The sequence below is a fragment of the Malus domestica genome, chromosome 03 (assembly GCF_042453785.1).
Source record: "Malus domestica chromosome 03, GDT2T_hap1".
NCBI classification, from domain to species: domain Eukaryota; kingdom Viridiplantae; phylum Streptophyta; class Magnoliopsida; order Rosales; family Rosaceae; genus Malus; species Malus domestica.
The window spans coordinates 3,855,852-4,126,987 of record NC_091663.1 but is presented as its reverse complement, the minus strand read 5'-3'; the positions used below and the strand labels follow the sequence as shown (position 1 = coordinate 4,126,987).

The 271,136-nt window shown below is 37.6% G+C and overlaps 25 protein-coding genes, 6 long non-coding RNA genes, 3 other non-coding genes and 3 pseudogenes across 91 annotated transcripts; 12 read left to right on the top strand and 25 right to left on the bottom strand.

The window, feature by feature from the left end:
- Window positions 1-9,554: 9,554 nt before the first annotated feature.
- On the top strand, window positions 9,555-9,917 carry LOC139194352 (non-specific lipid-transfer protein 1-like). Its single transcript, XM_070818662.1, has one exon. The coding sequence runs from the start codon at window positions 9,555-9,557 to the stop codon at window positions 9,915-9,917; it is 363 nt and encodes a 120-aa protein (XP_070674763.1).
- A 7,597-nt stretch (window positions 9,918-17,514) lies between these two features.
- LOC139194162 (uncharacterized) lies at window positions 17,515-18,364 on the top strand. Its single transcript, XR_011578936.1, has 2 exons — window positions 17,515-17,692; window positions 17,941-18,364. It is a non-coding gene; the product is annotated as an uncharacterized lncRNA (long non-coding RNA).
- Window positions 18,365-20,133: 1,769 nt separating this feature from the next.
- Window positions 20,134-20,995, top strand: LOC139194351 (non-specific lipid-transfer protein 1-like). The gene is made up of 2 exons (XM_070818661.1): window positions 20,134-20,418; window positions 20,900-20,995. Exons 1-2 carry the CDS (start codon window positions 20,134-20,136, stop codon window positions 20,993-20,995), a joined length of 381 nt encoding a protein of 126 aa, XP_070674762.1.
- A 287-nt stretch (window positions 20,996-21,282) lies between these two features.
- Window positions 21,283-24,318, bottom strand: LOC103407642 (transcription factor RF2b-like). Its single transcript, XM_070818811.1, has 4 exons — window positions 23,383-24,318; window positions 22,709-22,841; window positions 22,237-22,321; window positions 21,283-22,111 (listed from the first exon to the last, which is right to left on the bottom strand). The coding sequence occupies exons 1-4, from the start codon at window positions 24,093-24,095 to the stop codon at window positions 21,738-21,740; spliced, it is 1,305 nt and encodes a 434-aa protein (XP_070674912.1). The 5' UTR covers window positions 24,096-24,318; the 3' UTR covers window positions 21,283-21,737.
- A 7,998-nt stretch (window positions 24,319-32,316) lies between these two features.
- Window positions 32,317-34,914, top strand: LOC114824108 (taxadiene 5-alpha hydroxylase-like). Its single transcript, XM_029100509.2, has 4 exons — window positions 32,317-32,718; window positions 33,204-33,772; window positions 33,883-34,076; window positions 34,467-34,914. Exons 1-4 carry the CDS (start codon window positions 32,351-32,353, stop codon window positions 34,770-34,772), a joined length of 1,437 nt encoding a protein of 478 aa, XP_028956342.2. The 5' UTR covers window positions 32,317-32,350; the 3' UTR covers window positions 34,773-34,914.
- Window positions 34,915-35,556: 642 nt separating this feature from the next.
- LOC114824107 (uncharacterized) lies at window positions 35,557-38,283 on the bottom strand. Its single transcript, XM_029100508.2, has 3 exons — window positions 37,514-38,283; window positions 37,290-37,393; window positions 35,557-35,934 (listed from the first exon to the last, which is right to left on the bottom strand). Exons 1-3 carry the CDS (start codon window positions 38,210-38,212, stop codon window positions 35,673-35,675), a joined length of 1,065 nt encoding a protein of 354 aa, XP_028956341.1. The 5' UTR covers window positions 38,213-38,283; the 3' UTR covers window positions 35,557-35,672.
- A 2,766-nt stretch (window positions 38,284-41,049) lies between these two features.
- Window positions 41,050-46,948, bottom strand: LOC103427141 (B3 domain-containing transcription repressor VAL2-like). Of its 2 annotated transcripts, none has more exons than XM_029099566.2 (13): window positions 46,542-46,948; window positions 46,227-46,365; window positions 45,479-45,560; window positions 45,271-45,366; window positions 44,190-44,830; window positions 44,010-44,106; window positions 43,646-43,820; window positions 43,416-43,492; window positions 42,876-43,298; window positions 42,700-42,746; window positions 42,354-42,467; window positions 42,206-42,273; window positions 41,050-42,060 (listed from the first exon to the last, which is right to left on the bottom strand). In XM_029099566.2, the coding sequence occupies exons 2-13, from the start codon at window positions 46,337-46,339 to the stop codon at window positions 41,336-41,338; spliced, it is 2,658 nt and encodes an 885-aa protein (XP_028955399.2). In that variant the 5' UTR covers window positions 46,340-46,365; window positions 46,542-46,948; the 3' UTR covers window positions 41,050-41,335. The 2 variants fall into 2 exon arrangements, with proteins under 2 accessions (XP_028955399.2, XP_070674911.1); XM_070818810.1 differs by having other exon boundaries at window positions 45,479-45,659; window positions 46,542-46,937.
- Window positions 46,949-57,569: 10,621 nt separating this feature from the next.
- LOC114824284 (small nucleolar RNA snoR100) lies at window positions 57,570-57,676 on the top strand. The gene has a single exon (XR_003772426.1). It is a non-coding gene; the product is annotated as a small nucleolar RNA snoR100 (small nucleolar RNA).
- A 3,846-nt stretch (window positions 57,677-61,522) lies between these two features.
- Window positions 61,523-63,150, bottom strand: LOC103419638 (uncharacterized). The gene is made up of 3 exons (XR_011578726.1): window positions 62,075-63,150; window positions 61,799-61,932; window positions 61,523-61,676 (listed from the first exon to the last, which is right to left on the bottom strand). It is a non-coding gene; the product is annotated as an uncharacterized lncRNA (long non-coding RNA).
- Window positions 63,151-64,108: 958 nt separating this feature from the next.
- Window positions 64,109-66,832, bottom strand: LOC139194384 (uncharacterized). Of its 3 annotated transcripts, none has more exons than XM_070818809.1 (5): window positions 66,624-66,829; window positions 66,331-66,495; window positions 66,166-66,228; window positions 64,478-64,576; window positions 64,109-64,373 (listed from the first exon to the last, which is right to left on the bottom strand). In XM_070818809.1, exons 2-5 carry the CDS (start codon window positions 66,415-66,417, stop codon window positions 64,353-64,355), a joined length of 270 nt encoding a protein of 89 aa, XP_070674910.1. In that variant the 5' UTR covers window positions 66,418-66,495; window positions 66,624-66,829; the 3' UTR covers window positions 64,109-64,352. The 3 variants fall into 3 exon arrangements, 2 of the variants coding, with proteins under 2 accessions (XP_070674910.1, XP_070674909.1); XM_070818808.1 differs by having other exon boundaries at window positions 66,331-66,539; window positions 66,624-66,780; XR_011579113.1 differs by lacking the exon at window positions 64,478-64,576 and having other exon boundaries at window positions 66,624-66,832.
- A 3,362-nt stretch (window positions 66,833-70,194) lies between these two features.
- Window positions 70,195-72,282, bottom strand: LOC139187664 (trans-cinnamate 4-monooxygenase-like; annotated as a pseudogene).
- A 5,754-nt stretch (window positions 72,283-78,036) lies between these two features.
- On the bottom strand, window positions 78,037-80,663 carry LOC139194350 (trans-cinnamate 4-monooxygenase-like; annotated as a pseudogene).
- Window positions 80,664-80,970: 307 nt separating this feature from the next.
- LOC139194161 (uncharacterized) lies at window positions 80,971-81,711 on the bottom strand. Its single transcript, XR_011578935.1, has 2 exons — window positions 81,452-81,711; window positions 80,971-81,371 (listed from the first exon to the last, which is right to left on the bottom strand). It is a non-coding gene; the product is annotated as an uncharacterized lncRNA (long non-coding RNA).
- An 8,449-nt stretch (window positions 81,712-90,160) lies between these two features.
- LOC103418775 (trans-cinnamate 4-monooxygenase-like) lies at window positions 90,161-94,222 on the bottom strand. The gene is made up of 3 exons (XM_029099565.2): window positions 93,305-94,222; window positions 92,355-92,488; window positions 90,161-90,995 (listed from the first exon to the last, which is right to left on the bottom strand). Exons 1-3 carry the CDS (start codon window positions 94,087-94,089, stop codon window positions 90,400-90,402), a joined length of 1,515 nt encoding a protein of 504 aa, XP_028955398.2. The 5' UTR covers window positions 94,090-94,222; the 3' UTR covers window positions 90,161-90,399.
- A 4,979-nt stretch (window positions 94,223-99,201) lies between these two features.
- Window positions 99,202-102,092, top strand: LOC139194031 (uncharacterized). Its single transcript, XR_011578724.1, has 3 exons — window positions 99,202-99,253; window positions 101,452-101,774; window positions 101,872-102,092. It is a non-coding gene; the product is annotated as an uncharacterized lncRNA (long non-coding RNA).
- LOC139194032 (uncharacterized) lies at window positions 100,455-101,371 on the top strand. The gene is made up of 2 exons (XR_011578725.1): window positions 100,455-100,664; window positions 100,760-101,371. It is a non-coding gene; the product is annotated as an uncharacterized lncRNA (long non-coding RNA).
- Window positions 102,093-104,212: 2,120 nt separating the features above from the next.
- On the bottom strand, window positions 104,213-105,796 carry LOC114826720 (uncharacterized). Its single transcript, XM_070818559.1, has 2 exons — window positions 105,586-105,796; window positions 104,213-104,916 (listed from the first exon to the last, which is right to left on the bottom strand). The coding sequence occupies exons 1-2, from the start codon at window positions 105,628-105,630 to the stop codon at window positions 104,344-104,346; spliced, it is 618 nt and encodes a 205-aa protein (XP_070674660.1). The 5' UTR covers window positions 105,631-105,796; the 3' UTR covers window positions 104,213-104,343.
- A 2,159-nt stretch (window positions 105,797-107,955) lies between these two features.
- LOC103427139 (trans-cinnamate 4-monooxygenase-like) lies at window positions 107,956-111,952 on the bottom strand. The gene is made up of 3 exons (XM_029099564.2): window positions 111,060-111,952; window positions 110,112-110,245; window positions 107,956-108,803 (listed from the first exon to the last, which is right to left on the bottom strand). The coding sequence occupies exons 1-3, from the start codon at window positions 111,842-111,844 to the stop codon at window positions 108,208-108,210; spliced, it is 1,515 nt and encodes a 504-aa protein (XP_028955397.2). The 5' UTR covers window positions 111,845-111,952; the 3' UTR covers window positions 107,956-108,207.
- Window positions 111,953-115,313: 3,361 nt separating this feature from the next.
- Window positions 115,314-120,479, bottom strand: LOC103418731 (trans-cinnamate 4-monooxygenase). Its single transcript, XM_029099060.2, has 3 exons — window positions 119,222-120,479; window positions 117,812-117,945; window positions 115,314-116,068 (listed from the first exon to the last, which is right to left on the bottom strand). The coding sequence occupies exons 1-3, from the start codon at window positions 120,004-120,006 to the stop codon at window positions 115,473-115,475; spliced, it is 1,515 nt and encodes a 504-aa protein (XP_028954893.2). The 5' UTR covers window positions 120,007-120,479; the 3' UTR covers window positions 115,314-115,472.
- Window positions 120,480-128,964: 8,485 nt separating this feature from the next.
- On the top strand, window positions 128,965-134,773 carry LOC103418729 (DEAD-box ATP-dependent RNA helicase 20-like). 2 transcript variants are annotated; one of them, XR_003771940.2, is made up of 14 exons: window positions 128,965-129,368; window positions 129,552-129,644; window positions 129,753-129,917; window positions 130,024-130,119; window positions 130,225-130,299; window positions 130,616-130,777; window positions 131,413-131,493; window positions 132,080-132,178; window positions 132,510-132,605; window positions 133,093-133,224; window positions 133,358-133,432; window positions 133,650-133,776; window positions 133,876-133,950; window positions 134,107-134,773. XR_003771940.2 is itself a non-coding variant. In XM_029099563.2 (14 exons), the coding sequence occupies exons 1-14, from the start codon at window positions 129,060-129,062 to the stop codon at window positions 134,278-134,280; spliced, it is 1,722 nt and encodes a 573-aa protein (XP_028955396.2). In that variant the 5' UTR covers window positions 128,965-129,059; the 3' UTR covers window positions 134,281-134,773. The 2 variants fall into 2 exon arrangements, 1 of the variants encoding a protein (XP_028955396.2); XM_029099563.2 differs by having other exon boundaries at window positions 133,687-133,776.
- A 685-nt stretch (window positions 134,774-135,458) lies between these two features.
- LOC103418730 (uncharacterized) lies at window positions 135,459-136,330 on the top strand. Its single transcript, XR_526810.4, has 2 exons — window positions 135,459-135,840; window positions 136,037-136,330. It is a non-coding gene; the product is annotated as an uncharacterized lncRNA (long non-coding RNA).
- Window positions 136,331-138,388: 2,058 nt separating this feature from the next.
- On the top strand, window positions 138,389-138,461 carry TRNAR-CCU (transfer RNA arginine (anticodon CCU)). The gene has a single exon. It is a non-coding gene; the product is annotated as a tRNA-Arg (tRNA).
- Window positions 138,462-138,956: 495 nt separating this feature from the next.
- On the bottom strand, window positions 138,957-143,653 carry LOC103427090 (protein NETWORKED 4A-like). 6 transcript variants are annotated; one of them, XM_070818174.1, is made up of 5 exons: window positions 143,334-143,478; window positions 142,379-142,445; window positions 141,920-142,031; window positions 140,434-141,174; window positions 138,957-140,388 (listed from the first exon to the last, which is right to left on the bottom strand). In XM_070818174.1, the coding sequence occupies exons 2-5, from the start codon at window positions 142,391-142,393 to the stop codon at window positions 139,271-139,273; spliced, it is 1,986 nt and encodes a 661-aa protein (XP_070674275.1). In that variant the 5' UTR covers window positions 142,394-142,445; window positions 143,334-143,478; the 3' UTR covers window positions 138,957-139,270. The 6 variants fall into 6 exon arrangements, with proteins under 6 accessions (XP_070674275.1, XP_008363379.3, XP_070674276.1 ...); XM_008365157.4 differs by having other exon boundaries at window positions 138,957-141,174; window positions 143,334-143,512; XM_070818175.1 differs by having other exon boundaries at window positions 138,957-141,174; window positions 141,880-142,031; window positions 143,334-143,461.
- A 757-nt stretch (window positions 143,654-144,410) lies between these two features.
- Window positions 144,411-150,966, top strand: LOC114823875 (methylesterase 17-like). 3 transcript variants are annotated; one of them, XM_070818172.1, is made up of 6 exons: window positions 144,411-144,807; window positions 144,895-145,161; window positions 148,070-148,350; window positions 148,610-148,750; window positions 149,780-149,914; window positions 150,599-150,966. In XM_070818172.1, exons 3-6 carry the CDS (start codon window positions 148,081-148,083, stop codon window positions 150,878-150,880), a joined length of 828 nt encoding a protein of 275 aa, XP_070674273.1. In that variant the 5' UTR covers window positions 144,411-144,807; window positions 144,895-145,161; window positions 148,070-148,080; the 3' UTR covers window positions 150,881-150,966. The 3 variants fall into 3 exon arrangements, with proteins under 3 accessions (XP_070674273.1, XP_070674274.1, XP_070674272.1); XM_070818173.1 differs by having other exon boundaries at window positions 144,446-144,807; window positions 148,058-148,350; XM_070818171.1 differs by having other exon boundaries at window positions 144,446-144,807; window positions 148,054-148,350.
- Window positions 150,967-157,933: 6,967 nt separating this feature from the next.
- LOC103427089 (eukaryotic translation initiation factor 2 subunit beta-like) lies at window positions 157,934-161,580 on the bottom strand. 2 transcript variants are annotated; one of them, NM_001404977.1, is given in 10 exon segments: window positions 157,934-158,201; window positions 158,720-158,805; window positions 159,002-159,144; window positions 159,676-159,821; window positions 159,929-160,023; window positions 160,133-160,187; window positions 160,269-160,324; window positions 160,411-160,519; window positions 161,201-161,256; window positions 161,470-161,580. In NM_001404977.1, coding segments are annotated over 9 exon segments (816 nt in total). In that variant the 5' UTR covers window positions 161,249-161,256; window positions 161,470-161,580; the 3' UTR covers window positions 157,934-158,123.
- LOC114824276 (small nucleolar RNA SNORD34) lies at window positions 158,453-158,535 on the bottom strand. Its single transcript, XR_003772416.2, has one exon. It is a non-coding gene; the product is annotated as a small nucleolar RNA SNORD34 (small nucleolar RNA).
- A 15,406-nt stretch (window positions 161,581-176,986) lies between the features above and the next one.
- Window positions 176,987-178,524, bottom strand: LOC103447258 (pathogenesis-related genes transcriptional activator PTI6-like). The gene has a single exon (XM_008386434.4). The coding sequence runs from the start codon at window positions 178,172-178,174 to the stop codon at window positions 177,350-177,352; it is 825 nt and encodes a 274-aa protein (XP_008384656.3). The 5' UTR covers window positions 178,175-178,524; the 3' UTR covers window positions 176,987-177,349.
- Window positions 178,525-183,037: 4,513 nt separating this feature from the next.
- On the bottom strand, window positions 183,038-186,838 carry LOC103447257 (ubiquitin-conjugating enzyme E2-17 kDa-like). Its single transcript, XM_029099555.2, has 5 exons — window positions 186,627-186,838; window positions 186,322-186,410; window positions 185,196-185,323; window positions 183,996-184,100; window positions 183,038-183,500 (listed from the first exon to the last, which is right to left on the bottom strand). The coding sequence occupies exons 2-5, from the start codon at window positions 186,389-186,391 to the stop codon at window positions 183,357-183,359; spliced, it is 447 nt and encodes a 148-aa protein (XP_028955388.1). The 5' UTR covers window positions 186,392-186,410; window positions 186,627-186,838; the 3' UTR covers window positions 183,038-183,356.
- A 1,173-nt stretch (window positions 186,839-188,011) lies between these two features.
- On the bottom strand, window positions 188,012-188,746 carry LOC114824092 (uncharacterized). Its single transcript, XM_029100492.2, has one exon. The coding sequence runs from the start codon at window positions 188,744-188,746 to the stop codon at window positions 188,012-188,014; it is 735 nt and encodes a 244-aa protein (XP_028956325.1).
- A 531-nt stretch (window positions 188,747-189,277) lies between these two features.
- Window positions 189,278-193,459, bottom strand: LOC114823874 (probable inactive receptor kinase At5g58300; annotated as a pseudogene).
- A 10,003-nt stretch (window positions 193,460-203,462) lies between these two features.
- On the bottom strand, window positions 203,463-212,041 carry LOC103407692 (putative disease resistance protein RGA3). 45 transcript variants are annotated; one of them, XM_070818147.1, is made up of 14 exons: window positions 211,630-212,041; window positions 210,567-211,531; window positions 206,839-209,716; window positions 206,506-206,691; window positions 206,321-206,390; window positions 205,605-205,688; window positions 205,290-205,401; window positions 205,106-205,189; window positions 204,857-204,978; window positions 204,619-204,778; window positions 204,351-204,462; window positions 204,193-204,241; window positions 204,038-204,113; window positions 203,463-203,842 (listed from the first exon to the last, which is right to left on the bottom strand). In XM_070818147.1, exons 1-4 carry the CDS (start codon window positions 211,802-211,804, stop codon window positions 206,654-206,656), a joined length of 4,056 nt encoding a protein of 1,351 aa, XP_070674248.1. In that variant the 5' UTR covers window positions 211,805-212,041; the 3' UTR covers window positions 203,463-203,842; window positions 204,038-204,113; window positions 204,193-204,241; window positions 204,351-204,462; window positions 204,619-204,778; window positions 204,857-204,978; window positions 205,106-205,189; window positions 205,290-205,401; window positions 205,605-205,688; window positions 206,321-206,390; window positions 206,506-206,653. The 45 variants fall into 45 exon arrangements, with proteins under 45 accessions (XP_070674248.1, XP_070674243.1, XP_070674257.1 ...); XM_070818142.1 differs by having other exon boundaries at window positions 204,619-204,675; window positions 204,843-204,978; window positions 205,290-205,382; XM_070818156.1 differs by having other exon boundaries at window positions 205,106-205,185; window positions 205,290-205,382.
- Window positions 212,042-215,356: 3,315 nt separating this feature from the next.
- LOC103417959 (26S proteasome regulatory subunit 6B homolog) lies at window positions 215,357-219,565 on the bottom strand. Its single transcript, XM_008356119.4, has 6 exons — window positions 218,891-219,565; window positions 217,795-218,025; window positions 217,431-217,589; window positions 217,078-217,230; window positions 216,588-216,671; window positions 215,357-215,783 (listed from the first exon to the last, which is right to left on the bottom strand). Exons 1-6 carry the CDS (start codon window positions 219,389-219,391, stop codon window positions 215,649-215,651), a joined length of 1,263 nt encoding a protein of 420 aa, XP_008354341.3. The 5' UTR covers window positions 219,392-219,565; the 3' UTR covers window positions 215,357-215,648.
- A 1,313-nt stretch (window positions 219,566-220,878) lies between these two features.
- Window positions 220,879-224,235, bottom strand: BZIP12 (root phototropism protein 2-like). The gene is given in 5 exon segments (NM_001293916.1): window positions 220,879-221,590; window positions 222,486-223,211; window positions 223,313-223,690; window positions 223,859-223,928; window positions 224,111-224,235. Coding segments are annotated over 5 exon segments (1,734 nt in total). The 5' UTR covers window positions 224,173-224,235; the 3' UTR covers window positions 220,879-221,092.
- A 6,553-nt stretch (window positions 224,236-230,788) lies between these two features.
- On the top strand, window positions 230,789-237,560 carry LOC103417950 (probable LRR receptor-like serine/threonine-protein kinase At1g06840). 2 transcript variants are annotated; one of them, XM_070818125.1, is made up of 21 exons: window positions 230,789-230,929; window positions 231,179-231,371; window positions 231,779-231,929; window positions 232,329-232,400; window positions 232,550-232,621; window positions 232,692-232,835; window positions 232,942-233,013; window positions 233,136-233,207; window positions 233,374-233,448; window positions 233,782-233,850; window positions 233,990-234,058; window positions 234,235-234,306; window positions 234,476-234,562; window positions 234,692-234,760; window positions 234,834-235,333; window positions 235,423-235,581; window positions 235,768-236,051; window positions 236,181-236,232; window positions 236,397-236,647; window positions 236,730-236,864; window positions 237,053-237,560. In XM_070818125.1, the coding sequence occupies exons 2-21, from the start codon at window positions 231,263-231,265 to the stop codon at window positions 237,398-237,400; spliced, it is 2,862 nt and encodes a 953-aa protein (XP_070674226.1). In that variant the 5' UTR covers window positions 230,789-230,929; window positions 231,179-231,262; the 3' UTR covers window positions 237,401-237,560. The 2 variants fall into 2 exon arrangements, with proteins under 2 accessions (XP_070674226.1, XP_070674225.1); XM_070818124.1 differs by having other exon boundaries at window positions 236,394-236,647.
- A 9,220-nt stretch (window positions 237,561-246,780) lies between these two features.
- On the bottom strand, window positions 246,781-247,188 carry LOC139194349 (uncharacterized). Its single transcript, XM_070818660.1, has one exon. The coding sequence runs from the start codon at window positions 247,186-247,188 to the stop codon at window positions 246,781-246,783; it is 408 nt and encodes a 135-aa protein (XP_070674761.1).
- Window positions 247,189-253,922: 6,734 nt separating this feature from the next.
- LOC139194383 (uncharacterized) lies at window positions 253,923-266,142 on the bottom strand. The gene has a single exon (XM_070818807.1). The coding sequence runs from the start codon at window positions 264,184-264,186 to the stop codon at window positions 258,796-258,798; it is 5,391 nt and encodes a 1,796-aa protein (XP_070674908.1). The 5' UTR covers window positions 264,187-266,142; the 3' UTR covers window positions 253,923-258,795.
- Window positions 266,143-266,350: 208 nt separating this feature from the next.
- On the bottom strand, window positions 266,351-268,719 carry LOC139194348 (uncharacterized). Its single transcript, XM_070818659.1, has 4 exons — window positions 268,494-268,719; window positions 267,535-268,382; window positions 266,677-266,727; window positions 266,351-266,362 (listed from the first exon to the last, which is right to left on the bottom strand). The coding sequence occupies exons 1-4, from the start codon at window positions 268,717-268,719 to the stop codon at window positions 266,351-266,353; spliced, it is 1,137 nt and encodes a 378-aa protein (XP_070674760.1).
- Between the last annotated feature and the right edge of the window lie 2,417 nt (window positions 268,720-271,136).

Genomic DNA, 271,136 nt, shown 5'->3' with positions numbered 1-271,136 from the left:
CTTTGTCCGGTGACGTAAAGGAAAGTCGGTAGCGCACTCTGATTTAGTTTTCGACTTGGTCTAGTGATATTTATTTAGGTTCATCTCCTAGGAATAACGAGTTTGATATAATATAGAGTTTGACATATTATGTGTGTTTATACCATATTTAGGGCCTCGTATATTTGGGCCTTGGGCCTTGTATTTGGGCCTCACACTAAAGCCCATACTTTGTAAAAGAGGAGGAGCCCCTTATTCTATAAAAGGGGACTCCTCCCCTCATTCGAAGGGAGGGAAAGAGCCAGCTTAAGAAGGCTAAGAGAAGCTCTCATTACATTCAGGAGAGACCTCACACCACCGAGGCTCTCCTCTCCCTTCTCTTCTCTCTCTGGGGGACTTCCCCTCAAACTCTTGTATCCATACAATTACAGAGAAACAGAATCAACTACAGTGTGGACGTAGCCCAAACATTGGGGTGAACCACGATAAAATCCTTGTGTTCTTTGTGTTCTTCGTGTTCTTGAGCGTTTGTGCAGATTCACAGTCGGATTTACGTTGTTCCAAGACCGCCCCGGTTTTGTGCATCAACATTTGGCGCCGTCTGTGGGAAACGACACAAAAAACTATGTCGGTTCTCTTTCATTTTTTCATCAAATCTCACCACTGTGAATCTGCAAAATCTACAAAATCAATACTGCAAAATCTGCAGAAACCCAGAACCTCCTTGGGCTTTTCCAAAAAACCCCCATCCCAAAAGCCAAAAGCAAAAGCACACCAAAAAAGAAAAGGCAACAGCATCAAAACCCAAATCATCTTCGAGAAGCTCGGGATCCCGACCTCGCTCCCTCCAGAAATCCCAGTCAGACGGAATCCGCTCATTCGTCTTGAAAATCAACCGGTCCGACAAGCGCCGTGTGTTCCGCCAGTACTTCCAGCACATCCTCACCATCGCCGACGAAATCGAGCAGCGGAACAGAGAGATCAAGCTCTACATAAACCTCTCCAGCGAAAATGAAAGGTGGCGATTGGTTCCGTTCACGCACCCCGCCACCTTCGACACCGTGGTGATGAACGCTGAGCTGAAGAATAAAATTCGGTCCGATCTCGAAAATTTCCGCGTATGGAAGTGGAGCTTTTTGCTCTACGACCCCTCTGGCACCGGAAAAACCAGCTTCGTCACCGCCATGGCGAGGTTCCTGAGCTACGACGGGTACGACGTCAACATGTCCAAAGTCGCCGACGACTCCGATCTGAAAATGCTTCTCCTCCAAACGACGCCGAAGTCGCTGATCGTGATGGAGGATCTGGACCGTTTCTGGACGGAGAAATTCACGGCTCGCAGTATGCTTCTTGAAATTGGAAAAAATGAGGAGAGAAACTCACCATCTGGAATTAAGTTTGCAACGCTACACGAGCGAGGATCTAAGTTGCATTTGATTTGAAGATCTGGTGGAGCTTGAACACCAACTGGAGGCGTCTGTTAACAAGGTTCGAACTAGGAAGAAGGTTTCTGAGTTCGTCGTTAATGGCGAAAGTGGGGAGGGACTGCAGGATTTGTCACCTGAGCTTGGATGCAACGAATCATGAATCTGGGATTCCTATTGAGCTGGAGTGTTCTTGTAAGGCTGATTTGGCTGCTGCCCACAAGCAGTGTGCTGAGGCTTGGTTCAAGATCAAAGGTAACAATGCGTCTGCTTTCTAATTCACGACTTTGGTCAACACTCTCGGCAGAGACACTTGCCGGTCCAAGCTCTGGTCAACACTCCAGTCTTTGAGCATAGCAGTCATGGTGGCAGACGGCTCCTGATCACCGACAGACCAACGTGGCAAAGTCCTTATTCCGTCTAATTTCAGAAACAATCTTCCTGCAATACGCAGTGGAGGTACCAAGAAAAGAAGGTGGGTGGGGTCGAAGAGGTTGTCCAAATAGCTGTGCCCTTAATCATGTCGTCAAGCGACATATCAAAAGCAGAAAAGAAGAAGGCAAAGAGAAAAGCAATGGGGTCAATAAACAAAAACAAAGTAGTGGCCACGACTTGGTGGACTTTTCTGGTGGCATAAACCCACACTGTTGTCGGCCACAGAAGAAAAGAGAAGAAAAAGAAAAGAAAGAAAAGAAAAAGAAAAGAAAGAAAAGAAAAAGAAAGAAAAAGAAAGAAAAAGATCATGTTGTTGGGAGAATATTTCGGAAAGCAGAAAAGAGGAAAGTAAAGGGGATGCACATGGAGACACTGCAAAAAACAAGGAATAAATACCCCATCAGAATGATGTAATTTATTTTCCTTTTATTTTGAAAACATTTGTATAAACCCCATCAGAGGGTAATATGTATAAACCCCATCAGAGGGTAAAAAATAAAAAAATAAAAAAAAAAAAAAAAAAAAAAAACGGCAAAGCCCAAAGTAAATGGGCTGGAATGTTGTGTAGAGGGCGAAAACCCATAAGCCCAAAATAGCTCCAACCAGACGATCAAAAGTACGCCCAGTACTTCAAATCATACATGAACATTACTCATGTCAATCATACATAAACATTCATGAGCATCCCTCATATCAATCATACATAAACATTCATGAGCATCACTCATGTTAACATTCATGAGCATCACTCATGTTAACATCCATGAGCATCACTCATGTCAATCAACATAAACATTCATGAGCATCACTCATGTCAATCAGCTTCAAAAGCTTCATTTACAGAGCTCTAGCTTCAAAGCTTCACTTGCAAAGCTTCACCTACAAAGCTTCAGTGCAGGGTATACAAATACCGCCTCCGAACAACCGCCACTTCGGCCCATACATGGATTCAATTTGAAGTCTCCATCCAACAGACTCTATTGACCGAAGACTTGGGGGACTACATTATGTACCATATATTGGGCCTCAACTGGGCCTCATGAAAAATACTTGGGGGACTTAGCCCATCACTTATGTATTGAGGAGCGAGCCCTTATTTTATAAAAGGGACTCCCTCACCTTCAAACGCCACAAGCCAAGCCAACCAAGGCAACATAAGCTACAAGCAAAGCGGCCTCACAACATGTGCTACTTCTAGTTGAGCATCATTTCAGATTGGGCACCGCCTCATATCTAGCATCAATTCTAGACGACATTTAGTTACTTCGGCCCACACATGGACTGAATTTCAAGTCTCCAGCCAAAAGACTCTCTTGACTGAAGACTTGGGGGACTACTGTTTATACCATATTTAGGGCCTCGTATATTTGGGCCTTGGGCCTTGTATTTGGGCCTCACACTAAAGCCCATACTTTGTAAAAGAGGAGGAGCCCCTTATTCTATAAAAGGGGACTCCTCCCCTCATTCGAAGGGAGGGAAAGAGCCAGCTTAAGAAGGCTAAGAGAAGCTCTCATTACATTCAGGAGAGACCTCACACCACCGAGGCTCTCCTCTCCCTTCTCTTCTCTCTCTGGGGGACTTCCCCTCAAACTCTTGTATCCATACAATTACAGAGAAACAGAATCAACTACAGTGTGGACGTAGCCCAAACATTGGGGTGAACCACGATAAAATCCTTGTGTTCTTTGTGTTCTTCGTGTTCTTGAGCGTTTGTGCAGATTCACAGTCGGATTTACGTTGTTCCAAGACCGCCCCGGTTTTGTGCATCAACAATGTGCTTGACCTAAATTTTTCATTTCTTAGTGTAAATATATCGTTTTATAAAAAAAATGGGATAGACAACTTTGGGAAGTAAAGTATTTAGGGAAGATTTAGTATTGCCAGGTCACCAACCCAAGAAGAGATGTCACATGGAACTCGATTACAAAACCACTTTTGCTTGGAACTCAAATTTTGCCACTACGTATGATTTGTGTCAAAGAGTTGTTAGATAAGAAGGGTGGTGCTTAAATAGAAACAATCTTTGAAGTACTCTTTGAAGTAATTAAACAATTGCCGAAGGAATAAAAATGCCTCTGATGAGTTAGAACTCGATGAAATCGAAATCAGGCTAGGCTAACATAGTTGGGTTTTTCTTGCCAGAAAATACCAGTCTTCTTCTTCCATCAGAAAAGTCAGAAGGAAAGAACAAGGAAACAAGTAAATTCAGATATAACAAAACAGTCGAGGAAGTTCCGAACGCTGACAATACCATGCTGTAATTCGAACCTTGCATTCGTGACGGCGGGATATTTCGAGGTAGAGGAAGGGATATGGAAGCTTCATTTTTGTAGAAAGTGTCCCATCTCTCTTGTGGCATGCATTTGACTCGGCCTTCCTACTCAAATCCCTCCCGGAACCCTTTTGTCTGCATGATGGCTCACTCGATCGGAACCCTTTGTATTCTTCTGCACTCATTTTTCCGGCCTGCAGCCCCTATGACCAATGCTAACAGATCAGATACTGTGTTGTCATACACTTGATGGTTAACTTGCACATAGTGAAGACCAAGACTCTGTTAGACCAAGACCGAGCCTCCTATCCAAGCAGAGCTAGATTTTGAATATGGGAACCAAGAAGTATGGACTGCAAGTTTTATATCAGTTTTCTATCTCCACATCATGTGTGGCCTTCGACAAGAAAGGCACGGGCAGCATGGAGATGGTCATGGAACTGTTAGTTTTATATAAGCCCTCAGCATGTGCAACATGCACTGTAAATAGGGATGGACTTATTAGTTTTTGTATTTCCTCAAGCACATGCAGCACGTGCTGCATGAATTGTAAATAGGGTTTTCATTTTCTGATGTAAGTTGAATATGAATATAAATACATGCAGCCTCTCTTGGCAGATGTATGAAACTTGAAGTAAAACCTTGAGAGTTCTTAAGTTTTACATGGTATACAAGCCCTAGCAGTCTAACGACTTAGATCCTCAATTTTTTTTTCCATGGCTGACGCTACCAACGGCGCTGCAACCTCTCCCAACTCTTTTTCACACTCTGCCATGAATTCCTACTCATCCATGACAACGGTTGTTAATATCAAACTGGATAGAACCAACTATCCTCTGTGGTTGGCTCAGATCCTTCCCATACTCAAGAGTCGTAACCTGATGGGATATGTTGATGGGTCCATCGTATGTCCACCCAAACATCTTCCTGATGCTGCAGCTGTCAACCCAACCTACACAACATGGGTGCAGCATGATCAAATGATCCTGAGCTGGATCAATGGCTCTCTTACGCCATCTGTGTTGTCCGTCGTCGCCAGCAAGAGGTCCTCTCATGACACCTGGGAGGCTCTGGAACAACGGTATGCTTCTACGTCCCAAAATCGTATTTTGTTTCTTCGCAATGAACTGATGCAAACTAAGAAAGGTGACATGTCTATTGCTGATTATCTTGATCGCATGAACTCGATCACTGATAACCTTGCCCTAGCTGGCAACCCCGTGAATGATGATGAACTCGTCCAAATTATCTTGAACAATTTGGGCCCTGCATATGAAATGACAGTGAGTGCTGCTCAAGCACGCGATACTCCAATCGCGTACCCTACCCTTGAGGCCCTCCTACTGACCACCGAGAGACGCATGGCTACACAGAATGCTCAGCCTATGGAGGCTGCTCCGGTGAATGCCTTTGTCACTGCCAGAGGTCGTGGTGGACGACTTCGTGGAAATGGACGTGGTGCGTTTCAGTACGCACGTGGTGGTGGTGTCAACCCGCGGGGGTTCTTTCCTCGCAACAATAATCAACGGCCCAACTCGACCTACAATGGTGAGAAACCCACTCTCACAGGAGACCGTATCACATGCCAGATTTGTGGAAAACAAGGTCATCCTGCCCTTGATTGTTATCAACGAATGAATGCAGCCTATGAAGGGAGGATTCCAACAAAACAGCTCACTGCCATGGTAACAGCTCCGGTTCCGTTTAATCATCAGAACAATGGACAGTGGCTTTTGGACACTGGTGCTAACGCTCATGTGACTCCTGACATCCAGAATTTGGTAAACCCAAAAGAATACAATGGTAATCAGAATGTGGGTGGTGTAGGTAATGATACTGGCCTCTCTATTTCTCATATAGGTTCAAATCATCTACAAACACAATCTTGCTCATTTAAACTGCCAAATATTCTAAGATGCCCCACTGCCTCAACCAACATTATTTCTGCACACAGATTTACATTAGACAACAAGTGCTATTTACTCATCTTTCCTCATTTTTTTCTTGTTAAGGACCTCAAGACCCGGAAGACGCTTTTCCGCGGGAGATGTGAGAATGGCTTATACCCATTTGTTGGTGGCGGTGGACAGTTCATAAACCCTATTTCAGTATGTCTAGGCATTCGAGTCTCGACTCCGAAATGGCATTCACGTCTTGGTCATCCTGCATTCTCTATTATCAAGTTTTTAATCTCAAACAAATAAGTACCAATTCATGGTACTGTTGATGTCACGTTTTGTCCGTCGTGTCCTTTAGGAAAAAGTACTAAGTTACCATTTAGTACTTCAGAGTCTGTTTCTCAATTTCCCTTACAACTTTTACATTCCGATGTTTGGTGTTCTCCTGTTATTTCAATTGAAGGTTTTCGATATTATGTTTTGTTTGTGGATGATTATTCTCGGTACTCTTGGATTTTTCCCATGAAAAATAAATCTGAAGTGTTTGAAATATTTGTTCAATTTAAAGCTAAGGTTGAAAATATGTTTAATACTTCCATTAAAACCCTTCAATGTGATGAAGGAGGTGAGTACAAGAGTCACTGTTTTCAACGATTTCTTGCAACAAATGGAATTTCTCAAAGGTTTTCGTGTCCAAAACACCCCGAGCAAAATGGCCTAGCAGAAAGAAAACATCGCCATATTGTTGAAACAAGTATTGTCCTACTTACTCACTCTCACATTCCAAATAAATATTGGTTTGATGCATGTTCAACGGCAACCTATTTAATTAATAGACTGCCAACTCGTGTTTTGTCTCATAAAACGCCTTATGAGACCTTGTTTCAAAAACCTCCACACTATGAGATGTTAAAAGTGTTTGGTTGTAAGTGCTTTCCTTGGCTTGTTCCTTATGCACAAAATAAACTTCAACCCAAGTCCAAACCATGTGTATTTTTAGGATACTCACTGAATCATCAAGGGTATAAATGTTTGGACCTGTCCACGAGACGAATTTATTTGTCTCGCCATGTCCTATTCGATGAGGACTCATTTCCATTTAAGGAACTCACATCCTTGCGGGAAAACGTTGATCACACAGGTAGTTTTACATCCCCTGATCTTCTGTTCACATTTCCTATACTCTTGTCATCCTTACCTTTGCCAAACCATAACCAATGTTTAGTGATCCCATCACAGCCAACCTCAACCACGCCCAATCCGCAAAGTCCTGATCCCATTAATTTTTCCCAAAATCCCGTGTTATCTTGTCCTTCCAACCCTAGTTCCCCAAACCACATTTTAAATGAGCAAGTCACAAGTGTTGAGTCACCTACGTCTCAGTCTCACCCACCATCAGACCATGACACTGCTTCACTTCATCAAGCCTCAGTACAAAGGTCGCATATGACGACTCGATCACAGTCTGGCATCCACAAACCTAATCCTAAATATGCCTTGCATGTCTCTACTGATCAACCTTTAGTTGAACCCACATGTTTCAGTCAGGCAGTCAAGCACCACAAATGGAGGGACGCCATGGTTCAAGAATTTAATGCACTACAACGATGTGGCACGTGGGAGCTTGTTCCTTATCATTCACAACTGAATGTGCTGCCAAATAAATGGGTTTTTAAGATCAAAAGACGAGCGGATGGTTTTGTGGAGAGGCACAAGGCGAGGTTAGTCGCAAATGGATTTCATCAACAGCATGGACTTGATTACACCGAGACCTTTAGCCCTGTGGTCAAGCACAGCACTATACGCCTTGTTCTTAGTTTGGCAGTTTCAAATAAATGGCACATCCGGCAATTGGATGTACAAAATGCTTTCATGCATGGCTTTCTGAAGGAGGAAGTATATATGCGACAACTTGCAGGTTTCATTGATGAGCAGCATCCCAACCATGTTTGTAAATTGCAACGCAGTATATACGGCTTGAAACAAGCTCCACGAGCGTGGTTTCAACGTTTTTCAGAGTTTTTGCTTCAATTAGGGTTTCAAGCATCTACGTGTGATTACAGTTTATTTGTTTTCAATCACTCTGGTGTCTACTTGATTTTATTGATCTATGTAGATGATATATTGTTGACAGGGAATAGCACTCCCCACATGTCCCGTTTAAGTCATCAACTGGGAACTTTGTTTTCAATGAAGGACTTGGGGTCTCTTCATTACTTTCTGGGTGTTGAAGTAACTTATCATGGTGATCAAATGCACTTGAATCAGGCCAAGTATGCTGTGGACTTGCTGAAGCGTACAAAATTTTTGGATGCTAAACCTATTTCCACTCCAGTCTCTTGCGGACAGAAACTTAGTGCTTACAATGGTGAGCCACACGACGATGTTGAGACGTATCGAAGTGTTGTCGGCGCACTTCAGTATCTAACTATCACGAGACCAGACCTCTCTTATGCAGTAAACCAGGTATGTCAGTTCATGCAATCTCCAAAGAATACTTACTGGATGGCAGTAAAACGGATCCTTCGCTATGTGAAATCCACATACAACCATGGTCTTGTGTATACACCTGGTACTACACATCTTACAGCGTATTCTGACGCTGATTACGCTGGGAATCCTGATACACGGCATTCCACAGGTGGTTTCTGCATTTACTTAGGATCCAATCTCGTGTCTTGGAGTTCTAAAAAGCAGAAAACTGTCAGTCGGTCAAGTTCAGAAGCTGAATACAGGCAGCTTGCCTATACTGCTGCAGAATTATCATGGTTCCGGTCTTTATTTCGTGACCTACATCTACTTCTTGATCGACCAACCATCTAGTGTGACAATGTTTCCTCCATTGCCCTCGCGTCTAATCCCGTGTTTCACTCCCGTACAAAGCACTTGGAGGTAGACTATCATTATGTTCGTGAGAAAGTGGTTCGTCAAGAGTTACTTGTGAATTTCATATGTTCTCAAAACCAGATTGCTGATCTCTTCACCAAAGGTTTGTCCTCCTCACAGTTCAAGCATCTTGTTTCCAAGCTTCCAGTTGTTTCTCCTCCTGTCAGCTTGCGGGGGGCTGTTAGACCAAGTCCGAGCCTCCTATCCAAGCAGAGCTAGATTTTGAATATGGGAACCAAGAAGTATGGACTGCAAGTTTTATATCAGTTTTCTATCTCCACATCATGTGTGGCCTTCGACAAGAAAGGCACGGGCAGCATGGAGATGGTCATGGAACTGTTAGTTTTATATAAGCCCTCAGCATGTGCAACATGCACTGTAAATAGGGATGGACTTATTAGTTTTTATATTTCCTCAAGCACATGCAGCACGTGCTGCATGAATTGTAAATAGGGTTTTCATTTTCTGATGTAAGTTGAATATGAATATAAATACATGCAGCCTCTCTTGGCAGATGTATGAAACTTGAAGTAAAACCTTGAGAGTTCTTAAGTTTTACAGACTCTCTATATAAGGGCAATTAACATGCGTGTTTTCTGCCCAAGCAACCTAAAACCAAAAGGTTTTTTTTTTTTTTTACTCACTGCAAATCTAGCAACTATGGCAGGGCCTTCGGTGTCTGGGGCGGCATTCACGGTGATGTTGCTATGCATGCTGGTGACTGCTCGTTACGCAGTTAATGCAACTGTAACTTGCGGGCAAGTTGTCCAGTTACTCACTCCATGCATCCCCTTTGGAGTGTTTGGAGGGGACGTGCCACTGGATTGTTGTGCCGGCATAAAAGGGATGCATGATATACAAAAAACCGAGGAGGATCGAAGAACTGCGTGCAGTTGCATTCAACAAGGCGCTGCAATGATTCCGGGGCTAGATTATGACCGAGTTAACACGCTTGGCGATCGATGTAGTTCTCCTTGCCCGGTTTACCCCTCTACTAACTGCTCTGAGAAAGCCTCGTGTTGATTTATACATATATAAATGCCTTCATCTTTTTGCGTTTCTGGTCGATACTGAGTTTTACGTAGAAATTAGCATGCTAATTAACAATATTTATGGATGTAATTTATTTGCAGGGTAAACTGAGATGCTAAATGCCATTGAACTCAAGCTTCCCGAAAGATTGTTCCTAAAAATCCAGCTACAAGATGTGTCACTTACTCAAGGCACAAAGCTTTATTTTGTGGCATTCAATAATCATATTATATATGGGTAATGGATTGGATGTAATCCAAAATAATAGAATAATGAAGACTTTGATGCACCCCTTTTGAATTTGTATTTGTATTGGGTGATCATTTTTTACCTTTCACGCACCTGACTCAATTTTCGGTTGTTAAATCGAATGAATTCAAGATGATAGATAGACAAAAATTAAATTAATAAGAAATATGGAAAGTAAAAAAGAGATGTGTCTAGATAGCACCACCCTTTATGTTCTTCTCATGGATAGTGGATCTGTGAATCATGAATCTAATTGGATTTTCATTAAAAAAAATTAGAAAAAAACAAACAAACAAACACCTCGTAGTTCAGTTATTTTTTATTTTATTTTTTTTATTTTTTATTTTTTATAATATTGATAAGGAAATAAATCCAATAGCCATTGACTTTTCAGATATACACCACTTTTCAATCTTCATATAAAGGAAATCAAATTAAGAGGGTCTCGAACTGCATGACTATACATCATATGGCTGTTGGAATGAAATAGTCCAAAGAAAATTGCTAAAGTTTTAAAGATGGGCATATCACGAGAGTTGTTGCTTTTCTTTATCGTAACCTATGCTTTATGCACAGGTCTGTTTAATGCATACATTTTCCCCATTTTTTTAACCCTTTCCATCTTTCTTTTTTCTCCCTTGGTAAATTCATAGCTAAAATAACAAATATTTCTTTAATTTCACAGAACAAAACTTATTTAGTCAATGACATTAAATGATAGCTGATATTGATATTTCAAAATAATCATTCTACACTCATTTTAAGTCTATTTTCTTTCTTAGATTTATACGTGTTTTGAGTACATGACGACTATTCTAAAGTGCCAATAACCAGTGTCGTTGTTCCATTACTATTATATATTTTTGAATTGTGATTTGTGAGAATCACATTCACGTTTCATTACATTTTGGGAGATGTAATTTTACTCAAACTGAGGGTATGTAAATTTAGATTCATATGATATAGCTCTCTTGGTCCACATGATATATAGCTTTCTTCTCTCGTTATTTTCAACTCACGGCTTCCATCTCCTTTCAGATGTAAATGAAATATAAATAACTTAAATATTTATATCTTCAACATAAGTAATTTACATACCCTTAAAACTGCAAATTGGAAAGGTATCCCATTACGAGTCCCGATTATATATGATCTTGTACACATTTTCAATTGCACATGTACTAATCCGACATTTATACGTAAAACTAACCCTATATCAATAAAGCCAACCATATATGTTAGCTAACAAAGCCCAATTGAGGTTTTTCAGCTTTCAAAAATGTAGCTGCTCAATGTTGCCGTGATTACGACAGGAACAATTTTGCGATTATTCTTGCTTAAGGAAATGCGGGCAACATGGTTCTTGCATATACAAGAAAGTCCGTGGACTCTACTTTCCCTTCTGTCGTTGTTGCACTGCTAAACCTCCGACCGGAGAAATTGAAGTCCCCATTTATTCACCGCGAGAGGCTATATAGGATTTCAATGCAGATACTTAGAGCTGGTTTGGTATTGTTGTGCTTTGAAAAAAAACTGCTGTGAGAATAAGCGGCTGTGCTGTGAGAATAAGCGGCTGTGAAATAAAGCCAGTAGAGTGTTTGGTAAACTTTTTGTGAAAGTGCTTTTGGAAAAAAAAAAGCAGGATGATAGTGTGTCTTTTCATTAAAGGAGCATTGTAGTTCTGTGTGCTTTGAAAAAACTGGCTTTTTTTCAAAGCAGCAAATAGCAGCTTCAGCTTTTCCTTTGATTTTCAGCTTATTCTCACTGCAGCTTCCAAAATAAGCCTTTTTTTTTCAGTTTACCAAACACAAAAATGACCCTCAGCTTTTTTTCACAGTGGTTTTTTTTAAAATCACCTCAATTCCAAACGGGGGCTTAGTGCAGGATGACATGGTTGAAGTGCTAGTAATATAACAGCTTTCATAAATAATACTAGTAAACAGCCATTTGGTCATCATTTTAATTTTGATGTACTACAGACTCATGCCATTATCAATAATATAGAGGTATTAAAGACTTATAATTCAATAATCGTCAAGAAGATGTTGGAATTTAAAGTCTCGAATCGGTTGTGTCAATATGGGATTTGGATTCTTTAAGTTTTCATTCTAAAAAAGTTGTCATTCTTCTTCTTCAACGAGAAAATAGTAAAAAATAACTTACTTTAATCAGGTAGTGTACTAAGTTTTATATATATATATATATATATATATATATATATATATATATATTCACACATATACAATGTACTCCACTGTAGTTGGAACTCTACCTTGCATTAATTGATGATGCCAGAAATCTTGGAGTTTATTTGGCAAGGAAGTAGACAGGCACATCTGGTTAACAAATGCCAACAAAACTAAGTTTGACGAGTGTAATTAACGGTGGACAAGCATACAATCGGCGTTATACTCATATACCTAATGTGAGGGATAGAGATAAAGATATATCTTCGAAGACAGTCCAGAATGACATTATTATTGAGCCCTTTTCCACAAAAGGGCACATAAGCCTTGGAATTTTCCTGCCCAGATTATCCTTGAGCCATGACCAACTGTAACAAAAATAAAAATAAAAAACCCTGTTTGTTCGATGGCCACCCTAGTCAACATATGCTTGATAGTTGATGTGCTAAATTTCCTCATAGGGGATGATTAGGGCCAAGACCCTTCAGTGTCATAAGCGATATTTTATACTAATTTACACTAACATGAGAGGAAGAATTTGAACTCATGACGCATTGAGTTGAAGAAAAAGACCCTACCCATCATGACAATCCACCGCTTAAGCAAAGTGAAAGTTTTGGACACAACACAAGAAGACGTCTAACACGTTTGGATTAGGCTGATTAGCCATTGCTTGACGTGCACCAACACGAATTTGATCCGGCTGAGTCATTCGGCACAACTACTAATTAAATGAGTCCGGTTGAGACTATCTACTAAACTTGAGTCAGTATGCACCAGTCTTCATAGAAAAGAATCTAATTAAGAGGGTCTCTACATGACTACATATATGTGATATCGATGCTATATATGCCATGGCTGGTGTAAAACAATAATCCAAAGAGATTTGCTACTGTTTAAAAGATGGCCACACCCACGGCACGAGGGTTGTTGCTTTTCATTTTTGTCACCTGCGCTTTATGCACAGGTTCTATTTATTTCAATTGCTTTCAAATATGTTTTTCATTCACACATGTAAGAATCTGGCATGAAAGTAATTTACGCACACCCTTTTTTATTTGTAACATTTTATAGCTTGAATTAATAAAAAAAGAATGGATGGACAAAAATATATAAGAGTATGTAAAAGGAGAAATAAGTTGTGCGAAAACCATTATTCGTATGAGATAAGTGAAACTAACAGTGTTAAATAGATGTTTTCAGCTTTCCAAGATGCAGCTGCTGAACAAGAAATTTGTTGCGGTGATCTTTATGGTTTTAGAAGATGCGATCCGGGCACAAAATCGGAAAAAGACTGCAATTAGCAGTGCATAATTGATTGTGGAAACGTAGGCAGATGCATCGTGAAGAAAGGCCGTGGACTGTAATTGCCGTTCTGCCATTGTTGCCTTGATATACCTCCCTCTCCCAAACATTGAAGTCCCCATTTCTTCAGATTTATATAACATGGATGAGTGCATGAGTTAATTCCATAAATAATTCTAAACAACCATTTGGTTGCCCTTTTGACTTCGATGTAACAGTCATGCCATTATCAAATATTAATAAAGGTATTTAAGACTTGTAAGAAACCTGGAGAAAATGTTTGTGACTCAAAGCATCGAATTCGTTGTGTCAATATATGGTCCCTCTTTTCATTTTGACGTGTTTTTGCCTATGGCATGCTAATAACAATTTTTGATATTAAAAGTTGACACTTCAAATGTACATAATTTTGAATCTTGAAGCATGTATGAGTGTCCAAACATTTTGAAATGTTTCTGCTTGTGAAATGCTAATAATAATTTTCGATGTTTAAGTTGACACTTCAAATGTACATGTTTTGAATCTTGAAGCATGTATTTATGCTCAAACATTGTAATGTGTTTCTGCCTGTGAAATTGTGATAACAATTCCGATATTAAAAATTGACACTTCAAATATACATATATATTTTCAATCTTGGAGCATGCATGCATGTCCAAATCTAACACTAGAGAATTTCAACAAGAAATGATTAAGAACTCAATTCAATCAAACAAGTCAAAAGGAAAGAACAGAACAGTTAACTCAAGTACAGTGCAGACGTTGGAACTTTGCATTCCGCAATTAAAAACCATGAATGATTACTCGATCATAGTTTAATAGTTTTTGTGAGAAATAAAATTGTTATTCTTTTTTTGTCAAGTGAGAAATGCAATTGTTAAGTTTAAGGAATATCTTTTAGTTGCGCAATAAGATAAATGTTTTTAAGAATTTGAAAGCAATCTTACCATTTATTAGATCCAAAAAGTATTTTTTTTGTTGAGTGTTTTTGTACAAAACCGGAATTGAATGCTTAGAACATAGTTCCGTTAGCCATAACATGTCCAGAACGTTGTGAATGAATATCGAGAATCTTATGTGTTAGAGTATATAACAGAATCCCTTAGATTGTGACATATGTCAATATTAGAGTGGTTAGATTACAAGAGTTTCTTAGTCCTAACTGTAAAGATTAGGATACAGTTGAGCTTGTGGTAAGAAGATAAGACTATATAAGTCTGATATGAGTGTGTAATTCTTAGTTAAGAAAATATATGATAAAAGTGATTTCTTCCTCTCTAAGTATAACCTTCTTCTTTCTTCTTCTCAGGTCTTAATATTTCTGCTCTATGGTTAGCATTATGGTGCATGGAAAATATTATGAAAATAAGTTTTATGATGATTTTTGTATTACCAAAATGATTAAAGAGCCTCCAACAAATTCATTGTTGAGTGTTGACCACGCCATAACTGAAAAGAAAATATAATCCTTGTAGCATATCCTAACTATTAAAAAATGCTTATTAACCTTCAACAAATTCACCTCTAAATCAAATAGGAATTGACTTCCGAGATATACGTACACCATTCTTCATAAATGGAAATTTAATTAAAGTTGCATCCAACTACATCACCATATATATGCTATTAAGCCATGGCTGGTTATATGAAATATAGCACGAGAGTTGTTGCTTTTCTTTATCATTTCATATGCTTTATGCACAGGTTTGTTTACTTCATATTTATCATTATACATACAAAGAAAATATACTAAGATATATATTCTGAATTTGTATAATTTTGAGCTCAGATTAATTGGAATATCGAACGTGAATCTTGGATATAGATTTTCTTTTCTTATTTTCTATCATTCTTTTATTTATTTATTTATTTTTGTCAATTGTCAGCTGAGATCCTAAGGGAAAAAGGAGGTGGAGAGTCTCGAAGAACTCGAGTGAGGAGGGTCACAAAAGTGTTTGATTTCTAGTATTCTTTCAACAATGATTAAGTGAGGTTAAGTGATTAGACATGTGTCAAAAAGTTAGATCGATCGTCGAAAAACCACATACAAAATAAATACAAAAGATTTGAAGACAGTTGAAGCACTATACATGGACTTACCTTTGAATCAAACGGTCGTTGACTTTCTAGATATGCACCATCATTCTTCATTGCATTTGGCCTATCCTAATTTCAAAAGTGTTTGATAACGTTTAACTAATTTACCTCGAAATCAAGTGTAAAAAAATTTCCCTCTAAATAAATTGTATCAAAATTAAACTCTAAATTAAATGGCCTTTGAATTTACATGCACAATTCTTTATAGAAAGGAATCCAATTAAAAGTTCTCTAACTACATGACTGTCACTATATATGTTATGCCAAATCCAAATAAATTTGCTAAAGTTTAAAAGATAGCCATAGCAAGAGAGTTGTTGCTTTTCTTTATTGTCATCTGCTTTTTATGCACAGGTCTGTTTAATTATTTGATCATCCTATAAATATTTAGTCAAATATGTTATATAAGCTTCTTTTTTAGTAGAGGCGATAGTCTATATTAAATTAATTTAAGAGGGATTCGGACATTATCTATTTTTCAAAGGCATAAGTGAATCCGTTACGACATCAATCATTTGTATCAAACTGTTTTTCATTTTACAGAACAATGCTTAGCGAATAAATAATCTTCAATTGGTTTCATATACGTTTTTTTTTTCTAAGACAAGCGTGCTATATTTTTCATTTTCATGCATGTATTTATTGATTGAGGAAGTGATTTTTGCATAATTCTCTTTATGCATGCTCTTTTTATTTGTGGATTTGACTTGAATTAATCGAAGAAGAATTAATGGAGGGGAAAAAGAACCGCCGCATGCAAAAGGAGAGCTAAGGGTTGTGTGAAAAACCATTTTTTCTATGAGATTGGTAAAAACTAATATTGTTATATTGACGTTTTTTTCAGCTTTCCAATATGTAGCTGCTGAACAAAAATTTTGTTGCGGTGATCTCTACGTGGGAAAAGGATGCGATCCGGGCACAAAATTCGAAAATGATTGCAATGTTCAGTGCATAATTAATTGTGGAAATGCAGGGAGATGCATCGGAAAAAAGGTCCGTGGACTCTACTTGCCGTTCTTCCATTGTTGCTGCCGGGATGTACCTTCGCCGGTGGAGGCCCCATTTCTTGGCATTTAAATATACATGGACGAGTACGAAAAATGGTTTCTATAAATAATTCTAGTAAATTAACAACCATTTGGTCGTCCTTAGTTTTGATGTACACAGTGGTACCGTTGTCGATAATAAAGGTATTTAATTAAGACTTATAATTCAATAAACTCCAAGCCAATGTTTGAAATTCAAAATGTTAATTCGTTGACTATTTAACATTATGATTTAGTGGTTACAAGACAACAGTTCATCTACCACGAGAATTCTAACACGGGCTTTATCAGCTCGTTGTAAAAAGTATAAATTTACCACAGGCATAGTAAGTGCGTGATGAATAATAATTTTTTACCACGGGTAAATCTTAACCCGTTATAAAATAGTAGTTAATAATCACGCGCAAAGTTGCACGTTATAAATATTCTAAGTAACTACGGACAATGCTCGTGGTCAATATTGTAAGTATCCACAATGTCTTTTTATTATCTACCACAAGCATAATGTGTGATAGAATCATAAATTCACATATTTGGAGGAGGCGGGACACCAAAATTTTGCAAAATTTTAGACATCTTTTGTTGAAATTTCAAATTTTTTTGACAAATCCACTTTTTGCTCCATCTCCTTTCCACGTCCATCTCTTCCACTTTATCTTCCTTTCCCTTTTCCAAAAACAAAAACGAATTCTACCCCCTTTCAACTACACTCCCACGTTTTTCCAAAGCTCAACCGCTTCGGTTTCTTAAAACAAACAAAAAACATCATAATTTGTCTCTCCCCGGTTTCCCATAATTTAATTTGCATCTGCTACAATGGTGTGTGGTATGTTAATCCTATCAATGTTCTATCTAGTCTCTTCGGAATATTTCTCTGCCCCTGGTAAGTTTCTTCACTAAATCTTCAAGGACCTGTTTGAACTTTAAACTCTCTGTGTTATTTAAATTCAGTTTTTCTTTTCTACTTTTTTTTCTCAATATCTTTTTGTCAGTTGCTACAATGATTGTTAAATTATGAAGCAGGGGAATCTTAGGTGATGGAAATATCAACAAATTTTACACCGGTGATTTCATATAATTTTTTTTTCCGCAACTAATTTAATTTTTCCTTTGTGAATGTTGGTATTGTAGGTAACAATCACAAGAAGCTTACAGAAATGAAGCAGCAAATTGTCTAGACCAATTTGTGCTTGACAATGGCATTTTTTTCTTAAACCCATAAGTTTAGATTTACTTGAGTTTATTTGTTTGCGTAATCTATTTTACATGGTTTGAATGCAACAATCAGTTTGTTCCTTTCTTTTTACTTTTGTTTCTTTCCATTTGGTTTCTTTGCAAGTGTCTTTGCAGTGAAGTCTGCAGACCTGAAAGAAATTTGTGCATAGCGAGGTAACAGTTGTAGAGGAGTGTAGAGAGGAGAGGTTAGTGGCTATCTTAAGAGGACGGGTCACGTACTATCCTACATATCTAACTTCTCTTTGTAATACGTAGCATGATCATTTTTATCTTCAAGTATATCTATATCAGATGGAATCAGATGGAAGTGTATTTTTAATTTCTTTCATACCTTGATATGAAAATGATTATTTTTGTTGATTTGGTGGTTATGTTCAGTAACATATGAAGAACTACCAAATTCGACACTACGTACCATGCGTTCGAATGTTTTAGTTATGCACAAAATAATAAAAAAGACCTTATTTTTCTTTCTTGATAAAAAGTGTTGGTGTTTTGCAAGCACTTGCAAACTTAAAGTGTGATTGGCTTGCTGGAGATGTGTGTCTTCTGGAAGAAACGATTGAAGAGAAGAAGATCATCATTGGAGGACGAAGGTTGGAAATAGGACTTGAGTTTTATTTTAGTGTGAAATAAAGCCTCTATATGTTTTGGTGATTTTGGTATTTCTTAATATATATATATATATATATATATATATACTACTCATTTTGTTGTTACTTTTGGTGTAATATTTGAATATGTGAATTTTTATAGAGTAAATTTGCAATTTTGTATATAAATATCTTTATATATATATATATATATATATTACTTGTTTATTTATTAAATAATTTTTTTTTTAATTTTTGGAAATCTTTTTATAACGGGCATTAGCCGTGGTCAATTTGTAATCCACAATAGCCATAGCACGTGGTGTTAGATCCCAATCTACCATGGGCACAATCCGTGGTTACATTGCATTTGACAACGTGCATAGTCCGTGGTAAAAGCAAAGACTTTTTATCACATCCAGAATACTAACGGGCACGATGTCCGTGGTAGATTGCAATTTACCACAAGCATCCACCGTGGTAGATGAGCTTTTTTCTTCTAGTGAATTACTCTTTATTTGTAAGTGATATTTTTCTTACAAGGTGCAACTCGAGTACAAAATCAGAAGAACATTGCAGTTTTCAGTGCATCGGAAAGAAAGTCTCTCAAATCTATGTACGTAGGTCCCAATCCAACATTAAGAATTTCAGTACGAAATGCTTTGGAAGTTAGAACACAGTTTAATCAAACAAGTAAAAAAGAAACTACAAACGGTCAATCAGTTGTACAGTGCAGAAAGTGGAACCTTGCATTGGTGGCGCCATGAATCTAGGATAAAATTTGGCATGGAAAATTCAAAACCTAGTTGAAACATGCACAATTGACGGGGGATTCAAGAATCTTCTGTCATTGGCTTTGTTGAGCTTATCCAAGTAATATGATTGACTGGCTCACATATGCTGACCATAAGTCTGATCTTCCACTGTTCTGACATTTCTACAACAAATATTGTGTCTCTCACGGATCCCCTTCCACAAGAAGGCTCAAGACGCTTTGAATTTTCATTCCTATATTTTCCTTGAGCCATTGGTACAAGGAAATTTGAAATTTTCTAGCAGCAGCCCCATGACCTTCATAAGTAACAGACAAACAAACCCTATTTGTTTTGTAGCCCACCTTGTCAACATATAGTTTAATATGCTTAATTTCCACGTGACAATTTTTGGGACGACGTGGGTAACTCCTACTTAAACCAAACACGGAGTTATCAAGGTTTGAATGGCCATTAATTGCTTGACACCAACATGAAGATGATACAACACAAGTATTATAAACAAGTTGAGTTAAGTGTTGAGTCATTCAACACGTGATGAGATTTTGAACTATAAGTTAGTGTTGAGTCATTTGACTCATGATGAGATTTTGATTAACTATTTTCTATTAAGAACACGAAATAACATGACACAAACGCACAAGCTGTTCACAACATCACATTCTATATATAGCCCCATATACATGTGTAGTACCGCCCAGACCCAAACGTAGCAGCTAACAATGCCCAGGTTTTCAGTCATCGTGGCAATAGTATTCTTATTGGTGACAGCTCCTTCTGTCACTAATGCCACCATAACTTGTGGTGAAGTGGTAGTTTTGCTCACTCCATGCATACCCTTTGGAGTGTTTGGAGGCACAGTGCCTCCAGATTGCTGCAAAGGCATAAAAGGGCTGAATGCTGCAAAAAAGACGACGATGGACCGGAGAATTGCTTGCAGTTGCATTCAGGAAGGAGCTGCAAGAATCCCCGGGATTAATTATGACCGGATTAACACTCTTTGTGATGTTTGTGACTCTCCTTGTCCCTACAAAGTTTACCCCTCCACTAATTGCTCTGCGTAAGCCTCAGTCTCCTCTATAATTCTAACTTTCTGTGAACATATCACCAAAGTATGACGTTATTATCAAAATACCGTTTGGACCATTGCCAGATTTTATCCTGTACTTTTGTAACTACACCACTCTGATCTCGTGAACTTCATTATGCATCTCACATTCATTGTTGGAATCGTTTACTTTTTTTTTACATGGTGCCTACATGGATTAATCTCGAAGGTCATATTTTGCCGAAGCCCATGTAAAAAGAAAGTTAATTATTCACTTGTTGGAACTGATGAAATGAGGCAATGTGAGACGCAAAATGAAAGTTCAGGGGACAAAAACGGGGAATAAAGTGATATTTTCGTGATAGTTTAGGAGGCATTTGATAATTAATAAACAAAAGCAATAGCATACTAATTGTAAATATGGGTGCAATTCTTTTCAGGGTAAGCTGAATCCATGGGAAGATTGGAAGATAAAGAATAAAGCTTCCGGGAAGACCATTCTTCAAAGCACAATGCTTTTGTGGAACTTAATTTGAAAGGGTTGGATCATATTGTATATGGATTGCATGTAATCCAAATTATAATCTACTAATAATAAAAATAAAAAAATATCCTCTTTTATAAGAGCTCTAAATTGTTCGTACATACAACGCGTAGTATGTACAAACAATTTCTCTATGATGTTAGTTAAATTCTTGTATCGTATTCTTATAATTTATCCAGAATACCCAACATGGTGTATCAAACTCTAATAAGTAAAAACAAAGGAAACATTAGATAAGTAAATCAGTCAATCTTGCGTATGTGAAAATTACTAGTGAGGTGAGAAGAAGAGTAAATCTTATATTCCATTCCTTCTAATCTTAGGATTTTGGGAAAAGTATGAATACAGAAGAAAGATAAAGAAACATGTTGCAGTAGTACACAAAGTTGCAAGGTATTACATAAAAACATGATACAAAGGAAGAGAATGCTTTCATGAATTGGTAGCATCTCCATGCCCATGGCAATGACCTTCCATTCCCAGAATTTACAGCACTCCCCATACACAAAATTTCCGCGTCGAGCAGATTGATGAAAAGGGTGCTTCCCCGTTTTAGGGAACAGCCCTAAAAATAAACAATGAAGAATGAATTTTAGACACAGATTTAATAAATAATGAAATAAATATGGAGTGGCCTCTCTAAATGATCGGATATCAATCTATGAACAAATCTACCGGACAGCATGTGCAATGGACAAGTTAGCAGGTGAGCAGCTCGGCAGCTAGTTTGTGTGTCAAAAGGGGGAACCTTTTTCACTAGCAGAAAGCGAGGGGCCTTCAGACTTCCCGATTGGTGCTCCTTTACTACCAATGTCGAGTCCCTGTAACTGACCGACAGGGCCGTTCTGCAACATATCTGAAAGATGGGTGTGAGAATTTGACTGATGCAGATGTTGGGTTGGCATACTAGACTGGGAATGATTGAATTGTCGCAACTGCATGGTCTGGTGACTAGCCGGTCCTGGTTGTTGTTGAAGCGGAAAATAAGCTGATGGATGGTTGTATGGCATCTGGTGCATCCCCAAGTTGAATGAATCAGAAGGGCTCATCCTCTCCCCTGTGGCAATCTTGAGCCTCTCAACCTCCTTCTTCAGAGCTTCGTTTAATGCTGCACAGAATATTTGAAACAAAATAAGTACTATTTGGATTAAATGGACAATTCTCTTCTGATATAATTAAGAAATAAGAAATATTTTAAGTATCAAATATGATAAAAGTTGGCATGTTGCTCACCGTCGCGCGACTGAGCTTGTTGCTCCATAGATTGTAACCGAAGCTTAAGTTCTGTGTTTTCAGTACTCAGACCTGTGGTGTCCCTCTGTGCGTAACAAGAAACAAAAAGAGGTCATAATCTTTAACCAATTAACAAACATTTGTGTGTATACGTATGAAGTGTGCAGAAGACAACATAGTTCAGAACCAGATGAAGGCTAAATAATAACTGAACATTGCAGCAGAGGATGAATTAACGAAGTTATGTTAAAGCACTTGCTCCAAGTATCCATTGTTTTGATTGATGAATGCCTTTTTTCATACTACACATCATTGATCAATTTAGAAACACATAAGATAAGAGTGATTAGCAACGTTGGATCACAAAAAATGTCCAAACAACGATTTCACGTTTGATATTAGGGCAGTGTTGTCAAAAAAGTTGTCCACGTACAGTACAACGAGAAAACTGCTAAAATACACCAACACAAACCTGGAATAATGTAAGTTGAGCAGAAAGAGTGGTGGCTTCTGTTTGAAGGGTCTGAACTTTGCGCTCAAGTTCTTGTATATAGCGGGACTTCCTTTCTTTTGAGCGAGCAGCAGACTGCCGATTTGCCAGTATCCTATATATGACAACCAAAATGTGAGGATCCCAAAACCCCCAAACTGGAAACAAATAGAGTTCAAGAAGTTCGTAGGCACACAAGTCTTGTATGCCACCACGAATCTTCAGTTCAACAGATTCATACTTTTCGAAATTTTATTCACTTATTATTCTCCAAATACAACCTTCATGCAGTTTAATATTAATTAACACTCGATCTCAATCGAAAGGGAATGTCTTGAAAACCAAGAAACAACCTACCTCTAGTGGTGAATTCTAGCAAAGGCAGAGCCCTTGATCAGGAAAATAGCTGGTTTGTGGCAACATCAGTTACTACTATGTTTTTATGCTAATGGTAATTAATAACAGCATAAACAGTTTCTAATTTGCAGTTTCTTTAATTCAATTTCATTTCCAAATTCAGCATTTATAAGTTCGTGATTTCCATATGCCAAAAAACCCAATTAGAATTCCTTCTCACATTCCACATTTTCTCAGCAACCAAACAGAATGCAGGAAAATAAAGTAACCCCGAAAGAAAAAAAGAACAAAACACAGACCTTTTGGCACGCTTGGGATCAAGGGTCCAGAGCTCTGCGAGCTTATCAGGAGGCATAGCTTTCTTGGCCTCCATGACCTCCCCGAACAAGCCGGTCGACGTCGACGACCCATCTACCGAGCTGCTATACCGGTGCCTGGACGGCCTCTTCTCTCCTCCTCCTCCTCCCTCACCGCCACCGGCATTGCCATTGGGCCCACCATCAGGCCCATCATTGCCGCCACTATTCTGATCCGAGGAATTATTGGACCCACCGAGCTTGTCGAGGTCAATGTACGTGGAGAACAGGTCCTCCTCCGATCCCATCTCCTCTAGACTCGGCGTCGACGATCCTCCGTTGAACGGATCCCCCGCCGCGGCGGGCAGATCCATCATGTCCTTCGGCAGCCGAAAGCTCACCTCGGAGTTGGCCCTCCTGTGGCTCACGTCGTGATTGTGGTCGTGGTGGGACCCGTCCGCGTCTTCCCGGATGAAAGGGGAGGCGGAATTGCCCAGCATTGTGGCCAAGCTCAGCGATGTGGACGTGGTGAACGAGGTTGAAGACGATGACGTGGCGGCGGCTGCTAATCCCGAAGCATTGGCATTGCCGTCAATGCCAACGCTTCTGGGAAGCGGCGGGATTGGATTGGATTTGGGATTGGGATTGGGATTGGAATTGAAGGTGAAGAAATCAGGATTAGGGTTGGATTGTTGGAGGTGGGGATCTTGCTTCATTGTCCGGGTGGTTTTTGTGGACGTTGTGGGTTTGTTTGTCCCTCCCTCCCGCGTGTTTCGCTCCACTTTGTGTCACCAGGAATTACTCACTCTATTTTCTGTTGGGTTTTTGTTTTTGTTTTGGTTTTGGTTTTTTTGAGTTCTTTTGTTTTGTGTTCTTTCTTCCTTCGTTCGCAAGAAACACAATGTAAAAGGCAAAAAAATGTAATGTCAAATCTTTCGTAGAGATATACGGAAAAAAATAATGTTAAGAAGATCAACGTCTTTCGTCAAGTCACCGCTTACGTACTAATGCGCCTTATAATCATTTTTCCTAAGAAAAATATAAATAAAGTTGATTGGTAAATTCCGGGTTAGTTTAATGCCATGTAACTAGGAGTTTCGATTCAGAAAACCCAAGAATGTTAGGAGTGCAAACTTAGATTGAACATATTTTAAAACATGACTAGCACTTTAAAAAGAGGTCAATTCAACTATGGAGGATGAGAATTAACATGGGAATTGGGTTTTGCAGGTGTTTTGGGTGGCACATGGAACTCATATGAACAAAGAGATATTTGACAGGCCTACAGAGTTTGATCTATCAAGGTTTGAGAACCCATCCAAACCAACCCTCCCCATGCATATATTCCATTTGGAGGAGGCATCGACAATTGCATAGGGAATGAGTTTGCAAGAGTGTAAGTGCTTACTATCATCCACAACTTGGTGACAATGTTTGTGTGGTCACAAGTGTATCCTGATGAACCAATAACTAGGCAACTGATGCCATGTCCATCCATTGGTCTCCCAATCAAGATCACACCAAGAAAGCCTTAATTACTGTTTACAAGGCTTTGTTTATGCCTTATGCAAAGAATTTGTCATTTCTATGTGTATCTCATGTACTTCTGTTGACCCTAAAATCTACCAAGCCTACGTGGCGCGCAGGCCGAGTATATTCTAAGCTAACTACGTCCTTCGGTGATTGCGGGGCGTGCCAACTCGTCGGCCGAGGCTCGGCCGAGGAGTGAATTTGATGATGTTGCGTTGGGTCGCGCTACTGACTTCTGCGTCTTGCGATTGCGGCCGAGAAAGGAACACGTCTCGGCCTCTTGGGTTCTCGAGCCTGAAGACAAGGCTGCTATTTCTTACAAAGTTCACGAACCGAATTCGGCTTTCAATGTGCCGAATGTAATAACTGTGACACCTCACCTCGCCGAGAAGGCTAATGAGATGACCTCGACCAACAAGGATTCGAAAACCCTTCTCGACCGAGACTTGGATAGGTAATCGACCGTTCTCGCCGCAGTGCTGTTGATGCCAACGGAAGATACTGCGAGACCGACCAACTCTACGGTGACAGAGCTATCTATGCCGACTTAAGATATCACCGGTTGCTTCCACAGTGCTGTTGATGCCAACGGAAGATGTGTCAGCGAAAAAGGAAAAGAAAAAGATCTCAAGTTGTGAGAGTTTGCGCAGGGCAATTTTGTGTTGATTTTGTCGGGGCTTTCGATTGTTACATGGTGCCCTGTATTTATAGGGACGAGCGCGCATTGGTTGATAAGCTCTAAGGCTGATCGAAGTTCCACCATCCTATTAAAACTCTTCCACCGTTCAAGCTTTGGTCGAATCCTACAATACCACTATTCTGAACTTAGTCAAAAATGCAACCAGGTTCAATCCACGTGCAGCCCCGTGCTTAAAGCAAGATAAGCACTCATTTTATATTGATCAAAACGTAGACATTTAACCAAATGTCCTTCATCCATATCATTTCACTTCCAACCAAATGCAAACCATGCATTATCAGAAAGTCAAACTGATCACATCTCCTATGCATGTTGCCTTATCCTTAGATTTTGATAAGTAGAATTTTCCGTGTTGATCAGGAACGCAAGCCAACCAAGCTGCACAATGCGTAACCACACAGTCCTTGTATAATGCAACTTCTCTTATTTATTTGACTCTCAAGCTGCAACTATAAGATAATTACCATTTTAATAAATTCCTAACCAAATGGTAATATCAAATAGGGCTTCTTTCATTGAATGACTCAAAGTATACGGGCTGAGTTCGTGCAAAATCACGGCCTCTTAATATTCAGAATCATCTGTCGATCTCGAATTCTGCACATTCAACGGCCTCGATTACTCGGGCCGATGACATAAAATCGGGTACAAACATTGCCCCCCAGTTTCTTTAAGCTTCGGCTCGTAAGCTGAATGGTTAAGGAAATTGATTATTTGGAACCAGCATCATTCCGCCGTATTGCTGAAAAAGAAACTTTGTTCCATGACAATAATATCTCTATCCTGCCAATGCTGTGGTCTTCCTCGACTCGACCGTCCGTCTCATTCGGTCGAAACTTAAAAGCAAATGAGGCCGAGAAATAGGGTCGAGAAAAAGCTTATTTCTGATAGCTCGGCCTGCCATTTGAATGTTGCAACCACCTTTCCTTTGCGCCAATATTTATTTGATTCTTAAACTTGTATCTTTGTAGCACATGTTGACAATGAAAAGACTAAGCCATCCTCGGCGACTTCATCACCAAGGAGTCATTTGGCGACTCCACACCGAGGAGTCATTCGGCGACAACTGCTGGAGGTCTCTCACCCATCACTTCTCATGATGTTAAGAGGATACAGTGGGAACACCACTATCCATGACGAACGTTAAGATCGGCACCGACACTACCGAATGGGTTGATACCGCCGAACTCGGCTCATAGCCCAACCAAACACAGAAAAGAACTGATGTCACCGAGCTCAAGTTGTAAACCGATGTGTGCTGCCATTAAGGACATTTGACATCTTCTCCAAATCATCGTCAAGAGTCGTCGTCGAGCTCGACAGTATCATTCATAATCCAATCACTTGCTAATTCATTCCTATAAATTGTGAGTTGTTACCCTCACTTGCTGAATATCGACTTTCTCGGCTTCATTAATCCAAGACCGAGAGCTTCTCCGTGAAATCACAATCTTAGACTCCTCATCATATCCCCAATACCGATTATGTAATACATAGAGAAACATATGGGATGCATGGTCAGCTTCCTTTGTACCTTCGATTGCCACCAACTGCTCGACAACAAAAATGATGAGCCGTGTATATATATTATATACACTTGAACTACCAAGGAAGGATGATGCATGCATGCGCCAAATGGCCACCAAAAAATGGCCCAATTTTTCTAACTTCCACCGAATGCCATTCACCCCATATTAAAGCCACTCTGCTTTGTTTGGTCATCTAAAAAAAACCTTTGGATACTACCGAACCCAACGTACAATGTGGCCAAGCTCAACAACATATACTAGGTAGCTCGGCCTGTGCATCGGTAATATGAAACCAACTCTACCACTGAAGAACATCATCGAACTGCAAAACCTTTTCAATACACGACTCGGCAGAGATTTGACGAGCTTGCCGAGCTCGGTGAGAAAAATACCATAAATACCTCGACAATTAGAAACCTTTTAGACCACTCCACTTCATTTGGTGAAACTTGACCGCCGAGCTTGGTGGGCATCCTCAATAGTATCATAGCAAGCACACCCACGCCATGAATAGAACGCCACCTCCACACAACTTATAGCTGCGAGAAGACTTTCTCGCCTGAGGAGATTTCTTCGATGGTGTTGACAAAGACGAAGAAGATCGCAGAGGTGTAGAGGACCTTCTCGGCGAGGGCTAGTCCTGCCTATATATATATATATGAAATTGAAATTGTTCCTGAAGCTCGGCCTGCCACCAATATCGAGAAAAATTGAAATTGGGCCGAGGTCGACGATCTGGCCGAGATTCCAATTCGCAATTATGCCGAGATTCCAATGTGATTGCATAAGGCTGCCATGCACATCCGTTTCCATTCCTTCGGCAAAAGTTTTTTTTTTTTTTTTTTTTTTTTTTTTTTTTTTTTTTTTTTTTTTTTTTTCGGCCAAAAGCTTTCCTTGGCCAAAATTGTCTGCCGAACTACCATCTGTTGCCCCCCTTATTTTCTCAAGTATCGGCCCATAAAGCCGAATGGTCTAGAAAATAATTTATTTCTTTTTTAACAAAAGAAAAACGAAAGTGGCCAAACTAATAAAGAGGAGGAGGCCAACGATGCTTTATTCCAATCCGAGATCTTAGGCCGAATAAAAAAATTTCTCTAAATATTTTTAACTTGACGAAATATTTTTCATTTTCGGCCGCCAAATGTGTGGAACAATTATTTTGCCCCCCGGGCATAATTTTTTCACCAATTTCGGCTTTTAACTCGAACAACTTAGCCGAACGAGATTTATCTATCTCGGCTTTATCACCAATAATCATATCGATTGGCGTGGTTTTGGCGTCTAAAACCATATCAATTGATGTGGTTTTATGGTCCGAAGCCGTGTATCGGTCTTGTTCGTCATTGGAACACTCCTCTGACAAATCATTTTCCAAGTTGATTTGTGACTCAGAAATTTGAACTTTTTCTTCTAGGCCTACCACACTTTCAGTCTCGACCGAGACAACAGGTGGCCTAGGCGTTTCTTCGGCCGTATTGGCAATTTCCTGAGGCCGAATTTTGATTGTGGCTGGAACGAAAAATTGCCCCCCAGCCTTTGGACTTAACCATTTTTCAAATGGAATTGATCTGTAGTCGGAAACGTAAGGAAAACGTTCTTCATCTAGCCAGGCATTAAATCGAGCCCTGTCTTCATTTACCCATTGCCCTTGCAGGGTAACAGGAGCTTTTATTTTCAACATGCAAGCGAATGACTTTTGCATCTCTCTATGGCCACGAAGAACTTTTTCCACTTCCCAGGATCTTTTGCATTCCTCATTGTGTTTTTTCAATTCCTCTAGGAGCTCGTACAATCGGCTACATGGAGCCGGATTGACATCTTGATATATCATATGAACTTCGTAGTTTTAGCACTGGGTCCCACTGGGCGTGCCAAAATGTTGACCCTAAAATCTACCAAGCCTACGTGGCGCGCAGGCCGAGTATATTCTAAGCTAACTACGTCCTTCGGTGATTGCGGGGCGTGCCAACTCGTCGGCCGAGGCTCGGCCGAGGAGTGAATTTGATGATGTTGCGTTGGGTCGCGCTACTGACTTCTGCGTCTTGCGATTGCGGCCGAGAAAGGAACACGTCTCGGCCTCTTGGGTTCTCGAGCCTGAAGACAAGGCTGCTATTTCTTACAAAGTTCACGAACCGAATTCGGCTTTCAATGTGCCGAATGTAATAACTGTGACACCTCACCTCGCCGAGAAGGCTAATGAGATGACCTCGACCAACAAGGATTCGAAAACCCTTCTCGACCGAGACTTGGATAGGTAATCGACCGTTCTCGCCGCAGTGCTGTTGATGCCAACGGAAGATACTGCGAGACCGACCAACTCTACGGTGACAGAGCTATCTATGCCGACTTAAGATATCACCGGTTGCTTCCACAGTGCTGTTGATGCCAACGGAAGATGTGTCAGCGAAAAAGGAAAAGAAAAAGATCTCAAGTTGTGAGAGTTTGCGCAGGGCAATTTTGTGTTGATTTTGTCGGGGCTTTCGATTGTTACATGGTGCCCTGTATTTATAGGGACGAGCGCGCATTGGTTGATAAGCTCTAAGGCTGATCGAAGTTCCACCATCCTATTAAAACTCTTCCACCGTTCAAGCTTTGGTCGAATCCTACAATACCACTATTCTGAACTTAGTCAAAAATGCAACCAGGTTCAATCCACGTGCAGCCCCGTGCTTAAAGCAAGATAAGCACTCATTTTATATTGATCAAAACGTAGACATTTAACCAAATGTCCTTCATCCATATCATTTCACTTCCAACCAAATGCAAACCATGCATTATCAGAAAGTCAAACTGATCACATCTCCTATGCATGTTGCCTTATCCTTAGATTTTGATAAGTAGAATTTTCCGTGTTGATCAGGAACGCAAGCCAACCAAGCTGCACAATGCGTAACCACACAGTCCTTGTATAATGCAACTTCTCTTATTTATTTGACTCTCAAGCTGCAACTATAAGATAATTACCATTTTAATAAATTCCTAACCAAATGGTAATATCAAATAGGGCTTCTTTCATTGAATGACTCAAAGTATACGGGCTGAGTTCGTGCAAAATCACGGCCTCTTAATATTCAGAATCATCTGTCGATCTCGAATTCTGCACATTCAACGGCCTCGATTACTCGGGCCGATGACATAAAATCGGGTACAAACAACTTCATATTAAGCTTTTTATTTCATGGTCCGTGAAATTGGTATAACTCTTTATGTTGATTTTTGAGATATAAAATCGATAGAAATGGTCCTTGAGATTGTCCACCGTCAATCATTTTGATCATTTTGTGACAAATCTCAGTTAAATTGAGGGTATTTTTTCCAAATCAACTCATCATATTAGACCGGTGCATCTTCAATTTAAAGGATATTTCACAAAAGAACCAAAATAATTGATAGTGGATAATCTCAATTGTCACTTCTATCGATTTTTAATCTCAACAAAGTAAAAAATTGAAAATTTCAATAACCATTTTGACTAAAAAAACCAAAATTTTATAAAGCAATGGAAAAATGGTTAGGATATAGATTGGACGCATGATAAAATGAATTTAGGCTTCGCTGGACGACATCATGGTACTGCAAAAGTAAACATGGTACCAATCAAATGGGATTTTTTATGGGCCCACTTTGAGCTTTGCTTACTTTTACGGTTTTTTTATGGGTTTTTTTTATGATTCTTCAATTCTAAAGTATCTTGTGTAGCATTTAAACTTTCGTAATACATTGCCCACATTGCTGAGCAAATTAGTATAACGAAAGGATATTTATTAATCAATAAAATAAAAGAATTATTGTACGAACTACTAAGACGTCTGGTAATTGACAATTGTGGAGGTTCTTATTGTTTTTTCCCATTATCTTTGTGTTAATTGTGACATCACCAAGGACCACAAACCAAATTGCATTTCTTAATTTATGTCACTGTTAGTCCCCGACTATACTAAATTGCATGTACTACACCTAATGTTGTCCTTTAATATTATAAAAGTAATCATAATTGTTGTCCTTCAATTATTTTTAATCTTATTTGGTTACCTTTTCATGGCTGAGTATGTAGCATGTAAGTAATATTTTCATAGACTTGGATTGTCTGCCATTCTTATCTCATATCATTTCTATTCTCTTCTATTTTCTGTGATCACGGTTAAGCCACGTCAACATTTTATATTGATTTTTTATAGAAATAAGACAAAAAGTAATGGGAATATAAAATGTTGACGTGGCTTAACCATGACCACATAAATAGGAGGGGATGAGAAGGGCATGGGATGGGGAGGGCAGACAATCCAAGTTCTATTTTCACCACTACTCACATGTCACAACTAGTAATCCTACAACCACATGATGTAACAATTAACGTGATAAAAAAATATATGCTAAGAACACTCTTTTAAAAGTTGAGTTTTCTATGAATTTTTTGTCACCTCACAGTTTAATAACTTTCGTGTCAACATTATAAAATATTGTGCTAAAAACAAAAAAATTGTAATGAATCCATAGAGAGTCTCCTTATTAGCATTTCTTAGTAAGAATAATTGACATAATAAGTACGCACAAACCATGACATTATGTAATCAACTAATTACATCATTTGATACTATATTTTGCTTAGAAAGAATCCATGATTATGGATGCTGAAATATTAAAGTGAAGTCATTAGGCATTTTCTTTTTGGCAAGAATATAGATAACTTAATTAACTAACCCACTTAAGAGCTCTTCATATTTCTACAACAACAAAAATCAAGTCTTATCCCACTAAATGAGGTTGGCTGTATGAATCTTAGAACGTCAGTGCGCTCAGTTTTTCGTCAAGTCTTCCGTTAACTCCAAATACTTCATATCTTTTCTTATAGTCTCTTCCAAAATTTTCCTAGATCTTCCTCTACCCTTTTGCACTGAGTCTCCATCTCATAGTCGTATTTTCTAATTAGAGCATTTGAAGGTCTTCGGTTCACGTATTCAAAGCATATTAACCGATTTTCTATCATTTTATCTTCAATTACGGCTACTCCTTCTATACCTCAGATATCCTCTTCTTAATCCTATCATTTCATCCTTCTAATTAATATTTTCTACTCCTTTCAATCCGTCATCCTCATATACTTTTAATGTCTTACAATTTTAAATTAAATGTCTTCCATTTTAATTTGAGCATAAATATCTTATTACTTTTCGTCAGTCTGCATAACATCGTACAAAGTTACTACAAACATATGGCTTTCATTTTAGTAATTGCGATCACTTTGATAATAGCTTTCTTCGTTTCAAAATTACTTCTGTTTAAAGGTCAGACCAAAAATCTCCCAGGAGGGTCTCTAGGGTACCCTTTGCTAGGAGAGTCCCTGAGCTTCCGCCGAGCACAGAAGCAAAACCGAGGCCCTCAGTGGTTCGAAGAAAGAGTTTCAAAACATGGCCCAGTTTTCAAAACCTCCTTGATGGGTTCACCAACTGTCGTTGTTACTGGTCAAGCAGGTAACAAGTTTGTTCTTGGTGGTAGAGATGATGCTCTTGCCACCAAGCAACCGCTCGCCCTTGCAAGCATTGCTGGCAAGGAAAATATATTTGAACTTACAGGATCAAGGTAATAAATAAGTCCCCTCCAACTTGTACTGAAATGATTTCTTGTGACACGTTATGTTATTCAATTGTCAATCTAGATCGTAAGTTACGTAAGTTTTTGTTATAACGCATGATCGAAATTCACGGTTTAATAACATAACAAAGGTCTTGCATTAGAACGTCATTTTGTCATATAGCCGGATTTTACAGTCTAATAATCAGAAGTGAACGAGGTTTCACAATCTAATAACATAACATGCCAGATAGTAATGGAGCATCACCTTTAATTTGTTTATATTCAATGACCGAAATTAATAGTCTAATAACATGGCATGTTAGATGCCTAGTGTTGGAACATATCCCTAAATTTGTATGTTATGATCTATGACCAAGATTGACAGTCTAATAATAATGTCCGACAAGGGAACACAACCCTTAATTTGTATATGATCCTTATTACATTTTTGGTTCAATACGAAGAGGTAATTTATGTTTGTTGTAGTGTAGGTACAAAATGGTAAAGGGAGCAATGATGAGCATCTTAAAGCCTGAAATTCTTCAGAAAAATATCAAACCTATGGATGAATTAATCAAGAACATATTACTAAGAGAAACAAAGAACAAAGACACCATAAAAGGAGTGGCCACCATGAAGAAGCTCGCATTTGAATTAGCATCCAACATCCTTACCGGCATCAAGGATGAGCACACGACTGAGGCTTTGTCTGATGATTTATCCATAGCCTTCAAAGCAATTGCGACGATTCCCTTCAATTTTCCAGGCACAGTTTTCTGGAAAGGTCTAAGAGCCAGATCAAGGATTGTAAGTCGTATTTTGCCAATACTTGAGCAAAAAAGGGAGGAGCTTTCAAAGGGGAAGTTGAGCCCTACAAGCGATCTGTTCACTTGCTTACTAACCCTAAGAGATGAAAATCAAAAACCACTTTCTGATGATATGATTATAGATAATTATGTCACCTTAATCATAGCTAGTCATGACACTTCAGCCATCCTTCTGAGCCTAATGATATGGAAGCTGTCCAGAGACTCTGAAATCTATAACAAAGTTTTAGAGGGTACTAAACATAATAGCTATTTCATTTTTTTTTTTGCTTAGCAGCTTAATTAATTATGGCCAATTTCTCACACTGCTTATATACTTGTATTAACTTTCATTGCTTTGTAGAACAAATGGACATTTTAAGGAAGAGGGATGAAGAAGCAGAAGATGGACTAACATGGTCTGAGATACACAATATGAAATACACATGGAGAGTTGCACAAGAGTTGATGAGGATGGTACCTCCTGTGTTTGGTAGCTTTAGGACAACAGTTAAAGACACTCAATATGGTGGCTACGACATTCCCAAAGGATGGCTGGTAAATTTTTCTTTAATCATTAACTTCAAACTATTCCCTCATCGCACAAGTAATTCTTCGTTGTGACAATATTACACCGTCACTTGATACAATAGCCCACCTATGTTATAACACGTGTCTCGTTTGTTACTCTCTAATATATAAATTCTCTATCCACCAATGTTATAACAGGTTGAATATGTTAACCCAAATATTTTCCCTTTGCCATGCACTCCGGACGTGCCAATTGTCTTTCACATGTAGTGGTCTCCTTTGTGGAGCATGATTGGTTTTTTGTTGATACTTAGTGAAAAAAATCTCCAAACTCTCATTCTCGAACTCTAATTAGCATCTAAGTAACATTTAAATAATTAGGGTTTATTGCTTAATTATATCATATGGCAACTGCAGGTGCTTTGGGTGGCACATGGAACTCACATGAACAAAGATGTATTTGATAATCCCACAGAGTTTGATCCATCACGGTTTGAGAACCCATCGAAACCAATCCCTCCATTTACTTATCTTCCATTTGGTGGAGGTCTCCACACTTGCATAGGGAATGAGTTTGTCAAAATAGAATTACTCATTGTCATCCACAACTTGGTGACAAAGTTTGAGTGGTCACAGCTGCACCCTGAGGAAGCAATAACTCGTAACCCTGTGCCATATCCATCCATGGGTCTCCCAATCAAGATCAAACCAAGAAAGCTTTAGTTAGTACAAAGGCCTGTTTATGCCTCATGCTTTGGTTGTTGATGATTTTGGTTTTGCACTTGAATTGCTTGTTCTTCAGATGAAAATCATGGAACTATTAATGCATTATAAATAAAAATTTGGCATGGATTAATTAACCTAATTATTTTCCTTAGCTATATATATATATATATATATATATATATATATATATATGTATATATATCTTATTTTCGCTTGTTCTTGACCAAAATACTGTAGGTTCATTTGCTCTATCTTTTTTTATCCGTTTGTTAGGGTTTTGTAAACTCCGCCTATGTCTTACATGGCCGGTCCCAAGCCCGGATAAAGGAGGAGGGGGAGGGCGTCAGGTAGTCGACAGCCGGCACTCCATAATCACGTCGAATCCTTATGTTAGGGTTTTGTAACTTGCGCATCTAATCAATGATGCTTATGTATAAATGTAGAGATCTAGTGTTACATGCAAAGGATTTGCAGCTCAAGTAGTTAAGAGCGTTTACCGTTACATTTAAAATCTTATTTTTGAAATCCCCCTCCCCTAATTCTTCTATTGTTTGGCCAAAAAAAGAGATTTGATTACAAGTTGGAGGGAATTGAACTGTAAACACGTCTTAATCCGAACATATTACCCCACCCTTCCTCACCCTTTGTGCTTAGCCAAGGGACTTAATTTTATCCTTTTGATTGCTTATCTCGTGGCATATCTCATGGCCGGTGGGTCTAGGCTATGGAATATATGATTTCTATAAATGTTAATACAAAAGGAAGATACATATATAATGAATTAATTAAGCAAAATCCATATTAATAAACCATTGGAAGAATAATGTTTGGGAAATCACTCAGCGACCAAAAGAAAACTGAGAATGTTGGATAAATTGTGGTCTCCATCCAAACTCCCTAGAAAGGAAGGTGGTGGCGATGACTTGGTGAATAATTCACGACAAAAGAATTTGGGCCACTAGCATGGCCTCTGTTTGGGGTCCTCGGAGTCATCGGCGTCATCGGGCTTTTTGATCTCGGCAACGTCATCGAGCTCCGGCCGTAGCCCCCATTGCCGGCGCTTCTTCTCGGCCCTTTCTCAGCCCACTTGAGCTCTGCTTGCTTCACACTGGAAGGGTACCTTGAGCAACACCCAACCTTCCCTGCTCTTTGTATGTACCTATAAGCCAATTTTACTTGTGTCATAAAATAAACAATCAGACAAAAACATTATTGTGTCCAAACATCTTGTAGTGGAGTTTCTTTCTCCTTGTATTAGGCCGCTGTCAGTTTGTGAAGTGCCAAGTATGAAGAACCAAGGACGGCAATGCTAATACATTTTTTATCTTATATGTTACTATTGGTCCCGTCGTGTAGAACCACCTCATTCCCGGCCTTTGTTTAGTTTTCAGTTTCCTTGTTTGTTTTTCAAGATGTGTAGCTTGTTTTGTAATTTTTCATTACATGATATGACAGTTGATGTGTTCAGTATTCAACACTATAATGGTTTTCAGCATTTTTATTGAGTATATAATAGTCTATTTATCTTTTTTTTCTAGTGTTTTGACACGAACTCGTCCGATCTATGGTTTTGGGAGTGGAAAACAATCCATGAAAATGGGTATATTCTTTGAATTATTTTTTTTATTAATGGGCGTCGAATTGGGTGTTTTTTTTTTAGTGACCAAATCTTCGATCTGAAGAGAGTATTAAAGCACATTAAACAAACATAGTAAATCCCCCACAAGCATCGCAAAACAAACACAATACACAAGAATAAGCGGTGCAAATCTGCCACAATAGGTCAGTGTGACAGATCCGAGACTGAGGAACACACAAAGCCACTATGAAAGTGAGGCCATAAAACCGCTAGGCGGCACAAACACAAACTACAACTAAGCCGCAAAGGAAACCGCAGACGGCTCATCTGCACAACGAAAACAGGACAACCTTTTCCGACCATCAACACTGTCACCATACCTCGAACAATTCACAGCACCACCACCAAAGCAAGAAAACCTGTTGCAAATCCCGCCATGAAAGGATTCTTGACCACAGAGCAAGCCTTGATTCTCCCATGGGGCTCTATTAAATTATGGAGAGTTGATTCAAAACAGTGGGTGAAGAGATGGAGAAGGGGGAGGCAAGAGGTAAGGCTGGAGGAGAAAAATACGTAGGGAAGAGGGTTGCCGCCGACCAGAAGCCATGGCAAGGGGCGGTGGCTGGAGGACAAGAGTTTTAAGGTTTTCCTTTGGGTTACAGAGGAAGGAAAGATGTTATTGACACTTTACAAATGTCATCAAACATTAATTAAAGTGCAGTTTTGCTATATTATTTCTTTACCGATCTAAACAAATGATTATTTTCTTAGAATATCAATAACATTCAAAATAAGAAAATTTAATCATTTTAAAGTTACCCCATATGGGTAATTATCGTGTTGAGCTAATGGTTTGAATCTAAATATCTAGTAATTGTATGATAGCACTTCAAATAAGTGGAAAGAAACTTGATCATAGTTTGACTTGGCCATACCTTTGACTGAATCTCCTCCCTAAACACTCAACGCATTTTCTACCTTCTGTCATTTCTGCCATCCCTACCATCACACATCGCCTACAATACACTCTTCCACATACCTGCATACAAAATTAATTACTACCATATGATCCATCATCATTTCCATACATGTGTTCAATATTTTCTCAAATATATCGGCAATGCATTAGATATTGCAAATTTGTACAAATAACACGTACCAGGCAACGGTGGCGGAAAATATAGATGTAGGTACTGCAAATGGTGCAGATATTAGAGTGGGGAATCCCAGGCCTTCGTATTCCTCCTCTCTCTTTCTGGTACATGGAAGCCATGCTTACACCGCTCACACCGCTCACGTCATGATCAAATGCCCCCAAGCTAGTCTCCAATCCGTGCTTCATACCGGAATTACAAGTGGGACCAGGACTTCTCATATTCATATGATGATCATTATTAGCTGCATGGCCATCATGACCATGATGCATCTGATGGCTATGATGGTCACCACCGCCCATATATCGACCGTGACCTCCACGTGCTGCATGCCCATGCTGATGATAATTATGATCATTGTTATCACCTATGCCATATGGACCGACGGGGACATTGTTTTCGTTGATGTGGTGGCGGTTGTGGTGGTGGCGGTGGTTGTCTCTGGATGCTTGCAAGGCACGGTTGAAGTCAAGGCTGGGGAGTTTGGTGAAAGGAGAGGGAGATGATGCTTGTGGGGTAGATTTGAGTTCAGAGATTGGATCCAGTATTAATGGAGTAGGTTTTTTCTTCTTTTCTGATGTAACTTGGTGTATTTTGAGCTCTGCAAAGTCCTGGAAAGTTAGGTTAACTGACTCATCTGGGATGCCTTGGTACATGTCTTCAAGCTCCATTATTGCCTTGCTCAATGTTGCCTTGTCCCCCATCTCTACAATTTTAGAGAGAGAGAGAGAGAGAGAGAGAGAGAGAGAGAGAGAGAGAGAGAGAGAGAGAGAGAGAGAGAGAGAGAGAGAGAATGTTAAAAGAGTGAATTAGTGGTTGGGATTAAGAAGGGTGATTAAGTTGGTTTAATAGGTTCCAATGAGAACAACGACGGTAATAAAAGGACAAGTTGAAGGGCCGGTCGTGGACATCGAGCATCAATTTTTCCTCCCATATTGAAACATGGCAGGGATTAAGGATTGTGATGTATTACAACCCCAAAAAAAAAAGGTTTTGAATTGGCCCTCAACTCTGACATATATTAATTACTAATTATTTGAATGTTAAGCAAACATGAATTTGGTTAGTTGGCAAGAAAATTGTGCTCATTTAATTGCATTGCACATTAGTTAAAATCATTCTATAATTAAAAATACCTTCAGTCAGTGGCGGAGCCAGGATTTAGGTGAGGAGGGGCCTCACATAAATGTGAAAAAAATTAAATAATGCATGCTTGGAGTTGTGAGCTAATTATTTTTTAGGCTCTAAATGTTTTTTCTATGTCGAAGTTAACCTTCCATTCTCAAGTCAATGAAAAATGCTAGGGATACTATGTTTTTAGACCATATTTTAGAAACCACATAATGTGACCCCGTTGATGATTGGATTCCTTCTTTGGTGATTTAAAGAAGTAGTCCAACCATTAAGTACTATACAATCATGTGGTCACAAAATATGGCTCAAGTAGAAGCTATCTATAGCATCACTCCAAGTCAATATAGAATAGATTGGGAATTTCCGAACAAAAAATGAGAATTATGGATTGGGAATTTGGTGAACAAAATATATGAAATTTTAAAAATTTAGTAAAAAGTTAAAGAGAGCAAAGATAAAATATATAAAATTTCAAGAAGCGGAGAAGGAGAAACTCAAAGTTTATTATTCTTCAGTTGGCAATGTAAAAGAATATTTTTTTTGATAAAACTAAACTAGACTTTAGATTTTAATTTTAAGAGCTATTGATTTGTTTATAAAATAAGATTGTAAATTTATTTTTAGGACGAGTGTTGTTGGGATTGAAAAGAAAAAGAGACTTCTTATTTTAACTATTAGTGAATAGCAATTAAGAGTTTTGTGTAAACTAAAAGAAGTATAATATTAAGTTTATCCAAATATAATACATAATTATTTAGAAAGGTTAGTTGGGGGATCCTTAATGAGGGTAGGCCTTGGCCTATGGTGGCCTTAGAGTGCCACCGCCCCAGCCTTCAGTCATCTTAAAATCACTTTCAAACGAGCTCTTATTTTATATACGATTGGAATTAAAAACAAAGCAAATTAGTAGACAAAGTTATGATCGTTTCACGATTTGGCTAATAAATATTTGTAGTGCCGTGGTAGATTCCTCAATTCTAAATAAAGAGTTCTTTAAAGTTTGATTTTATTATTTCACTTTATATATAATCATAAGAATATTTATTCAAAGAAAATTAGATACGTCTTTGATAAAAATAAAAAATAAAAAATTAGATACGTCGTGAATAAATAAAGTGCATCCCATGTTTGGCAACGATGATTAGTTGAGTTGGTAATGATTATTCTTTTTTCTAAATCAATGTTTAGGTTTGAGTTCAACTGCTGGCAATCCCTTTTGGTGAGCGATCTGTAAAAACAAAAAAAGGCTAAGGCCCCTTCTGTAAATCCTCAAAGAGGCTTGTATTATGCCGTACTTAGATGTGATAGCCTCCCATCCTCATAAACTTTCCTTGACCAAAAAAAAAAAAAAAAAGGAAAACTAATGAAAAGGTCAAAAAAAAAAACTTTAGTTTTAATGAAAAATGACAAATAAAGGTGTAGTGAATAGTACCAAGAAAATGTAAAAATGTGATTTTTCATTAAAAGTGAACAGTAGCATGAATGTTTCGTTAAAACTCCCTAAAAAAAATGCCGCCCATGTTTCTATTATTTGGTGAGAAACTAAACAAATAAGCAATAAAAATGCATATAAATCAACGTCCCGGCCAAGAACAAAATAATTAATCTTGAGGCCGGCGAATTTTTTTTTTTTTTTTTCAAGTAATGTAGGCAGTAATAAACTTGTCTGCTGCTATCGAAACATTGGTCTTCACTCTTTGCTTTGGTGAATTTTAGGTAAAACCCCCTGTCATTTTAACTCCTAGTGATGAAACAACAAAGGCCGATTTTGTTTTGGATTCAAAGATCTGGGGCACATTTTTTCACCTTCTGCACGCTATTTTTAATTCTGATTCTTGATTTATTTATTTTTTTAATTCAATGGTTAGAAAAAGAGAGATGAGAGTGCAAAATGTGAAGAGTAATACGTCTTATCACGAGACATAGGACACACTTCTTCATGACCACCTAAATCGGATTTTCTTGTTTGCTTCATTCGTCTCTTTTGCAAGCAAGTTCCCATCAAACCGGGATTATCATATATGACAACCGACCGATGTTGCTGTTAACAATTAAAATCCTTGGCCTTGTTTTTCCAACCTCGCTCTCATCTAAATTGAATTCAATTCACCCGACCGATAGTACCCATTTTGGAAATGTCCAATGCCAAAATCACTGAATGGGTAACGTCGGGTCTCCAAAACCCAATGTCATAGGTTCAAATCCTACAGAGCGTGATTCCGTTCTTGCTAGGTCTAATTACAACGAAATAACTTCACTAACTTGAACAGCAAGCTGAATTTTCCCTTCTATAGAATTGGTTTGAGATTCTTCAGTGAGCTCTATAAAATATACCCATGACATACACCGTTCAACACAAAAACACTTGAAACCCCGAAGAACAAAAGAAAACCCTTAGCACTCAACATTAACAGTTAACAAGTGATGGATTTTTTTTCCATAAGATTGATTTTTTAAGTAATCTCGTCCAAATCCGATTGCCGCAAAAGGGAAGTGTTCATGCACTCCGCATATGGTAATTTTCAACCGGCATCAATTCGTCTGTTTCGACAAAAAAAGAACAGATTACATTCACTGGCTGTGAAGAACTGGGAGAGATGTATAGCACTGGCCTCTATAAATAAAGCAAAATAAAGATATACTTCCGACAAAAAAGAAGGGCGACGGTCCGATTGTTTCAGTCCTCACCACCTCTACCCTCCAAAGTCCAACGCTGCTACGGACGAAAGGCTGCCTTCATTACACATGAGTCTGTCAGTCTCCGCAGTCTCTTGTGCAAGTAAAGAGGAACCAAGACCAGCCTGTGGCTCACACGTTTTGTTTGTGAGGAAACTTTCCCTTGTGCCGTTGTTTACTGGTTGGCGAGCAACAGCGTCAGCAAGCCTCAACAAGTTCAACCCAGAAACCTGCACATAATTGTGTTTGGGCTCACAATTCAGATCAATTTGTCCAGCGCATGAACTTTCAGCCACGTCAGCTTCAATTCTCTTCTCGCTGCTGCCTCCATTCTCCGATGAGTGATTCCTATGCAACTCGATCTCTGTTGATGTGCCATTCATTTCTGATTCGTCCTTGTGGTCATTATTATCCCTCTGGGCATTCTCCGCTTCACGTTCTGATTTGCGTTTCCTCTTGTTCATCATGAGGGTTTTGAAGCGCCGTTTTACTGTCATGCACACATTGCATGTGCATGTTGGCTTGTGCTTGCCCTTCCCGCTCGGGGGTTGAATACATACTATGCAAGTGCAGCCTGGGCGATGACGCGGATGTCTGGTTGTGGCTCCAAGTGATTGCTCACCAGAGTAATCCACACTATCTCCCAGAATGGCAGCACTAGCACTCGCCAGGGCATCCAAGCCAGAAGGTTCACGTTCTTGGGCTTCATTATGGTTTACTACGATTCTTCGCTTCTTTAAATCTGGGTGAAATTAAAGATGGCCTTAACAGAAAAATATAAGTTTACCAATGCCTACGTTGACGGGTGTGGTTGGAAACAATACGTGCATGTGTGTTTGAAAACTGTATTATATAAAAGAGAAAGGACACAAAGGTTCAAGTTCTACCTATGCTTGGTCTTAGAAGATTATCTAATTCCTTTTGGCTCACCTCCTCTGGTGCAGAACATGAGCACCTGCGATGATATAAAACAAACACAATCAGTCTTGCATCTCAGTGATCTCACAGCACAAGACTAATGATTTAAGTAGCAACCTGTTCATATCCCAAGAATTTTCAGAGCATGTCCACTTTGGAGGAAGAAAAACGTCGACAGGCAACCTCCGCCACTTAAAGCAATCATCACACTGAGCCCATTGTTCTTGTCTCCTGGAATATAAGTTCCAGGTTTCACAATGCACGCACAAAGTTAGTCCACAATTTACAGCAGACAGCCTACCATATCAGGCACATGCTCATGTGCCAACAAGGTCGTTGGCTAAATTTCAATAGTGGATTCAAGAGACTTGAGGATGCTCTTTGTGGCCGGGTATAAATTAAATACATCCTCTTTCTCAATATGATAAAGTAACATAGCATAGTATATCTCACAAATACTTACTCAGATTCGGCAATGAATAGAGATCTCTTCCCAAAAACAGGAGGCTCCTGGAAAAATTGAACAACATTGATCAGTCGACTCATTGGACTTTGTAACCTTCAACGGATTGAATATGACAGAGAATCATAGCACACGTCTTCATATAACAATAGGGGCACTGACTATGACATACTTACATCATACTCTTCGAATTCATGATCTTCTATAGTTACAATGCTTGGTTTGACACTCGGGGGTGGACGAAGCAAGTCCTGTGCTTCTTCCCATGTCAGTCTCAGCTCTAGAACATCTTCTCTATGCAAGAGCAACCTCTTACTTTTAGGCCCAATATTTCGGGCCCTCTTCTTGTCAGAATTTGACACTGGCCGCTGCAGCAAATCCTCACTTGTTAAGTGACTATGGTTCTCACAATTATGCAAACTCGTATCCCCATCAGCCAAATGCAAATGTCCCGATAAAGCATTTAGGTAAGGGTCTTTGCTTCCTGTATTCGTTTGATAAATACTAGACTGACCACTTCCTGTTACTAGATTCTCAACGACACTAGGACAGGAAGTTTCCCCAGGAGTTCCATTGGGAAGGAAAGATGTTTGGGGGTCCTAATTGTTTAACATTTGTGTAGAAATGTCAGATTCCATCAGAACAAAGGAACAAAAACACAGTATGGACGTAAGAGGGTGAAGAATTTAAAGAAATATGAAATTATGATACTTGACCTGCATATCTAAACTTCTTGATGCCTTTCGGAACCCAATTACAAGTCTGCCTCCAGGATCTATCCGACTGAATGTCACTGCAACAAAAGAACCAGATCCAAATCTAGACTTCAGCTAGGAGTTCTTTTTCTATGGCGAAGTGAATGAGAAGCTAATGAAATAACTGGAAAAATGCAAAATATGTGGACTTTTTATCTAAGCCCTCTAAGCCAGAATATAGTTAAGCATACCGGTATCACCAGCTTGAAGTTGCATAGACTGTATGCAAGGCGTTACTCCTTCTAAAACATACATCCTGCTATTATTATTTGGCCAAAATCTGAACTGAAACGTCCATTCATTACCCTTGACATCTTGAATCCTTATAGGAAGGCCTTCTGATTGAGAAATAGGAGGAAAGTATGCCTGCATTCACTTCCAGTTCATACAAGTGTGGCAAAGGGAAAAGAACACATACACAAACAAGGGGAAAATGGAAGGATAAAGAAACAAAAATAAAATAAATTATCCCCACCTATCCTTCCCAAAACTAATAAATAACATAATCCCGAATTCATAAAAAGCCTTTTAAGAAGTTCACTTTTTAATTTTTACCTCAGCACATGCTTTTGGGAGAACCAGACGACCAATTCGACCTGCATCACTGGCACTTAGCACCTTCTCGAACAGTGGCACAATAGTAGAATTCAAACTTAAAAACATTTAAGGAAAATACTACATTCAAATAGACAGACAGTGGCACAATAGTATTAATATAAAACCAACTAAGGATACTCTCCAGCTAATTTCTGTAGCTCTTGGTCAGTAATCCTTGGCCAATATCGGGGAAGTAACTGACTCTTCCCTCGCCCTTCAGAAGGTGGCCTTGCAACACGCACATGGTGAACAGGAGAGGGAGGTCTCAAGGGTCTGGGCAAAATAGGCCGAATTTTTTGCCCCTGCTGGAAGGAGGAAGGCATCTTGCTCTTATCTCTTCCCTCCAAAATTCCCCCAGTAAAGGGTTGAGCAAAATTTGGAGTTGCAGATGGGCCTCCCAAAGTCATACTCAAAGACGGCTCAGAAGATGGATTATTCATATCTTTGACCTCTATCATTATTCTACCATTGTCTGGTTTGGCAAATGTTAATGATCCAATAGATGGTCTAGTGATACTTGAAAATCCTGGGCCCACTTCCCCCTTAGGATAAGTAACTTCTTCTTGTTTGCTTTGCACAGGAGATACATTTATATCACCCCTCTGAGATTGAGACGAAAGGTTGGATTCATTGGCCTCCATGACTTGGCACAATTGCAAAAGTTTTCCCTCGTTGGCAGTATCACTTAATGCTCCATTCTGAGGAACTGTAGATTGCTGATCACCGGAATTACTTATTTTCAATCCACCAAATCCATTTAACACATCATCATTCTGGATCTGCACATAAGAAAATAAGAATCCCTGAAAATCCTATAAGTTGCGTGTATGTGAGCAAGAGCGAGAGATACAGACAGATATATTCTGACAGATAAAGACCAATTGCTTACGTATACATTGATTACCAATAGAGTATATCTAAAATTACTAGTGGGAGCCTGTGAGCATTTCACAGTATGTCAACCATGATATGTCTCCATTTATTTGCACAGGTGTTCCATTGAGCAAGTGAAAACAGAATAATCAATATTATGAATTGACGTCAAGTACAACATAAGATACATATATGTACATGTATAATTTCTGTCCTGAAGACTGAAGTTAACTATCAACCATGGACTCAAATGGGAGAGTTTAATGCAAACACATGATTCAGTGGAGATCAGGATAGTGACTTTAAAATGGGTATACAATAACCAAAAACCCGAATTTGTTCATACCACACGAGGTTGGGAAGCACAGCCAATACACCCTATACCCCCAAAATCCAGGCACTCATACAATGTCTCTGAGACTATGCATCCACAGTGGAGAGGCTGCACAAAATTGAATAAATTTTGAAAGTAGAGTCAGAGAGAGTAACAGAGGAGAGGGTGTGAAAGAGAGCTTCAATACTATTTTTTTTACATGACCAAACTGCAAGCTAACCTTGTGGCACAAATTGCAGTCCCTCCAACCAGTTTCCCCAGAATGGAACGTATTGCAGTAAACTGAATTCTCATACTCAACTCTGGAGTACACACAATAACATGACCAGCAACGGAAGATATATTGTAAACCAACAGGGGAAATAGGTAAGTATAATACAAAATGCAAGGTACTTCAACAGCTGAAACAACACCAACCGATAAGAAAGATAAGCACTTCTGCCAACTACATTAAGATGAATATGGCTACAGTTAGGTTCTCCAAAGGTTAGTTGATATAATTTGGGCCCCAATCACAGGGAAAAAAATTTCATTGTTATTCAACAACTTGGGTTACAATTTTCTTATTCATACTTAAATTAGCCGGACCACAAGGATAGCAAAAGTTCAGCACACTTGAACATAGGAAATAAAAAGTTAACAATTTTCTTATTCTTGCAATTTCTCCTTAGTATTTCTACCAAGGATTATAATTGTAACCCGATTATATGTTGATTATCGACAATGCCTCTAATTCCTTCATGTCCAACGATAAAAATAGAAGCAGCTCATGAACAATGCAACTAGTCCAAACCCACAAAACACACATAAAAATCACGACACAAAATAATCGTCAATACACATAAAACCCCACGTCAAGAACCACAACCCATATCCCATAATGCCCTCCCAACTCCGTATCTACCACTGAACAACTGAAAGATTAAAACTTTGACAAGCAAAAATTAAAAAGAGGGAAAAAAAATTACCCGCACTTGTAGCAGAGATGGGCAAATCCACCAGTTCGCAAAGGCCAACCTTTCTTCCATTCGTGCGTATTGGCCGTCCTACACGAAGGATTCATGCAAATCTTGGAGTCCATCGCCCCAAATTCAAACTCTCCAAACCCTTAAATCAAACAAAACAGAGCAATCAAACCCAAATTCCTAAACACCTTTCGATCAAAACCCAGAGATTTAAACAGAAACCCCAGCAATAAACACAATCATACACAACATTTGAGATTTGGGCAATTATTAAGCAAATAAATAATTCAAAATTAAATTAAATAGCAAAGATCAAACCTTGTTTTATCCAAATCGAACCCCAAATCGAAACCCAAATCTCGAAAACGACTAGTCATTCAAGAACAGAGCAGAAACCCACTCTGGAAACCGCCCAGAAGCGGCAGAGGGTGCGGCGGCGAGCTCGATAGAGTGAGCTGATGAAGAAGAAGAAACGAGTCAAAACGCAGTCAGCTGGGTTTTACCGTTCACGAACGTAATTAGTCGTAACGGCGAGTGGGGTTTTTGGGGGTCTGTCTGGGTAAGACCAGGAGAGAAAGCGTGTATTTAGAGAGAGAGAGAGAGAGAGAGAGAGAGAGAGGAGGGGGGAGGAGAGAGGGGGAGGAGAGAGAGTGCATGCAAAGCAGCAGATGCATAAAATGCATGCACGACACTTGAAGACACACCGCTTAACAAGTCGTCTCCTTTTTTTTAGTCGATGTGTATACACTGTACTGAAATTGTATTTTAGAGAGAGAAAGTGAGGAGAGAGAAAGGGAGGGTGAGAATTCCTATTAGGACAGTGGTCTGATCTGATGACCCGACGGTTTCGCTATGGGCTTTTTTCGTTTGGATCAGCTCTGACCTGTCAATTGTATTTCTTGGTTTGCCTGACCAAGAAAATGGAAAGACCATTATGACCTTATCTGCCTATATTTAATATTTAATAGGGTTTTTGAAAGAAAAAAAATTTGTGTGCGTGTTTTATTTTGCTTTTCAATTCTAGTCCTCGACTACGTAAGTGTATGTAATTTTAACTGTTTTGATTTAGTCATATTTTTTTTATTTAGACGTGAGATCTTAAATTTGACTATCATAGATGATAAGTTTGAAATCAATTTATTATAATCGACAATTGTGTAATTATATATATTATTATTTTATTAAAAAAGAGGACGAGCTTTGACGCAATGGAAATGTTGTTCCTTTGTGATCGAAAGGTCAAGGATTTGAGTCGTGTGAACAGTATATTAGCAAAATAAAGATAAAACTGTGTACGGTAAACATTCTTCCCTCCCCTCAATGATCGCAAAACAAAAACCCTTGTTAGCTTGCAGGCCTATTGTTTTAATTAGAAACAAATCGCAGTTTGCCCTTAAAAGAGGGGCCAAAAGCTTAATTACCCCTTCAAATTTAACACCCAATTGCCTTAAAAACTACAATTTTTTGGCCAAATTGAAGACAAATAAAATAAATCTTTTCTTTTTTATTTTGCCTTGTAAAATAAATAACTCCAATTAGCCCAAAAGAGAAAAGAAAAGAAGAGGAAATACTCCAAAAATGTAATGTAATGTAAATAAGTGTCACTTTGAACTTGTAATTAATGCCCTGTGACGATGTTAAGGTTGTGTTGAAAAGTTTTTCTATGTCCTCTATAAACTTATCCTCTTAGCATGACAACTAATGCATGACTTTTTATGAATCGTGAGCCACTTTATTACATTTTTAGGCCTAAATTGGGATACAATAATGTATGATTCATGTATATGGTGCAAAAATTTCCACCCTCTTTTAGTATGAATTGCATCATCCATTAAGAAAAAAAAACATGAGATGACTACTTAGAAGATACGATGAGTTTTGATGAAGCTTTGCAAAGACGACGATGCTAGAGATGTGAGGAATGCCAAAGATGGGCTGATACAACGACCTCTTGGTGTGCCATTGAATCCATTAATCAAACATTGGCCTTGTATAGGTTGGGCGATGAATTTCATTGGGACGGCCATCGGATGTTGATGATATTACATTTAATCTAGTGATCATTGTACCTACATTATCGTGATTATATATTACTTTACCAAATGGGTAGAAACATCCCATGTCAATGATACTACGATCAAGGAAGTTGTCTGACGCATAAAGATAAAAGAGTCGCATCATACGTAGTTGGAGTGCCTGACGCTACCTTGTTGGAGTGTCTGACGCATAAAGATAAAGACCGAGGGACTGCGCATCCACAGTGGAGAGGCTGCACAAATTTAAGTAAATTACAAAACTAGAGTCACGGAGAGAAAGAGAGCTAGAGAGAGAGAGAGGGATCGAATTTTTTTAATTTATAAATGACCAAGTGCCTTTGCTCATGAGCGGTAGGTCTCGGGTTCGAGACTTGGGAGTAGCCTCTCCATAAATGGGGGTAAGGCTAGCCGACATTCACCTCTCGCAGACCTTGCGTAAAGCGGAAGCCTTGTGCACTGGGTACAACCTTTATAATGACCAAACTGCAAGCTTACCTTGCGGCACAAACTGCCGTCCCTCCAACCAGTTTCCCCCGAATGGAATGTGTATATTGTATTGCAGCAAACTAAATTTTCATATGCAGTTCTAGCACAAACCCGTCCCTCCAACCAGTTTCCCCTGAAGGGGTCGGTTTGGGATCTGGGTTATCATTTTCGGAGCAGGATCCCGATCCTAACTACCGTACATATAAACATCCAATATCAAGTAACTTCTGAAAGGTTAAATATTCAGTTCAAATAGATTGCAGTCATCTGTTACCATTTTTTAACCATGCGAAAGAAAAAAGATGAAGGCCAATTGTGAATCATATAAATGCATAATGTTGTAACATATGAAACAACATCGGTAGGAAATATAAGCAAAACGGCTGAAAAAAAAGAACTTGGTAAGCAAGACTCTAAGGCCTCGTTTGGCAGCTCGGACTGCACTGACTATTTCTGTCGAATAGGATAAATAGTCATCGGATAGTACTGACTAAATTAATCGGGCGTTTGGTGCAGTATCGGATTAATGACCGTATTATTTATACTGTGTTTGGTATTATACCGGATAAGAGAAATCAAACTTAAAATAAAATTAAAAAAAAATTGAAATCATCTTTTTTTTTCGCAAATCTCTCTGCACCCCCCAAACTCCCTCCCTCTCTCTCTCAGTCGCAGATCTCTCTGCACCCCCCCCCCCCAAAACCCAGTTTGATGATTACTGGAAAAGAAAAAGAATAGAAAAAAACAAAGTTGTCAAATGCAGGAAGAACCCAGCAGCCACAAAGTTGTCCCAAATCTCTCCGTCCCACCCCCAAATCGCCCAAATCCATCAACAAAATCAGGGAACAATTAAGCTAAAAACTCATAAAACATCTCCAGTCCTATAATTCTCTACAATTCCTAGAGAAACCCAATTCGAAAAGTTAGCGTTTTGCAGCTCGAGTTCTGAGAATTCTGCAGAAAGAAAGAGTTGGGTTGCTGGGAGCGGCGGAGGAGATGTGGAGGTTCGGGGGTCGGTGTTATTGGGGAAGGAAGGAGCGGCGGAGCAATGGGGGGACGAAGTGAGCCAGGAGAGTGCTGCGAGAGAGAGGGGGACAAAGTGAGCGAGAGAGATGACCCGACTAAATTATACCGAGGTTTTGGTTGGGATAAATAAGCGGGTGGGAGGAGTATAAAATGAGTGGGCCCGGATTAAATAATCCGGTGCTTATTTAATACAAAGTTCACCAAACATCTGTTTCGTACTATTAATACTATCCGGTGGTCTTTTACGGTTCACCAAAGCATGTTTGGTATCCTATCCAAAAACTTTGATTGTTCCTAAAAATAATTTTCATATAACATCACTTAAAAACAGTTTTCTTTTAAGCTTCAAAATTTCAAAAATCTATTTGGTTGAATTTTTTAAAATAATTTTTTTAGTTTGAATTCAAACCTCCTTGAACAAAAAATTGAGGAGAGAGAATTGGGAAGGAGAAAAGAGAGAGGAAATAGTTGGCGAGGAGAGAGAAAGATAGGGAGATGATGAGGAGGATAGGGAGAGAGCAAAAAATTACGGTGAGAAGGTGAGGAGTGAAAGAAAGAGAGAGACAAAGGTTGAAGAGAGAGAAGACAAGGTGTGACATGGGGAGAGGAGAAAAGGAGGTTTGGGAGAGAAAAAGAGAGGGTTAGGAAGGAGCAAAATATGTTGAGGAGAGAGCATGAAAACTCTAAAAACTCATTTTTAGTGTTTTTAATAAATAGTCTGTGTTTTTAAGTTAGTTTTGAATCCAATTTTTAAAAAGAGTCCTACCAAACAAGAATTCAAAGCCTAAAACTCAAAATGTGTTTTTGAGTTTAAAAAGTTGAACTCAAGTAGGATACCAAACAAGCTCTAAATTACCCGCAATTGAAAACTTTTAGGGTTAATTGCATTTTACACCATAAGTTTCAAGGGTCATTTGCAAAATGAGCCATGAGGTTTCAATTTTACATTTTACACCACACGGTTTCTCAAGTAAAAACTTTTATTTGGTAATTTTGATTTTTAACAGAGATGCCATTAGCACTTCAAAAATTCTTGACCTCAATAGGTGCCTTGAGGAAGGAGCCAAAGAGTTCTTGCTGAAGCCTTTCCGGCAATCCGAAGTCACACAATTGCAATGCCATTTGAAGGAATTCGGAAACCCTAGCAATGAAGGGATAGCTTTGCATGGGAAGATGACCTCTATACTTAAGAACAAGAAATTATACAGAATGGAATCCTAAAGGCCTAACATTTATACCCATCGATACTTTAAACATGTCTGATGCATAAGATTAGGTACAATGTAACCGTTGTTAATTTCTCCATTGCTCGGACCTAAAACAGATTTAAATTTAAGCATATTTTTTGCCTCCTCCTCCGTTTTGGTACTGCATGTACAACGTAAATTCTAGACCGGTATGATCTGCATTACACAACTGAAAATGATATTAACGAAGAAAAAACGTACCGTGTGGTTTGATGCAACAGAATCCTCAGGTCTATTAGAATGTGGCAACCATGTCGAAAACGTGTTATATCTTCTTTATCCCGTTGTGGGCAGCTGCCTCCTTCAATACCTCTGCACACAGAACCTGAACGAAGGTCTGAAGCATCATCACTCGACAAGACGAGTCAACAAAATCACTCCGTTGTTTACTTTCTTTGTTTGTTTCCTGAGGATCAGCTGTTAGGATTTTTTCGTAATGTGAGTAATAATAAAATCATAGTTTAGGGTATGTGGAGAAAACAAATGGACTTATATTAATATTGGACTTGTAGTAATTTAATTATGATAAATTACAGAGGAGGGAAACAATAGGACTCAAACTTTTGAATTAGAGTTGGTTTCAAACTCTAAAAACTGACATGTAACTGTTGCCTTGATAGGAGGAGCAGTTATCATTTTAGACGATAAAAATAGCTTGGTCCCTCTTCTCAGATTACCATCTTCATATGGCACTAGTCCTATTGAAAGTGAGAACTATTACGAATCCAAGAGAAGAGAAGAACCTTGCTGCTAGGTTTTCATGGCGAATCCTGCGTAAGCTTATTGTTTTGTACACTTATATGGAATACTTTTACTGAGTGATGATTTCGTGTTGATGTAGTTTATGGTTTGGTTGATGATGTTGTTGGTAAACAATGAATGTTTACATCAGCCTCTCCCATTTCTGTATAAACAGTAAACGAAACACATTAGTGTTGGAGAACAATTCATAAATAAATAAAAATAATAGAACTCGAAATTGTAGAATATTTATTAATCAAAATACTTTCTGTGCAGAATGAAATACTGAAATAAATACAAGAATATCAATGGTACTAACTTGATTACGGAAGGTAGAGGCTAGCATAATGGCTATGTCCTTCGAACAGTATTTACGTCACACTCTTGTGCTTGTAGTTCAACAACGTCTGCTTGATCAGGATTCAACTACCTAATTCTACAACTCGCACTGGATTCTAGAATTCTAACGAATTTGCTTTGTGTGTTTACTCTCTGGAAATTTCGTAGGAGAAGAAAAGATATCTGGAATGGAACTGAGGACTCTAATTATATAGGCTCTTTCATACCTCTTCAAATACATATTGGATGTATCTGAAGCTATACAACTCTTTCTAAAGAGTTGTGTCTATTAATCAAAACGATTTTAATTAAAAACTTAATTCGAAAATTAAAACTAATTGATCAGATTAATTTTAATTATTAGGCCCCAAGTGTCCTTGTCTTGATTAATTAATATTAATTTATATTAATATTATGGTATAATCATCAAGCCCAATCTACACAAAATGGTGGCCCAAGCCTCAATTCTCATTCCAAGTGGTCCAATACATAACTAATATTGTAGAGGACAAAACATATATAAAAGTCATTGAGAATCTTGTTTTCTTCAATGTAGGACAAGAGTCTCAAAACTCTAACAATTAGTCTGCAGGAAAAATCGAAAAAATAATGAAACAAACATTTGTTAAACCTTTGTTATCACAAGACAAGAAACAAAAGGGAAGTTCAAGGTAGTTGTTAAGAAGAGACACGTACCTTCGTTGCGATTTGGACATGGAATAGGAATTTCGAAACCACTGTGATCCTGTACAACGAAAACCTCTTAGTACATATATAGGATGGGTTTTAAGGCTCTAGAGTTGGGGAACCAAACATATATACAAACTCGAGGGAGAGAAATACTTCAATGTTTGTGTAACATGCTCTTTTTCATCTATTATGCTTCTATATTTGGCTGGAGTGTTCATAGATGACGAAGTCTTCTCGTCCCGGTGAGGGAAATAGGTTAGTTTTACACTTGCCGTTAGTCTGGAGCTGCATCTTTTTCTTTCTCGCATTCACTGTTCTTGTTCCATTGTTGATTTTCCATGTACAAATTGTTCAGAATACAGTTTTCTTCCTCCATCTTAGATTTTTTGCATGGCTGCAATTCAGCTTTTCTTCCCTCATATTTGCCGACATTTTCATGCGCTGAAAAATCAGGAGATGGTGTCTGGCCATTAGAGTAATGGAACTCTGGTTTTCTTGGTCCATAACCAATCTTAGGTGTCATAGGAGAGTCATGAAATTCAAAGTTCCCAGAAATAATGCCGAAAGGTGAACTTGCAACAGGTTAAGTGGGTTCAAAAGGAGATCTAGGATTGAGATGTATTTCTGGGACAGGACTTGCACTGAAAGGATCTCCAAACAAAATTTTAGAGCCTGCAGACGGGCAGTTTGTGCCTGACTTTTGATGGAAAGAACTGCAACCTGAATTATTGTCAACCCGCAGATATCCTTCGCCAGCAAACCAATTGCTGTTTTCCTGGAGAGGAGAGTTTGAGTAGTGGGATGGTTTGAAGATTGACGAATTTGGCATCTTTATTGAGCCATGTAATTCTCTGGTTGAACAGCATGCCTGCTTTTGTTCTGTATCTTTTCGGTAGAAGTTATATTTGAATGATTTCCCGGGCCCGAATATGCATTGTCATGTCGCTTCTTGCTCCAATTCGTGGTTGATTTTGACAGTGAACTATCGATCGTATTGTCCCTCACTGAGGTTAAAAATTGGGAAGAACAAAAAAAGAACATTAAGTTTTTGAGAAAATATCATCAAAGTGGCAATTACAGAAAGGGCCTCATATCTTCACTTGATAGATATACCCGCACTTGATGAGCAAGACTCTTCGCTGCCAAAAGACACAGAAGGTAAGGAAACATACGATTTTATCAGTCAGAGGTGGGGAAGAAATCAATGGAAACAAAAGAATGCTGCTAATAACCGCAGAGAGCTCAGATCATCCCTTTCATCTTCATTCACAAAGCAAGACCAATCTGGTTGCCTGGTTACACCGCCGAAATCATAATTCCTTCCTACTGCATGGTGTCTCTCTACAATCACAACAAGACACAACTCTTGAGTTTATGTCTACATGTAGAGAAATTTTAGCTTACTCAGAAGGCGTACCTTGCCCTCTTGGAAAACATAAAATCACGATCATTTTTCTGAAGTTTGGTGCTTCGAATATGAAGGTTCCTCTGATCAGAGAGAAGTGAGCAAAGCATTAGACAAAAATCCAGAGATTTAAGCAAACAATTCCATTTCATATAAAGCTAAAATCACACTTTTAGCACAACGTTCCCATGTAAGCTCTTTCATAACATAATCCTACTGTGCAATGCCGACAGACAAAGTAAACAAAATTTGAGGAAGAAAAAGTTCTAGTACATATAGGTAATGGCTTCTTGAACCCATACAATCTGTATTTTCATATCTGTACGCAGCTACACGCAGGCTAGTTAAAAAATTCTACGCTCAGTTCATTTGGGAGTACGAGACAGAAAACACCTAAGATGTCGAACTTGTCTGTCTATGTCCAGAGTAGAATTTCACCGGAGTTTCATGCAAATTGAACCTAGAGACCTAGAATAAATCATGACATGCATCAATGTCAGATAACCCTTAGAGAATGGGTCAACAATGCATATCAATTGAAATGATGGTATGTATCATAACCAAGGTATAAAATATCGATGATATCGGAAATATCGGTAATCCAAAAACACGGAAATTTCGATGGAAATATTGGGATATTATCGATATCGATAAAAATTGAATAAAAACCATGGAAATTATAAGAAAAACTTGGAAATTTTTATTGAAACTTTGCAAGATGTTTATTTTGTCAATTATCTATTAGTTTATCACAAAAAATTGGAAGGAAATGCATTGCATGATGAATTTAACTGATTTAAGTTGATTATATAGCAAACTGGCAAATATTGTGAGTTTAGAAAATATGTAGTAATTAATTAAAGAAGTTTAAACACACCATAATCATTTATATATAATGAATTAGTACAATATTTTACACTTTATACATTGCATGGTAAGATACATGAGTGACTTAGTACCGCATAGAGTTCCTATGAGGTTCAAAATTTTCACTATCTTCATGGTAAACTGGATGACTTAGTACCACATAGAGTTCCTATGAGTGACTTAGTAAAATGGAAGGGGTTTGAATCCCCTTGGTGTTTTTTTAAATATAGAAATTTATCCTAGATAATAAATATTAGCTTGCAAGCCTTGCAGACATCTTAACGACCATATAAATATTACAGGTTGAATATGTAATCACAAACCAAGGTTCTAAAAAACGTTAGGCGCTAATCGGGCGGCGGGTAAAGGCCTAGCGCCTAGGCGGATTTATATAAATTTATTATATATCTTCTAAATAAATGCTTATTTACACTAAAAAATATACTTGAATAGATAATAAAATAATTATAAAATACAAAACTAATACACAAAGTACATCTATCCAACAAGTTCAATATTTAGAAAATGGTAAGCATATAATCATAATGAGAAGTATTCTTGGATGATAGATTAAATTATTTTTATTTATGATCATCGCATTAGATTGAGTATAGATTAAATAACTCATATGACATTTAAATAAAACATTAATATATATATATATATATATAAACTTTTGAAAGAGAAAAGCCCACGTAGTGGGTTGTTGTGAAATTAAAATCCATTGAACGTGCACTCCACCTCTCACATCCCAAATAAAGTAAAACACCTTCGCAATTTCCCATTAAATCTGTTCGGTTCTCATCTTCCTTATCTCTTTTAGAAGAATCAGAACCATAAAGTGAAACAGAAAATGCAGCTCGCACAGTCGCACCGCCACACTGAAATGTGAAATACCCTCTCTCTCTCTCTGCGCGTACTCTCTCTCTTTCTTCATTTGCTCACAGACGGCAAAGCTGCAGAAGCTCGCCGAGATTCGAAGTTGCAGATTTAGAGTTGCTGCGCGTTTGGGATTTGCAATCACCTAGACGAGTACGGTTCACCTGGGACTTGGGCTTGCACACCCATGGCTCGCTAGACCTGGGTTGGGTGTCCTCTAGGTGCCCCGAAGCTTCACGGAGACGAAGGGAGAGAGGGTTGATGCCAATGATGATTTTGGTACCGTCGTCGATGGGTGTGGGTGTGTAAATGGGTGCGTGAGTGTAGATCGGGGTGAGAGGGAGAGTCTGTGCGAGAGAGAGGGGGAGAAAGAGGGAGTGAGCTGAGAGAAAGGGAGATGTTGGCATGGGTGAGGAAGAGGTGGGGGGTTGCAGGGAAGGGGGTGGAGATGGGAAGGGGTTCTAGGGATACAGAGAAGAGAGAAAGGCGAGAAAAAGATTTAATATATCGCGATATTATTGATAATATTGATAATATCATGATATTATCTATAATATCGCGATACATTGACAATAATTATATGGATAAGTGTGAAAATATCGCTCTCTTAAAAAAACGATATTATCGACGAAATATCGCCGATAATATCGATATTTTGTACCATGATCATAACTCATCTACAGTTTTAAGTCATGTGCGGTTTCCGCCACTAAGGTAAAATGTCATCTACAATTTTAATTAAAAATTTAAAACAATGTTTTTTTATCAAATGATATTATCTACACTAAGGGGGAGATGGTGGGCTTGGCCTCACGATGGGCTAGTAATAATGTGGTTCAAATTCACCTTTGACGAGAATCAAACCTAAAACTTCTTACTTACAAGTGAAGAAAAATGTCACTAGACCATAATACTAAGTGACAATTTAAAACAATTTTTTGTTTATGCTTATTATCAACAATTTTTCTTTTTTGAACAAACGATATTATATATGCTGAGGGGTAAGAGGGTGGGCTTAGCCTCATAATGAGCTAGCAATAATGTAGTTCAAATTCGCTTTTAACGAAAATCAAATATAAAACCTCTCATTTACAAGTGAAGAGAAATAGTGCAAAAGCTCAACTACTACCCCAATACTAAGCCCAACAAAATTGTTCCAACACTGCTGCCCTTGGGCCCCCACATGACTGCACCCCATAGCCTCCAGAGGGGCCGTGCACTTAACCAAACCCAAGGGTAGTCTCGTTAAATCGCAGAAACAGGCGTGGCCCTTTCGTAATTTGACACACCTTCAACATCGCATAAACCCTAACGATCAGATCCCTCTCCAACCCTATAAATACCAGAGCAAGAGAAACAACACTCCGTAGCAGCAAAGCGCAGTTCCGAAAACCTTCTTCCATATTTTCTCTTTCCTACCCCTTCCTTTTGATTTTTCGCATCCGAATCCTTTGGATTTTAATTTTCATCATTCGCATCCTTTGATTAGATTGTTATCATTTGAATCCTTTGGTTTCAGCGCATCTAACACTTTGAAATTGTGATTTTGTTTCGATTTATTGGGTGTTAATTAGAATTTACAGATCATTTACGGATCCGTGCACAATAAGCCGATGCTTTGGATACAAAAGAATGAAGAAAGCATGGTTATGTGCACGGAAATTGAATTGCAAAGGGTCCGCATGTCTGCCCTCTCTGATTTTCTCTGATTTGAGGGCCTGGTTACGACCCACATCATCTTTTCTATCTTATTTGCTCTTATTTTTTATCTTCTTGTTTTCGAGATCGATTTTTTTCTGCTTTTTTGGCCCTGAATCCGGTTCTTGTTTAAAAAGTGCTTCTATGGAAAGCACTTTTGTTAACAAGTGCTTTGCTAGAAGCTCTTTTGCTAGAGGCCTCAATAATTTTGACTTTGACGCGCTTACAAATTTTAACGGAAAACAAAAAGTGGCATACACATCGGATTTCAAAGAAATGCTTGAATAAACACATGGGATTTGTGTGCAGAAGAGAGATTAAATACTTGGAATAAAATGAACTCAATTATCGTTATCTAGACTTAATTACAGAAGAGATTAAATGATGTATTATTAATAAGAATGAGTATTTGTTTACAAATTTAATTTTTTTATCATTACTTTATGTCTAATTACAAAATAATTAAAAATGTACTCATCGACTAAGAGTAGCCAGTGGTGGAAGAAGTGCGGAAAAGACAAAATACAAACTGGTTTTTTTATTATTTTATATTTTATTTTATAATCCTTGTAAAAAAGTAAATTTATTACCAACAAGAAAATGTTACACACAAACATTATACATAAAAGAGGTCCAAAACCACAATAATTACAAAGAACAACATGGACCTCAAAAACACAAAAAACAGACAAGCCCAAGTCTACATTGTAGCCCAACATACACAAAGCAACTGTCGAAACTTCCTCCACAGCAGACACACCTCAGAACGAAGCATATAAGCCAACCTCCGTCACTATTCAGAAAACCAAAGTTACTATTCAGAAAACCAAAGTTGACGAAGAAGAAGAAGGCCGCACCATCCTCCAAACAAGGGCAAACACCGGGAAAGACCAACAAAGATCAACAAGGCCAAACACCGGGAAAGATCAACAAAGATCAACAAGGGTGGTGGTGTAGACACCCTGTTTGGACCCAAATTTGCATCATCGGCCTGAGTAATCGAGATCATTGAGTAAGCATACTTCTCAACCGTCGTATGGAAAGGTAAAAGATCATTTTGTTATTATTAAAGGATAATGTTATCTTTTAAATAATTTATTATGGGAGATCTCCAAACTGGGAACACGATGGCATAATTCGAGTTGATCTGGATGAATAGTATGCTGCAAATTGATTATTATAGATGTGGATAAATATTTTGGTATAGGCGCCAGAAATTAGCATCCCAAGGTGGTGGTTTAAATGGGGTTTGAAAAGTCATGGTGAATGGAGTAGATAAACAGTATGCAAATGGGATAATTATAAAACCTTTTTGATGTTGTGGTTTTGGTTACGTAGTGTGCTTTCTAGGATTATCATTATCCGTGCATGGATCAATGTGATTGAAGTGGACTAGGAGTCTCTGAAGGCACGGTTTTTTATGGAAGAAAGACTTGGGTTTTGAATAAATGAAGCAGTCAGAAGATGATGGTATCTAAAGGATAGGCTTTCATTTAGTGAGTTTGATTTGAAATCAAATACTAGCGTGAAGCTGCACCACTCAACATTTGTTCCTATAAATACCAAGCTACAAACAACGGAACAAGCCCCACAAATCAATACAAAATTGCCCTGCGCAAACTCTCACAACTTGTGATTTTTCTTTTTCCTTTTTCGCTGACACATCTTCCGTTGGCATCAACAGCACTGTGGAAGCAACCGGTGATATCTTAAGTCGGCATAGATAGCTCTGTCACCGTAGAGTCAGTCGGTCTCGCAGTATCTTCCGTTGGCATCAACAGCACTGCGGCGAGAACGATTGATTACCTATCCAAGTCTCGGTCGAGAAGGGTTTCTAAATCCTTATTGGTCGAGGTCATCTCATCAGCCTTCTCGGCGAAGTGAGGTGTTACAGTTATTACATTCGGCACATTGAAAGCCGAATTTGATTCTGAACTTCGTAAGAATAGTAACCTTGTCTTCAGGTTCGAGAACCCAAGAGGCCGAGATGTGTTCCTTTCTCGGCCGCAATCGCAAGACGCAGAAGTCAGTAGCGCGACCCAACGCAACATCAACAAATTTACTCCTCGGCCGAGCTTGGCCGACGAGTTGGCACGCCCCGCATTCACCGAAGGACGTAGTTAGCTCATTAATTACTCGGCCTGCGCGCCACGTAGGCTTTGTAGTTTCTAGGGTCAACACACCCGAGTCAAAGCTCTAAGCATGTTCCCGTTAAAATGCGAAAAATCGCAAGAAAGGGTAGGCAAATCGAATTGAGATTTAGTGAAAACATAATGAGGCCAAATGGTGCGGTGAGAAAGACTCTCACCGGTAGAGAAGAGCTCTCATTGGAGGAGAGAATTCTAAATACAAAATGATTTGACGTGGACTTATCATCTATGCATGGTACAGACTCCATCGAATTTCTACAATCCTGCCAACTCATCCACCGCTCGGCTAGTTTTTGATCCGAAAAATCTGCAAAGTTGGTTTAGGAACATAATGCTGGATTTGGATCCTCTTCGAGGCAACTGGTCGGATCCTCTGACCAGTGTTAGTGGACCATTGTTGGAGGAGAGAATTCTAAATACAAAATGATTTGACGTGGACTTATCACTTGGCATATCACGACCATCCATTAATTCTAAGTTGATAAATCTAAATCACCAAAGAAGAAAGAAAAAAAGAATTCATAAATTTACATTTTCACAACCCACGTATCATTTCATATTATCAAAATCATCCTCCCCAAGCATCAACCTACGCCCTCGGCTTCATCACAATGGTGGAATGCTTAAGGATCTGCAGGGTGAACTGCCCACATTTCTCCGAGGTGTCGAGCTTGGACCGTCCCGGCGGAGGAAGAAGCTCGAAGTTCTGGACTAAACGTCCAATTGTAATGCCCACAATTGAAAGGGCTAGGATAATCCCCGGACAACTTCTTCTCCCAACACCAAACGGGGGATGCCTGAAGTCGTTCCCATTAGCCTCCACCTTCGACTCCTCCTCCAAAAACCTCTTGGGCCTAAACTCCTTCGGCTTCTTCCACAAGGCAGGGTTGTTTGCCAACCACCCAGCATTCACCAAAATCTTGCTTTCCGCCGGGATGTCAAACCCGCCAAGCTTGACATCCAGGAGGTTCATGTGGGGAACAAGGAGTGGGGTTGGCATATGAAGTCGGAGAGTCCTTGATCACAGCTTGTGTTGGAAGTTTTGAGACTCTTGTCCCACATTGGGGAAAACAAGATTCTCAAGGCCTTTATATAGATTTAGTGCTTTAGTCTAGAAATTCGAATATGGGCCATTTGGAAATGGATTGAAGGCTTGGGCCTTATGGTTGTGTGGAATTTAAAATTAATCTGATTCATTAATTTTAATTTTCGGATTAAGTTTTTAATTAATTTATTATTAATTAAAAACGTTTTGATTAAAAGACACAGCTCTTAGAAAAGAGTTGTGAACCTTCAAATACACTGAACTGGTATTTGAAAGGGTTTGAAATAGCCTATATATCTGCAATCCATGGTATCCAAATGAATCATCTTTTCTTCTTCCTTTTCTTCCGTACAAACTTTCCAGAGAGAGTAAACACACAAAGCAATTCGCTAGAATTCTATAATCCAGTGCGGGTTATAGGATTAGGTAGTTGTATCCTGGTCGAGCAGACGTTATAGAACCACAAGCACAAGAGTGGGACGGAATTACTGTTCGAAGGACATAGCTTATACGCTCGCCTCTACCTTCTGTAATCAAGTTAGGACCGTTGACATTCTTATATTAATTTCTGTATTTATTGTATACTTATCATTCTGTATAGCAAGTACCTTTTGTGAAATAAAAATTGTAAATTTCAAGTTCTATTTATTTATGTTATTTTGTTTATTTCTGAATTGTTCTCAAACAGCTTGCAGGTAGGGAAGTTTCTGAACGTCGGGCTCTGTGATTTGAACTTCGCGGCCAAGGACTGCATCAAGTTCTTCACTCAACTTCTTCTGGATTTCGAGGTGGTTCACTAGCTCGACAATTCCCCACTCGATCGACCATAAAGTGGTGTCAATAGCTGCTCAACAGAGAAATGTGACATTAGCGGCCTAAACTTAAACAAATTTAATTGAATTTGTACATAAAATGCAAGTTACAAAAGGACAAGGACAATCAAATTGTTTAAAAGGATGATCGCACCAGCAGCATTGATGTTGTCAAGGATGTAGTAAATATTGTCGTCGTTGATTTTTCCCTTCTGCTGCTCGTCGAAGAGGTGGTCAACGACGCATTTCAACCCTTCATTTGTTGTAGCCTGTGTGCTCCAAATTTTCCTACTCCAAAATTAGAAAATTTTCCTACTCCAAAATTAGAAAATTTTCCTCTCTCTCTACATTTTCTCTTACTAAAACCTCTCCTTATTATTCCAAAACACTTTTGCACGATAAACAAGTGTTAGCTGTCTATAGAACTTACAATTAATTCAAAGTCCATAAATCTATGCCGCCGGCTTCATCACAATGGTGGAATGCTTCAGGATGTGCAGGCTGAACTACCCACATTTCTCCGAGGTGTCGAGCTTGGACTGTCCCGGCGGAGGTAGAAGCTCGAAGTTTTGAACTAAACGTCCAATTGTAATGCATAGGATTGGCAGGGCCAGGATAATACCGGGACAGCTTCTCCTCCCAACACCAAACGGGAAATACCTGAAGTCGTTCCCGTTAGCCTCCACCTTCGACTCCTCCTCCAAAAACCTCTCGGGCCTAAACTCCTCCGGCTTCTTCCACATGGTAGGGTTGTTCGCCAACCACCAAGCATTCACCACAATCTTGCTCTCCGCCGGGATGTCAAACCCACTGAGCTTGGCGTCCTTAAGGTTCATGTGGGGAAGAAGGAGTGGAATTGTCATGCGAAGGCGGAGAGTCTCCTTGATCACGGCTTGCAGGTAGGGAAGTTTCTGAATGTCGGGCTCTGTGATTTGTACTCCTCGGCCGAGGACCGTATCGAATTCTTCCCTCAACTTCTTCTGGCTTTCGGGGTGGTTCACTAGCTCGGCGATCCCCCACTCGATAGACAACAAAGTGCTTTCAATTAATAGCTGCTCAACAGCGAAAGGTGACATTAGCGACCAAAAATTAAACAACCTTATTAATTGAATATGCACAAAGCTCATTACAAAAATTTTAAAATATCAGGTGAGATTTCGGTCATCAAATAGTGTTTTAATTTTTAGAGTTAATATTAAGGAAACTAATGAAAAATGTTTGAAAACTTTGAGTTTTAATCAAAATAACAAAAATGTGTTGTAAGTGAATAGTGACATAAGTGACTTTTTAGAGTAAAAATAGGGGTGTAAATTTTGCCATAAACCGATTTACCGACTGAACCATACTGGTTGGCTCATAATGGTATGGTATAGTTTTGGCATTTTTTCATAATCGATTGATATTTTACCAAACCGACAATTAATGACATGGCTTTGGTAATTGAATTTGTATGCCGGCGGTATGTCATACCTACCAATATATATTTTTTCAATTTAGATATTTTAGGTATTTTTTACAGGCTTTACTCCTCAGTTTTAGGGTTTAGAAAATAAATTACTCCTTAGTTTTAGGGTTTAAAAAATATATGTATATGTATATGATTCATGCCATAATAAATATAGAAAATATTGTTAACAGAATTGATAGCATGATGATTACTGATACTATCTATATATACACGTACATATATATGATTTTGAATGTATATGCATTGCTTATGTTTAGGATGATGGAGTCTAAGCAATCAACCGCTAGTGCACTACATGGATTAACCCAAAATGAACCACACAATGCAACCAAACAAGCACCCCAATTTGAAAATCAAATTGAGCCCTTGGAACTAGAATATAGCGAGGAAGTAATGGAAACCACCGGTTGTGCCATTTACCAGCCAATAATTTTGGCTGAACCTATTTTTGGCAACCGCAAGAAGACGGTTGGTTAGCGGTAACTGATTTTCGGTAATTAGGTATATGTGGCCACTAGTAGAAAAAACACTTTGCGCGACGTACGTACTTTCGTCGCGCAAAGTCAAAAATCGTTGCCTAAAGGTTTGCGCGACGCAACCTTTGTCGCGCATTAACCGTCGCGCCAAGGCAGTGACGCTAGAGTTTGCACGAGGAACAAGCCACTTTGCGCGACGCATGTCCTACGTTGTGCAAAGTCACTTTGCGCGACGCACGTCCTACGTCGCGCAAAGTGACTTTGCACGACACACGTCTTACGTCGCGCAAAGTGACTTGCACAACGTAGGACGTGTGTCGCACAAAGCCACTTTGCACGACGAAGGACTTGCGTCGCGCAAACCCTTGTTTTTTGTTTTGGTAAAAATTTGTAATTTTTGATAAATATTGCGCGACGTAGGACATGCGTCGCGCAAACCCTTTTTTTTGTTTTGGTCAAAAATATATATATTTTTTTAATTTTTTATAAATATTGTAATTAAATTCTAAACAATAATTAATTAACCAACCAAAAGTATTTAATTATAACATATATGAAAATGTACATACAAGATGTCTGAACAAAAAAGAAAAAAACAAGTAATCTTCTAAAATAAACAATAAAACGATAAGATATACAAAGAAATATCAAACTATCCAGAGACCAACAAATAAGGACATTGTCACTTGAAGCCTTCAATTTTTTTAACACCTCCAAACAAAGGACCTTGAGAACGAACTACTGCCCCTAATGCTTGAGCCTCATCAATTGTTGCCTCTCTCTATCTGCACAGACATAAGCATATGGATCAAGAAAAAAATTTGTACTTGTATAGGTATAACTCTTGAAAAATTATATTAAGGGGGATCCTTTGAGAAAAGATAAACACATGATAGATTATGAACTTGCTAAACAGCCATGGATTCAATTCTACCAGCCCCGAATACCAGAGAACATATATTACTACAGGTTCCCCGGTATGTATGAACTGCATGAAAACAAATGCAAGGCTTGAAATTTCATATTGAGACATTAAACAGTAGTATTGTAAGCAATAAGAAAGAAAAACAAGCACATTCAAGAAATTTTCATGCTTAATATTTGTTTAGTAGAACGTCTCTCATTGTAGAATCTTTAAAGTTTAATCCACATATCTTATTCAAGTATTCAACTGAAGAAGGCTTAGAATAATCAAGATATGATGAAATTCAAAGAAATTAACTGATCACAAAAGCCTCAACATTCAAAGATACTAACTGATCACATAAGCCTTAACGTTCGATGATATTAACTGATCACATAAGCCTTAACGTTGATGCATATATTGCCTCTAAATCAAAACCTCGAAAATTTGATTATGCTATGGAAACTATATCCTGTGGCTTATCACTAGAGCTTAATACTCGAACAAAGTTTCTAAGAGTTGGACTATGTCCCTCTGTATGGTGTATATGTGCATATGTATGTCAAATATTAACTGAGAAGGGTCGTTGGAGACGGTGCAAATTTGAAGATATCTAAAATTGGTCATTAGGCAACAAAACTATATGATTCTTGACCTTTAACTAGTTAAAACCAGCAATTGGAAGCCCAAATTTTTTTTCTGTTCTAATATTAATAACTGAGATGCAAAACCGTAGAAAATTTATGCTAAAACATTATTTCTTACGATACTGTGAAGCATCCAGCTTCAACCACAATCCTCTTTTCATAAACTTCATATAAAAAAAGAAAAACCATGTGCTATTCTTATAAGCATGAATGCAGCAAGCCATGGTGCAAGACCCAAACAAAGTGCATGTGCCATACCAAACTTGGACTGTATAACATGAGAAAGATCATAAGTACTACTAGCCGATAACTCCAAACATGTTTAATTAAACAAATGAGCACGTTGTTTGTTTGCATTAATGCTTTCCAGAAGAGATTAGAGCACGTTCCTTGTTGGAGATTAAAGGGAGACTAACACTTTCATGGTCATCAATTACCATATGAATGCCATGAAAATCAAAAGTTCCACAGACGGATGTTTCTCACTACAATTCAAATTAAGGAAAAAGAAAATGCGTTGCGTAAGTTTTACACAAATTATTTTTCATCCACAGAAAAGAATACAAGCATAATTCTTCCACAAGGAAAATGCAAGGTAAGTCATGTTATGCGAAAAGAAATTCCTTTCACAGAGGCAAAGATACTTAATCTAAACACATAAATTGATTTCAGAAACAGAAGACTAACATATTGAAATATACAAACCATGCATCCTAATTTTCTGCTCGAAGCAAATAATAAAAAAGCCAAACAAATTTCGAGTTTTCTTTGTCAGTTACAACAACATTTGAGTTTTTATTGTTCTGTTATGTCATATCTTCTAAAGCAAATTAAGAGCCGAGTTCACAGCTGATTTCGAAATCTCAAGTAAACCAAATATTACAAATTTCCCAACAAAAAATTAAAAAAAAAAAGAAAAACAACTTTCCTTCCATTTCTTATAATTTCTCAGTGACCAAACAGATAAAAAATTCACAATAATTCGACACATACAACAAATTAAAGACAGCAAGATAGAAAAATCACCAGTTCTTGGCCCAAAGCGGCTTGAAATGCACTGTCAAGCAGATCTTCCCCCCCTCTATACATCTGAACCAATCCAAAATTACCCAGAAATTAACGGACTTGAATTACAATAAGAAAACAAAAATGAGGGAAGAGGGAAAATCGTAAAATCAAAATAAGGCCGACCTTTTGGGGTAGGTGATGAGGATATTGAACTGGAGATCGAACTCGTACTTGAGGAGGTTGTAGACGTATCAGCACTTGCCAGTCCATCGTGTACCCTTGGGATTGGCGGCGGAGATTCGGAACCAATCGTTGTCGTTGGACTTGTTCATCTAGGTGTATTCGAACCTTGAAATATCCAAGAACGATGTGAACTGGCTGAAAACAATTCCCTTTGCAGACCCATCCTTTTCAACCATGGATCTGACCACAATCATTAAATTAAATATGCAAATAATGAGATTGAATGTGCGAACCTGAAGAGGACATCGAAATTGACGGGGGCGCGAGCTTGGCCGAGGTGGAGGTGTGTGAAATTTTTTTGGATGAAGGCAGAAATAGAGAGAAATCGAGAGATGGTGTTGGGAATGAGAGACAGAGAGTTTGAGAGAGTGATTGAAGAAAGAGAGAGAGAGAGGAGGCTCAAGGCTCAGGGCTCAGGCTGCTACGCGAGATGTGAGAGACCGTGTGAGACCAAATTTCGGAAAATAAAAACAAAGCGCCTAATTTTTACAAAACTACCGCCAAATTTTTAACATTGCACGACGCAGGTATACATTTCGACGTCGCGCAAAGTGGTTTTGCGCAACGACCCATTTAGGCGTCGCGCAAGTTATACATAGATATTTTAAAAATTATTATAAAATTCTACAAAACTAATTTCAACGATCCAACCATCAAACTTGTTTGTATATCCTTCAAGATTGCATACACTAAAAATCGCAAAAAAAAAAACATTTAGAGCTCAAGTAACAGGACAAAACATTTTGACGGTTATAAATGAAAAATCACGATTTAACGGTTATTACTCCTTGACCCTAATTGAATACAATGAATGAACTCGATCGTCAATTTAAAATATTTACACTAGTAGATACCACAAAATCTTATGTTATACTTAATGAAAATATAAATAAACTCGTAAGTGTTAGTGAATCTATTGTTTTGATGGGGTACACATTTTACAAAACTAATTTCAACGATCCAACCATCAAACTTGTTTGTATATGCTTCGAGATCGCATACGCCAAAAATCGCAAAAAACTAACATTCAGATATGAAGTAACGAGACAAACACTTTCGACGGCTATAAACGAAAAATCACGATTTAACGATTATTTTAACTCCGATATTGATGATTTTTTACAAATACACTCCTTGATCCTATATGAATACAATAAACTAATTCGATCGTTAATTTAAAATATTTACACAAGTGGATACCACAAAATCTTATATTATACTTAATGAAAGTATAAATAAATTCCAAGTGTTAGTGAATCTATTGTTTTGAAGGGATACACATTGTACAAAACTAGTTTCAACGATCCAACCGTCAAACTTGTTTGTATATGCATCTAGATCGCATACGCCGAAAATTGAAAAAAACAAACATTCAGAGATCAAGTAATGGGACAAAACGTTTTTACGATTGTAAACGAAAAATCACGATTTAACGGTTATATTAATTCCGATTTTGATGATTTTTTACAGCTACACTCATTGACCCTATATGAATACAACGAACTGATTCGATCGTCAATTTAAAATATTTACACAAGTGGATACCACAAAATCTTATGTTATAGTTGATAAAAGTATTAATAAATTCCAAATGTTAATGAATCTATCGTTTTGATGGGAAACGCATTGTACAAAACTAGTTTGAACGATCCAACCGTCAAACTTGTTTGTATATACTTCGAGATCGCATGCGCCAAAAATTGTAAAAAACAAACATTCAGAGATCAAGTACGAGACAAAACTTTTCGACGGTTATGAACGAAAAATCACGATTTAACGGTTATTTTAACTCTGATTTTGATGATTTTTTACAGCTACACTATTTGACCCTATATGAATACAATGAACTAATTCGATTATCAATTTAAAACATTTACAAAAGTGGATACCACAAAAGAAAAAGGCAATGCAAGAACCCCAAAAAAAAAAAAAAAAAAAAAAAAGACTTTGCACGACGTAGGTGCCACTGCGTCGTGCAAAATGGCTTTGCGTGACGTCGTTGTACCTACGTCGCGCAAGGTCTTTTTTTTTTTTTAATTTTTTTTTACCCTTTTGCTTATGAGTACAAAATAAATAAATGAAAATGTACTTAGTAAATACATATATCATTGATTTTGATGGGAAACACATTGTATGAAATTAGTTTCAACAATCCAACCGTCAAACTTGTTTGTATATACTTTGAGATCACATACACAAAAAATCGCAAAAAAACAAACATTCAGAGATCAAGTAATGAGACAAAACTTTTTGACGATTGTAAACGAAAAATCACGATTTAACGGTTATATTAATTTCAATTTTAATGATCTTTTACAGCTACACTCATTGACCCTATATGAATACAACGAACTGATTCGATCGTCAATTTAAAATATTTACACAAGTCTATACCACAAAATCTTATGCTATAGTTGATGAAAGTATTAATAAATTCCAAATGTTAATGAATCTATCGTTTTGATGGGAAACGCATTGTACAAAACTAGTTTGAACGATCCAACCGTCAAACTTGTTTGTATATGCTTCGAGATCGGATACGCCAAAAATCGTAAAAAACAAACATTCAGAGATCAAGTAACGAGACAAACTTTTCGACGGTCATAAACGAAAAATCATGATTTAACGGTTATTGTAACTCTGATTTTGATGATTTTTTACAACTACACTCTTTGACCCTATATGAATACAATGAACTAATTCGATCATCAATTTAAAACATTTACACAAGTGGATACCTTGTACCTACGTCGTGCAAGGTCTTTTTTTTTAAATTTTTTTTTTTTTACCCTTTTGCTTATGAGTACAAAATAAATAAATGAAAATGTACTTAGTAAATACATATATCATTGATTTTGATGGGAACCACATTGTATGAAATTAGTTTCAACAATCCAACTGTCAAACTTGTTTGTATATACTTTGAGATCACATACACCAAAAATCGCAAAAAAAACAAACATTCAGAGATCAAGTAATGGGACAAAACTTTTTGACGATTGTAAACGAAAAATCATGATTTAACGGTTATATTAATTCCGATTTTGATGATTTTTTACAGCTACACTCATTGACCCTATATGAATACAACGAACTGATTCGATCGTCAATTTAAAATATTTACACAAGTTTATACCACAAAATCTTATGCTATAGTTGATGAAAGTATTAATAAATTCCAAATGTTAATGAATCTATCGTTTTGATGGGAAACGCATTGTACAAAACTAGTTTGAACGATCCAACCGTCAAACTTGTTTGTATATGCTTCGAGATCGGATACGCCAAAAATCGTAAAAAACAAACATTCAGAGATCAAGTAACGAGACAAAACTTTTCGACGGTCATAAACGAAAAATCATGATTTAACGGTTATTTTAACTCTGATTTTGATGATTTTTTACAACTACACTCTTTGACCCTATATGAATACAATGAACTAATTCGATCATCAATTTAAAACATTTACACAAGTGGATACCACAAGAGAAAAAGGCAATGCAAGAACCCCCCCCAAAAAAAAAAGACTTTGCACGACGTAGTTGTATCAACGTCGCGCAAAGTTGGAGAAAAAATGGTAAAGCATTCTTTGTTTGGCGCCAAGATCTTGCGTGACGTACGAAACGTCGCGCAAAAGGCCTTTGCGCAACGAAACTTTGCGCGACGAAGGATGCCGTTGCGCAAAGTGTTTTTGCGCGACGCAGGAACTTGTGTGTCGTGCAAAGCTGTTTTGCGCGACGCCAGTCTTCGTCGCGCAAAGTGCCGTCGCGCAAAGGCCTTTTGCGCGACGTTTTGTGTTTTGCGTCACGCAAACATACTTTGAGCGACGAAATTTGCTTCGTCGCGCGAGATTCCGTCGCGCAAACATGTTTTTCTACTAGTGGGCTGGCCGGTGGCACAAGGAATTTGGCACGGTTTACCAACTGAACCTAGCCCTAAGTAAGAATATCATTTTTGTTAAAAGTGAACAGTATCAATAATGTTTCATTAAAACTCTCTTAATATTATGAGAGTGAGGTCTACTCACCAGCAGCATTGATGTTGTCAACAACGTGGTAAATGTTGTTCTCGTTGATTTCTCCCTTCTGCTGCGCCTCGAGGATGTGGTCAATGGCGCACTTCAATCCTTCGTTTGTTGTTGCCTGTGTGCTTGAAAGTTTCCTGCTCCAAAATTAGAAAAGTTGAGTTAGACTATCCGTAGTGCCATGTTTTTGACACAATGTTTTATAATGTTGGCATGAGAGTTGTGCCAAAATTATGAGTTAACGAATAGTCTATAGAGAATCATACTTTTAAGAGTCTCCTTAACATTTCTCTTTTACACTCTCATTTGACTCGTTGCACTTCAAATTGCAAACACACTAGTGTATAAGTGTATAAGACTAAAATGTCAAAGGATAAACCTTAATAATTGTCATGCCACTAACACAAGGCGAAATCATCTTTTTAGACATATTTGTAGACAACGTATTGTGACAATTGATAAACAGATTCCTATTTTTAAATAAAATGGTATAAAATGGGCAAGAATTCTCTCCCTTTTTTTTCCTCCTCTCCCATCTTATCGTTTTCGAACGTTCAAGATTTCTTTTTATTTTTTTCCATCTTTGTTGAGAGAATAGAGAAAACGAAGAAAAAAAAACTATGACAGGTAGGGGAGGAAAGAGGAAAACAAGTGAGGAAAGAGAATCCTCATCCATAAAAAATATAACTTCGTCATTTTTCTATGAAGTAAAATACAAAAAAAATAAAAAATAAATTTCATCTAGATTTTTATTTAAAATAGTCAATGAAATTGACATAACTATTCAATTTAGTTCATGAGATTTAATATTGATAGAAATAGTTATTAAGATTGTCCATCGTCAATTATTTTTGTTATTTTGTAAAAAAAAAAAATTGTTAAATTGAAGACACTGCAATTTCAAGGAGAGGTTGATCTAAAAGAAAAAAACTTCAATTCAATGAAGATTTCTAACATAAAGACTAAATAATTCACTGTTGACAATTCTAAAGATCACGATCAATTTTAAATCTCATAGATAAAAGTAAAGAATTATCAATCCGAAGAATATTTTGAATTAAAAGCCAACCCATAAATAAAATGAATGAACTTACTTCCTCTCGCCAATGAAATAGTTCTTAAACAGCTGAATCCTCTTCTCCTTCACTTCCTTGCACATCTTCAATACCCTCTCAAAAACGGCCTTAATATCGGGATAAAATCGCCGTAGTTGTAATCGAAGCTCTGCGCCAATCGGCTCCTGTCCCCGTTCGATCCCTTGAGCTTCACGAACAGGGGATCCTCCTCGCTCTCGAATCGCCGATCGAACAGGATTCTGTATATGTTGTTGTACATCATCAGCTGCAGCCGCCTCCGCAGCACCATTCCACTGGTCGCCGCCTCAGGGTGCTTTTTCACATCCTCGACGACCGCAGCCGCCTCCGATTCCCATCCGTAGCGGTACTGCCGGACAACCCTGTTGGTGAAGAAGGGGACGGTCATGATCCGCCGCATATTCCGCCAGTGCGCACCGTAGACGCAGAACACCATGTCCTGGCCTTTACCGTTGAAGATATCAACGACGACGTTTCTGGTCCTCGACCCGAATTCGACTGCCTGGGTGTGGAGCACCTCCTTGGCAAGCTCCGGCGACGAGACGACGACGAGGTTGCGCGAAGGAGGAAGCAGTCGCCGAATTTCTTGGCGAGGTCTGTGAGATTACGGTGGTTGAGGTCGTCGCCGACCTGGAGCCAGTTTCCGAAAACAGGTACGGGTATGGGACCCGGCGGGAGCTTGAATTTCTTGCCGCGGAGTTTTGAAATGGCGATGGCGACGATCACCGCGACGAAGAGACCCAGAAGGGTCTTTTCCAGGAGGAAGAGGTCCATTTTTGTGGGTGCGTTGGGGGCAGTGGCGGAGCCAGGATTTTAGGTGAGGAGGGGCCTCACATAAATGTGAAAAAAATTAAATAATACATGCTTGGAGTTGTGAGCTAATTATTTTTTAGGCTCTAAATGTTTTTTCTATGTCGAAGTTAACCTTCCATTCTCAAGTCAATGAAAAATGCTAGGGATACTATGTTTTTAGACCATATTTTAGAAACCACATAATGTGACCCCGTTGATGATTGGATTCCTTCTTTGGTGATTTAAAGTAGTCCAACCATTAAGTACTATACAATCATGTGGTCACAAAATATGGCTCAAGTAGAAGCTATCTATAGCATCACTCCAAGTCAATATAGAATAGATTGGGAATTTCTGAACAAAAAATGAGAATTATGGATTGGGAATTTGGTGAACAAAATATATGAAATTTTAAAAATTTAGTAAAAAGTTAAAGAGAGCAAAGATAAAATATATAAAATTTCAAGAAGCGGAGAAGGAGAAACTCAAAGTTTATTATTCTTCAGTTGGCAATGTAAAAGAATATTTTTTTTTTGCTAAAACTAAACTAGACTTTAGATTTTAATTTTAAAAGCTATTGATTTGTTTATAAAATAAGATTGTAAATTTATTTTTAGGACGAGTGTTGTTGGGATTGAAAAGAAAAAGAGACTTCTTATTTTAACTATTAGTGAATAACAATTAAGAGTTTTGTGTAAACTAAAAGAAGTATAATATTAAGTTTATCCAAATATAATACATAATTATTTAGAAAGGTTAGTTGGGGAATCCTTAATGAGGGTAGGCCTTGGCCTATGGTGGCCTTAGAGTGCCTCCGCCCCTGCGTTGGGGTGGCGAGTAATTTGGTGGGTGCACAGAGCGAAATGCTGAGAATAGTGGTGGGAGAGTGAAGTAGTTTATTGGTGGTTTAGGGTTTCGTGGACGTTAGGTGGGTTAGAGTCCAGATTGTATCATTGAGTTTGCAGAGTAATCAACTAGAAGATATGACTTGGAATTTATAGACTGCGGCTTTTAACTTGCATTATTGCAGGAATGACCGTTGGAACTGGAGTGTGTGACTTATGAATAGCAGCTTGTTAGAATAATTACCTTTTTCTTTAGCATACGATGGCACTGACGATGAATGGTTTTGTCCGATTATGGTTTGACTTTTGTCTTACGTGAATAGTGACCTTGAATGATTGATCTTAATTTTTTAAGACATATTTATAATATTATTTGTACCGTTTTTTCTAATATAAATAAGCCACCAACAAATGTGGGTCTCATTTTATTAGATAGTCTAGTGGTAGTATAAATTTAGGGATGACAACGGTTTGGTTTGGGGACAGAAATGCTATATCTATCCTTATAACCACGAAAATTAACCATATCCATAATCGCAAATTAGTCATCGGGTATTATCCATAAATATACCCACCGGGTAACGGATTCCCTATCGGTTAACGGGTATATCTATCTTCGTCAATACAAAAAATATATTAGTTCAGTTAAGATATTATAAGTTAGTATATATTAATTTCATTATTAAACATTTGATGTATAAAATGATCTAATGAATAGATCTTGTTGAGTATAAAAATTAAAACACTGATGATGTTGGCTTGTCTTTGATATCTTACATAAGCATCATTGAGTTCATATTGATTTTGATTCAAAACTTTATTTTCCTACAAAATGCAACTTTTGTATTCTCAAGGTAATGGTTCAGTGAATAATGGATATACAATTACATATATATATATATATATATTTGTTTGGACCCAAAATTACACCATCGGCCCGAGTAATTGAGGTTGTTGAGTAAGCGTACTTCCACACCGTCGATGAAAAAGTGAAGATAATTTTATTAATATTAAAAGATAACATTATGATTTTTATCATAATTATCTTTTAATAATGATTTATCTTGACATTTTCTTATGAAAATAATATATCTCCAAGCTAGGAAACAGGCGGCACAATTCAAGTTAATGTGGATGTTTGGCATATGGGTGTGTAGTTTGGATCAGTTTTGGTTAACAGATATGCACGGCATCAGATAATGAAGCATGCAGAACATGATGATATTATGAGGTCACTTGGAAACTACTAATGGGATTGGATTTTGAACAGATTATTATCCATTTAAGTATGGTGATAATTAAAAATGAATTTAATATTCATGGGTCAGGATGCATGCAACAATGGGGTAAGAAAATGGTGACTGCATGCAACAATGGGGTAAGAAAATGGTGACTTTGGGTGATGATGATGAGACAAGCCTAGAAAAGCTAGGTTTTTGGTGGTGGTGTTATGATGACATAGGAAACCTAGGTAGGCTAGGTTTTTTGTTTTTGCATGGTGATGGAAGTGATCAAATGGGTTTAAAGGTTTCTGATGGAGGTTTTATTATGAGATCAAAAGTCTAGGTGGTCTATGCTTCTGATGTGATATGATTTGCCTAGATAGGTTTTTTTTATCTTGTTTGAAAAGTCACAAACTGCAGTCTGAAGGATATGTTTGGCCTATGCCACGGATCAGATTTTATTCAATGAGATAGAGTTGCAGTCGGACTCTACACAATTATCTTGCCGTGTCAAGCAAGTACATCAGTCCTATAAATATAGATGCAATGGCAACGGAAAAAACCCCCTCAAATTCAACACACAAATTGCCCTGCACAAACTCGCTTTACGCGAAACCTCTCAACAACCTTGAGATTTTTATTTTCTTTTTTGTCGACACATCTTCAGTTTGGATAAACAGCACTGTGAAGGCAACCGGCGAACATCTTTAGTTTGGATAAACAGCATTGTTGCCGTAGAATCAGCTGACTGTGAAGCACCTTCAGTTTGGATAAACAACACCGTGACGAGGCCGACTGGTTATCTATCCAAGTCTCTGTCGAGAAGGATTTTCAAATCCTTATTGGCAGAGGTCATCTCACGAGCATTCTCGGCGTAGTGAGGTGTTACGAATCACTAGATTCGGCGCTTTGAACGTCGAGTTATTTTATGATTGGATACTCACAAGTTGGATTTAGAGTTCGGCATTCTGACGGCCAAACCACATTTACGATTAAGACGTACATCTGCTTTGAATACTTGTGTCCATATAGTCTGGTGTCGATTCAGCATGCTTATATTCTTACAAATATAATCACCGTGACCGAATCTAGTGCCGACGATTTGTGAACTTCGCAGAACTAGCAGTCTTGTCTTTAGGCTCTAGAACCCAAAGGCTGAGATGTGTTCCTTCCTTGGCCACAGTCGCGAGGTCGAGAAGTCAGCAGCGCATCCGACGCAACAACAACATATTTTACTCCTCGGACGAGCTCGGCCGACGAGTTGGCATGCCCGCATACAACCGAATGATGTAGTTAGCTCATTAGTTACTCGGCCTGCGCGCCACGTAGGCTTGGTAGTTTTTAGGGTCAACAATATTATACTATTATATATATATATTATTTATTAATCGGGTCGAATTCAGTTATGGATACGGTATGAGACTTCTATAACCATATCCAAAATCATAACCGAATAATATAAATGGCTTTTCCTCATATCTAGAATATACCCAAACTTCCATACCCAAATCCATTTCATTCGGACGATTATCCACGTTTATCGGATTTAACGGTTAGAATTGCTATCCCTATATAAACATATGATAAAAGTAGTATTTTTTATTTTTTGTAATCTTCGTCATGATCATATGGGTCTTAGGCATCTTAGTAGGCTACCCATCTAAACTTATGTGACCATCTTTTACTTATGTTCACCATCAAGCCAATAACATTGCTCATCGCCTCGCGCGCTGCCCTTCTTCTTGGAATTAAATTTTTTTTTTTCTTCTAAGGCAACGATATTAGTTCATAGATAGAGAGTTCAATACAAAAAGGAAAGTCAAAAGCCCTAAAAGTACCTAAGGCTACAACCTAAAAAAGAAGCTAAAATTCAGACATTACAATCAGATATAAGAATATTAGAGATAATGTTCGAAAGTTCCTCGAACCACGAACAGTTGGCCAAGCTAGAAAGAGCATATCTAGATATGCGGTGAGCAGCTACGTTATTCTGGCGACGGGTATGGGCAGCAATAGCTCCAATGATTGTAGACAACAATGCCTTGGAAATTGGAATCTTCCACAATGTTACCGATCAAGGAACCATTGGGAAGACCACTACGTAATGCCGAGACAATCTGGAGCGCATCACTCTCAATAATGATATCATGATGACCACTATGAATCTCCAATAATAACCCCTTCCAAACCCATTTAGTTAGACTTATGGGGTAGTTATGTGTCGTCAACATATAACAGAAATTTTGACAGATTTGTGATGGAATGACCACATTAATATGCGATAACCATTTTTAGAGACCATCTTGATAGGTGGGTCAATTTCAGAAAACATTTCTGATAAAAACCCTAAATGATACAAAGATAAATATGAGTTGAAATTTATAGATTGGGCTTATAGCTTGCATTATTGTTGGAATGAATGTTGGACCCCGGGTGTATGACTTTTGTAGCATAAATGGCGGCTTGTCTAAATAATTAATTTTCTCTTTTGCAGACGACCACTCTACAAATGAATGGTACGATTATTGTTTGACTTTTGTCTTGGATGAATAGTAACCATGAATGCTTGATCTTAATTATTTAAGAGTGATACTATACTTATCACATAATGGTACAAATATGTGGTCAGTGTATCATATTTTTATTTTTTAATCTTCATCAAGATCATATGAGTCTTGGGCATCTCGGTAGTATGCCCATCTTAACTTGTGTGGTGGAGAATTGCCTTTTAAATTGGAGAGGCTGAGCTACCGGGAATGCAGTATCGACTTGTTCCATAATTCTGTCATGCTTGAAATTATCCCACCATTTCACTTTGATTTATAAGATATTGAGGAGGCTTAGTAATCGACATCTATTTATAAGATATTTTGTTGTGTGAAGGGCTGCATCCCAAAAGGATGTGGGTAAAGGAGTCCATTTTGTTCTAGGTGATGAGGGCAAGTAAAACTGTGATGAATTCTAAGATGAGCCAAAAAATTTCGAAAATTGGTATTAATATACTCCCCGCACCATCAGTCAGAAATGATTTGATTTGTGTGCTAAGCATATTTTCAACCAATTTCTTAAAGGAAACAAAAGTGGTAAACACATCAGATTTTGTGGATTCTGACTATTGATTTTCATGCGAGACAAAAAAAAAAAAAAAAAAAAAACGGTAGGCGGATCTAGACAACAGTAACCTTGTTGAAGCAACCAATGGCGAAAACTAAAAAATCCATGATTTCTTGGTAGAACCCCATTTCGTCCAAAATACTTGCCAAAAAAATCATTATGCAAGGCCCTAAAGTAAGGGTTTCACCTTTGATAGGATTTTCAAAAACGGGGTTGTGGGAAGCGTGGTGCTGCTAGGTGGAGTGATTTGATTTGTGTCCTAAACATAATTTGAACCAATTTCTTAAAGGAAACAAAAGTGTTAAACACATTTGATTTGTGTGCTATACATATTAACGCTCAAGCTTGAATGAACTCGACTCAATAATTATGATTGACGTTTCATGTTGATTATATAGAGTTACCAGTGATGAGGTTGACACAGAAGAGAGATCTCTAACTCCAAAATAATTCAAAATGTAGAACAAGACTCAATCAACTGAGAGTAGCCAAAGGTTGTGAAGGAGTTGTAGATAGAGAAGGATTGTGCTGTTGATTTGTCCGCTGGAGAGTTCGAACTGAAGTCGAACTGTTCAGTGACGGAGAAGCGCGGGAAGGGCGAAATACAAACTGATCTGACGTGAACTTATCACTTGGCTTACCAAGACTATACATTAATTCAATTTATTCAAAGTTCATAAATCTATGCCGTCGGCTTCATCACAATGGTGGAATGCTTCAGGATGTGCAGGCTGAACTGCCCACATTTCTCCAAGGTGTCGAGATTGGACTGTCCCGGCGGAGGTAGAAGCTCGAAGTTCTGAACTAAACGTCCAATTGTAATGCATAGGATTGGCAGGGCCAGGATAATACCGGGACAGCTTCTCCTCCCAACACCAAACGGGAGATACCTGAAGTCGTTCCCGTTAACCTCCACCTTCGACTCCTCCTCCAAAAACCTCTCGGGCCTAAACTCCTCCGGCTTCTTCCAAATGGCAGGGTTGTTCGCCAACCACCAAGCATTCACCAAAATCTTGCTCTCCGCCGGGATGTCAAACCCACTGAGCTTGGCGTCCTTAAGGTTCATGTGGGAAAGAAGGAGTGGAATTGTCATGCGAAGGCGGAGAGTCTCCTTGATCACGGCTTGCAGGTAGGGAAGTTTCTGAATGTCGGGCTCTGTGATTTGTACTCCGCGGCCGAGGACCGTATCGAGTTCTTCCCTCAACTTCTTCTGGCTTTCGGGGTGGTTCACTAGCTCGGCGATCCCCCACTCGATAGACAACAAAGTGGTATCAATAGCTGCTCAACAGCGAAACGTGACATTAGCGACCAAAAATTAAACAACCTTAATTGAATATGCACAAAGCTCATTTCAAACATTTTTAAATATCAGGTGAAATTAAATTTACCATTTCGGTCATCAAATAGTGTTTAAATTGACACAATGTTTTATAATGTTGGCATAAAAGTTATGCCAAAATTATTAGTTAACGGATAATCTATAGAAAATCACATTTTCGATAATCTTCTCAGCATTTATCTATTACACTCTCATTTGAGTCGTCGCACTTCAAATTGCAAACACACTAGTGTATAAGTGTATAAGACTAAAATGTCAAACGACAAACCTTAATAATTGTCATGGCACTAACACAAAGCGAAATCATCTTTTTAGATATATTTGTAGACAACCTATTGTCACGATTGATAATTAGATTCCTATTTTTAAATAAAATGGGCAATAATTCTCTCCTTTTTTTTTCCCTTCTCTTACATCTTATCCTATTTGAACGTCCAAGATTTCATTTTGTTTTTTCATCTTTATTGAGAGAGTAGAGAGAACGAAGAAGAAAAAAACTATTACTTGTGGGGGAGGGTTGAGGAAAAAAAAAGAAGGAAAGAGATATCCATAAAAATATAATTCCGTCATTTTTCTATAAAAATAAAAATAATTAAATCTCATCTAGATTTTTAGTTAAAACAATCACTGAAATTGACGTAACTCTTCAATTTGGTTAATAAGATTTAAAATCGATAGAAATAGTTGTTCATCATCAATCATTTTGGTTATTCTATGAAAAATTCTCGTTAAATTGAAGGAACTGCAATTTCAACGAGAGGTTGATCTTAAAAAAAATACTTCAATTCAATGAAGATTTCTAACATAAAGACTAAATGATTGACCGTGGAAAATTTTAAAGATCACGATCAATTTTAAATCTCAGAGATAGAAATAAAGAATTATCAATCCGAAGAACATTTTGAATAAAAAGCCAACTCATAAATAAAATGAATAAACTTACCTCCTCTCGTCAATGAAATAGTTCTTAAACAGCTGAATCCTCTTCTCCTTCACTTCCTTGCAGATCTTCAAATACCCTATTAAAAAGGGCCTTAATAACGGGATAAAATAGCCGTAGTTGAACTCGAGATCCTTTAAGCTTCATGAACAGGGGATCCTCCTCGCTCTCGAATCGCCGATCGAACAAGATTCTGTATATGTTGTTGTACATCATCAGCTGCAGCCGCGTCCGGGGCACCATTCCACTGGTCGCCGCCTCAGGGTGCTTTTTCACATCCTGGACGACCGTAGCTGCCTCCGATTCCCATCCGTAGCGGTACTGCTAGACAACCCTGTTGGTGAAGAATGGGACGGTCATGATCCGCCGTATTTTCCGCCAGTGCTTGCCTTAGACGCAGAACACCATGATCTGGCCTTTACCGTTGAAGATATCAACGACGACGTTTTGGGTCCTCGACCCGAATTCGACTGCCTTGGTGTGGAGCACCTCCTTGGCGAGCTCCGACGACGACACGACGACGAGGTTGTGCTGCCCTATGCAGAAGAGGAAGCAGTCGTCGAATTTCTTGGCGAGGTCGGTGAGATTACAGTGGTTGAGGTCGTCGCCGACCTGGAGCCAGTTTCCAAAAACAGGTACGGGTATGGGACCCGGCGGGAGCTTGAATTTCTTGCCGCGGAGTTTTGAAATGGCGATGGCGACGAACACCGCGACGAAGAGACCCAGAAAGGTCTTTTCCAGGAGGAAGAGGTCCATTTTTGTGGGTGCGTTGGTGTGGTGAGTAATTTGGTGCGTGCACAGAGCAAAATGCTGAGAATAGTGGTGGGAGAGTGAAGTGGTTTATTGGTGGTTTAGGGTTTCGTGGACGTTAGGTGGGTTAGAGTCCAATTGTATCATTGAGTTTGCAGAGTAATCAACTAGAATGTATGATTTGGAATTTACAGACTTGGGCTTTTAACTTGCATTATTGCAGGAATGACTTTTTTCTTTAGCATACGATGGCACTAACGATGAATGGTTTTGTCCGATTACGGTTTGAATTTTGTCTTAGGTGAATAGTGACCGTGAATGATTGATCTTAATTTTTTTAAAGTGACATTTACTACACATTTGTACTATTGTTTGTACCGTCTTTCTAATAAAGGTAAACCATCAACAAATGTGAGTCTCATTTTATTAGAGATATAGTCTAGTGGTAGTATAAACATATGATAAAAGTAGTCATTTTTATTTTGGGTAAATTACACTTTACCACCTTAGGTTTGAGGTCTAGTGCAACTTTATACAATATCTTTAAAAAATTTCACTTTCATACCTTACCTACTATTTTATTTCAATGTAGTACCTTCTCCCTCTACTCCCTCTTCACCTCCTTGACCTTCGTCCCCTCCCTTCACCACCAAAACCGCAGCGACAACGGCGTTGGGCAAGGGGGTTGGTCATCGCCTCTTCCGTTCTCGTACAGAGCAACAATGGAAGCTTGGTCATCAGGCTCGAGTGCTCCACGTTGCTTAAGGCAGTGAGAGATTTGGAAGTGGATTGGAGCCTCATCGCAATGGGGGTTTGTGGGTTGGGTCGAAAAATTTGGAAAAGCTACTCCAAGCTATTTTCTGCGATTGACACGTATACACAACTTAAAACAAGCTTCGATCTAACCCAAAAACACATCCCAAGGGTTTTAAAAGCTTACCAACGTCATAAAATCATGAAACACGTCGAAGAATACGATGAATAGTGTCGACCAAGAGGGAGATAAGGGTTTGGGGGTTTCTTTCTTTGTTTTTGAAAACACAGGGGTGATGGTGGTGGTGTTTAAGTTGTTGTTGTGTGAGTTTCAGAGAAGAGAGGGAGAGTTGACAGAGAAAGAGGGCTCGGGTGAGAGGGAAAAGATAGGGAGAAGAAAGAAGGTGAGAAATAGGGGAGAGAGAGTGTGTGTGTGTGTTATAAAATAATGAAATAAGATAGAAAATATCCCAAAAGAAAAGGGGAATCTGGGTAGGGTGTGGAGATAAAGGGACAAGAATTCCATGTGGGTCCCACGGTTCGCAATCTAAGAACATATAGGACGAAACATGAAAAATATCCAAAAAAACATTTGATGTTTCGAAATGTAAAATCTTCGTTATAACTCCAAATTCAAATCCGTTCGCGCCTACGTGTTCATGGCGATGAGTACGATAAGAATAAATAAATTAAACTAGAAACATGCGTTCCGACGAGAAGGTCAACATAAGTCAAACTGAGGGTAAAATGGTAATTTCATAAGTCCGTTAATATGAAAATACAAAAAAATTGAGAAGTGGTTTCAGAGACATAAACTGCAACGATCGCAAATCTGAAATGTGACTTCTTAATGAACACGCATGGGCATATTTTTTTGTTTACATAACCCTGACTTGTCAAATATTCACTCAAACGGTTATACCACGTTCGTCCAAATTGTTTCAATTCGTAGAGTGATCTCCTTAATCTAATCGAGAAAGTGTTCTGTGGTCTAGAACTATTTGAACCAGTCACTCTAGAAATTTCATGTAGATTTTCGTATCTAGATCCCCATAGAGATACGCGGTTACCACAACCATAAGCTGCATATTCAGTTTTTCAGAAACTACCAAACTGATAAGGTAGTGAAATGTTATGATGTCCATTACGGGGGAATACATCTACTCGTAATAAATCCCAGGGCGTTGAGAGAAGCCTTGCGCTACGAGGTGTGCTTTGTATCGCACTATTTCATTCTTCTCATTACGCTTCTTCACGAAAACCCACTTGTAGCCCACATGTTTCACATGTGGTGGACTATGAGCTACAGGCCTAAACACCTTACGTTTCGCAAGAGAATCGAGTTCGACCTGGATTGCTTGTTCCCAGTTTGACCAATCCATTTTGTGTCAACATTCATAAACGGAACGTGGTTCAATATCATCGCTAAGCATGATGTTATAAGCAACGGTATACGCGAATGCATCATTGACAATCATCTCATTTCGATTCCAAACCCCATCTAATACTACATAATGGACTGAAATCTCATGATTCTCGGGAGACCGGTATGTCTCATCTAAGACATCAACGTAATCTAGAATAACTTCATGCGTTGGAACAAATGAGTAAGCAATGGTCGGATTCAGACTAAAGTCACTAGTTTGTGCCATTCTCCTCTTCTGGGGTTGTGAATTCTTTGAACCAGGAGGTTTTCCATGTTTTAGGGTAGGAGCAGATGATTGGCTAACCGCCAATGTACCTTGCCGTGTGGAATATGCTGCCACCCCACACTCAGGGACGATTCGGCCTTCCACGGCAATGTTACGGCGTACGTTAAGTACGTCTATCCTTGCAGGTGCGTTTGCAGCTGGTATATGTGATCTCGTCACCTTTGCTAGATCAGTAAAAGCATCCGACATGCTTTGAGAATGCTCTGAAGATCTAGAATGCGTCGCACTTCAGTTTCAAACTAAGGTGTGTGGGGATATAAATGAGACATAGTGGGAGTAATCCACGATAGTTCGTGGCGTTCAACAGAAACGTTAGTGATCTTATCTCCCCCTAACGACGAGAAGATTGTCACGCCCCGATCCCAACATACGTCCAGGATCGACACGTGACGTCACCAAATATATGTATATCTAACGTACCCAGCCTCTGGGATATGTACAAAGCATAACTCAATATTCGAATTGCGTTGCAATTTTCGTATTTTTTATGGCTGCATCTAACCTCCTCGTTAGACTGCCTACGTACCCTAAACAGGGATCAAGCCATTTGTAGTTCATTTTTTCACTACACTCGAATATTCATCACATAAACCGCCATATTTCAACATAATGCACAATTCAGAGCGTGCAACATCTTAAGGAACAATCGACGAGGCGCAATAATAATCTATAGCCACATTGGTCAATGGTATATCATAATCATAACAATTACATCCAACAACATCTAATAATGACACCAAATAATAACCTATACAAACACTGACATGCAGGGCTAGAGCGACACAGTTCGGCCGAAGCCTACATCTCTGAAGCTGAAATCAAATCCAAAGAACCAAGTCACCAAAGGGATTCTGGACCACTCAACGGAATCAAACTCAGGATACGATTCCGGACCATCACTCAACGGAATCGGGGAGTACCATGCATATAGAACCACTTAATGGAATACAAGCTGGATACGATTTCGGACCATCACTCAACGGAATCACAGAATAGAAGAGATTCCGGACCATCACTTAACGGAATCCAAGCCAGGGTACGATTCCGGACCATCACTCAACGGAATCGCAGAATCGAAGGGATTCCAGACCATCACTCAATGGAATCAAGTGGAAGACCAAGGGATACAACAACAGCTTGAAGAAACAATATAAGAACCAAGTACTTAATTTAGAAGGGCATAATGACACAAAAAGTGAAATAAGGAAACAAGATATGAAACAAGTGTCTAAGTAACAAACCCTATGACAATAGGTTAACGGTCCACTACTAGCCCTCACATTTCATCACATCAATCCAATCATACAATACAAACCATATTTCCAAAGCACAAGTCAAATCATACTTAATGAAAATAGATCGATGGCCAGAAATAAAAATAACACTTCAATATAATTCACATTCAATAAACATAGGTCTATGGTATGTGTGTGTGTGTGTGTGTATATATATATATAATTCACATTTCAATAGAATTTCATTTATAACCCATATCATATTCACAGATGATATTAATATAAGAAATCAAGGTAATAACTATATCACATATATTCAAGTCACTCTCAAACCAATGTGGTCCCACTAGGCTTCACTTAGTATCCCGTGGTACTAGATTCCTAAGCATTGCTCTTAGTCACTAGTACACGGATCCTTCAACATGGCCAATTCCATCTTCACAAACATAAGACATTACTAAATGCATGACATGAACTTTAATTCTAGTCAAAGTACTTGGAATTACTAATTTAACAGCACCCAATTCAAATGCCATTTTGGTTGATCTATAATAACTTCATCATTGCCAATACGTTTGAATGGAAATAATTCTAGACCATAAGTGATTTATGTGTTTCAATAGGTATAAATGCACCGATACATTAAGTCATTGAGCTTATAATTGTATAAGAAAATGGTTCTTTGAAACCCAACACATAACCATATAAAGTGGTTTAGTCACAAACTCAATATGCATAAGTAAATTAGAATTAAAACAGAGAGAAGAACAAATATTGCAAAAACAGAAACCTCTTCTCCACAAAAGCTGCAGATAAGCAGTTTCAGTCAACCAAGATTAAACTTGATTTTGAACACCCATAACTATATCGGTTGATGCAAACTTATATGGGTTTCGAAGCTTGTTTTGTGTACTTTAGAAGCATAAAAGATTTGTAGATAACAGAATTCTAAGTTGAAAGTTATGCAAGTTACAAAATAGAGTCTCAAAACTGGAAACCCAGTATTTGCTGCTATTTGGCAGTTTCGGGACTCCAGTTTGAATATGATTTTGACATATCAATACTCAATGGAATTACGTGAAATTAAATGGGTTTAGATCACAAACATGTCTAGTTTTAAACCACGTACTATACACTCAAAAAGAATTCATAAAGACATAGAACACAAGAGCCAAAGTAGGTCACTTGAAACATAGTTTTTCTGCAACTTAGAACCTATACTCTTATGGTTCATTTACATTTCCAGAATGCCTCCACACAATTCAGAATTCATGTTTATAACCTCGATTTCAATTATAATTAATCAGACAGAAAAATGCATCGAGATTCAAGTCTTTAAATTGGTAGCTCCATTAGTAAATTCCCGAGCAAAAAAAATGACAGAATTTCCTAGCAAGAACATTAAGATTTAAGAGAGATTAGATTACAAGTAACTTGGAAATTGGTATTATTATTGTTATTACCAGTTGAAAGACTTCATGGGTTCGATAAGATTGACGAGGTTGGCGTAACCTTTGATGAGTTCTTCGATCTTACTTTCTGAGATTCCATCTTTGAACTTTACCAGCAGCACATGCTTCACCAATCCCTTTGCTTCCTCCATCTCTCTCTCTCCCCTTTTCCTGATTCATAGTTTCAGGGTCGTGGGATCCCTTGTAATTTCTTTTCTCTTCCCTTTTCCAGAAGCCTCCTTTTTTTTCCTCTCTTTTGATTGGATGTTGCCTAATCTTTTCCACACTCTAACTGGTCCCTTTCCCCTTCTAATTAATCGGTCCCTTAACCCAAATATGTGTTTGGGCATTTTACCCACAAGTGGAAGTTAAATAATTCCTACTAGTTTAACTTCAAACGTCCGTAACTATACCGTTATAATTCGGACTCGCAAACGGCTTTCGCCTATGCGCTCGTGGCTTCGAGACCTATTTGAAAACGTTACTTGTGACCTCGAAAGGTCAACAAATTTAAAGACTAATTATTAAAGTTCAAACCCAAAACTATTTGATTTAATTCCCAAAATTAACAGAATTAAAATTAACTGATAAAAATAATGTAATCGTGAAATACGGATTTAAATAACGAGATACGTAATGAATAGTGAAATTCCAGGATCGGGATTTCACAAAGACTGTCTCATCAAAGTGACAATCCGCAAAACGTTCAGTAAAGAGATATCTTGTCAAGGGCTCTAAGTAGCATATAATGGATGGCGAATCATAACCGACATAGATTCCCATTTTTCTCTAATGACCCATTTTGGTAAGTAGTGGATGCGTTATTAGCACATAGATTGCGCACCCAAACACACGTAAATGCGAACCGTCAGGCTCGTATCCAGTAACCAACTGTAACAGTGAATGAGGTTGGGTATCGGTAGGCCTTAAGCTCGTATCCAGTAACCAACTGTGTGGACAATAAGCAGCCATGTGACCATCGTTTCGATGCATCAACCAACACCATGAAGTATCTAAATGGTTCGCATGTTGGTTAGATAGGTCCACAAATATCCCCTTGAATCCTCTAAAGAAACTTTGGGGAGTCGTGAATAATCTTTGTAATTGAGGGTTAAATGTTCAACTTCCCCAGGGAACATGCTTTGCAAAGCGGATGGGCGAGATAAGTTGTTAAGTGATGCTCATGTGATACTTTGAGGACACGGCTCATCATATATCATATGGGGTATCCCATTCGATTATGCCAAAGCAGTAGAGTTTCTGGAACCCAGCCATAGGGACGGCCACATGATGTGGCTCGATGGCTCGAATGGTTGTTATGTACAACTCACTCGGGAAACGTTACAGCTTCTCGTGAATACGCTTCTGGCCATATTCATAAGAAGTGATACAAAGAAATTCCGAACCATTCTCTTCAGTGGTTTCAACATGATATTGATTATTTCGAATATCTCTAAAACTCAGCAACGTTCTTCCAGAACTGGGATAATAGAGTGCCCCCTTAATGGTTAATTCAGTACTTTCCATATCCTTCTATCATGTTGGATGGGCTTGAGAGGGTTGTCTGAGGTGCATTTTTAGGTACGAAGTTAGTAAAATAGTGTTTCTCACGCATGATGGGGTGCGTGGTTGCACTATCAGCCAGACAACTAACTTCCCCACTAGTCATACCTAGAAATAAATTAATTGAATCCGTCACATGCATAAATATAATTCCATTCATTCAATTAGTCAATTCAAGAAAATAATATCCAGAAAAAAAATATCCATAATTCAAAACAAACCAAACCAAACAAATAATTCCAAAAACTTAGAAACATTGTCTAAAAAATTTAAACCATAAACATAGAAAAATAGGGGGGTTCGGCCACTCTCAGTGGGTTTGACCACTAGGGGTGTAAAACGCCCTAACATGTCTTAGAAAAATAAAACTTTATTCTTCCATGGGAGCAGATGCCTCCTGAAAAATCTGAAACCTCCATATTTGCAGTAGCATATTCGGGATGTACGACCTCCACAAAGTTAGTCTCAGGCCAGGAATGACACTAGGCAATAGCCTCAGGGGTAGCTCAGCATACGCGTGACCAATGATCATTTGAGCCATAGAGGTACCATATGTCTAATTCAGTAGAAGCCGATTGAACGGTAACTTTTCCCTTGTTCTTGAAGTTTGGGGTCTTGGGGGCAAAGGGTTGGCGTTTCTGGGTCAAGTTTCTTCCTTTGGGTGGGCCTCTGTTCGGTGGACCTTGGGCCCGTGGTGGGCCTTGCCGCCCCTTTCCATGGCCACGATGGGATCTCTGTCGATTGTGGCTGCTAGAAGCTGTTGCGTGCGCTTCAGGCGCGGCGTACGAGCCAGGAGGTCGAGCTTGATGATTCTTTATCAAAAATTGGTTCTGCTTTTCAGCGAGAAGTAAAACAGGGATCAAATCTGAAAATTTGGTAAACTTCTATGCCCTATATTGTTACTGTAGGACAATATGGGTGGCATTGAAAGTCGATTAGGTCTTTTCTAGGAGATCTTGTTCGGTTAAGTCCTCGTTACAGAACTTAAGCAGTGATCGGATTCTACAAACTTCAAAGTTGTATTCATTCACAGACTTAAAGTCTTGGAAGTGTAGATGATGTCAGTTATGTTTTGGTTCAGGCAAGTAGATGTCTTTCTGGTGATCAAAGCGATCGGCCATAGCGAGCCAAAGAGTACGCAGATCCTCCTCTGCGAGGTATTCGGTCTGCAGTGCATCATGGATATGTCTTCGGATGAAGATCATAGCAGTATCTTTTTCAGCTTCATCGACAGGTTCATCATCAATTGGTTCCTCGATGGTAGCTCTAAGACTCTTTGCAGTAAGATGGAGTTTCACGTCTTGAACCCACTTAAGGTAGTTTTCCAGATACTTCCAGAGCGGGGAAATCAATCTTGTTCAAGTTCGACATATCCCTAACAAAACGTGGTTAGTCATATGGAAAGCCATATACATATATCTTAGAACATGCGGGTTCTATAGACATGTATTGGTTTAATTTAAGCATGAAAACTACAGGTTTCATGTGGTAAGTGTTGAAAAAAAACTTCGGATTTCAAAGGCATTAAATTTGAAACTACATGTTCGATTTAGTTATGAACGTCCGATTCATATATATAGGGGTACCTGCAAGAATACATAATACAATATACAGTAAAGTGTAGTGAATGTGTGGATTGCTTCAAAAACCCAAGTGTGAATGCGTCGGGACTACGAAAGATAGTCAACAGTTCAAAGAAACAAAATAATTTATTGAATCGTTAATAGCCAAAAAGTGAGCTTCAGGCCAATAATTTTGGATTAATTGTCAGATTGGTGGACTGCTGGTCACTTTAATTAATTCAATAGATTGAGACCATTCGGGGTAGAAGTAAAAATTATTATAACATTCAGGTTAAAATTATTTAGAATGCCAAAAATTAGCAATGGGTTCGAAAAACCATAGCCCATACACGGTGGGCATGGGTACTGTTAGTAGGGCAATGCCCTATAGGGTTTATTGGGCTCGGGTGGCTATTACGAGCAGCCCAATGTGTGGCAACATGCCTCGGGCAATGTGATTGGGATGGGCCCAGCAACAAAGATGCTGGCGTTTTAGGCCAAAACTGGCGCGGGTTTACAGGCCCAGCACTGGCTGGCCTGGGATGCGGGTGCGCACAAAGGCCAGCAAAGCTGGCTTCGATTTTTAGGCCGGAAGAACAAGCCCAACCAACTGGGCTGGCTGTTTGGTTACGAGCAGGGGCTAAAAAGGGCCCAACAAGCATAAAAGCTTCATGGCAAATCAGGCCAAGCTGCAAGGTTTCGGCCCAGCAAGGTTGCATGTCTACTAGTGGGCACGGGTCTTCGGAACTGTGTGAAACTCAACTCAGGCCAAAGCCTGGTTGTCGCGTGCAGAGGCAGCAAGCCCAAAAGGCTACTGCGAGCGATTTGTCCTAGGATGGTCTACGCAGCTGGGCTTCAGGCCAGCAACGAGGCACGGCAGGGATGCCGCGGCTCGGCCGCAAAAAAAATCCAGTTTTTCTTTTTTCTTTTTTGAATTCTAGGGTTAGAAACCCTAATTGATTCTAAATTAATTTCAATTCTTTGACTCACAATTCCACATAGAATATATGCATAATGCATGAACAATTATATATATTGACAAAATATATGAACATATATACGATATATAAAATTGGAAGGAAAATATAAATATAGGGGTTCAAGCATCATGGGGAATGTTTTCATGCTTCAAGGTTGTTTAAAATATCTTAATTTATTTTGAAGAAACCTGATTGGCAGAAAACAATTAAAAGTCTTTGAATTTTGTAGAAGATAGCTTCCTCCTACGATCCTTCAGTTCCTTAGCTTCTGGCAAGAGCGTGCTGATAACGTGTTGTAGGCCTAATCGACTGAACTGTAATTTAGGACTAGGAAAGGAGAAGGTCGGCGACAAGAGATAGAGAGTAGAGAGATATGTAATTCTGAGGTGTGTGTTGTATCAACCCATTGTGCCTTTATTTATAGTAGTAGGATAGGAGAAATCCTTACCCTAATAGGATTACAAGTGTAATAGGATAATGTCTACTAAATAGGATAATCCAAGATACTCCTAGATATACTAGGATTTACACAATCACATTCATAATCCAAGAGGACTACAACAGTTAACAAATTTATTTTCACAACCCATATATCATTTCATATAATCAAAATCTTCCTACCAAGCATCAATCTACGCCCTTGGCTTCATCACAATGGCGGAATGCTTAAGGATCCGCAAGGTGAACTGCCCACATTCCTCCGAGGTGTCGAGCTTGGACTGTCCCGGCGGAGGCAGAAGCTCGAAGTTCTGGACTAAACGTCCGATTGTAATGCCCATGATTGGAAGGGCTAGGATAATCCCCGGACAACTTCTTCTACCAACACCAAACGGGAGATACCTGAAGTCGTTCCCATTAGCCTCCACCTTCGACTCCTCCTCCAAAAACCTCTCGGGCCTAAACTCTTCCGGCTTCTTCCACATGGCAGGGTTGTTTGCCAACCACCAAGCATTCACCAAAATCTTGCTCTCCACCGGGATGTCAAACCTATCGAGCTTGGCGTCCTGGAGGTTCATGTGGGGAAGAAGGAGTGGGATTGCCATGCGAAGTCGAAGAGTCTCCTTAATCACGGCTTGCAAGTAAGGAAGTTGTTGAATGTCGAGCTCTGTGATCTGAACTCCACGGCCGAGGACTGCGTCGAGTTCTTCCCTCAACTTCTTCTGGATTTTGGGGTGGTTCACTAGCTCGGCAATTCCCCACTCGATCGACGACAAAGTGGTATTAATAGCTGCTCAACACAAAAATGTGACATTAGTGACCTAAAATCAAGCAACCCTAATTGAATTTGCACATAGCTCATTACAAACAAAAAAAAAATTGTGATATTAAAATACAACTATGTCATATAATCAATTTACATTTGATGATATTAGTGACGGATTTACTGCTAGAAATAAAATAATACCACGTCATGTTTACATGTTAATGTCATGGGGTTAGTAAAAGGGAAATTTTATTTGAACCCATGTAACCTCTTTCTACACCAAACTTACAATCTTCACCCATATTATTTTTAATTCTAAAGAATTAATCTCTCTTTAAACCCAAATTTATTACTTAAACTACCCTCTCAAACCCTTTATAAAATAACATCTGTAATTGATTTTTTTTTTTTTAAGATGTGTCCTTGCCCCACCCCCCTCTTCCCACTCACATTTCCATGGCTACTTTTTTTTTTTTCTTTCTGCTACCAAACCCAGATATTTGCCTTTTTTCTTTCTACTGATGTGCATAAGCAACAAATCAAACCATTCATCCCCTTATATTTATCAACAAGCAAGGAATTTTATAATCTAAGAACATTGGTAAGAAGTTTTTCCTTAGAATTTTCCAATTGCAGAAAGTTTAACAAACCATTCGGGATTGATGAAAAAAATTGAAAACCAAATACTCATCTTCTAAACTTTAAAAAAAATTGAAATCAAACGAACAAAATATTCATAAATTGAGTCATACCTTAGTTGGAGGATTCAAAACTTCAAAATCATCATCCATCAATAAAAAAAAACTTGTTTTTCTCTACAAGACCTATTAGGGTTTTACCAGAATGAACGTAAGATAAATAAGAAGTGATGGTAGAGTTTAATGGGTTTATTGATAAATTTGAGTTTTATTATTAATTTCATTTTGTACTTAATAGTAATTATGCAATAGGGTAAAATAGACAATTAACAATTTAAGTTGAAGTTGGGTGTAGAAAGAGATTACATGGGTTCAAATAAAATTTCCCTTAGTAAAAAGAACTGAGTTGTACGTAAAATTTTACAATATCAGGTGATTTTTTTCTTCTTCAGTACAACGATATATTTTACACTAAAGGGAATGGGAGTTCGGCTAAGGCACGCAATGGGCAACCTAATTTGGTATCAAATTCGTCATCCACGAGATTCAAACCTAAGACCTCTCATTGACAAATGAAGAGGAATATCATCAGACCATAGTACCGAGTGACACAATATCAGGTGAAATCAATTTACCATTTCGGTCATCAAATAAATCCACAACAACAAAGATGGTAAATCAGTAAAACTAGATTTACCATGTTTTAATTTTCAAAGCTAATATTAGGAGAGTGAGGTCTACTCACCAGCGCCATTGATGTTGTCAACAATGTGGTAAATATTGTCCTCATTCATTTCTCCCTTCTGCTGGGCGTCGAGCATGTGTTCAATCCCGCACTTCAACCCTTCGTTTGCTGTAGCCTGTGTGCTTGAAAGTTTCCTGCTCGAAAATTAGAAAACTGGAGTCAAATTAACTATTTTCACTCTCATTTTATCGCATTTTAAATTGTAGTCACACTAGAGTGAATAAGACTAGAATTAATGTTAAAAGTTCAAACTTTTTAGATAGAAACAGATTGCAAATCACTAAAAATTCAGTTTATTAACTGAAACATTTTGTCGAACATTTGGGTAGCTTGATGCCATCATCTGAACCAAGTTGCACACATGTCAATACATATTGACATATGTCTAAGCAATCTGATGAGTGCCCTTGAGAGAATTTTGAAGAGTGTTGTTGATGCAACATGCGAGATGCATTTCGTCAAACACTTAGTGCGCACAAAAAGACTCGTACCAAACATTAGGAGCGTCCTCAAAAGAGCTTTATATGTATACTTCTCATACTCAAGGTGGTCCTGAGACCATCTAGTCCCAATATGCATAAGCAACTGATCATGCCAGTTACACATGTAATGCTAGAAAGATCACCTTTTTAGATTATATATTATGACGGCTGATGGTCAAATTTATTCAACCAATAGATAGTCTTTTTTGTTTTTTTTTAATCATGAAATAAGCTTTTCTATAAAAATAAATAAATAAATAAAAGGCAAATAAATGAAACCTCATAAATAAAAAGGAAAACTAATGAAAATGAATTGAAAACTTTGAGTTTTAACGATAAGAACAAAATAAAGGGTAAAATGAATAGTACCAGAATTGACTTTTTAGTGTAAAAATGTGATTTTTCGTTAAAATAAACAATACCGGGAGCTTTTCGTTAAAGTTCCCTAAATAAAATGAATTAACTTACTTCCTCTCGTCAATGAAATAGTCCTTAAACAGCTGAATCCTCTTCTCCTCCAGTTCCCTGCATCTCTTCAAATACCCTCTCAAAAAGGGCCTTAAAATCGGGATAAAATCGCCGTAGTTGTAATCAAAGCTCTGCGACAATCGGCTCCTGTCCTCGTTCGATCCCTTAATCTTCACAAACAGGGGATCCTCCTCGCTCTGGAATCGCCGATCGAACATGATTCTGTATACGTTATTGTACATCATCAGCTGCAGCCGCCTCCGCAGCACCATCCCACTCGTCGCCGCCTCAGGGTGCTTTTTCACGTCCTCGACAACCGCCGCCGCCTCCGATTCCCATCCCTGGCGGTACTGCTGGACGACCTTGTTGGTGAATAAGGGAACGGTCATGATCCGCCGCATTTTCCGCCAGTGCTCGCCGTAGACGCAGAACACCATGTCCTGGCCCTTACCGTTGAGGATATCAACGACGACATTTCGGGTCCTCGACCCGAATTCGACTCCCTGGGTGTGGAGCACCTCCTTGGCGAGCTCCGGCGACGAGACGACGACGAGGTTGCGCTGCCCCATGCGGAGGAGGAAGCAGTCGCCGAATTTCTTGGCGAGGTCGGTGAGCTTACGGTGGTTGAGGTCGTCGCCGACCTGGAGCCAGTTTCCGAAAACGGGTACGGGCATTGGACCCGGCGGGAGCTTGAATTTCTTGCCGCGGAGTTTTGAAATCGTGATGGCGACTATCACTGCGACGAAGAGACCCAGAAGGGTGTTTTCCAGGAGGAAGAGGTCCATTTTTGTGGGTGCGTTGGTGTGATGAGTAGTTTGGTGGGTGCAGAGAGTGAAATGCTGAGAATAGTGGTGGGAGAGTGAAGTGGTTTAGTGGTGGTTTAGGGTTTCGTACCACTGAGTTTGCAGGGTAATCAACTAGAAAATATGATTTGGAATTTATATACTGCGGCTTGTAGCTTGCACTATTGCAGGAATGAAGCTTGGAACACGAATGTATGACTTTTTGAGCACGAGTGTATGATTTTTTCTTTGACATACGATTTCTTTGTAGCTTGCATTATTGCAGGAATAGCTGCTTGTCTGATTACTGTTTGACTTTTGGAACACGAGTGTATGATTTTTTTCTTTGACATACGATGGCAGTGACGATGAGTGGTAATTAGTCCGATTACTGTTTGACTTTTGCCTTGGATGAATATTGACTGTGAATGATTGATCCTAATTTTTTAAGAGAGATGTTACCAGTGGCAAAGCCAGGAATTGGCCCGGGGGGAGGGACGAACTTAAAAAAATGCAAGGTTGACAAGGATCATTTTGGAGATAGTGTCTACGAATTGCTTCACGATAATTAGGTAGATAATCAAGCATTTGACGTCTAAGTCCAGGGTATGCAGGAAGATTAGCCAATATTTCATTCAACTCAGTGACCTCACTTTGTTGTGAACTACTCGGAATATTCGAAGGAGGACTTCTTGGAATATTTGAAGGAGGAGGAGGACTACTTGGAGTATTTGAAGGAGAAGGACTACTCGAAATATTTGAAGGAGGATTTAAGCATTGTTTCTTATAATATCGTTCCATTACGTAACTATAAAATAGAAAGAGAAAAAAAAAATTCTTAGACTCCTAATCCTAGCGTAGACTATACTAATATGCCTCATAACTAATTCAATTAACCAATACCAATGAGCATACAAATTATTAGACAAATAAAAAATTAATTCAACTAATCATATGAATAAATGTATACCCATATTCATACATTTCATAATTTCATTCACCAATAATCATAGAATTCATATACGAAACAATAATTTCATATATCATATATGAATTCATAATTTCATAATTCAACTAATCATAATTTCATAATTTTTACCCTAAACAATAATTTCGTTCATCAATAATCATAGAATTCATATCAATAATCAATAACCAATAACCATATGATTCTATACCAATTAAACAAAAATTTGTCTTAAATAATTAATTAGGGTTAGGGATTATAGATTTAGGAATTAAAAATTTTACCTATATATATATATGTCGACTAGAGAGTGGCTGGCTATTGGCGTGGCTGCACTGCACTGGCTGGGAATAGCACATTTGCTCTTGTTATGTTCTATTTCAATCTGTTTCCTTTTTATTTTGCCTTTGCCAATTCCCAGCAGCTTGTTAAAATAATCAACTTTTTCTTTAGCATACGATGGCACTGACGATGAATGGTTTTGTCCGATTACGGTTTGACTTTTGTCTTAGGTGAATAGTGATCGTGAATGATTGATCTTAATTGTTTAAGAGTAATGTTACATTTACCACACATTTATATTATTATTTGTACCGTGTTTCTAATAAAGGTAAGCCACCAACAAATGTGAGTCTCATTTTATTAGAGAGATAGTGTAGTTGTAGTATAAACATATGATAAAAGTAGTATTTTTTATTTTTTGTAGTCTTCGTCAAGATCATATGGGTCTTAGAGCAATTCCACCCCTAAGGACTTTGCGCCAGCACCCAGCGCATTTATCCACTCAAGTGAACAGTAATAGACTGGAGTGAACAGTAATAGGCTAAGGCATCTCCACCCCTAAAAAAATGCGCTAGCACCCAACGCATTTATTTGGTGTGTTTTTTTTTTTAAGTTTATTTTGGATAAGATTTTTAACCAATTTCAGATAAAATTTCAAATAAACTTAAAAAAAAATACACACTAAATAAAATTACATACTCATCAAATAAACTATAAAAAAAAACACACTAAAATGAAATTACATAAACTCATCAAATACACTTTATTCTTCAACCACAAGCTTTTTGGTATTTTTTTTTCACACAAAAAGTATATGAAAGCTTTGGTAGAAAGTGTAGAAAATATTGAAATGTGGTGTAAGGTGGAAGATGAGAGTTAGGTATTTATAAAAAAAATAAATAAATTTTTTTAAATTTTCTGTATTTTTTAATATTTTTCTGTATTTTTTAATAAATTTTAATTTAGTTAATTAACGTAGACCGTTGATCTGTGATCGGACGGTCTATTTTAAAAGTAAAATTTAAATTTTTTTTACCGTTGGAAATCCAACGGCTATGAGCATGCCACGTCGCTGATGGGATCCGGAACACAAGTGGGCTGACAGCCCCTCTGCAGCCTGTCGGCTACTCGCGCCCAGGCGCGCTTGTCGTGCACGCGCCAGCCAAATAGGCCGGCTTCTTGGTCTGTCAAAATTGGGTTGGGCTGTTGCCTGGCATGGGCTGGGTGCCAGGCAACTTTGTGGACTGGAGCAATTTCATTGAGGGCCAGGCTGTTTTTTGTGCTGGGAGCTGGGCAAAGCAAGTCCCTGTGGACTTGTTCTTAGGCATCTTAGTACGCTACCCATCTAAACTTCTGTAGCCATCTTTCACTCATGTTCGTCATCAAGCCAATGACATTGTTTATTGCCTCGCGTGCTGCCCTTCTTCTTGGATATTTTTTTTAAGGCAACGATATTAGTTCATAGATAGAAAGTTCAATACAAAAGGAAAGCCAAAAGCCCTAAGGGCGTGTTTGTTTGACCTTCTTAGGGGGGACTGGACTAGACTACACTAATTGGTATTGTAGTCTGATGTTTGGTAGGGGCAAGGATTACGTTTAATGGGATTAGATCCGACTCGCACGGATTAAACCCTTCGCTAGCAGTTCTTAGCGAACCACCCCAAAAACGTCCGGATTCGTAAGACCTCCTCCCTCACGTCGTCCTCCTCATCCTCATCTCTACGTCCTGCTCGCCGTCAGCTACATCCTGGTCGCCCTCATCTGCATCCTGCTCCTCATCTGTTCCTCTCGTCGTCCGCTCCCTCGTCTTCACGTAACAGATCTGCTCCGAGAGTTCTCCAAGGACAGCATTCGCCTCGTCAAGCGCTGCCACAAGCCCGATCGCAAAGGTAATTCAGCATTCGGGTCGGATCTGTGTTTTCTCACAAGTTATATTCTTTGATATGCATGTGTAATTGATGAGATTTGATGGTTGATTGTCGTGTAGAATTCTCCAAGGTCGCGCTCCGGACAGCGATCGGGTTCGTCGTGATGGGTTTCGTCGGGTTCTTCGTCAAGCTGATCTTCATCCCCATCAACAATATCATCGTTGGATCTGTTTAGGTATTTATTGGATCTAATCAAATCCATTGATTGAAAATTATTGATGGAAATTGTGGAGATTTGATTGGTTTGCTTGATCGATGTATGATTTGATTAGGTTGTTTATTAGTTGGAATTCGGATTAATTTGATTTTGGTAATTGTTGTTTGTTCAATTTTATAAACGAATCAAAAGTTTCGATGAGGAATGTAGTGGTTGAGTTGCATATGTATACACACACACAGACGTTTGGTTTTTCTTCTATGCCAATATAGTTGAAATGGTTCTTTAATGTTGAGATTTTTATCAACTTTATGTTTAGATGTGTGCATTGCTCTTGGTTTTGAGTGTTTCATTCGGATTACGTTAATGGTTTGGAACGGATAGTCTGCATCGTGATATTTGGTAGAAATGGATGTGGTGAATCTGGTGATATGATCTAAATAGGGAGATCTTCTTGAGGCACGATTGATTAGTTTGAGTTCTGGTTTTACTCTGTTGCTCTATTATTCTGCTTTATGTGTCTTAGGAAATTGATACCGAATCAAGGACGTTTAACAGAATATTGATTCATAAAATTGGTCCAAAGATCTTGTATCTTGAATTTATTCGATTCGTATGTAATAATATAAGATTACGGTGTCATTTGTGTACTGTGTGTGCAAGGTGTATACAGTGTGTGTTTGTGTACTGTGTATGCAGTGTGTATGTATACAGGGTGTATGCATGGTGTATGCAGTGTGTGTATGTATGTATGCACTGTGTGTGTATTGCAGGGTGTGTGTGTAGTGTATGCAGTGTGTGTGTGTAGTGTATGTAGTGTGTGTGTGTGTGTGTAGTGTATGTAGTGTGTGTATGTATGTACTATGTTTGCAGTGTGTATGTATGCAGTGTGTGTGTGTAGTGTATGTAGTGTGTGTGTAGTGTATGCAGTGTATGTAGTGTGTGTATGTATGTACTGTGTTTGCAGTGTGTATGTATGCAGGGTGTATGCAGTGTGTGTGTACTTGCAGGGTGTGTGTGTAGTGTATGCAGTGTGTGTGTGCAGTGTATGTAGTGTGTGTGTGTGTAGTGTACTGTGTTTGCAGTGTGTATGTATGCAGTGTGTGTGTAGTGTATGTAGTGTGTGTGTAGTGTATGAAGTGTATGTAGTGTGTGTAGTGTACTGTGTTTGCAGTGTGTATGTATGCAGTGTGTGTGTGTAGTGTATGTAGTGAGTGTGAGTGAGTGTGAGTGTGAGTGTGTGTGCAGTGTGTGTGTGTGCAGTGTGTAAGCAGTGTGTGTGTGTGTGCAGTGTGTGTGAATAAGTGTGTATGCAGTGTGTGTGTGTGTGTAGTGTATGCAGTGTATGTAGTGTGTGTAGTGTACTGTGTTTGCAGTGTGTATGTATGCAGTGTGTGTGTGTAGTGTATGTAGTGAGTGTGAGTGAGTGTGAGTGTGAGTGTGTGTGCAGTGTGTGTGTGTGCAGTGTGTAAGCAGTGTGTGTGTGTGCAGTGTGTGTGTGAATGAGTGTGTATGCAGTGTGTGTGTGTGTGCAGTGTGTGTGTACTGTGTGTGCAAGGTGTATGCAGTGTGTGTGTTTGTGTACTGTGTATGCAGTGTGTATGTATGCAGGGTGTATGCAGGGTGTATGCAGTGTGTGTATGTATGTATGCAGGGTGTATGTAGTGTGTGTATGTATGTACTGTGTTTGCAGTGTGTATGTATGTAGTGTGTATACAATGTGAATGTTTTGTATTGTGTGGGGTTGATGCTGAATTGTAATTTGTTGTGGTTGTTGGTTGCAGAGAAGAGGAGCATAAACGGAAGGCTAAGGCTAAGGCTACTGCATTACAGGTGTCCTTTAATTTCCCTTTTCACATGCAATGCCTAGCAATGATAGCAATCCTCATACTAGTGTTCTTAGACACATGTTTATAGATGTATAAGAGTAGAACATTTTGAATATGATGCCTCGGGTTAATGAAAACTTTTTTTTTTTCAACGCCACCTGTATATTTGTTGCCTCGGTTAATGAAAAGTTTTTTTTTTCAACGCCACCTGTATATTTGTTGCCTCGGGTTAATGAAAACTTTTTTTTTTCAACGCCACCTGTATATTTGTTGCCTTGGGTTAATGATTTTTTTTTTTCAACGCCACCTGTATATTTGTTGCCTCGGGTTAATGAAAAGTTTTTTTTTTTCAACGCCACCTGTATATTTGTTGCCTCGGGTTAATGAAAACTTTTTTTTTTTCAACGCCACCTGTATATTTGTTGCCTCGGGTTAATGAAATTTTTTTTTTTTCAACGCCACCTGTATATTTGTTGCCTCGGGTTAATGATAACTTTTTTTTTTCAACGCCATATGTATATTTGTTGCCTCGGGTTAATGATTTAGTTAATTTGTTTATTGTTTTTTTGTTTTGTTTGGATAGATATGGATCGAAGGAAGCTTTTATTGATCTTATTGTTAGAGATGTCTTATTTGGAGACAATTTGTATTTGTACGATTCTTGTGGTGATGATGCTACGTGGCAAACAGAGACATGTTGAACGACCCACATTGACTAACCGTTCACTTATTAGACGAGAGATTAGTTTGTGTTATCTGAATGGTATAATAGGGAATACTGATACTGAATGTGTTAACGAATTGAGAATGGATAGAAGGACTTTTGGCATATTATGCGACTTACTTCGTCAAGATGGGAGGGTAAAAACTGATGGTTTGGTGTCTGTAGAGGAACAAGTGTGTATGACTTTACAAATATTAGCACATCATACTAAGAATCGTAGTGTTGGTGGTAGATTTTATAGGTCAGGAGAGACTATAAGTAGGTATTTCAATAGCGTATTGCAAGGAATTTTGCGATTACAAGGTATCCTACTAAAAGTCCCCCAGCATGTGCCTATTGATTCTACAGATGCTAGGTGGCGATGTTTTAAGGTATGATGAGAAATTTTTTTCATTTTCCCTAAGCTTTAACTCTTCATTCCCTTTGTATAAATTAACAAAAAGTTTATTATTTTTGGTTTTTAAGAATTGCTTGGGAGCATTGGATGGAACACACATTGATGTGCATGTACCTGAAATTGACAAACCAAGATATCGAACAAGAAAGGGTCGAGTCGCAACTAATGTGTTAGGTGTGTGTTCAGGAGATATGCAGTTCATATATGTGTTTCCGGGGTGGGAGGGTTCCGCATCAGACTCTAGAGTGCTACATGATGCGATTAGTAGGCCTAATGGTTTTAAGGTACCAGCGGGTAAGACTATTACTTAGTCTCAACTTTGTAAATTAGGTTTAGTTCTGTTTGTCAACTACAAAACACTAATAAGGTCTGTTTTTTTTTATCATTAGGTTGTTATTACCTTGTAGATGGTGGTTATACAAATGGTGAAGGATTCCTTGCACCCTATAGAGGAATACCTTATCATTTATCTGAATGGGAGGGACGAACACCTTCTAATAAGGAAGAATATTTTAACATGAAGCATTCTAAGGCAAGGAATGTAATTGAACGCTGTTTTGGCTTGCTAAAAGGAAGGTGGTCGATACTAAGGAGTCCATCTTTCTATCCGATAAGGACACAAGGTCGAATAATTACCGCTTGTTGCCTACTACACAATCTTATTAGGCAAGAGATGTCAGTAGATCCAATGGAGAATTTGCCAATAATAGAAGATGGACAAAATACAGAAGAAGGTGAATATGTTGGTAGTGTTCAAACATCGGACCAGTGGACTGCAATGAGGAATGATATGGCTCAGGAAATGTATAATGAGTGGAGAGCAATTAGGAACCAGCAACCGAACTAGCTATATGTTTTAATGATAACATTTTATTTTAGTATTCCTTTTTATCATGCATTTGTTAGATATTAGCACAATGATTGGATGGTATGCAAATTAATTGGATATTATGCAAGTTGATTGGATATTATGCAAGTTGATTGGATATTATGCAAATTGATTATTTGTATGGTATTTTCCTTCATTAAAATATTTTTTGTTTAGGTATGGATAACGATAATATTTTGAATGCTACTCAAGAGCCAAAAGGAAGAAGGCGTAAATGGGAAGCATTTGAGGAAGAAGTATTACTAGGAGTTCTTGAGGATTTTGTTGCTCGGAAGCAACGGTGTGACACCGGTGCTTTCAAACAAGGTACTTTGGTTGAAATAGCAAAAGTTGTCAATGTTTTATGTCCTCATTCAAATATAAAGGCAAATCCACATATTGAGTCCAAGTTGAAGAAATGGAAAAAAACATATAGTATGGTCGTTGACATGATAAACACAAGTGGATTTGCATGGAATGATGTCAAAAAGTGCGTTGAAGTTGACAGTGATGACGCATGGCAAACTTATGTGCAGGTTCATATCCTATTTTATTTATGCATTAGTTATATTCTTGCTGCTATATTTGTTACGCATGCTAAATTTTAGTTTTGCTATGTTGATATAATCTTAGAGAAATAAAGAAGCCGATGGATGGAGAAGCAAACCTTTTCCACTGTTTGATAGATTTGCATATATATTTGGAAAAGATCGGGCTACGGGTAATGTAGCCGAAACCCCTGCTCAAATGGTGGAGGAACAAAGTCATGATCATGTTGGTGAAAGTGATATTGGAGGTGAAAATTTTGTTTCTTCAATGAACCAACAAAGCCAACAAAGCACCCCATCTGAAAATAGCCAAAGAAAGAGGAAAAGAGCTGTGGGAAGTTCAAGTGATGGAACCGAGGCACTTATCAGTGGACTGAAAGATTTTTATGTTGAAAGTGGGAAGAGGATGCAAATGGTAACTGAAGCTTTATTCAAGGTACTGCAGATCATACTGACATAGCTAATGAACTTGAAGCAATGGGTCTCTCTCCTATGGATCAAATTGATGCATTGTCTCTTATTTTGGATAAACCAAAAAATGTGGGAGTGTTCAGGGCAATCAAACCGGAACTCAAGAAAGTGTTCGTCCAAAGGCTTTTAAGCGACAACGCAAGCGGATGAGGATTTTGGCTAATGTTAACATGGATGTATTTTATTAACGTTAACATGGATGTATTTTATTAATCATACAATCTTATGTTATGACTTATAACTTAGCTTTGCACTAGTATTTTGGCTTATGTTAACTAGCCATTTTGTAAATTATGGAGATCTATTTTGGCTAATGTTAACTAATGTTAACTAGGATTTTCTAAATTATGGAGATCTTATGTACTTGTATTTGTTGAAGTTGCATGTATTGGCCACTATTATGGCGCGTTTACTAATCCGTAATCAAATTGAGAGGAATCGAATTGAGGAGGAATTTGATTGAGGAGGAATTGAAATGAGGTGGAATCAGAATCAGATTCTTGTTGAAATTGTTTACTAAAACTGTCTGGAATCAGAATACAATTCTATAAAGCTGTTTACTAATTCAGCAGAATCGGAATATAAACCAGTATGATTACTAAAATGCCCTTGTCCCAAATCAAATATTTTATATACTTTTTTTTTAATAAAATTTGATATAGTATATAATAGTAACAAACTGATTTTGCATTGAGTAACAAACTGATTCTGCATGAAGTAACAAATTGATTCTGCATTGAGTAACAAACTGATTCTGCATGAAGTAACAAACTGATTATGCATTGAGTAACAAAATGATTCTGCATGTATTTAGGAGTTACTTTAGATCGATTGAATTTACTCTAGGTCGACTGATAAATAAAATGGGTCGACTGATAAATAGAATGGCTCGATAAATAGAATGGGTCGATAAATAGAATGGGTCGACTGATAAATAGAATGGGTCGACTGATAAAGGCAACAGTCAGCCCTTTTACACAGAATTAGTTCAATACATAAGCCGACTGAAGTAATTGGGTCGACTGATAAATAGAATGGGTCGACTGATAAAGGCAACAGTCAGCCCTTTTACACAGAATTAGTTCAATACATAAGCCGACTGAAGTAATTGGGTAGACTGATAAATAGAATGGGTCGACTGATAAAGGCAACAGTCAGCCCTTTTACACAGAATTAGTTCAATACATAAGCCGACTGAAGTAATTGGGTCGACTGATAAATAGAATGGGTCGACTGATAAATAGAATGGGTCGACTAATAAAGGCAACAGTCAGCCCTTTTACACATAATTAGTTCAATACATAAGCCGACTGAAGTAATTGGGTCGACTGATAAATAGAATGGGTCGACTGATAAATAGAATGGGTCGACTAATAAAGGCAACAGTCAGCCCTTTTATACATAATCAGTTTAAGTAAAGCATTAACTTTAACATTTCCATCCTAAATTTTTTTTCTGGACTTTTACACTACGACCCCTTGTGGTAAGATTCCTGGCTCCGCCACTGGTTGTGCATAATGTGAATGAGCATAGAATTATGCTTAATGAGCAAGAAGGACATGGAAAGAAATTATTAGGAGCATTTTCAGTCTTAACTCTTCAAGAATATATTTTGCTACATAATGTCAAGGAGTAGAAGAAATTTTGTTTTACCATTTCAAATCAAAAAACTTGATTCCCCTTGAACTAAAGTGATCTTCAAGAGGTGGATTTTGTATAATAGTAAATAAATGAAGAAAAAAATATTAGTAACAAACAAAGAGTAGGAAATAACTTCATTAAAGTTAATATTTTACATTAAAGTACATCTATCTAACCACCATAACCAACCTAAGCAAACTTGTCATACCCTGCGTATGCATCATATTATCAAATATTCATAACCTGCCTACACATCAGATTGTCAACAAAATATTCTTAACCTGCCTAAACATCATAATATCAACAAAAAGTAGTTCTTCACCATTATGGTGTCATCTAATAAGTCATTAGATTTACAAAACATTCACAATTTTCCCTGATATGTCATTATGGCAGTAAGCACGTCATAGCAAAAAACTAGCATTCACATTATTTGGACCATCACTTAGATGTCGTTATGCATCCAAGTCTGCAACAAAGTAGTCACATATGCACTCTTCCTTTCATCAGACATGTTGAAAAACACCCTCAAAAGGTCATGTTCTTTGGCCAAGAAGTTAGTGACTTTAAATAAATCCATGGGAGACAAAAACTCCATTTTGGTCAACTCACTGTCAAGTTTTTGTTGCATTTCGGTCAGATTTATATCGGTTGACAGTGCATGAACTAGACCATCAATCTTAGGTCCCACATCGGCTATAGCTTTAGCCATAATAGAGAATTGCTTGGCCATTTCATCCGCTACTCTTGTCCTTTTGCGACTAATGTTTGATGTGTTACTTTCTGCATTCCTTTGTTGTTGGGTATTTGGTACTGAGAAAGAAGTATCAAAGTCATTTCCACTTTCATCCTCACCTTCATGTTGATTGACATTGGCATCTTCAAGTCTAACTTCTTCTTCATCGTCATCAGCGTTACCAGCATTTGCACCCATAGCACGATCTTTTGCATAAATCTCTCCCAAACTGTGGTAGTGCGGAAAAGGCTTATCGTACAATCCACTTGCATCCTTTTTACCCTACAAAAAAAAAACACAAAACACAAGGCGTGTAATACAATATATTAATTCTTGGTCTATTACAAGATGAAGAGGGCAGCGTAAAGAGGAAGAAGTGAAAAATCGATCTTTGAAGAAAGGACAAGAGGCAGAACAATTAATAATGGACAGGGCAGGATGTTTTGACGTGTGCTAGCTATGAAAAACAAAAAAACAATGTTAAGTTTTTCCTTTTTTCAGAGGGATGATGGGTGAACCTTTCCGAAAAGATATACATATATATATATATATACTCTTTTATGTTGCCACACAAGCTGGCAGATCAACAGATCATCTATAAGTTTGTCATAACTCTTTTTTCTTTACAGTATGAAAGAGCTGGTATTTAAAAAGCTATGTCTTTCATACAAGTCTCAGTTTTTGTTTATGTGCACTGTAATCCTTCTAATATCTAGCTTCAAGTGGTTTCTGAGTGTATGGTGATGGTGTCAGTAAAGAACTTGGAATTACCTCCCATGGAGGTTTTTCTTTTTCTATGTATGTTGTTAGTGCATTATCCTGATTCGTAATTAAGAAGATGATGATATTAACTCTGAGATTTTGAACTCAGTGTAATTAATCAAGGAACTGAGATTCTAAAAACAAAACACAATCAGATAAAACAAAAAATACAATCAGATATACGCAAACCTTCGTAGCCTCGTCATACGCACTTTTCTCACAAGCCAACATCATTTTCTCTTCATTCCACTCAAACCCACTGAGAGCTAGCAATTCAGTTAAGGCAAAATATTTCTTCTGTTGGGTGATAGAGTTTAAATCAAGCTACATTTGCAAATTAAACCCAATTCTATTAGCAGGTAATAGAAACAAAACAATTGTCAATTTTTTTTAAGATTCATAATATACATGGCAAAAATATGCTCCAATTAACCCATATCATGAGATTTGTAGCATTACTCTATTACACAATGGCAAAAATTTGTAGTCCTAGTCTAAGCAAACACAAATCTGGTGAACAGTACTGTTTTTCTTATCCTGCTTCTTAGTCCGAGACTGCACCAAACGCTTCACTAAGTTAGTCCAGCTTAGTCCAGTCTAAGCCAGTCCAGCTTAGTCCCGGCAGCTAGTCCAGTCCGAGACAGTCCGGCGCAACAAACGCACCCTAAAAGTACCTAAGGCTACAGCCTAAAAAAGAAGCTAAAATTCAGACATTACAATCAGATATAAGAATATCAGAGATAATGTCTGGAAGTTCCTCAAACCACAAACAGTTGGCCAAGCTAGAAAGAGCATATCTAGCTATGCGGTGAGAAGCTTCGTTATTCTGGTGACGGGTATGGGTAGCAGTAGCTCCAGTGATTGTAGACAACAACGCCTTGGAATCTTCCACAGTGTTACCGATCAAGGAACCATTGGGAAGACCACTGCGTAATGCCGAGACAATTTGGAGGGCATCACTCTCAATAATGATATCATGATAACCCCTCTGAATCGCCAATAATAACCCCTTCCGAACCCATTTAGTTAGACTTATGGGATAGTTATGTGTCATCAACATATAACAGAAATTTTGACAGATTTGTGATGGAATGACTACATTGATCAGCGACACCCATTTTCATAGACTACATTGATTGATTTTCAATTTCAAATATCATCTTGATAGGTGGGTCAATTTCAGAAAACATTTGTGATAAAAACCCTAAATGATACGAAGATAAATATGAGTTGAAATTTATAGATTGAACTTATAGCTTGCATTATTCTAAGAATTGTTGGAACCTGGGTGTATGACTTTTGTAGCATGAATGGCGGCTTGTCTAAATAATTAATTTTCTCTTTTGCATATGACACTACAGATGAATGGTATGATTATTGTTGGATTTTTGTCTAGGATGAATAGCAACCGTGAATGATTGATCTTAATTATGTAAGAGTGATACTACACTTATCACATATGCTTAGTTGAATTGAATTTTTATTTATGGAATAATTTGTATGCTTATTGAGTTATTAGTATTGATTAATTGAATTGTTGTTTGGATTAGTTATTATGCATATTAGGGGTAATTATTTGGAGCTTATGCAATTGGTTGGATTGGTTGAATTGTTGGTTGGATTAGTTATTATGCATATTAGTATAGTGTACTCTAGGATTAAGAGTCTAAGATTTTTTTTTTCTTTCCATTTTACAGTTACGTAATGGAACGATACTATAAGAAACAATGCTTAAATCCTTCTTCAAACATTTTGGGCAGTCCTTCTCCTTAAAATATTCCGAGTAGTTCACAACAAAGTGAGGCTACTGAGTTGGAAGACATTACTATATAAAAAGATTTAGTTGTTGTCATTTTTCTTTAACCTTTCACTCTTTTAAGTTCGCCCCTCCTCCCGAGAAATCCTGGCTTCGCCACTGAATGAATGCATGTATAAACTCAACTCAATAATTACGAGTGACGCTTCACGATGATTATATAGAGTTGTTGTTAGAAATTATATATTATAATATTATTTTATAATATTTAATTTTTGTGTGAATTAAAAATAAGAGTCAAGTATTATAGTTGAATTCAAACTCATGAGTTGCATTTGTTCGTTGTAACTTTAGGCAACAATCACAATGTTTCAAAAAAGGTGGCTTGAATTCTATATAAACTCAACCATCCCACCCATCTAATTAATAAAGTGTAAAGTTTAATCCCCAAGCTCATTATTAAATATATTCCGAGTCGTGTCTTGAGAGTATGAAATATATAAAGTTCACCAGAGTCCGAAAATTGAAGTGCTTTGACTTGAAATTATAAATTGTTGAATCTTGGGAGACGAATGCCTACCGAACTACAAGCACAAGAGTAGGGGCAAAATTCTGTCTTCAGGACATTGCATTTATGCAAGCCTCAATCTCCAAGTTGTCATTTTTTCTAACTTTATCTCTAGTTGTATATATTAATCTTGTATACTATTGATGTTATGATTTTCCTTATGATTATTGTGATTAGAATTATTGTATTATTTTCATGTTTTCTAATATTGTTCCAACAGTTGCAAGTGATCAGATTGTTACAGACGAGAGTTATCTCTAATTACAAAATACTTTAAAATGTACACAAACGTAATCAACTAAGAGTAGCCAGCGGTTGTCTGCTGGAGAGATCGAAATGAAGTCGAACTATAGTGGTGGAGAAGCGCGGAAACGGCAAAATACAAACTGATCTGATATGGACTTATCACTTGACTTATCAAACCATCCCTTAATTCTAAGTTCATATATCTAAATAACCAAAGGAGAAGAAAAAAGAGTTCAGAAATCTACGCCCTTGGCTTCATCACAATGGTGGAGTGCTTCAGGAGGTGCAGGCTGAACTGCCCACGTTTCTCCGAGGTGTCGATCTTGGACTGTCCCGGCGGAGGCAGAAGCTCGAAGTTCTGGACTAAACGTCCAATTGTAATGCCCAGGATTGGCAGGGCCAGGATAATCCCGGGACAGCTTCTCCTCCCAACACCAAACGGGAGATACCTGAAGTCGTTCCCGTTAGTCTCCACCTTCGACTCCTCCTCCAAAAACCTCTCGGGCCTAAACTCCTTCGGTTTCTTCCACAAGGCAGGGTTGTTTGCCAACCACCAAGCATTCACCAAAATCTTGCTCTCCGCCGGGATGTCAAACCCGCCGAGCTTGGCGTCCTGGAGGTTCATGTGGGGAACAAGGAGTGGGATTGCCATGCGCAGTCGGAGAGTCTCCTTGATCACGGCTTGCAGGTAGGGAAGTTTTTGAATGTCGGGCTCTGTGATCTGAACTCCGCGGCCGAGGACTGCATCGAGTTCTTCCCTCAACTTCTTTTGGATTTCGGGGTGGTTCACGAGCTCAGCGATTCCCCACTCCATCGACCACATGGTGGTTTCAATAGCTGCTCAACAAAGAAATGTGACATTAGCAGCCTAAAATTAAACAACCTTGATTGAATTTTAACAAAGCTCATCACAAGATAAATTATGATGTTGAAATACAATCATGTAATATGATTAATTTACATTTTATGATATGGGGTGTGCGATCTACACACTCTTTTTTACTTTTTACAAACCCTTTTTAATTTCTGTTCGTTGATCTTCTTCAATTTATCCAATCTGACGGTCGAAAACTTAAAAAGTATGAAAAAAATAAAAAGAGATGTGTGAATATCACATCTTATAATATTAATCGCGGATTTACAGTTAGAAATAATATAATACCAAGTCATGTTTGCATGTTGATGTCATGGGGTTGGTATAAAGAACTTTGTCGTATATAAAATGCAAATTACCAAAGGATAAGGACAACGAATTGTCTAAAAGGATGAACAATCAAGTAATTTAGTATTTTTCATATGTTAAAAATATATTTAAAAAACAAATATAAAAAATAAAACAAAAGCCAGGGAAGAAAAGGTTGGTTTACAAATGAGAGCTGTTTTTAGCACACTTAAAAAATGTGCACTCTTTCTACATCTTTAATTTATCTATACTCATCTTTTTAGTGTAATTTTCGATTTTGAGGACATTAAAAGCAATCGAAGGGTAAAATTGGAAATCACGCGTCCCAGAAGCTATCTAATTCGCAGGCCTGCAATTTGGGAAATAATAAAAAAATTAATACGTTTTTTCAATTTTACACAAAAATTATAATTTTTTTTTAATAAATATTATCTGCACTAAAAAAAATATAAAAATACCTAATGAAATCAAATTACCATTTCGATCGTCATATAAATCAAAACCGAAGATGGGAAGTCAGTAAAAATAGATTAACATGTTTAATTATCAGATGAATTTTTATCACAAATAGTTCTTAAAATTGATTCTTACTATCAAGATGGTCCCTAAAATTAAAAATCAATCAATGTAGTTCCACAAGTAAGTGTCTCAAATCAATGTAGTCTTTCGGAACTATATTGATCAATTTTTAATTTTATGGACTATTTTGACGTCGTTGGTCAATTTCAATGATCATTTGTGAGGAAAAAAATACTTATGGGGCCTATTTATGTGTCACATCAACATTTAACAAAGTTTTTAATATAACTATGAACAATATTGATTTGCGACACCTATTTTAAAGAATAATATTAATTGATTTTCAATTTCAAAAACTATCTTGAAGGTGATAGTCAATTTCAAGAACCATATATGAAAAAACCCTTATCAGATTTAATCTTAAAAGAGTGGGGTCTACTCACCAGCGGCATTGACGTTGTCCACGATGTGGTAAATATTGTCCTCGTTGATTTCTCCCTTCTGCTTGGCTTCGAGGATGTGGTCAATGGCGCACTTCAGCCCTTCATCTGTTGTAGCCTGTGTGCTTGTATGTTTCCTGCTCGAAAATTATAAAAGTTGAGTCAGACTAGCGATTTTCACACTTTTTAGTTGTCGCATATCAAATTGCAATCACAGCCAATGATAAATGTTAGTAATTGTCATGCTACTAACGTTGATGATGCTAGAAAGATTGTCCTTTAGATCATATTTAAGATCACATATTGTGACGACACAGATGATACTAGAGAGATCATCTTTTAGATCATATTTAAGAGCACTAATTGTGATGATTAAATTCCTTCGTTAAATAAAATATAATTTAAAAAAAATTAAATAAAGATTTATTAGCTAAAATAGTCTGTAAAATTGACATAACCCCTTACTTAGATCACTGAGATTTGAAATTGATAGAGTAATCTCTGAGTTCGTATACCATAACTTATTTGGGTTATTTCGTAAAAATTTATGTTAAATAATGACAATAAGGCTTTCAATTTTAATAAACAATGAGCCAAAATAATTTGACAAAATTTGAGAATATTTTTATCATTTTATTCTTATTTAATACAAATTTTCCACAAAAGAAAAAAAACTAAAATGATCACAAAGGATCGCTCAAAACTCATAAACCAAAATGAGAAATTGTGATAATCTCATGAACTATTATTATGAAGTGTTATTGGCACTTCAAAAATCTCATTATACATTTCTCACAAATGTATTTTATTTCCTAATATAAAAAGTTTAGAATGTGTGTAATGAGATTTTTTTAATGCTAATAACAATTCCCCTATTATTTTACCTAAAAAGCCAAAATAAACCGAAATAATAAAAGTAAGGCAACTCATAAATAAAATGAATTAACTTACTTCCTCTCGTCAATGAAATGGTCCTTAAACAGCAGCATCCTCTTCTCCGTCACTTCCTTGCAGATCTTCAAATACCCTCTCAAAAAGGGCCTTAAAATCGGGATAAAATCGCCGTAGTTGTAATCGAAGCTCTGCGCCAATTGGCTCCTGTCCCCGTTCGATCGCTTGAGCTTCACGAACAGGGGATCCTCCTCGCTCTCGAATCGCCGATCGAACATGATTTTGTATACGTTGTTGTACATCATCAGCTGCAGCCGCTTCCGCAGCACCATCCCACTGGTCGCCGCCTCAGGGTGCTTTTTCACGTCCTCGACGACCGCCGCCGCGTCCGATTCCCATCCGTGGCGGTACTGCTGGACGACCTTGTTGGTGAAGAAAGGAACGGTCATGATCCGCCTCATTTTCCGCCAGTGCTCGCCGTAGACGGTGAACACCATGTCCTGGCCTTTACCGGTGAAAATATCAACGACGACGTTTCTGGTCCTCGACCCAAATTCGACTCCCTGGGTGTGGAGCACCTCCTTGGCGAGCTCCGTCGAGGAGACGACGACGAGGTTGCGCTGTCCCATTCGGAGGAGGAAGCAGTCGCCGAATTTCCTGGCGAGGTCGGAGAGATTACGGTGGTTGAGGTCGTCGCCGACCTGGAGCCAGTTTCCGAAAACAGGTACGGGCATGGGACCCGGCGGGAGCTTGAATTTCTTGCCGCGGAGTTTTGAAATGGCAATGGCGACGATCACCGCGACGAAGAGACCCAGAAGGGTATTTTCCAGGAGGAAGAGGTCCATTTTTGTGCGTGTGTTGGTGTGGTGAGTAAGAGTGAAGTGGTTTATTGGTGGTTTTGTGTTTCGGGGACGTCAGGTGGGTTAGAGTCCAGATTGTACCACTGAGTTTGTAGAGTGATCCACTAGAAAATATGATTTGGAATTTATAGACTGCGGCTTGTCGCTTGCATTATTGCATGAAACACGAGTGGATGACTTACATGAATGAATAGCGGCTTGTCTGAATAATTAACTTTTTCTTTAGCATACGACAGCCGTGACGATGAATGGTTTTGTTCGATTACTGTTTGACTTTTGCCTTGGATGAATAGTGACTGTGAATGATTGTTCCTAATTTTTTTAAGAGTGATGTTATACTTATCACATATTTATACTATTATTTGTACCGTATCTCTAATAAAGATAAACCACCAATAAATGTGGATCTCATTTTATTTGAGAGATAGTACTAGTGATATATAAACAGGAAGAGGATCCGGTCTGGATCTCTCCTATGAAAGGCCCAGGATCAAGCGATTTAGGCCGTTGAAATTTGATCAAATGATTACAAATAGAAAGCCCCTCTAAAGTTATAGTAATTGTAACCGTTGAATCAAATTTCAATAGTACAGATTACTTGATTCTGGGCCTTTGATGGGAAAGATTTGGACTAGATCCTCTTTTGTATAAACATATGATAAGAGTACTTTTTCTTTTTTTTAATCTTCGGCAAGATCATATGGGTCTTAGGCATCTTAGGTCATCTCTAACCGAGGGCTGGCCAGAGGGCTCGTTTGAGCCATCTGGCCCTCCAAGATTCCTCAAGATATTAATATTTTAATGAACAGTACAGGGTCATATTTGCCTCCGTCTCCAATCGAGGGCCAGAGGGCCAAAGGGCTCGTTTTAGCCCTGTCACAAAAAACCGTCTCCAACCGAGGGTCATAGGGCCAAACATAATTTATTATTTAAATTTATAAACTACAACAACTTAAATTTAAAAACAACAACTTATATTTAAACACTACAAATTAAATTTAAAAACTACAAATTAAATTTGAAGGAAATATTATAGATGAAGGAAATATTGAAGGAAATATTGCAAATGAAGTGAAGAAATATTATAGATGAAGGAAATATTGAAAAATTGAAACAAATATTATAGATGAAAGAAATATTGGAAAATATATTGAAGGAAATATTGAAGGAAATATTGAGAAATATATTGAAGGAAATATTGAAGAATATTGAAGAAGGAAATATTGCAAATGAAGTGAAGAATTGAAAGAACTTCACCATATTTATAGAAGAAAGAAATGTTTAAAATTAAAAATAAAAAAAAAAAAAAAAAAAAAAAAAAAACCCAACGGCTAGCTGACTCAGCTAGCCGTTATATTAAAAAAAATTTCAAACTATTAGTGTCGGTTATAACCGACACTAATAGTAAAACTATTAAAAAAAGAATCTCTTTAATGTTGTCGGTTATAACCGACAGCAATAGGAAAACATTAAAAAAAAAATAGCCAGCCCTCCAGCCCTCTCCGATCCCGTGGGGCCCTCCCAGATTCCAGAACCCTCTGGCCTAGCCCTCGGTTGGAGATGATTTTAGAGCTATTTTCGGCCATCTGGCCCTCTGGACCATTCGGTTAGAGATGGCCTTAGTAGGCTGCCCATCTTAACTTCTGTGGCCATCTTTTACTCATGTTTGCCATCAAGCCAATGACATTGCTCTTCGCCTCGCGCGCCGCCCTTCTTTTTGAAATTAATTGTGCTTGGGTTGAGGAAGCTGATCTGTAACTGTTTTGTTGTTTTCCTTATGGACTCCTTAATGAAATCTATCGATCTTATATCAAAAGAAAAACTTGTGTGGCGGAGAATTGCCTTTTTAATTGGTAGATGAATTTTACGAGGAAATCTCTTCTTCATCTTCGCTCATTTGATTGACTTGGAGCATTAATCGGCTTGCTATTTTTGTGAGTTCTGATTTTGTTTTTCCATCGATTGAGATGGAAGAAGTAGAGGCTTCTAAATTTGTATGAGCTACTGGGAATTCAGTATCGACTTATTCTGTAATTCGGTCATCCTTGAAATTATCCCACCATTTCACTGTGATTTGGCGGACTACATCTTTTTCTTCCCAGTTGGCGTTGTAATACTATCTACACTAAGGTACGGGAATTTTTTTTTTTTTGAACAATCAATATTATCTACACTAAAGAAATGAAGTTAGCCTCATAATAGGTTAGCAATAATGTGGTATAAATTCTCCTTTGACGAGAATCGTACTTAAGACCTCTAACTTATAAGTGAAGAGGAATAACACTAGATCATAGTCCTAAGTCGCGAAAATGATTTCCTCTTGTTGACTCTGTAGTTTGAGGAAAAATACTACCAACGTTGATGAACCAAGAGCGATTAAAATCTTCAGTTCGATGTAGGAGATAAATTTTTGGTGGAAAAAAAAAAAGGCTCTGGCAATATGAGGGGAACTTTTGAAGTGACCGAAACAGGGTACTTACTATAAATATAAGATGGGTAGTACTTTTGACTGAATAAGGAGATGGTTTTTTGTGACTAACTAGTGACTGGGCAGATGCAGGGGTTGTAACTTTGGATAGTACTGTAGTTACTCTGCGAGAGTCCAGACTCCTAAATGCAAATGAACAATCTGTTCAGGTTGCTCTGGAGAGACCCTTTGTTTGAGCATACCTTCATAATCAGATTCAGAAGCATCGGTTTCAACAATTTTGAAAAAGTTAACTGAAGGAATGCCAAGACAATGGAATGTTTTGATATATTGTTAGATATTTTTTGACGATTTTGAAAGAGTTAACTGGGGCTTGGAGCTTGCATTATTGTAGGAATAACTGTCGGAACACACGTGTGTGACACTTGGAGCACACATGAATAGCTGCTTGTCTGAATGAATAATGACGGATCTTTGTTGGTAATTTGACGGAATTGTAGATTAATGGTAATTTGACGGATCTTTGTTTGACTTTTTCTTGAATGAATAATGACTCTGATTGATGAACCCTAACTTTTTAATCTTCATCAAGATCATATGGGTCTTGGGCATCTTGGTAGTCTGCCCATCTTTAGCTTGTGTGGCGGAGAGTTACCTTTTTAATTGGGAGATGAATTTTACAAGGAAATCTAGTTAGGTAAAGGGTCGAAATTCAGTAAATAGTTTACAACTTCATCCCCCTTCCCCCACCAAAATTTTACACGTAAATACAATTTTTTTTTGGAACTTTAACGAAAAGCTCCAGGTACTGTTCACTTTAACGAAAAATCACATTTTTTACACTAAAAAATCAATCCTGATACTATTTATTTTACCCTTTATTTTGTCCTTATCGTTAAAACTCAAAGTTTTCAAATTATTTTCATTAGTTTTTCTTATTTTTTTTAGGGTAAAGCTCATTGCTTTGAACGTCAAATGTAAGACTCTCAACAAAAAACGAACTCATCAAAATTAGTGTATGACGACTTATTCAAAAACAGAAAGAAGTTTATTACTTGAACCATCCATTAATTCAAGTTCATAAATCTAAGTAACCAAAGAAGAAGGATGAACTTTGATAAATTTACATTTTCAAAACCCACATATCATGTCATATAATCAAAATCTTTCTCCCCAAGCATCAATCTACGCCCTCGACTTCATCACAATGGTGGAATGCTTCAGGATGTGCAGGCTGAACTGCCCACCTTTCTCCGAGGTGTCGAGCTTGGACTGTCCCGGCGGAGGCAGAAGCTCGAAGTTCTGGACTAAACGTCCAATTGTAATGCCTAGGATTGGCAGGGCCAGGATAATCCCGGGACAACTTCTCCTCCCAACACCAAACGGGAGATACCTGAAGTCGTTCCCGTTAGCCTCCACCTTCGACTCCTCCTCCAAAAACCTCTCGGGCCTAAACTCCTCCGGTTTCTTCCACAGGGCAGGGTTGTTTGCCAACCACCAAGCATTCACCAAAATCTTGCTCTCCGCTGGGATGTCAAACCCGCCGAGCTTGGCGTCCTGGAGGTTCATGTGGGGAACAAGGAGTGGGATTGCCATGCGAAGTCGTAGAGTCTCCTTGATCACGGCTTGCAGGTAGGGAAGTTTCTGAACATCGGGCTCTGTGATCTGAACTCCGCGGCCGAGGACTGCGTCAAGTTCATCCCTCAACTTCTTCTGGATTTCAGGATGGTTCACTAGCTCGGCAATTCCCCACTCGATCGACCACAATGTGGTTTCAATAGCTGTTCAACAGAAAAATGTGACATTAGCAATCTAAAATTAAACAACCTTAAATGAATTTGCACAAAACTCATTACAAAGAAAAATTGCGATATTGAAATACAATCATGTGATATAATCAATTTCCATTTTATGATAGAGTGACGAGTTTATTATTATAGATAAAATAATATCACGTCATGTTTGCATGTTAATGTCAAGGGATTGGTAAAAATACGTGAGTTGTGTATAAAATGCAAGTTACAAAAAGGATAAGGACAACAAATTGTTTAAAAGGATGCCCAATCAAAGTGGTTTAGCAAATTTAGATCACAAGCAACATACTTGTTCACCTACTCACCAACCACTCAACCTAGATTTTTGTCAATACCAACTTTAAACGCTACAATGAGTTTTTTTTGTCTCTTTTTCTTTCTATGGAAGTGCTAACGTACACGAACACCAGTACATATTGGTGACCCATACACAAGGGAAAAGGATCCTAACCAGCCTTTTTATGAGGATACAGGGGATCTCGTGATCATAAAAGTTCATCGTACATTATGTAATCAATTTTCGTTAGATACTATTTATATTTAATTTTAAATTTTAAATTTAAAATAATTTCTGACTGTACGATGAACTATCATAATTACAGAATTTCCTGAACCCTATAAAAAAGATCTGACAAAGATCCTATTTTGTGCAGAGAAGCCAGGTCCCACACGAAGATATATAGTTAGTGACACGTAAGTATTTGACGTACATTAGTATGCCAACTGGATGAAAAGGAGACAACTAAAGATGGGCACGTCTCCAATAGTAACTTTGTGGCTCTTGCAATAATACGTAAGCAAAAAATGTAATGTAACATCATCGGGTCCTCTAGGTTTTCTACTACAGATCAAGTAATAGCATACGTGGGAGTCAATAAACCATACAAGATGTTTCATATTTTAGTGACTCCATCACGAAAACAAAAATATTTAATAAAAAATCCTAAATAAATAAATAATATATATATATAACAAAAGGGTGGGGAACAAAAAGTTAGCGCGCAAATTAATATATTCACGTCTACATCCGTCACAGAAGCTTACTCTAATCTGCAGCCTGCAATTTGGTTTCTATCTTCAGGAAAGAGATCATCTTCGGATCTCTTCCTTTTAATCCATCAAATTAGAAAATTCGTATTGTTGAAACGGTTGAAATTATTATAACTTTTAATGTGAGCACCTATTTGTAGTTGAAATTTTCAACGGTACGAATTTCCTGATTTGATTGATTAAGAAGAAGGGATTCGGAAAATCTCTTTCCCTATCATCAAATAGATGTCCGTTTGTAATAGCTTTTAAAATGATTGAAAATATTTTTGATGAAACTGATTATGGATTTCAAAAGTATTTTAAATGTTTTTTTAAAAGAAGTACAAAATATGTGCTTCAAGAACTTCAAAATATTTTTCTAGAATACACTTAAAAGTTTTACTAAAAATTAGTTTCAAAAATATTTTTATCAAAAATTTTCAATCATTTTAAAAGTATTTCTGAACGAACCATTCACAACATTAAACTTGGTAAATGAGTGAAGAGAATTGTTGTTTGCGTTCTAAAAATCTCATATTGTACTCTTCACAAATGTATATTTCTTTCTAATTACGCAAAATTTAAAGTTTTATGAAGTATCAATAATAATTCTCATCAACAAAAACAAATTTACCATGTTTTAATTTCAGAGTTAATATTTTGAGAGTAGGGTTTGCTCACCAGCAACATTGATGTTCTCGACGATGTAGAGAACATTATCCTCGTTGATTTCTCCCTTCTGCTGCGCGTCGAGGATGTGGTCAATGGCGCACTTCAACCCCTCGTTTGTTGTAGCCCGTGTGCTTGAAAGTTTCCTGGTCGAATATTAGAAAAGTATGAGTCAGACTAGCGATTTTCATCCTCTCATTTTAGTCGTTGCATTTCAAATAGCAACGACATATTGTTATAATATGATTAATTATTTAAACTCGTCACTTATTAAACAAATAAAAAAAATAATCATTGCTAGCACTATCAGAGATTCGGAGAATGTTGACATCCTCACCATTTGCATAAACTATTAATCCACTACTTTAACTACAAAAATTGTATTCAAAATTTTAATTTTTATATTATTATTCACGCTATCAGTTTGTCAATCATGTTATTTTAATACATAAAAGCAAAATAAATTTATTTTGGGGTAATTTCAGTTACATTCTCATTTTGTCATCTCTGTTAAAGTAGAATTACAAATTGAGAGCGTGAATTACTACGACTAATGATATTAAGGGCTAGTTTGGTACTTTAAAAAATACTGTTTTTATTATGCCGTGAAAATAAACAATTGTGAAATAAAGTTATAGAGTGTTTGTTAAACTTTTTGTAAAAATACTTTTGAAAAAAAAAATATTATAGTGTTTGGTAAACTTTTATGTAAAACAGATGTAAAAAAAATTGGTTTTTCAAAGCTGGGTTCGGCAGCTTCTTGTTTTTGACTTTTTTTCACTTAAAACTGTGAAAAAAAACTGAAGCTGAATATTTACCAAACACAAAAAAGCTCCCAACTTTGTTTGATACTAGTTTTTTTCAGAATCACCTCAGTATCAAATCAGTATCAAATCAGAACTAACTCCAACGGCTTAAATCTTATTAATTAGATACAAGCTTGTCCAGCTATTGCCAACGCTCACTATTATATGTGAGACCGACCTGTAACTAAATATGTGCCAACTATATATCAAAAAAAAAAGATTCCCTGTACACACTCTTTTTTGGCGAACAGATCTCAATTTTCATTGAAAGATTTAATGAGTTGAAGATGATTCAATGATAAAAATTAATCAAAAATGTGTAGAAAGTGAAAAAACGTGTATAAAATGAAAAACAATGTATGAAAACTAATGAAAATGATTTGAAAATTTTGAGTTTTAACGATAAAAATAAAATAAAGAGTAAAGTAAATAATATCAGAATTGATTTTTTAGTGTAAAAATATAATTTTTCGTTAAAATTAACGGTAGCAGAAACTTTTCGTTAAAGTTCTTAAAAAAAACATAGAATATGAAAAAAGTGTATAAATAGCACTGTTCAAAATAAAAAGCAAAAATGAAAGTAATTAAAAATCATAAATAAAGTGAATTAACTTACTTCCTCTCGTCAACGAAATAGCTCTTAAACAGCTGAATCCTCTTCTCCTTCACCTCCTTGCAGATCTTCAAATACCCTCTCAAAAAGGGCCTTAAAATGGGGATAAAATCGCCGTAGTTGTAGTCGAAGCTCTGGGCCAATCGGCTCCTCTCCCCGTTCAATCCCTTGAGCTTCACGAACAGGGGATCCTCCTCGCTTTCGAATCGCCGATCGAACATGATTCTGTACATGTTGTTGTACATCATCAGCTGCAGCCGCCTCCTCAGCACCATCCCACTGGTCGCCGCCTCAGGGTGCTTTTTCACGTCCTCGACGACCGCCGCCGCCTCAGATTCCCATCCGTGGCGGTACTGCTGGACCACCTTGTTGGTGAAGAAGGGGACAGTCATGATCCGCCGCATTTTACGCCAGTGCTCGCCGTAGACGGTGAACACCATGTCCTGGCCTTCACCGGTGAAGATATCAAATACGACGTTTCGGGTCCTCGACCCGAATTCGACTCCCTGGGTGTGGAGCACCTCCTTGGCGAGCTCCGGCGACGAGACGACGACGAGGTTGCGCTGCCCCATGCGGAGGAGGAAGCAGTCGCCGAATTTCTTGGCGAGGTCGGTGAGATTACGGTGGTTGAGGTCGTCGCCGACCTGGAGCCAGTTTCCGAAAACGGGTACGGGTATGGGACCAGGCGGGAGCTTGAATTTCTTGCCGCGGAGTTTTGAAATGGCGATGGCGACGATCACGGCGACGAAGAGACCCAGAAGGGTCTTTTCCAGGAGGAGGAGGTCCATTTTTGGGGGAGCGTTGGTGTGGTGAGTAATTTGGTGGGTGCACGGAGCGAAATGCAGAGAGAGTTGCGGTGGGAGAGTGAACTGATTTATTCAGGCTTTTCATTTGGCGTTTTATAGAGGAACGGTTTCGCGGGCGTTAGGTGGATTGCGTGGTCATGTGTCTGTGCTCTGTGGGATGGCGGGTGGGTGGAAGACGTAAATGCGTGATGCGAGTCTAACGGCGTTATATTTAACGGAAGATGGGGTTGGAGAAAGGTGCGCGCGCGCGTGGGGACTGGGGAGTAGGTAAACGGGAGCGGGTAGGTGGGGGGAGACGGAGATGTCCAAATGTTTGTTTGGCTTTCTTCAACTAAAAAGCTTGATGTAATTTTAATTGTCGGGATTTAAATTTACGAGTATGAGATAATAGTTGAGACTTGAGAGGCATGTGTGTAATTGTATTCTTCAAGATTTTTCAATGCAAATTTTTACTATCTTTAGCCTTGACGAAAATGCACATGCAAAATAATCAACACATTTGATTAAGGATTCAAGCATCACGCGCCCACGATGTGGGGGTTAGGCCAATGAATTTCTGAGGCCTAAGTTAGCTTCTCTGAGAAGAGTAAAATGTTTAGAACTTTTAGGGGTAAAAACTTATTGAAATTTGATAGAATATGAGATATATATAATGGAGTGGCCAACCATAGTGTTAGGGCTTTACCCTACACATGGCGGTATCCTATTGGTCATAGAATTGGTATACTGTGGGGGATTTTTATATGGTAAATCAAGGCTTCCTTAAGATAAATAATTGTATTAGTGTCATATATACAAAATAATTGTATTATTAAAAGCTTCTTATATGGTAATTAAAGACCTTTTTAGGATAAATAATTGTATTATTTTTTTATATACAAAAGAATTGTATTATTAATTAGTTAAATAACATTTATATATGTTATGTACAAGGGTATTTTAATAATCAAACTGTTTTTTATTCCGATTTATGTGAATTGGTAAACAGTTAATATAAAATATGCATCATTTGCACTCTAATTCCATATAGTTTTAGTAAATAATTGCAACATAAATCTGATTCTGATTCTACCTCATTCTAATTCCTCCTCAATTCAATTCATCTTAATCTGATCACAAATTAGTAAACGTACCATTAATTTGACATATCCAATGGGAGCAAAACTGTAAGGTTGCGTTTGGTTTGATGGAAATAAGGCTTATGGAAAAAAGGTGTAATAAATGTTGGGAAAATAGATGGGAATCCATAAGAAGGATGAAGGGTTTTCTTCCCCTCATTTTCATTTATTGGCATTATTGCACAAGTTCATCATTTATTACAAAACGTTTGGACAACACTGCCCTCACTAAATATTGGAAAACCAGATATACCCATAATAACTCTTCATACTCAACTTTTTTTTTTTTTTTTTTTTTTTTAACAATGGCATGGGAAATAATTTCTCATGAATTCCTTCCGTGAACCAAACAGATCCTAACACTATATTTGAATGAAATAAATAATTTAGAATTTAGACGAAGTTAAAATTTATAAACTGAGATGCATAGATTTCATTGTCATAATTTATAATTTTATAAGTTGAATATGGTTACCTCAGAGTTTATTCGTGCCTCCAGTAGAATAGTTGGATTGAAATTTTGAAAAGAGAGATAAAATTGCAGGAAAAGGCTCCATGAGTATGAAACCCTAATTTCCTTAAAGCAGAATTCTTGGGTTTTAATATGAGATTTGTTTGGAAGTGCTTTTAAAATGAGTTGTCATTTTGATGAAAATGTTCTTGGAACCAATTCTTAGTAAAAAAGCAAGTAAATCTTGAAAAAACACTCGAAGTGCTTTGGTGCTTCTTCTAAGAAGCACTTCGAGTGCTTTTGAAATTCATCAACATATTCTCTAAAAACGTTTTTGGTCATTTTAAAACTCTTCCAATCGAGTTCATTAGTAATATCAACCTTTATATTTGCATGAATTTGAAAAAATAAAAATAAAAGAAATAAACACTCTAGATTATAGAAGACGCACAATCCAAAGGAAAGGCCGATTGGAGCACTACATATTGTTGTTGTTATTACCATTGCCGTCACCACTATCACCACCTGTTGTCATCACCACCGCCCATCATCATCATTGTCGTTGTTATCACCATTACTAGCACATCTCCTACTACGAAAGATTTTTCAGTGTGACCGGTACACGGGGTGGTACACCACGTGTCACTAAACAAATTGTAGGATATATGTGCTAAAAAGTTAATAACTTAAAAAATAAAATTTTCCACCATTCCTATTAAAACATGTGGTGTACCACTTGTATTCCCGTCACAACTTAAAATTTATCTCTAACTACAATATCTCATTTATATATTAATAATTCTATGCCCACATTAAATTCTATAAAATTAAATTTCATCATTTTGAACTTCAATAATTTTGAAAATTCTTAGCATCTTAAATAAGGTTGAATTTGTTTTCAATCATTTTGAAAATAAGGTTGGTTCAATCATTTTAAAGTCGGTAGTGGGTCCCACCTGAATCTTGATCATTCTAAAACGTGTGAGAAGCAATTAGGTCAAATTGTATTAGTGGTTTGTCCTCCATTGTTGAATTCTGTATATCCTTCTCGAAGAAGACTCAGGGCCGGTTTGGTATTGCTGTGCTTTGAAAAAAAGCTGCTGTGAGAATAAGCGGCTGTGCTGTGAGAATAAGCGGCTGTGAAATAAAGCAGCAGAGCGTTTGGTAAACTTTTTTGTAAAAGTGCTTTTGGAAAAAAAAGCAGTCTGATAGTGGGTCTTTTCATTCAAGGAGCACTATAGCTCCATGTGCTTTGAAAAAAAGCCAGTTTTCCAAAGCTGCAAATAGCAGCTTCAGCTTTTTCCTTTGATTTCAGCTTATTCTCACAGCAGCTTCCAAAATAAGCCATTTTTTTTCAGTTTACCAAACACCTAAAACCCTCACAGCTTTTTTTCATAGGTGCTTTTTTTTTAAGCACCTCACTCCCAAACTAGGTCTCAGTCCACCAACTTCTGTTGTTTCTTACCTTGTATGAGTTCTGGATGCATGAATGGTACACTAAATGTCTCATCATCTTGTATTCGTTTCAGATTGTTGGTGCCCTTAAGGACCCTTCCATTAATTTGTTTGTGATTAGACAAATAGTGGAGGATACGAAAGCGTTGCTAGTTGCTACCCACGATCACTGAACCTTGTATACCTACATGCGTCGGCAAGCTAATAGTGTTGCTCATCGTCTTGCCGCTATAGTTTGAATTTTGACAACCAATTTAATTGGTTTGCTGGTTTTGATGTTGTTTTGGCTTCTACCTTTAATGAATCAACTATCGTTTCTATTAGAAAAAAAAAATTGCATGGGGTAGAAACTACACTTTTAGAGTGCAAATCTCAAGTTGCAGACTTGAGAAACTTTGCATGGACTTATAAGGAGTTGCGTCACTCCCTTATTCTCAGTTGGTTTTAAAATGAAACCTCAACTTCCTTTAGTTCGTTTCCCTTACGTAACCGAAAAAATATTCCAACTCTCTCAGCCAAATCAAACAGACCCTACCCGTTTTTTCACTTTAAGGTATGGCAGAGTAAACCAACATAGTTGGAAAATCATACGTCGACATAAAACTTGTACGAACTTCTTGTTAGATTATAGTTAATGAATCTGAATTTCTCTGTAATCCTCGCATATAATTGAGGCATGTAATTTTTAATTGTAATTGGTGTAGGTTTCACCAACAGGATCCTCTTCGAATCCTTTTGGTGAGAATCTTAGAACTCTGTGAATTGTGTTTGTTCATCATTCATCGTGCGGTCATTTTTTGTCAAGTACTGTTTATGTTTATTTTTTTAAATAAAAATATTTAAAATAATTTTGGACTACACAATATACGATAAACGGACACAATTCATGGATCCTCGAGATTGATCCAGCGGTGATCCGGACTCTGTATGACTTCAAATGGAAGTTTACCATACAAAAGAGATAAAATATAATTTATTGAGAGAGTACAAAAACGTGTCAACTCGCTTTCAGATCTTCTAGTATTCCTCGAAACTTTTGGACGCCGTCGTATTGGATTGCCGTTAAATTAGATATTTGACGGTGTTAGGTTAATGCAATACAAGTGCAATTTGAGGCTGTCGCACCTTCAGTTAATCATATCACCTTCCATAAATCCATGTGCTGCCTACCACACTTTACCACCCAATTCCCATCCGTTGTGCATACATTTTTTTTTTTGAAAGCTCGTTGTGCATACATATGGTCTCTCACCTTACATCTTAAGACTCTTCAGCATTTCTTCTATCTATATTTGTGGGGACGGAACATTTTTTACATAATATTTGACGATTTTTTTTTGTGAGGATCATTCTGTAATGTATTTTAACGATTGTAACTGTTTATATTTTAATTCTTTCCTCAAAGATCATGTCCTACCAAAATTATTCCGAATCTGGAACCATAACCATTGGATTAAGGATTTAGTATTTCTTTGTAGAACCATATTCGTTTATTTTCTTCACTACAAATAAAAGTCTTGAAGGTTTTGGATTTGTCTAATTTTGTTCCGAGGGTGATCTATGAACACTATTCTAGATAAATGGTTCTGATCGTTAAAATACATTTCAGAGTGGGCCCACAAAAGCGTGTGTCAAAAGTTATTAAAAAAAGTGGTGTCATGAGTCCGTCCTCATATTTGTGATTATACATATATGAGATAGGATCAATGGACAAATTTTTTGACGTATATGCTTACACTTCTTTTTAACTTTTAAAATTTTATAGCATCCAATAGTCCTAATTAAAGGAAAGGGATCCGGATCCCTTCCTCCTAATCCTAGGGATCTATTAATCTGGACCATTAAAATTTGATCTAACGGCTAAAGTTATTAAAACTTTTAAAGTGGATCCCTGTTTATAGTTGTTGGATCAAATTTCAATGATCCGGATTGATGGATCCCTAGGATTAGGAGGAAGGGATCCGGAATTAAAAGTGATGTGGAGAATTTCAAGCAGTAAATGACATAAATGATGACATGGATAATAAATAAAATCTGCAAAACGTGAGGGAGGGAGGAAGGCCTCCATTGCTTTGGTGATTGGTGATTTGCCAGAACCATCAAATTTGATTAAAAAGAAGATGAGTGAGTTTAGTTTCATAATTGACTAGTAATAATGCGGTTTAAATTCGTCTTTGGTGAGAATCAAATCTAAGATCCCTTACTTACAAGTAATAATTACAACTTAAGAACTAGGTAAAGTTTAAGATATCAAAGTTCTACCACAACCTAATTCATCACCTAAAGATACTAAGAATGAAGACTTAGAATTTAGGGTTTAATTTTGTTTACTTAACAAAAGATTCAAGAAATCGACTGATAGCTTGATATTCTCTGTGTGCTTTAAAATCTTGTATGAATCAAATCAAAGTAGGTGTAGTGAAGGAGTTTGTCATGACTTTTGGATTTTAATGAACAAGTCATATCTCCTGAATTTTGGTGAAAATAAAATTACTTAGTTTTTTATTCATTTTAATGTCATTGCCATGTCAGCGAGAACATTTGAGTTTTACTTAGGGACCATTGGATTAAACTAGATCTAAAGGTTGAGAATTTATCCCTTGATCTTATTTATATTATATTACACGAAGAGACTTACTCTTGGTAAAAGCCGAGTAAGATGAACAATACTTGGCTACTCAAAGATGAGTAGATACTCCTACTCAACACTCTTAGTGTTTTAATTACATAGTTTTGTGCTTATGATCAAAACCGTTCATTTTATGAATCACACTGTAAATATCATCTTTGCAAAAATAAATTAAAACTAAGGTCGTTTAGTCAATCTATTATAACAAATACATAGACGGTTCCTAATGTTTTTACCAATACCGTTCATTTGTTTTAAATAGTTTGATGACTAAACGACCTTAGTTTTAATTGATTTTTTGTAGAGACAATCTTTATAGGATGATCTCGAACATCCCGATTTGAGAATATGAACAATTATGATTATAAACACGACCTATAAATTGACAACAAACAATTTAAAAAAAAGTTAAGTAGAAGTTTTCACTCATTTTTAAATAGCTAAGTATTGTTCAAGTAGGATAAAACGCAAATGCACATACTTTTTCTGATAAACACTTCCTAATGTGAGCAAGACTTGATAAAGATATGGGTAGAAAGGAGCAAGGGAGATTTTGTTGGGGACGAAGAGAGATTAAGAGACAGAGAGGGAGGAGAAGGTAACTTTGGGGACAATTTTATAGGAAACTTGATTTTGAAGCTTTTTGCAGGAAAAAGATGGGAGAAAGGGAAGTATTAGGGACGGAACCAAAGAGGAACAAAAGTAAAGAACTCTCTAGAGAGAGGTAGAAGTGTATGTTCGAATTTTTAAGGAAAAAAAGTTGAATGAATAATAAAATATTATTAGATATATATTAAATAATATAATATTATAATTTGTTATTTTATCCATTTTTTAGTCCGAAATTGACCAAACGCTTCATTAAGTTAATTCAATTTAGTCTAGTCTAAGACAATCCAGCTTAGTCCCTGAAGCTAGTCCAGTTCGAGATAGTCTAGTGTAACAAACGCACTCTAAATAGATATACAAGAAAAATGCCGCCCAAGAAAGTAAAAGTTATATGACCGATTGACACTATAATTTTGTAATTATATAAAGATAAACCCCACAAGGACACAATTAATTAAATTTAATCATTGAACCAAAACCATCACAAATCAGCTTCGAAGGACGAACAAGAAGAAGATAGGGTTGTGATTTTCAAACACCCTTAACTACTTTTCACACACCCCTTCCTATTTTTTAGTACTTAATTGGTATCTTACTATTTAATCTTCCATATATACCCCTCCCTATTTAATATTTCATTAATTATCATCAAAAAGTAGGAAGGGTATATATGAAAGATTAAATAGTAAGATACCAATTAACTGTTAAAAAATAGGAAGGGGTGTGGGAAAAGTAGTTAAGGGTGTGTGAAAATCACAACCCAGAAGATAAGATGCAAACATCCAAGGCTTTCATATCATCTCACCTAAAACCGTTGAAACAGACGTTCAACGAATGGCACGCAACTCACCTTCTCAATCTACCTCCTTCTCAACTCAACAATTTTCTCTTTATTATTTTAACGGATAATGTTAGGAAAACTAAATTTTTAAACCAAATTTATAAATTAAATGTTATGCTACCAACAGTTAAGTAATAATTCAATCATCAGCAACCGTATTATTGATTCAAAATTTAATTTAAAAATTTAATTCCTCTATTACTATTTTTTTAATCACTAAAATCGTCCACGTCCACCTTTATGTCAATCGTCATCATTTACGACATCATTCATATGCAATTAAATAACGAAGGTAGATTCTCTGCTCTCCCACTTCCCGTGCCCTACTGTTTTGTGTGGTCACGATTAAGTCATGTTAACATTTTATATTATTTTTTATAAAGATAATAAAATAAAAATGAATAGTAATATAAAATGTTGACGTGATTTAACCGTGACCACACAAACAAAAGGACACGGGAAGTGGGAAGGCAGAGAATCTGCCTCCTTAAATAACTAGCACTTATATGCTAAATAAAAATAAAAAGGAGCACACAGAAATAAGAATACGAATGATTACATTGTACTACCCTGCTATGTGAGCTGAACGAGTAGGAAGAGGGTTATCTCCTAATCCCTTCTACTAAATTTACCTAATCCTTGAATCTGGGTTTTTGAAATTTAATCTAATGGCTACAAATATGGAGTTCCTTTAAAAGTTATAATAATTTTAGCTGTTGGATCAAATTTCAAGGGTCCGAATTTGGGGGATTAGGTGGATTTGGTGGAAGAGATCCAAAGATGATCCCTTTCCAATGAGTAGTGCTGCACTATATCATTTATTTGTAAAATCTCTTAAATAGAAATAGGACGCACCAATTCATGTGGTTCATTTTTATTATAAAGATGATACAAATGGTAGTGCAAATAAATGGCAAGAATAACATTTTTAGAATCGCACGAGATATCCTTCTGAATAGAAGTTTGGTTGCTTTTTGTTTGGTTTATGCGAGTTTGATTCATGTATAAAAAAAATCAAACATAACACAATTTTTACATCCGTGTTGGTTAAATGTGAAATCTATCTATTAATTGTGAGACTCATCTAATATTTTTTTATTGGTTATTCCCACTTCTTTCTATAAAAAAAAAAAAAAGTTGATCATTTATTGTATTAAGTTTAATATATTAACTAAATGATTGAAATCACTCTCATAAAACCAAGATCTTTTTTTTTTGGCCAACTGTAGGAGCTTGATTGATACCTATGAAATTGGAATCAAATTGAATTCTTCAACCTGCTGCAATAGAAGATCTAATGTGCCTGACACGGTCCACATTTCGACCTTATAGAGACAGATGCTAATGACCACTTGAGCTACTAATGTGGCCGAGAGCTCTCGCTCTACTTACGTATGGATATGCTCATAAGTAAGTAGTGCAATAATGGCTCTTTGACATTCGTGTACGTGCGTCTTTGGGCATCGGGGTCGCAAACCGACAACAAAACCAAGTTTAATAAATTAAGTGGACTGCAATAGGTTAAACGATAAGGTGGAAGAATGACTATCACTCATTCTCGAAACCACATATTCTTAAAACCAAAAGGTCAAATGGGAAAATGGCTGGCCTTGCTTCTCCTATATCTTGGTCCTCAAGGACCACAGGTCCACAAGGAAAAAAAACCCTAATTCCAATGTGGGCTGAGTAGGCCGGCCCAAATTTGAGGGAGAAGGACCCAAACGACACTGTTATTCTGGCCCATAAATATGGACTAAAATCTAAGCCCGCGAAGACCCAAAAGGGCCCACAGCCCACGGAAGCGCAAGTTAGCGTGAAAGATTGGCCAACCACGCACCTCTCGTTTCTCATTTGCTCACTCACTCCACATAGTCTTCGTCGCCGTAAAATCAAACACTCTCTCCGATTCCCGAGAAAACTCCCCGCAAAACGATGTCGTATGTGCCTCCGCACCTGAGGTCGAGCTCAAGAACCACCACGACAATCACCACCACCACCACTGCCGAAGCCTCGTCTCGAACCCTAGACGATCAGAGCAAGCTCTCCTACTCCTCCTCCAACTCTCACTTCAACTACGACAAGTCGTCGTCCGGTGGTGCTTCCTTCTCCAGCTTCTCTCACTCCAATGCCTCCTCTCGCTGGAGCTCCGGCGCTCTCTCCCAGGCCAGCAGAGCTCGCCCGGATTCCGTCGTCCCTCAGTGGAAGCCCTCCGACCGCGTCCTCCGCATGAATCCTGAAATGGTTCGACGCTTCTCCAATTATTTCCTTGCCTTTTATGAGTTTTGTGAAATTTGCATTTGTATTTGCTTAGGGTTCTTGCTACAGCTAATTTCACAATTTCAATCAAATTTCTGGTTTATTGACGTCATTAGTCTGTTTATATCGTCATCATTAGCTGAATTTTACGAAATTACATGCCTGTAGATTGAAGAGGTTTGTTTGCGGCTTAATTTGGATGTTTCTGTTAGTTCCGACTCTGCTCCTGCTCCGGCACCGATCGAGTCTTTTACAGATATGGTGAATCATTTTTGTGTTTTTATCAATCGGATGCTTTACTTCTATTTTGGATTAGCCTAGTTTGTATATCCATATGGATTAACGGACGTGTCGTTCTTCTATTCTCAGTGTTTGCACCCTAGCATCATGAAGGATATCGACAATCACGGATACACCACACCGACATCCATTCAGGCTCAAGCTATGCCGGTTGCTCTCACTGGGAGGGACTTATTAGGTTGTGCTGAAACTGGCAGTGGAAAAACTGCTGCATTCGCCATTCCCATGATACAGGTCGGAGGTCCTGTTATTTAGTATTCTTATGTAGTCTGGACTTTATGTGCCTGCTAAGTAGATTTTGGTTTAACGGATGTTTTAACTTTTTATTTTCGATGTACAGCATTGCTTGGCTCAACCTCCTGTTCAGCGCGGTGATGGACCGCTAGCTCTGGTATTGGCTCCGACTAGAGAGCTTGCCCAACAAATTGAAAAAGAGGTGATCTAAGCTGCAAAAGATCACAATGCATTTATGAGGAGTTAGTTTGGAATTTGTTTCATAATACTTTTCCACAAGTGCTAAGTTACAAGTGTGGTCTTATAGGTCAAAGCGTTTAGTGCATCTCTCGAGTCCTTCAGAACTGCAATTGTGGTGGGTGGAACCAACATATCTGAGCAGGTAATTGATTTGGTGGAATAACGGTACATTTCAATAAGTGTTTTCAATCTTCTTCTAGGTGTTGTGACTCTGGAAATTCAGTAGTACTTGTCGTTTTGTCTTGGTTTTGATAATTCCTAGGTGTGGGCTAGGGTTTGAATAATTGCTTGTTGTGTAATAGGTTCATATCAACATTTGTTTCTCATTCAGTAACACTGATGCATGCTTTTAGTGCAATGTTTTTTCAATTTTATGACATCGTACACAATATGTTATTTCTTATTAGTCTCTGCTAATACGTGTTTTGTTGTGGCTTTCTACCTGGATGGAATGAAAGAGGTCTGAGCTACGAGCAGGAGTTGATGTAGTGGTTGCTACTCCTGGAAGATTTATAGATCATTTACAACAAGGGAACACTTCTATCACTAGAATTTCGTTTGTTGTTTTAGATGAAGCTGATAGAATGCTTGACATGGGATTTGAACCACAGATAAGAGAGGTATGTTTTGTATTTACTTTTGACCTGAATATGCGTTTTACTTTCTATTTCTTTTTCCTTAAAAAAAAAAAAAATTATCCTCACCATGAATTGGTTTTGGCTTTCTTTTGATTTCTTGATCTCAAAGTTTTTGCATCCTACCTTTTCTTCCTTTCAATGCTTCCATGTGTATTCCTTTGTTTAATTATTTCCCACCTTAAAACATCAAATATCAGGCTCAACATGAAGTGAAAATTTAACAAAACAGGGCAACAATAAAGGGGGAAAATATTTCTTGGTAAAAGCAAACTGTTGGAGGAATTACAATTTATAGAAGCAATATAGACGTCATGGGGGATTAGCCTCATACACGATCTTCATCTCACTTTTAGGTTCCATTTTGAATAAGGTTTAGGTTTTGTACAACTTTATGTGCTATATATGTAAATGTATGTATATATATATATATATATAAACTTTGTAATACATCTTCAATGTATAACCAATAGCGTGTGTCCTGTAAGAAACAAAATGTATATTGGTTAAGAATTTCACAACACTGAAATGAATTGTCTTGTACATATATAGAACACATACTCATCTGATTCCCTGTTTAACTCTGGAATGATATATCACATATTTTGATGCCATTTTAGGTGATGCGGAACCTTTCTGAAAAGCATCAAACTTTGCTGTTTAGTGCAACCATGCCTGAAGAGATCGAAGAATTAGCTCAGGTAAAGTTGTTGACTAGGTTACCTTCTGGTACGAGCTTTTATGAACATGATCATAGTTTATGTAACGAAATAATATTGTTCATAGTTTCTGTAACTAAATAATGGAAAGGCATCGCTGTGATTCTTCCATATAATCCACCTTCTCATTTTACAATCTTATGTTTCTACGTCTTATTTTTCCTGTTATGGTTTAGGGGTCTGAATGGCCTTATCTCTATCCTGACACACATATGAGCCATTAGCACTTGTTCTGGTGGTCACTTCATGTTATTTTGCTCTGCAACATGCAGATTGGTATATAGACCTGTTTATCGCTTTACTTACTAGATGGACATATTACAAACCAGACAGTCTTGATTGTATGCATAGCAACTAATACGTTCTACCTTTAATTCAACTTAATTTTATACCAAGTTTGGAATGAATTTGTACTTTATAATTTTCTAATATACAAAAGCTAGTATTGAAATACCATTAAGATCATTATGCTCTCTCTCTCTCTCTCTCTCTCTCTCTCTCTCTGCGTTTAGTTAAGACTGTCATGCACAATTTCATTGAAACTTATTCTAGCTTTTGTTGTCTTCAGGAATACTTGACTAAACCAGTGCAAGTGAAGGTGGGAAAAGTGAGTAGCCCTACAGCAAATGTGACTCAGACTTTGGAGAAGGTTCCTGAGAGTGAGAAGGTTGGTTCACCCAGACTTGAGCAATATTGGTTTCTCCGCATTTTTTCTTTCCGCAGTTTGTGATATTGTCTTGTCTTTTTCTTTCCTTTTGTTGTGGGGATGAGGTTTCTAGGAATTTAGTGCTAGACCTATGGTGTGGAGAGTTGTTCTATGTATATTTGGCACTTCCCTCTGCGTATTTATGTGCTTGACAATGATCTTATCATCTTTGGCAACCATATTTCGCAGCTCATCTTTTGTATTACCTATGTAGTTTTTAATGTGTCCACTGCTTTTATTGGGAGAGTTATTGGCCTCATTTTAGTTTGATGACTGTGCTTTGTCTGTGTAGACTGATCAGCTATTGGCTTTGCTCGTAGAAGAGGCATCTCGGGTTGAAGGAACTGGCCATCCCTTTCCCTTAACGATTGTGTTTGTTGAAAGGAAGGTACATTTTGCTTCATAATTTATTGTTATTTGATTGTGATGATCATCATTTCAAGCTTATAATTAAAGGTGAAGGGTATAAATAACTGATGGACAAGTTCCTGTGTGGCTTGCATCTCTTCCAAATCTCCATATTGTGGACAGCAAACTCATTTATGATTTGGTTTAAAGGTCATCATCATGCCTAAACAAGTAACAATGCATCCCAATTTTTTTAGGGTACATTTTATAATAGTGTACTGAATAATGGAAAGCGTTCGGGTTAAGGCTTGATGAAGAAATATGTTCAGAGCATGATTGTGTGAAATCTTTTTACAAATTCAATGAGAAGCCTTTCCTGTTTCTTAGTGCAAGATGCTATCAGAATGCTTTTTAGGATTGCTTGTAGGGGGCAAACTCACTTAATCTGGTGTGACTTAATTTTCTCTCGTTACAAACTCTTTTTGGACAAAAGCGAAATTTGACATTGAATTTGGGTTTACATGTAGACGAGATGTGACGAAGTTGCTGAAGCTTTGGTAGCACAAGGGTTGCATGCAGTTGCTCTTCATGGTGGTCGTACACAAACTGAAAGAGAGGCTGCTCTACGTGATTTTAGAAAAGGCACTACCAGTATTTTGGTACATCACCATCTTGTGCTCTATAAATTCACATTTTCTTTTATATCCATTCATCTTTGTCTGATTCTGCTTGAATACAAGGCAGATCTAACATCACCAATCAGCATGTATCTGATTGAGACCTTGTGTCCAGGTTGCCACTGATGTTGCGTCTCGCGGTTTGGATGTCTCAGGAGTTGCACATGTTATCAATTTGGATCTTCCAAAGGTATAGGTGGTTGCGAAGGAAGGCCTCTTGGTCAATTTATATCTGGAATCCACTAACCCAACTTAGAGACTTATCTGAGAATTGGCTATAAATTGGGCAATTCTTACCTTTGGTATTTGAATAGCGTCAACTTGTGATCATAGGTCTTTTTGCTATCATGTGATAGCATCTCAATAGCCTGGTCTTTTCAGTTGCTATTAATTTTGTTGTGAAATAGCAAACCTGAAGCTTCAGTTATGGCTACCTCAATATAGAGCATGGAAGATTATGTACACCGGATTGGAAGGACGGGAAGAGCAGGATCAATGGGACAATCTACGTCCTTTTACACAGATCGTGATATGGTACCCAGTTCTCCACCTTTTCTTACTGCTGCTTCTCCACTATCTCTTCCATTAGCAGAATTTAACTCTTTATTCTTGATTATTGATGGCACACTGTAGTTCCTCGTGGCAAATATAAAGAAAGCGATATCAGATGCTGGATCTGGGAATGCTGTGGCTTTCGCAACTGGGAAGGTACTGATTCTGAGACATACTATCAACAGTCATTGCTTTTGCATCGTACTAGCGCCCAGAATTTCTTTCTCATTGCTAAATAATCTGGGTAGAAAGGAAAGAAACTTTTGTGTCACGTGTTTATAAGCTTTGACAACTTCTGCTATTGACTATCAGACTGCAAGAAGGAAAGAAAAAGAAGCAGCAGCTGCTGAAAAGCAAGCTAGGGTTGCTTCCAAAAGCTCAATAGTAGGACCAACATCAGTAAACATTGAGGACAAGTATCGGTTCATGTTTGCGGATTCGAACAATAAAAAAGAAGGGGCAGCAGATAGTGCTTGGGACGATTGATGAAGTCTACCCTCGGTGGGTTTTTAAAAACAAGCAAAGATTCGCTCTCGGGGATTCAAGATTGACGTTGGTAAGTAGTTTTGTGGAAGCTAGAATAGAAGTGCCCCGACTCTCTCTACCCCTCCTTCGTTCCCTCGCAGTCTCCCCTTTTGCCCATCCACACCTTGTGGCCTCTGTCGGCCGGAAACATGCCTGTGCTGCTTTACGCATGCTTGTCTTGCAACCTCTGTAAAATGATAGAGGCATGTTGCTTCTGACTTGAGGCTTGGACTACAAAGGTGTTGAATACGGGCAGTTCCTTGTACGTGCCCGCGTTTCAGCTCTGTCGTTTTACATTGTTAGTGTACCCAGTATCTGTACCAAGGATGAACGATTTGACAATTTTAGAGATCGTAGGGTTGGCTCGTAGGTTTTGCATTGTATAATCTTAAACATGATGTTTACCTGAGACGTCTGTAGCAGAATCAAATATACAATCTCACGGTTTCGGTCCTATCTTGTGCCAGACATTTGTTGAATGTGATTCATCCTTGCTCTAAATGCTTTTGCAGAAAGTGCTTTTGATTACCGGTGGCGTTTATCTGTTGTTTCGTATTGTCTACTGTTTATTGTAAGTGATAGCTCCTTTAAGAAACGAATGCCGATTCTAGGGTTACGCGCAAAACTCTATTTTCAGGCAATATGATTTCGACTTCAGCTAGCACTACAAGCCCTTTCCAAACTCCAAAGAGAGAACTTTCATGACACAGGTACACTGCCATCGTAATTTCCAATATGCATTTTGTGATTAAACAATTAAAGCTTGTTGGGCTTTAGAAACTTTATGTTCTAATGTTAGGATACCTAAAGTGGACGTTGCAAGTGTGAGAAGGCATTGACTACTCTAAAATGCATTTTACTTGCAAAAAAAAGAAGGATTAAAATCATTTTGAATGTTGAGTTCTTTGCGTTTATTAAAATATAGGTATGAAATTCATTTCATTTTGTAATTTTTCTGTGTTTATTAATATATAATTAGAAGAGTGTGAGTTTTCCCTTAAAATTGGTATTTAAAATACCTTAAGGTTAAAAATTTGATCAACCCAAGAGCTAGTTTATTTGATTTCCTTTCTTTAGTTCTTCTAATTCTAAGTTCTCTGATTCCTTGGTTACCTCATTTGTGTTAAGTAAACATGCCGATATAACCTCGTAGTCATGATTAACACGTTAAGAAATAGTAGTTAACTTGATAGTTAGAAGGATTGAGAGTCCAATATATAACATTTAGTGACTTTAGGGGTTATTTTGTGAATTTCAAAAAGACGTGGATGTAACATGTAAATAGCCTAATTAATAAAATATTCTCGGTGACCTCAAACGCAGCAGCCTGTTCAAAGTCGCTTTGCTTTGCGGCCGTCATAGTTGCTCTCCTCGTTGCGTTTCTTTTGAATTCAGATCCAAAAAATGGCAGGTGGACTCGCTGCGCGTTTTTCGAAGCTCCCGGTGCCTCAATCCTCCGATGTAAAGGCCGCCGCCATGTGGGGCGTCGCGGCCGGCACCGGCGCTCTTTGGTTCGTCCAGGTCTGCCCCCCTTTCTCTCTCGCTTCCCACTTCAATTCCTCTCATCCCCAATTTATTATTATTTTTATATCAAAAATCGCATATTTATTTATATCTTTTCCCAGTTAATCCGTAGATTGAGCAAAAAATTAGAAAATTTCAAAAAATATTATGAATCTAATGGTTTTTTTTTTTTAAATTTAAAACAAAATTACAGCCGTTTGATTGGATAAAGAAGACATTTTTCGAGAAGCCTGCTGCGGCTGAAGGCCAATAATTTTCACGATGTTGCTGGATCTGTGGGAACGCAGTTTTCAAGTTTCAATGAGCTAACTAATCAGAGGAGAGATTCTAATTTCCCATCTGTTTCAATAATTTGCTTGTTTTGGAATTTCCAAAGGACCAACTTTTTTTTTTTTCAACTGAATACTTTCTTTGAGATTTAGTTGTGATAGCTATTTTATTGTGATTTCTGTTCTAGCTGCATATGAATTTTCAATTTTTGACGTCATATTATTCTACATTCTACATATTGTTCAAGCCAGCTAGAATATAAGACTCGTCTAGAACTGCATTTAGACCTGGTATTTTTGTGCTTTGAAAAAAAGTTGATTCTGCTGTGACCTGAGAATAAGCGGTTGAAATAAAGCTGTAGAGTGTTTGATAAACTTTTTAGTAAAAATGCTTTTGAAAAAAAACGCAGTATTATAATGTTTGGTAAACTTTTATGTAAAATAGATGTGAGAAAAAATCGGTTTTTCAAAGTTGAGTTTTGCAGCTTCTTGTTTTTGGCTGTTGTTCACTGAAAACTATGAAAAAAAGCTGAAGCTGAATGTTTACCAAACACAAAAAAGCTCTCAGCTTTTTTTTATACCAGTTTTTTTAAGAATGACCTCGGTACCAAATTAGGCCTTAAAATGATTGATTGACTAGATAACATGAAGTGTTTTTTATGAAAATATTTTTAAAATCAATTTTTAGTAAATCTTTCAAGTAAATCTTGAAGAAGCAAGCAACACTTTCGATTATTAAAAAAAAAACAGATGTGAAAAAAAGCCGGTTTTTCAAAGTTGAGTTTTGCAGCTTCTTGTTTTTGGTTTTTTTTCATCTAAAATTGTGAAAAAAAATTGAAGCTGAATGTTTACCAAACACAAAAAAGTTCCTAACTTTTTTTTTATACCAATTTTTTTCAGAATCACCTCAGTACCAAACTAAGCCTTAAAATGATTGATTGACTAGATAACAAGACGCATTTTTGATGAAAATATTTTTAAAACCAATTTTTAGTAAATCTTTCAAGTAAATCTTGAAGAAGCAAGCAACACTCTCGATTATTTTTAAAACTCAAAAACAGTTTTTTTTGTTTAAAAGCGCTTTTAGTAATTAAAAAAAATATCAAACTGATTATTATGATGAAATGGTAGAACTTAGAATGGTTGATGGGAGACTTTTAACTTTCAGCTTATCTCATGTGTAATCGATTTGAGTCAAGTACTTGGGTTAAGTATGTGACTTTCTAAATGAAGCACTTCATTGGTAAACATTTTTGTTAGAAGTGATTTTCTTTAATAACATGTCGAAATTTTTATGGAAACGAACTTTTAGTACTTACTGAACAAAGCACTTGTTAAGCAATGATTATCAACGAATAGTGCTTTTAAGATCCGAAAGTTGTTTGAAGCTTTTTTACTAGGCGTAGTCAAAAGCGTTTTTTATCGTTAAAGAACACTTTTGGTCTTTTTCAAGAGCAATTTAAAAAAAAATATAACTTATGTCAATTACGTATGGCCGAGGTTAAAACAAAATCTTTGCACTAGTGCTATCTTTCATGAGTTTCATGTGTTGAGCTTACTAAAACGCGGAAGGGACCAGCATGAGCATAAATTCTTCGTAAGGTTGTCGGAGCCACTCCCAACTTGGTGCCCTTGGATGTGAGTCTGTGGAGTGTCTCACTCGTTTTGAGTGCGCTATTAATATGACAACTGTACTCAATATTTCTTCTTCGTGAGAGACAGTCGGATGCGGAAATCTTACTTGAGAATTTCTCCGGCGAAAGAGAGAAAAATTTAGAACATAAGCAGAAATATCTAGAAGGAAAATTGTAAGAAAATTGACGTCATTTTGAACACTTGGTTTCGTAAAGAAAGAAAAAACAAAATTGTGTCATTTGGGTATCATTTGATATGCAGAAGGGACAGAACGGAACGGGACAGGATGGGATGAAATTGAGAGGGAGTAAAGATGCCCTCAGATGGAAACAAGGAGCAAGAAGAAGGAGACGGAGAGATTATAATTTTGTGTTCCACGGATATGGAATGAGTCGTTCCAGGGGATGAGGTGGAACGAAAATTCACTCAAAATTCGTCCTGTGGAACAGCGTGTTCCACCCATTTTAGGCACACCAAACGTGGGACGGAACGCCTCGTTCCACTCCATCCCATCCCATCCCATCCCATCCCACGTATCAAACGGTACCTTGAGGAAAAGAAACTTCCGTGGGTTCATTTGGTTCTGTTAAAGCGCGTTAGACGTTTAAGAATAATTAATAAAGGATTAGTATCAACAACAAGCGCCTGTAGCTCAGTGGATAGAGCGTCTGTTTCCTAAGCAGAAAGTCGAAGGTTCGACCCCTTCCTGGCGCGAAACGTGTATTTTTTATTTTTTTGGTCAATTTGCAAAGTGCCAATAGCTAAATAAATTCAACCGTTCAAATTTTAGTTAACTTAGCTAAATCTTTTTTGTTTAGAAGATAAATTTCAGCACAAAGTTTACTGGTTTGTCCACTAATCATTCAATTTGAGTCAATTTATTCTATGTTATTTCGTCAGATTGATAGTTATTTTCATCTATTTTCTACATTATACAAAAAGTCAATGAATGTCTAAGATTTAATTCCAAGATTACTAGTTTTTTGTTGTGAATGTGGCATTTTGTTAGCGTATGTGCATGTAAAAATATGTGCATTACACGTCCCTGCCCTTGGTACACACTGCTGGAAAGAAAAAAAAAAAAAACTGACTTGAGAGAAATGAAAAGTTCGGCAAGTAAAATGGAACAAGATCCAAAGTCCGAAGGCTTTTTTCTAAAATTTCCCAAAATTTTAAAGAGCAAATCAACATGCAATCATGTGTCAAAAGTTTGCAAACACATTTTCAATTGTACCAAATTTCAACCCCAAAACCATACACCAAACTAAAATTATCACACAAATTTCTGCCCTCTCCACCATTTTTGAGGGCAAATTAGTGACTCAAATGGGTCCTTTGACGGGACCCTTCTGTTTCTATATCTATACTAATGCTACACAACATAAACCTCGCATTCATACAACCATGAGAGAGCATGGCCTATAGCTCATCACTCGGCTGGCCATTTCCGGCCAGAGATTATAGAAAATGGCACTGAAAAAACATGTAATATACAAACGATGACCGCATGTTTTATATTTAGCTTAAGTTGCCAAAACTGGAACTCTTTTGTTGTTTCCCATACAAGCTTGTCGAAGCATATTGTATCCGTTCCTGTAATGTTCGAGCGAGAAGCACAGCTGCCTTATAGCTTCTCGTTTTTCTTCTGCTCCTTCCATGATCACGACTCTTTGCCTCTGAATCTCCTCCTCGAGTTCCTTTGCTCTTTCTGTCAGCTCCTCCACCAGTTTTCGCGCCCCTTCAGCCCCGTTGAGCAGTTCTTGATGTTCCGTCTGCATTTGCTGCAAATTCTTGTTTATCTCATTGATCTGATCGTCTCTTGAACTTGCCTCTGCCTGTAGCATAGCGGCTTTGGTGCTAAGCTCCTCTCTTTCTGTTTTCATTGCATCAAGGGTCTTGTTTAAATTCTCCATTTGGTTGCTTCTCTCAAGGATGTCCGCCTTCAACTGCTCGATTTTGCCTTTAAGTCTCTCCTCCATTTCTGCTTTTCCAGCTTTCATCTGTCTGATTTCATCCTCCAACAAACGACCACGTGATTCCCAATCTTTAAGCTGCTCCTCTAAATGTGTCCGTTCTGATTGCAATCGAGATATTTCAGCCTTAACCTGTGCCTTCTCGGGGAAAATCTTCTCCTCGGCATCAGATACTGCGATTTTCAAATCCATGACTTCATTATCTCGGTCTGTTAAACTACCTTTCAACCTTGAAATTCGTTCCTGCAGCTTGGACACCTCTCGTTTCTCTGTGTTGAGCTTCGTTTTCCACATAGAAATATCCTTCTTAGCGGATTCAAGCTGACCCTGCAACCGTTGGATTTCCTCAGAGGGTTTATTACTCTCAAGTTGCTGTCTCAAACTTGCAACCTCTTTTTCTGAATGTTGAAGTCTATCTTTTGTGGCTCTAAGCTCTTTCACCATTGCCTCAATCTTGCTATCTCTGTCTTGAACTTCTCCCGACCCACCGACCCTTTTATGAAACTCTGACGGTTCATTTATCTCCCTGTCTCTTGCACCCTCATGTATCTTGGCCTCTTTCGGTTTTGAAAATTCAAGTGCAAGCTTAAGACCATTATTATGTTGTGCAGGCTCTGGTTCAAGTGCAAGCTTAAGACCATTATTATGTTGTGCAGGCTCTGGTTCAAGTGCAAGCTTAAGACCATTATTATGTTGTGCAGACTCTGGTTCAGGTGCAAGCTTAAGACCATTATTATGTTGCGAAGACTCGTACCTTTTGATCTTGATGTTCAACCTGGCAATCTCTTCTTCCGATTCCCGCAATTTTTCATTTCTGCTTGTCAGCTCATGCTCATATTCTGCAATTTTTGCAGGAAATTCTTCGGTATGATCAGGTTTTGCACCCGTGAATGAACTGTCCACATTCTCTTCCTGCTGCATCCGGAGCTTCTCCTTCACTTCACGAAGCTCAATTTCCAACTCAATTATCTTTCTCGTCTGCCCTTGATCAAGACCATTTGACAAGGGAGTTGAATAATTGTTGACTGAAGAATCATCAGATTCTGCCTCAGAATAATCGGTAAATGAAAATGATTCGTCTCCCTCTTTCTGGTAATGATCTGAGCTGTTTCCACCAGGGCCAAGGAAGAAATCAAAGCCAGCAGCACGAGGGCCAGATTTATGACGACCTAGCTTTCCGGGTTGGACATCAGGAGATGGCAATGCAGATGGCAGTTCTGAACCAATGTCAGAAAGGCATGAACTCTGGGATTGGAGATCCGAGGGTGCATTCTTCCGCAATTCTCCTGTCACATGATCATAACGTTCGGCCAGGGACCGGTACAAGCGATAAAACTCTTCAACGTGAGCAATCAATTCAGGCCTCTTTTGATAATACATTTCAGCCTTTTTTGCAAATGAATCCCCATCCTCTTCGATCAGCTTCAACATCCGTTTGATGCTCCGATCCATCTCTGAGGAGAAAGATCGTTTTGTCATTTTCTTGAGAGGCATTTTGGTGAATAATTGACTATAGCAATCAACACTTTAGAACTTTGACCAAAAAATCAACTCTAGAGATATTTAAACATGCATAATTTGGAAAACCAACGTCCTCCACCGGTTTGGGTAGTTGGGGTCGAATAACCCCTACACCGTTAGATCAGGATAAGTAACGCTAAAATTATACAACCGCAGTCCGCTTTACCCATTTTAATCTTGCCTTCATTTAGAATGTGCAACAAGAAATCCTTGGTACTGATATTTTCCCAAATCTCAGCTTAAAGTGCCACAAATGTCGTTAAAGGACGCAACAAAAAGATGTTTCCTCTAAACAATAAACTTTCTACTCATATTTTTGCATTAACAAATAAGAAGAAAATGGGAAAAAACAGCGTTAAGCCAAAAATAGTAAAACAAATCTGACTTAACCCAGAATTCCTCGTAAATAAGTTAAAACCAATTATAATACCATCCCTCGAATTTAACTAGGTCGAGATGAATGAAATCTTATAAACGGATTACTGTTATTTTAAAGTTAACCCAGGCGAAATATTTTTCATTTTCTATGAGAAACTAGATATGAAGCATAATACTGGGGAAATTCATCATTAGACATGTCTTTCCTATGCCTTTGTTGCAAGTGACATTTCCAAAAATAAGTAAATAGATACACTTACAAAGTTATAAATAAGACCGAAATAGGTGTTTGTTGCTCACCCTCGAGATTATCTGCAAGCCACTTAGAGTTCTTGGGACTGATGTGACTATCCCACCACCATGAACGCGACTTTCTTGATTCTAACCTCTTCATAGTCTTATTGGACTCAACCTGAAATATAAAAACAAGATATCTTATGCCTGATCTGTCAAAGACCATCGCTATTTAGATGCTTGACTCTAAGATGCAACTATTTCATTCAACGTTAAACCTTTGTGATGCTAACAATATGTGCCTTAATGTACCACCATCCCACTAACCATGTTTAAGTTGACAACGCTCGTTTTTCCCATAACCTAAATGTTGTTGCAGGGTTGATCTGTCATTCGTCTTGCTTTGATTTTGACACAATAAAATTAAACTCAGACTCATTTGTCTACAAATTGTTCAGTTCTCTAACTACAACAGATATCTGCAGAATTAGCAAAGGCGGAGTTTGATGGAATTTCAGTTCTTACCAAAGAATTAGCCATTTGCTAATATCGTTGAAACTTCGAGTTGATACTTCCGCTAGAATATTTACATCTAATGTCAAAAAATCGAATCAGAAGTTACACACTTCACCTAAATACTAGGAGTCACACATCAAAGCATGTGTCTAAAAAAAAAAAATACTCCACTCGATCAATTCTCTAGATAATTGTATAGATAGATTACCATATATGTCGTTTTTTCTGACAAAACGATATTCTAAATGACTTTAATCTATAGGACGAGAATTCGAACTCGAGTGCAAAAGACTGGCAGATGCCAACTTGGCTAACTCAAGTGATTTACACACCATCAAACAATGCCAACAAAGCTGGACTCCAAGAGGGCAACACAGCCCAAGTTCAGTTGGGCCTACAGAACTGAAAAATGGGCCGACACACTGTTTTATGGGCCCATAAACTGTCCTAAAAACCAAGAAAAGGAATCTTCTGGTTTTTGGTCGGAATGATAAGGAAAAAAAAGAAAAAAAAAATCTGAATCTGAATCCGCGGAAAGGGTGTGCAGTACATGTACATCTGTTGGAAATGAAGACTTTCCAGGCTCCAGCTAATTGCCCCACATCCCTCACCTTCCATTCCAAAGGCAGTAAATTTGGTAGATGGAAATTTAATAATTACTCAATTATATAATATATATTAAATATAAACATTTTAATTTACCGCAAAAAGAACAAGAAATTATAAGTAGAAGATCAAAATTCAGCAATAATTCTTGATTCTGAAAAAGTAGGAACTTGTAATCCAAATCGTAAGTGGCTGTAAATTAGTTTGATTGAGAGTATAGATGTATTTATAAGAATTTCAAGAAATTTTGAATTCTGATATAAGCAAACAACTTGACAAAACCAGCAGAATCACATAAAGCAGGCATCTTTATGAACAAATTCAAATACCCAGATGGAAAATTCATTAAAGTTCTTACCTTTGAGCTTTGTTCTTGCAGACTGAAGAGAAAGAATACAGATCCCAGGGCTGGAAAGAGAGAGAGAGAGAGAGAGAGAGTTTGGGAAATGGGAAAATTTGGGTTTGAGGCTCCAGTCCACAAGTTTCAAATGGGAAAGAAAGACAACTTTTTTGTTCCTTTTTTATCTTGTTTTGTTTGCTTTTTGCTTCTTCTCTCAGATCTCTCAAATCAGCTGAGATTAAAATTCAACAAAGTAAAAATACTCTCTCTTTTTGTTAACTTTATTTGATATTTATTTGGGAAAGACATCTTCTCCTAATCTCTTTCATTAAATCCTCTCAATCTATCAACATGTGTCTTTGAAAATTAATCTAACAGTTAAAATTATTATAATTTTAAAAATAACTTCTTATTTGTAACCGTTAGATCAATTTTCAAGAGTTCGAATTGATTAATTGAATGATAGTATTTTTGGACAACGAAATCCAATAAGAAATTCCATGGAGGTTGATGTCAATCTCATCACTCTTTCAATTGACCAAATTTGAAGACGCAAAGGCAAGGCATAAACATGTGACATGTGACATGTGACCCTTCGCAGCTTCCTGCATAGTTGGGGCAATATCTGCCGTCCATTTTAATTTTTTTTAATTCTTTTGGTTAATAATTTTCTAGTTTATTTATTTTGTTGGTTATAATCAAAGAAGAAAATATCGGTAATATCGGAAATATCGGTAGTCCGAAAACACGGAAATATCGAGATAATATCGATATCGATAAAAATTATATGAAAACCACGGAAATTGTAAGAAAAACTTGGAAATTTTTATTGAAACTTTGTAGGATGTTTATTTAATCAATTATCTATTAGTTTATCACAAAAAATTGGAAGGAAATGCATTGCATGATGGATTTAACATTATCAAGTTGATTATATAGCGAGCTGACAAACATTATGAGTGTAGAAAATATGTTATAATTAATGAAAAAGTCTAAACACACAATTTTTCAAGTATTTTTAGGTTTGATGGAAACCAAGCAAAATAGTAAACCTCATTAACTTAATAATAAACCCCAAAAACAGTCTAACCTTTTATTCTTTCCTTCCATCCTTCCATTCCATCTGCTCGCTCTCTCTCTCTCTCTCTCTCTCTCTCTCTCTCTCTCTCTCTCTCTCTCGTCCCTTTCTTCTTTTCTTTATCTTTTCTATTCCCAATCTTCTTTCACTCATCAAACACCTGCAACATCTCACTCCTTCCTTTTATACAAGGGTCCAGTAGCAGCAGCTCAGTGCGCCCTAGTTCCTTCATTTTATCTCTTATTTTTTCCTCAAAGATCCAATCTTTGAGCTCTAGATCACCTCTTTCTGCTCCAAAACTCACGCAATTAGGAAAAGCTCATCTTTTAGTTACTCTGGCAGCTCAAAATCCACAAAAAATGGAGCTGGGTTTTCTCCCCCTGCTCATCCTCTGCCTCTCAGTTTCCATTTCCAGTAAGTTTCTTCCCCAAAATCTCAAAAATGGTGACATGGGTTTTGTTCATTTGGTCTTTTTCTCTCACCCCTTTTGATTTTTTCAAGTGCGGAGCTCGCCTCCAAGGTGGGTGTGAACTACGGCCAGCTGGGCAACAACCTCCCGCCACCATCGCAGTCGGTGAAGCTCATCCAGTCTCTCAAGGCCAAGCGAGTCAACCTCTACGACGCCAACCCCAAAATCCTCACCGCCTCCAATCAGACGCTCGCCGACCATTGGGTCCACACCAACGTCGTCCCCTTTTACCCGGAGACTCTGATTCGGTACCTCCTCGTTGGAAACGAAACCCTCAGCCAACCCGATAAACAGATCTGGTATAATCTCGATATTCTCGACGAAGCATCTCGATATTATCGATATTTTCTTTCTTGGTTATAACTTATAAATTTCTAGTTGACATAGAATTATCATAAGACGTATTTCTCCTATCTTTTTCAATTTCTTCCACATGAAATCACTGCCAAAAGAAATTGATTTCCTCAACATTTACATCAAGAATTGATGTGGACTCGTTTTCCGTCCCGATCTTTACGTAAGGCATTTGCTTCAACAACAAAAATTTCATAATACATACCACATTCGTTATTGTAAACTAAAAATTTTGCGTAGGAATTTCACTTTTGATACAAATGTTTTTTGTATGAATTAGGTTGATAATCTTTTTTATGTATGTTTATATTTGATTTCATTTTAAGAACTTTGGATCGTTGAATCGTATGAATTGAAGCTAATCAATAGATATAAATAAACAAGGAGTCTGTGAAAGGTAAAAAAAAAGTGTGTAAGTAGCATCACCGAAAAAAAAAAACTGTTATGTGATTAATCCAAATAACACAATAGATCGGCATAATAAATTAGTATTGAACTTATCATTCACTTACAAAATATATATTATCATGTTATTATGGTTAATAGGACGACAAAGTATATGTAAGCATATGACACGTTTTAATAGGATCTTAGATGTAAGTAAATGACACGCATATTAACTTTTAGAACATAATATGTTATGTGTCATGACAACCTTAAGGAAATTTTATTCAAACCCAACTTTTCCCCTTCTACAGTCAACTTATATTTTTTTTTATTATGAAATCACAATTTTGTTGCACATTCAAAACGGTTAGAAAGAATGAAGAAAAAACAGGTCATTAGTAGAAAATACCTCCGATCAATACTATCTCCACCCCTTCACAGAAATACCCCCAGATCGCCGAAAGGCTTTCAAGCCACTCTTCTATTAGCCTAGTGCTCCAACAAAAATTCTGATTATGCTATGTTGGGCGTTAGTCATTTCTATTGAATGATCTAAACTCTTTGATTTTGAACTTCTAATTGGTTTAATTCACAAATTGTCGGACTAATATTAATGGTTGAGATTAAATAAATTCGCTTGATTGGATGATTTCTCTTAATGGCGGTTGGCATGTGAAAGAGGAAGAGGGTAAGTGGTGGTGTGAAGAGTGGTGCATAAAAGAAAAGATTGTTGAACAAAAACAATAAAAAAAATAAGGGTCATTAAATATGCGACATAATTTTAAGCTATCGGATTTCTTTTGACCGGTCTAGATTAAAGGGGGGATGAAGGGAAGAGAAATATGAGGGAAGAGAATTCAAGTTCACCTATGCGATGTCACCGTAGTATTCTTCCTTCGGTACTCCCGGTACCAATTCAAGACAGCAGCTTGTGGATTATAAAGGAGACATCCCAAATCCAAGCATTCCTTCCCTTGTCTTCCACAATCCCCACATAACCATCATTACCATGCCAAAGTCCTCCACCCGTTCCTCTGCTAGTTGTAACAACCATTCTTTTAAGGATGGCACCGAGAGAGACACACCATGCAACCTAATTGGAGATGCAATACCAAGTCGCTTTTTCATTTTCTTCTTTTATTTTCTAAAACCATTTTCCAGATAAATTTGGGATGTCAAAAAAATAAATAATTATAAATTGAGTATAGAGGGAGAAAATTTGAGTCCGAAAAAAAATTCCAAATCTTAATCAGATGAGTGCCTGAACATGATGAATATATATTACTAATTAACTTAATCCACAAAATGTTGAACGAAAAATAATCCACTAACGTTTATTGGTATGTTAATTCAAGAGAAACAAATAACATATTGAATGTGTTAATCACTTATTAATCATAATGTGTAAATCACCTCGGATATATTTTTTCGGTCCTATAATATTAAGGAGGTCACATTTTTGTGTCATATTTGAAAACCGCATGGTGCAAATGTTAGTCAATAACTTTATTTTGTTACTTATTAGTTGTATCTATAACATCCCACATCGCCTAGAGGAGTGGATCATGTAAGCCTTATATGTATATTCTCATCTCTACCTAGCACGAGGCCTTTTGGGAGCTCACTGGCTTCGGGTTCGTTAAGCGAGTTCGCGCAAGAGCAATCCCATGATGGGTGACCCACTGGGAAGTTCTCGTGTGAGTTTTCAGAAACAAAACCTTGAGGGCGTGGTCGGGGCTTAAAGCGGACAATATCGTGCTACGGTGGAGTCGAGCCGTGGGCGGATGTGACAATATCCATCATATCATATGTGATATTCAAATAGAAAAATAATATCATATGTGATATTCAAATAGAAAAATAATAGATACACCTCTTTTTCTTTCCTACACATTCTTATTTAATCTTATTTATTATTTTTCATGTAATATATTTAATATAACGGTTAAAATAAAAAAGAATATATGAGAAACTAAAATGAGCGTGTACAAATTCAAATAATAGTACGACATGTTATATCGTTAGCATTACTATTTCTTACTCTATCTTCATTGCTTAAATATAGCAAAGGGGAAAAAGGATAAGGTTAGCTTGTACATGAGATTTTTTTTTTTATTGGATATACTTGTAACTATTAGCTACGTATGCATACCAGATAATAAGGAGACATATGATAACTGACGAAATAATAGACAACAATTGTGTTAAGAAACATTATCCATAAGGCTGTCTCAACTCTCAAATATAGGTATTTTTGTTCCATAGCTACCTGGGTAACGCAACCCACTTGGTCTTCTAGTTCCTGCGTAACTTAATCACATGCAACTAGACACACATACATGCATATGCACGCCTTATATATAATATATAACAAAATAAAAGATTAGATATTTATACATACACAAAGCGTTGGAACTTGAGAGATAGGGAAACTAAAACAAAATTTGAAGCTAGCTAGTATGTCAGGAGGAAGACCAATGGCAGAGAAGGAGAGTACAATGAGTGGAATATTACCAAACTATCATCATCCTCATCATCATCATTTGGTTCTGATCCATGGTATCGGGCATGGAGCTTGGTGCTGGTACAAGATCCGGTGTCTAATGGAAGCTTCAGGCTACAAAGTCACATGTCTTGACCTCAAAGGTGCTGGTGTTGATCAATCTGACCCTAATACCGTCCTCACTTTCCAAGACTACAATCAGCCTCTCACTGACTTCTTGTCCAGTTTGCCAGGAAATGAAAGGGTGGGTATCTCTATGCATACGTTTTGTTATGGATAGTCGCGCACTTGATCAATATCGGTCTCAATGTCACCGGTCAGTGTGAGTTTCACCTTTTAACACCCACACACTCATCAACAATTGAGTAGACGCGATTGCCCTTAGCATTTCTCTTATATGCATACAAAGAAGTGTAGGGCAGGTTTAATGAGACTAATGTTACAAGAGATTGTATATTATGTTATATGGATTAAGTTTGTGTGGTTTAACACTGTTTTGGTAGGTAATACTCGTGGGACATAGTGCAGGAGGTATGAGCCTGACTGATGCCATACACAGGTTTGCTAGCAAAATACATATGGCGATATATGTTGCAGCAACCATGTTGGAGCATGGATTTTCCACCCATCAAGATATCATAGATGTAAGAATATTAATTTCTTCTATTCCATTTTTCTTCTTATTAAAATCCTCTTCATTTTTAAGAAATGTTCTTCGGAGTTCAAGTGCTATACTACGTAATTTTCTTGTCTTTTCCCTTTATTTACACGGAAAAATAGGCAAACTTACATATTATAATTTATAGGCCATGAATTAAAAATTCGGATCCTCGCCGGATTTTTTTGTGAGGATTCTATGAATCCATGAATCATGTCCGTTCATTATACATCGTACGGTCAGAAATTATTTTAAATTTTGTTATTTAAAATTAAACACAAAGAATACCTGATAAAACTGACTGCACGATGTACGATAAATGAACACGATTTACTGATCTCCAGGATCCTCACAAAGAGGATCCCTGTTGGATGAATTAAATACCTTTGTCATTACCAGAATATCTCTCGATATTTTCGTTAAATGGGGTTCTCGCCGATATTCAAAAGGAGGTGAAGCAATATTTTTTCTTGAATTTCTCTGAAATTTTGGAGATATTTATGCAACATCGACAATTTCGATAAAAAATTTATAATTAGGTCCAATATCTGGTAAATCTGGAAGATTTTAAAGATATTTCAGTGGAAATTTCTGTAAAGTTTTGGTGGATTGTTAATGTTGTGCACTTTCGATCGTAAGGTTCCTTATCGGTATAGAAGTCAAATAGGGAGGCAGATCTGCCTCTTTTTCCCATAAACTTCTCGTATCCTTCTATTTGTACGATCACGGTTAAAACACGTCGACATTTTATATTCCTATTGTTTTTTGTTTTATTATCTCTATTAAAAATTTAATATAAAATGTTGACGTGGCTTAACCGTGACCGCACAAATATGAGGAGATGGAAAGAGCATGGGAAAGGGAGACAATCTGCCTCCGTCAAATAGTACTAGAAGTCTAAGGAGATTTGACAAAAGGTTTCTTGAGTAGCGCTGTGAAAAGTAAGTTGCCTTGGTGTTCAAGCAAGCCACTGCATTAACATTTATATTTAATCAATTTCCTGTATTTTGGACAGGGAGAACCTGACTTATCGGCATTTGGAAACGTAAACAAGTTCATATATGGGTTGGGAGTTGACCAGCCTCCAACTAGTGTCATAATAAAGGAAAAATTTCATCACCAAATCTTGTACCAGATGAGCCCTATAGAGGTAAGCAATACCATTACTATACAGTACATTTCCTTCTTATATAGAGATCGAAATCTTTTACGGAACTTACTGAAATTAAAAATAAATAGTTGTTAACAAGTTAAGTTGATTCGTTAATTCAATAAGAAAATGGGCTTTAGTGCGAGATTTTGTTGGTACCATCCAACTGAATCCAATTAAACCTTTGCTCTTGATCATAAAACGTCACTTGTTGAAACAATGCGAAACGTTATCTTGTTCCTAATTTAGAGCAACCCCTATTGTACTCTCTTTAAATTGTACTATAACTGAATGCAACTACAGTTGAATATAAACCAGTCCAGTGCATTACGGCCTAGCTATACAAAATATGCATAACTGCACTGTTAACTGCAGCTAGCTAGCAGGCAGACAAAATGTCAATGTCCCCAAACCAACATGACACAACAGCCCATCTCATGTATATGTCCACATATATTGAATTTGTCTGGTATCACAGGGTTGGATTTTTCTCTTATTTTTTGCCATTTTAAGGCAGACAGGAACACAATAAATTTAAGCACAATCTAGCAAGGTAATGTATTCATTTTCTCATTCGAATCATCATCTCTGTAACTTATATGAATTTAGTGTAAATTGTCCTATCATTTGTTAAAATAGATGTATTCATATTCTAATATTATTTGGCATTGAATTATGTTTTAGGACGCAACTTTAGCTTCAATGCTGCTGAGGCCAGGACCTGTTATGGCGTTGAAAGGCGCTCGCTTTCAAGGAAACAAGGAAGCTGCTGATCGTGTGCCAAGAGTGTACATCAAGACCATGCATGACCATGTTCTAAAGCTTGAGCAGCAAGATGCCATGATCAAGAGATGGCCACCATCCCAGGTCTTTGTTCTCCAAAGCGATCATAGCCCGTTTTTCTCCACCCCCATTTTGCTCTTTGGTTTGTTGGTTAAAGCATTGGCTTCCATCAAATGTGCTTAAAATTTTGGAATTGCAAACTCTATCTTAATTTTTGTCACATTGGTAGAACCATTGAACTCAATCAAATGTGCTTCCTTTTTCTCCTATTGTGCTTCGTCTGACGCAGCGGAAGCTGAACCTGTGCTTAGAAGTCTCTCAAAGTAGCTAGAGCCAACCACTACAACCAGGGCCGTCTCTAAGATTTTGGGGGCTCTATGCGAAATTTGTAAAAGAGTCCCTCCTTAAGATAGTTTTAATTTTTTAAAAAGGTATGACAATGTATTAATACTAGAAAACATTCACTTAAATCAAAACAAAGCCACTTAGTACTATTGTAACATCCCACATCGTCCAGGGGAGTGGATCCTGTAAACTTTATATGTATATTCTCATCTCTACTTGCACGAGGCCTTTTGGGAGCTCATTGGCTTCGGGTTCCATCAGAACTTCGAAGTAAAGCGAGTTCGCTCGAGAGTAATCCCATGATGGGTGACTCATTGGGAAGTTCTCATGTGAGTTCCCAGAAACAAAACCATGAGGGCGTGGTTGGGGCCCAAAGAGGACAATATCGTGCTACGGCGGAGTCGAGCCCGGGATGTGGTGGGGGCCCGGACCGGGATGTGACAACTACGGTCTAGTGGTGTTCCTATTCACTTGGAAATAAGAGTTTTTAGGTTTAATTATTGTCAAAGGCGAATTTGAACCACATTATTATTAGCCCAATGTGAGGCTTAGCTCACTCCCCCACCCCCATATTGTATATAATATCGTTTGTTCAAAAAAATAAAATACTAAAAACAAACTTAACACTCACTGATTGTATGTTTACAAGTGTCCTTAATGATAAGTAAAAAGATCTACAAACCTTCACTAAATAATCAAAAACAGTTTTATCTTAAACAATCAAACATAAAAAAAATAAAAAAAACTTCAAACCTCTAACTTTAAAGTTTTACATGAACATATATTGTTGTTATATAATAAAATTAAGAAACTTTCATTTTTAGGGTGTTATTAGACACTCAAAATATCTCATTGTACTCCAAATTTTTATATTTAGAGATTAAAAAAATCTCTAATGAAGAGTGTACAATGCGGTTTTAAAGTGCTATCAAAAGAATTTTTTTTTTAAATATAGAACATTATTACATGATGTTAGATGACAAAAATTTAGAGGTCCTTTCAAATTTAGGACCCTATGCGACGGCACTTTTCGCTCCCCCTCAACGCCTCCTCTGACGCCCCTCTAACTACAACCTTACTATCATCGGGAGTAACTCCGTTGGATTGCCTCCTCATTTAGCTCCGTGAATGGAGCTGGATTCCTCGTTCTGAATCAAGCTGCTCACATGGCAGAGACTTTGACCGATTCGAGGGTGTGCAATCTCTCCTGGGCAGCTACGCCTCCTCCCTCACTGGTCTTGGTTCGCTCTCGTGACGGGCTCCCATGCAGCCCGTAGGCTTTTTTGTGGCTGAAGTCTGATGGCTAAGTTCCATCAGCCTCCCCTTCTTTTGGTCACCATTAGGGTGCTGAAAGTGTTTTGTCTGTTTCTAGGTAGACTTTCATGTTTCCTAGTTTGTATCGAAATCACTATCCTGGGTAATTTGTGTTTTTTGTTCGGTTTTTTTTCGGCCTCTCTTGTATTTGTTGTTGCCTGTTTTGGGCTTTATGAAATGAGCTTTCGTCCGAAAAAAAAAAATCAAATAACGAAAGTTCATAAAGTTTCAATTAGAATGAGACAATTGAAATATATATTGACAAATTTTGTTGACATTGATTTAATAGTAGTTATAATCATAGGAGTGAATATAAAAACAAAAAAATTTCATGTGTCTTGAAAAATACTAGAACCTCATGTTGAAAGATTGACAAAATAAAATACAATGTATAACGAATGATTCTACTTATAATTACTAAAACCCCCACCCTTGCTATGTTGTACATGGTAAGATGAAAATTAGTGGATAATATCAGTGTAGTTAATAGTGAAACGTTCCATTCTATATGAAATCTTAACCAAATACGTGTGATAACAAGAAATTATAAAATAGAGGAAACGAATAGTGTCCATCCTTCTGTAGCCCAACTATGTTATCACTCTTTTTTTTTTATCATCACAAAGTGCCAAAGTAGCTAGTTGTCTACCGAAATTTACACTTTGTTTTATTATCCTTGGTTAGACCAATTTCAGTGTTGCTAAATATATGCTCAGCATATACTGAAGGCGACATGATCAATTCACATCATTCACTTGATTCTTTGCCAATGATTCAATTTTCAGCTCTAATTATAATGCATAAATCGACGGCTCGTTCATGTTATAAATGTTTCAGTAGTACATAAATTTTCTCTTAGACTCAACCCAAATAATTTTTTGGAAGAAGAAGACGCACGCGGTTTGTTAAGTGATGGAAATTGGGGGAAGAATTAAGTTGGTTTGGTTTTCTTTGGGGATCTTCCTTCTGTTTCAATTTGCTCAGGCCGTCGGTATGTATTCTCTCCTATTTCATTGTTATTTTGTATACGATCTGAAACAGAAAATTGTGAAAGAGTTGTTTATAATTTATATTTGGAGTGAAGATTGCATGCATGCATGCAAAAGGCGAAGAGTGAATTATTTGTACTGATGATATGTTTGGTTTAATTTTCAGATAAAACAGACCCTACTGACAACGTAAATCTAAGTCCAATTTGGGCTTGGAGAAGTGCTTACTATTGCACTAACAGAACAGTAAGCCCACGTACACACAAACGTGTGTGTACATACGAAGTTTTATTTGTTACATGATATCGGATATATAAATCGTTCTTTTGATCCCTTGGTTACCAATAATTCATAGTCAGCCACCCTTGAATCCGATATTAATGGTAAGAGTTAAAAACACATCTATTTATAATGACTAATAAAGCATATTTATCCGACATGATGAATTTAGAAACTGGAATGACAATTTGACATGTTATGTTTAGCAAATAATAATATATTTTGCAGTACATACATAGGTGGCACTGAGTGTGGGTGTGTGTGTGTGTATGAAATTTAGTTCAAGTCGGAAAAACCTTTCGAATTGTGGAAATTCAATGACTTGACCAATTTTTTTTGTTCAACATTTACTGTCTTTCTGGGTGGCTTAATTGTATTTTAGCTTGTGATTTAACTTTTGCAACTTTGACTTAAAATTAGGTGAACAAAAATAATTCGACTGAATAATAAAATATTGAAAATATATTATGACTTAAATGAATCAACCTAGAAGAAGAAATTTGAAGTGTTTGATGGGTGTTTTTTAATATTAGGCACCTTCTCATTGCTCGCCAAAGGGCCAGCTGACATTCTCAGGAATCGTGGACGTGCCCGCAAATGAGACCGGAGAATACTGCAGCTCAGGCTGCTCCGCCCACGCCTTGGATGTGCTTAAATGTATCTACCTCTGCAAAGAAGACTTCTGGTTTCATAACAATGCCACTGTGCATGTTCTCAACACAACCATCATTGAGGGATGTAAGAAAAATAATACAGGTACTCTTCTCTAGATATATATTAACACAACGGTATATCAAGGGAGACGGAAAAGTTCTCCTACCAGAATGTGGATTTAAACCATTGATCAGATTAATTTATACCTTAAATGTGTAGCTCGGATTTACAGTCTGACAATATAATATAGTAAGAGAACATTATTAATTGGGAACTGTTGGAAAATGCAGCTATTTCGACAGTGGATTACAAAAGCAGTGGCATGAAGGTGTTGCAAAAGATGTACGTACCAATTGTTGCATCACTCTCAACCTCGGCCTTCATAGCGCCCAACTTCATGTGAGGGGCTTTTCCCTTGCATTCATACATATGCAGGCCATCTCAATAAGGACCAACAGACAATTACTTCTGCATGCGTCTCGACTCTTTTTCATTTCTACTTATTTCAATTCTTGTAATATAATCGGGATTAATGATCATATAGCAAAACCCATAAAACTTTATTGTGCTTGACGTTCAAATTGTATATCTCACTTGATGCGATTTAGAGTTTACTTTAGTGGCACTTCATTTTTTTAATATTGGGCGAGATTCAAAGTTAGTTCTTCCTCCCTATTTATATGAAAAAACCGACGCAAATAGAAGGAAGAGAAAATTTTGCTTTGAAAGTAGTGTTTGGAATATATATGATTTGTTCATCTCAAGAAAAGAAAACAATGAAGAGCCGTAATTAAATAAGCAAAAAATAAGAGAACTAATTACGTAACAAAACATATAGAAAATGAAGTTCAAATCAAATTTTCATTAATCGATCAACGATGAAGCCTCAGACAGTTCATTAGTCTTTCATAAACAAGACAATTATCTCTGACGATGTCGACATAGGTCTTCATAGGCATCCTCAACAAAATAATTTTTTTCTTTTTTGAGAACCAGTAAAATACATATTTAGTAGCACATGCATGCTACATAAAACTTTATACTTAAAAAAAAACGATAATATTTAGAGAAACTAATATAATTTCTATGTTCACGGACAATAATACACACACACACACACACATATGTATGTATATTGCTATGTAGAACATTAAACTTACAAATACACACACACACACAGAAAAGCCCCATAAATCACAAAATGTTCATTTGTTATTTGTATATAATTTTAGCAAAACATGGAATATGCAAAAAAAGAATTTAGAAGAGAATAATATTATCCAGCCTTCTATAAATAAGTCCACATATTGACAGCAGGAGCAAACAAAATAAGATGACCAAAAAGAGCAGAAGGGAAATTTCCATAACCTATGAGCCAATGCCACTCTTGTTTTTATCATCTCAAACACATAACTAGTTCCAAATAGCGATGTATAGTTGTCTCTCACTTTGTCTACGCTTTGTTTTATTTTATTTTGGTCAACAGTACATTATTCATGCTTTTGGCTCTTAGCCTATGGCTCATTTTCTAACCCCAACTCTATAGTTATAAAATGGTTCGATCGTTCAGAAGTTTTCTCTTAGGAAGAAGAAGCAATAGCAGCACGCAGCAGGACACGGTTGAACAGACAAGTAAGGACGATACAAACATGGTAAGAGAATATTGGTCATGTAAGTTGATGGATGGCTTTAACTGGGAAGTGTTGGAAAATGCAGCTATTTCGACAATGTGTTACCAAAGGGGTAGCATAAAGGGGTAGCATAAATGTGTATCAGAAGAAGATGTACGTACCAATTGTTGCATTGCATTGGTGTCAACGTTGGCCTTCATAGCAATGTCCAACTTCATGTGAAAAGCTTTTCCTCCCGCTAAGTTTTACACATGGAGATAGATACAAAAGAGCCGCCAAAGTTCAACATTAGGTACATCCCTAGACCTACCGGTGGTTGTGGAAAAGACAAAGTACATGTCTGAATCTGATGTGATTAATAGAATATGAATGGAAGCTTCCAATTACGATATGAATCTGATTAATATGATTATGAATGAATGTCAATTTGAGTTAAATTTTTTATGCATTCAAAATATACTCGCACACTGTTCTCGTTTTATAAAATAGATGAATATATAAAGGGGTGTGCTATCCACACACCTTTTTTTACTTCTCACACACCCATTATTAATTTATGTCCGTTGATCTTCTTCATTTCATCTGATCCGACGGTCGAAAATTAGAAGGGTGTGTGAGAAGTAAAAAGGGGTGTGTGGATATCACACCCCTATATAAATATATATATATATATATATATATATATATTGAACAATGAAGTTACTAATGATATTTTAGTCTTTTTTATGTGTTTAGTTAGATTCATTATGTCTTCAATTAGATTTTATAATGATTTAATCCTAGTACGTAATCCAATTATAAATAAATGTAAATACGGATTAAGAAACCGATCCGAATCATATCCGTTTACAGGTGACATCACACCAACTAGCTCTTAAGTCGGATCAGCAGTTTCTTGCGACTTGGATCACTCCCTGCTTATAATGGGATGCCGCAATCCCTCATTTAGGAGTGATCCTTCTAATTTCACTACCCGTCCATGTTGAAGAAATTAACGAATCTGACGCAAGAGAGTCCGCCAACATTGAAGTTCAAAGAAAAGATGCCGTTTAAGAAAGTATCCAACAGAGGGAGGGCAATGTCACCCTAACTTTAGGTGGTAAAGCAGCTCGTTGCTTCCCACCAGAGGCTAAAATGCCAACATGGAAAGAAATGGAACCCCTTTGTTTTGCTTGCTCCGAGTTCGCACGTTAGATTTGTTGTAACGACTAACGAGACGTTCATTTCTCCGCCGGATTTTCGTAATTTGAAGAACAAATTAAGACGGACTTAATTGACTACCACGCTCGACTGCTACAGAATCAAACTTGTGGAAGGGTTGAAAGCAGATGAATCTGGCAAAAGATGGAGCAGAAAGAATTGAGCAGATAATGCATCGGAGTTATTGCTAAAACAGCAAAAAAATTAAGAGCTTGTTTGGTACTCTACTTGAATCCAACTTTTTAAACTCAAAAATAATTTTCAAGTTTTAAACCTTAAAAACTTGTTTGGTAAGACTATTTTAAAAAACTGAATTCAAAACTAATTAAAAAATATAGTCTATTATCTAAAAACATAAAAAGTAAGTTTTTTGAGTTTTTAAACTTAAAATCACTCATTTCTTTTATCTCCCTCCTCCCCTCACTCCAAATCTCTCTCTTTCCTTCCCTCTCTCCTTTTGTATTTTACCTTTTTCGTCTATTCTCCAATCCGCTCTCTTCATTCTTTCGATTATTTCTCTTTTTCCTCTCTATCTCGTCCGACCCTCTCTTCTTTCTCTTTCCTTCAATCATCTCTTACTTTCTTTCCTCCTATCTCCTCTTTCTCCCCCTCCTACGATCCCCTCTTTTTAGATCTTTGTCTATTTTAAGTTGTAAGATTTAAAATTTTTAAATCATAAACTGATCAAGTTTTTAAGTTTTAAAGAAAATTGTTTTCAAAAAATGTTATTAAGAAATGTTTTGAGAAATGATAAAAAATTTCAAATAGGATACCAAACCCTAAGCAGTTTTCGTACATCCGAGTTATTGCTAAACAGCAAACAATTAAACACCATCAGCAAAAGCTACATTTTAAAAAGGTCAGTAAGCACTACACAGAGATATAACTGTGAAAAGAGTGCAAAAAAATTCTCAACATCCGAACGTAGCAGAAACTGTTACTGTTGTAGATAGCAGACACGCGACTCAAAACTCAATAACTGCTAGTAAACAATGAGTCGACAACAGGCTAAGATTAGGTTCCGGCATTCCTTCTCCCAACACGAGCCATAAAACCAGCTTTAATTGGAGCGACAGATCGTCCAGAACCACACTGCAACAGAAAGAATAATCAAATAGATGATCAGCGGAAAGCAAGGCAAAATAAACTACAGTCAAGAATTTTAAAACCAGAAGGATCAGTAGCACATCCCAATGATCAACGTTGAAACTACGGGCACATGAACTTAGAGCTATATATTCTCTGAGAATAATGAAAATCCCCCGAAGAAGAAAAGTATTGTTTCACCCAAAACCCAAGGGTGTAGTCCCACCAACCCTTTAAAAACAGATCAAACTTTTCCGTGAGGCCTCAGAAATAATTTAGGTTACTCTATCATATGAAATAATCTGACAATGTAGGCAATTTTTTAATCATCATAGGCCTATTCAACAAGATATTATGCAGCGGCGTATAAAACACCAAAATCCTTCTTTATTTATTTTTTATGCTGTACAAGAACAACTTTCTATAGATTAGAAACCAGGGGGATGCCACTTTGTCAAAACTAGTAACATTAAAAAACCAATAGCCAATTAACTTTAGAAAAAAAATATAATTATGACTGTTACCTTCTCGCATCTGAGAAAGAAGAGACGATTCTCCTTTGAAAGTATAGTGTCTGGACTTTTGCACCCAAGGCAAATGACATATTCATCTGAAGCAAAAGAAGCATGAGTACAAATGAAAATAATAACATGTGTGAAACAACTGAGCACATACAAAATGACAGACATAACAGCCAAGCATGCATAATGAGCATGGCAGACCGCAGAACAATTTTGAATCGGACCACTCCAGATTAACATTGTAATAAAAAATAAATAAATCAAACCACAGAATGAGGTACTTACTGACATATCGCCGCAGTATTCCTTCAAAATTCTTTGGTGCAAATCTTCCCTTAACAACCAACCTCTGCTGTCCATCAAGTGATCCACTTGTTCCCAGTTCGGCAAGCAAGAATGCCATGACGTGATCCGGCTGCCTATGCATCCTGTAATTTCAAGGTAGAAGGGTTTACTCATTTAACAAAGCAGATGAAATCAACCAGTAGCTTTAGGAAATAAATTGGTAAAATAATAGGTAAGATTTTCATGTTTATAATATTACGCTCATCAACTACCTATGTGCAGTCAATATAAACACCTTCACATGTGTCAAACAGTGAGAACATTTAATTACGAATAACACAAAGCAGTTGTATAAACGATAGTTGGAATGCAACCACAGAAGCCAAACTGTCCTTTGCCACTTAATTGTTTCAGAGACCTGTGTTCGGATTAGTACATAAACTGCAACATATATCTAAACAGCATCAGAAGTTTTCATAAAAAAACTACACGTTAGTAGCATCTGCATGCATTTCAGCATACAGAAAGCATTCCTTCATGTAACGATGCACAAAAAGAAACTCAAAGAACCAACAGAAAGAGATTCTACTACACAATAATTTTAATAAACAGAACAAAACAGATCAATGCAAAAGAGAGAAACAATGGTTTTGGTTCAGGGAATTGAAACCTACGTCTTGCATAGATCCATGAAATTCACAAAAACAGTTTTCTTTGTGCCCTCACGAAGAACTTGTGGAGGCCTCATCACTGTCCTACGCCTGTCTCCAGCCAGATCCGGGTTATTTTCGCGAAGTATGTTAAACACCCTATCAAGAAGCTGAATACATTGCATGGGTAAAATTAATAAAGCATAGATGTATAAAGGTCAAGGAACCATAACTATACTATGAGAAAGCTGTAACGGAGATGATATAATTTACACACCTCTTCATAAGTGTAGTCACGATCACTCCCCTCCCAAGGATATGATGGAGTCTCTAGAACAATCCCTTCTCCTTCCTCATCCTCACCAGTGCGCTCTAAAAGGCCAAAAATATAAAATCTCAATCAAATTTTTTTTTTTTTTGAGACAGAGAGGTGGCAGGCATTTTATTAGCCCAATAAAATATTATTAGCTAAAAGTCTTACCATTTAAATCTTCCACTGCATCGCCACTCTCTTCATTCAAGATACTGGTCTCAATCTATAATCACAGCAACCACCAAAAATCAATATCTAGAAAAATGATTCAGCTTGTAAACAATGGAAAATCTTGGTAACTTACTGGCTTCTTCTTCTTCTTTTTCAAACCAGCAAACGTACTCTCCTGCCCCTCAGAAACTGCAATGACAAAAAATACAAGTCTCAACAAATGTACTTGTAAAATAATACAGCACAAATACAAAATGCTTGTTCAATTGAACCACCTGTCAAGCTTTCCGCTTTCTCAGCCAACTTTTCCACAGAATCATCAGTAGTATCCTGAATAACAACCTTCTTCTTTTTCTTCTTCTTAGTAGGATCAAAGGGGGCAATCTGCAAAAATAAAAAAGGATGAAGACCACAATAATTAGTTCTACCATTCTGAATCATTTCCATTGGATTCTTATACTAAAGGCACCCTTCGTGGAAGACTGGCGCTCTCAATTATATCAAGAGCCACTTCCCTCCAACAGAAAATTTATCACATCATTACCTTTTTGACTTCTAATATAATACTACAATTAGTTGCTACCAAAGGAAAACTTTGATATAATTTCTAGGTGAACCTTTCAAGGGAAAAAGGGTAAAACTAATCTAACATCCCGCAACGCCATAAACTTATTCAAGCTTCAATAATAAGGTCTCGAAGCCGGATTTATCATCAGAAGAGTAATGCTACACTTACCATCTATTTGTACTATCTCTCTAAATAGAGGTAGAGCCCATCAACGCACGTGAGTTCCATTTCTATTAGAGATGGTATAAATAGATCGTATGAATAGCACTTTTGTTATCAGAATCCTTGGATTAACAATTCATCCATCTCAAATTCCAAAACGAACTTTAACACACACAAGAGGTAGGAATCAAATTATATACAATACCGCTATTGGAAAGAAAAGCGAAAAGACAAAGATTGAAATACAAACTTAATAGGTATTACAAAATTGGGGCGGGGAGTGGAAATTCAAATATTATTGCACGAAAAGCAATTTGCAAGAATCTGAAACTTACATCTGCTACCACCTCGTCCTTCACCTCATTCTGATTGTCGTCCGCCATGATGTCTGCTGCAAAAACATGCGAAACGAAATCAAACCCCAATCCAACAACTTCAAGAAGAAAGAAAAACCACAGAAATCAGGAAAACAAAAAACAACCCCTAGCATACATCCCAAATTGAAATCCCGGCTCGTTTGCAAGAGATAAAATGAAGAAAAATTGGGGATCTTTGAAACCGTAGAAAGTTAACACGGCGGCGATTGTAGAGAGAAACTACTTACATGTACGGCGGCGACGGAGAGCTGGTTTCCCTCTTCGGCTGTGGGTGTGGCTGCGACTGTGAGCGTTGGCCTTAATCGATTCGCTCTGTTCTGTGTGACGTTATAGGTTTGCTTTTTTGCCGAGTTAGGAAAGAGTTGGACATGGTATTTATACCTAGAAAGCTAGAGGCCCATTGGGCCTTGGCCTCTGGTTTTTCTTGTGCCTTGGTTGACAAGTAGGCTTAGCAGGTTCCCTTTGATTTTTTTGTTTGTTTTTGACGTTTGGGTGTTTGAGACTTGGCTGCCACGCATAAGCTATACGTACTAGGCTACCATGATCATTCAGACTTTTAAAGCAAACTGTACCTTTCTACTTTTGATGTGTTTACCGACGGAGAGGTGCTCTTCGGATTCCTTCTTCTTAATCCATCAAGTGCGGGGATCTGGATAGTTGAAATTTGATAAAAGTGGATTCTTATTTATAGCTGTTTGATCAAAATTCAACGGTCTAGATTCTCGGACTTGATAGATTAGGAGGAAGGGATAGAATCCCTGTCAGTTTACCGACATATATGGAATTAAAGAAGTGTAAGTTCCATACACAATTTATAATTTAATATTTAAAAACTAGAATTCAGATCAACGAGGAAGACGAATTGATCTGATTCCTATTTCTTACTTCCTCTATTAGTAAGTTTTTCGATTCTTTACTTCCTCTATTTAAAAACTGAAAAAACATTTAAAGTGCTTCCTGTAATAAGAAGATAGCTTATGCTTATTGCATAAAACACTATTAAGTGTTTTTGGAACCTAAAAATATTTTATCTGAAAGTGCTTTCTGTCATTTTAAAAGCACATCCAAACGAGCCCATATATAGCCCTCCAATAATCTCTCCCCAACAGTCCTTAAGAAATTTCCAAATTCACCGTCTTTTCTTGAATAATGCTAGGCACACCTAATTTGTGCACTAAATGTTGTGGTTTTCGGAAATATTTATTTTTTGATAATTATAATTAATTTTATGAAAAATTTAACAATGTTGGTTTGCCATTAAGTTGATAAACACATGTCAAAATGTTAGAAAAGAAATCCAAAGGATACATGAAATTTGGGGATAATAAAGTCTTGCCCTAAGATATACCAATGAATGATAGTCATGTAAAGCTGTCTCCAAGGGATAGTAGGAAACCAAAAAATAAATGAAAGTTTTAACGAAACATTTCTGATATTGTTCATTTTTAACAAAAAAAAATCATATTTTTACTTTTATCTGATATTATTCACTACATCTTTATTTATTATTATTTTTTTCATTAATTTTTCCAATAAAAAAAATCAATTTGGACCCAAAACCTCTTCTTGGCCTTTTTTGGGGTGGGAATTCTGGGTTTGGAGATGAGAACTTGGGATTAGTAGTACCCATCCCAGATGATAAGGTTGCTTCTTGGCCGAGGGACCCACATTTCACCAGTTGCAACACAGACATAGGGGGGCCCATGAATCAGGAGCCTCAACGAGGATGATTGCGTTAGGGCAAGCGCATGGAAGGCCAATTTCTACGGCCCAGATTAAAGTATCGTTTGCATCGAAAGGCTTGCTCGCGCTCTAGGTTTTGATCCAGTGTGGCGCGTCCAATTGCATTAGTTTAATCAATTTTAAATTTAACTGCTCAAATCTAATTTAATCAATTTTTACGGTAAAAAAATATATCAACAGCTCAAATTTTAATACAACAGTCAAAGTAATATTATTAATGAATCAAAATCAACACCAAAACTCTATAAATATCTCTCCACTGGTTCAAAATTTGAATTTTTTAACATAATTTTTGGGGTAAATTATAAAAAAATACCTCAGCTATTGGTGTCACGACACTTTCATACCTAATCTTTTTAAAATGACAATATCATACATCATCTTACGAATTTGTGTCAATGTCATACCTCTGTCAATTTTTCTGTTAAGTGCTGACGTGGTTACTTGCAGGATCTACTTACTAATCCAACTGGATTAAAAAATTATTAAATATATTTTAATAATTACAAATTAATTTTTTTTTATATTAAATCTCTCTCTCCCCCCTCTCTCTCTCCTCACTCTCTTCTCTGCACCCGACCCCTCCGCACCTCCCTCTCTTCCCAAACCGTCCTTTCTCCGCCGGCTATCCCCTATCTCTGCAACCCCAGCTCTCTTTCCAAACAGCTTCCGTTGAAATCCCCGTCAATCCGACCTCCCTTATGGGCAAAAGCCCTCACCCCTGTTAAAGATCAACATCAGCCCATTAAGATCAGTCGGTACAAAGGAACTAAATTGGTCTAGTTCAAATATGCATGGTTTTCTCTAGAATATTCTATAATGGGAATATGCTAGAAAACTCTAGCAAAGAAGGTTGTTCCTTAAGTTGGTGGAAGATTCTAGAAGAATGGTGAGGTTTCCACCAACATGCAAGATTAGTGTAGATAATTCTAGCTTGGGAGATTAGTAGAATTATCTAGATATCTCTAGCATGATGATTACATGCTTCTCCAAGGTTCCATCCATGCCTATAAAAGGAGAAGGCATCCACACCATTTGTATCAACCAAGTAACCAAGTAACCAAGCAAGCAAGCAACCAACCAACCAACCAAGTGAGAGTGAAAAGTAAGAGTAGCCTTGTGAGGAGTGTGAGTGATCTAGAGTTTGTCTCTAGAAAGTGAGTGAGTGTCATTGCTTCTAAAGTGTGTCTTTGAGTGTTTTAAGTGTTGTAATATTTTGTGAGTGTAATACAAGTAATTTGTTTACTTGTTTTGTCTCTCCAACACTTGTGTTAGAGTTGTGTACTCTAAGTTCTTCCCAACAACCCCTTCACCTCACATACAACATCGTAGCCGGTAGCTCTTCAAAATTTTTTTTTTCTGATTCAATTTTTAATTTGGGGGAGAAATGAAGAGGTTGAGATCCAGCGATGATCTCGATTCCTTCAGTAAGGATCCGAATCCTAACCATAACCCGAGCTCCAACCCCGGCCCGACCTCCTCCTCCTCTTCGCACCAGAGCTTCTACTACAAGCCAGATACTATGCGCAAGGGTTTGCTTTTGTTTGTTAAATTTTGAATGGGAGGGAAGGTGAAGAGAGTGGAGGCTCGGGAGGGAGAATGGGGGGGGGGTTTCGGGGGAGGTGGGGTGGGGTTCTGGGTTTCTTTTTTTTTTTTTCTCTTCTTCTTCTTGAAGAGGTTGGGTGGGGTGGTGGGGGCGGACGAACTGGGTGTTCCTTCTTTTTTTTTTTCCTTCTTCTTCTTCTTCTTCCTCTCTTCCTCCTTTTTCTTCTTCTTTTTGGGTTGCAGGAAGATGGGGGAGAGAGGGGGAGGAACGAATTGACCTGAGGTTTTTTTTTTCTTAACTTCGATATATTATTTTAATATTTAAAAATATTAAATAATTTTTTAATTTTTGTTAATAGAAAATAGGTCTCAAATCAAGTCGCGTCAGCATTTAACTGAAAAATTCACGGTCAATTAACGGAAGGTATAACATTGGCACAAATCCGTAAGATAAGTAATGACATTGTCAACTTTAAAAGATGAGGTATGAAAGTGTCGTGACATTAATAGTTGAGGTAATTTTTTGTCATTTACCCTAATTTTTGTTTAATTTGAATTTTTTTACATCAAAATGTTCATACAGATAAAACAAGATAGAGTGTACAAAAACTAATTCCAAAATTATTAACCACAAAAATCAACAAAATACAAAAATTTAACAATTTACAAAGGTGGGGGTAGGAATCATAGGTCTCTTACTATTGGAGGACAAAAATGACTGACCTCATACGTATAGATGAATAGTTGAAAATACAAGTTAAATTTTAGAATTTAGATCCTTGGGCTGGAGATAGCCTTAGGTGGATGGGTCGGTTTTGGTTGGGTTGTGAAAGTTCTAAATCGCATAATGCCTAAACAAAAAACAGGTGACAATATATTTAAGCTGAAATTCCTTTTATTGGCTTAACAAGTGAACCGACCCAACCCAAACCCACTTTGATTTGGTGGGTTAGATCGGATTGAGTGATTGACTCATATAAACATGCTCACCCCTAATAACAACGTAATAAACACTAATATTTATGCAAGAAAATGTTAAAATATGTTTATATAGCTAATTGCCCTTTAATTATATGACCTGAACGGTAGTTGGTAGAAAGACAACACAAACACTATGGTGCTTGCTTCTTCGATTATTTTGATGCAAAATGGACTAGGAAAGTTCTAAGAACCTTGAATATCGAACTTGGTTCGAGGTCAAAGAAAGCATGCTGCTTGTTTCCCCTTCTGTTTTTTTCTGCTTTCTCCAACAGCAATATTTCACCTTCCGATTTGGCTTTTTGCCTCCAGCACTTACTGGAATTTCTCTCCAACCCTCGTTCAATTCTTTTGTTTGAACATGAACGAGTTGATCATCGGTCGGTCTTTGTTTAGACCTAATAGGTGAAGTGGTGGGTTGAAGATTGTTTTTACCAAAAGCAAAAGCGTGGAAAAGTCAATTGAAATTTTACGACATGCTTGTAACTTCGAAGAACCTTCCACCTCATGTTTCGATTGTCCTTGATTCCATACAAAAAATAAGAAGTATTCTAAGTGAATTGTAAAGTACTATTGCACGTACCATGCATGGTAATATATATGGCACTGGAGGGTGGTTTGGAAGTGAGGTGCTTAAAAAAAAAAACACCCATGAAAAAAAGTTGTGAGGGTTTTAGGTGTTTGGTAAACTAAAAAAAAAAGGCTTATTTTGGAAGCTGCTATGAGAATAAGCTGAAATCAAAGGAAAAAGCTGAAGCTGCTATTTGCAGCTTTGGAAAATTGGCCTTTTTTCAAAGCACACAGAGCTACAGTGCTCCTTTAATGAAAAGACCCACTATCAGACTGCTTTTTTTTCCAAAAGCACTTTTACAAAAAAGTTTACCAAACACTCTGCTGATTTATTTCACAGCCGCTTATTCTCATAGCAGCTTTTTTTTCAAAGCACAACAATATCAAACCAGCCCTAGGTTACAAACTACTAGTTTGGCACCGTATTGTTGAAAGCGGGTGGTGCCTTGTTTAATGTGGTTTTGTTTGTTTTTTTATTTTTTTCTTCTTAAAAGGTGGTCAGTTAGTGGTTCCATCCCAGAAGTCTACATTTTCGGAAAACGAAAAAAGACTCGTAGAGGCATTTCAATCTTCTTCTAACTAACATCGTATAATTTACTAGCGCTAAGAATTAAACTCATGAAGTGATGTGTGGAATACGAACATAGAATTAACCACTAGGCACTCGTTGATCGTTAAAATGATTTTAAATTAATTATAATATCACTAAACTAAACTGTAATGCTAGTGTGGATTTGATAAAACTATAATTTTAAATTAGAAATAAAGAAGGTACGCAAAAGTAAAGTGCCGACTTGACTAAGTTTTGACTTTTCAGCTGCGAGATGTTGAGTGAAATCCTACCTGCCTTGTTATAGTCCTTGCACGTGCTTAATTTGCAAATTTTTAAGCAAATCCCACTTGCCAAATTATTATTCAATACGAAAATTTCAAACTTAGAAAAATCTTTGCAGCTGCTCTCACTCTCATTGTATTTTATGCCTAAAAGATACAGAAGAAAAATTTGCATGTAATGGGTTTCATGCCATATTTTTTTTTGCATTTCACTCGCATGATAGGAAATGATGACCCGTCATAACTAGATTTATTCCAATACATTGCTCCTTGAAGTAGTTTGTTTGGGATGTCTTCTATACTCTTTGTATGAAATACGTGGGAGAAGAACTTGTATGTAAAGGATTTCATACACCGTCTTTCTACATTTAGCCACTTGATAAGAAATGGTGGGGTGATATGGTGCGTTACAAGCCATAAAAAGGGTGGCTGAATATGAGGACTTGTATGTTACAGATTTCATGCACCGTCTTTTTGTCAACAGACCTCCACCCTTCACGGTTTCGATCCAATTACTAAAATCTCATATTTTACTACAAATTAGAGAAAACCAAGAGGAACCCAATTGAAGACGGGCAAACCCCAGATTGGTGCACCGACAGGAGAAACACAGGAGGGAGAGGATTTCCGAATGGCACAATGGCAAGCCAAGACGAAGAGCGCAGCGACGGGAGTGCCGAAACCTCCATGTACATTTCCGTTCCAATATTCCTCCTACGACCTTATGAATAGGGCATGAAATCTGCTCGAACAAGAGATTTGAGTGAGATGAAATGTTGAAAGTTGTCACTTGCATTCATGTGACCACTTTTAACACTCAAATTGACGGAAAGTAAACGGAATGACAAATTTGATTTGCGAGATACATTTTCAAGGGTCAAATTGATGAATTTTCTATTCACGAACCCTTTTCATTTGAATGTTATATTTCAAAGACCAATCGTGTTAAAAACCCCCTTGAGATTTAGATTTTGTGGCTGCTTTTTTGTTTATGCATGCCACTCTAGACTCAGTCTCTTGTCACACTTTTTTGTAGACAGTACAAATGTCGAAATCTCAATTTAGAGTTTTTCATAACATTAACATTCCAAGATTTTTTTCACTCCAAGAGTCATTTTTCTCACGGGTTAGTTAATGCATGGTTTGATCTAAACAATACGACATATATGAGCTGAATTACGAAGCAATACAAAGAGTTGGCTTTAGCCTTTAGGTTTGAACTTATTATTTTTCACATTTTTCGTGTGACAATAAATTTAGAGAAAAAAAATTGCTCAATATGCAGTTATGCACCCTGGAACGTGCAAGTTTTTTTTTTCGTTTTTACAAACCTAAATCATAGGGCCCAAAAATGAATATATAAAAAATTTCTAAGAATTAGAACAAAGTTACTATATGTCACAGCCCGTCCCAAATAATTAAGTTTTCGACGATGTAAAATGACAGTTTTATCCTTGGATGGGAAATTGTAGTGTGTGTGTAACATATTGAAATTTTGAGTTTGTTGTGTGATTTTGAGGATTGTGACCACGTGGACCACACACACACACACCACACTCACTCCCTCTCTCTTCCTTCCCGTGCCCTCATCTCTCTTGGACTTACTCTCTCTCTCTTCTTCCTTATATGGACCAAGCTCGAAGTGAGCTTTCCAGTCGCAGATCGAAGATTCTAAAGGCACCATTGCATTCCTCGTGCCATTTCGAGTTGGTTGGTACCCATTTCAGGTAAGGATTCATTCGAAATCTTGAGAACCCGAAACTCATTTTTTCATGCACTATTCATGTGGACGTAAAACCTTGTGTTTCAAAAGATTTCAAGCTCACAGGGAGCTTTAGGAGGTCCTAAGGAAGCTTGGGGTAGTTCGTTGGAAGAGTTTGGAAGTCGGATGGCTGAGATCGAAGGTTTTAAAGTTGGCTGGATTATCGAGCTTCCTCAGGTAAAATCTAGTAGATTTCAAGGCTTAAAAGTAGTATATCGTGATTGTAGATGTCCCTAGCTTCATTTTGGTACCAATTGCATGAAAAATGGTTGAGAAACGAAGCAGAATAGTGAGTTTGAAGGTCTGCCCAGAATCCGACGCCGGTGAACAGTTTCGGCGTTTGGCGGTTGAAGACGATGCGCGTGGGCCGCGCGTGAGGCCGTGCCCTCCCTGGCTCATGGGGGCGCGTGAGCCACCTAAAAATTTATCTAAAAATATCACGATGTTCGTGAGGTTGTGTAGGTTATGTTAGTATATTTAAATACCAAAATTGAGCAATGTATGAGAAGTTATTAGCTAGTTTTGTCTATGTACTTTAAAATAACGTTTTTATAGTTAATTTGCATATAGGTGAGACTTATCCCGAGGACGAGCGTATCCACGGGCGACTCGAGGGCTACAACCCTTCAACATACCAGTGAGTGGGCTTTTGTTTTCAGTATATATTTATATACTTGATATATTTCCCAGAAATGCATTTTAAAGAAAGTATGCTTTGAAATAATATGCCAAATGCTTCTATATTTTGAATATGCCTTGCATGATTGCATACATTTATAAATGTGGTGCTGTGAAGGCACATGTGAGTTCAAGTAAGTTATGTTTGGTTGTGTAAATCATCGATGATGTGATATGTGATATGTGATTAAATAATGTTGAGCTCATAAAGCTGCACCTAGGGTGATTGTGAATTAGCCAGAGATATGAAGTACAGGCCTATTCATTTACGTCATCTTCTGCACTATATGCTCATATTGGATCCAACTTAAGTACACAGTCTTGTCGTATAGACCTTATTCATGGTTCCGACTCGTAGGTGACTAGCGAACTATCGCCCGGCTATTATGAGATAATAGAGTTGAGCATAATTATATTTCACCCAATCTTGTCGTACAGACCCTTTTCAGTGGTTCCGACTTATGTGCAGTATATTGCCGTATAGGTCATAGTAGTGACTCCGGCTAGATTGAGTTTGAGCTATGAATTCAGCCGTACAGACTACCTCAAGAGTTCCGGCTAGCGTATTACATTTCTATGAAATTATTCTTACCTGGATTGTTTACTTTGTTATATTTTGGCATGGTATACATATGAATATGATTGTGTGAAGCATGAATTGAATTGATATGATTATATATATATATGTGTGTGTGTGTGTGTGTGTATGCTTATATCTTAATTCTGGGAAAATCTTACATGTTTTACAGCGAGGAGTTAGTATGTTGATAAATGAAATGTTTTTCTAAAACATTTGTTTTTACCCACTCACATTTTTTGTTTTGCGCCCCTCCAGGTTCTAAGTAAGTTGCTATTGGTGGCTCGGGATCGTCGGCAGTTCTGACCTATTTGAATAATAGTAGGACATTCCTGGTACTGTGTAACTAGTACTTGTCCTACTGGACTGCACCTAGACTTATTATGCTCTAATTAGGAGTGTTCACTATTGTAACTAACTCCTATCACATTCGTTTAGTAGTGCACTCTAATAATTTGGGTTTTAATTATTCGTATATTTGTTGTCTTTATCGCTTCCACACTGTGCACATGGCTACGTCACTCTCACATGACGGCCAGCATGCCTTGACCTCGATCGGGGTGTGTCAATATATATCATAATTCATACTTAATGGTAAATTGGTAATATAATCATCGATCTGATTCCATCATATATCTCTATTGCTAATGCAACAGAGATAACTTATGACTTCAAGGCTGAAGAGAGATTAGCGAAATTGTGACCAATCTATATAAGTGGAGAATAATGAATTGTCAATCTAAGCCCCAATTTGGGGTTGTGGTGATTTTAAAAAAAGCTCCTATGAAAAAAAGCTGGGAGTGTTTTTGGTGTTTGGTAAACTAAAAAAAAGGGCTTATTTTGGAAGCTGCTGTGAGAATAAGCTGAAATCAAAGGAAAAAGCTGAAGCTGCCATTTGTAGCTTTGGAAAACTGGCTTTTTTTCAAAGCACACAGAACTACAGTGCTCCTTTAATGAAAAGACCCACTATCAGACTGCTTTTTTTTCCAAAAGCACTTTTACAAAAAAGTTTACCAAACACTCTGCTGATTTATTTCACAGCCGCTTATTCTCACAGCAGTTTTTTTTCAAAGCACAGCAATACCAAACCAGCCCTAAGAGCTACAACTCTTGTTGGTTTAACAATTGTAACCACACTACATCTAGGTGCAATTTGTACCATTGAAAAATCTGAATGTAAGATCCATGGTTATGCTGTGTATATTGTGTTTTGCTAGCGTTTGGGTACATAGAAATTTCAAGGAAGGAGAAATGCTAAAGGACTCTCCATACACTCTCTTCCGCCTCAAGTTTTTGCACAATGTTTTATAATTTGATGAGGAAACTGACGTTGACCTATGAAGTGTCAGAAAGTTCATTAAAAATCATACTTTTGATAGAATCCCCTTAGCATTTCTCGAAAGAAAGAAAGAAGTATTTAGAAAGCAAATACTGAAGATTGTGACAATAATATGTAGAAAGTAATTTCTAGAAATAGGATATTACGTCACCAGTTTTATAAATAGCATGGGGAGTGAACTTACTGCCCATGCAAGCAAAAACAGACAATTAAGACCAAATCCATTGAGGCACCTAGATCTCATATAATTTGGGATTAATATAATTAAAAATTAATTAATTGTTATTAGTGGGAGGCGGCTGTGGTTTACTGGCTGTGGATGGGCCAGATTTGGGGTTCTGTTACTTTCGTGTCTGTTTGGTCGCCAACCAATAGGACCCACCAAAAATCCAACTTTATTTGCCGCTGCCCAAACAGCCCCTAATCTCATTATCCATTCCCACTTCCCGCTTTGAATTGGGGGAATTCCAATTCCAACTTTTCATATATTACAATTGTACCGAGTCCATTTGAGATCCCATCACGCATTAGTGTATAACCCCAAGGCAACAGCCACTAGGCTTTCATTGCGATATTGAAGGCTTGATTCACAAGGTAGTGCGCTCAGAGACAGAACATTTCGGTGTCTACAGGTTTATGAGAAACGAAGTTGAGACGCCACGTGTCTGAAGAAGGAAAATGGTACGTATTCTGACTTACTCTGAAAAACGTGGTTTTTGGGTAACTACCCATTTTCAAGGGGAACAAGTCATATTTTATGCCTAGTTAAGGGCAATTGTGAGATCATCATTTTCCAGGCCGGAGCAAGAAGGATCATAATACGTCTACTTTAGAAGTTCAGTCATGGACTCAACAGCTTCCACTGCGGAGTTGACTAAACGGATCAACATGCCACCATCATCCTGTTCTAGAATTAGTGGGCAAAGTCCATCGACTTCGTTGAGATAGACCATTCTTTTTCTGCAAGATTTGGGAAACTAGTCCAGCAAGGAATGAAAAGGTTTCATACAATCTAAGGGTTTGGCAAGCGCCCCAAGTGTGTCATACTCTTAGATATCTTTTAAGATTCTTCTGGTTTGATATGGGTTCTACTAACCAAAAAGGTCATCTCCTCAACTGGTATAAATTAATACACTCTTAGGATTCATTTCTGGTAACGCAATCTCTGCATACTTATTCTCTTGCCTATTGTTTGAGTTTTAATACTAGTTACTAACTTGACCATTGGAAAGCCTTTCATTGACAAACCCTCGGTCTAGGCTTGCTTACGGTTGTTTTTACTCAAAAACTTGAATCTTTAACACTAGACCCTCTAATGTTCGAATCTTGAATTTACCACCGGCTACACCTAGTTACAAATTTGTACCATGGAAAAATCCGAATGTATGATCCATGGTTATGGTGTTGTATACTGTGCTGACGTTTGGATACATAGAAATTCATTAAAGAAAGAGATAAGAGTATTTAAGAAGCAAATAGTGATGAATTGACAATGATATGCATAAATTAATGTCTAGAACCAGTAGATATTTATGTCACAATTTTTTTAATGGCACGTGGAGTGGACTTACCGCACATCAAACAAAAAAACAAACAAACAATTAAGACCAATGGAATCCATTGGAAATTAGGCACCTACATCTCATATAATTTAGGATTAAGATTGAATTAAAATCATTAATTAATTGTTATTAGTGGGAGGCGGCTGGGGTTTACTGGCTCTGGATGGGATAGATTTGAGGTTATGTTGCTTTCGTATCCGTTTGGTCACCAACCAATGGGACCCACCAATTCCCTGTTCATGAGACTCGTTCTCTGCTTTTGTGCCTTAGAAATGCCAAACGACTCTTTTAAAAATGAAACTCTCGTTTCATATTTTTTACGCAACATTTTTAATATTGACACAAGAATTGACATGTGAATTAACCAAAATTTCATAAAAAATTGTACTTTTGAGAGAGTCTAATTTGCATTTATCACCTTGCCTTTTTGATGCAACGATCAAAACGCAAATTAGTTGATTGATAAATTTGGATACCGATCATCGAATGGAGAACGGATGTTAAAACATAACACACGAAATGTATAACTTTTCCTTACAGATTCGTTGATTGTCAAAGACAATACCGAATTTTATAAGTCCTAAACCTCTTGTTGATTCACCAAGAATGTCAAAAAGTTTATCACATAAGCGTTGTTGTTGATTCTCTTCATGAGAATGGCCAATGACCGTTGGAGTGTCTATACCTCGTTAATTCTGTTGGAATATCCGAGTTGATAGAATAAGAACAAAAATGAAAAAACCATCTCAAACTGCACTCAATTTTCAATTCAATTCATCATCTTCTTCCCCCTATAATACAAAATACTCTTAATTTATAAAAACTCTAATCCCCTCATAATAATTACTGATACATGCATCATTACTAGAGTTAATGAACTCATTAATATTAACCCACTTAATCTACCCCACTAACATATATTTATTACATTAAATAAAGATTGAGTCATCCTGCATCACTTTTAAAGCATGTAAAACTCCATCTTTATTTGCGGCTCCCCGACAGCCCCTAAATCTCATCATCCATTCCCATTCCCCGATTTGAAATTGGGGGAGTTCAATTCCATCTTTGTAGCCGCCGGTAGCCAACTTTATTCATATATGCAATTGTACCAAGTCCATTTGAGATCCCATCATGCATCAGTGTAACCCCAAGGCTATTCCAATAGGCTATAATTTAGGGATTTGGATCTCATCCGGATTCAAATTATGAAGATTTTAGGAATTCTCACATCTAGTCATTTATCGTACGTCATACGGTCAGAAATCATTTTGAATTTATTGATTTACAATTAAACACAAATAATACCTAATGAAAATTGGTTGCATGATGTACGATGAACGGCTAAAATGTGAAGATCCTTACAAACTGAATCCAAAGAGGATCCTCATCCTTAATTTAGCATTAGTGAGTAACCACCGATTCAATGTGGACCCTACGGCCCACACCCTAACCTACTTTGTTCTTATTTTTTACCGAGAATTATTGCTCACCACCGCTAACTCTGGTGGATTCTCACTTCCTTCTTAGTAGTTTGTCACGTGTCCCATAGCTTGATCATGATTAAATTTTGTTTTAAATGCTTTTTACAATCTAATGATATTCGTTTTCACTTATAAGTGAGAGTTTTTAGTTTGATTCTTGCTAAAAGTGAATTCGAACTACATTATTGCTAACTTATTGTGAGACTTAGTTTATTCTTCCACGATCTTGTTATAGATAATATCGTTTGTTAAAATTTAAAAATATAAATAAATAAAACAAGATGACTAACAGTCATGAGGATGCTCCGCCAAGCCTAATTACCTTGGATGCCGCCGTCCAGCCCTCACTCTTGCTTCTTGCCTCTCTCGTCTCCATTTCCCATCACTCGGTTTTTTTTCTTTCGGTGATGGTGATGGTGCAGCGGTGAATAAATGAATAGATAATACAATAGCTAAAGTCCAAATTATTGAATGGTGTGTTGGTGGCTAGTGGATCTCTTATTGCCTCTCTTGTTTCTTTGCCTTTCAATTGAAGAGATGTAACTATTGACTTCTTAAGATAGGACACAATTATTATGAAGAGTCGTTCCCAATGTAAAGGTATCATCACTAGGGGTGGTAACGGTTCGGTTTGGGGACGGAAATGTTATATTCATTCTTATAACCACGAAAATTAATTATATCTATAATTGCAAATTAACCATCGGGTATTATCCATAACCATACCCACCGGATAACGGATTTCCCATCGATTAACGGTTATATCCATCATTGTCAATAAAAAAAATATATTTGTTCAATTAACGCATGATAATTTAGTAAATATTAATTTCGTCATTAAAAATTTGATGTATACAATGATTTAATGAATGGATTTGTGGAGCATAAAAATTAAAGTTAAACATTGATAATGTTGGCTGATCTTTGATATCTCTCATAAGTACCATTGAATTCTCATAGATTTTGATTCATATCAAAACTTATGAACTTTCCCACAAAAAACAACTCACATAATGCAATTTTAGTATTTACACTCAAAGTACGGGATTTGGCGAATAATGAATATACATATGTGTTTGTATATATATTTTTAATACTTTAATATTATGAATAAGTATATTATATATTATTCACTTCGGATTCGGGGACGAATACAGATTGGGGACCCTTATAACTATATCCAAAATCATAACCGAATAATATTCACAATTTTTCCCCATACCCAAAATATACCCGAATTTTCATATCCAAATCCAATTCATTCAGGCAATTATCCACGGTTATCGAATCTAACGGTTAGAATTAACATCCCTAGTCATCACATTAAGTCATTAGTCACTTTGTTTGTTGATTCATACATGTTCATGTTAGATTAAGTGAGTCTAAGAGAGTTTATCAAAATCGTGATTCACTGTGATTTGAAATGCTATTATCAAAAGGACGTGATCGTTGTACTATGAGAGGCAAGCACCGTTCGTCTGGATCGATTTTCATATATTTCTAATCCATATTCATGTGCAATTGACATTATATTTCGTTATGAATATTGCATTTCATTTGGTATTTATGTAATATGATGGAGCCCATGAAGAATATCCAACAAAAGCCAAACTCGAAGACTAATATTTGAAACGTCTCAATTCCGAAAGCAATTGACCAGAAATATGAAAGCTGCTCGTATTCGAACACGTGTCTTAACTGTTAAGACTTCCACACAATAGTGACAGCCAACTGCCAAAGCCGAAAGCCAAAGCCAAAAAAATAAATAGAAGAAAATTCATTCCATTTCATAGCACATAAGAAAATAAGCCACAAAAAACAAGTGGCACCAAAAAATATTATATTCTCTATAAATATAATTTCCCGACAATGATATAACATTTAGTAAGATATTACATTTCGCTTACATTGCTACAGTTGGAAAAATGAAATTCAAATGTTACTTATATTGGGTAGTATTACTCCTAATGACGTCCGTTGGTTTGTTTTGCGCTGAACCGCTAATTGTCTCTCTTACATTAACAACGACGATAACTAATTTAACATTTAATCTAACAAAATTTATCATTTTATTAAAAAAAAAAACAACAATACAATTATGATACTGCACAACAAGATTAGTCACAACTGAATATTTAAATATAATGATGTGTCTCATTGTTATCATTTGCGTGAGTAATTTAAACTAAATATCGAAAAACTTCACCAATACAAAGACTAATTGGTCCATCTCTACATGAATATTTTATTTTGTGGGATATGAATATTCAAATGAATCAAAATCTTAAATAAAATAATTACAAGAATAATAATTCTTATGCTTTTTTATTTTCAACGATAGGCGTGATGTCCAAGAAATCAAAAGCAACATTTCATTTATGATTTTTTATTTTATTCTTTCCCCACTCCAAACTTGAAGAAATTTTTTCATTGTAATAGTAACATGAATGATACATTACATGTTTTTATATAAATAATAAGAAATTTTACTTTTTAAGTTATTAGTTTTTTACCACACATATCACACTATTTGCATACTAATCATACTGAAAAATCTCTTCAAACGTTGGGACAACTATGACTATAGGCAAGAGTAGGTTGAAATACTTTTCGCTTTTTGAGTTTAATTAAGAGTCTAATTCTATTTTTTAGTATCTAAAATACTTTAGACATAAGAAAAAGACTTTTATTCTCATTGACAATACTAATAAACATTTATAATAATCCGTGTTTAATTACAATTAAACACCAACAATTTAAAATTAAAAAAAGAGTACAAAAGGGTTCTCACAAAATCGCCGTATATATTAGAATCGGCTTTACTCATACTCCTCGTATATCACACTCCGTAGGGTATTCTCGGTATTCCAAGTACTGGTTATGCCACGTAACAAAACTCACTTCACTCGCAACTTGCAACTAGCTAGCCACACATCACTTGCAACTTGCAACACAGTCGCAAGTGAAATTACAAAATACTCCTCTAACATCCACGTGCCTAACCTGGAGTCAACACGTGTGTAATACTGTTGGATTCAACATACGACGTCAGCCAAGAAATCGTCAACATCAAACTCGCCGAACTCGTCGCGCGCAAAGCTGTTACTTGAAAACATGATATCCGGCAAGCTTAACGGCAAGTCGAAATCAAATTTGAAGGCGTCAGCGTATCCGTAACTTAAACCATCAAACGGCGTTTGGTCACCGTAACGGAGGACCGAAGTAGGCGACGAGAGAGCCTCGCTGGACGACGGAGATACACACCCACATACCTGCGCTGCAGCTGGGACCGTCAAGTCGCCAACCACTGTTTCCTCCTTTATAACGGCGTTAGAAAAGTTGGTGACGGCGTCAGGACCTTTGAGCAAGATGGCAGCTCTGTCGTAAACAGTGGCGGCTTCCTCCGCCGTGTCGAAGGTCCCGAGCCAGATCCGTTTTCTTCGGGTCGGGTCTCGGATCTCCGCGGCCCAGCGACCCCAAGGCCTCCGCCGGACGCCTCTAAACTTTTTCCGGCGATCCGCGGTCGTTTCCGGTAACTTCGATCCGGGTCGCGAGTCTTTCCTCGCCCGCTTCGACTGACCCGAAGAAACCGACGACGAAGATGAAGGAGAGGAAGAGGAAGGCGAGGAGTGCTCTAGGCTGATCTGTCTAACATGTCGTTTGACTCTGCGCACGCCTCTGTCTTCGTCGTCGCTGGAGGAGTCGGTGGCGTCGGCATCCGTAAGTATGATCCGGACGAGCTTTGGCGGGATTCGAGTCGGGTTATCGGGTTCCTGGATCATGGGTTTTGTCACGGTGGTTATTTGCTCTGAAAATTTGACCGTTGAATGTACGGACGAGATGGGTTGGAAGGTTGTCATGGATTTTGAGGCGGAAGAACTGAAATCAGGGATTTGGGATTGGTCTGAAGCAACATCAAGAATCGACGGCGAGGGCGTGTAGAAAAATTAGTACCACTGAGCTGAAGTGAGTGAGGATTTGAATGTGTAGAAGGTTGAGATTTAGATAGAGAAAGACAGGGGAGAGTGGGAGGGGGAGGGTAAAAGTGAGAAGCTTTATGGAGTGGAAGGAAGAAGAAAGAGCAAAAGAGAAGGGAAGAGGGAGGACCTGCAAAGGGGAGCTGTAGGGAAGCTGTAGGTACAGAGAGTGCTACTGCTAAAACCCCTTGCAGGTCTGGGAGAAGGAAAACGGAGGAAAATGGGAAGGGTAAAGTGTATATATAGAGCATGGAGTCATCAGTGTAGAATGTGTTTGGGGAAATATTGCCAAAAGTAAAACTAGTCCTACATAAATTTTTAGTGGAAGTTAATTTTAGTTGGATACGTTTCTAGATACATAAAATTTTAGTGGAAGTTAATCTAAGTTGGATACGTTTTCTAGTTACGTTTTCTACTTCTCTAGATACAATTTCTCTTTTATTTTGATGGGTTTCTCTTTAATTTACTTCGTAACCGATTTACATAATATTTTTTTGGCAAACGATATATTTTACTAGATTAGCTAACGACGGGCTCGAACACAGGTTGACATGCAATGACTCAATGTCTTTTCTACCACTGTGAAAATTTAAAGATCATTTCTATGAAAAATGATTTGTAATACTAACGGTTCCGATCATAAACTTGAAGTTTCGTGAATCAACTACAAACTAATTAAGGAGGAACTCCTCCCATTGAAAAGCCAAGTTAATTCCCTCACAGAAATGAATGTAAAGTGTTACAAAACAACTCCATTTTTTACACATGATGTTGGGCAAGTGGGAAGTCGTACTCAAAATACCTCAAATTTATAAGTGAGTGTTTTTGACTAGCTGAGTTACAAACTCCTTATACATATAAGTCTCAAAATCACTACGACTGAGTCATAATATAATTTATCTTTGCTTTGGTTTGGGAATGGGTATAAATTATCTCTTCAGGAAGTGAGGGGTTGTGCATGTGAGAAGGGATTTTTATTGTGTCTGAATACTTAATGATAAATCAAATGTAATAATATCATTAATTTGAAACTTAAAAAAAAAGATAAATTCAACCAATTTTTTTTAAAGAAAAACTAACAAAAAATCTAAAAAAACTTTCATTTTAATGAAAAGTCATTTTTAAAGGTATAATGAATAGTACCAGAAAAATGTATAAATATGATTTTTCATTAAAAATAAATAATAACGAAAATATTTTATTAAAACTTCCATTTTTTTATGATACTTGATATTCTAAACCTTATTTCCGATATATTAAAAATTTTCTGAAATGTGAGCGGGTCATGAGTCGTGTCGGGAGTGTAAAGCGGGAAACGAACCTCCTTCCAGCTGCCTCTGTTGACGTGTAAGTTGCCCTCTTCCTCTTCCGTCCTTTTTTTTCTTCCACAAACCACCCCACTACTGCGCTCGCACACCACAAATTACCCTACTTTTTCCTCCAATCAATCCTCCCTCTTTGATTTTTTCCTTCTCTTTTAATATTTTAATTTTAATATTTTAATTTATAGCACAGTGGAGAGCCCAAACTTTTCCTCCAATTAATCCTCCCTCTTTGATTTTTTCCTTCTCTTTTAATATTTTAATCTATAGAACGGTAGAGTTTTCTCAGCCAACATCTGTATATATTGTCGGCAGATGAGGGAAAAGGATCCGGCCGCGGATGAGAGATGCATAACTTTTCTCACAAAAATATACGCAATATTTATAAGTTGTACACAAACACTAGCGTCAATCGTTTACATGAGCTACAATAGATAGTTACGAGCAAGTAATGTGTTGTCATGTAAAATCTATATGCATGAATGACCTACAATCACTAATGCAACGATGAATTTCGTTCATCAATTGAGAAAGACTTGCATAAAAACATGTCTCTCAGACTTGCATAAAAACATGTCTCTCAACCCAAAATAATAATGTACCAGACCTACATCTTGTTATGTATTTTAACTTTTTCACATGGCGCATCATAATTCATTTCCTATACTCATCTTGACATTTCCGCTCCTCTCATTAGTCATGGTTGATTGAGTTTATGATAACAAAATAAGCTCTACTATACGAGAGAATAGGCCTTGTATCGTATCTAATGTTATCAATGTAAAACTATAAATACAAAAAAAAAAAAACATACAACCAAAGACAGCTAAAAATCTTAATAGCCAGTGCTAATTTAAGTTTTACCTGTCTGGAACCGACCACGCGGTCAAAATAGTATGCAGCTCTTTTTCTCTGCCTTTTACTGTGCTTGATTTGTTGGTAGTGTCTCTCCAAAAGCATGCTTCTTTAGACTCATTTTCCACCTAGTAATTGGGAAACTGTTCAACTTTTTACTGTCCACAGCCATGCAGCATCTGTGAGACTGTTGAATTTGTGTGCTAATACAAGATTCAAACGGTGTCTTTTTTCTTCAACGCATGGGTATAGGTGCATGCCAGGCCATGTCATGATCATCACAGACAAACATCAGCTCCTCAGCTCCTCAGCTGGACCCAGTTTTAATTTTCATCGACCCCTGCAAACCTAATTCGGTCCATTCATTAGTACCTTTACTTAAAAAAAAAACCTGTTCAGTATTCACTGCATTATCATCGTCTATGGAAGGAAAATCTTCAGTAGGGCAATTGGTTTTGTTTGGTCCTATTTTGCTTTACACTCCTAATAATTAGAAGGAGTTGATATCTTTCGGAACATGTGATAACTTGTTATTAGATAGTCACACAAGTCTGATCATGTGAAGCCAATACTTAAGATTCTCTCAATTTTATTTATATACGTGTCAGATTATGATTTTCACGTAAAATTGAAAAACTCGTTATAAATAGGATTTCGAGCCGTGTTCACAAAAAGACGACACCCTTGGATTATTTTAAGCAAGGGTTGGATTGAGTCAAAATAACATAAGGTAGAGAAAGGAAATTTGTCAAAACCTATTACGAATTATGTAATGCTACTTTTCTCTTCAACCTATCACACCTTGTGGCATCACACACATAGAAATAGGTTTTAAATTAAATAAAACCACCAAAAAAGTTTGAAAAGTTGATAGGGTTGGTTTATGCTTGGGGATGAAGCAAAGGCAAAAGATAGACCCCAGTCCATGAGTCAGCACGTGAGCAAAGGGAACAATCATGCATAATTAGGGTTGGGACAAAAGGGCTGCAGATAGAGGTTGCAATGACCACCTTAGTTGCTTGTCAACCAAGTGATAAGTTAATCATATTTTAATTTTGCCCCTCAAAGTACACACTTAATCTTAATGGGGGGTTCCACTGTCCTTATTTTTTTATCAAATCATTTTGGTTAACTGTTTGTTAAATAGAAAGTATTATTGTCATTTTGGTCATTGTTTAATAGAGATTTTTCATAGAAGTACCAAAATAATTGACGGTAGACAAACTCAGGTATCACTTATATCGATTTCAAATCTCAAAAACCAAAGTAATGAATTATACAAATCTCAGATATCATTTTAGCTAAAGTGCCTCCCCAAAAACAAAAAAGTAATAGGGTTAAAATCATTTCTAATGACGTTTCTTTTAAATCATGCACCTACTCCTTGTATTATTACTATTAAGAATCTAGGAGTATGCATTGCATGCTACCAAGGCTTTAAGAATCTATGACTTGCATACTTTACACTAAAATGGCCAATTCACATAACATCCAGTGAAGGCTATTACCCTTACTTGCCCTTTCAAATTATCCGAAAACGCACTTTAGTTTAATTGTTATGTGGGCAAACTTTTTAACAAGATTTCTCCTTAGACGATCAACGAAGGACAAGAAGGGGCAAAGTGGCACATACGAGTTAAAATTTTAACCCAAAAGAATTAGAGCAGAAAAACTATTTATAAATTAAAACCTAAATTTTTTGAGCTAAAATTTTGAATTTTAATTCAAAAATTAGAGATCGTCTTAGTATCGGATGAACTAATTAAAAGTAAACCTTGAAAAATGAAATTGGAACTTGGAAGGAGAAGAACGCATGAGGGCACGTGGTTTCTAGACATGAAAATTCAAAACAAACATCATCCGCTGCCAGACTTTGCAGCACCACATCCACAACCAGAACCGTCAATCGCTGTGACTCATTCGCATCCATTTCACATGTTCTGCGCTTTATAGCGACCAATGATCGTGACGACATAAGTTGGACAGTTTTTACCCACCAAAACAAAAAAGAAAAATGAAATTTCTGTAATCTGTATCACGGATATATACAACGTTCCTTTCATAATAAAATAGCCCAAGACCCCTTTTTTTTTTACAATGCGATATTCTTAACTGCTTTAAACCATGGAAAATAAATCAAACTCGATATAAGAGAGAGACATTGCTCTAGCCAACTGACCTAACTCACATCTCGTAGCACACTACTTTAAATGATAGAAAAGGAATAGAACTCGGTACAAGTAGGCAAAGGCATTGCCCTAACCAATTGGCCTAACCCACATCGTCCTAGGCAAACAAACAGAGAGCCGATTTATTATTAATGCTGCCAAACAATTCTGGTCTATTTGGGAGTGATTATATGAGGGCCAAATCACATAATCACTTCTAGAGAAAAAAGCTTATGAGAGGCTTTTCCATAAATTTTACTGAAAAGCAAATCTATTGTGCTTCTCCCCGGAAGTGATGGCCTCTCAACAAACGCTTTCCCGACGCGTTCCTTCGAGAAGTGATTTTGGCCTTCCAATAATCGCTTTCGCGACGGGTTCATCAATCCGAATACAAAAACCAATTTGGAACCTTCAAATGAAACATAATATGTAAAAGGATATGTTTAACCAGGCAATCCAAGCACTAGTGCTCTTAACAAGCATTATTTCTTCAACAAACCAACCATTGACTAAATATCTTAGAAACGATACGTTACAGTTGTTTTTTTCTTCCATCTCAAATGCCTTCAAATGAATATTCACAAACTGAGAACGTTGTTCCTTGATCAACTTTAAGACGCACAAAATATATAAATTTTTAATATTTCCAACGTTTTTACTAGAACCGAGATGGATTTCATGCATTTGCAAGCCTTTTAACAAATGCCGGAAACATCTTTCTTACCCCATCGCGTACTTCTGCGCCCAACTGCGAGCAGTGGCTTCATACTTTGCCCTGTCCGTCTTGTACATGTGCGCAATTTCGGGGACAAGTGGGTCGTCTGGGTTGGGGTCCGTCAACAGAGAGCATATGGACAGTAGCACCTGAAACACAAGTTCATTTAACAGACATTAATAACCTATATATCAAATAAATAAGTTATTGAGCTGGAATTAGTGCCGTTATCAGATTAAAACGAAGCCATCGTAACTCCCATCGCACAAAATGATGACATCTCATCCTATGTCGAGCATACCATGTTACTTCCTCCATATTTTTTAACTCCATCCCATAAAATGATGGCATCTCATCCTTTTTTGGCCACCCCCACATGCTTGCACCTTATCACTCGTCCCATCTCGAGTAATACAACAGAACATGGAGTGAAAAGCAGGATTAGGATGGAAACGCACATGATGCATGCATCTCACATCACCAGTTGCAAGTCACATGATACAACATGACTTGGAATAGAAGTAGGATTATTAGGATGGAGCCACAGGACATCTCCTTTTAATCTGATAAGGGGACAGAAGCCACAACTCTTGTAGTCCCCACACACATGAAGAATTCTGATAAGAGGGATAGAAAACACAAACCTTGGAAATGGTTAGTGCCGGGCTCCATTGTTCTTTGAGAATATCAAGACATATGCTTCCATTGCTATTAATGTTTGGGTGAAAGACCTTGGTCCTAAACGCAACCTGAAATGTAACTTGAGTTAGAATCTACATTCTAGACTACCAAGAGATGTACTCAATTAACGATGAAACAATAACAAGATGAGAAAAGCATTAGACCACACACACAACTTGAGTTAGCCGCTAAAATTCTTCCAAAGACAATTTAGAAGCCAAAACATTAAAAAGGGCACCTGGTATCAATAATATCATCTCACAATAATCAGCTCTTTGTTGTAACAGTTTTAAAAGCATTCTAAGATAAACATCTACATCTATGGAAAACTGTGGGAACTCCGGAAACACCATGCAACTTTACTGAAATCAGAAACACATCTCCCCGAATATCTGGAATAACTCTGAATACGAGCATTATAAGATAGATATCGATTACAGAGAAGTACTTTGTCCATAGATTCAATACAAACAGCCACAAGTGATATACAGAAACCAAATCTTTTTATGGATGTTCATTATTATTCTTGTTACAGTTTTTGTTTGTATTTTCAATAAAATGAACAAATTAATTGCTTAATGATTAAAAGACCAGTGGCAAACTGTTGGTGAATAAACAACCTAACGACTGGAGTAAATCAGCTGGAAAATATCCAAGTCAGATTCCACTTAGTATCATATAACACTCTCACTAACACCCATAAAAGCTAAATGTGTTACCAGTGACCACCAACACTACTTAAACATGCACTATCTCACACACACACATACAGAGAAGAAACTATTTTCTTCCTAAGAAAGTTGGATGTAATTACAATATGACCTGGTACAACATGAATGCAATCTACTTAAATATGATTCACGTCCAATGCATCTGCAACTTATAGTGGTTTGGAAGATAAAATACAATTCCAGAGATAATACACATCAAGTTACATTCACAGCAATTGAAGAGAGAATATTTTAACAAAACCACCTGCATGTATGAATAAACAATAAAACACTGTTGCAGTTATCCATTACACCCATTATACAACTCACAAAAGCTCACATTTCATTTATGACATTGTATGGAGGATAAATCATTTATGATATCATATGAAGGAATATGGCAACTACAGATGTATGGAAACATAAGGATTCGGTTTTTCAATTTTCTTTTACCTTCGGAGGCTTGAATGGATAATCCGGAGGGAAATGAATTGAAACTAGAAAAACACCACCTGTGTATGGGCTATCAGCAGGTCCCATAATTGTCGCCTGCCAATGGAACATGTCCTCGGCCACAGGACCTATAATCCACGAAAGAGAACCCCAAAAGAAGAATGCATGCCAAGTTCAGTAAAGTGATCAAAATATATGCATATACCACAGAAAGATAAGATGCATAGACGGATGTAAAACTTGCTACAATGCAAATATCCTACCACCACTTGTTTACATCAACTAAACCATTAAAGGATGATGGTTTCATTCCCAATTGGACCATCCACAAATTTCCTACATCTTTATTTCATAACTGATAAAGCAAAGGGTAAAATTTCAGTGTTTTTTTTCAGTAAACTTGATATAAGTTCACTTTTGTAAGTCATTATAGGATTTAGTCCACTTTGTTGGGTTAGGTCCGCTCACTGATTGTCCACATCAGCTTATTTTTATTTATTTTTTATTAAATTGTGATCAATGTTATTCCTTATTTATAGGATCTTTTACTTAATTTTAGGATTGAATATAAGAATAAAACGTTGTTTCTCCTTCTTCCCACTCTCAATTCGTATCTCAATTTTTTATTCTACTTCCATAATAATTTAATTGTGTGTTATTAATGTTGTTTTCATGGATGATAGGTGTATTAAGTTTTATTTATTTTCGTATGTTCTACCTCCATTACAGGTTAATGGTATTTTATTCAACCCAATGGTGTAGGTATCATATATGATGGCATGCATATAACTATTTTTAAGAAAATGGTTAGATATTCATGTTTAATATTCAAATTAAAAAAATTCAGAAACATGCATAAATCAAGAAATTTAATTAAAGTAGAAAAAAATAGGAAACTGAACTAAATCCTAACAGCTAAAATTTTAGGACCTAGATCAAACTACCCCTTTTTTCCTGCCAATTTTTTGCTAAAATCTGAGCTTCAAAGAGTTCAATTCAATTGAAAAAATACCGCTAATCCCCTGCAATTAGAACTTACCATCTATAATTCTAAAACAATTTTAAATATGGCATCCAAATTTAACAAAAAGGTAAGGTATTTGTTGAAGGAAGTAGGAGCAAATACCAGCACTGCATGAGGTAGGCGGGTCCTTCTGCAAATCCTTGAGCTCCTTCAAGATGCGTTTAGATGCCATGACAACACCTACAAACACACTGCAATCACACAAACACAACATGAAAACCCAGAAAAAAAAAAACCCCTAATCAAAACCAGATCGCCAGCCAAACAAACACAAATCAACACCCAAAATCCAAACCCTAATTTCCCACATACACAGATCAAGGCGGACACCTTAAAATAGTACAAAACAAAAGGCAGAAACAACAATTCAAGAAAAATTGAGACATGGATGAAAAGGGTAAAAATACCAGGAGATTGCGCGATTGGGATTTGACAAAATCCGAGATTGAACGAGCTGAGAAGGTAAAAAATTGGGGAAAATATTATGTATTTTATATATACATATAATATATATAAAGAGAGAAAAGGATAAGAAAGAAAAAAGACTTGTTTCTAGAATTTTCTATCCTTATATTCCAACTTGACTTAGGATCCACGTCCTCCTCCTTTACTCCATGCCCCCGCCAACCCCCCACCCCCCCCCCACTTATAGCTAATTACAAAATACACCCCTCACACATGTACTTTAACCATTTCGCCACCACACCCTCTGCTAATTTGCAATCTGGTCCCTTTCTGTGTTGTTCATTACATTTCTTTGTATGGACCCATCAAAGGCATCATGATTGAGTGAGTCAACTTGACTCTACAGGGTTGGTTGGACTCTTCCTTCCTCTCCATTTTTAGCACGGATGGGATTCGGGATCGAGATCCGTCGAATGCCTTAGAGTGGAATTCAAGTATTTTGACACTCGAGACATGGACGCGAAATTACTTTGGCGGCGTTGCCCGCACTAAATGTTGTAATGGTTATTTTAAAATTTGAATTTTGTTTTGTTGAATTTTTAATCCTTCTTACGCATCTCTCGTGTTGTGCATTTCTGATATTTTTTATATCACATTTTCTGATACATTACTTAATGAAGATGAATTAAACTTGTTTTGGGTTTGGACAAATTCAATTTGAGTACATCCAAGTTTTATCCTTAGAAACAAGAGTAAAGGGGCGCCAACAAGACTCTCTACTTTGCATGGGTCAGAAAAGGAACACCTAATGTACTTAATCTTATCTTTACTTTGCAAATAGGCTGTTGTCACGACTTGAACTCGTGACCTTTTGGTTACAAAAGAGCAACATTTTCGTTGTTCCAAGAAAGAGATTCAAACTTGGGACTTCTTTCAACGTAAGAAAGAGATTTCACTACGTAGCGGCAGTGCCAACCATCGATTGGTTAACATGTAATTTGTCTGCGTATTTAGGCCATAACTCATAAGGCGGGGAAAGAAATCAAAACAAAAAGAATGAGCAAAAGTTTATTGATTGTAAACAAGTTTCTCAACACTAACGAAAGATCCACGCACCATGAAAAGAACGAAAAAAATTGAACATCACACCAGATACACAAGAAACAATGAAATCTTACATACCCAATCGACATATGATATCATGGCTCAAACCATTTCTCCTTCATCTAACACTACTGGCAGCTATTTGTCCTGCAGCCCATTGAAAATCTCTTTCGCCTTGTCTTAAGGTAATCCCACGATCATGTCAGAGAGTCGAGAAAAAAGCCGGGATCTAAAGCATTATCCGAAACATAGAGAACGCGGATGGAGATCATCGCGGATTTTATTAAATGGGGATAATCTTGTAATCGCATTTAGCCTTGTTTCCGAAATCAACTTCCCTTTGCTTGGCATCGCAGTTTGAAATGATGGGAATGCCGTTAAAGAAAATTCCAGCAATGGGGAAGCTAACGCTTCCGGTCATGGCCAAGTTCAGTGTCATCTCCCTATTGTTTATGTCGGTTTTGAGTTGATCTACATCGTCTTTGGTAATCCCGGATTTATTAACCTTAATGGTTCCATTCAACGACTTCGTGTTCTTCTGGCCCTGAGCAAACTCAGGAAACCCGGTGATACCTAGCGGGACATGCGCGGACGCTACCTTGATCTTGAAGGCACCATACTTGAGGTCAGTTTTATCATTCTTGTTAAAGAACTCCACAAGAAAATGTACATTTCCCCTCAAGACAAGTTTATTGTGGTCTTTAGTAAAGTTGAGGCTGGTGGCGTTGAATCTTCGGATGTAGATTTCTGGCAGATACGAATGGAAGATGGCCATGGCAATGAAAGCAATAATGAGAGCGAGAATCACAATGGCGAAGAAGACCAAGCAGCACCATGCGCAGCAAGCGTAGCCTGCACGACGCTTGGGGCGCTCATGGTCAAGGTCAGGAACCATATAGGCCGGATCGCGGACCTTGCTGGGAGCTGAGGCAGCTTCAGAGATGGCAACATGCCGCGCACTGCTGGCCTTTGATTGGTTGCGGCCAGGAGGTGGAGGCAAGGATGGACCATGTACCATTGTTGGAACTCTAGCTAGCACCTCCTAGCCGGATCACGGAGGAAAGCAATCGACGACAAAGGTGACGAATTTTTGAAGGATGTTTCATGTGTTTAGAGGAACATGGTAGTTTTCTTAGCTGAAACTGAGGAGGACCACAATCTATATACGGAAAATAAGATTTAGCATGCAGAGGAAACTGGGATCGACAGGCTCGGAGAGAAATTGACCTACAACGGAGATGCGACCCCTAAATACATATATATAGCCTCCTATTTCCAAGGGCATAAAAAGTGCGTCTCCGTGAGAGTAGCTTTAGACCAAGTGACCAACATTTCTAACCACATTCTCTCTTAATGCGATGATGTGTACTTTCAACGTCAATTATATAGTGATTAAAATGTGATTATGGGAATAGGAAAAAAATACGAGAAATGATTTCTGCACGTTCATGTTTATTTATGTCACTCGATTCTTTTTTTATTTTATTTATTCAGTCCAAAGATTAGAAATAAACATTGGTATGCAGAATTCACTTTCCTGAAACAAAAATCAGACAAAAACTATAGAATTATCGAAGATCGTTCAACAAATCGAGAAAAGAAAAAAAAGATAAAACCCCACCTAAACTGCTTAAAAAAATCACAATTGGACTGATAAATTGCCACTCTACAAAGCCATGCACTTAATTGAATAATGCTTGGGAAAACCTTAGGAGGCATGTACAGAAAATGTAAGGTTCAATCATGAATTTCTCAGAACCAGATAAATGAAAACAGCAAGTTTGAGTGGTCAAGGAGTCTGCACAGTTGAGTCCTTTGATTTATTCTCTTTCGGAAGATTGCCGGTTCTCTGAGTCGGATTGCCGGATTTCATCAATCATTCTAACAACTTCTTCCATGGTGGGCCGCATATCTGGCACCTTTGCCACGCACGCCATTGCAATTTGCAACATTTGAACCATTTCTTCTTCAATGTTTTGGTACCTCATCAGTTCAACGTCAAATACCTCTGCGGTCCACTCCTCCCTGACCACGGACTGGACCCACCGAGGAAGATCAACCATATCATCACGCCCGGGCGACTGGAGTGGAGCTTTTCCAGTCAGCATCTCAAGGAGGACGACGCCAAAGCTGTACACATCTGATTTATGAGAGTGCTTGCGGGTTTCAATCACTTCTGGAGCGCGATAGCCTGCACTCCGAGGAGTGGCAGGAACATTCATGAGAGGAGTCAGGCCAACATCGGAGATGCACCCATCGAGGTCTTGACTGAGAAGGACATTTGTGGACTTGATATTTCCATGAGTGAATTTCGGACCACCCACAGAATGAATATGAGCAATTCCCCTTGCAGTGCCAAGGGAAATCTTTACCCTCGACTCCCAGTCTAATGAAGGTCTTTCACTTCCCCGGTTTCCTGCCATCAGATACAATAAAAATTGAGTGTGGTGCACCAGACAGTGCTTCAACAGAAAGCTGAATTCTCTATTAAGGTGATCTAAATAGGCTGTCCCAAATAGATCCATGTACAGACTTTTGAAACAAAAGTGATTGTCAATACAGAAAAGAAAATTGAAGGTAGCAAGCTGCTTTGCATACTTCTGTTAACTGAAAAGAAGTTGCTGAATTCGGGAGTTTGTAATCTTGTGTATTGGTTATAGAGACAGAAAGTAGGACGGTAACCTGATCTTTTATTATGCATAATAGATTAGCATGCTTTACCATCAAACAAAACGGAATTAGAAATAGTTAGAAAAAGTTATATGCATCGCTTGTAAATAATGTCACTTTCAGTGTCAGTAACAATCTGGTTGAGAGTGGGCTATCACAATGCCTCGTCCAATGAAGACTAGAATATCATTAGGCATATGGAGGTCAAACCAAAATTCATATACTCGTTAGATGCTAGCAGATTAAATGCACCCGAGTTGCAAAGTATGTAATTATAACTCTGAAATGCCAACATAACATCATCAAATATGCTACTAAACTACGTTGACAAAGAGCTAATAGACTTCAAAATGATAAATTTCAGGACAACTCTATCTTAATTTAAAATTATGTTTTTCTAAGGGTATCGACAGAAACTATACACTCTTCATGGTAATTACCTGCATTTTCTCTTTAGATATGTACACAAAGTTCTCACTCACAGATAGTACGGCAAAGTGTGTTTATTTTTATGAAAGAGATATAAAAGAAAGAAATAGAGAGCAGTGACATGCATACCATGCAAAAGCGCAGATAAGCTCCCATTTGAGATATAATCATAAACTAGAAGCTTCTCGTCCTTTGAGTAATAATAAGCACGGAGTGGAACAACATTTGCGTGCTGTCCAACTCTTCCCACAATCTCCATTTGCTGTTCAAAATCCCTCTTCCCAACAACAACTTCCTTCAACCTTTTAACTACCACTGTTGTTGCCTCCTCTAAGACGGCCTTATACGCAGTACCATAACTTCCCTTTCCTAACACTTCAGCTGAAGCCCTCAACAAATCGTCAAGATCAAAATTGTAAGAACAACCTTCAAAGAAAACTAGTTTGTTCTTCTCGGGTTCTTGCACCCCACTCCCAAACTCCTCTTTGGGCTTCTCACTCCTTCCGCCGGTAGAAGACTTCCCTTTCAATACACTTGTTCCTCCGTTGTCTTTCTTCTTTAAACAGCAGAGAACTATAATTAGGCCTAACAGCAACAGCAGAACAGCCCCTCCAGCTGCAATAGCAATGATGTATCCCAACTTCAGCTTTTTCTTGGAGCTTTTTTTCTGAGGAGATACTGGTGGTGGTGGATTGGAAGTAGGAGGTGGCGGAGGAAGGACAATGGAGCAAGCTTTAAGCGGCCCTCCACACAAAAGTGAATTTCCCACAAAGGATGAATTGGGAAAATGTTGAAGGGATGGTGGAATAGAGCCATTAAGATGGTTATAACTTAAATTTAGACGCTTGAGCTTAGGTAGCTTAAGATCAGGTATAGGTCCAGAAAGGGTGTTGTTCTGGAGGCTCAATCCTGTGAGTTGTGTTAAATTACGTACTGTTTGTGGTATGTTTCCTGTGAAGGAATTAAATGATAGATCCAATACATTGAGTTGAGGTGAAAAGGAGGTAGGAATGTGACCAGAAAAATTGTTACGTTGGAGGTATAAGTACTGAAGTGATGGAAGGGAGGTAATATCAGAAGGAAGGTTACCACGGAGGAGATTGGACCGTAGGCTAAGAATCCGGAGGGCATCTAGCTTACCAAGGGTGTTTGGTGGGACAGAGCCCACAAGTCCAACTCCAGGAAGTCGGAGGGAAGTAACCCGGGTGCCATTTGGAGTGCAATTGACGCCAACCCAGGATGTGCACACTGGGGTAGCAGGGTTCCAACTAAAGTTGCGGCGATGGGGAACAGCATCAGCAAAGTCAAGAAGAGCTTGCTTATCGGAAGTCAGGTCAGAGAAAACCACAGGAAGAAGAATGGCAACGCCAAAAAGGAAAGGGATAACTGAAAAGGGACAGGACTTCATGGGGAGCTGTTTCAACCAAAGTTCTACGAAAGTGACTAGAAAAGAAATCAAAATGCAACCTCTGCAGGGCTCACAATCTCCTGGTCAGCACGAAAACGAACATATCAAGATTAGGGATCAATAATGCAAAGCATTTCATACACTAAGAAGGCAAAATAACAAACAATTTGCAAGGACGACATGAAACACCGAAAAGTAGTAATAATATAGCTCATTTCACTTTGCCTCAATGCTAGACTGCATTTAAATTCAGCAGAACAAATTAAGAAACAATCTGCTTCCTTGTCCCATAAATAAGGTACAAAAATGATTTATCAGAATTGGGTAAATATCTGTTGGAAACTAAGTTACATACATTGTACACAAGTGGGTAAGAAAGGTAAGAATTAAAAACCTTTACAAGCATTGCTGTCTACTATAAACTGATTGCATTACAAAACATGACTAAATTAGCATAATTATGGATAATTGATAACTCAGAGTGGTTCAACCACCAAATGAAGAAAAACAAAAGAAATTATTTGACCAAATTAAAACCTAATCCAACAGTCACAAGAAAAGTGGGGTTAGTCCAAAGCAACCACATTGACTAAATTCAACATTTTAATTATGGTAAAAATGGATGAAACTGAAAAAAGAAATTAATGGGCTGAGCAGAAATTCAGTGGAAAAATAGCAGTAAGGCATTCATGCAAGGAGAGAGCAGAAAAAAGCGCTTTTCACAATGGTAGCCATAGCAAGTTCAGATCTATAAGCACTTTTTTACCTGCAGTCTGCAGTGAGACCTGAGGAGCTGCCTGAGCTGAGTAGCAGAGGGTAAAGCTTCTTCCTTGAAGTAAAAAGCTTCAGATCCAATCCAGGCATTAGAAATTTCTTCTGAGATTATCACTCACTCAGGCGAAATGTTGGTGCAAAAAAAGCACAAAAAGTCAGAGACTTTTGAGAATTTGGTGGGAATTTAAGCAGGAAAAAGCGCTTCCGGTTTTCTTACCGGACAACCGCGCAAGGGGAAAGTTCAAAGTTTGGTTTTGGAGATGAGAAAAGAAAAATTTTGGGTTTGAATAAAGGAAATGGAAGGTGGGGAGAAAGGAAGGGGAAAGAAAATGAATGAATGAATCAATTAGAGGGAAAAAGAAAAGGGGAGATGAAGAGGACTGCACTGCCCCTTGTGTGTGAGCTGTGTGCCCCTCCCACTCAATGAGTCTGCTGAGAGAGACAAAGCCCAGCTCAAAAGTAGTACCGTTTCGTTTTATTTCGGCTTAACACACTATTTTTTATTTCCTTTTGAAAAACGACACTCTAAAGTAAACAACTCTAATTCATGGAACTTAATGTAAGACGATTCAAGTTAATAAAGCTCTCTGTTTTGCAAGAATCGAGAACAAGTTTATCATATGTAGTTTTACTCTTACTTTTTAAAGCATATGTTTCCACCACTTGAACTTGTGACTTTTTAGTCACAAAGGAGTAACATTTTTGTTGCGCTGAAGCTTGCCGTTGAGAGCTTAAGGCAAAAAAAAATTGATTGCAAGCTAACAAAACTCTCCTCTTTGCAAGAGTTAAAAAAAAAAACATTTATCGTACACAATTTTTCTAAAATGTTCTAATTTGTTAAAAAAATATTCAAACACGAGTATAAGGGTGCGTTTGGTACGCAGACGGGACGGGACGGGACGGGACGGGACGGGACGGGACGGGACGGGACGGGACGGGACGGAACGGGACGGGACGGGACGGAACGAAGGTGTAATTTTTGAAAAAGACATGGGGTATATTTGTCTTAAAATGGTAAAACATTGTGTTCCACAGACGTGGAACAAACCCGTTCCAGGGGGGAGGTGGGACGCAAAAACACCCAAAATCTGTCCCGTGGAACAGCCCGTTCCACCCATTTTTGGCACACCAAACGCGGGACGGAACACCTCATCCCGTTCCGTCCCGTCCCGTCCCACATACCAAACGCACCCTAAGAGAACGAATACAATGTCTTAACCATTTAACCAGCTGACTTGACCTAAAATGGCACAATACACAATATTATATAATGTACCTAGTGTAGCGGTTAAGCTCGTTTGTTTGTTTCTCATTGGTTGTGTTTGGCTGCTTTCCTCAGCAATTAAATTCTTCAGGTTTCAGACTCTCTCTGTCCTTGTTTTCTGCATGGGATGTGATATCCACACATTCCATTTTACTTTTCACATACATTTTTAATTTTCAGCCGTCGGATCGGATGAATAGAATAAGATCAACAGACATAAATTATCAAGGGATGTGTGAGAAGTAAAATGAAGTATATGGATAGCATATCCCTTTCTGCATATATTTTCATTACTGTCCTTATATGTCCTATGACACCATCTAATACAAAAACAAAGTTTATTATTATGTACATGCAGTTTTATTACTCATTGTATTTCGATTGGATAACTTACCTAAAAATTGTATTTTGATTTGGATTACTTACCTAAAAAAATTATTTTGGATTTAACATGTATATGAAATTATTCTTTCTTAACTATTAAACACACGGTAGTACTATTTGCACAATTTTTTATTTATTTCTCACAGCTCTTGTTAATTTCTATTATTTGATTCTCACCAATTCATTTGATTAGAGAATTGAAAATTGAAAATTAAGAAATATGTATGAAAGGTAAAAAGAGCGTATCATACTATCACATTCAATATTTAATTTTCCTATAAAGAGTTAAGTATTTTTCTTTTTAACTTAGTTAACACAACAAATGTTTAAAGGTAATAGGTTATAAAACGCTCGTTATTTGTTTGAGTCCACTCCACAATGTAATATTATGAGTTATGATACGAACTTTTCATTTTTTTAATTACCATCAAATCATTAATCAAATTAATCGTAATTCATTCGCTCATCCTTTTGATTATTATCGTGATCCATGACCATTCATAATTCATTGTTTATCAAAAACTTGACTAGTAGTTTAATCAGAATGGTGGTTCAAAACTAACACATTTGACTTCAAATGCTCATGAATTAAAATAACTGGGTTTATTTAGTAAGTGTAGTTTGTGAGTGATTATACATATCCGAAATTTAAAAGTTCTTTACCTAAAAATAATGACTCGTTTGGAATCGCTTTTAAAAAACAAAAACGTTTTTTATGACAATACTTTTGGAATGAATCCTTAGTAAAAATGCAAGTGAGTCTAGGAAAGCATCTGCAGTGCTTTCTATTAAAAACACATAACTGATGTTTTTTGCATAAATCACTTGTTGTGCTTTTGAAACCTAACATATGGAGCTAAAATCCTCACTGGATATGTGTGAGATGTTTGCCATGTTTGAAATCTCATACCACAATATGACATCTTGTAATGCGTTAATTTATGGTTCCGAAACTCGTAGTCTTCCTAGCCGTTACCATCATATTGTTCTTGGTTGTTTTCTTCTTAACTCTTTTGAGAAATTCTTGACGTAATACGCGTCAGTGTTTGTATGTACGTTCAGAAATCTATCCTTCACTAGAAGAAACACTCCCTCCTCATCGACTGGGCAGGGCAATTTTTTTGGTCAATTAGGTAGCGAAACTTGAGTAGATGCAATTCCGTGCATACTCTGGCTAACAGTCATTTAATTGTGGCCGAAAAAGTAGCTGTTGTTTCATTTCAACAAAAATACTTACCTGTGTATTCGTAACATTTGTTATCTAGTGTTTTACTTTGTGTATTATAATATGAATGAGCGATATCATTATTATTTCTCACTTTGAGTATATAAATAATAAATAATTGCATATGTCATAATTATAATGATGTAGTAACACTAGGCGGTGTTTTAGGTAGACCAAAAAGCCTCTTCATTTCAACATCCAATTTTTAAATTCCCTTATTGGTAGGCTAGAGCAGCAGTGGGAGTAGCTCCTTCAGCTTCTTTTGGTTCATCATTGCCCTGTGGGAACGGATGCCTTTTTGGTCAAATGAGGTTTCATGCTGCAGAGGACTGCAAGACGGTTTTCAAATTTTGAACCCACATAAACACATACGTGTGAAAAGTTATCATGTCAAGTTTCCTATAAATTTCATAATAATGCAAGTATATTTATGTTTAGTCTCAAAGATTACTTAAGTATTCTCGAGCAACTACGAAGTTATTATACATGAGAGAAAAACAAAAGCAAAACTCAAGCTGCAAAAACCGGCCTCCAACTCGTGCAGTAGTTAAATTAAGACAAAAATCTATTTTAAAAACTGATCATGCATGTTTGAGTTGATTGGAAATCAAACTTGAACGGTTGCTATTACAACACTTTCAAGTTTCCCACCCATCTAATCCATTGGGGGTTATCAGTTAATCTTATTCTAATGGTGATGATATGACTTGGATTTAGACAAGAAGTGACCAATTTAGTTGAAGGTTGAAGCTAATGAGACATGGGATCTTCAATAATATAACTTATGAGCTGTGGGTGCTAGGCAGAGTGTAACATCTTTGATGGAAGAGTTCGGGACTGGAGGGAGGGAAACCATGATCCAACCACTACCTCCACCTTTTTTTTATTGCCAACTACCCTCAACCTACCATTATTACATTTTAGATCTGCTCCATCATCTGCATGCTCATCAGCATGCCAAGTGCAAAAATTCCAAAAATAAATTCTTAGCCCATCACATGAAACAAGATGCTTTACCTTCTCACTAATTAAATAAGACTAGGCAAGAATTATGAACTTAAAACTTATGAACATTTAAAGAGGAGAAATTCTGTCAAACAGCCGGCGGCCGAGATATATTTCACTCTTTGGTATCTCTCTTGTCATGAGAATGATATAGAAAAGGAGATACATCTCCAGTTACGGACATGATTTTATTTTTTATGTAGGTCATGGTGAAATTTGATTTTATTTTTTATGTAGGTCATGGTGAAATTTTTTATCCTTTCTTTTTCTTCACTTTTGATGAGTCAAAACTTCAAATGGAATGTACTCCACAACCATGATTAAAGTGTATATGCATGGTTTAAACATCCAAAACAAGCTATCTCTAAAACTACTAGATAATCCCAAAAGAAATCATGCCTGAATAAGAAGTTTGAACCCTTCTCACGATCATGATGTCTCAATAGTAGCTCTTTTCAAAAGTTTCATGATTAAACATACATAATCTTATGTCACTCGTGGGTTGGAGAGGGACTTACCTTAAGGAGTGAAATAACACGTGATGAGTGAAATAACACGTCATTATCTAAACCCTAGATGTATCGTTTTTGTGTTTATATCACTCCTCAATTGACTTTAACATATTAAAGCTGAAATAACACGTGATGAGTGAAATACATACAAAATTTATATCCTAACAGGTAAACATTTATGCATGTGGTTTGGGTGTGAAAGAAGAATTTTCGGTATCAGTCTTCTAAAATTATCAACCTAATTCATTAGAGAATATAGAGGGAAAACAACATATCAACATGAAGTTGGAGTTTGGGCATCTCCAGGAATCATTTCATTTTAAAAAGCTGCATAAAATTTTTCCTTATCAAGGATTTTTCAATGTAAATGGAATAAAGGGTAGTACACTATATCATTATATAAGTAAAGAGACACTTGAAAAATAAAACTTTCCTCTATTTAGATAATGACATGTAGTGTTTTATTTGTGTTCCGGCTACACTGAAAATTTTCTTCTCTCTTACCCCCAATTTGTTTTGTATTTATTATGTTTGTCAAAGTTGGTGTTACATGGAATATTCAAAGGTGTTTTATAATGTACTAAAAGCACAATGGAATAGACAAAAAAGCACATGAATTTTAGTTTAATATTGGTCATAAGATTAAACTTTGTTCTAAATTGTCCACTTGTATTTAGTCTCTCATTCTCCCAGCTTGGCAGACAACCCATCTTAATCATGATCTAGCAGCAAATTAATCATGTACAATTAATGTTAGTATTTTGTTATATGTCTTGAAGCTTTCAACTTAGGAATGATTATTAAGAAATTGGTACCATTCTAATTTCTAACTTGTCGTGTTTGCTGATACTCAAATAATAAAAAAATTAGGTAGGGTACATCCATTAAATTCAGTTCGGGTTTGAGATCACCTATACAAAAACAATAATGTATCATCCTGATTCATGACTTCTAGTAAATTTGTCTTTTACTTTAAGACATGTTGACTTACTATTAATATGCGACATACCATATCGTCTAAGAGAGTGAATCCTGTAAGCCATATGTATATTCTCATCTGTACCTAGCATGAGACATTTTGGGAATTCACTGGCTTCAGGTTCCATCAGAACTCCGAAGTTAAGCGAGTTCGCGCGAGAGCAATCCCATGATGGGTGACCCACTTCCTAGAAACAAAACCGTGAATGCGTGGTTGGAGCCAAGGATTTAAATATCGAAAATATCGGCGAAATATCGCCGATATTTTCGTTTTTTTGAGTTACCAATATTTTAATGAGTATCCAATTAGTTTTCATCAAAATATCGCGATATTATCGATAATATTACGATATGACATTCAAAAATTCTTAAAAATTTCTGAAAAGTCTCGATTTTGAGACTAAAGGGATTCGAACCCCCTCCCATTTGACTCTTAACGCCTTAACCACCATATCACTTGTGTTGTTGTGATAATATGCTACTATATTTATATATATGGTTTTTTTTTTGAATTCTTTTTACAAGAAATAAATTTGCACATATTCCAAATTTTTTGTGGTATTATATTTTAAATTGTGTCAATTAATTACTTAGTCAATGGCATTTGGTTTTTAATTTTTCTATTTTTTATTTGGTCACTTACATGGTAGGGCTGGAAAAAAATACCGAAATTTTCGATATGGGATTGGTTTCCAAATCCCATTTGTTTGGTAATCCCGAAAAATACCGAAGTATTCGGTTTCCTATTGACTTTTGGGTTTTGGTTCTTGAAAACCATTGCCATGGTTGATGACTACTCTTCACAATACACTTACTCTACAAATAGAGATGATGAAGATAGTGAAAATTTTGAACCTCATAGGAACTCTATGTGGTACTAAGTCACTCATGTATCTTACCATGCAATGTATAAAGTGTAAAATATTGTACTAATTCATTATATATAAATGATTATGGTGTGTTTAAACTTCTTTTATTAATTACTACATATTTTCTACATTCACAATGTTTGCCAGCTCGCTATATAATCAACTTAAATCAATTAAATTCATCATGCAATGCATTTCCTTCCAATTTTTTGTGATAAACTAATAGATAATTGACTAAATAAACATCCTGCAAAGTTTCAATAAAAATTTCCAAGTTTTTCTTACAATTTCCGTGGTTTCCATGTAATTTTTATCGATATCGATATTATCCCGATATTTCCATCGATATTTCCGTGTTTTCGGACTATTGATATTTCCGATATTACCGATATTTTCTTCCTTGGTTGGAGCCCAAAGCGGACAATATCGTGTTACGATGAAGTCGAGCCTAGGATATGGTGGGGGCCCGGGCTGGGATGTGACAATTTGATATCATAGCCAATCCCTGACTGGTGTGTGCCGACGAGGACGTCGGGCCCCTAAGGGGGGTGTATTGTGACATCCCACATCGCCCAGGGGAGTGAATCCTGTAAGCCCTATGTATATTCTCATCTCTACCTAGCACGAGATCTTTTGGGAATTCATTGGCTTTGGTTTCCATCGGAACTTCGAAATTAAGCGAGTTCACGTGAGAGCAATCCCATGATGGGTGACCCACTGGGAAGTTCTCGTGTGAGTTTCTAGAAACAAAACCATGAGGGCGTGGTCGGGGCCAAAAGCGGACAATATCGTGCTACAGTAGAGTCGAGCCCGGAATATGATGAAGGCCCGAGCTAGGATGTGACATAATGAGTATTAAATAAATTAATATCATTTTAATTCTTGAATTTTCAAATGTTTACTAACACTTAAAAAAAAAATTAAGTATCAATTCAAGTTTCAAATCAACTATACTTGAACAACGATGTATCATTGTGATTCATGACTTTCTCTATCCAAGCAAGGTAAGTGCTCACAATGGAGCATGGAAGTGTTGATGGAGAGGCAGAGAGGGAGCGGAGAGAGCTGAATGCATGCAATCAATGTACAAGCTCAGATCTCAAAGATGCCACACACTGGCAGGCAATTGCTTTGCAATGCCAATACCATGTGTCCCAGAAGGCCCATGACTGACAGAGAGCTTGCTAACTAATGAGTGAGCTGTGCCAGATGCCAGCATGTGGCCCCAACATTTGATACAGAATATCCACCTTTACAAGGCAAGTACTCAACTAAAACATTTTAAAAAGGGTAAATTACCCTTAGAATCGATTTCAATTTCTTCTAATATCTTTAAAATATTTAAATTTCATACATTTAGTCAGTTACTTATCATTTTATTTTATTTTTATACATTTATTAGAAAATCTGTTAAATAAATCGTTAAGTGATGACGTTGCAAATATAAAATTTATATTTATGTTGACTTGGCTGTCAAATTTGTGTTACGTAACAAAAAAATAATTTTTTATGTATTTTAAATATTATAATAATTTAGCCCATAAAAAAAAAAAAAAAAAAAAAAACCATCTTCTTCCCCGAACCCTTCCCTTCCCTTCCCTGCAACCCCCACCCCACCCTGCCCGCCACGCTACGCAACCTGTCGTACCTCATACTCACAATGTCCGAGGGTCGACTCGTGGGGAAGCTGTCAAATTCCTCGTCCAACTCATCCGGATGGGCAAAGTCTGCCCTTGAAAGCCGAGCATCCATGTGAGGTGGGTGCCTTGGCCTGAACCAGTAGTTCCATATGCCAATCACAAAGGGGTAGAGGATAATTGTGGGCAATATTAGTTTTGGGTAGCAAACTAATATCACAAACAAGATATGGACGAGGCACGTTGTGATCGGGTTTCTCCAGTTGCATGTCATTAAACCATCTGCAGACAGTCAGTGACCCCGCTAAGAACCGACATCCTTGGACGGGAGTATACCTTCTTCGGCATCCACGGTTCAGGAGCAAGATGATGGTGATGAAGAGGTGGGGGTGCCTGTGTCAAAGTGGACCAGGAGAGTGCAGGACTTCTCCATTGGGGATCCGAAATTGGGATTGGATCTCGGCGGATCCGAAACGGGGAAAGTCGGATCTGAATCGGAGAAATGTGGTGGAGGAGGAGGAGATCTGGGCGTTTGTTTGGATGGGAGGGGAGGTGAAGAGAGTGGAGGAGAGGAGGTGGGGTGTGGGGGGAGGGGGGGTTGTTGAGGGGGAAGTGGGGTGTTTGGGTTGCAGGGAAGGGAAGGGCTCGGGTAAGAAGATGGTTGTTTTTTTTTTGTTTTTTTTTAAAAAGGGTAAATTATTATAATATTTAAAATGCATAAAAATTTATTTTTTTGTCACATAGCATAAATTTGGCAATCACGTCAGCACAAATATGGATATCATATTTTCCAAGTCATTACTTAACGGTTTACTTAATAGATTTTATAACGGATGTATGAAATTGAAATAAAATGATAAGTAAATGTATGAAATTAAAATGTTTTAAAGATGTTGTAAGAAATTGAAATTGACTGCAAACCTGATGGGGTTAAATGTAATTTACCCTTTAACTAAATACAAAGCAAAAATTTGGAAATTTAGTACTACATAGCATAGCGATGATACAAGAATGAAGAGATTGAAAATAAAAAATTTAAACAATTGTGAAAATTATGGTTAAACCACTTGTAGCATTGACTGATACATAGTATTAAAGTCGCATAAAAAAAAAATTGAGCCAAAATAATCTCAACTTTCACAAAATTAAGTTTACTATCATTATGGTATGACCGTATGTCATGCAAATCAACACTACTTCTAAAAAAAACTTACGCATAATTTTATATCATTAAAATGAAAGATCAGGATAATAGTGTGCTCGACGTGTCCTACATACGTGGTAGGCTGACCTCATTGAAAATATAGAATTTTAACGAAAAACCCGTGGTACTGTTCACTTTAACGAAAAATCACATTTTTACATTAAAAAGTCAAACCTAGTACTATTTATTTTACCCTTTATTTTGTCCTTATTATTAAAATTCAAAGTTTTCAAACCCTTTTCATTAGTTTTCCTTTGAAAATATGCAAGCACCATGAAATCGAAGAGAAATGGTGTATTACTAATTGAAGTTTGTAATGACATTTTGGTCTGATTCCCTTGTAAACTCTCTGCTTTGTGAGGGCCGACACATGAAGGGGGCTTTCTAGTTAAATAAAAACCAAGACTCTTTGTTTGCACTTCACATCATCTTTATAGTAATCAAGGACCTGATCCATAAATTAGGTATTGTAGGACCTTTTTGCTTTGTTTATGTTTGTAAGGAGAGCATTTGTAGCATGGAAATAAGGAATGAATAAATAACAGTGAGTCATTATTTCCAAAAGAAAAAAGGTTGCATTTGCATATACCCCTTTGACTCCATTTCCAATCGTGGAGAAAAATTTGTATACAACCGAATATTATTTCAGGGTATTTTAAATTAAAATGTAATGTCACGTAGCAAGTCATAACACATATCATTTATGATAGGTTTAGAATACTGGTACTTCGATGTTTTGGTTAACATATATATGTTTAATGGGTTTCATGTTCCATGGGTAAGTGTTGAGATTATGAATTCCACATCAGTTAAAAAAAATGAACATTGCATGTGCTTATACGTAATTCAAAACTCATCATATTGTCAATTAATTTATAATGAAATATCAACTTTTTTTCAAAATTGCAAATACGGAACTGTATGTCAAACGTGCTGAGCGGATCCCATCTTTGCCCTCTGTTTTTCTTTTTCTTTCGGTCCAGTAGTTGGACAAATATACAAATCTCAGATTTAGTTTGTACACAAAATAATGTCACAATGCCCCATTCCTTCACATTTGAACGGGTTTACTATTTTATTTTCTTTTACGAATTTTATTTATTTTAAGATACATCATTTGGACGAGTTTACTTTCTTTTGTGGCCTCTTGACAATTTAAAGGTCACACTTTTATATCTGTTGCAAGAACTTACACGGACAACTTAGGAGTATTAGATGCAATACAAAGGTAAATAATCTTACATGGCATCCGCCCCTAGTAAGCCTAGTCTCTGCCAAGGTGTTGTCAGGGCCGGTCCTAAGGTTTTTAGTGCATACTGCGAAGGCTCAAAACGTGCATTTTTTAATACACAAACATATATTTAAAAAATATATATATTTAACGAGGGCTGGAACCCAGTCGAAGCTGGGGGGCTAGGCCCTCACGCCCAAATTATATTACTTGAAAAAACATACAATGGGTGGAGTAGCGTCTGTAAACCCCGACAATCAAAAGTAAAATCATATACAACCACTCTAAGCAAAACGCCATGAAATTTCAACCTTCAAGAAATCATCTTCAATAATTTCATGATCATGAGACTCCTCACCAACATTTTGTAGATGGAGGACCGGCTATGAATGAATTAAATTCATAAACTGCTACGGTTTGACAAAAGGCTTCTGCAGGTTCCCAAGTAAAATCGCTCCTCCGGCGAATATCCAAAAAAGTCAAAGTTTGCATATGCATTTTGAAAGTCTTCTTCAGCTGTGTACCTGAAATTGGAGTATTAAGAGATGAAGTGAAAATGTTTCTCATTTGATTGCCCTAAAATTCGACATACATGACTAGCAAGGATTACACACAAAGCATGCTCATGAACTTTCTATCAAATTAGAAGTATGATATGAGATACCAAGAAGGTGGGAAATATGGAAGCACTCTTTGTTCATATGGTAAAAGTAAGTTACCTGCTTTTGGTTACGATACACTTCATTCCAGCAACTTCGGCTGCTGCAAGGCCCATGCCGATGTCCTCCACCACAGCTGAAGAAAAAGGAAAGATGTTATATTTTATCCTAGACAGTTGGGGTAGAGAATGCACATGTTTGTAGGAGTAAGTTACTTCTTGTTCGCAGCTTGAATTTTCTTCTTAAAATAACAGAGACTACTTCCTTCATATATGCATTGCACAGTTTATTATAAACACGATTAACTCTCAGAGAAAAATGTTAATACTTTATAATTGCGTAAAAAAAAGTGGCTCAAAGGAGATAGTGTTACCTTCACAGCCCGAAGAACTCTTGAGTAAAATATTAAGGTGTTGAGACAATGATGAGTAACACCATAATGAAGAGTGACCCAATGTAACCAATATGGACCTGCACTGAGCAAACTTTGTTTCGCAATACAAATTACTCTTACAACACCGTTATCATCAATGGCATAATCACTAATAAGTTCATGGTGAATATGAAATGGAGAAAACCTGAAGAAGGGAAAACATGCGTGCTTAGATTGTTCAATGTAAAAGAAAAGGAGAAAAGCACACCTTATGTACTGGAGCTGATTTTACAGATTCTCATCCTCAATAAAGCATCCATAATTTCTGTCATTCATTAAAGACAGTACTAAGTCCATAGGACATTGTACGAACCTTCCATACATGCCAGCTGGGCTACATCCATGTTTAGTAGTTTCTCTGGTTTTTACTATAATTACATTTCAAAATGAGCATGAGTCTTTTGGAGAGTAACTGAAGAGAGAGAGAGTTACGATTAGGGTAGTACAATCGTTTTTCAGTTTCAAATCTCAAGCTAGCCCTCTATTCAACAGTTGGCTGCTCCTTGCACTCTCCTTTCACAACAATGCTGGGCACAAAGGACGCTAGGAAGCCCAAGCTTCTAAGAATCTACACAACACAAAAAATCAACTGAATTTAAATCTCTGTGCAAACTCATAAGGATGCATTTTGATTTGGCGACGAGTATCAAACAGAGAATATTGGTCCAGTTGTAATCGACAAGCTAAAAGATTACCAGATTTGATGTTAAGGAAACATGATTGAGGTTGAAAAATGATATTGATCCATGCATGAGTTTTGATACGAATCCCAATTCTGCCTGTACAAAGATAACACCAAAACAACATAAGAAAAACATGAATAACAGATTTCAACTTTTCAACTGATAGTAAAAAGCTTGTAACTGAAGATTCATTTACCTAATTTCTGCAATGGTGCAGGTACACTCTGCTCATCAAGTTATTCGAGGATTATCAGTGACAGAGACAAAAGTCAACTGAATTCAAATCCCTCTGCATACAATTTTAGTATCTGTTAAAAAATTACTAGTAATCATAAAAGTCCGTCCAAAATCTTCATAAGAATAATAACTTTTTTGCATATTATATGAATATGGTTTTAGCAGATAAAAAGTCTTGGAATAACATTTGCCCACTTTCCTCATTATGCAAGAATCAAAGGGATAAGGAAATTGCTACAATTTTCATAGGGATGAAAATCTCATTCGACCATACCAACAATAATCTCACACTCGATGATTGCATTTCAATTAACTTTCTCGCTGAGTCCCAAAAAGTCCCAAGATCTTGAATGTTCTGCTAGGAAAGACACAAAAATCAACAATAATATCACTCTCAGTAATTTCAGCAATAATATGGGTACTCAACAGTTCATTAAGTTACTAGAGCGATATCAACTACAGACACAAAATCAATAGTATTCAAATCAATACGCATACAATTCAGATATTACAAGGAGCCTCAAAACTCAGTCCTAAATCTTCATAAGAAAGGAATTACAACAGTTCAATATATTATATCAACATCGTTATTCTGAAAACAGGTCTTTGGGATAATCTAAACAAACAAATTTCCTCATTGTGCAGGAACCAATGGAATAAGAAAACAGCAAGAGATTGAAGCAACAAATGTGTTAAATCTACAACTACCATTGTGACAGGATAAAAAGATATTTGCCGATCATTTTAAAACAATAATCTGGCCAGAAGAAAACAATGTGAATCAGAATGAGAACTAATCTGGCATGTGTAACACAAAGTGATCGACTGATGGTTGAACAACCAAATCCGCTTCGATTTCAATGTATTTCTCAACAACAACGTTGTAAGCCAATTCATGAAGTGCATGCTAGCTTGAAAAGGTTTTTCTGAACAACAACGTCATGAGAAATGAAGGTTGAGCGAGAAAATTAATATCTTGTGCATCAATACCTTAACTCAGTTTGCACCCATTGAGCATCCTGAAAAACGCCACTGCAGGCCAAAAGAAATATAGACGCCACTGGAAAACACACAACATATATATATATATATAGTAAGTCAGAAGTGAACAGTACAGTACGTTGATCAATTAGAAGAAAATAGGAGGTGTGGGTTTGAAACTTTGAAAAGCTTACACGACTTAATTTCAATGCGAAAGTTGGAGCCATTTGGAGTTGTTTGAACATGATCTTGTGGGTTGGAATACAAATAATCGTGTGGCCTTGCATACCATGAAATTTGGTTTTTCCAATACGCATTTGCTGTAGTTTGGTAAGGTGCTGCCTACCTTCGATTCAACCGTTGTATGATATAACTGTCAACTGATTTAAAAGAAGAGGGAGAAGAATAAATAACTTTTGTTATGCTAGTTTAAATTTGTATGCAGTAGTTGAGACAAATAAAAGAAGAAAAGAGATAAGCATGTAACATGAACTCTGTAAATTCATTTCTAGAATTTTAGAACTTACTTCTGATAACTGGAATGTGAGAAATCTTGGGCCAATCTGTGCCGCTGTCCTTGCTGCATCTTTGCTTTAAAAGGGGATGACATCCCTCGATAAACAGGGAATGTAATTTGGTGAGGCGTTGCATAGCTTGGACACTAGGTAAGTTGGTCAGATTCTTGCAATCTTCAATGCTCAGCACTCTAAGGGATGTAAGGCTACCCAACCATTCTGGCAAAGTCTCCACTCCGTCAAATTCATATACACTCAATGAAGTTAGAGAAGTGAGGTGTTGTATTTGTTGAGGCAGAGAATCGAGCTCCTCCCAAAACCCACCGATGCGCAATTCCTCCAAGCGCGGGAGCCGTTGTGACCCCGTCGGCAGATCTTTTAGCTTTCGCCAATTTCTAATGCTCAAATAACGGAGAGAAGTGAGGTTGTCTAAACTTGGAAGAATCTCGGAATTAGGGAAATCCTCTATTGCCAGCCACTCAAGAGAGAGTGGAAACTGCAGCCTGCTCACCCAACTTTCCAATCCTTCACATTTGAAAATTTTCAGTCCTCGAAGGGAGGTGAAGGTGGGCAAATCTGAAAAAGATTGTAGACTAATGCTGTTACTTTGGACACCAAACCATGCTACCTTTGGGCATTCACTTATCGTCAATTCCTTAAGAGAGGAAGGAAGAGCAGGTAAACTTGATAATTCTTTGCAACTAAAGATCATCACCGTCTGAAGAGAGGACACGCCGCCTTTGATTTCAATTGATGTCAGATTAGGGCAACCTTTTATATTCAACACCATGAGAGAGGCCCATACAATAAGTGGGCCTGATAGTCCCTCACAATACCAAATTCTCAACTGACGAAGAGATGCAAGGGTGTAAAATGAAAACGATGTTACACCACCGCAACCTTGTAAATACAATCCCTGGAGAGAGGGGCAGTACCGTATCCCACTCGGTAGGCCTAACGATAGTTTATAACCACTAATATGTAATTCCCGAAGAGATGTCATGCCCTGTGTAATTGGAATTAACTCTAAACTACCACATCCCTCAATATACAGGTCTTCAAGGAGGGGGAGTGTGTCTAGCCCATCCGGCAAATGCCTCAACTTTTCACACAGCCAAATAGACAATCTCTTAAGAGAGCCGCAAGATCCAAATACATCGGGGGCAATACAAGTTAAATCATCGCATCCCCTTATCGTCAAAGATGAGAGATTATTATTGTTCTTCAAAATTCCTTGTGGCAAACAGGTAAGCTCCTTAATACCTTCTATTTCGAGGGAAACAAGAGTTGTTAATTCACTGCTTATTTCTTCTATTGCCGTTCCACTATCCCTAGATTTTATCACCAACTTTTGAAGAGATGGAAAATGACTCGGAACATTTCTCAATTTGGAACAATCTTTGATATCCAACTCCTCGAGGCAAGGAAAAACCACAACTTTTTGTGTTGACATCATTGGCGCTTCCATCCATTCAATTAGATTGTTGCACATCACAATATGTAATACTTTTAGTACAGGAAATAGAGTAATTTTCTCCTTACTAGTCTGGGCTACATTGTGGTCAAGATCATAACCGTAGAACTCAGCTCCAACACATTTCAAGTTATCCATTCCCTTAATCTCAAGCTCCGTAAGTTTGGGTAGATGACCGAGCGGTGGGACTCCTTCACATTTGTCGCATCCAAGTAATTGAATCTTCTTCAAGTTGTTGAGCAGTATCATCCACGATGGAAACCTATCTCCCATGAAGTTTTCAATACATAAGCTCTCCAACCCAGGATGCGGTCGAAGGCCTTCCAGTACATCCCCCGCTTCATTGTTGTTGGTTATTGACCTATCTTTTGTCCATTTGAAGCTTAAATGGCATACTTCCCTCTTATCATGTAACTTAGCTTTCTTTGCTTCTTCTCCATTCTTTACGTGCTCCAAATTACGAATAATTAATTTACCTTTCAATTGTTTCAAGCCAGCCAACTCTTCAATTTGCCGACCAATTTCATTACCCACTGAAAAGTAAGGTAATGTTCGAAGGCATGTTAGCCGACTTATACCCTGGGGGAATTTTGTACTCTCATCAAAATAAATATGTCTCAGGTTGGTCAAGTTTTGCAGTTCTTTTGGAAACTCTTTAAGAGCACAATTCGTTGCTCTTAACGTCTGAAGGTTATAGAGCTTGCCTATAGACTTGGGGAATGATTTGAATCTTGTTTCAGAAATGTCCAGAAACCTCAAGTGTTTCAGCCTTCCAACTGAAACTGGAAATTCTTCAATATTAGCATTATTTAAATTTAAGACACGTAAAGCTTTGAACCGTGCCAAAATGTTACTAGGAACTTCACCATCGTCGAAAAACAGCGACCGCAATTTCCTAGCACTTCTTTCTGGAAGTTTATCCAGCACAGAAGTAGAAACCCAAGCAACATGTCGAATCTCATTTGTATTATCTATGCCATGTAAGTCTCCCGTCAAGCTTTTTGATTTGGATACAAGTTCCGCCATATCGTGCACAAGATCGTGCATCTTGCATTCTCTAACAATGCCAGTATGACCCATTCCAGCATCTTGAAATAAGGAACTCTGCAATAGAATGTCAAAATATTCATTGCCAATGTCTTCCATATCTTTACTTTCGCCAGGCGAAGAATGGAGTAGTCCTTGAGCCATCCAAAGTTGAATCAAGTCCTCTCTTTGAATTTCAAAATCTTTTTCAAACATTGAGCAGTATGAAAAACATTGCTTCAACGATGGTGATTCTAAATTGTCAAAACTCAACTTCAACACTCGCATAATTCTATCTTCTTCCTTTGATAGGTTGTGCCATATTATATTGTTTTTAAACAATAACCATTCTTCAATACTTTTTTTAGTGTGCAAAATGCCTCCCAAAACCTGTTAGATTGGATGAGTGAGTTTCAAAGGGTCCTAAAACAATGTAGAAAATAGGGACTCATATTAAATAAGAAGTTTTGTCTTACTCAATTTTGAATCTGCTTGCCCAAAAAACAAAATCTAAGCCATGTGCAAAATGATATTAGCTTCCATTATTTTTGGTGTTTGACAAAATTTCCAAAATACGCATTAAGTAGTTAAAAACACGTTTTTTTTCTATGATTTGTTGGTGTAACGAATTAATTTTATCGAGTTTCTGTCTTGTTCAAATCTATAAGTTGCTAATCCTGGTTTTTGAAAAAGAAAATGTTAGGAATATCACATTTTTATATACCATCTAATGTATAACTTATAAGTAATGTGTACATGCTATGCAATTATTAATTTTGGTGAAGTTGTTACACCCTACAGAAAACCAAGCTACGTCAATTGTACTTTCAAAATTTGAACTCAATTCATCATCCGCAAATTATATAACTAAAATTCGACGATATTGGACCAGTTTGTTTGCTACTAAATATCAGTCAAATTGAAGACATTTTAGTCATTCATATGTATTGAACAAATTGACGATTTTCGTATCAAATAAAATATCCATGATATCAGATAGGTAATATCTATGATTTGAAACGAAATTTTGTAACGATGATCTTTAAATGATGATTACGCAAATGAATGGTTTAGATAATGTAATTTGTACGGTTAAAATATATTTTTGACAAGGCCTTGTCCTAATTTATAAGTGGGTGAACCCCATGAGTTGAATGCAAATATTATCCTAATTCATAAATGAAAACATGTAAAAACTAAGTGCCAATTTCATGTTATTGGACATGATAATAGTACGCACCTTTGCCATTAATGGAACACCACCACAATTTTTAGCAATCTCCATTCCAACTGTTCGGAATTCAAGAGTTATATGATCACTGCTATTGAGGAAAGCTCCATCTTTTATGATGGACCAACATTCATCCACTGAAAGGTGTTCCAGATCATGTCGTGGAAGTAATTTTTCTGAGATTGATGCAACATTTCCACTGCGAGTAGTGACAACAATTTTAGATCCTGCAGCAGAATAAAGCTTTGACAAACATTCCATCAAATTCTCCCATTTTCCGGAATCTTCGTTCCAAACGTCATCAAGTACGAGTAAGTATCTTTTATCTTTCAACACTTCATTAAGGAACTTAAGCAGAGCTTCCCGGTTATCTTTAGAAGAAGGGACCTTTTCCGGATTAAGTTGTTCTAACATCTTGAGTAGAATTAAATCAACATCGAAAGTGTCCGATACACAAACCCATATTCCTGTTTCGAAATGCTTGTGTATCAAAGCCTCATTATAAACGGACTTGGCCAATGTTGTCTTTCCGAGGCCACCCATTCCCACGATGGCCATAACCGCAGGATTTCCTTGATTGTACTTGGAGTCGGTCAAGGTTGTAACTATTTTTGTCACAACCTCTCCCCTTCCAACAGTTATTTCATCTCTGCCAATACGTGAGTCGGTTTGTCTATCCCATCTGATCCCCTGGGGGGTTGCACCTTTATTCTTGGAAACTAGTCCAAGAAGAGGTGCTTCACTCTTGAGTTTCACCAAGGATGCATTGATCTTCTGCATTTTATGCGCCATTTGAAGACGAAATGCAAGTGGATTGGAGAGTGAAAAGAAGTTCAGAACCTTTTTCTTCATATGGTTTTGGATTTCGACTTTACGCCGAGCAACTTCGTACTCGAATTCATCCAAGACATCCTCAGCATCCTCAGCTACGTCTTTGAGGTTCTTCACCCATTCCTCCATTGACTTGCTCTTTTCTGTTAGACAATGAAAAAGTAGAACAGTACTTGAGATTGGTAATTAAATTGTAGCATGTATGTGTGAGATTACAAGAGAAGTCAGAAATATATGCTACCTTGTGGTTGGTTGGCAACATCAACCAAGAAACATTCAATGTCGGTGAATGACTTTCGAAGCTTTCTGAGTTCAGCTTTGAAACCCCATGCAAGACCGAATTCTTGAGCAGGAAGCGAAAGCACCTTGTTCAGTATTCCCTCCGCAGCAAAAGTAAGCACAGCTTCAGCCGCCATTCCTTCAATTCCCTGCAACTCAGCTAATCAGAGTTTTTAGTTTCTCTCTTCTTCAATACAATACAAAGTGCAATGGAGGAAGATATGATGGACAATAATGTCGTAAGGTTTAACTTTTCATAACGTGAAAAAGGTGGTGCATCCAATAATTCAGGGGTAGATTCATATCAGATGAAAAGCTAATTGATGATAGATTTACTTTAGACGTGGCTCCTTCTCCTTCACTGATTCGGAGCTGTTTCGGAGCTGTTCCGTCCTTTTCAACCAGCAACAAGAACTAAAGGCAAAATTATTCCAACAACGTGTGCCACGAGTAGGCCTGTCATTTTGGACCCAACCCGTTAATTCGATCTGATTTAATTCGTTAATATTTGTATTTGTTGGATGCTTAACGGGTCGGGTCGCTAACGGGTGGACTTGTTAACAACCCGTTAAATAACGGATCACTTTGGGTCAACCCGTTAGACCCGTTAGGACCCGTTAACACCCATTAACATCAGTTAGTTAAGAATATTTTAGTAATTTTAGTAAAGTCTTAAGAACAAAAAATAAACTTTATGAAAAAATAATAATAATAATAATAATTGTTAACGGGTGAAACAGGTGACCCGTTAGCTTAACGGGTCAGATTCGGATGACCCGTTAGCTTAACGGATCGGGTTCGGGTGACCCGTTAAGTTAACGGGTCGAGTTTAACCCGATCCAAATCCAATAAACCCGATCCGTTTACAGGTCTAATCACGAGGCTTCGGATTTTTTACGAAAATCATACATCATGCATACAGCTGGATGCAAGTAAAAGCAGAGTGATCATAAAAGTTTACTTTTCTGCTTTCTAGGGGGTGGAGATTTTTAATTAACTGTTCGTACGTGAATAATGTTGAGTGTTAATTTCACATTAAAAAAAATGTTACATGTGTTTAAAGTAATTTGATTATTTTTTATATTACTAATTAATTTTATACTGAAATCTTAAGTATTAAGTGTGAATGTAAATTTCTAATAAGGCTGGATTGACATAATCCCACTTGCAAAATATCAAAAAAAACATTAATTTAATTGACGAAGACCCAAAAAAAAGGCAAGGGTATTCACCAAAAGAACTGTCGATGTCTAAATCAGAGTTTTTAGTTTATCACTACTTTTCGATACAATAGAAGTGCAATGAAGGAAGATACCTTTTTCTTAGGAATGAAAGAGATTTTATGATTATAATCGTTATCATCAATTTTAATTAGGTAATATTTATATTTAATTTTAAATTTTAAATTTTAAAATAATTTTTTACCGTACAATATATAATTTACAATCATAATCGCGAAACATTTAGAATTTCTGAAAAAATGATAGGCCGAGAATCCTTTTCCGATAAGAAAATTTTATTTAAAAACTCATTTAACCTATTTATACATCCAAATTACTCTTTACATCTATTTGATTTTTAATTAAATTATTAATATCTCTTTAAATTTAAATTTAATACCAATATACCCTTATAAACTCAATTAGACACATTGAGTGTTTAAGTCGGAAGCTGCCGCTTCAACAGATGCAAGATTGAAATCGAAGAAGAAGACTAAGAAGATGGAGAGAAAATGGGGTTGTGGATGATATGAATGGCAGGCTGAGGTTCTTGCAGAATGAGATGCAGGGTCTTGTTCCTGGGAGCAGTAGCGACAGCCCCAAACAAGAAGAAATTATAAGAAACAAATCTGTAAATTTGTAGATCTGCCCAGAATTATTTTCTACTAAAGTTCAGTTATGCTGGTATAAATTATAAGAAATAAATTTGACCTTCGGTTCTTTGATTGAACAAATTAATTCTTAAATCCAATTCGCCGACGAGACCCACCATTTCCAAGAGATTGAAACTTATCTGAAACACCACTAAAGTACAAGCCAAGAAAAAGAAACCCAGAATCCAGTTCACGTGGGAGGAGGAGGAGGAGGAGGCCATTGCCCTTCTCAGGCAACCTGAACGATTCCTTCGAAGTTCAAGCAGCGAGATTTTTTCTTTTTCAAACGCAAAAGAAGAAGACGAATCGAAAACTTACAAGGGAATGAATTTCAATCTTCATCCTTCTCTTGGGTTTATTGATAAATTTAAATTTTATTTTATATTTAATAATAATTATACAATAAAATAAAATAAAATTTTAATATTTAAAATTTAAAATTAAATATAAAAAAAAATTACATGAGTTTCAATAAAATTTTCCTTTCCCGATATTACGGACAACAATGTCTGTAGGTTTAACTTTTTATAACGTGAATAAGGTGGTGCATCCAATAATTGAGGGTAGATTCCTATCAGATAAAAAGCTAATTGAGTATAGATCTACTTTAGACGTGGCTCCTTCTCCGTCACTGATTCGGAGCTGTTCAGTCCCTTTCAACCAGCAACAAGAACTAAAGGCAGCATTATTCCAACAACGTGTGTCACGAGGCTTCGGATTTTTTTTTTTCTTCAAAAATCATACGTCATGCATACAGCTGGATGCAAGTAAGTATTATTATTGTTTTTTAGATGTGCTATCCACACATCTCTTTTTATTTCTCACACACTCCTTGTTAATTTATGTCTGTTGATATTTTTCAATTTATCTGATCTGACTGCCAAAAACAAAAAAAATATGAAAAAAGTAAAAATAAATGTGTAGATATCACATTCCTTGTTTTTTATGGTAAAGATGCAAGTAGGTATAGTGATCATAAAAGTCTACTTATGCTTTCTAGGAGAGAGGGATTTTATTTTATTTTCTATAAGAAAATAAACAATTAACAGTTCGTGCGTAAATAATGTTGCATTAAAAAATAGATATTATATATGCTTTTCAGTAATTTAATTACTTTTTATATTATCAATTAATTTTATGTTTGAATCTTAAACATGGATGCAAATTTTTAACAAGGCTAGACTGACGTAATCACACTTGCAAATTACCAAACAACGTTAGGCTGATTGACGAAGACGCGAAGAAAGGATGATTGACGAAGACGCGAAGAAAGGATGATTGACGAAGACGCGAAGAAAGGATGAGGGTATCCACCAAAGGGCTTTCGATGCCTAAGTCAGATATATAGTTTGAGAAAAACCATGAAGTTGACAATTTTGAGTAGTATGTGACAATTACTATTTTTTCCATTTGACATGACTATTAATGGACCTGAACCCTAGCCAACAACCGAGAGAGGAGGTTGCAAGACGCATTAGGCAGACCTTAACGTTCCACTAGTGACCAATCTCTGCAGTCCTGCCTACTAGTAGTCCCATGTCCCTGTTGATAGGAGCTCAAAAGCTCTAGACACCCAAGAGAGACCTTGAAGAGTCAGCTTCCAGTCACCATTGGACTGGATATAACCCAGGCCCGAAGCACCTTTGATACGCTAGTACCCAAAGGCCTAATACTCACGGGGGAATAGGTCACCGGTGCCACGTTCCTATCCCAAGCACTCCCAATTTCATATACACAACCATGGCCTGAGCTTAAGATGCCATGACCAGAAAATAAGAATAGCAAGTAAAAGCTCTGCAAAATGTGCAATCACTACTAACAGTAAGAACGGAAAGTAAATTTCAGTATTACTATGTTACAGTTTTCCCTAAACAATAACTCGGAATGTCGTACAAGTAGAAAATAAAACCACTCCATAGCTCGAAGTTAGACATCATCGACACAATAACTGGGAATGTCGTACAGGACATCCCTACATTGAGCTACAATTGTTCAAAGGAACGAAACCAATATCTCCGGATGCGTGGTGATTGTGAGCAAATTAAACATAACAAAGCATCTTATATAAACCCGAGCAACAGAACTATAATATGAGCTTCCAGCACCGATCATTTGTAGAATTCAAAGTCAGTGTCGGGCTTCTTCACGTTGGTTTGGTAACCCTTCTCAAAGTCCTTCGGGAGTATGACATACCGATTCTTTCTAACTGCGTGCATTCCTGCTTCTTGACATATAGCAGAAATCTGTACAAACCCAACCATTTACAACAGTTACTATATACTCATTTTTTTATTAAAAAAATAATTGATTAAAGATCTGAGACCACCACAAAGCTTCAATATCTTTACACTCAGAAGTAGACCTGGCATTTTGGACTCGACCCGTTAACCCGACCCGCCTTGTTAATATTAGTATTTAGGTGGATGCTTAACGGGTCGGGTCGCTAACGGGTGAACCCGTTAAATAACGGGTCACTTTAGGTCAACCCGTTAGCATCCATTAGTTCAAGATGCTTTAGTAATTTCAGTAAAGTCTTAACAACAAAAAATAAACTCTATGCAAAAAAATAATAATATTAATAATTGTTAACGGATGTTAACGGGTCGGGTTCGGATGACCCTTAACAGGTCAGGTTCGATGACCCGTTAACTTTAACGGGTCGGATTCAACCTGATTCAAACCCGATAAACCCGACCCGTTTACAGGTCTACAAGTAAAGTCCAATAAGAGAACTCATATTCAAATTTATAGCCATTCATACTGAGGTTTTCATTATCAATCATTAAACGGCTAAATCCAACCCCATTTGACGATGTTAGAGTCTCCAATGTTGGCATTATTGACAGAATATTCTTAACGCAATAATTCTTCTAAACAAACATCTATTTGTCTAACACCTTGACTGTTAAAAAGCAAAACCCAAAACCCCAAATTAAATTAAAATAGAGAAGAATAAACACATACAACATAGCAGTAACAGGATGTAACGTTGGTAGAATAATTAAAACAATAAGCATATTCTCTCCCAAAAGAAATTAATGTCTCACCTCAGCAGCACTGATTTTGTCTGGCCGAGAGACATAATCTTCCAAGTCTACCTCATCACTCAAATTCATTTTAGCAGTGCAAACCTGCAGGACAAGCACGTACGTTACACTACATTGTTTGTAATAGCTTGCCAAAAATCCACAAGAGTAAGATATCATGAATGCAAGAGAAAATAAAGAAGAAAGGGTATATAGAAAGCTGATGCCAAGTTTCATAAATATTGTAAGACGTAAGGTAGACAACGGACTAAATGGGATAATCTCATGTAGACATTGGGTGCATGTATGTTTTGAGGTGTCCAACTCATGTGCAATCCACAACTAAGATATAGGGGGAAGTAACTGGTCCATTGATGTGGATGGCACTGAATGGACATCGCAGAAGCCACAAACCTTAGGATAACGAGAAGAAAAAAACTCACAGCGTACAAACAACAATTTATCAATGGTAACTCTTTCATTGAAAGATACTTTAAGCATGTTACTTTACCTGGAAAACAAGTCTTTTCTGCCTCCTATCAGGCAAAGGAAACTCAATCTTTCGATCAAGCCTTCCAGGACGCAGAAGTGCAGGATCCAAGGTGTCTGCTCGGTTAGTAGCCATAATAACCTTAACATTCACCGTCTGGTCAAACCCATCCATCTGCAAAAGTTATTAAGCCCAAATCAACTTTGAGAACAGAAAACAGAAAAATAACATTTCCAGGTTAAACTTTAGCTTGTCATTTGTTCAAATATTTTTTCCAACCCCATAGCGATGCACTGAACATCCAAGTTCTGGTTGATATGAAGTATTACTCCATTCGGGTTACTTATTCTTTCACATCAAAACTCAAGACCTACCTGATTAAGGAGCTCCATAAGGATTCGCTGAACTTCTCTATCAGCTCCAGTTTGAGCATCAAACCTTGCAGTAGCAATCGCATCCACCTCATCAATAAAGATGATGGCAGGAGCATTCTCCTTAGCAAGACGGAAAACATCACGAACCATTCGTGGACCCTTGACAAATAAAAAAGAGTGCTCACAATCTTTCAAATTTAGTCAATGAATATAAATCCACAGATAGTGCGGAAACAAGAAAATATCAATGCCCTTGTTACACTCGCCATAATATTTGCTATTCCAAAAATGATAAGGGTACATGGAATGTAAGAAGTACGATAACACACAAAAAATAGATAAATTATCTTATATAAAAGCTTACCTCTCCCAAATACTTCTGAACAAATTCTGAACCAACAACTCTGATGAAGGCAGCAGTTGTATGATTAGCAACAGCCTTTGCTAACATGGTTTTACCAGTTCCAGGTGGACCATAGAGTAATACACCACGTGGGGGATCTATTCCAATCTGTTTGTATAACTCGTGGTGAGTAAGCGGCAGTTCTACTGCTTCTCGAATTTCTTGCTTCTGAATGTCACATCCTCCAATATCCTGATACACCATAAAAATAAAAATAAAAGGATAAGGGTTGAAAAGCCAAAATGCCTATGGAGTATTTAGCTTAAGAAGAAGGAAGAGGCCAACAAACTAATCACATACACAAAAAGCTTCACCAAACAGACGGCTTGACTGCATTTGACCGAGCACAAACAACTTGGATTGGTTTAGTTCAGTTAATAAGAAGGAGAACTGAACTGAACCATAGTACTAGTCTACTACTTAGTCATATTAAGTTATGAATTCCATTTATTTTTTTCAAATTACATGTTTTAGCCGACCCCACTTAGTGGGAAAAGGCTTTGTTGTTGTTGTTGTTGTTGTTGTTGTTGTTGTTGTTGTACATGTTTTAGCCCTACGTAGTTTAGACAACAATAACAACCAGTTCTCTCCAATAAGGTATAAATTGGAAAAGATAAATGAATTTCCTAGTTTACACAACATTACGAATAATAAGCAGCCCATCTCTTGCTTTAAAAAGACTCTATAAAGCCTAAAGCTTGACAATTTTATGGATACACAAATAGTTAGTTTTCTAAGAACTTGAGTAACGCGTAAAATTTTGGGCTCCACTCAAATTCTCCTAACATAAAGGCCATTGAGCATTGAGAATCAACTCTCGACGCAGTCAAATGACACCAATAGGGTGAGTTATTCAGAATAGCTAACTTTATAGCCACAGTTCTCCTCAAAAATTGGCACCTGAATATCGTTAAATTCGCCAAACCCAAAACCCTAATAGTAATCTATTTAATCCAATTAAGCATTGATAGTAGATAGTCAAACACATGAAAAAAAAAACCCTAAATTAAGTCATAACCCTAATCAAATTAATTGGGCACAACTTAGCACGACTTACAGAGTAGGTGACGTCAGGCTTCTCGGATTGGCTGAGGAGAGAAATACTCGAGTCGGCCTCCGGAGGCAGAACGTCGACGAGGGCATTGGAGTGGCGGTGCAAGGCGACGGAAGCGGAAGGCTTGAGGAGCTCCCGGTTAATGGTGCTGAGAATCCTAACATAGTAATTGGAGCCGGTGGTGGAGCCCACAATCCCGTTGTTCTGGTCGACCATCTCCATGAACTGCCCGATGACGAGCGGCACCGATTGGATCCTCTTGACCTCCTCCTGGGCGCGAAGGAGCTCGCGCTTCAGATTCTTCAGCTCGTCCTTGACGTACTCCTCCTGGATGTCGATGAACTCGAGCTGCCGCTGGTAGGACTTGAGGCGGCTGTACAGATCGTCCTCGTCGGAGGCCTGGCTCTGCTCGGTGTAGCCCTGGAGGTCGGATCTTATGGAGGGGATCGATGCCGGTGGTTCCGGCAAGGGCTTCGGATCCAACACCATGGCTGAGCCTGCCATTGTTGCGCTCTCGGAGGGTTTAGGTTTGGTGCTTCGATTCTTCTGGTTCACTCTGGGGACAAGAGAAGCGAAGGGAGAGAGGGATGGAGTGAGCCTTAAGAAAGTACGGTTCCGACTATTATAGCATATCTGGCAGTGTAGAGGACGACGTCGTTTACATGCGTTTAAAGCGGTTAGATTGGGCAAAGGGAAATCCAAATCAGTTTTGAAGCGGTTAGCTTGGGCTCTTAAACGGGCCCAAATAGTTGTTGGATTACCACCCTATGACCCGGCCCAAAAGGGCAAAAACCGCATCTGAACATCTTTAATCCTATAGTTGTAGAACCTCCATCCAAAGATTCACCCTCCATGGAACACTTTGCTCGAAAGGCAGCCAGATGAGCATAATACGAGGGAGAAAATTTGACGTTAGAATTTGTTAGTAATGTTATATGTCTTTTATTTTGATCGTTATATGATGATGCATGTAGCATATATGAACTCATACTTTAATTGTTTTTTTTTACCTTTGTTAACAATAGGAGAACAGTGAGGGGAAGTTCTGAAATCAGGTGTAGTGAGTGTATTTACAAAGGCCTAACCATTGAGGCAATACGCTATGCCACTTACCTTTTACTTACTTTGATTTATAACCAAGGTCGACTATGACCCAGAATGAGCCAAGCGATCGCCAAGGGCCTAAAAAACCCGAGAACACAAAAATAGTAGGTAGTCATCTACGTATGTTTTTATTGAATAAGTGGCGCTAGCTACAATGGTTATCGTTAATCACCCTTGGATAGAGCATTCTAGGTTTGCATTGTACAATCTAAGGTTTTTTTTTCTTTCCACTTTACAATGGGAAGGGGATCCTCTCTGGATCTCCTTCCACCCAATCCACCTCGTTTGGGATTCGAACCATTGAAATTTGATCAAACGACTATAAACAGGGGGCGCTTTAAAAGTTATAATAATTGTAGTCGTTTGATCATTTATTGGTTATAAGTACTAGCTTGTTTTTTCTTTCCATTCTACAATATTATTATTATGTAGTGCTCTTCTTTCCATTCTACAATATTATTATTATGTAGTGCTCATTTATTAGTTATGCAAAAAGATTAAAGAATCGAAGATGCTTTATAAATTTATTTTGAATCCTCATAAAGGTTAGTATATGAGAAAACACATTGGTTATAAGTTTTATACAACAACACTTCAAGACCTCAAATTGAGGGATAAAAACTCAATATCTATCATCTTGTAATCTAGGTTTTTTGGGTGCCCTTCTCCCATTAGAAGTCATTTGGTTTTCTGGTCTTTGTGAAATATTGTATTTGAAGTGTTCTCTAAATGTAGTGAAAGACTATTTTTTTTACATTCCATAAGTACACATGAAAACGATAAAATCATAAAACAAAGAATTTTTTATATGGAGTCATGTTAGGGCGCTTATTTTGGTATTGCCCTGAACTTTTAAAATCTCATGACAGACCTCTGTTTAAAATTCCTTTAATAATTTTTATTACAGCCCTATAAAAAAAAGATCACAAAATTCCAACTTTATTAAAATATAAACACATATCACAATTAATTTACACAAACTATAAACTAGTTGAAGTTTTGAACTAGCAACACAATTTATCATTTGAAACGACAAATTAAAGATTTAGGGGAAAAAAAAACAAGAATTAACACCCACACAAAGTGCAATGACTTAATTAATTAAGAGATGGAAAACCTTCTCCTTCTAGGCTTGGTAATATCCACATCCTCATCCATGATGTTCGAAGTGTCCTTCGACCCTTGCTTGAAGGGATTTAACCTCCCCAATTTCTTCGACATAGACGAGAAAAATTTCGCCTTTTTGGGCCCGCCACCTCCTTTACAAGACGACGTCGTCGCAACAGCTGCAGGCCCAGTCTTATGCAGGTCCGTAATGTACATCTTCATCTTCAGCAACTCCGTTCTCAACTCCTCGTTCTCCCTCGCCAACGACACGTCGTGCTGTACCTGACTCCTCGTCGTTATTGCGTCTTGCACGTCGTTTTCGTCCACCCCGCTCCTCAGCTTTAGTTGGTCGTAATACAACGCGTGTAGTACGATTTGAACGGGAAGTCGTTTGTTTTGCGAAGCATGCACTCTCGCCTCGTACGACAACTTCAGTGCGTCCATTACGCTGCACACTTTCTCCTTCTCTATCTCATCAAGGTTTGGGTGAGCCTGCATATGAGTAATTAATCACAATTAATGGACAATTTTACAATTTAGTTACGAGTAAAGTGCATTTTATTGATCTCGAGATTTTGGACGCAAAAGTAAATGCTATTAAACAACTGAGTTACAAATTACTTGCTTAAAGATATATTTGAAAGTATTGTAACTAAAGTAAATGAAATTCTTATTTATAATTCAGGAAAAAAATATTCGAAAGTGATTTTGATATAAGTTTTGTTAGCAAGGTTGAAAGACCGTCTTACGAGTTTTCTAATAGAGAATTTGAGTCTAAATTTGAAATTATAACCCTAAGCTTCCATCTATTCGATTTGTGGTCTGAAAATCAAATTTAATGATTATTTAAATTGATGAGTTTAAGCAAGTTCTTAGTTAAATTCAAGTCACTAGCACAATGGTCTAATGGTCTATCACTTGTAAATATAATTTTTTAGAGTTCAATAAATAGAGATTTCAATACTAATTAATTTGTTGTCATATTGTGTAATTGATTTTAATACTAATTTATTCATCTGTCATATTGTGTGGCTTAGTCTAAAATGTATAATATTCACGTTCCCCTCATTTTTCTTGCAAATAATGTATCTTGACCGGTACAAAATTCATAATTAAAGTCGTTCAATTTTTATTTATTTTTCTAACGTATATAACAAATGACTGTGTAAGTAGCAAATAGTATATTCAATTAAATGTTTATTGATATTTTTGAATGATTAAACCATTTCTAATTCAAGTGTAAGATTGATCTTCAATGAAGATTAATAAATTATAAAGTTGGATCGATAATTTTATTCGATCAAGATACGTTATTCGCAAATAATATATCTAAGTTGGATTCATGTGTAAAAAGAATTAATTAATTCGTAAGTAGTAAATTACCTACCTTCAAGTAAATATCAATAGCACGATAGAGATCGTCGTCGACTTTGCGCGCGCCTTTGGGGATGAGGCTGGCGATGCCATTGAACTTCGAGATACTGAGCCCAACACACGTGGCGATCTCACCAAGATACGCGTCGACAGTCTTTGCGACTCTGATCACCGCCGCCGAGCAAACCTCCCTGAAATCGCCGGCGTTGAAGACCGCGACGCTCTTCTCCTTCTCCACGAACCCGGAGATAATTCTCCTCACGCTCTCCAGATCGAAGAGCCTCTCGCCGTCGTAGGTGAACGACAGGACCAGGAGGTCGTCGACGGTCACGTGCTCCAGGACCGCCGAGATCCGCCTCTCGAGCTCGGTCTTGCACGTGCTCGACGCCTTGACGAAGATCGCAGATCTGAGGAGGCAGCAGAGAAAGTTAATCGGGAGAACGGCTTTCTCAGTCGGTAAGATCTCGACGATCGATTCCAGAAGCTCCCGTTGTTGGAGCCGCAAATCGGAGTCGTCAGAAGCGGCCAATTTCGCGGCGGTTCCGGAGTGGTCTCGGACAAGATCTCGGAGCCATTTCTCGGCGTACGTTATGATAGCGCTGGCGACGGTCAATGCTTTCACGCCGCGCAGCTTCAACGAGGCGATTACTCTGCCAAAGAACTCAATGTCCAAAATCGACAATTCCTCAGTCCACCAATTCTTCGGCGATCGACTCGGAAATTTCGCTTCGATTGATACCTGTAATCAACAATTAATGACATAATTAATCGAATTATTTCAATAATTAATGAGAAATTGATTACTGGCTAAGTGGCTAGAAAATGATTACAGTTAAGTACCTTGGAAGTGGCGACATCGACGCATCTCTGTACAATTTTGAGGTCCTCCGCCATGGGAAGGAGGTCTTCGCAGGTCTTGAGCACGACAATGGCGCCGGAGAGGCTCGTGAGAGCGACCTGAGCTAAGAAATCTTCGGTGCGGCCGGTGAGGTTGTTCTCGTAGTACTTATCAGTCATTTCCAAATACTCCGCCGCACAGCGGAGGGCGGCGACGTTGTGGACAGTGATCTCAAAGTTGACGCCGTAACAGAACTTGGCCGCCTTCTCGAACGTCTCGGGGCCTCCGGGAATGTCGGAGAGGTCGATTCTCGTTAGGTCCGGTTGTTTTGACTCCATTATCAGTTTTCTTATGCGGTTGCTCTTGGCCACGAGCATGAACTGCAAATAGATTAATTAAGTGAGTAATTCCTTCTAATAAATTTTTTAATCACGTTGGTTTAAGCATGCATGCACAAAATAGGGTGTTTGTATGAATCGTAAAACGTCACTGTACTTAGTTTTGCGAAGTTCGAACGAGATTTGAACTCAATCTATTGAGTTTAGTACCTTGTGTAGAGAGAAATTGGCTTCACCAACTTCAACCACAACATCTGACGGGATATCTTGAGAGATAATCCTACAAACACACACGTAAAAATGATGAGAAGAAGCTTGTTAATTAGGTTTAGACAAAGAAATTAGTCAGCATGCATGATGTATGGATAGATATGTCCGGCAGCGGCTGACGCAATGATCAGCCGCCGTGCCGAACCCGGTTTCCTGGCACAATGCAAGAGAGGGTTTGATTGTTGTAGTTACCATTGGCCAGTGCGCTCCATGGCAAGGGAGAGCCTGTTGCCGCCGCTGAGAGAAGAAGCCATGGGAGGTGGGAGGTGGGAGGTGGGAGGAGCTTGGAGCTCTTGTGCACAGAGAGAAGAGAGAGAAGAGAGAGAGAGTTATGTGGCCTCTGAATAATGGGGGTCACGATGGTGTGTTACATAAAGAGCTTTATTTACCCCTTTTTTTGGGATAAGGGCGGGATAATTATAGATTCATGCATGTACCAGTTTTTATCTTTTTGTTATACAACGACTAGCTTGATAACTGTAGTTGAGATTCTCTGTGAAGGCAGACGGATTTGGAGATTCATACCATTTATTTAATTTTTTTTAAATTATTTGATTTTTATTAGTTCAACCGTTCGGATTTATGAGTCCTTTTGGACACAGATATTCGAAAAAAGGAAAGAGATTCTCTCCGGATATCTTTCTCCAAGCCACCAAATCAAGTGATCCCGGCCTTTAAAATTTGATCAAACGACAAAAAATTATTATAATTTTTAAAAGTTTTTATTAACTTCTCTGTTTTAACCGTTTGATTAAATTTCAAGAGTCCGAATCACTTGATTTAGTAGGCTTTGGAAGAAGAAATCCGAAAAAATCTTTCCCGATCGAAAAAGATCTAGACTCTCCTTTCTAAGTTGTACTTTTCTTTGTCTACGTTACTTATCCTAATTCTAATAGTCACTACTTGGCAGAATAGAGCTGGTCATACGTGCATCCAGTACTATTGGTTCTTTCCCGTGAAAAGTAGTTGGTTTTCCCTATTTGGTAGCCTTTTTAATCATTTAATCTCTTTCGTTGTGGAAGTAATGGATTATTGGAATTCAATTTGCACCCATCCGTATTTCGTCAACGATACTCTTAACACGCTCTTTACGTGTGATATTCTCCTTATGTCAAAAACATAAATAAGTTAAATTAAGTGATATTTGTGAGCATGTGAAGCTGTAGGGGTCGCCTCACAGATGGTCTGCTGTGATATCGTGTTGGAGTGAACATGAAACGCATGGTCAAGTTATTTCGCTAAAGATTTCAGCAACTATGCGACGTCGTTTTAGAATAATTGGGGTAGGATGGGACGTGACGTTGAATCTTGGGACCGGGCATAATGGTCCGGTCCTCACTGCATGTCTCCACCACGCAAAACACAAGTGGCTAGGACTCGAGCCAACGTCGACTTCGCTAAACAACTGGCCTGCTTGGCGCCACGTCATTATACAGTCTAATTCGAACATTCCGGCGGCTCGACAGGTCGGACAGGTGACATGTTGGCCGTGAACAGGACAGGTAGGATAACGTGCTGGGCTCCCAAAGAAGCTATTTTGGATCTCTATAGCCAATGACATGTGAACGCGCGGCATTTCCTTCACTTTTTGAAAGAAACATATGTTTTTGTATATCTATTCCGCACTGTATTTTATTAATTTGAAGCGTCTATCTTTAAAATATTATTTATAGATTATTTAAAAAAAAAATTAGACGGATACAATTGTACAAAGAAACCTTAAACCCTTAATTTAAGGGTCATATGGTTTCAGATTTAAGTGATTTCTTGTTGACATGATTTTTTAAGAAAAACTTAAAAGATAAGCGATTATGATCGTTAAAATACATTACGGAGTGTGTTGCACAATAACATTTGCCAAAAATTGTGTAAAAAGAAAAAACAATATCACAGATGTCCCTGCTAGCCGAAAATTAAATTTACTTGATACAAGCAATTTGCTTGTAGTTTATAAGCAGTTGCATTGCACGCACATGAATTTCAAAGCTTATGGTAATCTTACTCACGATGGAAGGAAACTCATCGACTTAGTGAAAAAGTGCGTAAGTGGAGATTTTTTCTTCATTATCCAAAAAGAGATACACTCCCCATATCTAAAACTTTATTGGATGTGGTGTTATCAAATCTCCAAAAGTGCTTGAGATTTTCGGTGTGCTGGAAACATGGTATGTTACATCAAGCATAATAATACAATTGGTTAGACACTTCAAAAAAAAAAAAATTAACCAATTCTATCATGACGCTTGATGTAAGAGGCCGCGTTTCTAACACACTAAAATCTTTCTTCAAAAATGCATAAATTGAGAGTATAGAAATGAGCTTTTACGAAGTGAAAGCTGGCTGGGTTAATGGTGAACAAATGCATATGGATGGGTGTTCAAACTTGAAGTGATGGCTTTTGCATGTGGGAGCAAAATCTTTCATGGGATTTTGCTAATTAGTTGCAACTTGTGGTGGCAAATTAGAGAGGTTGGTCCCTTCTCCCTTGGAGATGGATGTTGGGCAAATTTGTGGACTGAAATCAAACCAACTTTTCCAGTTTTGTTTGAAAAAACAAAATGTCATGAGTCATGAAGTCTATTATTTTGAAAGGTGGGTCATTTGTGCTTCGTACTTGATCCAAAAGGGAAAAAGTAAATTGTAGCTATGATCCCTTAAATTTAACTCAATTGGAGCAATGGTCCCTCAACTAAAAATTCATTACCTTTGGTCCCTCAACTTATCAAAACGTGCAACTATGATCCCTCAACTAAAAATCTATTACCATTGGTCCCTGAACTTTAATTCAAGTGGATAAATGGTCATTTAACTTTAATCCAATTGTAGCAATGGTCCTTACAATATAACTCGTTTTGACAAATGTTTTGACATAGTTGACGAAAAGAACCATAATTATACACTTTGATGAGTTGAAGGACCCTAATTATATAAATGGTCATTCCAACATAGCTTATTTTGACAAAATTTTGACAAAATTGATGAAAAGGACTATAGCTACACATTTTGATAAGTTGAGGGACCAATGGTAATGGATTTTTAGTTGAGGGACCATTACTCCAATTTGATTAAAGTTGAGGGACCATTTGTACAATTTACTCAAAGGGAAAATTAGCCAGCTTTCCAATATTTGGCGGATAATCGTTAAAGCTTTCAAGGAGGTGGTTCATATATGGTCTACAAAATGTGGTATTCCAAACATTTTTCTTCTAATAAAAGTTTTTTTTATAGTAAAATTGCTTATAAGCGTAAGTGTTATGTATAAAAGTAGTCCTAAACAAACATCAGACCGATAAAGAACTAGTCTTACCCATTATGCACAAGAATTGACCCAGTCCATTCAAAATATTGGATTAGCCCAATCGTCCCAAGGCCCAATTCATAGGATTTCGTTTCTTTCTATATTTTTTGGGTCGACAAGCTTATGGCATGAGATTGGTGAATGGTGATGAGTTTTGAGGATTGAGATCCACTTCGGACCTTCATGTTGGAGTCTGCGAAATGAGAGATTTGGACAACTCAATTTCAATTCTACGATCCCCATTAATCAATCGCACTCGCTCATCTCACAAAAACTTAGAGGGTCATGACCTTTCTCTCTCTTGAACGATCCGAATCTCTATGTCTGCGGGCTCCGAAAACAAAAGATTCAGAGTTGATCGTAATCCAATTTTTGGTCCAAAAATCTTAGTTTAATTATATGAAAACTATTTAGCCGGCCACACCACCTCTCAAGATAATTATATTGTAAAAAATCAAACTCAAAATAATAAATTGATAGCTACATCTTCATGTGACTATGAAATTTCTAAGTGATTCAAGGCAAAAAAATAAAATAAAAATAAAAAACAAAATATAATATGCCAATATATATATATATATATATATATATATATATATATATGCGCGCGCACGCGTGTGTGTAAATAGGTTGAAGCTATAAACAAAAAGTCAAAATGTGATGAGGTAAATAGTTGAGAATCAAATATTAATATTCCTTGTTTAAAGGTAGAAGAGTTCCATTTAATTCTATCTCCTTGTAATTAGGCATAAAAGCTTGAAAGTCCACATGTATCACTTAAACGTTACCTAATTTAAGGAAATTGAATGATTCTTTGCAACTTTGTTATGTTATTTTGTTACATGGAAGAAATGGACCCAAGTTTCAATGTCAGAGCGGAACCTGTCTATGGAGGTCGATACTACGAATTTTTATAAAAATTACGTAAAAATTTGTGAATGTATGCTACGGCTTTGACCATGTCTAACTCTGTAATTTTCCAAAATGTTTATGGTGTTCAGCCAGAATTAGATGCTACCACCAAATCCTACTTTGATGGTTTAAAATTTTGTATGTCTAAACTCATCCCCTACTATATAATTGATCTTAAAGTCATCCATAAATTTGACTTTATATTCCGTAAATTGAGATCCTTTCCTGATCTCTATATGGAGCTCATGAATCAAGAGATTCGGACTACTCAATTTCAATCATATGATATCCATTAGTTCATCTTACTAGCATATCTCACACAAATTAAGAATTTAGATTTCTCTTTTTAGCCCCCCAAATCTCCAAATTTTTGAACTTCAAAGGTAAAAATCCGGAGAATATCTCGATTTATGTTCCGTAGCCCTCGCTTTCAAAACTGCCGTTTGGTTATTTATTTTCTTTAAATAATATTTTTGAATTTTTGTTACGTGCGGTTGAATTACAGACTGCAGGTTTTTTAATCTGTTGATTAGGATAGATAATACCGATTGAATAAATAATATTAATTCGTGCCATACATATAGGGCCGGACTTACTAACAATACACATGTCATGCAAAAACATGCTGGTTGACGTGGACTGAATTTTACGTGTTCCCACTTGCCGCGTATTGATTATTATTGTTGCAATAGTTATGTTAGGGTTGGATTATTCTTGCAATAATTAATAATTAATAATTCAAGTTAGTGTTTAACGCCAATATCTTTTAGATATGACCTTATAGAGTTGGTAAGAGCAGTGTGATTTCCCTTTGAATTTTCTTTCTACATTATAGATAAATTTAGTGTAAGAATTTCGTGTCGTTTGTCGGACAATTAGTAAAGTAGAAGCGCCACAATTAAAGATAAAATGAGAAAAAATCAGTTAAAATTGTTTGGATATGTGAATCTATGACCCACATATGCTTTGGTTAAAAGATGCAAATATGATATGGATGCTCACGGTAAAAAAGTAGATGAAAACCTAGAAAGATTTGGAAAGAGACTTCAAGAAAACACATGAAGCAGTTTGAGCTTATGGACGATTTGACGCAAAACCGCCTGCAGTGATGTTTTAAAATTCATAAAACCGACTCCCCTTAGAGGAATAAGACTTTGCTGTTATTATCAGAGAATCCATATTTAAGTAACTCAAATGGACAATCTTCGTCGAATGAGGATCCTCTCCAAATCCTCTTTGTGATGATCACGGGATCCTCCAATCACATCCGTTTATCGTACATTGTACGGTTATAAATCATTGTAATTTTTTTATTTAAAATATAATATAAACAGTACCTGACCAAAACTGGTCGCACAATATACGATGAACGAATGTGAGGATCCTCATTCGTCTTCGTCTAGTTAAACGATTGAATTTTAACTAATTGCCTTCATTAGTCATGCAATTACCACCTATAATTAAATAGTACCTCTACTTCTTGTGTAATAGGCCAAGCTGGTTTATTTGGCCACCTAATTGTATTGCAAATACTGTGTAGAAAAGAGATATAGTTAATGAGATGTGGCTAATTAATCACTTTTTAAATATGGAGTATGGAGTCATGGACTTCCTTTAGTTGAAACTTTTAGCAATGTTTTTGGATTTATAGGTCTTGTTTTACTTTGTCTTATATAATTTTCATTCCGGTTCTAAACTCCCTAAACTTTTTATTTTGTTCGTGCTAGTGCTCCTCTACCATTAGCTTTATCAATTATCCCGTTAAATTAACGGTTATTTTTGTGCATTTTGCATAGCGAAAGCATTTGAATTTGTAGAAAATGTGTAAGTTTCGGTTCCTCTTAATTTTTCTCATAACTAAATTATCAGAATTCCTAATATTTACTGAAAGTTATGTTCATCATATGTAATGGAAATAACTAAAAACTGTGCATTAATTAATAGTTGGGAGGATATTGACACGAATTGAAAGTTTAGCGAATTCAAAACTAATTGAAAATTTGAAAGGCAAATCGAACATTGTCCAAAGTTCGAGGAAGATTCTTGTGTCCGCTCCTAACACGACGGTATTTGTACGCGCATCCATGCATGCAATCAAGAGGGACTGCTTGGTTGAATAGTCAAACATATGAACTCGTCCTCCAGGTGAACACAAAAATCCTCCCCTAACCTAAAACGAAAAGTTTCTCCCTTATTTACTTTAATCAAACTAATTTTACGAGAATCTGATTCCTGAGAGACCGATAGTTAGTAAACATTTTATTTGAATGCGACTTTTTTTCAGCATGATTCATGACAGATAATTAGTAAACGCCATAATAAATAAACCCTCGTGTTCACTTTGATCACTTCAAAACTTGATTGATGTTAATTTTGATCACTTCAAAACGATCTCTCCCGCTCATTGGGTAGTTGGCCGTTTCCTCAGACGTCAGTTTCTTGTCTTCCCCTCCTTGGTTGTAAACAATTACATACTCTCACCAACTCCCTTTTCGTTTATGCATTTTTTATACAAAGAAGATCTCTCGAAATTGTAAAATAAAAAATATAAAAAATGGAGAAGGATGGGCTGTATCGTCATCGCCATCATCAACTTCAGTCATCTACGCAGCTTTAGCTATGGCGGACCTGGTCAGAAAAATACCAAGCCCAACTCCCGGGCAACTTTTCTTCTATTATTTTCATGCTATTAATCTTCTCACCGTTGGCAGTATATTCAAATAAAATTCAACCCAAAACCAAAAGCTTATCTCGTTTTGCATCATTGGTTTTTAAATTTCAAAGCTTTGAATTTGTCCATGGTATCAATATTTCCATTTTGCTATGTTTCTGTGAGTTTCTTTATTTCATGTCCAAGCTGTCTGCCGTATGAATTTTCACTATAGATTCTCGTTTATTTTGTTCTGAAGTTGTTGGAGCTTTGCTTTTAGTGTTGAATTGCTTGAAGACTTGAGATATCAGTTCACTCTGTAGTGTTGAAGCTGTGCTTTCAATATGTTTGGTTCTTTCTGATTCAATTTGCTATCTTTTTTTTTTATGCTTGCTATCAGGGGGACTGTTCCAATTCTGCATAAATTTCTGCTGTTGTGTTGTAAGGAGTAAATTAGAGTTGTAGTGATTTTTGCGGTCTCGGGATGCATCAATCAAGAGTTTGGACATATGCATTTGTTTTCGCCACGTTCCTGTGCTGGTCTTCACTACGCGCTGGAGCACAAAATCCTAATATCACCAACCCTGTAGAAGGTGATTTTGCTTATGATTTGTGAAGCTTTGAATTCTGAATAGGTTTCTTCAGGAAATTATAGTATAGGAATACTTAAATACAGTTATTATGGTATGAGTTCGGTTTATAAGTTTTTCGATTCAGGTGTATGGTTGCCTTATGTGCTGACACGGTAACTTCAATTGACAAACGAAGTGACCGATTTCTAGTTTACTTTAATCTAGACGGATTGAGGTCTATGTCCACTTCCAGTACATACATGCACTCGAATAATAATCTTGTGGTTTTCGACTCATTTCTGATGTATAGCATGATTTTTGACATTCCCTTGTTTCTCAATTCTGATATGTTCATAGCTGGTCTCCTTCGAAAAACTTAGTCTGGTTGTGTTAATCAAGTAAGGTTTATCAATTGTGTAAAATTGCAGTGACCGCGCTGCGAGCCATCAAAAGCAGTTTGGTTGATCCCAACAAGAATCTGAGCAACTGGAATAGAGGAGACCCATGCACAGCAAATTGGACAGGAGTGTTTTGCTACAACACAACATTAGATGATGGCTATCTTCATGTTCAACAACTGTATGTTTCAATCTTTCTAAATTTTACCCGTACCTTGCAGCAACTGACTGAATGGAAATATTTTCCTTTTGACCCTTGCCTTTTCTCATTTCATCTTGTTCACCGTGTGTGGAGAGATTTAATTCCCATGTGTCTGGTTCCAAGTGGTCTTAACGAGCAAATTTCCCTGCTCATAGGTGATTCCGTTATGAACTTCGTAGAAATATCTTAATGAAATAGGAAAATCAGCTAATTTGATCCTGTTCCAACGTCTATCAGTAGTCATCTAGGGTTTACGGAATCAAGTAATGATCAATGTCTTGCATGAAAAGTATATTTTGTTACCATTGGAAGCATGTTGAACTTTTAAACTTAGAGTAGAGTTTGGCTATAATGACATGTTCTCCTTCTTTACTGCAGGCGACTACTAAATATGAACCTGTCAGGAAGTTTATCGCCAGAGCTCGGCCGCTTATCTTATATGAAGATACTGTAAGGCACCGCATACCTTGAAAGAAGCTTTAAATTCTTGGCTAATGTTCTCTCAGCATTACGGAAAACTTGTTAATCTCCTCCCTAATATGCCGGTGAATGATTTTATCTCTCCTCTGATGATATTCCTCCATCAATTCTTCTGATAGGGATTTTATGTGGAACAAAATAAGTGGAAGTATACCAAAGGAGATAGGCAACATTACATCCTTGGAACTGTTGTAAGTTAAGCTGTTTGGATATGTTGGGCAATATTTGGTTAAATCTCTATCTAATATTCTATTTTTACAGGCTCCTTAATGGAAACCAGTTATCAGGTTCCTTGCCCGAAAAGCTCGGTTATCTTCCAAACTTGGAGAGACTACAAATTGACGAGAACCAAATATCGGGATCAATACCTATATCGTTTGCAAATTTAAACAAGACAAGGCATTTGTAAGGGTTTTTCTTATGCTGCTTTAGTTTAAAAAGTGTAATATTATCTTGTGTTTGTTATACTTCCTCTCTTCCTTATGTTTCGTATCTTTTCCCTTTTGAGCAGTCACATGAACAACAATTCAATAAGCGGGCAAATTCCACCGGTGCTTTCCAGATTACCAAGGCTTATTCACTTGTAAGTAGAACGCCAGCGATATTCAGAATCTTCAACTTGGTTCATTAGTTTCAGTTTACCCTCTTCATTTGTGTGTCTGTATGGCCACCTCGAGTTGAATAAATGTATCGAACTCATTGCAGTCTTCTTGACAACAACAACTTATCTGGGTATCTTCCACCGCAGTTCTCGGAGTTGCCAAGCTTATTAATACTGTATGTTTCCTTACTTTTGGAACATAAATTCGCACCTTAATTATCTGTTCATCCCTTCCTTTCTTGAATTTTCGCACCGTTGGTGAACAATTCTTTAGAATTTCCTTTTCTACAACAACAATCCCATGTCGGGTTTCTTAGCCTTATTATCTTATTTGTCTTGCAGTCAACTTGACAACAACAACTTTGAAGGGACTACAATTCCAGATTCGTATAGCAACATGTCTAAACTGTTGAAGTTGTAAGTGCTCCTTCTGATTCTGTCTTTTAGTTGGTTTAAAGGTAAAAGTGTGTGATCTAAGGACTAGAATCTCTATTTATTCATAAATCATGCATCAGATGTAAAGCCAAAGGATTTGTGATTAATCATAGCAAAAAACAGAGAGAATCATAGTTTTTGTTGGAAAACACGTATTTCTGACCACTGCGCAGGGAACATCTCCCGTTGCTGTTTATATCACGTTAGGTGATGTGCCCTGGTTGTTTGGAATGACAATCGAGAAGTATGCTCTGCATTTAACACGACGAATCATGTCAAGATTGAATGTCTTTGTGTTTTTGTTGTTTCTCTCAGGAGTTTGAGGAACTGCAACTTACAAGGGCCTATTCCTGATTTGAGTAGGATTCCAAACCTTGCTTATATGTAAGTTCATTCAAGAAGTTTCACTTCATACCCCATTATTTGTTCTGATTTTCTGGCTTTTCTAAATTATTAGAATATAGTATACCTTATGTTTCGACAGTATCTTATGTAATTCGTTATTTATTTATACCAATTGCAGAGACCTAAGCTCAAATCGGCTAAACGGATCCTTGCCTCAGGGTACACTTTCTGATAACATCACGACGATGTAAGACGCTATCTACCTTGCAAATGATATACCATATGTATTATAAATTTGACATTTAGTAACTGTTTCTTGTTAAATGTTCTCTAAAAGCGTTGTTAAGCTTTGAAGATCGTATAATCAAATTCTAAAGGGATTACATGGATTTTTAATATTCAACGTATGAACTTTGTGCGCAGCAATTTATCTAACAACACTCTGACCGGAACAATTCCTGGCAACTTTTCGGATCTTCCTGATCTTCAGAGATTGTAAGCCACTTCAAACTGATCTTTTGGTGTTTTTGAGCTTCCATCTATCTTACTTTGTGAACAGAAAGAGTTTGAAGTTATTTTTGTTAAGATGTTATCAAATGTTTTAGCAGTGCCAATAATAAAAACTATGTTATGAAGTAAAGTGGGAATTTATTCCGCATGGCAGGTCTATAGCAAACAATTCATTGAATGGCTCCATTCCAGCAACGCTTTGGGAAAACAGGAAACTCAACGGGACAGAAAGACTAATCATGTAAGAACTGGAGTGAGAAAAATTGTTACTTCTGTTATGTGTGTGAATTTACACTCTTCTTGCTAATATGTTTTATAGCATCTTCTTGAAATTTTGTTAAGAAGTGGAGTTTGGCTTCTGATATTGTAGGGAGATGCAGAACAACAACCTCACAAACATTACCGGCAGTACTGTACTTCCGCAAAATGTCACTGTCTGGTTTGCTTCTGGACTCTGATCTATGTTAATGAAATACTCCGTTAAACTTTCTCTTCTGATTATTATTGTTCAGGCTTCGGGGAAATCCGGTTTGCTCAGATGGCAACCTTGTTAACTTCTGCGGAACAGAAAGTGATGATGAAAATGACAGTCATATTTCGACTAACTCCACTGCCAACTGTCCGAATCAAGCATGTCCACCCGCTTACGAATATATTCCTGTAGCTTGTTTTTGTGCTGCTCCTCTAATTGTTGACATTCGGTTGAAAAGTCCCGCATTCACAGATTTTCGCCCTTACGAAAGTACATTTGAGCAGTATCTTACTTCTGGTATCAAATTAGATCTCGATCAGCTGGTCATTACTTCGTTTGTATGGGAAAACGGACCTCGACTGAGAATATCTCTGAAGCTTTTTCCTGTATATGTTGATAATGCCAATAATTCCCATACTTTCAATAGAACTGAATTTAAAAGAATCATGAATATGTTCGCATCATGGGCGATTCCTGACAGTGGCCTATTTGGACCCTATGAACTTCTCGACTTCATTCTACTGGATCCTTACAAGGATGGTATGTCTCAAAAGCCTTGTTTTTTTCTAGATGTGAAATCGTGTGTTGATTTTGATTTGTTGATCTCACGGCTCTTCTTGATGTCACAGTGGTTGCCTCCTCTTCAAAGTCCGGTCTAGGCAAGGGTGCTCTGGCGGGCGTAATACTAGGGACTATTGCTGGTGCCGTTACATTATCTGCAATTGTTTCTCTTCTTATATTGAGAAAGCATTTGAAGGATCGCCATGCAATTTCAAGAAGACGTCGTAGTGAGTGTCTTACTATCATAAGGCAAAAGACATATTTGTATAAATGATCATTTCCATGGGGCTTCTCCCGAGTTAGGAACCCTGAGAAGCTCCGCACCCAATTGAATTTAACAAGATTGAACAGGTGCATCAGCTCTTGGTCCAAATAATTTCACTTTTTAACATTGCGCCTTCGTTTATATGCAGCAACCAAGAGCTCCATAAAAATTGAAGGTGTCAAGGATTTTACTTTTAGAGAAATGGCCGCGGCTACAGACAACTTTAACAGCTCTGCTCAAGTTGGACAAGGAGGTTATGGAAATGTTTATAAAGGCATCCTGGCTGACGGAACCATTGTGGCCATAAAACGTGCACAAGAGGGATCATTACAGGGCGAGAAGGAGTTTCTAACAGAAATAGAATTATTGTCACCCTTACATCATAGGAATCTCGTGTCCTTAGTCGGGTATTGTGATGAAGAAGGGGAACAGGTACATTCGCTTATCCTTTCTGAATGTAGTTCTGCTACATTTTATCTCCTCTTCTTGCTCTCTTTTGTTATGTCGGACCAACAATTTTACTTGGGAAAAGCCTGACTTGTGTTATTTTTGTGCGTGCAGATGTTGGTTTATGAGTTTATGTCCAATGGAACTCTAAGGGATCACCTTTCTGGTAAACCTAATACTCTTGTTTTACTGTCTTTGGTTCTTAATTCATCTCCGTCTGAATTTCGGTAGAGTAATTTACCGCTCGTAAATGTTTGACTAAGAATTTACAATAGGGATTTCGTTTACATGCCATTCGACAAGCTTTATAATTGATGCGTGTCTCAGCAGCTAGGTCTAAAGAACCACTGGGTTTTGCGATGAGATTAAGAATTGCTCAGGGATCAGCCAAGGGCATCCTATACCTCCATACAGAAGCCAACCCTCCGATATTTCATCGAGATATCAAGGCCACCAATATATTATTGGACTCTAAGTTTATTGCAAAGGTTGCTGATTTTGGCCTTTCCCGTCTTGCCCCGGTTCCAGATTTTGAAGGGACTCTGCCTGCTCATGTATCCACAGTAGTGAAGGGGACACCGGTAAGACTCATAAGCATTGTACTTAACTAACTAATAGCTACACAGATTAAAATCTCTCTTATTATTTGAATTGATTTTTCAGGGTTACCTTGATCCGGAGTACTTCTTAACTCATAAGCTAACAGATAAGAGCGATGTTTATAGCCTTGGTGTTGTGTTTTTGGAGCTCTTAACAGGCATGCAGCCAATCTCACATGGCAAAAACATTGTTCGAGAGGTAATTACTCGAACCTAATTACAGACTCTGTGTTTTGGATAACACTATACATGTAGACCATCTTCTATGCTTTGCATGTAAGGATATAACGTCTTAGTCAAGACCACTTATGGTTGACGCTAATTAATCCTTGTGATCGACTGGATGCACCAATTTAGTGTTATTTACAAGTTCTTTTTGCATTTCAGGTAAACATTGCATTCCAATCCGGTATGATCTTCTCAGTTATTGATGGAAGAATGGGGTCTTATCCTTCCGAGTGTGTGGAAAAGTTCTTGAGTTTGGCTCTCAAGTGTTGCAAAGAGGAGACAGACGCGAGACCCTCAATGGCGGAGGTTGTTCGGGAACTCGAGAACATATGGTTTATGATGCCGGAGTCTGATAGCAGAACATCGGAATCAGTGACGAGCACTAGTGGTGGAAAGGTAGTGACTCTTCCACCCTCATCCAATGCAGCGAGGCATCCTTACGTCTCTATAGACGTCTCTGGCAGTGACCTTGTTAGCGGAGTCGTACCGACAATTACACCAAGATAGGAACCGTAGAGGGAACTATAGCCGCATTTGATTTGGATTTTTGTAAGATTGGGGAGGTAGAGGAGTGCATTTTTTTATCCTTTTGTTGTAAAACTAGTATACTTGAACATTCAAAACAGTGCGCATACTTGCATGCAAGAAACTAAAATCTTTTGCCATAGATCAGATAATTCAGGAATGTTTTCTTCCAGTTTGTTCAAGTTGAGTATGCAAATACGATTAACGTTTTGAGTTCGCAAGGGCAGGAGGGAAGACGAGAAACGGAGAGGGAAGTGCGGCGCTACGGGAGACAGATGTTTAACCCATAAAAAATAAATATCGAGTTTTTTTTTTTTTTGTTATCTCATATAACATTTTAAGATTTTAATAAATAAAATTGAACTTAAACTATATACGTAATAGAAAACAAAAATATTGTCTAATTACTACTTAAAACACATAAAACAGTTAATATATTTATTCCATGTCATCATCTGTCGTGTCGTCGTCGGCATTGGCATTACTAGTGAACTGGGTAGGCAATGGTAATGATTCATGAAAAGGAGTCTTTTCCACGCCAACCCTTGTATGGAAATTTTCATGGTCAAGTATCTGATCATCCAAATTTGGTACCGTATAATCTTCAATTGCATCACTATCCTCTAATACGTCAAACAAATCCCTTGGTTGCGTTCGAACAACTATGTGGCAATTTTTTTCAATTGTGTCCTCGACGTAAAATGCTTGTAATGCTTGTGATGCTAATATGAAAGGATCCTCTTTAAATCCTAATCGATTGAAGTTCACCATAGTAAATCCATATTGATCAGTATTCATTCCTCATGGACTTTCACTATTAACCCATTCGCACTTAAATAACATCACAGCTCGACCCCTATCTCCTGGCTCAGCATGACCACAATATTTAACCTCGAACATATCTACAACTCTGCCAAAACAATTCACTTGCCCAATTGCACCAGGAACATTTGCAGGTACAAAGACACCACAATTTTTATTCTTATGCTTGTCATCCACATATTTTATATGAAATCTGAACCCATGAACAATGTGGCTTTTATATCTACTCACAACCCTGCTAGGATAATTAGCTAGCCAATGCAAGTCTTGAGATATCAACGTGTCATTAGGATGACATCTTGAATTCATATATATAATCAAAATGATGATAAAAGTTGACATGATAACTATAATCATGTTATAATTAAAATGTAAAAATATAAATAAATAATGTGATTGTTGTATCAACTCACATGTAGCTTGAACAATTCTGGAAATTCTTTCTTGTTTAGCTCCTGCATTTGTCGCATAGTTAACCTTTCTCGACGATGTTTCATTTTCAAGAATTCCTCATGTGGCCTGGGCATTTATGTCCAAATTTAGATAATTAATTTTTCAAAGTTAAGAAAACCAATAAAACATTAAGACATAAGATTAAATGTTCTTACCTTCTAAATGGGTGAACTTCATCACAATTCTTTAGAATGTATCTATGGCACTGATCAAGAACATTTAGATCGAGCTCCACATTTTCTCTTGAACCCATATAACATCCTTTGGAGTCAAAATTGATAACCCACCATACACTCCACGTCCAATACCATCTTCATTTTGGCCTTTACGGGTGCGACGAGACTCGACATCTCTAAGATACATGGAACGGGAAGGACAAACACTCATCCACCAAATATGTTTCAGCAATAGAACCTTCAGGACGACCCTTATTACGAACATAGCGCTTCAACGTTTGCAAATTGACACGCCCCAATCCCGATGTCATCGGGACATGGGATGGTTACGTGCTGGCCGACACCCGAAGGGTGACGAAAGTCATTTAATTTAAGTAAAAGCTCAGAAATAAGCTAAAACAGGCAAAAGGAACTAGTAACATAATACAAAAGTTCAACTGCTAATTAATAAAATTATGGTCATACACATAAGTTCAGAGCATACGTCTATTACAGAGTACAAACAGAATATAAGATAGAGATGTGCTATATTACAATAAGTGTCGAAGTAGAGGAAATATAACACTGAATCACTGGTAGGGAAATGCCTTGTAGCTTAAATCGTAATCCTCGTTCGTAGGTCTTGAAGGGGGCGCAAAACAAACGTGAGTGGACCAATTTGATATAAATATCATAAAACAATTATCAACATACTAACCCCCAGATTTATGAAAACATATATATAATGAAAAACATAGGTTTTCCGAAACCTAGCATGATGTGCAGTATCTCAAATTCATAACTTGTATAAGTAATAAACACTAGTGATTTGTCCGATAACCTCCAGGCCCCATGCCGGCTCGCCGTCCCTGTGCTAACTAGCTAGAGGAAATGAAACACCCCAACCCCTTTTTATATTTTAAAAATAGTTTTAGTCCTTAATTGGTGAGCCGTGGGGCCCACTTTGTTTTATTTTTGTGTTTTCCCGGTTTCTCCTCTCTCAGCTCTATCTTCTCCCTTTATCTTTCCTGTAGCTCTCTCTTTCAGCTCTCCCGTACCTCTCTCCCTCAACCTCTCGCATCACTCTCTCCCCCTGGACTTATTAGGACCTTAGCACCTTCAGGATAGGCTTGTAGCAAGCCCAAGACCCTCTGTCCTGCGAGATCGACGGCATGGAGCAAAGCTCTGGCTAGCTTTCTTCCTTTTTCAGTAGGGGTAAGTCTCGAATCCCTCATTCTCATACCTAGCTTAATGTTTGGTTGTGATTTAGAAACTTGAACCTCCTATTTTTTCGTAGGTTTTGCTTCGGAATCGTTGTAGGTGAGCACACCCGTTTTTCGGCAAACCCGTGGACTTTGGAGGCTTTTTCCGGTCACCTCCAACCGAGTCACGATTTTTGGAAGGTAGAAACCTCTTCCTCTCTCCTTGTTCTCCATGGTTGTACTTAGATCGAAGCTTGAAGCCATAGTTTTCAGGTGACCGGAGCTGTAGCAGCTCCAATCTTCTTCTTCCTTGGCAACAGGCCACCCGGCCTTTCCCTCCCCCTCGGGCCTTAGGCCCATGTTGTCCTAACCCAATACCTCAACCCATTTAGTTTTTTTTTTGTTAATTGTTTTTAAAACCCCCAAAGGCCCCGAGCCTTATTTAAAATGGCCTTGGGCTGGTTATTTCAAAGGGCTTAAAGCCTTGTTTTTTTTAGCGAGGCCTTAGGGCCGTTGTGCCCGTGTGTGTGTATGTTTAGGCGTGTGTGTGTGTGTGTTTATGCATGCACATGCATGCCGTGTGTGTGTGTGTATTTGTAGTGTGTGTGTTTGGGCTAAAGCCCAAACCCCAATTCTCACCCTAATACCCTTTTAACCCAAAAACCATAGGTTTATAAAACCCATTTAAAACCCTAAACCCATCCAATCCCAAATCCCTTATTTTATTTAATTCAAACCCAATCTTTTAGAAAATCCTTTTATTTAATTGTTACATTCTTATGCTTAGGTGAAGTTGCTAGTGGAGAAATTCTTAATCCTTATATGCACAATTCTTCTGCTAAGGAATATTTGTGAGTGGACCCCTTCTAAAATTACATAATTTTATAGTTCAATTGCATAAATGATTAGCATGCCTACGGATTTATGAAGTGATTTATGTGAAGCATGTTGATTTAATATATTGATTTTCGTCTCGTGTTTTTGGTGAGGAATTAATTGTTAGCCTATATTGAGCTATATTTTAATACATTGTATTTTCTATAAAAACCATGAACTGGTAGACTGTATGATAGATGACGATAGGATGCTAGAACATGTTTTTGAACCCCTATTTATAGTATAAACGATGATCGGTATTTATACTATGAAATGGTTATTTATGAGAGGCGTAACTATTTGTGCGTTACTAGTGGACACTATGCCGCCTGGGGCGAGGATCTGGTGTTGGCATTTAGGCCAGGAGAAATAATCCCTAGCTACGGGCTGAGGGACACGGAGCAGGCATTGGGCCGGGAGTTGGTAATCTCTGGCTACGAGCGCAGAGACCACGGAGCAGGCATTGAGCCGGGAGTTATATTTATTCAGTGATCTTTCTAGCAGCACACTGCGTTTACGAGACGATTTATGATATGTTTACTGTTTTGATTTCCGCGATGCGTTTTCGTGATGTGACTTTTGAGATATTTGGCATGCTAGGGTTTTTATCAAATCCATCACTTACTATGCTAGTAGTTTTCACTATTTAAACTTTGGGGGTTAGTATCTTGATAACTGTTTTATTATTATTATATATATGAACTTGGTCCACTCACCTTTGTTTTGCGCCCCCATTCAGGACTTAGAATCAAGGCACCTAATCCCGACGTGAAGGCACTTCCGCAGCAGCATCTTCGGATCCTCTCGATGTAGGACTCACTTCTTTATTCATTAAATTTTATCTAAATTCTTTTTAGTGATTAGGTTTAGTTGTATGCTCTGAACACGTTCCTAAATTGTTAGTTCATTGTATTTCAAATTTCTAACCCTTATTTATTTCTTATTCTTAGCCTTTGTATCAATTAATGGTTTTCGTCACCCTCGGATGTCGGCCATCACGTGTCTATCTTGGTATTCGGGAAATATCAGGGTCGGGGCGTGTCAGGAAACACACTCCAGGCCCTATGCTAACACCAAACCGTCGCTCGGGAAGGACCAAAATATATCGCTACGTCCCGTAGCGGAAATGACCACTAGGTAAGTACAAAACCATTGAATATATCTATATTGAAAAACAACTTCATAATATAAAGTCATCAATCATCTATACTACAAAGAGGTGTTCTAAACTTGTTTTAAATATCATATCGTCATCCATCGGATATTCTATAAGAACATGGGTTATAGGAAAAATAGTAATAATTCAATCTAGCCTCAGTAAGCATGTTATCTCACAAAACATTTCATAAAACATAATTATTAAATCATGATTTTCATGTATGCATTTCTATTATTAAAACATGCTTTTGAAGGGGTTCACTCACCATACACCGATGGTGCAAAGCTGTACCAAAAAGTGTAACGCAATCACCGTTAATAATTGCACCCATTCACATAAAGGAGTACCTTTAGTCAAACTCTACTCAAACGATTGAATTTGGGAAAACGGACTTCAAAAACAGGTCCAGGACATCGAAATTAGCCTAGGATAGGGCCTGGACGAAACTCCGAAAAGTCAACTAAAAACGTCAACATTGACCATTGATCGGTCAAAGTCAAAAGTCAACTTTGACCGTTGACTGAGTCAACGCTGACCATTGATCGAGTCAACAGTCAGAGTCAACTGGTCAAAGGGTCAAAGTCAGACTGGGCTTTGGATTGGGTTGGGCCGAATGGGCCCTAAGGGTTTTGGGTTTAAATTAAAGGTTAATGGGTTTGGGAAAGGGCTGAAAGCCCAATAAAAATGGCCTAAGGCCCTTATTTCTAAAACAGAAATTGATTAAAACCTAAAAAAGTTTTGGATTGGGTCAATGGACCTCAAGCTCTGAATGGCACGGCCCGAAGGCCTTTTGGATCTTAACAAATAACTAACAAAAATATAAATAACAGAATATTAAAATATAGGATATGGACCGAACGGGCTTGAAGCCCAAGTTCTAGAATGGCCCAAAAAGGGCTTAGGTTCACCACGGGCCTAAGGCCCGCTTGTCCTAAAAATGGCCTGAAGGCCTGGCGTTGACGGAGAAGAACGCTGGAGCTTCTACAGCTCCGGTCGACCATAAGCTACAACCCTAGACCCCGATCTAGGTACCAAAACGAAGTACAAGATTAGGGGAGTGTTTTTATACCTTCCTTTCGCCTTGGAACAGTCGAAGATGGCCGAAACTTCCCTCGACACCCACGGTTCGCCGGAGATGGGTGTGCCTACACCGCGTTGATTTCGTCATAAAACCTTAACAAAAACGAAATAAAACCCACTTAAAACTCATTCTCACAATATTCTAGGATGAAATAGAGGGAAATCAAAGCTTACCTAACTGGAGAATAGAAAAATCTCGCCGGAGTTCCTTTCCGGGTTTCTGTCCTCCCAACACAGGAAAGAGAGAGAGAGAAGGATGAGAAATTGATGACGATGATGGCTTCCTTGAAATTGTTGTGTCGCTGTGGGTGTGTGCGCGTCTAAGATTTCAGTGAAGAGAGGGAGAGAAATGAGAGATCCGAGAGGGAGAGAAGGGATAGACAGAAGAAAGAAGAAGATGGGGGTCACGGGGGAGGGGACAGAGAGAGAATTGAGAGGGTGATTGGGGTGCTGCCACGTGGCAGCTTGAGAAAGAAAAAGAATCCAACTTTTAGATCTTGATAGGATAGTCAAAATAGCACCAAAATGATAGATTTATAAAATTTAGGGGATAATTACATAAATATATTTTATAAATGGGGGTGGGTGTTACAATCTACCCCCTTTATAAAAATTTCATCCCCAAAATTACAACCTTAAGTAAATAAAAATGGATACTGACTCCTCATCAGGTCTTCCATTTCCCACGTCGCTTCCTTAACAACGTGGTTCCTCCACAACACCTTCACCAACGAGATAACCTTGTTCCTCAACACTTTATCCTGTCGATCAAGAATAGTCACTGGTTCTTTGACATAGCTAACATCCTGACTTACTTCTAGCGGCTCTAGCTGAATGATATGAGAGGAATCTGATACATATTTCTGAAGCATGGAAACATGGAAAACGTTATGAATAAGAGATAACTATGGTGGCAACTCCAATCTATAGGCAACTGCACCAATTCTGTCTGTAATCTGATAAGGACTAACGTATTGAGGACTCAACTTTCCTTGCTTACCAAAACGAACAACACCCTTTCAGGGAGACAACTTCAAGAATACATAATCACCAATTGTATACTCACGATCCCTGGAATGTTTGTCCGCGATGCTTTTTTGTCGGTCTTGTGCTGCCTTGAGGTTTCTCTTAATCAGCTGGATGTTCGCATTGGTAGTGTCCACAATCTCTGGTCTCAACAATACTCGCTCGCCGGCCTCTGCCCAACACAACGGCGTCCGACACACTCTCCCATATAGTGCTTCATATGGTGCCATACCAATACTCGAATTATAGCTATTATTGTACGCAAAATCAACCAACGACAAATAGCTATCCCAACTACCCTTCCACTGAAGAACATACACTCTCAACATGTCCTGTAATGTCTGAATTGTCCTCTCAGACTGACCATCAGTATGTGGTGATAGGCAGTATTGAATAGCAATTGAGTACCCATGGCAGTATTAAAAGTTTTCCAAAACTTGGAAGTAAATCTGGGATCTCTATCTGAAACAATAGAGACAGGTACACCATGAAGTCTAACAATATTATCGATGAACAACTTCAAGAATTTCTCCAGTGGATAGGTCTGTCGAACAGGCAAGAAGTGAACGGTCTCAGTAAGTTGATGGATAATTACCCAAATGTTGTCCAATCTCAATTGTGTCCTCGGCAGACCATATACAAAATCCATGATGATGTCTTCCTATTTCCACGCTGGTATCGGAAGATTCTGCATCAATCCTCCAGGTCTTTGCCTCTCAGCCTTCACCTGTTGACAAATGATGCATCTACTCACATAATCCACCATATCCCGCTTTATTCCTAACTAGTAATAAAACGGATGGATAATGCGATATAATTTAGTGCTTCCCGGATGCATGGCATATGCTGACATGTGTGCTTTGTCCCGAATTTCCCTTGTTACTGCTTCGTTATCATGAGGCACATACAATCTATTTTCCCATATCAAGGATCCATCCTTGCGAATAATAAAATGTTCCTCTTCTCATTTTTCCACCGAAATCTTTATGTTGGCACATTCCTAATCAAGCTCCTAGGCTTCTAGAACCATATCCACTAAAACAGGTCTAACCTGGAAATGTGCCAACCAAGCTCCCTGTTCACCTAGTCTCACCGGCACACCTGTTTCTCGAAGAGAAAATAGTAGCGGAATATGAATAGCTTGAAGGGATGCAAGCTGTCCGTGATATTTCCGACTAAGTGCATCCGCCACTACATTGGCATGTCCAGGATGATATTTAATCGTGCAGTTATAATTAGTGATAAGTTCCATCCATCTTCTCTACCTCAAGTTCAAGTCTCTATGCGTAAAGATATACTTGAGGCTCTTATGATCAGTAAAGATGCGACACTTCTCACCGTACAAATAATGTTTCCAAATCTTCAGAGTGAACACCACTACGCCAAGTTCCAAATCATGAGTGGGATAACTTCTCTCTTGAATCTTGAGTTGTCTGGAAGCATAAGCAATGACTTTATCATGTTGCATCAATACACAACCCAAACCTGACAGAGATGCATCCGTGTAGATCTCAAACTCATCGTTATCGTCCGAAAGAGTAAGAACGGGCTTGAGTGAGACATCACTTCAGCTCCTGAAAACTCTGCTTACAATCTTCATCCCACTTAAACTCAACTTCCTTCTGAGTCAACTTATTCAAAGGTAAGGCAATGGTTGAGAAACCTTTAACAAATCTTCGGTAATAGCCACCAGACCTAGAAAACTCCTCACTTCTGTAACATTCCTCGGTTGTTCCCACGTAGTTATTGCCGACACCTTTTGAGGATCCACACTAATCCCCTCAGCAGATACTACATGACCGAGAAAGCTGATTTGGTTTAGCCAGAACTGACACTTGCTAAACTTAGCATACAGCTGCTGACTTCTCAACTTTTCCAGCACCAATCTTAAATGCTTCCTGTGCTCGTTAATGCTCTTGGAAAATATCAGAATATCATCGATGAACACAATTACAAACCGATCCAGATACGGTCTGAAAACTCTGTTCATCAAATTCAAAGTGTCCGTACCTAGTGCGGAATGCAGTCTTCGGTACGTCTTCCTCCCGAATTAGCAGTTGATGATAACCTGAGTGAAGATCGATCTTAGAGAACACCTGAGCACCATTCAGCTGGTCAAACATGTTATCGATTCGAGGCAGAGGATAACGATTCTTCACCGTCACCCAGTTTAGTTGCCGGTAGTCGATGCAAACTCTCATCGATCCATCTTTCTTTTTAACAAATAAAACAGGAGCACCCCAGAGAGACATGCTAGGTTGGATGTAACCTTTATTCACTAATTCCTAAAGTTGAATCTTTAATTCCCTCAATTCCGCTGGTGCCATTCGATAGGGTGGTAAAGAGATAGGGTGGTAAAGAGATAGGGTCTGTACCTGGAAGTAAATCGATGGTAAATTCAATTTCTCTCACATGAGGTAACCTTGGTAAATCCTCCGAAAAAACATCGGTGAATTGTTTCACCACTGGCACATCCTTAGGTCTCAACAAAGGTTTATCCCTCGTCACTACATGGGCTAAGAATCCCACACATCTCATACTCAAGAATTTAGTTGCCTGAATAGTGGAAATAATGCTACTAAAAAGGATTCATCTCTCACCCTGAAATGTGATCAACGGTCGTCCAGGCCGATTGAACGTCACAGATTTCTCCCAACATGCGACATAAGCACGGTGCCTGGATAGCCAATCTATCCCTAAAATAACATCAAACTTCACCAAATTAAAAGGGACCAGATTAGCCTCTAACATTTCCCCTTCCATTATTACCAGGCAACTTTTATACTCCCACTGAGCACAAAATAGATCTCCTTGCGACATTTGCACAAGCATATCATATCCAAGAAGTGTAGGTGGTGCATTTAAATTCGGTGCAAATGATGAAGACACAAATGAAAAAGTAGCACCCGGATCAGTTATAACCCTTGCCCAATTACCACAAATAAGCAACATATCAGTAATAACTTGAGGATCGTGATCAGCCTCTTGTTGTGTCATGGCGTTGATACGTCCATGAAACTGACGTTCTGCACCACCGTTACGGCCACCACGAGCCCTGAAACCTTGATTGTTACGGCCTGCTCGATTCCCTTGTGAGCAACTACTAGAAGCTGCACCAAACTATTACGGCTGTCTCTGAGTGGGAACTTGAGTATTCTGACTTCCACTCCCACTCCCACCATAGTTCTGAGTATAATTGCCACCATAACTAGAACTTGGATTACCCCCTCCACCATAACTCGGCACAGATGCATAACTCTCAGCAGGCTGTCTTGAAGGGCAAAATCTGGCAATATGCCATATGCCTCCACACATGTGACATGTAATCTGCGATCTGAAGTGACTGAAAGATCGCCTCTCAGATTCATTGCCTGAACCCTCGCTAGAAGAACCTAAACCCTGACCTTGACGTTTGAAAGAATGAGAGTGTCCAGGGCCAACAAAATTAGAGGAGCTACCAGATTCCTTAACACTCCGAGATCGAAAACCAAGACCTCTCTGGTTCTGGTTCCGAGGTTGTTCATGATATATGAGTGGTTCTTGAAACTGTGCCTGCTCCTGTTTATGAGTCTCCTACCTAGATTGCTCAATTCTCAAACAGGTCTCGATCATTTCCTTGTAACTTCTATGTCTTACGGCTGCCACTCGTTCACGATAGTCTGGATTCAAGCAAATTAGTAACTGAACCATCATCTCGCTCGGGTTTTCATAAGTCCCTGCATGATGTCTCGACAGGTGTCAAAAAGTATTATCCATCTCAGTGATACTTAGATTGCCTTGACAAAACTCTAGAAATTGCTGTCTCATCCTCAGCTGATAACTAGGACTCAGAATATGTGCACTGAAAGCTTTCCGGAATGTCGCCCAAGTTATCAAAGTACCTGGTAGACAAACATGCTTCACTGATTTCCACTAAACCTTAGCACCTCCCTTAAGAAAATAACCTGCAGTCTTCGCCCACTCACCTGGTGGCCATCTCATACCCTTCAGAGTGTCTTCCACCTGCTCCAACCATTCCTCGGCCTCCGGACATGCTCCCACTACTCGAAGATCCGGAATACCATGACTGGTAGCAATCTCAATATAGGTGCAATTTGATCTATTAGTAAAGGAATTTCGTAAAACATTAGCCAATTGTTCGATTCCTCCCCTATACCAGAACGAGCTTGACAAGGTACATTCCCACCAACGAGATCCATAATTCTGATAAGAAACAAGAAAGATTTAGAACAACTGGAAATTAAGGATATAATGAGAATTATAATTACTAAATGGTGGAAAGGAATCTTAAGTATGCTCTGAATGAATCACGCTCTAATACCAATCTGACACGCCCCGATCCCGATATCCTCAGGACATTAGGATGGTTATGTGTTGGCCGACACCCGAAGGGTGACAAAAGCCATTTAATTTAAATAAAAGCTCAGAAATAAGCTAAAACAGGCAAAAGGAACCAGTAACATAATACAAAAGTTCAACTGCTAATTAATAAAATTATGGTCATACACATAAGTTCAGAGCATACGTCTATTACAGAGTACAAACAAAATATAAGATATAGATGTGCTATATTACAATAAGTGTCGAAGCAGAGGAAATATAGCACTGAATCATTGGTAGGGAAATGCCTCATAGCTTAAATCGTAATCCTCGTTCGTAGGTCCTGAAGGGGGCGCAAAACAAACGTGAGTGGACTAATTTGATATAAATATAATAAAATAGTTATCAACATACTAAACCCCTGGTTTATGAAAACACATATATAATGAAAAACATAGGCTTTCCGAAACCTAGCATGATGTGCAGTATCTCAAATTCATAACTTGTATAAGTAATAAACACTAGTGATTTGTCCGATAACCTGCAGGCCCTATGCCAACACCAAACCGTCGCCCGGGATGGACCAGAATATATCCCTACGACTCGTAGCGGAAATGATCACTAGGTAAGTACAAAACCATTGAATATATCTATATTGAAAAACAACTTCATAGTATAAAGTCATCCATCATCTATACTACAAAGAGGTGTTCTAAACATGTTCTAAATACATATCGTCATCCATCGGATATTCTATAAGAACATGAGTTATAGGAAAAATAGTAATGATTCAATCTAGCCTCAGTAAGCATGTTATCTCACAAAATATTTCATAAAACATAATTATTAAATCATGTTTTTCATGTATGCATTTATATTATTAAAACATGTTTTTGAAAGGGTCCACTCACTGTAAACCGATGGTGCAAAGTTGTACCAAAATGTATAATGGAATCACCTTGTCATGTCCCGATCCCAACATACGTTGAGAATCGACACGTGACAAGGAAAATAACGTCCGTTGAATACGGTATAAGTTACGGAATGAAATACTTTAACTGATAATCCAAAATAATGCGAAGGTGGCCAAGTTCTCCACAAAATATTTACAAATATCTACATCCCAAAAATAAGCATAATCTTTGCTTTACTAAGAACAAGTATGAGGTGCTAAAAAGAAAGTCCCAAAAGATAAAGTACAAGAGAGAAACAAGGGTAACCTAACGTTCCAAGTCTCTGATAACTGCACTGCTACCCCCACTTACAAACTTCTCGAAAGTCTACTCAAACCTGTCACATGTACAATTAGTGCCTAAACCATCAAAATGGTTCACCAGGCAAACAACAACCTGGATAAGTTGCGAAGCTTAGGAGAGTGACAATAATATCAAATATGTGAGAACAATGCTAATGCCAACCATCAAACACAGTTTACATATCTTGAATATAATTCATTCATAAGAAATCAATACCAACTTGTGTAAACCCCGAAGGAGTCACCCAGACATCCAACGGTTCGTTTGAAACCAATCACAACATCTCACAACCATCTTTTCATACAACACAATGTAAAGTAGAGTTAGAGTGATACAGTTTGGCTAAAGCCTACACCTTTGAAGTCATCATAATTCAAATTCAATAAATCCCAAGGTGAGTACGATCTTGGCCCACCACTTAATGGAATTACGAAATAAGAGGGATTTCGGACCATCTCTCAATGGAATCCGAGTGGATACGATTCCGGACCCTCAATCAACGGAATCGCTAAATACAACACATAACAATAACTAAATGAAACCCAATTTAGATACGATTCCGGAACATCACTAAACGGAATAGCGGAATATAAGGGATTCCGGACCATCTCTCAACGGAATCCAAGTGGATACGATTATGAACCCTCACTCAACAGAATCGCGGAAGGCCAACAACCATATATACACGGCTCAAAGAAATGAGACAAGCACAAATTACTTAATTTACAAAAGCTCAACCAAGGGAAATAAGGCACAAATACTAAATTTAAAACCAATCGCCGAAGAGGAAGGTGAAACAATATCGAAGCAACAAATCCCCATCATAATGGTTAACGGTCATTACTAGTCCTCACGTTAATCTCAATATGCCAATAATACAAATCAAACCACATTTCCAATATACATGCCACACCCTATTTTATAAACATAAATTGATGTCGAAGTATTGGAATAGCAATTCAATAGGACATATTCATAAAACCAATTCATATCCACACAGGATCATAATTATGACAATCTGGTAATTACCAATATCACATATATTAAAGTCACTCACCTGGAGTCCTTGCTAATGTACCCTAGCATGATAGTCAAGGCATCACGTTCTTGTCACAACCTAACAAAGCACAAGTCCACATTTAGATTTCCTTCGATAATTCACATACTCAAAAATTCTCATGTGTCTCCCACAACAACATTTAATGAGGAATCGAACCGTCGTTCTAATTAGGGTCCATGATCTTACATCATTTGCTTCGTAAAATCCAATCACTAGATTTTCACTTATAAGTCCCTAAGGTCCTTAAACAAGATCTACAATAGCATATCCAAATCTTGTCTCAATTCAATGATAAGATTGTCAATTGTTAGAATAATCAAGTGGCAGACCTTATCGATAAAAAATACACTTAACAACATTTACATAATTCGAATGTCACATATCGGAAAATTCGACTTTTTCAAAAAATTCTCAAATTTTACACGAATGAAGATTTCAACAAGTAGAGTACACTTTATACCTGTGGCCGAGTCCAATTTGGCCAGAAAGGCCCTCAAATTGGCTCGCACCCAACAAAACCCTAAGGTGGGTGTTCTTCAATTCGGCTTCCTTGGTGTTCCAACGCCCCAACCACCACTTGGGTCCAAGGGAAGTGGATTAAGGGTGATGGTGAATGGTGATACTCTCCGAAATAGGGAGGAAGAAAGTGGCCTTCCTTTTTCTTTTCCAAATGGGTCCTTTCATACCCTTTAAAAAAAATCTGATAGGTTCCTACTTTACTTTTTTTTTACTTTACTAACTTAACCTTTAACCTATGCTTCCCACAATCTATAGTTCACAACTTCAAATGTTCATAACTATACCGTTATAATTCGGACTCGCAAATGGCTTTCGCCTATGCGTTCGTGGGTTCAAGATTTCTTTAAAAACACTAGTTGTAACTTCGAAATGTTAACGAAAGATAAAGATTAATTATGAAACTTTCAACTCGATAACTAATCGATTACTAAACTTATAATTAGTGGAATTAAAATTAACTAATAAAGATAACGTAATTGCGAATACGAATTTAAATTACGAAATACGTAATAAATGGTGAAATTCTAGGGATGGAATTTCACAGTTAATAATTGCACCTATTCACAGAAAGGAGTACCTTTAGTCAAACTCTATTCAAACGATTGAATTTGGAAAAACGAACTTCAAAAACGGGTCTAGGACGTCGAAATTAGCGTAGGTGAGGTCCTGGATGAAACCCCGAAAAGTCAACTAAAAAAAGTCAACATTGACCATTAACCGATCAAAGTCAAAGTCAACTCTGACCATTGGCCGAGTCAACTGGTCAAAGGGTCAAATTCAGACTGGGCTTTGGATTGGGTTGGGCCAAATGGGCCCTAAGGGTTTTGGGTTTCAATTAAAGGTTAATGGGTTTGGGAAAGGGCTGAAAGCCCAATAAAAATGGCCTAAGGCCTTTATTTCTAAAACATAAATTGATTAAAACCTAAAAAAGTTTTGGATTGGGTCAATGGACCTCAAGCTTTGAATGGCACGGCCCGAAGGCCTTTTGGGTCTTAACAAATAACTAACAAAAATATAAATAACAGAATATTAAAATATAGGATATGGACCGAACGGGCTTGAAGCCCAAGTTCTAGAATGGCCTAAAAAGGGCTTAGGTTCACCACGGGGCTAAGGCCCACTTGTCCTAAAAATGGCCTGAAGGCCTGGCGTTGACGGAGAAGAACGCTGGATCTTCTACAGCTCCGGCCGACCATAAGTTACAACCCTAGACCCCGATCTAGGTACCAAAATGAAGTACAAGATGAGGGGAGTGTTTTTATACCTTCATTTCACCTTGGAACGGTCGGAGATGGCCGGAACTTCCCTCGACACCCACGGTTTGCCGGAGATGGGTGTGCCTACACCCGGGATGATTTCGTCCTAAAACCTTAACAAAAACGAAATAAAACCCACTTAAAACTCATTCTCACAAGATTCTAGGATGAAATAGAGGGAAATCAAAGCTTACCAAACCGGAGAATAGAAAAATCTCGCTGGAGTTCATTTTCGGGTTTGTCCTTACAGCACGGGAAAGAGAGAGAGAAGGATGAGAAATTGACGACGATGATGGCTTCCTCGAAATTGTTATGTCGCTGTGGGTGTGTGCACATTTGAGATTTCAGTGAAGAAATGGAGAGAAATGAGAGATCCGAGAGGGAGAGAAGGGATAGACAGATGGAAGAAGAAGATGGGGGTCACAAGGGGGGGACAAAGAGAGAAATGAGTGGATGATTGGGGTGCTGCCACGTGGCAGCTGGTAGTAATTATAACGTACCACAAAGTAGCACACAATAATCCTATTAATTTTCCTTATTCACACTAAGATTTGTCAATTGTAGCATATGAAAATAAGGGTCTTTCCCGCAGAAGATTGTTTTATCCAAATACTTAAAATGTCACAAAAACGGATGGCTGTCTCCACTGATCAGCCACCAAACAATAATTATTAGACTAACTTATACTTATCCAAATGCAACGAAATTTTATACACATAAACTAGACACACCAAGCTATGCTCACACAAATTTTTGGGATTTTTGGAGTTGATTTGCTATTTAAATTAAATCGTACAAAAACAGTACAGAAACCAATCTTAAATAATACCAATAGATTTTAATTCACAAATTAAGAAAATGAGTTAGGGGACATGCTTTCCACCACCAAATAATCATGCAAACATGTTATGTTTCATTCAAATTCCTTTTATTTCCGGATGAAGATGCTCAAGTTGGCTCACTGTTAGAACTCAACCTATTACTCTTTCTTACGTAGTATGTTAAGAGAATGGCGTTTTCAACTTAACTTAGTCCCTAGCATGCAATCTAGAATGGTGTGTTCATAGATTTAACAAGTAGAAATCATTAAGAATAAAAAGAGTTTGAGTCATCACAAGGCATCGTAAGTACTGGTGTTGTCTTACTTATCCTAGAAATCGTTTCACATGTTAACCACAATTAACAAGTGCTACTCTAGAACATATGTAGGTCCTCATTCAACAAGGGCAGGCAGACATATATTCATAGCATTAAAATCCTAGATATGCTCACTATGTATGCATCCATAGAAACACATAAAGAATTTATCAATGAGATAAGTAGTGAAACAATTTTCATCATTTCATAAAAGTCATTCAAACAAAATATCACAACAAATTTACGATCATATTCGGGGCTTCAAAACAGCCCCTAACTACTGAAAATTAGTTACACATTATTCTCAAATTAAACCAAAAGTAAAACATGAGTTTCGGAAGATAAAACCAAGAAAATAGAGTGAAGCCTCTTCTTTTCTCCTTCTGCTGCCGTGCTACGTTTTTGTCTCTGTGCTTGCCCTTTGCTGCTTCTGTCGCCTGTCCCTTCTTTCTCTGCACCTCGCCTCTGACCTCCCTCCGTTTCTCCCCGCGTCTATTTCCCTTCTACCCCTCTTTCTCTCTTGTCCGAGTCTTTTTATTCATGCGAGCTGCCTTGCTGCAAGAGGCAGCTTTCCTTTTCTTTATTTTCTTCCACGCTGCCAAACAGCTGTTATTCCTCTCCTTTCACGTTCTCTGCACCTTGCTTCTGCTACTTCTGCCCCCGTCCTCTTCCTTTTCTGCGCCTCACGCTAGTTCTCTTCTCTCCCTCACGCTGCCAAGGTAGCTTTTCTCTTCTTTTTTTTATTCCTTCTTTTTCATGTTCATGCCGTGCTCCTCACTCCCTCTCCTGCTTTTTGTTCCACTTCCATCCCATTATTCTTCTTTTCCTTTTCTTATTCCTTCCACTCTTCCTTTTATTCTTTCTTTTGTTCTTTCTTTTGTTTTGTTTTTGTATTCCTTCTTTTCTTTTTGCTGAGCCTCACACTGCAAGAGAATAACAAAAGTTCTTTTTCTGCTGCCCAAGGGCAGCTGCACTGCTCTTTTGCTTTCACATGCATGTTTTCTGCCTTTTGCTTTCATCAAAAACCTGCAAATGCAACCTCATAAAATAAACTGGCAGAAGGAATAAGACATCATGGCCAACTTATAAAATAAATGTTACACATTAATACTGAAGTTTAGAAATTAATGAAATACAAGACCCTTAACACAAGGTAAGGTAAAATGTCACAATTTTAACACAAAAACATTACAAAGACTTTAGAAATGGATGGTATAAATGCATGAAATATATGAGTGATCAAATACCCCCAAACTTACATTTTTGCTAGTCCTCGAGCAAAACAAAGAAAACATGAAAAAGTAATAACATGAAAAACATTAGTTTCCCCCTATGTGACCCTCATAGAATTTTATTCAAGAAAACAAATCATCAAGAACCATAGCTCGCATCAAGGAACTAACCCAAGTTCATCTTCCTAATTCAAATATTAGCAGTAATCTTTGAATCATCCTTGAAGTGTAGTGTGTGAGATAGCCATGCTAATGCAATTTCAAAATTTTTATATTTTTAAAATCATCATATGCAAACTAGCAACCTTCTCACGGGATATACACTCAATCACACATGTGTTTAGTTTAAATGAGTTTCGCTCAAAGAATCAAATGTGAAATTTCTACCATAAGCTTGCATAAAGATCTCATCTCCACAATCGTAATTGCAAAACTTAAATCAAGAGGACTTTTATTGGATGTAATGAGGTTTAGGGAGAGGGTTATTGAAATGAAAGAATAGGTAAACACAAGTTCCAAGCTACATTGCAAGCAATTCTTTTGTTTAGATTTATAAGAACTCAAGTTCTCCAGCAATTCTTCTAGCACCTCCATCCACACCCTTAACTGAAACTTGAAAAACTTTTTATTTTCTTTGTATACAATCTTTCTTTTTTTTTTTTTTTTTTTTTTTTTTTTTTTTTTTTTTAAATACAAACATGAAATTCCCCCACACTTATTCTTTTGCCAAACACCTTCAAAGTACTTCACAAACATTTCTCATAAGACAATCTCACATTGCTCACTAGCTTGCTTGGAAAGGGTAAGGAAAAAAAATTTTAGGCATAAGGGTAGACATATCTGGTGATAAGAAATAAAAGGCTCAACATACACGGCTCAAATTGGCAATCTAATGATATCATTTTTCTTTGGGAAACATGGTTATTTGGGCCATAGTGGTAAACCTAATGCCTCTATCATTTCCAAGTTCATGCAATCAATGACAAACATTTCGAAAGATCGTTACGCAAGTTCTAGAGATGTATCTCACATAAGTTCATCACACATGAAAGAATAGGAGTGTATGAAAAATGCACACACTTTCAATCGGCTCAAAAACTTACATAGGATGTATATGGTCACTAAATTCACATATGAAGCTTTAAGTCATACTTTAGTTTCACATTAACAAGGCTATGTGCATTTGGTTTTTCAAAGATGGTCAAACATGTACAAAACTAACAAGAGAATTAGGAATTTCACAAAACACATGTTAACTAAGTTCTTGATGATCATGGTTCAAATTTGATCCAATTATATCATTGGGTCAGGAAACTAACAAAAATCTAATTTAAAACAATAAGGGAAACAAGACAATATTTTTGGATTTTTAAATTTTCCGATTTTTTAAAAATTTTTTTTTTATTTTTTTAAAAGAAAACAAAACTAATTAAGAAAACAAAAAGCAACAACATGGAAACAAATGAAACTTGTTCGTAGTTGAAGGTACAAAAAATTTCAATTTGGTCATTTTTTATACTCTTTACCCCCAAACTTAAACCGGACATTGTCCCCAATGTCAGAAAACACTATAATGCAAATAAAAATAAAATAAATAAATAATAAGAAACAAAATAAAGCAATTGGACTGAACACTTCCCTAGTTTGCAGTAGAACCAAGCGATGACCCCCCCAAACTAAAATTCTGCAATCAACTTCAAGGGTGGAAATAACCAAAAATTCCTGTAAAGAAAAGAAATAATTCAGTTAAGTAACGCAAGAAAATGTAAAAAAAAAATTGCAAACGAAAAATTGAAAATCACGATAAAAGACAATGAATAGAACTAATAAGTGATCATTGGTCGTGCTTGTTGACTTTCCACAGCTTTCCTCTTGAACGGGGTGACACTTAGCTTTTTACTTGCAAGTGATGATTTGATGATATTGTACGGCGAGGCTTTGCTCTTTGGTGATGTTGCAGTTCCTTATTTGTTCTCCAAGCAGATTGTGCAGGCTCAATTCCTAATTTGTTCTCCAAGCAGATGTGGCAGCTTCTCTAGTTCTTCATCTCAGACTCCTTCTGCTGGGATGATTGTGCAAGCTGCATTCTTCTCTGCTTGTTTCTTCTGCACATTGTCTCCACATGCTGCTGGTATCATTTTCGCTTGCCTTATCTGTTTTTCAGGTAGATGTGGCAGCTTCTTTGGAAGTACATCAGCAGTGGAAGACGAGTACTCGAGAGCAATTTCTCCATGTCCTGCAGGTTAGAACAAAGACAAGGAAAACGACATGGAGAATGCATGATATGAGATACTCTTGCTTTCAACCTTTATGATATGAAATACTTTTGCTTTGAATGGGTTGTTCGCAGGAGTATCCCAAGGAATGAGGAACACAGAATAACTTAGGAGGATTCTTTGGGAATGCATTCTCGGAGATGAAGAAGTGCTGAGAGGGTGTGCCTTTGCTGTGGAAGGCGAAGGTAAATACTTATAGGACTTTTCTTCACAACCGGAACTATTCTCTCACTCATTGTCGGCAGCCGGTGGATGGATGAATAGTACAAATTACGCGCTTTCTGACAAAGCTGCCCGTAATTTCCGCAAAGCTGCCAGTTGCATGTGACGAGTGACGACACGTCTGGACAAATTGATCTTTTGAAATCCGGGGTTCGGCTCGTGGTTTCTGAGTAAGCCCAACTTTTAAGAAATGAAACGCCTCTTTTGAGAAAAGAATCCGACGTTTGAGAAATGAGCCCCGACTCTTCGATTTGCGAGAGGACGCTTCTTCGATTTCTGAGGAACGCCTCTCCGATTTCTTCTTTTTATAGAGGCGCTAATTTTGTTCCACAACACACTTGAGCTCCCTCTTGTAAACACTCCCTTCTTGCAATTTTTTTTATCTTGATCAGTCCGACTCTCTTCTTTCTTCACCACCTCTGAAAAATGTCTGGCCCTTCCGACCGTCGTTTTGACTTGAACCTTGATGAAGGAGCAGCTCCGCCTTCACCAGACAACATATGGCGCCCATCTTTCATATCCCCTACTGGGCCCCTTACCGTGGGGGATTCGGTGATGAAAAATGATATGACAGCTGCGGTGGTGGCCCGGAACCTTGTCACCCCAAGAGATAACAGACTGCTCGCTAGACGGTCTGATGAATTGGCGGTTAAGGAGTCTCTAGCTCTTAGCGTGCAGTGTGCGGGTTCTGTGTCCAACATGGCCCAACGCCTATTTGCTCGAACCCGTCACGTTGAATCGTTGGTGGCTGAAATACAGAGTCTCAAAGAGGAGATTAGAGGACTCAAGCATGAAAATAAACAATTGCACAAGCTTGCACACAATTATGCCACAAACATGAAGAGGAAAATTGACCAGCTGCAAGACACTGATGGTCAAATTTTACTTGATCATCGGAGGTTTGTGGGTTTGTTCCAACCACATCTTCCTTCGTCTTCTGGGGCGGCACCGCGTAGTGAAGCTCCAACTGATCAACCTCTGATGCCTCCTCCTTCTGTGGCCCCGCCGACTGCTGAAGCTCCGCCGACTACTGAAGTTCCTCCTAAGCAGCCTATGTGAAGACTCCCTCTTGTATTTATCTGCTTAATGTTCCTTTTTTTTTATGAATGTACAAGTACTTTGCAAGAAGTTGTGGTAGAGATTGCAACATCATTACCTGCATAACGGAACAAAAGTAGGACTTAAACACACAAACCAGAAAACAAGAGAAAAACAGAACAAGAACATTTAAAATTATTCAAAATAAAGATGAAAGATAAAAAGCTTGGGTTGCCTCCCAAGAAGCGCTTTCTTTAACGTCTTGCAGCCGGACGATGCCTCCAGTAATCATCCAAAGGGAACTGGTTCTTGGAGAGGTACAACCTCCACATCATGCTCGGCAAAAGGCTCGTAATATGGCTTGAGTCTATGCCCATTCACTTTGAACACGTTTACGGTCTTCGTACTTCGGATTTCCACTGCACCATGAGGAAAAATATTAGTTACAACAAATGGACCAACCCATCGAGAACGAAGCTTACCTGGAAATAATCGAAGGCGAGAATTAAATAGAAGAACTTTCTGTCCAATGACAAAGTTCTTCCTTAAGATCATCTTATCATGAAATGCCTTTGATTTCTCCTTGTATATTCGACTTGACTCGTACGCATCATTCCGGATTTCGTCTAACTCATTTAATTGAAGTTTCCTTTGCTTACCGGCAACACTCATGTCCATGTTGTAGGCTTTGATCGCCCAATAAGCTTTGTGCTCTAACTCTACTGGAAGACGGCATGGTTTCCCATAAATTAACCGAAATGGGGACATTCCAATAGGAGTCTTATAGGCAGTCCTATAAGCCCATAATGCATCGTTCAAGCGCATGCTCCAATCCTTCCTACTAGGACTCACAGTTTTCTCCAAAATTTGCTTAACCTCACGATTTGATACTTCTGCTTGACCGCTAGTTTGCGGATGATAAGGTGTAGACACCTTATGTGTGACATTGTACTTCCTAAGCAACGCTTCAAATGTTCGATTGCAAAAATGACTCCCTCCATCACTAATGATTGCTCTAGGTATTCCAAATCTTGCAAAGATGTTACTCTTAATAAAATCTGAAACAACTTTTGAATCATTAGTTTTGGTGGCTTTTGCTTCCACCCATTTAGAAACATAATCCACAGCCAATAAAATGTAAAGAAAACCATTTGAAGATGGAAAAGGTCCCATGAAATCAATGCCCCACACATCAAAGATCTCAACAACCAAAATAGGGTTTTGTGGCATTTGATTTCTTGGGCCCAAGTTACCTGTTCGTTGGCAACGATCACATGTTGCACAAAACTCATACGCATCCTTAAACAGACTCGGCCAATAAAATCCACTCTCTAACACCTTAAGTGCTGTCCTCTTTGCTCCAAAATGGCCACCACATGCATAAGAATGACAAAAAGTTAGAATAGATTTAAACTCAGATTCGGGGACACACCTTCTAATTAATTGATCAGTGCAATATTTCCACAAATAAGGATCATCCCACTCGTAGTATTTGGCGGTTTTGACAAGCTTATCTTTCTGAGCACGTGTAAAATCATCCGGAATCTTTTTGATGACCTTGTAATTGATAATATCTGCATACCAAGGGTCAGTAATCTTTAATGAAAACAATTGCTCATCCGGAAAACTCTCACTTAAAGGGATGAGATCTTCCTCTGTGTTTGAATGCACAAGTCGGCTAAGATGATCTGCTACAACATTCTCACTCCCTTTTTTATCCTTGATCTCTAAGTCAAACTCTTGAAGTAGAAGTATCCATCGAATGAGTCGAGGTTTTGCATCCTTTTTTGTGAGTAGATACTTTAATGCTGCATGGTCAGAAAACACAATAATTTTAGTCCCAATCAGATAAGATCGAAATTTTTCTAAAGCGAATACAACAGCTAAAAACTCCTTCTCTGTTGTTGAATAATTCAACTGGGCATCATTAAGTGTCCGGGATGCATAATAAATGACATGAGGCACTTTGTTGACACGTTGCCCTAGAACTGCTCCGACTGCATAGTCTGAAGCATCGCACATCAACTCAAAAGGTAAACTCCAATCTGGTGGCATGATCACAGGAGCTGTGGATAACAACTCCTTAAGCTTGTTGAATGCTACCACACACTCTTTATTCATATCAAATGATACATCCTTTTGAAGCAAACGACACAACGGTCTAGAAATCTTTGAGAAGTCCTTCATAAACCTGCGGTAAAAACCTGCATGTCCCAGAAAAGAACGAACCTCCCTGACAGTAGTAGGGAGAGGTAAAGAACTAACAAGTTCTGCTTTAGACTTATCCACTTCAATTCCCTTTTCAGATATGATATGCCCTAGAACTAATCCATGAGAAACCATGAAATGACATTTTTCCCAATTTAAGACCAGATTAGTTTCTTGGCAACGTTTTAAAACTAGGGACAGATTATGTAGACATGTATCAAAAGAATCACCATAAACAGAAAAATCATCCATGAACACTTCAATTATTTTCTCAATCATATCAGAAAAGATACTCACCATACACCTTTGAAATGTGGCAGGTGCGTTGCAAAGTCCAAACGGCATCCTTCGATATGCAAATGTACCAAATGGACATGTGAAAGTCGTCTTTTCTTGATCCTCTGGAGCAACTGCAATTTGATTATATCCAGAATAGCCATCAAGAAAACAATAATGAGAATGACCAGCTAACCTTTCTAACATTTGATCAATGAATGGGACTGGAAAGTGATCCTTGCGTGTGGTGTTGTTTATCTTCCGATAGTCTGTACAAACTCTCCAACTATTTTGCACACGTGTAGGCACTAGCTCATTAGCTTCATTCTTAACAACTGTGACTCCTGATCGCTTTGGAACTACGTGAACAGGGCTCACCCACTTGCTGTCTGAAATAGGATATATGATGCCAACATCAAGAAGTTTGATAACCTCTTTCTTGACGACCTCCATCATGAGAGGGTTTAAACGACGTTGAGCTTCCCTTGTTGGTTTTGCACCTTCCTCCAACAGAATCTTATGCATACATGTAGCTGGATTTATACCTTTTATATCTGTAATGCTCCAAGCTATCGCAGTTTTATGATCCTTCAGTACCCGGATCAGTTTCTCCATCTCATCTGCTGTGAGTTGTGATGATATGATGACTGGTAATGTTTCTTCCTCTCCCAAAAATGCATACTTCAAATATTCAGGAATCGATTTAAGCTCTAATTTTGGTGCCTGAATCACAGAAGGGAGATTTTTTTTGTTAGAAATAGGAAGAGAAATAAAATAGGCAGAAGATTTACCGTGAATTGGTGAAAGAGACCCAAGATCTGCCATAGTCTGAATTAATTCTTCATCAATGTGCTCGAAAGTATTAAGCTTTTCATGTGTAATGCTATGCACTAACACATTTTCTAAATTACATTGTCCCACACTTTCATTAAAACAATCCTGCACAAAATAGTCAAACGCATCAATAGAGAAACAAGATTCAAAATCATTAAGGTACCTCATAGCATCGAAGATTCTGAATTTGACAATTTCTCCATCAATTTCCATGGTCAAGGTACCATCATAGACGTCAATCTTTGTACGTGCTGTTCTAAGGAATGGTCTTCCCAATATAAGAGGAAGTGCAGTAGGCATAGGGTCATGTTCCATCTCAAGAACAAAAAAATCAGCAGGAAAAATAAGCTCATTCACTTGCACAAGTACATCCTCCAATAAGCCTTTCGGATATCTATTTGAACGGTCTGCCAACTGGATTATTACCTTTGTTTCCTTCAACTCTCCAAGGTTCAATGATTCATACACTGAATATGGCATCAGATTGATGGATGCCCCCAAATCACACAATGCTCTCCCAAACTCTTTCCCTCCAATTACACATGGAATGGTAAAGCTACCGGCATCCTTCAACTTTGGTGGTAGCTTCCTTTGCAAAACAGCTGATGCTTCCTCACTTAATGCCACAGTTTCTTGATCATTGAATCTCCTCTTGTTTGTACAAAGCTCTTTAAGGAACTTTGCATACTTGGGCACTTGTTTTATGGCATCTAAAAGAGGTAAGTTCACTTGGACTTTCCGGAAAGTATCCAAGATTTCCTTATCAGTTTGCTCTTTCTTAGACTTCATAAACCTACGAGGAAAAGGAATAGGGACACATGAGTTAAATGAATTTTGAATTTCTTTACTTACCTTATCAGAATCTTTTTTGTTCAATTTTGTATCTTTAGGAAACTTTTCAGTTTCTGTTGAATCCTCATCTTGCTTAAAAATTTCTTTTCCACTTCTTAAAGTCACAACATTCATCTGCTCCGCATTTAGATTTACCACGGTTTGGCTAGGCAACCTTCCTTGTTGGTGTTGTTGTCCCATCAAACTTGCTAACTGACTCATTTGGCGCTCAAGGTTTTCAATTGCTTTATCTGTTTTCTGTTGATGAGATTGAGTAGAGTTAGCTAAAGAAGCAATTAAATCCTCAAGAGACTTACTTGGAGCTTGTTGTTGTTGAGGCTGAAATGGTGCCTGCGGTCTTGCTTGAAAGAAGCCAGGCGGACGGTTATAGTTGTTGGGAACAGATTGTTGTCCGTTGTCTTGATTGTTCCACTTTAAGTGTGGATGATCGCGCCATCCTGCATTATAGTTGTTGGAATATGGATCATACTTTTGCCTTTGTTGCCCTTGAAATCCTCCTAATGCATGAGCTTGCTCGAGACCACCTTGATCCATCAACGAAGGACACATGTCCGTGGCATGTCCCATCATTGAACATACACCACACACCTGTTTTGGAGCCACAATAACCTGTTGCACAAGATTAGTCAAGTTAGCTAATTGTAATTCAATACTAGAATTAGCACTTACCTCATTAACTTTCTTAAAAGGTAGCTCATCTCTCCCTCCAAATTGTCGTGTGTTGCCAGCAATGTTCTTTAGCAATGCCTTAGCATTAGTAGGCGTCTTGTCCATGAATGCTCCTCCACTTGCTGCATCAAGCATTATACGATCAGTACCACATAATCCTTCATAAAAATACTGTATTAGTAAATGCTCTGAAATTTGATGATTAGGACAAGATGCAACCAAATGTGTGAATCGCTCATAGTAATCTCCAAAGGGCTCTCCATGTTGTTGTCGGATTGCACATATGTCTTTCCTTATGCTTGCAGCTTTGGTGGCCGGAAAATATTGCTCCAAGAATGCTTGCTTCACCTGGTTCCAGGTGTTCATTGATCCCGGAGGTAAATTGTAAAGCCACTCTTTTGCCTTGGCTTCTAATGTAAATGGGAATGCCCTCAACTTGACTTGCTCCTCATCCACATTTGCTGGTCTCATTCCTGAGCATACCACGTGAAACTCCATGAGATGCTTGTTGGCATCCTCTGTTGAGAACCCATGGAACTTAGGCAAATAGTGAATCATGCCGGACTTGAGCTCACATCCTCCTTCTTCATTTGGATATGTGATGCACAATGGTTGTTGATCCGTGTTTGGCGTTGCCAACTCCCTCAGAGTACGGTTGTCAGCCATGTCTCCTTGTGGTTTTTCCTCCCTTATTGAACTAAAATGTGGTGGAGACGATGCTGATGGTATGGACACCAATGCTTGATTCTGTTTGATTTCTCCTCGAACCTTTCGAAGTATTTGTTCAGGCTCAGGATTGTAGGGAGCTATATCAATGCTTTCGGACCTTCGAGTTTGCATATACTACAAAAAATACCTGAAATAAACCCAAAACCAAAAACACTAAATAGACAAGAAATAGAAAATAATACAAATAAATAAAAATAAAATATAAGCAATCAGAAATAACAATCCCCGGCGACACGGCGCCAAAAATTTGGTAGTAATTATAACGTACCACAAAGTAGCACACAATAATCCTATTAATTTTCCTTATTCACACTAAGATTTGTCAATTGTAGCATATGAAAATAAGGGTCTTTCCCGCAGAAGATTGTTTTATCCAAATACTTAAAATGTCACAAAAACGGATGGCTGTCTCCACTGATCAGCCACCAAACAATAATTATTAGACTAACTTATACTTATCCAAATGCAACGAAATTTTATACACATAAACTAGACACACCAAACTATGCTCACACAAATTTTTGGGATTTTTGGAGTTGATTTGCTATTTAAATTAAATCGTACAAAAACAGTACAGAAACCAATCTTAAATAATACCAATAGATTTTAATTCACAAATTAAGAAAATGAGTTAGGGGACATGCTTTCCACCACCAAATAATCATGCAAACATGTTATGTTTCATTCAAATTCCTTTTATTTCCGGATGAAGATGCTCAAGTTGGCTCACTGTTAGAACTCAACCTATTACTCTTTCTTACGTAGTATGTTAAGAGAATGGCGTTTTCAACTTAACTTAGTCCCTAGCATGCAATCTAGAATGGTGTGTTCATAGATTTAACAAGTAGAAATCATTAAGAATAAAAAGAGTTTGAGTCATCACAAGGCATCGTAAGTACTGGTGTTGTCTTACTTATCCTAGAAATCGTTTCACATGTTAACCACAATTAACAAGTGCTACTCTAGAACATATGTAGGTCCTCATTCAACAAGGGCAGGCAGACATATATTCATAGCATTAAAATCCTAGATATGCTCACTATGTATGCATCCATAGAAACACATAAAGAATTTATCAATGAGATAAGTAGTGAAACAATTTTCATCATTTCATAAAAGTCATTCAAACAAAATATCACAACAAATTTACGATCATATTCGGGGCTTCAAAACAGCCCCTAACTACTGAAAATTAGTTACACATTATTCTCAAATTAAACCAAAAGTAAAACATGAGTTTCGGAAGATAAAACCAAGAAAATAGAGTGAAGCCTCTTCTTTTCTCCTTCTGCTGCCGTGCTACGTTTTTGTCTCTGTGCTTGCCCTTTGCTGCTTCTGTCGCCTGTCCCTTCTTTCTCTGCACCTCGCCTCTGACCTCCCTCCGTTTCTCCCCGCGTCTATTTCCCTTCTACCCCTCTTTCTCTCTTGTCCGAGTCTTTTTATTCATGCGAGCTGCCTTGCTGCAAGAGGCAGCTTTCCTTTTCTTTATTTTCTTCCACGCTGCCAAACAGCTGTTATTCCTCTCCTTTCACGTTCTCTGCACCTTGCTTCTGCTACTTCTGCCCCCGTCCTCTTCCTTTTCTGCGCCTCACGCTAGTTCTCTTCTCTCCCTCACGCTGCCAAGGTAGCTTTTCTCTTCTTTTTTTTATTCCTTCTTTTTCATGTTCATGCCGTGCTCCTCACTCCCTCTCCTGCTTTTTGTTCCACTTCCATCCCATTATTCTTCTTTTCCTTTTCTTATTCCTTCCACTCTTCCTTTTATTCTTTCTTTTGTTCTTTCTTTTGTTTTGTTTTTGTATTCCTTCTTTTCTTTTTGCTGAGCCTCACACTGCAAGAGAATAACAAAAGTTCTTTTTCTGCTGCCCAAGGGCAGCTGCACTGCTCTTTTGCTTTCACATGCACGTTTTCTGCCTTTTGCTTTCATCAAAAACCTGCAAATGCAACCTCATAAAATAAACTGGCAGAAGGAATAAGACATCATGGCCAACTTATAAAATAAATGTTACACATTAATACTGAAGTTTAGAAATTAATGAAATACAAGACCCTTAACACAAGGTAAGGTAAAATGCCACAATTTTAACACAAAAACATTACAAAGACTTTAGAAATGGATGGTATAAATGCATGAAATATATGAGTGATCAGCAGCTTGAGAAAGAAAAGGAATCCAACTTTTAGATCATGATAGGGTAGTCAAAATAGGATTAAAATGATAGATTTATAAAATTTAGGGGATAATTACATAAATATATTTTATAAATGGGGGTAGGTGTTACACAAATACCTGCAATTATAAATGAAACACACATTATTATAATTATAAATTAAAGTTATGACTACAATTATAAAAAATTTATAAAAATTTATTAATTACCGTTCAATTGGATACATCCATCTATATTGAACAGGCCCTGCAAGAGCTGCTTCATCTGTCAAGTGAACTGGAAGGTGCACCATTATATCAAAAAATGCAGGAGGGAATATTTTTTCAAGTTGACATAATGTCAAGGCAATTCTTGAATTCAGTTGCTTGAATCATTCTTCAGACTCCTTCTTACTACACAACTGTCTGAAAATTGCACTCAACTTTAATAATACCATAGTAACAGCTTTAGGCAAAACCGAGCATATTGCAAGCGGGAGTAACTGCTGCATTAAAACGTGACAATCGTGACTTTTCAACCCATGTATTTTTCGTTCATTCACGTGCACACATCTTGATAAATTTGAAGAATATCCATCGGGGACCCGAATGGTAGACAACACTTTGCAAAACGTAGTTTTTTTTTCTCTTTTCAACGTGAACAATGCTGGAGGTAAAAATATTCTATTTCCTTCTCTACGTGGGTGTTGACTACGTCTTATGTTCAAGACTTCAAGATCTGCATGTGCTGCCAATCCATCTTTAGACTTTTCTATATCTAGCAATGTTCCCACCACACTGTCACATATATTCTTCTCGATATGCATAATATCGAGATTGTGTCTAATCAACAGATGCCTCAAATAAGGTAGTTCATAAAAAATAGATTTCTTCTTCCACCGACTGTTACTACTTGTATTGCTCGAAGTTCTTTTTCTGCGTTGCCCAACAGAAGCATCTTTCTTTGGTTTTCCAAAAGTAAATCTCAATGTAAAAAGTTTTTCGAGACACTGTAAACCAGTCCACTGCCTTGGTGCACTACGATGCTTTTGACGACCATTAAAATTTATGGTTTGCCTTCGAAACCTATGATTATCTTCAAGAAAATGTCGATGCCCCATATAACAAATCTTACAACTCGCTGGTAAGTAAATAGATTATTTATCATGCATGCAATGTGGACAGGCTTTATAGCCATGTGTATTCTATCCTGACAACATTCCATAAGTTGGAAAATCACTTATAGTACATAAGACGACAACCTTTATTGAAAAACTTTGGTTGGAATATGCATCATAAGTGGGAGTGCCCACCTCCCACAACTCATTCAACTCGTCAATTAGTGGACGCATGTATACGTCAATCTCTTTACCAGGACTGCACGGTCCTGGTATTAATAGAGATAACAACAAATTTGGTTGTTTCATGCACATCCAAGGCGGTAAATTGTAAACAGAAAGCACCACAGGCCATGTGCTATAGTCATGCCTCATTTTCCCAAAAGGATTAAATCCATCGCTGGCCAACCCTAATTTGACATTTCGAATTTCTGATGCAAAATCCAGATATAAATTATCCAAATGCTTCCATGCTGGAGAATCTGAAGGATGCCTCATAAACTCATCCTTAGGACATTCAGTTGCATGCCACCTTATATGTTCAGCAGTATGCTTCGACATAAAAAATCGTTGCAATCGTGGTTTTAAAGGAAAATACCACATAACCTTAGCTGCGATCTTTTTTCTTGAGCTATCCTCTGCATTGGTAATTTTATATCTTGATTCACCACAAACCGAGCACACGGTCAACTCCGAAGTATCTTTCCAATAGATCATGCAATTATTGGGACATGCATCAATTTTCACATACGTCAGACCCAAGTCATTTATAAGTTTTTTTGCCTTATAACAGGAATCAGGAAAACAATCCCCTTCATGCAACATTCTTTTAATTAACTCCAGTAAAGTGGTGAAGATCTCGTCTGGCATTCCCGTTAAACACTTGATCTGATATAGTTTTACAACTGCTTCCAATTTCTTAAACTCTTTACATCCTGGCCACAAATTTTGATCTGCCTCTTCAAGCAACCTAAAAAAAGTCTCCACCTCTTCTGAACACCTTTCCCCAATATGGGGTTCAGTAGACGGCTCAACACCTTCTTCTGTTAATGGTTGGATAAATATATCATTAAGAAAATCATGCATACCAACCACCTCATCTCCTGTTTATTCTTCTCCGATTGCCACATTTTGCTCTCTAATGTTTTTCTCACCATGATGTCGCCACCAAGCGTTTTTATAATCTTTATCCATATCATACAATATGAGATGTTCAACAACAATGTTCCTAACAAAAGTATATCGATTACAACATCTTTTGCAAGGACATCTAAACTTATCAGGGTCAACACCATTTGCAACTGCTTGGTCCAAAAACAAATTAATTTCAGCTGTATAAGCTTCCAAATTTCGAGCTATCGTCAACCAACTCTTGTCCATGTTTTACTGTTTTACGAGGGCAAAATATTACGTTGACACTAAGATGCCTACAATCTTTCAATCCCTATCATGTAGGCATAACTATTAGAATTTTCAATTTCTATCTTTTAACACTTGAACTCTATCATGATTGCAATCTTTTAATTTTCAACACCTATTATAGTAAAAAAAAATTAAAATAACAACAAAAAGTAATCAAAATTATGCTCATCTAATCCATTCTAGTAAATAACAACCAAAAGTTATCAAAGTTATCAAAGTTATCAAAATAACAACAAAAACAAATTAAAATAAAAATTAGAGTGCAAAACAAATTAATTTAACATAATATATTCTTATATTACTAAATATTATAAGTTTATGTTATAATTAATATGTCAATTTCACATAAATGCTTATAAATATTATTCATTTCCTTTTTCTCATAACAATTCAAGTGACAAAATTAATTAATTCGACTAAATATTTATTAATTTAACAAAAATAGTATAAATTTATCTAAGTACTTAAATTAGAACTTTTAAATAAATAAACTTGTGTATTATACAATATAAAAATTAAAGAATTTAGTGATAGAAACCTGAATTATGGAAGAATTCCGTCGTCGATCAAATCTTTATGTACTCAACCAGCTCAAATAAATTCCCTACAAAAATAAATTGTAAATAAAAATTAAACATAAGTGGAGAAAATAAAAATATTAGAAGAAAGAAAAACTTATTGTTGTGAAGAAGGAAAAAATAAGAAAGGTGCAAGAGAGAACACGGGAGGGTTTGAAGTTGGAAGAACAAAGGTGCAAGAGAGAACACGGGACGGTTTGAAATTGGAAGGACGAATAAGAAAAATGCAAGAGAGGAAACAACACGGGGGAAAGTATATAAAGACAATTATTCTGTCGCTTACAACCGACACCGGATTTTAAAATATTTTAAAAAACTAAAATCTATGTCGCTCAGAACCGACGCCGGCTTTATAATATTTTAAAAAATGAGGACAAGTTTGTGTGGTATCGAAATAAGGACAAGTTTGCGTAGGTTAAAACCGACGTGTCCCTGACAGTCTTGACAGTCATAGCAAGCGGCCTCGAAATAGGCCAAGTTGCCTCGGTTTAAACCGACGTGAGCCTGATGTGGCTTCGAAATAAGGAAGCTTTTGCAACACTGATTGAAAAGCTCTCCTACTTTATGTCGCTTAAAAGCGACACCAGTATTTAAAAATATTAAAATGTATGTTTACATCGATTTAAAAGCGACACCAGTATTTAAAAATATTAAAATGTATGTTTACGTCAGATTAAAGCGACACATGTATTTAAAAATATTAAAATGTATGTTTACGTCGGATTAAAAGCGACACCATTATTTAAAAATATTAAAATGTATGTTTATGTCGGTTTAAAAGCGACACTAGTACTTTATGACGCTTATAAGATACAGTAAATCCGACATCATGTTCAGTTAGTGTCGCAACTGTCTTATCCGCCACTATATTAAATTAAACCGACACCACCTACTGACACTATTAGACCATTTTGTAGTAGTGAGGAGGTGGTGGTTGGTGGCCTGTTATAGTGAAAAGGTACAAGAAGATTTTTGGGAGAAATGAATTTTATTAAGAGAATTAAGAGATAATTTCAATCTTCGTATGAGTCTCGAATATTAAAAGTAAATTGTAGTTATAGTCCCTTAACTTTAACTCAATTGGAGAAATGGGTCCCTCAACTAAAAATCTATTACCACTGGTCCCTCAACTTATCAAAACGTGCAGCTATGGTCCCTTAACTAAAAATCCATTACCATTGGTCCCTCAACTTTAATTCAACTGGAGAAATGATCTCTTAACTTTAACCCAATTGTAGCAATGGTCATTCCAACATAACTCGTTTTGACAAAAAAATTTATGTAGTTGATGAAAATGACCATAATTACACACTTTGAGGAGTTGAGGGACCCTAATTATATAAATGGTTATTCCAACATAACTTATTTTGACAAAATTTTGAAGAAATTGATGAAAATGACTCTATAGCTACATATTTTGATAAGTTGAGGGACCAATGGTAATGAATTTTTAGTTGATGGACCATTGCTCCAATTTAATTAAGGATTAGGGACCATTGTTACAATTTACTCAAATATTAAAATAAAAACTTCAGGATATGAATACAAGACTAACTTGGTCAATCTATATGTAACCATATTAGTGAATTAGCGGACTTGTTTTACTTTGTCTTATAATTTTCAATCCGGTTCTAAACTCCCTAAACTTTTTATTTTGTTCGTGCTAATGCTCCTCTACCATTAGCTTTATCAATTATCCCGTTAAATTAACGGTTATTTTTGTGCATTTTGCATAACGAAAGCGTTTGAATTTGTAGAAAATGTGTAAGTTTGGTTCCTCTTAATTTATCTCATAAC

What these genes read in the sequence shown, in the direction of transcription:
- LOC114824092 (XM_029100492.2), bottom strand. Translation starts at nt 188,746, where the DNA reads ATGGTACATGGTCCATCCTTGCCTCCACCTCCTGGCCGCAACCAATCA.
- LOC114824108 (XM_029100509.2), top strand. Translation starts at nt 32,351, where the DNA reads ATGGCTTTCATTTTAGTAATTGCGATCACTTTGATAATAGCTTTCTTC. An exon ending in CTATAACAAAGTTTTAGAGG is followed by an intron (nt 33,773 to 33,882) that starts GTACTAAACATA and finishes ATTGCTTTGTAG; the next exon opens with AACAAATGGACATTTTAAGG. An exon ending in ACATTCCCAAAGGATGGCTG is followed by an intron (nt 34,077 to 34,466) that starts GTAAATTTTTCT and finishes TGGCAACTGCAG; the next exon opens with GTGCTTTGGGTGGCACATGG.
- LOC139194352 (XM_070818662.1), top strand. Translation starts at nt 9,555, where the DNA reads ATGGCAGGGCCTTCGGTGTCTGGGGCGGCATTCACGGTGATGTTGCTA.
- LOC103417950 (XM_070818124.1), top strand. Translation starts at nt 231,263, where the DNA reads ATGCATCAATCAAGAGTTTGGACATATGCATTTGTTTTCGCCACGTTC. An exon ending in TTAAACAAGACAAGGCATTT is followed by an intron (nt 232,836 to 232,941) that starts GTAAGGGTTTTT and finishes CCTTTTGAGCAG; the next exon opens with TCACATGAACAACAATTCAA. An exon ending in ATTCCAAACCTTGCTTATAT is followed by an intron (nt 233,851 to 233,989) that starts GTAAGTTCATTC and finishes TACCAATTGCAG; the next exon opens with AGACCTAAGCTCAAATCGGC.
- LOC139194349 (XM_070818660.1), bottom strand. Translation starts at nt 247,188, where the DNA reads ATGACACAACAAGAGGCTGATCACGATCCTCAAGTTATTACTGATATG.
- LOC103427141 (XM_029099566.2), bottom strand. Translation starts at nt 46,339, where the DNA reads ATGGACTCCAAGATTTGCATGAATCCTTCGTGTAGGACGGCCAATACG. An exon ending in GTGCTTCCCAACCTCGTGTG is followed by an intron (nt 44,831 to 45,270) that starts GTATGAACAAAT and finishes TCTTATGTGCAG; the next exon opens with ATCCAGAATGATGATGTGTT. An exon ending in ATGAATTCGAAGAGTATGAT is followed by an intron (nt 42,747 to 42,875) that starts GTAAGTATGTCA and finishes CAATTTTTCCAG; the next exon opens with GAGCCTCCTGTTTTTGGGAA.
- LOC103447257 (XM_029099555.2), bottom strand. Translation starts at nt 186,391, where the DNA reads ATGGCATCTAAACGCATCTTGAAGGAGCTCAAGGATTTGCAGAAGGAC. An exon ending in ATCCATTCAAGCCTCCGAAG is followed by an intron (nt 184,101 to 185,195) that starts GTAAAAGAAAAT and finishes GTTACATTTCAG; the next exon opens with GTTGCGTTTAGGACCAAGGT. An exon ending in CGGCACTAACCATTTCCAAG is followed by an intron (nt 183,501 to 183,995) that starts GTTTGTGTTTTC and finishes CTTGTGTTTCAG; the next exon opens with GTGCTACTGTCCATATGCTC.
- LOC103407692 (XM_070818147.1), bottom strand. Translation starts at nt 211,804, where the DNA reads ATGGCGGCTGAAGCTGTGCTTACTTTTGCTGCGGAGGGAATACTGAAC. An exon ending in TGTTGCCAACCAACCACAAG is followed by an intron (nt 211,532 to 211,629) that starts GTAGCATATATT and finishes ATTGTCTAACAG; the next exon opens with AAAAGAGCAAGTCAATGGAG. An exon ending in GTGTTCCATTAATGGCAAAG is followed by an intron (nt 209,717 to 210,566) that starts GTGCGTACTATT and finishes CCAATCTAACAG; the next exon opens with GTTTTGGGAGGCATTTTGCA.
- LOC103418729 (XM_029099563.2), top strand. Translation starts at nt 129,060, where the DNA reads ATGTCGTATGTGCCTCCGCACCTGAGGTCGAGCTCAAGAACCACCACG. An exon ending in CCCAACAAATTGAAAAAGAG is followed by an intron (nt 130,120 to 130,224) that starts GTGATCTAAGCT and finishes GTGGTCTTATAG; the next exon opens with GTCAAAGCGTTTAGTGCATC. An exon ending in GAACCAACATATCTGAGCAG is followed by an intron (nt 130,300 to 130,615) that starts GTAATTGATTTG and finishes ATGGAATGAAAG; the next exon opens with AGGTCTGAGCTACGAGCAGG.
- LOC114823875 (XM_070818173.1), top strand. Translation starts at nt 148,063, where the DNA reads ATGTCAGGAGGAAGACCAATGGCAGAGAAGGAGAGTACAATGAGTGGA. An exon ending in CCCATCAAGATATCATAGAT is followed by an intron (nt 148,751 to 149,779) that starts GTAAGAATATTA and finishes TATTTTGGACAG; the next exon opens with GGAGAACCTGACTTATCGGC. An exon ending in ACCAGATGAGCCCTATAGAG is followed by an intron (nt 149,915 to 150,598) that starts GTAAGCAATACC and finishes ATTATGTTTTAG; the next exon opens with GACGCAACTTTAGCTTCAAT.
- LOC114824107 (XM_029100508.2), bottom strand. Translation starts at nt 38,212, where the DNA reads ATGGGGGACAAGGCAACATTGAGCAAGGCAATAATGGAGCTTGAAGAC. An exon ending in TTTTCCGCCACCGTTGCCTG is followed by an intron (nt 37,394 to 37,513) that starts GTACGTGTTATT and finishes TTTTGTATGCAG; the next exon opens with GTATGTGGAAGAGTGTATTG. An exon ending in GGGAGGAGATTCAGTCAAAG is followed by an intron (nt 35,935 to 37,289) that starts GTATGGCCAAGT and finishes ATTGGCTTATAG; the next exon opens with GTACATACAAAGAGCAGGGA.
- LOC139194384 (XM_070818808.1), bottom strand. An exon ending in CCGCTTTGGGCCAAGAACTG is followed by an intron (nt 64,577 to 66,165) that starts GTGATTTTTCTA and finishes GTTTTCATGCAG; the next exon opens with TTCATACATACCGGGGAACC. An exon ending in GCAAGTTCATAATCTATCAT is followed by an intron (nt 64,374 to 64,477) that starts GTGTTTATCTTT and finishes ATGTCTGTGCAG; the next exon opens with ATAGAGAGAGGCAACAATTG.
- LOC103417959 (XM_008356119.4), bottom strand. Translation starts at nt 219,391, where the DNA reads ATGGCAGGCTCAGCCATGGTGTTGGATCCGAAGCCCTTGCCGGAACCA. An exon ending in TTCAGAAGTATTTGGGAGAG is followed by an intron (nt 217,590 to 217,794) that starts GTAAGCTTTTAT and finishes TTATTTGTCAAG; the next exon opens with GGTCCACGAATGGTTCGTGA. An exon ending in ACAAAATCAGTGCTGCTGAG is followed by an intron (nt 215,784 to 216,587) that starts GTGAGACATTAA and finishes GGGTTTGTACAG; the next exon opens with ATTTCTGCTATATGTCAAGA.
- LOC103427090 (XM_008365157.4), bottom strand. An exon ending in GCTTGCAGATAATCTCGAGG is followed by an intron (nt 141,175 to 141,919) that starts GTGAGCAACAAA and finishes CTTTCTCCTCAG; the next exon opens with AGATGGATCGGAGCATCAAA.
- LOC139194348 (XM_070818659.1), bottom strand. Translation starts at nt 268,719, where the DNA reads ATGGACAAGAGTTGGTTGACGATAGCTCGAAATTTGGAAGCTTATACA. An exon ending in CGCTTGGTGGCGACATCATG is followed by an intron (nt 268,383 to 268,493) that starts GTGAGAAAAACA and finishes AACCATTAACAG; the next exon opens with AAGAAGGTGTTGAGCCGTCT. An exon ending in AGTTGAATGAGTTGTGGGAG is followed by an intron (nt 266,728 to 267,534) that starts GTGGGCACTCCC and finishes GTTTTAATGCAG; the next exon opens with CAGTTACTCCCGCTTGCAAT.
- LOC114826720 (XM_070818559.1), bottom strand. Translation starts at nt 105,630, where the DNA reads ATGATGTTGGCTTGTGAGAAAAGTGCGTATGACGAGGCTACGAAG. An exon ending in CGTATGACGAGGCTACGAAG is followed by an intron (nt 104,917 to 105,585) that starts GTTTGCGTATAT and finishes TTTTTTTTGTAG; the next exon opens with GGTAAAAAGGATGCAAGTGG.
- LOC139194351 (XM_070818661.1), top strand. Translation starts at nt 20,134, where the DNA reads ATGCCCAGGTTTTCAGTCATCGTGGCAATAGTATTCTTATTGGTGACA. An exon ending in GGATTAACACTCTTTGTGAT is followed by an intron (nt 20,419 to 20,899) that starts GTTTGTGACTCT and finishes AATTCTTTTCAG; the next exon opens with GGTAAGCTGAATCCATGGGA.
- LOC103427139 (XM_029099564.2), bottom strand. Translation starts at nt 111,844, where the DNA reads ATGGACCTCTTCCTCCTGGAAAATACCCTTCTGGGTCTCTTCGTCGCG. An exon ending in CATTTCATTGACGAGAGGAA is followed by an intron (nt 110,246 to 111,059) that starts GTAAGTTAATTC and finishes ATTTTCGAGCAG; the next exon opens with GAAACATACAAGCACACAGG. An exon ending in GGACAACGTCAATGCCGCTG is followed by an intron (nt 108,804 to 110,111) that starts GTGAGTAGACCC and finishes TTTGTTGAGCAG; the next exon opens with CTATTGAAACCACCATGTGG.
- LOC139194383 (XM_070818807.1), bottom strand. Translation starts at nt 264,186, where the DNA reads ATGCAAACTCGAAGGTCCGAAAGCATTGATATAGCTCCCTACAATCCT.
- LOC103407642 (XM_070818811.1), bottom strand. Translation starts at nt 24,095, where the DNA reads ATGAAGCAAGATCCCCACCTCCAACAATCCAACCCTAATCCTGATTTC. An exon ending in CTCAACTTACATTATTCCAG is followed by an intron (nt 22,322 to 22,708) that starts GTTTGTGTTGGT and finishes TGTTACGCACAG; the next exon opens with AGGGACACCACAGGTCTGAG. An exon ending in ACAAGCTCAGTCGCGCGACG is followed by an intron (nt 22,112 to 22,236) that starts GTGAGCAACATG and finishes TATTCTGTGCAG; the next exon opens with CATTAAACGAAGCTCTGAAG.
- LOC103447258 (XM_008386434.4), bottom strand. Translation starts at nt 178,174, where the DNA reads ATGACAACCTTCCAACCCATCTCGTCCGTACATTCAACGGTCAAATTT.
- LOC103418731 (XM_029099060.2), bottom strand. Translation starts at nt 120,006, where the DNA reads ATGGACCTCCTCCTCCTGGAAAAGACCCTTCTGGGTCTCTTCGTCGCC. An exon ending in TATTTCGTTGACGAGAGGAA is followed by an intron (nt 117,946 to 119,221) that starts GTAAGTTAATTC and finishes ATATTCGACCAG; the next exon opens with GAAACTTTCAAGCACACGGG. An exon ending in CGAGAACATCAATGTTGCTG is followed by an intron (nt 116,069 to 117,811) that starts GTGAGCAAACCC and finishes TCTGTTGAACAG; the next exon opens with CTATTGAAACCACATTGTGG.
- LOC103418775 (XM_029099565.2), bottom strand. Translation starts at nt 94,089, where the DNA reads ATGGACCTCTTCCTCCTGGAAAACACCCTTCTGGGTCTCTTCGTCGCA. An exon ending in TATTTCATTGACGAGAGGAA is followed by an intron (nt 92,489 to 93,304) that starts GTAAGTTAATTC and finishes ATTTTCGAGCAG; the next exon opens with GAAACTTTCAAGCACACAGG. An exon ending in TGACAACATCAATGGCGCTG is followed by an intron (nt 90,996 to 92,354) that starts GTGAGTAGACCT and finishes TGTGTTGAGCAG; the next exon opens with CTATTAATACCACTTTGTCG.